Below are 270,789 nucleotides of genomic sequence, written 5' to 3'. Positions count from 1 at the left end.
CAACCAATGAGAAGGCAGAACAACATACTATAAAAAAACGAACCGACAGGAAGTAGGTCTCTTTTCGCGAAGCTGGGACAGCAGGAGGAAGGGTGAGATTTTAGCTCTGAGCTCTGACTTCTCGGCTCTCTCTTTTACATTGTTTCTGTGTTTCTTATTTAATAAGACGGTTGGTTACATCTACATCTGGCGCCCAACGTGACAAGAATCCATTAAAAACTGCTTGGCTTGGCGGCAGGTCCGCTTTCCCGCAAGGGCGGCGGCGGCGGCGGCACGCGGCGGCCGGCGGCGATCGGCTTCTTAGTCCGAGCAGCGGCTTCTTAGCCTGGGTCTAGTTCTGCTTGACCTCAGGCTGGACTATCGGTGAGCTGCTTGCTTAAATCCTGCTTGCTTAAAGCCGGTGCTACAAACAACTCAGACCTGCCCTGCCGAACAGGGCCCTGCCTGTAAAGCCAACGCACGTGGTCGGAGCTTAAGGAAGTCAGACCCAAGCCTTGACTCGGCACAAGAGGGAACACGTGGCTGCATTTAAACTTTACCCAGCTACGCTTTCTTGTTCTCTCTCTCTCTCTCTCTCTCTCTCTCTCTCTCTCTCTCTCTTTCTCTTTGGATTTACACCTGGGACACTAGGTGGCTGCTTTGAAAATCCCCTCGAATTTCTACTGTTCTATGCAGATTTGGTAAGTCATAATATATCAGATATTTTAAAGGAAACTATCTAAAAGAGAATTTTTTTCCACATTAAAAAACAAATGGGTTTTATGTGTACATTGGAAGAAAATTGGTTTTTGTTCGAAATTTTAGGCAGTCTGGCAATGGAACAACTATATAATATTAGTATTGGTGGAATTATGCACCTTATCACTATAATAATCCACATTTTAATATTTAAAAAGATAGTCAATTTAAGTGCCAGGATAACAGCTTTAGAAGAACTTGTTAAACCTGTAAAAATTCAGACAGAAGAAATTAACAGTGAAGTTGTTTCAAGTCGGGATCATAAGGTTGCAGAAAGAAAGCCTGTTTTCACACAGTCACCCTTAATTTATCCTGTAACCGTACAGCAGATGCCTGATCAAATGGCTACACAAAATACTTGGGCTCCAATTGAAATGTTGGATTTAAAAAGGTTTAAGGAGGCAATAGTATCTTATGGCATGCATTCCCCATATGTAAAGCAAATGTTAAACACTTGGTCAACATATAATAGGATAGTACCACAGGAATGGCGGGACCTTGCACAAGGTGTTCTGGAACCCAGCCAGAGACTTCAATTTCTGACTTGGTTTAAGGAGGAGGCTAAAAACATAGAAAAACAATGGAGGGATAAAGGAATACAAGTTTGCCAGGATCAGCTTATGGGCGAAGGCCAATATGCTTCAGCACAAACACAATGTTTATATGATGTCCAAACCCTAATTTTATGTCGAACGGCAGCCTTGAATGCATGGGACAGAGTTGAGGAACCAGGAAAAAAATCTGAGTCATTTACAAAGGTGATGCAAGGCCCAAAAGAGTCTTTTACAGATTTTTTACAAAGACTGGCTTCAGCAGTAAAGAGAATGGTCTCGGATTCAGAAGCTAGTAAGGCAATAATTGAATCTTTGGCCTTTGAGAATGCAAATGCAGCATGCAAAAGAATAATCAGGCCATTAAGGGCAAGATCTGCACCTATGGAAGATTGGATTAGAGAAACAATTAATGTTGAAGCTGATGAGCATGATGATACATGGGTAGGAGAAGTAATTTCAAAAGGTTTGAGGAGTGTTAGATGTTTTGGATGTGGAAAGCAAGGACATTTGAAAAGGGACTGTAGACAGGTCATTCCCAGAAACAATGTTTCTTCAAGGAACAATGGCAACAGAATGCCCCTTCCTTCTGGAGTATGCAGAAGGTGTGGTAAGGGAAAACACTGGACCAACGAATGTAGATCAACAAAGGACAGACAGGGTAATCCTTTGCCTCAGTCTTCGGGAAACTCCCAGAGGGGCCTCAGGCAGGCCCCCAGTGCAAATCCAGTTCAAACCTTTCCTGCAGCCATAGAGGAAATGCCTGCTCTGGAGAGCGATTAAATAACCAAATGCCTATTGGAATAAATCATGCTGGTCAGGATGATGAAACAGAGAGAATAGAAAATTCAGGAGAAAACATAAAGAAAATTTTTTTGGCAAACTTCTATTAATGAACAAAGACCAAAATTAACAATAAAAATAAATGGTGTTTTGTTGTCTGGTCTGGTAGACACAGGTGGGGACGTTACCATAATTGCACCAGAATTTTGGCATCCAACTTGGCCTCTTCAGGAGGTAAACGTTCAACTGTTAGGAATTGGGACATTATCTCAGGTGAAACAGAGTGCAAGATGGCTCGAATGTATAGGTCCAGAAGGACAGAGAGGAAAATTAAAACCATATGTGGCTAACATAACTATGAACCTGTGGGGTCAAGACTTGTTGCAACAATGGAATACTCAGATTAACATCCCTCCAATCTCAGAAACAAATCATAAACTAGCACATGTTACTGAGAGAAATATTAGAAGATATTGTTCTAATGAGTGGTCACCAGCCATCCATATTATACAAGAACAGGGCACAATAACTGATGATCTTCCAAAGACACCAACAGCTCTACCTTTAAAATGGTTAACAGACAAGCCTGTATGGGTCCAGCAATGGCCTTTAACAACAGAGAAACTCCAGGCTTTAGAAGAGCTGGTAGAAGAACAGTTAAATGCTCAGCATATTGAAGAATCAACCAGCCTTTGGAATTCTCCTGTATTTGTTATTAAAAAGAAATCTGGTAAATGGAGAATGGTAACAGACCTTAGGGCAATTAACAAAGTAATTCAGCCAATGGTTCTCTACAATCTGGGATGCCTTTGCCTACTCTGTTACCAAAAGGATGGCCTCTCATAGTTATTGATTTAAAAGACTGTTTCTTTTCAATACCCTTACAAGAAAAAGACAGAGAAAGATTTGCTTTTACAGTGCCTACTTATAATAATTCTCAACCGGTTAAAAGATTTCAATGGAGGGTCCTCCCACAGGGAATGTTGAATAGCCCAACTCTGTGCCAATATTTTGTACAGCAACCATTGGAAGTGATACGTAAAAAATTTCCTAAATCTATAATTTATCATTATATGGATGATATTTTACTAGCTGACTCAAATGCAGATACTTTAGAAATAATATTTGAAGAAGTAAAGAAAATTTTGCCTTGCTGGGGATTACAAATTGCTCCTGAAAAGATACAAAGAGGAGATTCTATTAATTATTTAGGATATAAAATAGAGCTACAAAAAATTAGACCCCAAAAGGTGCAAATTCGGAGAGATAGACTGCAGACTCTTAATGACTTTCAAAGATTATTTGGAGATATTTCTCATCTACGAACTATTGTTGGGGTAAAAAATGATGAACTGACTAATTTGTTCAAAACCTTAGAAGGTGACAAGGACTTAAATAGTCCAAGAGAATTATCACCTGAAGCTGAGAAAGAATTGGCCTTGGTAGAAAAGAAAGTGCATGAAGGACACGTGGATCGTATTGATCCAAAGCTGGATTGCATTTTGGTTATTTTACCTTCTAGGCGTTCTCCTACTGGAATATTAATGCAGAGGGAAGATATTATATTGGAATGGATATTTTTACCAAATAAACCAAATAAAAAATTAAAAACTTATGTGGAAAAAATCTCTGACTTGATTTACAAAGGAAAACTGAGACTTCGTCAATTAGCAGGCATAGACCCAGCAGAAATTGTCGTACCATTAACTAAGGAGGACATTGAAAAATTATGGACAGAAAGTGAACCTTGGCAAAGAGCTTGCAGTAATTTTTTGGGAGAAATTAACAGCAAATATCCCAAAAGCAATAGAATTGATCTTATAAAGAGAGCTGATTGGATCTTGCCTCGAATTGTACGGCAAAAACCCATATCTGGAGTTCGTACATTTTATACAGATGCCAACAAAGAAGGAAAGGCAGGTTACAAATCAGAAAATTTAAGTAAAGTGGTTCAAAGTCCGTATAATTCAGTTCAAAAATCAGAATTGTATGCTATTCTGTTGGTATTAATGGATTTTTCAGAACCTCTCAACATAGTAACTGACTCTCAGTATGCTGAAAGAGTGGTGTTACATATTGAGACTGCAGAATTTATCCCTGATGCTTCAGAATTAACTTCACTATTTATTCAATTACAAGATACAATCAGGAAAAGGAATCATCCTTTATATATAACTCACATTCGATCCCATACTGGTCTGCCAGGCCCTCTAGCACAAGGCAATGATGAGATTGATAAATTATTGATAGGAAATGTGCTGGAGGCCTCAGAATTTCATAAAAAACATCACGTCAATAGTAAAGGTTTAAAAAGGATTTTTCCATAACCTGGCAACAAGCCAAAGAAATAGTAAAGAAATGTCCTACTTGTTCCTTCTACAATCAGACGCCATTACCAGCAGGATGTAACCCAAAGGGTACTCAGAGAAATGAGATCTGGCAGATGGACGTGTTTCACTTTGCAGAATTTGGAAAATTGAAATATGTACACCACACTATCGATACTTATTCAGGATTTCAATGGGCAACTGCTTTGAGTTCTGAAAAAGCTGATTCTGTAATCACTCATTTGCTAGAAGTTATGGCCATCATGGGTATACCTGCACAAATCAAAACTGACAATGCTCCATCATATGTTTTTTGCTTATTATAATATAAAGCATATTACAGGCATACCACATAATCCTACAGGTCAAGCAGTTATAGAAAGATCAAACAGAACTCTAAAGGATATGCTAAATAAACAGAAATGGGTAACAAAGACCTCCAGAAATAGACTGCATAATGCTCTTCTAACTTTGAATTTTCTGAATGCCAATGAGAACGGAACAACAGCTGCAGAGAGACATTGGATAATAGAAAAAACTACAGAATTAAATCAGCCTATATACTTTAAGGATGTGCTGACCTCAGAATGGAAACCAGGGTATGTATTACATTGGGGACGAGGTTTTGCTTTTGTTTCTACAGGAGAAGATAAGCTGTGGGTACCGTCAAAATTGATAAAGGTTCGATTTGAACAAGAGAGACCTCTTAATTGAGGAGGTGATAGTTCATTAACCAGCATGAACATCCAATTTAAACTAACTTGTATCAATAACACATGCCTTTTCATTTAATCAGATAATAACTTGTCAAAAGGAAACATCCCCAAAATTAGTCTTGGGGAAAGGTTTTTGTTTTTGTCTTTTAGGAGAATGAAGGTTAAGGAATCTGAAGAACACTGGACAAATGAGACAACTGAAGAAAAGTGAAAAATCATCTATCCCAAGAAACAGAGTGAAACGGTGTATGGGTATATATTATCTAAAAAATTTTATGTCTTCCTAAATGTTTGTTTCTGCTTTTCTCTAAAGATTTAACACTATTGGTTTTCTAATAGTCCCAGTTCAATTAAAATTTAAAGCTGACTTTGGAGTTGGAGAATGGCTCTCTCCTTCTTTAAACTCAAGCATGTTGTTAAAAGGAAAATGCAAACTCCCTGTATCATGCCACAATAAGAGCCATCTTCTGCTATGGTACAGGACAAAAGCAAAATTAATTAAGGGACTATTCTATTACTAATCTCAACTCTTTGATTCTATTCTGATTCTTTAAACTTTTCTCAAAGTATAAATTTTATATCAAAATTTACAAGATTAATATATATATACATTTTAAACTTTGTTAAGATATGTATGGTCACATAGAGTACTAACTAATTCTAGAAAAAAGGCTAGCTGCATATATATATTTTTGTGTTCGAGTCTCTTATCAGTTTTCTGCAGGAAATCATGGCCAGGCCTAACATCAACTGAAGTCTGCAGAAAGAAGATGGGGCCCCACAACAACAACAATTCCACTTGGACAATAATAATATCATTAAGCTGACAAACATCATCCATAGATCAGCTTTGAACTACAAGGTGCTCAGAGCAATTTTGAGATGACTAGCTGAGATGATCCAGTCTCAAAGACTACTTGAATAAGGACTTGAGATAAACCCTGAACTTTGGCATTATATACAGACTGGATAATGAAGGATATAGTTACCTCTCCTAGAATTTGACAATTAACCTAAAATTTTTCTTTCAGGATAAAGAAAACTTCGCCCATACCCAGCAGGAAGCAATTTTAAGAATACGACGCCCACATTCCCAAAGAGGTGGTGTGGGGCGGGTGGTTTTTTGGTCCTTTTAATGGGTTTTGGGTCTGGGATAATTTTCAGTATTTAGGGGGGTTGGTTACAAGTTATTGTCAAGGGTTAGGAAAAAGGCTAAGCAAAGGAGATTAGATTTAAGGTTCTTGTTTAAAAAAAAAAAAGAGAAAGAAAGAAAAGAAAAAGACAATTACTAGTTTTAAATACTTTACATTGGATTGAATTGTTTTATATTGTATACAAATTTGAAATTGATATTGTTAGAAAATGCTATATGTATATTTCTAATTGTATTTATACCATTCATTTAACAATGTAATGCAAATTTCTGATCCTTGAATGTTATTATTATCAACTATTAGGATATAAAGAAATGAAAGTTAGTAGTTAGACATTACAATAGAACTTGTAGTCATATTAGATATGTTTTAAAAATTGAGCAGAGATGTTTTAGACAGGTCATCTTCAAACCCTTCAGAGATCTACAGAATATGGCATTTACAATGTTTTAATAACTTAGAAAATTTTTCTTTTTTGAGACATGTCGGCTCCTGGCAGTACCAATCTACTTTAGAGAAAATATGGGCATTGAAGAAACTGCATATGGAGTCAACTTTCATTCTGGCAAAAGTTAGCCACTGGACAACAAAGAATCCTCGAATCAACAGGACAAAATGGACAGACAGATCACGAAACAAGGGACTACTGATTCTTGCCAAAACAAGTGTGGTTATGGCTTTATCAAAAGGCATCTTCTGAGGCCAGGACAATATGGCCCCATCCCTGAAGTGGCCTTCGCATCCGGAAAAGGTACAGTGCCCTTTTCTTCGAAGGCAGCTTAACAGGCAGAGGGCCGATGGATTCTGTTGTACAATGGAACAGCAGCTGAAAGCTCATGCCTCTCAAAAGTAGACTGGCATTTAATAGAGGGATGTGGAGAAGAAGGGGATGCTGAGATGAAGCCATATATACACAGCCAAGAAGAATGGACAGCTGAATTAAAAAACTGTCAACAATTTCCAGAATTTAAAATCCTGAATCATGACAGGACACTAGTGGAATTCAGGTGTTTCTGGTACGTGGACTGCTCTCACCCAATGTGAGGTTGAACTGTTGACCTTGTGTACATCCTACTTCACAAATGAGTCTGTCAGATACACTAAGCCTATAGGCTGAAGATGATGCCCCAACACTGCGGAGAAACCTCAGGTGACTGCCCAGGCAGCTGGCTGTTTCTGTCAACTCACAAAAATTTTTTGGAAGTTGCTTGCATGCACTTCCTGTTTTTATTTTTGTTAGCTAATATTATTTCCTTCTTGGGTCTCTGAGGGAGTTGAAGATTAGTTAGTTATGGTTGAAGATTAGTTAGTTATAGTTGAAAATTAATTAGGATAGAAAGTGCATTAGATACATCTTGGATTTACCAAAATAGGATAGATAATGGAATTATGTTCTCTGATTTGTCAAATACCTGTTTAGGTATTTATTACTTGTATATATTGTATATAGTTATTGTACTTTTGTATATAGTTTTTCTTTTGTTAGTTATAACCTTTTGCTTTCTTTTTCTTTTTATTAAAATAGAAAAGGGGAAATGTGGTGGTAATCTAATTGTACTGAATTATTATTTTGATTTGTACTGAAATATTAATTTGATTGTATGTTAATAAATAAAGTTGTCCGGGGGTCAGAGCTAGTAGAGCCATAGCAAGAGTGTGGCGGTGGTGGCACACGCCTTTAATCCCATAGATATCTGTGTGTTCAGGGTCAGAGCTATTAGAGCCATAGCAAGAGTGTGGCGGTGGTGGCACACGCCTTTAATCCCATAAGATCTCTGTGTGTTCAGGGATACAGTCAGCATTGGAGACATATGCCTTTAAGACCTAGGGGGCTATACATTCAGACAGTGACGAGGCAGTCATGTGTTTGGGTTTACAACCAATGAGAAGGCAGAACAACATACTATAAAAAAAATGAACCGACAGGAAGTAGGTCTCTTTTCGCGAAGCTGGGACAGCAGGAGGAAGGGTGAGATTTTAGCTCTGAGCTCTGACTTCTCGGCTCTCTCTTTTACATTGTTTCTGTGTTTCTTATTTAATAAGACGGTTGGTTACATCTACAGATAAGAGTCTTGTACACAATGGAGATCACACACCTTTATTGTAGCATGCTGCTGTGATTTAATCTGACCCTAAAAGGTCAGGGGTGAGATGAACTGTATTGGTTCACTTTCCTATTCCTGTGTGGGTGCTATTTGAATATGGGGTGTTTGGAAGTGATTGGGATTGGGTGAAGTCTAAAGGTGGGCTCTGGTCATGGCTGCAGTAGACTTACAAGGAAAGAACACCCCAAAGCATTTATTCTGTCTCTCCAGACGTCCTCCACCATGTTGTGCTGTTGTTCAACAAAAAAGTCCTCCTCAAATGCTAGAATCCAGACTCATAACCTATACAAACCCTTATTCTTTATAAATCACCTATACTCAAGTATTTTGATGTAGTAACAGAAAATAGACGAAGACACATGGGGTCGAAAGCTTCTTTGTCCAGAGTGTTGTTTTTCTATTCTATCCTTAGGTCCCCTCAATGCTTAGCTTTTCTCCTAGGGCTTGGCAGCTTGGCAAAGGGACACATCCCCCAGCAGTGACTCTCAGACACCAGTTACTGCTTGCCTCTGTTTCCTGTGTCTAAAGTGAGAAGGAAATAATAAAGACCAGGCAGTTTCCCCCAAGACTACAACACCACATCCAGTTTTTAGGAGACCAATTATGTCCTATATGTTAAAGACAGGATGTTTGTGTCAGTCAGAGAAAAGGGGAGATAAGAAGAGGGAGAAAAAGAGAAGAAAATCTTACACTTTTTTTTAGAGTGGCGATCTCGCATGAGTTCCAAGATTGCACTTTATTTTCAGAGCCGCACTATATAGCTCAGGTTGGCCTTGAACTTGTGACAACCTTCCTGTTTCAGCTCCCAAGTTCTGGGATAACGTGTGTAAGCTGCAGCGCACAGCTGAGTTACTGAGATTTATAGTTGTAGCTAGAGTTTTCCTGCTTTGCCCACAGTCAGGACAAATCTTTGTCACCCGCCAGTCCCACAGCCGCTCAGACCCAACCAAGTAAACACAGAGACTTATATTGCTTACAAACTGTATGGCCGTGGCAGGCTTCTTGCTAACTGTTCTTTTATCTTAAATTAATCATTTCCATAAATCTATACCTTGCCATGTGGCTGGTGGCTTACCGGCGTCTTCACATGCTGCTGGTCATGGCGGCGGCTGCAGTGTCTCTCCGCCTCAGCCTTCCGCTTCCCAGAATTCTCCTCTCCTTGTCCCACCTACTTCCTGCCTGGCCACTGGCCAATCAGTGTTTTATTTATTGACCAATCAGAGCAATTTGACATACAGACCATCCCACAGCATATAGTAGACACATATTACCCAGACCGTGAAGTCCCAAAGACCAGAGAGACAGCTTGAGGCTGTCCCAGGCCTCGTCAGCCTTGCACTCGGTGGTGGGAATACTCTTACTTATACAAGGAAAACCTCAGAATTAAAAACCCTTTCTCTGGGGCTGAGGGGGTGTGGCTCAGTAGTAGAGCACTTGCCAGCGTGTGTGACGTCTTGAATTTGATGCCAGGCAACACACACACACACACACACACACACACACACACACACACACACACACACACACACAAAAAAAAAAAAATTTAAAAAATAAATAAATGAAACCCTTTCCCATTTATGTTCTTATCTCCTCCCGTGGACAGCTCTCTGGGCAGGTAGGAAAGACTCTCACTTCACAGATGAAGCAGTGAAGGACTCAGCATGCCTTGGGGAGATGCTGTAGCTGGCATGGCTTGTCAGGTTCAAAGCCAGCGGGCTCATCCTGACTCAGCGCAGTTACCGTGATGGGCCTGCTCTGTGGCTCTCCGACTCTGTGGTGATGCTGGGCTCCCCAAAATGGGAAGAGGGGGAATCGAAAACGGGAAAACATTCTGGATTCTATTCCAGGAGTCAGAAAGTTACCAGGCACTTCTGTGGCAGAAACCCAGTTGGGGGGGGGGGGTGAGCAGGTCTCTGCCTTCCCGCTTGTCCTGTGCCTCTTATGGTTCAGTTCCTAACCGACGATGTGCCGCCTCCTGTGGAGATGCAGCTCAGTGGGGACCATCTGACCCACAAGGAACATCTTCAGAAGTGCCTAGTCATGGACAGCCAGCCACCTCCTGGTTCTCCGTGTCTGTAGCTGACTGGCAGTGCTCCCCTGGACAAGGAACACTACTTTTCTAGACCTCTGTTTTCTCATCTGTAAGATGGAAATGACTCTGGTTCCCTTACAAGCTTGTGAAAAGATGATAACGCCAGACAATAACGACTTTGGAAGAGGAAGGGTTAATAAAGATTGTGGTTTTCTTTTCTTTTCTTTTTTCTTTTTCTTTTTTTTTTTTAGTATTAAACACATTGTGCAAGCTTTAAATATTTTTAAAATTTTAAGTATTTATTTATTATTACTGTTTGTGTGCTGGGGCGGGGCATGCCATAGTCAGTGTGTAGGGGTCAGAGGATAACTCTGTGGAGTCTGTTCTCTCCCCCAACCTTTACATGGGTTCTAAGGATTGAACTCAGGTCACCACACTCAGGTGGCCAGCACCTTTGCTAGCTCAGCTATCTTCCTGACTCAAAATGTTTTTAAATAGTTGAATAATTCAAAGAGTGATTGAAAAGAAAATCAGGCCGGCGGTGGTGGCGCACGCCTTTAATCCCAGCACTCGGGAGGCAGAGCCAGGCGGATCTCTGTAAGTTCGAGGCCAGCCTGGGCTACAGAGCGAGTTCCAGAAAAGGTGCAAAGCTATACAGAGAAACCCTGTCTCGAAAAACCAAAAAAAAAGAAAAAGAAAAAGAAAAGAAAATCAAGTTTTATGTGTCCTTCAGATGTCTCTTTCTCATAGCCATCAGGTGACTGTGGTGAAGGTACATGGGGACAGGGATGGGGTGGGAGGGTGAGGGGGTAGGGAGGTGGTGGCCGCACAACCACCACCACCACAGTACTGCTCTGCCCACTCCCACTACCCTGGGAAAAACACCGGAAGCTGGAAAGCAGGATTGTAGGGAAAGCCAGCCTGAGGAGGCAGACGAGCACTGGATGACGTGGAGATGAACTTGTAAGTGTCAGCCTTCAGGATGTGGGCAGGTGCAGACAAAAGCAGCATTTCCCAACATGAAATCCACTACAAGTGTCACCAATTCGCCAGCTGAGGCTTCTGATAGACTCGGCCACTCTGGACTGTGCTATTTTATCCCGAGTCCTGGACTTCTCCCCAGGAGGAGTCCACTGCAGGCGACTATCTGTCCCACAAACTGGATTTCATCGAAGGTAAATCCAGCCCTGGTTTTTTTAACTGCTTGTAGGAGCCAGAGAGATGACCCAGCATTTAAGACCACTCACTGCTTTTGCAGAAGACCCAAGTTCCTTTCCCAGCACCCAATCAGACTGCTCACAGCCACCTGTGACTCAAGATCCACGGGGTCTGACACCCTCGTCCAGCTCATGTGGGTACCTTCACACATGTGACATTCATTCAAAAACACACATAAGAATGAAGAATAAATAAATTTTGTTTTGTTTTTCAAGACAGGGTTTCTCTGTGTGTATTCCTGGATGTTCTAGAACTTGCTCTGTAGACCAGGCTGGCCTTGAACTCACAGAGATCCACCTGCCTCTGCCTCCCGAGTGCTGGAATTAAAGTCGTGCACTACCACCATCCAGCAGAAGGCTTAACATCCCTTTTCTCTTTGAAGACACTTTGACAAGGGCTCTAAAGCCTGTGCTCTGCTGGCCTCTAACAGGGCCTCAGGGGAGCCAGAGGGTTGAAATCCTAAGGGAGAAGGGGTAATAAGTCAGACCCAAACTCCTCTGCCTCAGAGGTCCAGGGAATATCTGCCCCACAGGCCTGGCACATCTTTGAAGGTGGTTCACTATTTCATTTAACAGGTATGGAGTGCGGGGGGTGGGGTGTGTGTCCACATCTAGGGCACCTGACAAGTAAGCCATAGGAAGGGTGGCTGGGTGGTGCAGTGGTCTGGACTTAGGAAAAGTGACAGTTTATAATAAGGGGACAGGGTTTCCTGCTGTTGGTAGTGGCTTGAATGAAATCCCAGGGGACCTGAGAAGGGGACCTAGACACAGGTTATATGCCTACTTCATGTATGTATGCACCCATAATACAGGTACTTGTCTGTGGGATGTATATCATACTTCCAATATCTCTTCAAGGTGCAAGTCAACACTAGCTCCTCCATCCTCTTACAACACGGCCTCTTTCCTGAACTTAGCCCATCAGACACATTGTGAGAGATGGACATTTCAGGAGAATGAGGAAGCTAGGTGTGTAGAGAAGCAAAGGATGGGATCGCAGACACCCACCGTCGAGGGCTGCTGGTATCCAGAAGTGCAACACCAGCAACAGGTGTGTGCCTTAGAACAGCCCCAGCATGTAGACACTGTCTCAGGCTGGCGGGTCTCAGGGACCAGCCCTCCCACTGGAGAGTCTATGAACTACAGAATGTCCTTTTTGTTAAGCCAGCCCGAGTGTGTTCCTCTGCACGCGTGTGGGAGCTCACGTCCATTTCAGTCCGGCTGTGCTAACATCTGGCTGAGCTTCAGACGGAGCCTTGAGAGGCTTGGCTTCATCACACCCTTGACGTCCTGCTCAATCAGCCAGTCTTCACGGAGCAGGTCCCCTGTGCCAGCACCGTGTCCTCTATTTCTACAGCCAATGCAAGGCAGAGGCCCTGAGGCCAGGCTAACTCTCCCCTAGATGACTCTCCTTCTCTCCAGTCTGTATTGCAAAACCAGTTGTTTCTGCGCTGCCAACCACTGCAGCTCCCGTCCTCCATGCCCAGTCCTCCAGCTGTTCCTAATGACTGCTGACACAGTGGCTTGGGTTACACACACACACACACACACACACACACACACACACACACACACACACACGCCCCCGGACCCAGCACCACCTGGAATCCTGAGAGGGTGAGCGTGTGTGTTCATGCATGTATGCATGGGCATATGTGTGAGAAAAGTGGGGTTGCTGACTCCAAAGCCATAAATTCTGGACTCTCAGCTTGCTGGTGGACTCATTAACCTCTTTTCTCATGCTCTGGGCTCTGCTTTGCCTTGACTTTTTCTTTTTTAGAAAGGAACATCCCCCTGAATTCAGCTTTCCCTGAGGCCTTAGAAGCGATGGGTGACATTTACTGACCCCTCAGTGCCTGATAAGCTCCGTGCTTATCATGACAATACTGATTCATGCAAGTGTCCCAGGCTGTGCGGAAGCTGAGTGTTATTATCACCCTCAGTCTAGAGAGAAAACTGAGGTCGCAGACTATATTCTCAGAAAATATGTAGTTGATAGCTAATAGGAATTCCACAACACCAAGAAAATCAAACCAGGGGGGGAAAAAGAGGGAGAAAAGCAAGAAGAATGGTGAGAAATGAAGGAGGAGGGAGTAAAGATGTCTCATAGGCACAAGCAAGCACAAAGTCCAAGGGGCGGATCTACTGGAGCACATCTGGACTGAGCTATCCAAAGACTTGGCTGGGTGTCACCCCGTTTCCTCCTCTGAACTGGCTTTCTGTCAATACCCTGTCCTAGAGAGGAAGGGAAGCCACTGCCCCAAACTCTTTTCTGACATTGCTGGCAGGATTCCAAGGCAGGCTCTTGATGGCAGGGCTGGAGTCACCCACATCTGGAATCTGGACAGAGACCGAGGAGGGGAGGCTTCCAGTGCTGCCACCACCGCGAAGGATGGAGCGGTGGACTCTGGGTAGCTAGAGTAGCAGGGAAGCAGGCAGCTGGCACATGAGGAGATGAAGTGGCATAGCAAATGGATTTTCCAAATCCAAAAGTAAACGCCAGCTCGCAGTCTGCTTTGATAGCATCTGAGGGCCGTGAGGGCCCTGGAGAGCCGGTTGCCCCCAGCTGCCAGTAATTAGCCAGGTTAGCTTTACAGACTTACAGAAATGACACTGTGGTCCAATCTTCTGGGGCTGTAGACATCAAATTAGACCTTGAATTAAAAAGCATTTGGAAAAGTTAGAAGGTCCCTATGCATACCTTCCACGTTGGTTGGTGAAATCAGCTTAAATCTGACATTTTTTCAATAAATAAATAAATCAGACAGAAACTTCCATCGAAAGTAATACCTGGGCCTATGAGATGGCTCCCTGGGTACCTACTGCACAGATCTGAAGACCTGAATTTGATTCCAAGATCCCTGAGTGGAAGGAGAAACCTGACTCCTGAAAGGTGTCCTCTGACCTCTGCATGCCCTGCAAGCATGAACATGCAACACACACATACACAAATAATGACAATAATGGTAACGTCTATTATGTACCATTTGAAAATATAAAGAAGAAAAAGAAGCACCGCTCAGAATCCCCCATTCTGAGATGAATATCATTACTGTTTTCTTCCCCTTTTTTATTTGGACTTACCTTCTGCATAGGATGATAATGTGAGTGTGTTAATAAAAAAGAGGGTAGGGGGCTGGAGAGATGGCTCAGGGGTTCAGAGCACTGGCTGCTTTTCCAGAGGACTGGGGTTCAATCCCCAGCACCCACATGGCAGCTCACAACTGTCTGTAACTCCATTTCCAGGGGATCTGACACCTTCACACCAATGCACATAAAGTAAATTTAATAAATTATAAAAAATTTTAAAAAGAGGGTAATATCATATTCTTTCAAAATTCTTCTTTTCCCCTATAAACAACACTGCAATCATTTATGTGTAGAGCTAAATATTTTTTCTACAGCATCATTTAAAAAGAGTATTCTCTCAGCCGGGTGGTGGTGGCGCACGCCTTTAATCCCAGCACTCGGGAGGCAGAGCCAGGAGGATCTCCGTGAGTTCGAGGCCAGCCTGGGCTACCAAGTGAGTTCCAGGAAAGGCGCAAAGCTACACAGAGAAACCCTGTCTCGAAAAACAAACAAACAAACAAAAAAAAAAAAACAACAAAAAAAAAAAAGAGTATTCTTTCATGGTTTAGCAAAACCCTTCTTACTAGACATTTAAGTTTTCTTGCTTGTTTTATTTTATCTTATTTTGTTTTTGAGACAGGGTCCCTTCCGTACATGACCAAGCTGGTCTCTGAATTGCTAGGTAGCTGAGGCTGGCCTTGAACTCCTGATTCCCCCTACTTCTACTCCCCAGTGCTGAGAGTATAGGAATGTACCACCATGCCAGACTTAGATGCTTAATTATTTCTGATTTTTAACTTTAATTTTAATTTTTATATTTAAACAGGGTCTCACTAAGTAGTCCTGGCTGACCAGAAGCTTGTTATGTAGACCATACTGGCCTTGAACTTAAAGGTGTGCATTACCCTCCCCAGCTAACTAATTTTTAAATCCTAGAAAAAGTCTTAGAGAGCACATAGCAATAGCTGAATATTTCTGGATATTTGTATAAAGGATGGATCCATATAAAAATATTTTCCTTAGAAAAATTTCTGGATGTGAATTTCCCAGCCAAACTTCACAGCTTTTAGTATCTATAGCACATCTGGAAATTTGCACAAATCATACCCTGGCAAGTGGTGGATGCATGTCGGTTTCTCAGCGTTGAGACACTTACCACTGCACTATCCTTTATGTTTTAAACGTTGGCTCCATAATTTCTTCCCCTGGATTACAGTGAGCTGTTGGAGATTCTGTCTTCTTCCCATTTCATCCACAGTGCCCAAGAGTTCTGAACCTCGGTGATTTAGAGAATTCTATGAAGTCCACTAGCCTAGGAATTGGAACACCAAAGCTCCAGTCCTATGTTCACATAAAGAAATAGTGTGGTGTGACTTTTGCAGAGAAAAATTCCCTAGGCTGTGTGTGTGTGTGTGTGTGTGTGTGTGTGTGTGTGTGTGTGTGTGTGTGTATTAGAGAACTGAACTACTGGGCCTGCCCACCTCACAGGCTATGAAAGACCATACTCAAGGGATGGGAAAGTGCCAGAGGGTTCTGTACACTTTGCTCACCTAGGTTTGCCCACAGGGCTGCCAGTCTCTAAAACAGTTCCCAACAGAGGGTGGATCCTGACCATCACCCTCTTGTGTAGTCCCCTCCCCTGGCATCTAGCTTGGTCGTGAGGCCATTTCCAAATAACAGAATGCAGTAGAGATGGCACTGAGTGGCATTTAAAGCTAGGCCACAAGATGATCTAACTTCAAGTAAATGAGAAGCTAAAAGGGACCAAGCAGCTGAGCCTGTCAAGCCAGGAACGCATGAGTGGAAAGAGAAATACACTGTTGTTACAAGCCAGTAGATTTGTCCAACCAATTTGTTTCCAGGACCATGAGCCTGGATCCAACTAAAGCTTGATGATTAAAATCTGTTGCTTTTGGAATTGGAGAGACAGCCTGGTTTTCATCTTCCCCGCCATCAACCCAGAAGCTAAATAGCCCCTCTTGCAGACGGCAGCAAAATAGGCATGGAAATGGGACCTGGCTTGTGGCCGAGTTGGACCGTTCATTAGATATGGTGCCCTGAAGAATTAATTCTCCATACACTTTGGCCACAGTGGTGGTGACAATCCTTACTGGTCGTGTACCTCACTTGCCAGAGTTTCTTAATTAAATTTCCTGGAAAGTATACCTCAAACCAACCTCTTTTTAAATTATTTCTTCTATTTTTGAGCTTATAATTACATCATTTCCCTCCTTGCCTTTCCTCCATCTAAACACTCTCATATACCCCTCCTTACTCTTTCAAAGTCATGGCCTCTTTTTCCATTGTTATTATTATTATTATTATTATTATTATTATTATTCACTGTTTTTATATATATATATATATATATATATATACTTATATACATATATATATATTTCTTAGTACAACCTGCTTGGTCTGTATAATATTCATTTTATGTATGTTTTTAGGATTGGCCATTTGCTATTGGATAACCAATTGATGTGTTCTTCCCTGGGAAAGACTGTTTCTCCTTGTCTCAGCATTTCTTAGTTGACTGTAGCTCTTTGTGTAGACTTGAGGCCTCATGGGCTTCCCCATCAGCTTTGGCATGCCTATTGGTATTGTCCATGTTCAGCCAGTCATGTTGGTGAGGCTTTAAGAGTGTAGCTCCTGGCATTCCTAGGAGACATGATCTCACAGCAAACTCCCTGATCCTCTGGCCCTTACCCCCACCCCACCCCTCACTCTTTCCTCCCTCTCTTCCACAATGTTCTCTGAGTCTTTGGTGCAGGACTTGTTTTGGGACTGGGCTCCATAGCTCTGCATTTTGATTGGTTGTAGTTTTCTGTCATGGTCTCCCTCTGTTGCAAAGAGAAGTTCCCTTGATGAGGGGTGAGGGCTACACTTATCTGTGGATATAAAGATAAATGTTTAGTTAGGGATTATGCTGGTTTAGTAAATATTGTTGGTTCTCCTTCAAGATCCATGACTGGCCCTGGGTAGGCTAGGTTTCCAGTACCAGGCATTGCTCCCCTCTTGTGTCAGCCACCATTGCTGTGACATAAGAAACTTTTAACACCAGCCTTGGAGAAGGACTTTCGGTTGCAGTCCCAAAGCTAGGCATTTTCAGGTACTTTGAGTTTCCAAAAGCCAGTTCCTTTAAAGAACTGTTTGCCCAGGTCATGTAATTGATCCAATATTGACTTTATTTACGGCCACATACGTGAGGTCTGCTTTACAGTCCCTTTTACAGCCATGTTTGCTTACTGGCTGATTCATCCACCTTGCTCTGCCATGATTCCACTGGAAATTCTAAAGATAAAACGTCAGGTACGTCTTAGACACAAATGGTTGAAATCACTGTTTGTAAAAGATGCTCATTCTTATTGGGGTTCCTTAAAACATCTGTGGAGCCCACACCATGCACCAGGCATGAAAGATGGAAGGGAAACACAGTCTCTGACCTTGTAAAACTTACATCTTTTTGAGGGATGGGAGGGTGAGATGGCAAGTGAAGAATGGCCATGATACTGAGAGAAAAGAGCTATGAAGAGAGGCAAAGAGAGACCATGGAAGCCCAAAGGGGACTCTTTTTCTTTTGCTCCATCCTTCACCGGGCTTCTGTTCTGGTGGCAGATCCATTCACAGGTCTCTTCTTCTCCAGCATCTCTGAGTGACTTTGTGTGACACAGTGCGATGTGGTCATCACACTATCTCCCATGGGGGCGGGGTTGCTCTTTCCAGCCACCTTTGCCGTAAGTGGAGACACGGGACCAAGCTCTGCCTCATCGTAATGTGTCCCTTCTGGAAGTTAGAATTAGTGTGCAGTGGGTAGCCACTCCAGCTTTGATCTGGAAGTTCCAGCCCCCATTGAGGCTTCTGTAACTGTCACACCTACAAGGCGGGCCGAGAGAGGACCCTGAAGACCTCTTTCCCAGACCCCCGCAACCTATCCCTTCACTTGTAAGTTACCCCACAAAAGAAACCTCCCCTTTAACTACGTGAAGTGGCCTTAATAATTTCACCAATATCTGGTGTTCACGTGGGGGCAAATTCCAACGGCCTGGGTGGCTCCCACCCTCAGCTCCTTCCCCAGCTGGCGGGGACTTGAAGCTGCAGGGTAGGAACTCACGAACTTTAGACCAACAGCTATGGAACCTGCATGTGACCGACCAGACAAAGCCCTCTATACGGGAGACAGTTGTGTAGCTGGGTCTGTTTGAGGGGCCCCTGGCAGTGTGATCAGGATCTATCCCTGGTGCATGAGCTGGCTTTCTGGATCCTATTACCTATGATCAGACACCTTGCTCACCCTTGATGCAGGGGGAAAGGGCTTGGTCCTGCCTCAACTGAATGTACCAGGCTTTGCTGTACCCCCATGGGAGGACTTACCCTTTTGGAGGAGGGGATGGGAAGTGAGTTGGGAGGGAGAAGGCAGAGATTGGGGGAATGGGAGGAGGGATGAGAGGGATCTGTGGTTTTTCTGTAAAATGAATAAAAAAAATTAAATAAATAAAAAATATCTCCCCCCCAAAGAAAGAAAGCAGGAGCTGCTGCAGCCCTACTGTGTACATGAAGAAGATACCAACAGAATTTCAGAACTAATAGTGTGACATTGCTGATCTAAACTGACACTGTCTGGGGCCATACTTCATTTTATCATTTCTAAAGTTGTAATTAATTTCTTAATTATTGGGGTGGGGCCCACGTGTGCCACAGTGCATGTCTGCAGATCGGAGGGCAACTCTCAGGAGTCAGTTGCCACGCCCCACCTTCCAGGCAGGAAGTTTCTTCCAGGCAGGGTCTCTCTTCCTGTTTCTGCTGTTCTGTGTATTCAGGCTAGCTGGTCCATGAGCTTCCGGGCTCTTCTGTCTCCATCACCCATATCACTGTAACAACGTTGGACTTATGGATGCATACCCCCCCACACACACACACACACATCTGCCTTTTTACATGGGTTCCAGGGATTAAACTCAGGTTGTCGGCGTATAAGACCAGTGTCTTCATCTGATGAGCCACCTCTCCGGCCCATTTTTTAAACTTATTACTGTTGTGCAGTGTGTGTGTGTGTGTGTGTGTGTGTGTGTGTGAGAGAGAGAGAGAGAGAGAGAGAGAGAGAGAGAGAGAGAGAGAGAGAGAGAGAGAGAGAGAGAGAGAGACATGTACAGAGGTCAGAGGACAGCATTGGGGTTTGTAGGGTCTGGTCTCTCCTTCTACCTGACCTGAGTTCCAGGAATTGAACTCAGGTCATCAGGTCTGTGCAGCACGCACCTTTACCGGCTGAGTCACCTCGCTGACTCTCTTTTCTCTAAGCAATAAGCATCCTTGATTGTGTAGTTCTCCTCAGTTATTCATATTTGAACGCCTCTGTACTGCTGCCAGATAAGGGCGAAGAAATGCCGTTTAGATGGATAGGCAAAGTGAACGGGGACCTTGGGGTCAGGTGATGTCACCCTCTTCCCCTGTATTCTTTCCACCACCACCACCCATCTACACTGTAGTCATTGCTAGGAAACAGAAATGATTCTGGATGTTATTCTCCATTTGCAATGTGCTCTCCCCTGTTTTCTGGCTTTGAAGGCTTGAAAAGCAGGGGCCTGACTTGGGGATGGGTGGCAGTAGCTCAGTCTCGGGAAGCAGACACTCATATTCACATCTTAGGTGCCGCTGTCCTCATTGTCACCTTGAGCAGGTCACTTACCTTCTCCCAACACAGCTTTCTTATCTGTGTGATGCTCACAGCATTTTCATACTGCGTGACTATGAGAATAAATCTCCATGGCCCATAAGGTGTCATGGGACACACAAAGGAGTCTCTGATATAAAGCAGACACTGGTGGTCAGGACATCCTATCGTGCTAGCTGGGGGCCACCATTCCTATCTCGGAGCTGAGGAAACTAAGGACAGAGATGGTCAGGTGGCTTGCCCAGCGCCGATCAGCACTAGAATTTCAACCTGGGTCAATGGATTCCCTGTCCAGGTTTTCCCCAGGCATTGTGCTCTGCTGATGTTGTCTGAGGTACAAAAGAAACTTTCAAAATGGAAGTGCTTCCCTCCTCATCTGCAGTAACCAGACTCATTTCCAATAAAGTGCATTCCTTCGAGGGAAGAAATCTTCACTGCGGCATGCATGCCTTAAAGTCATAGAACACACTTAACCTAATAAGCAGCTCATTGTTTATATTGACGATGAGATGCTCAGGAAGGCTGTTCTTGGTTCTGCTGTCTGCTGCCTGGCATTCACCTCTGCCTCATGAAGATGAAATGAAAGGTACATCATCATCTTTGCCTTCATGCACCTTCATCATCCAAGGAAGGTAGATTGTCCTCATTGTCCATGTGAAACTGCTTGCCTTTGTCACTCATACCTTCATCATCCATGGGAGGAGGCTTACCTTCATCATCCACACCGGGCTGCCTGCCTTCATCATCCACGGGAGGAGGCTTACCTTCATCCTCCACACAGAGGCTCACCTTTGTCTTCCATACAAGGTGGCTCATGTGCATTAGCATAATTTGTGACTGAAACAGCCAAGTGATGTTTTAGGTTTATCCTTTAATGCATGCACCTTTTTGGTACATTTCAGATCCAAACTATAGCAGGGAGCTTACCTGAGTGAGTGAGCCTGCAAGGGTGAGTGAAGGCCACCGTCAGATGCCAACCTGTTCCTTCTGGCATGTGTTATTCCTTCTCTGCTTGCTGGGTTTGGGGACACTACATGAGGTTGGTTCTTTGGGGACTCCCACCTTTTCAGGACTGTGGGACAATCTTAGGGCTTTGTCCTGTCAGCTGCCTCTACATAAACCTCGCCCTCGCTCCCTGACCTCTCAGCCTTGTTTGAGCATTACCACTAGAAGCAGACAGGAGACTTCTCTTGAATGCCAGCCTGGTATTTCCATTAAACCAGCCAGAGTTAACATCACTAGAGCATTAGTGAAAAGGGGGAGCAAGGCCCATAAATGAGCAGATCTGACTTAGGAGAACAAAATCCTGGGGATCTCCAAAAGAAAGATTTCACCGAAATCATAACACACAAGGCCAGACAGCAGGACAGCCACTGCCTTGAAGAACCTTGGTTCCTCCCTCTTCCCTGTGACCTTGGGTAAGTGACTCCATCTCTGGGATCTGTTGTGCCACTAGGTTGGATTAGTTCCAATCAGTAATGCCCAGAACCCCCCAGAGAGCTTGTTAAGTATACACTCTCCCAAATATCAGATGGAGATCTGGAGGCCTGGGGATAAGCATTTACAAGAAGCTCCGAGGGCATTTCCTGGATCCAAAATCCATATATAGATGGTTTGAAGCCAGTTCCTCCCACTGCTGACCTTCCTTCTGTGTGGGCCTGGAGGCACGGAAAGTAATCAGGAAATGCTGGCTGCTAGTCACCTCTGTCCAGAAATGCAGCCATTAACAGCTGCCAGATGGCAGGTGGCAGGGAGGGTTAGGGAGGGCTGTATTTGCTGTGTTGCTCAAACAGCACCTGTTGGACTGCAGTGGACACAGGAAACCTCACACGGCAGGCAAGAACCCTGTACTTTCCTTGGCTTCCTTCTCATCGCAGGCAAGTGTGGAGGCCCACAAAGGTTTCCTAGTGAGATCTGAGCTTGTTTAACCCAGCAGGGCTGTATTAGAAGATTGCTTGACCATGTGCATGCTTACTAGGTGATTGGAAGGGTCTGCACTTGGCTGAGCTAGGGAAAGGTCTTTGCTCCACCCCTTGGCATTCCTATAAAAACTCTTTAGAAGAGCCGGGAGGGGCCAGCGGATAAGGATTCAGGCCCTCCTGAGGCTGTCCTGTGTTTCTGTCTCTTCCCTCTATCCTTTTATCTAAATACTTCTCACTTCATCCTCCTCAAGAGGACCCTGTGAGGGGAAAGTGGGAGCTGGTCTCCCACAGGCAAGTAACTCTTTGGAAGTCACAAACTGCGAGGTTTTTGTTTTGTTTTGTTTTGTTTTGTTTTGTTTTGTGGGAGGTTCCATATTTTGAAATTTCAGGTTTCTCTCAGAAAAAAAACTAAAAGTTAAGTCATTGTGGTGGTTTCGCTGAGAATTGTCCTCCACAGGCTCCATCCAGTATATGAATACTCGGTCCCTTGCTGGTGGCCCTGACTGGGGAGGTGTGAGAGGTATAGTTTTGCTGGAGGAAGCATGTCACTGGAGGTGGGCTTTGAGAGCTTACCATATTGCTTCACTTCCGGTTTGCCCTCTCTGTTCTGTGCCGGTGGTTAGGATGTGAACTGTCAGCTTCCTGTCATCCCTGCCCCTTAAGGCCAAGCCTCCCCATGATGGATGCTTACCCCTCTGGAACTATAAGCCAAAATAAACGCTTCCTTCTAGAAGTTGCCTTAGTCATGGTGTTGTATTAAAGCAACAGAAGAGTTAACTAATGCGGCCATATGGCAGTCATTGTTCTTAGATAAACAGCTCCCCCTGAGAACATGCACCTCCAGCCTCCACTGTAGCAGCTGCCCCATCTCATTGCCCACCAGGCCCCTGAGAAGCAGATATTGAAGTACTTCCACTCTAAAAATATGGCTGGAACAAACCAGAGGAACAGACAGCTGGGCACAGCGTGCCCCTGAGGACTGGGAGTTGCCTCTGGGCCTCAGGTTTTCACCTATGTAGAGACATTAAGAAATCAGTGGTGTATTTATAACAAAATTGTTGCAGAGGTCACTGACCATTGTGTACATGGTTTGTCCCTGTGGAGGGTCATTGGAAAAAAGAATTCCTTTAGTCACTGAAAAATATTGTTGAATAGTTGTCAGTAAGGATAAATATCACCTATTGTGACCCATTGTATCTCCCTAATAGAAATGAAAAGAGAGACCCTCAAAAATACTTGCATAAGGGGACTGGGTTGTAGCTCAGCAATAAAGTACACACACAGCATGCATAAGGCTCTGGGTTTGATTCCCACATCACCAACACTAACAAACAAATACGCACAACACTTACACAAGATATGATGCCAATTCCTACCAAGAGAAGTATAGAAATAATAAATTAATAAAAATATAGTGTGTTTAGAAAATGGAATGTTATTCAGCTATTAAAAAACAAATTATATGTACATGGAGGAACTGAATGTATTTGTGTGTGAATGTCTGTGTGTGTGCAGGTCATCATGAGAAAGGAGGAAAATATCTTAAGAATGGAAAGAAAGTGAATAATGCAATATATGTGGATGAAAGCAGAGGTCTGCAAGACTATCAGGAGGAAGGAGATAAATGATGAAAAAGTAGAGTGTTATATATAGGTATATGTATATATATATACACTATGATGAAACCCATTACTACACTAACCTTAATTTTTAAAGAAGTAATGAAAATTTAAAAAATAAAAACATGGAAGAGTTTGAAAGCACTAATGAGTCTAAGAAGCAAGATCCAAATATGTAAAACCATATATGTGAACTTCAAAACCTTACAAACCCAGTGCATGGTAAAAGACACAAGATTGCCTCTGTGAGGAAGGGCTTCTGGACTGAAACCAGAGTAAAGAAACTGTCAGGGATGGTGCTGTAGTCTGTATGTCTATTTGGCTGATGGTTACAAGAATGTGTGTCAAAATTCATTAATTTGGTGGATAGGGAGATGGCTCTGTGGCTAAGAACACTGACTGCTCTTCCAGAGGACCCAGGTTCAATCCCCCAAACACATGGCACCTTACAACCCTGTGAAATTCTAGTCCTAGGGATCTGATGCCCTCTTCTGGCCTCTGTGGACATAATAAACATGTACAGGTATCGATGCTGGCAAACACTCAAAAATACAAGATAAAAATAAAATCTCAAATATTTTTTTAAAATCTCAATTTGTATATATGATGCATAAAATAGTTTTTCCTGTAGGGTTTTTTTTTTTTTTTTGTCTTTTGTTATTTGAATCAGTCTTGCTATGTAGTGACTGGACTAGAACTCAATAAATCAGCATCCTGAGTGTTAGGATCGTATATGTGTACCACCCTGCATGGCATAGTGGAGAGGGGGAGATTCCTGGAATGACAGCCCCAGTGTGTGCTTGTTGGGACTAACAATATAATGTAAAAGAGGGATGAGGGATCCTTCCGTAGACACTGCATTCCCACACATCGGTGATGACCCTGGGTGTCCTGCTTAGTCTCTGAATGGTGCTGATACCAGTCAACACTTCACAGAGCGGCAACCAGGAATAAGTGTTCAACAGCTAGTGGTCTCTGGCGCAGCAGCACACCATCCTCCAGAATCAACATGGCCTAAGCACAGGCGGCCATGTGCCATAAAAAACAGTCAGTGAAGAAAAACAACTGTTTGACCCTTCAAGTGATTTCAGGTCTTAATGGCTTGACTGACCCTTGCTTCTGTAACATGATCCAGGAAAAAAGGACTCTTCCTGTTCTAATCATCTAAACCTCTTCTTTCTTCTTCCTCCTCCTCCTTTCTTTTTTGGTTTTTTGAGACAGGGTTTCTCTGTGTAGCTTTGGAGCCTGTCCTGGAACTCAATCTGTAGACCAGGCTGGCCTCAAACTCACAGAGAGCCGCCTGCTTCTGCCTCCCACCATGCTGGGATTAAAGGTGTGCGACGACGACGCCGACGCCGGCTGAGAAACCTCTTCTTATAGCACACATTTAGAATGAAATACTGTGGCCTCTGGCATAGCCCTGTGGGTCAGAGTAAGAGCAATCTAACTGAAAAGTACTTCTCTATCTTTCCTCCAACCAAGGTTGAAGATACTAGACATATGGGATTATTAACTCCGAAGGCAAAAATTTATTTACATTAACAAATCTGTACAGTTTTTATGCCCCCCAAATTCAAAAGCCAAAATCACATATTCCTTCACAGGCTTGTTGCTTTGCCTTTGTAACAAACAGCTCAGAAAAGTATTTATTAAGAGTTGCAGCCTGGTCGGCAGAGACACCTCCACCTCCTTGACCTCCCTCACAGCATGGCTCTGGTGTCTCTCAGTTCCCGTCACCTTATGTGTGTCAATCCAGAACCCCAATACCACTTTGTGACTAGAGATCTTAAGAACATATGTACATACATACATAGTAGACACGAACTTATTAAATAATACATTTATTTCCTCCTTCATATTGCTAACAGTCGCTCAGGTTTAAGCAAGTTAGAAAATCTGAAGAAATAACACCTTTTGGTTTACATGAAGCATATATAAAAATATCTATTCAGAAAACAAATATTGGATAATTACCCCGCTCACCTATTTCTGAGAATGCCAAAAAACAAAAACCAATCAAGCTATAATAAAAGACCTGCAAACTGAATGAGGAGGCAAAATAATTTTGTTTTGTTCCTTTTGGCATTTTAGGGAACTGACCTGTGCTACTGAAATTTAAGTCAAAGTTATGGTCAGAAAATGTGAGTGAAAATGTGCAACTACTTAAAGGCATTCTTCAAACAAAACCTGCTTTGTGCTTAGAAGAGTTAACAGCAATAAAGATTACAAAACTCCCTGATTTTTCTAGTAACTGTTGGACAATAGCAAGAGGTATCACGTTGGAAGTGTCAGTATACCAAGCATTTATATAAAAAGGATCAGCACAGTAAGAGCTGCGGTTAGTTACCGTCTGACTCTCTGAAAACCCCCGAAGCATAAAATATTTGCTTGCTGGCCTTTAGCTTTAAGCCGTAATCAATAACCCAAATAGCTCTTGTTCATTGAATCTAGAACAGCGTGAAGTGCCAGTTAGAAGAAAAGTGTGAAGTGCTAGTCGTCTGGGTACCCGCTGCTCACCACATTCACTGCAGCCTGATGATGAAGCGGCTCAGGAAGGTATCACTACAAAGAAAACGTAAAGTGGCCAGAAAAACGTAAGGATGCCCTCATATGGCAGAGGCCAAGGGCAGACAGGGAGCTTCTTATACAAGAGGTGTAATCTGTGATTCAAAGTGCCCATAAACAAACATAGGATACAGTGTGGACTTGTTCAGTACAGAGGCAGGAGCACTTCTGCTACTTCATGCAGTATTCAACATGGACGAGCAGGTCTCGATGTTCATTGGCTGGGTACTGTACACTGCACTTGGGACATTCCACCAGGCTGTCGTTGAGTGCAGCAGTGGGGCTTTTAGGTGAGGAACCTTTCACTCTGCTTTCAGGCTCTCTCTGGAGTGGGAAGGATTGCTCTGGGAAGGCAAACCCATGCAGCTGCTTCTGCAAAACAAATTTCAAATGAACACTGTTTGAACGGAAGACTGAGGGCTGGAGAGTCTCAACTGCTTTGTGCACCCTCTGTATGCTTCAGCCCTGCAGGGAGCTTAGTTTGGATTTCTGTTCATTATTGTTTTAATGGTAACATATAAGTAGTCATGAATAACTTGGATAATGTAACTACTCAGGAAAGTAGTGAGTTAGTGCTCATATAGACAGCCTGTGCTTAAGGCACAGAGTCAAATGTAAAAAAAAAAAAAATTACTTTTTTAATTCAATTTAATAATGGGATTTATCATGACATTTTCAAGAGTGTGCATACATTTGCCAGAAGTAAATTAAGGAATAAAGAAGTACAAAGTTCCCAGCACCTGGGAGGTTGAAGTGGGAAGATGGAGATGTTCGTTGGGGAGTGTTTCACATCCTGGGGAGTAAAATCATAATGCAGAAAAGAGAGCAGCAACGAAATCCTACACAGAATGGAGAGCAGCAGAGAATTTTAGTAGCTCAGATAGGTTACATACACAGATGACCAGGATGCTACATACCTTTGAGACTTGGCTTTTTCATTTCTTTAAAGAGAATTTAGAATAGTCAAGAAAGCTTAAACATTCATATTTTATAGCACATTATGAAGATATTTATTTTATTAACATACAAGTTATAAATTACTTTAACAATTGCTTTTTTCTCCTCTCCCTTAGAAACTAGGAGTTTATAATATTCTCCATTTCCAAATGTTCTGCAGTTCAAGGACAATATATAAATGTGCACTAATGGGACATCTGGGCACATTCACAGACACATAAATGCATACAAACTCATTAGAAATATGAAAAAGTAATGCCACGATGCCCTATTTTCTACCTTCTGCCCTCTATGCAAAGTACTGTTGGACATCTCTAGAATGGCAGTGCCCAACCTGGGCAGGAGATGATCCCAGACACCGGTAAAGTAACTATGAGCAAGAGCTTCGTAAGGCCCCGCCTTCTGAGTCCTGCACTGATGCTGTAAGGTTAGGTGCCACAGAGGAGGCAACTATGATTTGAGATAAGTTCATTTGAGGCTCTATTACTGGTTTGGGAACTGAGCTGACACATCAATGGAGAAGTAGAAAAAGAGAATGAAGAATAAGTTTTATATTAGCCATCAAAACTTACCAAGGATTCCAACTGTGTTATTTGACTTCTTGCTTTTCGGAGTTCCTTAAGAATCACATACAGTTGATGCTGCATATTCTGGCGGTCAAGTTTTTCATTTTCAAAGTCTAGAGTACAGGCCTGCATCTGGAATATGTGAGGACAAGGCAGTTAAAACTGGTAGATCCTGCCCAGTCGTAGACAAATTGCTAAACGGTCTTATTAATAAAAACCCAGAGCCAAATACTGGGGTAAAAAAAGCTGAGAGAAGCCGGGTAGTGGCACAATCCCAGCACTCGGGAGGCAGAGCCAGGTGGGTCTCTGTGAGTTCGAGGCCAGCCTGGTCTATAGGGCGAGATCTAGGCTAGGCACCAAAACTACACAGAGAAACCCTGTCTTGAGGGAAAAAAAAGGTGTGTGCTACCATTGCCTGACTTCTATGTTTAATATAGTGGCTGGCTTTTTCTCTGACCCTCAGATAAATTTTATTGGGGGACACAGATAAAATATCACCACACCTAGTTCTCTTTATTGACTGTTTAGTCTTTATTAGCACAAGAGAATACTTGCTGGGCCTGCTTATCAAGAACTCATCTGAGCATATCAAGATTATTAGTAAAGGAAGTTTATGGCTAAAGAGCTGCTTTATGAACTAGCAAAGCCAAGGCCTAAGGTATGGATGAGTGGAGGGCAGTTTAAGAAGTTGCTGGAGTTATTCCTTCACATTCTTGGAATTTTTGGTGGGGGTGGGAGATGGCTACTCCCTGGTTTGAAATATATTAAGAAATTCTACTATACATTGTGAGAATAAATGGTGTCCACTCTGCTTGAACTCACAGGGTGACCTAGGAAGAGACCCTGTTAGCCTAGAGTAGGAACTACAGCCATGAAGAGCAACATTTGCCCAAGCCAACCTGTCAGGAAAACCGCCACCACACCTTTAAGAATCCAGTTTAGGGTGTACGCCTTTAATCCCAGCACTCGGGAGGCAGAGCCAGCCGGATCTCAGTGAGTTCGAGGCCAGCCTGGTTTACAGAGCAAGATCCAGGACAGGCACCAAAGCTACACAGAGAAACCCTGTCTCGAAAAACAAACAAACAAACAAAAAAAGAATCTGGTTTAGGCTAAGAACAGCTGTAGAATATGTGAGTGGTACAGAGTCTCTAAGAAAACCATCTTGTTCAATAACTTTCAAGTCGTTCTCCATAGAACAGTATAAACACTGGAGTTCTGTTTTTTACCAGCTGAATGGACTTCCGAACATGCCCAGTAAGTACCTGTTGCTCCAGCAGAGCTACCCTGGTCTGCTCCTCTTGGTGCTTTAACAGAGACTCGTAGAGAATTCGGACCTGGAGGATGCAAAGACAGCCAGCATTATCTCACCTGCCTCTCCTCACTAGACCTGGGACAGACAAGGAACTACATTGCAAGCCCCACTTCTAACTAGGACAACACCTACTGAGCGGGATGAGTCATCCCAGCTGGTTATTTGAGGCATTCCACTTAAGCAGGATGAGCAGTATCATCCCGAATGAGAGTTCCCTGAGCAGCCAACACTGCTCTGTGTGGCCACACCCCTTTCCTGGAGGCTTTGGTAGGATAGCAAGGAGGGATGTGTCAAAAAGGGAAGTAAAATTTCCTTTTAGCTGTTTAACCTTTCCCAAATGTCACAACTCACACCTACAGGTCAAAGTTTAGCAAAGTGAAGACGAAGGAAGAAGATATTAGGATTACTGACTCTTCCTCAGCTCTCAACTTCTGCAGGATGTTAAAAATTACAATTTAGTAGCAATAACCTCCACTGGCATCTACTTAGTTTACAAAACGCTTTCATATTACTCAGTTGCCCCACACAAAATTTGACTAGTGAACATTGTGAGTTACAGGAGACAAGCATTTTGCTGCAGGCATGTACTCTGTCTACAGTCCAGCTGTGAATTCCAAACACTGTTCTTTCTAAGGGACTCTGGGAATTCATTTGAGCACATCAGCACACTCATGAGCACAGCCTAGGAATCAAGTGGATTCCTCTCACTGCCTTTACTTCGCACACAATCTACCTCTTCACTCAAGCCTTCGCATGTGTGGTGTCCTCCACTGAAGGGATTCCCAGAGTCATTGTGCGGGATCCCACCGTCAAGTCTCTAAATGCCACAGCCCGTTTCTTCTTCTCACATCATCTTGTTTTGGTTTCCTTGGCTTATCTGTTTATTTAGTACTAACTCGTGGTCTGCTTCCATGCTAGACTATGAATGCCCAAAGGAGGCAGGGACTGGTTCTGTTCCTTGCTCGCTCCCCGGTGGTCTGGGCTCCCTGACCCTTGGTTGAAATCTGAAGAACAGAGACCTCAGTGGCTGGCTCACCTGAGATAAGAGCTCTTCAGACTTCCTCTTCTCCTCTTCCAGTTTTCCCTTGAAGACACTGCTCTCCTCCCTGAGCTTCTGGATCTTCTCTGTCTTATGTCTGTCCTCTTCCAGCTGCTGGATGTCTGCCTTTCGCTGCGAACTCAACAGCTGATTTAAATCTTCAACTTCTTTTTGACTTTCTTCATATTTTCTCCTAAACTCATCAAGTTCTAAACGCAACTGAGTTACTGTTTGTCGTTCAACTTCAAGATCCTTCTTGGCATTTTCCAAGAGATGATCATATTTTTGCTTCTCCTCTTTAAAATAAACTGTAACAAACAACATTACAATGCATTTTGTAATATCCCAAGAAGTTAAAACTTCAAACATATCCCTACAAATGAGACCTCAGCATTTCTTCAGCTTATAAAATAAAGAGTCAGGAGGTGGGGGCTATGGCTGGCATTTGAGATGGTAGATCTTTTCTTCCTAGCTCACTGCCTGCCAAGCTTATTTCTTTATAAGCTGTTAAATATGACTCTTCCTGGCCCACCTTCTAAGAGATGTTGTCTAACTCTGGGGAAATGAATGTAAGGGAAACTGTAGAACACTGGGCAGAAACAGCATCATGGGTAACTACTCAAGCTCACAGCAAGGATTAAATGGTTGAGGCATCATCTACACGGCCTGTTCTTTCTCCTGGATCTGATACAAGAGCCAAAGGCAAGCAAAGTGAAATGACGACTAACGCCAAGTATAGTAGCACACACCTATAATACCAGCACTTAGGAGACCGAGGCAGGACGACCGATCTGAATTGGAAGCTAGTCTAGGCTACATTTTAAGTACCAGACTTGCCAGGGCTATGTGGAAAAACCTTATCTCAATCCATCATCCTACCCATCTACCCCCGCAAAAGGAAATTGGTGCCCAGGTCAGCTCTGGAGGGACTGAGAAGAACTTTGAAGGGGAAAGGTGTTCATGTACGGAAAATCACCCTGACTTCAGAACTAACTCTGTGATGGATGGCTCTCTCACCTGTGGCCTCTTATATCTGGAAACAAGGGGGAAGGAAACAGACTTGCCAAGTGCTATTTCTTACTTCAAGCGTAAAGGACATGATGTTATTTTACTTTCTAACACATATCTACATAAAAGAAAAATCTAAATTTGATGACTCACTCCTGTTGGAAAATGTCAGGCTTATCCCAAAAGAGCCCTTTTATAGCTCAGTACCTTCTGATTCCATCTTTTTCATCTGCTGTGGGAGTGAAGCAGCGGCTGCTTCTGCTCTCTTTTCCAGCTCAAAGATCTTTGCTAAAAGTCCTTTAACGTAGGCCTCTCGCTGCTGGTCATACACAAGCCACTGCTGGTTTTTCTCCAGAGCCTTAGAGTGAATGAAAAATCAACAGCAGAATAAAAAGCCCCGATCGTAAAATGTGTAAGGAAGTCCCTATGACATTATCTTTTCCAACACACACAATACCTTATGACTTATAAACTACTCACAGGCAGCCACTGCATGTCCCTTTAGAGTACAGGAGGGTCAGTTTCCAGGGGATTCATTCTGTCTGTCTGCCGCCTCCCACACACAGCTCCCTTTGTGTTCATGTACACATCAGTGCCTGGGAACCAGAATGCCCCTGGGGCAGATGCACACGTGAGCTGTTCCAATCTCACGTCTAGAAAGAGCTTTGATTCTAAGTCTCTATCCTTCACTGTTGACTCTTGGAAACTTAACCAAATCAAAATAAAAGGAGTATAAATATACAATGAGATTACAACTCCTATCCAATCTACTTGTTCGGTCTAATAGGAAAGAATCGTCCCCTCTTGTTCTACGATCCTGAGAGGCTGGAAATACGCCTTAACAATTATTTGTGCAAAAAGGTCATGCACCTCCAAACCTGATACCATGTGCATGTTAAATGTTTTGGGTAAAGGGTCCCAAAAGACACATACATGGTGATGTATGCCTTAAGCCTAATATTCTTTCACGGTGGCCAAGCTACTCTGGATTGATTTCTCATGAGGACCTCCAGCTCATTCTCAAATTCAGTTCTAAAGAACACCGAATGTTACCAGGCCCAGTGGCACACATCTTTAATCCCAGCACTTGGAGGCAGAGGCAGGTGGATCTCTGTGAGTTCGAGGCCAGTCTGGTCTACAGAGGGAGATCCAGGACAGCCAGGACTATACAGAGAAACCCTGTGTCAAACAAACAATACAAAAAAAAACAAAAGAACACCGTGTGACCCAGAGAGCACATGTGCATATCTAACTACCTATAAATTACAATATTACATAGTAAAGACATCTAATTTTCTATCAAACTTTATATTTGTCCATCTTTAGGAAGTACCAATACAAATAATTTAAATCTACATTAGATGGTCACCAGTGTTTTTCAAATGAACCTGTTGATACTTGACTCAAGCACATGAATTAAAAATTTAAGATTTCAGTTACAGGCAATTTACAATTGCTGGGGAAGAACCAGTCTTTCCCAGAGATGAGCCCCCCTAACTGGCTATCCAATATCAAGTGATGAACCCTAAAAACATATACATGTGGGTAACATTAAATGAACTCATCAGCCTGGCGGTGGTGGCACACACCTTTAATCCCAGCACTCAGGAGGCAGAGCCAGGCGGATCTCTGTGAGTTCCAGGCCAGCCTGGTCTACAGAACAAGATCTAGGACAGGCACCAAAACTACACAGAAAAACCCTGTCTCAAAAAAAAAAATGAACTCATCAAATTGTATTTATATTCTTTAAATGTACATATACATGGAACAGTAATTAAAGACAAAAACCTTTTTAAAGAAAAGACTTAAGAGGTAATACTCAGAAAAGCCACACGATGGCGATGTTACTTAACAAAGTAAGCTCTTCTCGCCCCTACCTCTGCCTTGCCTGGCCTGGCCTTGAACTTGAGATCCTCCTGCCACAGCCTCTCAAGCATAATATTATATCTCTAAGTCACCATGCCCAGCTAAAGCAAACATTGATTTTCTCTCCAATTCTTTTATATGCATCCACCCTTTCTTCTACTATCAATGATCAGATTAGAAAGCTCTCATTGAACATTGATATGGGTTTGACTTTTTAGAGACATCATCACATTAGCTATTTCTTCTAACTTTGTGTCATCTACACATACAGGAGGCATGTACTAACATGTACCTTAAAAAAATGTGAAGTGCATGGAAGTGCATTCCACCTTTGGCCAGGGATCTGCTAAGTACTCTGTGGATAAAAATTTCAAAATGCAAGCTGTACTGGAGTAATAAAACATGTGAGTTCATTGATAAGACTGGATTAGGGACGGTAGGCTAACCAGAAGTATTGTGTCCATGTTAAATTTATTAAGTTCCTGTTTAAGCTATAAGAAATGCATATGTAGGTAGGGCTAAATAATTACAGATATGTGCAGCTCCCTCTTGAATGGCTCAGAAAAAGAACTTTGTGTATTTGTGTAGGTGAACGGTAAGAGAAAAACACAAAAACGGGATTAAAAATGTGACAAATGGTTACATTTAGGTAGAGTATAACAGTGATACAAGTATCATTCTCATTCGTAGAACTCTTCTAATAATTTATATTTTCTAAATAAAAAAATATTAAAATTACATATCTTCTCTAAGACAAAGTGAAAATCCAATTTTGTAACATTAAGACCAAGACATGCCTACTGTTTTCAGCTAGTTATTTGGTTGGTATAGTTAGTACAAAAATGGTAACAGTTTTGATATTTGACAACATCTATGGCATTACTGATAGCTTCCTGCAGAAAGATTATACTTCCCAGCTAGGCAAGCCAACTCCAAAAGGGAAGGAGGACTGAGGCAGGGAAACACATGGTAGTCATTTCTGCCTCCTATCTTTTTCCATGGGCATTCTCTCAGGCACCCGCATGCTGTGAGATGTATGGCACAATCACCCATGTGAGTGAGTTCATGTCCCTTCCAAAACATGCATGCCACACAGCCAAATGCTATGAGGGACAAGGTAATCTATTACACTTAACTTGGAGGAGCCCCAGTTAGGTTTGGGGAATCACCATATTGGTCAAAGATTCCAAGAGCTTTCCACTGGCTAAGATAGGCTGAGAACTCTGGAATTCTCCACTGGCCAGTTAGCTGAAAGCTCTGAGGACCTTTCACTGGCCCTGTGGCCTATCTGAATCAGGTGTGACAGAAGTAGAGGAGCACCACCTATTTATGGGACATATGGCTCAACCACCTATCAATAAATATGGTCCTGCCTAAGGTCAGATGCGCCTCCCTTTCTGCCTTTATGGGTCTTTAAGATGCCTAAGAAATCTAACAATTACCACCAGGTAATTATTTCAAGCTGTCTGAGAGACCTAAATGGTGGCTGAAAAATAAGAAACATACACATGCATTCTAAAGCTTATTTTACTTTACTAACACTAATTCTTAATAAGATAAGCCTCCTTAGGCACTTCTCTGGGAACTCTGAGATGGAATTAGTTTCCAAGCTCTCACAAGGCGAACATGTCAGTGTAGATGAGGAGTGAGTGAGATGTCTCTTTCCCACTCTCCAAGTCTGCCAACTCCAGTTTTCCTCCTCCTCAAAGATTTGCTGAGATCTTCACGAAACCAGGCCTGAACTGTCTGGAGCTCTTCAGAAGTTAGAATGATCCAAGTGTGCTCCTGGGACCAGCAGCAACAGCAGGCCAGAGGTACAGCCCCACCCCAGACCCATTAAATCCAAATCTACATTTCAAGAAAACCACCTAGATAAACACCACTCAGTTTAGATTTAGCCTGAAGGTGAATTGAGTTTGATTTTACTGCATTTGAGTAAGTCTTTCTCATGTAAACAGAGCGCCCAGCCAGAGGAAGCAGAAGAGGAAAGGCTATTCATTTCAAGAAGTGGCTGGAAACTCAGCATGACAGAAGTAAACAATGAGAAAATGAAAGGTGTACAAGGTAAATTACCTAAATACATGCATCTACTCAGTAGGTACTAGTATGCACAGAGGGGCCAAATTCACTGTAAAATAAAACCCATTTAATAATTTTTAAAATTATATTTATTTCAATAACCTCCAGGTAAACACTTTGATAAAGGTACCATAGCACCCGGAATAGACACTCAAGATATTTAAATTCTTCTTTTGAAAGTCAAATAGGCTTCAAGGGACACTTGCTAGATTAAACAAAACAGGAATCTTAAGGGCATTCTTATCAGTATCAGGGTGGACACACCTGTAGACACACAGGTAATGTTTCTGTAATCAGAATAGCTATCTAGTGATCTATTAATTAAAATCAACAACTTTATACTTCACATATTTAATCTGAAACCTGAAAAAATACAAATAGTCCTGTGCCCTCAGTTTATCCAATTTCCAGCAAAACTTACTTGTCCATTTGTAAGTTTGAAGTAATAAACCTTTCTGGTACATCTAAAGTAACCCTCACGTCTAATTCTAGAGAACTACTGAATATACATGTGTTTCCTTTCCAACTATTCTCAGAGAAAGACTTGACGATAATCAATATATAACAAATAGATAAACAAAAAGAAAAGCATAAATTAAATTACATTATAATGAGCAACCATTTGGGCAAATTAGATGTGGGTGAAAAAGTATGCTGCTAAGGTAGATGGAAGCTTAGTTCTAGAACTTTCTAGTCTATGGATACCCTTGACAATGATCTCAAACACTCAGTTCTCCTACCTCACTAGATTTGTTTTTTTTTAAATCATAACACTAATGCTTCCAATTTCTATGAAATTTAAGAACATATGAATTAGTCCTCTTTATCCATTGTTTAACCAAACAAACAAACAAACAAACAACTTACATCTTTCAGCTGCATTTCTTTTTCATGAATACTACTCATTGATGAGTTGAAGCAGTTTGCAGGCATGCTCTGTAAATAACCCAACATCAGTTAACACCATCCACTCAACAATACAAGTTTCATTATACTTAGTTCCATAAAAGTACAAAATATTTCTCTGGACATCCCAAACTCACCTCTGTACTAAGCCAGGTGAGAATTACCAAGGGACATCGGACAGAATTCAATTCCCTGGGAATGCGCTTGAGCTAACAGTTCTCAACATGTGGGTCCCGACCCCTCTGACAAATCTCAATCTCCAGAAATAGTTACATGATGATTCACAACAGTAGCAAAATATGAAGTAGCAATAAAAATAGCTTTATGGTTGGGGGTCACCACAACATGAGGAACTGTATTAAAGAGTGGTAGCATTAGGAAGGTTGGGAACCCCTGTCCTAAGTGATCTGGAAACCCTGAGACTTCAGACCTAATTTTATTCTGAGAGTTTTTGGATCCCACAATCCCCAGAACCTTTAGTGCATATAAATAGCCCACCAAGTTTTCACCAAAAGGAGTCAAACAATTCTGCTATTTCAAAGAAATAAACCAAACTGTCAAAGACTAAAAGTTTTAGTATAGGTTGAGTATTCCTAAACTAAAAAGGGATGGGACTAAACTCTAAATGTGAAATTCATTTTTTCTTTTTTTCTTTCTCCTTTTAGTACAGGGTTTCTCTGTATAGCCCTGGCTGTCCTGGAACTCCCTTAGACCAGGCTAGCCTCGAACTCAGAGATCTTTCCGCTTGCCTCTGCCTCCCGAGTGCAAGGCATGCACCACCACTGCCAGGCCGTTTGTTTCATGTACACATTACCTGTAGACAATTTTACACAAAACATTTAATGTGCCTGGATTCTGGCTGTGACAGTCATGTGAGGTCAGGTGTGAAATTTCCCACTTGATAACATTCAAAAAGTTTCAGATTTGGGAGACTATAATAATATTAATAAGTACCTCTTCAAATAGATTGCATGGAACTCAAAACATACTTTCATAACAGCTCTCCTTTCTTCATTCTTCCATAGAGGAAAACCGAGTGGCAATAATCCCAGACTAACCAGCAGACTCTAAAAATCCTGCTTTTCAGGGTTTGGGGGATTTGGGTGTTTTTCTTAAGCATCCATAAGGAAAGTCGAATGTGGGTGCTGGGGTTGTTTGGGAAGGCTGAAGAGCCTTTAGGGGTGGAGACTTGCTGGAGGATGTGGGTCACGAGGGTCAGCCTTGGAGCTTTAAAGGCAGGGCTCCACTTCCTGTTCTCCCCTGCTTCCTGAGTAACCATCAGGCCCCCTGTTCTTGCTGCCTTCCCCACCATGACAGAACGATCCCCAGACCATAAGCCAGAACAAACCCTTAAACACAGCGACAGGAGAAGTAACTAATACAGCACTCCACCACTGAGAAGTTACAACTCAAACTTGTTCTTCTATGGACAGTAATATTCAAATGCCAAAAGAACCAAAGGTTTGGCCAATAGGTAATTTCTGCAAGGCACCTGGTCAATCATTATCATAGGGCATCATCAGTGCTCTTAGCTCGGTTTTACTGATGTGAAATCATAACTTTTTATCTCAAATACGAAAACTAACCCAAAACTTAAACCTAATGTTTATATAATACAAACTACTGAAATAAAATCTCAGCAAAATCTTTCTTGACTTTTGTAGTTACAGTGCAGACTGTCTTCTGAATAGTCTTCTGGGTGAAACAACAGTGTGGGAGGGCAGGGAACTGCATTGTTTTTAATTTATGGAAGAAGACTCAACTAAAAAACCAAAAAGAAGTGATCTGTAGGTGCACTAAGGTTCTCTATCATTTCACAAACATTAAAAAACTCATTATTCTTCATAAGAACTATAAACTGTAGCAGACAGGAAAAAGCTCTGAAGAAAGTCTTAGCACCTGGGACAGATGGAGGGTACAGGCCTTGTCTTCCAGTTCAGAAAGTCTTTTGGTTGTGGCGGACAGCTGCTTCTTCAGGACATCTGTCTCTTTGGATAAGGACTCCAGCAACTGCTGCTTCTTGTCACATTCCTTCGCTTTCTCCTCCAGTTGCTCAAGCAATGAGGAAGAACTGTATCTGGCCTTCAGCTGGTCTTTGAGTCTCTGTATTTCTCTGTCCTTCTCTGTGAGGTAATAAACATTCTTCTCTCTCTCAGCTTCAAGAACTTGAATTTTCTAAATAGAAACTGAGAAGACTCTTAGAACTCAGCCAAGTCAAGCATCCAGCTAAACAATGCACTTCCACACATTTATGAAGCATTTATAAAATATTTACTACTTATCAAATTTGATTTTTATGATATCAGGACCAAAAATACAAGCTAAAGTTCAGTGCTATGCTAGGACAGCCCTTACATTAAGGGCAGCTGTGCTGTAGTTAACACGTACACACCCTGAAGAGGCAGACACAGAGGAAGACCCATCTGTGTCAAGGGTGGGGGGAGGAGGCTAAATCAATGCTTATCACATTACTGCGGCAAAAGCGGGAAAGAGACGAGAGAAGGATAAAAACAGTCGTCAGAATGAGTAGGCTAACAGGGCAGCCAAGATGAATGATTAAAATGGGTTTCTAAACGTTTACAAGGAAACCTGAACACTATTTAATACTTTGAAATTGATAAACAATTCAGGGTATCTGAAATGCATAGATTTTTTTTTTAATTTAGTGAACTAACGAAAATAAGTAAATAAAATCACGAAATATTTGAGAAAATATTTTCTCTTCAACTATATATAGGAAAGCGAAGATGTGAGAATGTCACAGTATTCTTCCAGTATCCCAAAAAACATGGAAATACCATCCAGTTCCAAGTTAAATAGCCAATAAAAAGTTATAAACAGTAAGCCAGTATGTTTTACAATCTTAAACACAGCATGCTACGGCTTGACTATGATTCCTCAAATTTACTTAACCCTCACTGTACCAATGTAAGAGGCGATGGGGTCATGAGAGCACGACCCCATGAGTGGATTCACAGGGCTGTCGTGGGTCACTTATCAGTTCCAATGAATTCAGCCCTGGTCCCCATATACTTCCTATGCCTGCCTGGCCTTATTTCATTCGATGACACAGCTTGAAGACCCTTATCAGATGCTCTGTGCTTTTGGACTTTGCAGCTAAACTAATCTCTCTCTCTCTCTCTCTCTCTCTCTCTCTCTCTCTCTCTCTCTCATTACCTAGTCTGTAGCACTGTGTTGTAACAACACAAAACAGACTGATATTGTATAACAATTTTTTTTTTTTTTTTTTTTTGGTTTTTCGAGACAGGGTTTCTCTGTGTAGCTTTGCACCTTTCCTGGAACTCATTTTGGAGACCAGGCTGGCCTCGAACTCACGGAGATCTGCCTGGCTCTGCCTCCCAAGTGCTGGGATTAAAGGCGTGCGCCACCACCGCCCGGCTCTGTATAACAAATTTTTATCAAAAATATTAATGTTGGGGCTGGAGAGATGGCTCAGAGGTTAAGAGCACTGGTTGTTCTTCCAAAGGTCCTGAGTTCAATTCCCAGCAACCACATGGTGGCTCACAACCATCTGTAATGAGATCTGGTGCCCTCTTCTGGCCTGAAGGGATATGTGCAGACAGAACATTGTATACATAATAAATAAATAGATCTTTAAAAAAAAAGAATATTAATGTAATTAAGATAAATAATCAGTCGGACGGTGGTGGGGCACGCCTTTAATCCCAGCACTCGGGAGGCAGAGCCAGGCGGATCTCTGTGAGTTCGAGGCCAACCTGGACTACCAAGTGAGTTCCAGGAAAGGCTCAAAGCTACACAGAGAAACCCTGTCTCGAATAAACCAAGAAAAAAAAAAAAGATAAATAATCAAAAAGTTACATGATGAATGCCAGATTAGCTTATTACTTTGGTTTCAATATGTGAAAGAATACATTAAGTGCAATGACACATGCCTATAATCACAGCACTTAAAGTGGCGGAGGGGAACCAGAAGTTTGAGGTCATCCTCAGCCAAACAGCTCAAGCTCCAGACCAACCTGGGCTACACAAGACCCTATCTGAAAAAGCAAAACAAAACAACAACAAAAGATGTAAGGGTCTGAGTCTGGAGAGTTGGCTCAGCAGTTAAGAGTACTTGTTGCTTTTGCAGAGGAACCATATTTAGTTCCCAGCACCCATATCATAGCTTATAACCATCCAAACTCCAGTTCCAGGGGATCCTACACCTTCCTCTGACCTCTGCAGGCACCAGGCACACATATGATACACATACATACCTGCAGAGAAAACTCATCCACATAAAATAAGGTAAATCTTTTTACAGTAAGGAAGAAAAACAGATCATAAGATCACAGCATTATATTAAAGGTACAAAACTACTCATCACGATGTCTTATTTCTGAAACAACTTAATATCTGATAACCTCAAAACACATACTCAATAACATTTTAAAAGAGCGAATTAAAGTATGTCTGAAGGTTGGTAAAATCAAAGTAGGAATTTAAGATTCCAAATTCAAGATCAACTTCCTAGAACTAGAAAGAACAGGTCAAACAAGGACACAGAAGAATGAGAAGGCAGCATCAGAGAGCCAAATGCACGGCTTTCCAGAATGTGTGCACCTTTAAAGGACTCTGCACCACTTACCTCCAAAAGTCTGCATTTGTCTTTATCGGGCACTTTTCCTTTCCCACTTGTGATTTCATCCAGGGATGTTTTAAAGGCTGCGATTTCTCCCTTAAATTTCTCTAATGCGGTGTCCGATTTGGAGCTGCTAGGCCTTGACCCCCACTTGCTTTTAATTAAATCTTTGGGACTTCTGGAAGACATCTTTGAAATGATCTGTGAAAAATAGATAAATAAATACAATTTTTAAATTCAAATGCAATTGAAGTCTGAGTTTAAACTTTTATATTTCAGGTCTGGAAGAGACCTTTATAGTCTATTTGCTCTAAACAGAAGTGATTTATACAAATCAGTGGGATCCATAAAAAAAAAAAAAAACTGAGGAAGGTTTCTGGGCGTTGTAATGATCCTAAAAAAAAAAAAAAACAAACCTCAGTTTGAGAGTAGATCTCTTGATATAGTCCAGGCTGGTTTGGAACTCACTATGTAACCAGAATGGCACTGAATTCACAATCGTCCTGCTTCAGCCTCCCAGGTACTGGGGTTATAGGAATGCACCACTTCGCCTGGCAATGTTCTATAAACTAACAGAAAGTTTTTGTTTACAATTAATGGAAGGGTCCCCAAACCTCATACTTTCAAGGAGATATACCCAAGAATAAAAAGCTGGTGGTAATCTAATTTTGAGTTTATGGGCATTATAAGTCATTAACATGTGTCCTCTGTTTTAGAAGGCATGTCTAATTGAACTCTATCTTAATAGCCTTTTGAGAGTAAGGGAAGAAGGGAGGAAATCCAACATAAGACATTTATAGAAAAAGAGGTATAATACTGAGATTTCGGGATGAAAGGAATTAGCTGGGCGGTGGTAGCACACGCCTTTAATCCCAGCACTCGGGAGGCAGAGTCAGGCGGATCTCTGTGAGTCTGAGGCCAACCTGGGCAACAGAGAGTTCCAGGAAAGGCACAAAGCTACACAGAGTAACCCTGTCTCAAGAAAAAAAAGAAAAGGAATTAAGGAGTCACAGAAGTAAGGATATGCTTCATATCTGCTAATAGTACTAGATGACAGTTTAGAAGCAAATGTGTAATACAAACTCTAGCAGCCAAATGTATAGTAAAATATACTGTACAAAGTGTATAAAATAGTTTTCCAATAAGGAGATTAAAAACAAACAAACATTTTCTACCTTGTATGCCCTGAGATAAAAATGATGGCAGTGTGATTAAGGACTCTAAAAAAAGAGACCATTAATGCATTCAACAATTACTACACAGCCAGGCATGGGGGTGCATGCCAATAATACCAATACTCAGGAAGTGGAGGCAAGACGACCAGTTCAAGGACAGCCTCATTTGCATATGGAGTTTGAGGGCTGCCTGCACTGCACAGAACTGTTTAAACAACAACAACAACAAATTACTACAAAGCCTATTTACCAGGTAGCCCAACAGGGACTGGGTATAAGCTGGTTAAAGCAACAGGAGGAAGAGGAGACACCAAGGTCTCTGCAGCCAGGAAGCCTTCCGGACAGTGAGGCAGGCAACAGACTACAACAACAGAAACACAGATTGACATAGTCTCAAACTAATGAACACTAAGGGGAAATAATCATAGTCATAAAAGCGACCAACAGAAACAGGGAGATCCACTTAGGGTAGTCGGTGTAAGGTCATCCTGCATGAAATCAGCCTAAAAATAATAGAACTGTAAAGACAAAGTCGAGTAAAGTCTACATCAAAGCATTCACCCTCGATTTTTGCCCATCATCCCGTCAAAAACTAAGGCAGGTTGTCCACTCCACTGAGGCAAATGCAGTTATTATGTCTCAGGAACCTGCTACCACAAAAGTTTCTCCCTGGGCTTCTGTTGGTGTCACAGGGAGGACTTGATACCCTGGACTGGCAGAAAGGGAACTACCAAGTCATTGAGCCAAGAATGGAAGACACACAGATCAACACAACTTGGAAGAACCCTCAGGACATTTGCTTCCTAACGTTTGCAGAGGCTGCCTAAATGACTCGGGCTCCTGACTCTGGTCTAGACCGACCTAGCCCACTCTTGCCCACCTGCAACCCTGCTCCCACCCAGTTCTACCACCTTCCTTTCCCAGTATTTTCCACTCCATTCATTCATAAAGTTCTCTTCAGGAACTCAGCAGTCCCGGTGGCATCTTCTTCAGGAAGCCCTCTCTTAACTCTAAGAAGGGCCACCGAGTTCACCACACATACACAAGCTGGTAGTCACTGATACCTGCTCCCAACATTTTTTTTCAGTCAATAATTGTTCAAAAGAGCTGTATTTTATTATTACTTTTTTTTTTTTCATCCAAGAGCTGAAAGACAGATGCTCGGAAATCTCCGACTGGACTGGAGGGACCTAAGACATTCTGGTCAGGAAGAGACCAAAGAAGCCTTTCCATTCAGTAAATCGCACCAATTGTCTACGGGAATGGGGGCGGGGGGGGAACAGGAAAATAAAAACAAAGAGAAGCTCTTGTTAATAGCAAAAGGCCGAGCGCACGGGAGACCTGCGTCAGGTCGCTGGCCTCCCGATGCCTCTGTTAGGGAAGCGACAATACCGCAAAGTTGAAAGGGATCGAAAGGATGACGGTCGAGGTCGGCTGGCACCCAGCGTGGTGTCTCTCAGGAAACGGGCATGAATTCCAACGAGCCGAGCCGGAGTCCTGAGGCCGTGATCCGCCCACCGATGCCGCCTCCTGTGCGGTCCAGTCCGGCCCTGGGGCTGCGGGCCCCGGCTGTCCTCTCCACCCTCCCCCGCCAAGGCCGGGGCCACTCAGTACCTGAGACCAAACACAGCGCTCGCGCCGCTGCGTCAGACCCCCTGCAACTCTCCAGCCCGGACACCGCTTCCGGGAGTTTGAATCCCGCGGCGGAGGGGCGGGACACGTCACTGCCGGCTTGGAAAAGGGCGGGGCGGGAGAGGGCGGGGTCTGCAATCTGACGGCAAGGCGGGGGAGGGCGGGGCCTGCAATCTGAGGGCAGGCGGGAGAGGGCGGGGTCTACAATCTGAGCGAGGGCGAGGCGGGGGAGGGCGGGGCCTGCAATCTGAGGGCAGGCGGAAGAGGGCGGGGCCTGCAATCTGAGCGAGGGCGAGGCGGGAGTGGGTGGGGCCTGCAATCTGAGGGCAAGGCGGGAGAGGGCGGGGTCTACAATCTGAGCGAGGGCGAGGCGGGGCCTGGAATCGAGATTGGCGGAAAGAGGGAGGAGCCCAGGAGCCTGAGGGCGGGGTCTGGAACCTGAGACAGGCGGAGCGAAGGCCGGCTCTGGAATCTGTGGGAGGGCGGGGCGGGGGCGGGGCTTGGAAGTAGAGGGCAGGCGGAGTAGGGGCAGAGCAGGAAACGTAAGGGCCGGCGGGGCTCAGAGCGGGACTGGGGATCCTGCCTAACCCGAACTCTTAAGAAGGATTGCATGAGGCGGGGGGGGGCAGGGGGGAGGTTGTGGGTGAAGGGAGGCGGGTAGGGTAGAGTCGGGATGAGGGGGATGTGGGGGTGTCAGGGGCGGGGCCAAGGACAGACTCGGACGCCCAGTTAATTCTGGGGCTGCCTGTTTTGTCTGCAGGTTCCGACACCGCTGTTCTCCATAGGACGAGCTCTGTGACCCTTGCCTGGGAATGACTAGTGGTCTGTGTTATTTGAGAACCAGTTTCCCTCTGTGTAAAATGGAGCCCTGTCATCTCCGGGATAACTGGATTCCCCAGGGAAGCACGGCTTCCTAGTCTTCCCGGTGGACCATTCGCTTCCCTTGCCAAAGTCAGGGGCGGAGCAGGGGCGCTGATAGACTCTCCCAGTTTGAAAACTGAGATTGTGAGCCCCGGCGGTGACTCCAGGTTGCTGCCCTACAGACGGATGTGTCTATCGGTCAAGTCTGGGTCTTGGTTGGCGTCCTTGGGAATTTTATTGTTTGCTAGGGTGTGTCTTTCTTAGACGGAGGGTTATATAGTACAATGCCTCTTATTAGATGTGTGACCTTGAGTACAACATTTAACCTCTGAGCCTCAGTTTCCTGATCTATCTTATAGAGTGGCTGTGAGGGTCAAATGATAGAATTCATGGGAAATGCTTAGGGTTTAACAAATGTAGTGTGCCAATTAAAAGGCGACAAACCCTCGTCTTACTGAGTCGAGTGGATGAGAAAGCATGTAAGGAATTTCAGATTTTTTTTTTTTAAGGAGGAAGATGGCAATCCAAGAAACTCGAATTCTCTAATCCCCACAGGGTTCTGCTTCCTCCTGCTTGAAGTCTGTGAATGGAGAGGCGGAGATGGAGAAAAGAATAGCCTTATTAACCACAAGGTGGCATGCTAGAAGGCTGCAAACAGGCCTTTGCCTTTCAGTGGCCATCCTGGCCCCTGTCCTGTTTTTCAAGGAAAAGTATGTGGGCCCCAAATAGAGTCCTCAGTAACGAAGTGTTCCAAAGAGCAGCCTGTTGGGGTGTGCTGACCCTGCACATCCTACCTTCTTTACACAAAGCCACGAGGAGTGAAGTTCACCGTTTCTGTGTTGATTACAATGACTTCTCTGGTGGAGGCTATGACCAGTTTTTCTGGCAAGCACCCTTTCTGGCAACCTGACCTCTCATAACTTGGGACTAGGGAGTGCTCAGGAAGGGGAGGGTCTGTGTTTCTAGCTAACTTCAGTGAGCAGGTGATCGACAAAAAGGTGGATTTCAGTGGGCAGCTAATTCTGGAGCGTGCAGGATGGAGCAAGCAGAACCGGGTTATTATGTATACTTTCATCTCCAGGAAACAGTTTTGGTTTTCTTCACATTTGCGTCAGATGGGAGGGATTTGGGGTGGGAAAAAGGGTGTCATAATGAAGTCAGGAAGTGAATATTTGCTGTCCAGATTCCAGATAAGAGGCAAAATCAAGTGTAGGGGTTTCTCTCTCTCTCTCTCTCTCTCTCTCTCTCTCTCTCTCTCTCTCTCTCTCTCTCTCTCTCTCTCTCACACACACACACACACACACACACACACACACACACACACACACACACGCACATATGCTGGGGAGGGGGAACTTTAAAGCCAATGGGAAGCAGAGAACAGAGGAGGAGTAGAGGAGGGATGTTGAGGAGAAGGTAGCAAGTACACCCTGTATGACACTTGGAACTGGGGCCTGTGGAACCAGACACTGCAACTCTCCATCTGCCCTCCAGGACTTTGTTTCTGTTGAGAGCTGCCCCATGAATAGGGACTATTGAGAGAGAGGAGCAGACCGGAAGCTCATTGGGAGGCTTGGTTAATTTTATAAAGGCTGTCCTTGGATCTAGACATCAGTGTTTGCTCTTTATAGACAGGCGCTGCCAGTCCTGAAGCTTCTGGCTGTTTCCAGAACCTCTCAAGGGGATCACATTCTCAAGGTGATGGTGGTGACCGTTCACTCAGGGTATTCTAGGATAAGGACTGAAAACTCATCTTTATTCATGTAAGGAGGAAAACAGGACAGGCAGCAGAGTAGTCTTTATCTCAGCAGGAGAGCGCTCCTTCTCTTCCCAGGAGGAAAGTGTTCTTGGGAAACAGAGCCAAAGGCTGCCACATGGCTTTAGACTTACTAATTGGTAATCTGGTGGCTGTTTTGATTTGAAGGGTTGCATTTTCCAAAGGGTCTCTCATGAGTCCACAGGACCCTGCCTGATAACAGGTCTGCATGTCTAACAGAACATTCTGCTGGGACAGAAAACCTCCGGTGCTCTGTCGAATATGGCAGCACTGGCCGCCTCTGGCTGGTGACTGCTTGAAACTTGGCTGCTGTGAGTGAGAAACTGAGTTTTAAATTTTACTTAATTTTATTTTGGAACTGACACATAATTCCATTATTAGAGAAAAGTTTAAGGGCTGGAGAGATGGTTCACGGTGAAAAGCACTGGTTGCTCTACCTGAGGTCCTGAGTTCAATTTCCAGCAACCACATGGTGGCTCACAACCATCTATAGTGGGATCTGATGCCCTCTTCTGGCATAAAGGCATGCATGCATATGGAGCACTCATATACATAAAATAAATAAACAAATCTTTAAAAAAAAAATTAAGTATGTTTGCAAAAAGACTTGGGTATGGGAGCTAGTGAGATGGTTCAGTATTTGATCCTCAGGATCCATACAGTGGACAAATACTGACCCTATAAGTTTGTCCACTCACAAAATAAATAAATGTGATTTTAAAAAAAAAAAAAAAAAAGCATACACATATCTTTTAAGTTGTAAATCTTAAAAAATTTAAATATAGATCAGATACTTCTGATGAAAACTTTATGTCCAAATTAAGATCTGATACACTTATCAGATTTTAAAGACTTAGTATAAAAAAATATAAAAGATTGTACTGATCCTTGTTTATCTCCTTACATATTGAAAACCATAATATTCTGGATTGACTAGCTAAAATGAAATGTTGAAATCAATCGTAACTATTGTGTGTATTGTTTAGTGTGACTACTGGGAAGTCCACATGGTGACTATGACTCTGGTTACATTCCTGTAGGACAGCACTGGATGCACAGGAGAAAGGTTCTTTATTGCAGGGTGGGTTTCTAGGTTTATTTTTAAGATACTGCTTGGTGATAGAGCTTAGTGATAGAACATCTACCTAACAAGCATAAGGCTTTTGGTTTGATCCGGAGCAGAGAAAGAAAGACAGACAAAAGAAGGGGGAGGGGAAGAGAGATTCTTTTTGGATTGTTACTCTGTGGGGGGTAGGTGTGGGTGTGTGCTCGCACCTGTGCATGGAGGCCAGGGGTCAGCCTCAGGTGCTGTTCTCAGGAGCCATCCACCTTGTATTTTGTTAGAAGGTTTCTCACTGGGACTTTGTCTTAGTTAGGGTTTCTGTGGCTGTGAAGAGACACCATGACCACAGCAACTCTTATAAAGGAAAACATTTAATTGAGGTGGCAGCTTACAGTTCAGAGGTTCAGTCCATTATCATCATGGCAGGGAGTGTGGTGATGTGCTGGCAGATGTGAAGCTGGCTACTTCTTGGTAGAAGGCAACAGGAAATGGTCTCCCGGTCACCACAGGGAGCAAAAGAGACCTCAAAGCCAATCCCCACAGGGACACTTCCTCCAACAAGACCACACCTACTTCAACAAAGCCACACTTCCTAATAGTGCCACTCCCTTTGGGGGCCCTTCTCTTTCAAACCTAAACTTTCTGAGTAGGCTACACTGATTGGCCAAGGAGCCCCAGGGATCCTCCTCCTCCTCGTTCTTCCCTGAGCAGTACTGAGAGTGCAAGTGCATGATCCTTGATATGGATTCTTTGGTTCTTTGATATGGATTCTTTGGTTCTTTGATATGGATTCTCTGGTTCTTTGATATGGATTCCGGGACCAATCTCAGGCCTTCATATGTGCAGAACATACACTTTACAGATTGAACCACCTCCCAAATCCCTGATACTTTCTCAGAGAAGGCCATGGTCAGGCCTGTCAGACATGTTGCTTCCCAAAGTATCTTGAATAGTGACAAAAAACAGAGTCAAATGTTCTGAAATAGGTTATCTCCTCCTGACTTCTGTGTAGGCTTGGTCTCTGCCAAGCATGTCTTTAAAGGAACAAAGATGTCAAAATACTATTTATAATCCTTTTTAATGGATTCCACACTCATGGATTCAACCAATTATAGAATAAAAGATATTTGAAGGGAAAAAATAAACAAACAAACCTGTATTAAATATGCACAGACTTCCTTCATTGTCACTATTCCCTAAAAATACAGCACAATAACTACTCATACATTATTAACATATAGTAGATATCATAAGTAATCTAGAGGTGATTTAGAGGAGGCTGTGTATAATTTATAAGCAAATACTGTTTGGTTTCATGTAAGGGACTTGAGGGTGTGTGAATGTATCCATGGTAGAGTATAGAACTAAGCTCTCATGTATACTGAAGGAAAGCTGCATGAAGTTACCTAAAAATAGTATTCACCACTGTGCAAAGCCCTATAATTAAGCTAGAAAAGAATAGTATTTTCATCCTTTTAGTTGTTAACTGAAATCATTTCTGTATAAATATATCATCAACAGGTCTTGAAATGGACTGGGAATGGGTGCCATGCTGTTAGATAATCCATTCCTAAGAAGCCGAGAAACTGGAATTGCAAGCAGATGTTGTAAATCTGTCTTCACTTTCTTCTGCTAAATTCTTTTTAAAGTCTCTACTATTTTGTTCCTCATCTCTGTATCTTCCCCCAATTTTTTCTCTCCGTTCCTCTGAACATTTTGCTCTCTGTACCTCTTCTCCCTGGTGCTCCAGGGCAGGCCCAAAGCTACTCACAGGGATTAATGCAGAGCTTTCTTAAGTGACAAATATAGAAAACAAGGAAACAAATGTGAAGTCCTGGCTGAGGAGCAGATGGACAGATGGATAGAAAATAGTTGGTTTGAATCCTAATCAAGCTTTCAATTTTTTGAAATAAAAATTTTTACATGAATCATGCATGTGTGATGTATGCATGTGGGGTGGGGAGAGTGAATGTGTGTGTGTGTGTGTGTGTGTGTGTGTGTGTGTGTGTGTGTGTGTGTGTGTGTGTGTAGGCCAGAGTCTGAATTTGGGTGACTTCTTCGATAACTCTCTACCTTATTTTTGAGATAGGGTCTCTGAAGCAAGACCTCACTATCTTGGCAAGGCTAGATGGCCAGTGGATCCCAGGTATCTGCATGTCTCTGGCCCAGTATGCCCAGGGCTGGGTGACAGTAGTGATTGTTACCTGTATTAATCAGAGTTCTCTAAAAGAACAGGACTGATAGGATAAATATTTATACTCAGTGCTGTCTCCTGACAGAAAGGCTGAGAACCCAGAATTGTTCAGTCTACGAGATCAGATGTCTCAGCTGTCCTAATCTGGTTCTGGAGTCCTGGGGAATTCCTAGGGTGTTGTGGGATATTTGCACACTGTGTGAAAATATATTGCTGTGATTGATGTAATAAAAAGCTGAATGGCCAATAGTTAGGCAGGAGGTATAGGAGGGACTTCCGGATAGAGAAAGGAAGAGGAGGAGGAAACTAGGCATGCAAGAGATGTGAGTAGAGATGGGGCAGAAACAGGACATGTAAGATGGAAGAGAGGTAACTCCACATGATAGAATGTAGACAAATATAAATGGGTTAATTGAAGTTATAAGAGCTAGTGGGGTAAGCCTAAACTAATGGCCAAGCTTTCACAATTAATAAGAAATCTCCATGTCGTTATTTGGGAACTGGCTGACAGTACAGAGAAAGGCATGCTACACTAGGGACTGCTGGTCTTCAGTCACTATGGAATCCCAAAGAAGTAGGTTCTAATTCCAGTGGCCATTATTGTCTGCTTGAACTAGGAAGCTAGTGAGCATCAGGCACAAAGATCTTGTGAGCTTAGGGTTTCTTAGGGTTTCTATTACTGTGAAGAGACAGCATTATAAAAGAAAGCATTTAATTGGTCCTGGCTTACAGTTCAGAGGTTTAGTCCATTCTCATCATGGCAGGAAGATTGGCAGCGCACAGGCAGATATGGTGCTGGAGGAGGAGCTGAGAATTCTACATCCGAAAGAGCAGGCAGCACAAAGAGAGACTGACACTGGGCCTGGCTTGGGCATCTGAAACCTCAAAGCCCACCCACAATGATGCACTGCCTCCAACAAGGCCACACCTACTCCAGTAAGGCCACACCTCCTAGTAGTGCCACACCCTGAGCATATCGGGGCCATTTTCATTCAAGCTACCACACCAGGGGGACAGAAGTGTCATATTAACTTCCTGTGATGTCACAATAAATCACTGCAAACTGAGTGCCACTAAACAACAGAAACCCATTCTCTCATAGTCCTGGAGGCCGGAGGTCTAGGACGAAGGTCAAAGTTATGTGTTCTGCCCTTCCCCCTTTCTTTCTCTACCACTTTTCCCGGTTTTGGTGATTTCTGACAATCTTTCCATTCTTTGACTTGGAGATGTGTCATTACAACTTTTCCTCTTTTTGCATAGCATCCTCCTGTGTGCTCTACATCCAGATGTCCGTCTTATAAAGACACTAGTCATATTAGACTTAGGGCCCACTTCAATCCAGTTGAACTTCATCTTGACGTGATGTCAACTGTAAAGACCCTACTTTACAAATAAGGTGACATAGGTTCCAGGTTGACATAAAGTTGGGAAACATTATTACCCAGTATACACATCTTAATGACATCAAGGGTAGAGTCTATGTGTTCTAGGGTGTGTGGGTAAAAATCATGTTCGACTTGACCCTCAGCTCTGCTATTTGTGAGCTATAAATTTAGCCAGTTGTTTAATACTGTTGTGCCTTAGTTTTCCCACCTACAAGGTGAAAAGAGAACCTACCTATAGGTTTGCTTTTAGGATCAAAGGAATTGCTGCAAAGGAAGCAGTTGGGGAGCTCATTGAGGATGGTGCCCCTGAGCCAGAGGTGACAGAAGGAGGGACGGCAGAGTTGATGGTGAGGATGCCACATCTGTTGGGGTCTAAGATACATGGATTGCCTTTTTGTCAACCTCTTTATATTCGTATCTCCCCAGTGCATTTTCTCTGACTGTGATAGTTCATTTTGAGCATCACCTTGGCTGAGTTAGGAAATGCATAGGAGTGCAGCGGTGGCGCACGTCTTTAATCCCAGCCCTTGGGAGGCAGAGGCAGGTGGATCTCTGTGAGTTCGAGGCCAGCCTGCTCTACAGAGTGAGTTCCAGGACAGCCAGAGCTGCTACACAGAGAAACCCTGTCTCAAAAAACAAACAAAAAAAGAACTAGAAAAGAAGGAAATGAGTAGGAGATTAATAAGGTACAAGGTAAGGTGTGTGTGTTTGTGATGATATTTCTAGAAACAGGTCATGAAGCCTCTGGTTTAATCAATGGCTGAATCCTTTAAATGAATTCATATTCTGATGACATTATTGGGAGGTAGTGAAATGTAGGAAGTAGGACTTGGTTGGAGGAAGTATATCTTGGGGGCCATATTCATCTCAGTCCCTTCTTATATCTCCTTTCTCTCTTTTTCCTCAGCCACACACTCCCACCACCATGATTTTCTGCCCAGTGCATCCTTCCTCCAGCTTGGTTATTTGTCAGGAATTTTGAAACAGTAATGGGAAAAGTAATGAACACACCATCTAATACCCAGAATACCTCCCTCCACAGACACAGACACAGACACAGACACAGACACAGACACACACACACACACACACACACACACACACACACACACACGTGCGCACACACACAAGCACACACAGACACACAGGCACAGACAGACATACAGATACAGACACACAGGCACACACAGACACACAGGCACACACAGACACACACAGAGGCACATACAGACACACAGGCACAGGCAGACACACCACACACACACAGGCACGCACACACACACACACACACACACACACACACAAAGGCACACACATGTCACAAGCCATCGTGACATCAGACTGGATAATTTATCAGCAGTCTCTGCACATGCCCCACCTCCAACACAAACCCCTGCAGCTGCCCCTCACTCCGAGTTCTCCTTCAAACTCTTCTCCAGGAAACACAGTTCAAGCTCCTGCACTCCCAGTGTGAACCCCTCCTTGCCTTCAGTCAGGACTCTTGGTCCCAAATGGAAGAATGCAGGAGACAAATGCTAGGGAGCTGCAGAGTTCATCCTTCTCGTGGCTTACTTAACCATTTTACAGGACCAAATTGGATGCATCTTATCAAATTTGCTTAATGTACCTTAGGCCATGTTTCAAATAATATTTCTCAAACAATGATGCTGAAAATTTGGATTATGAGTCACTTATGATGGACTGTGATTCCCTGTGTATATTACACATACTCAGGATTTCTTTTACAATTTGAATGTCTAACCATGAATTCTTATGAGATTAACATTTTTATCAATATAAAAACCTACTAATCAGTGAAGGAGGCATTCTTTTGCTTTATTCATGTGTATGTGTATGTTTTTTAAAATAGGATTTATTTTTAGAATAGTTTTAGAACCACAGCAAAATCAAATAGGAAGAAGAATATCCATGTACACCCTGCTCTCCAACACCCCCCACCAGAGTTCATATTAGTAATAATTAATGAACCTGTTTGCACATCATTAGCCCCCAAAGTCCATAGTTTCCATTAGGGCTTGCTCTTGATGTAGTTCTATGGGTTTGGACAAGTACATAGAGAATACCGTAGCTTCACTGTCCTCAAAGTTCTCAGTGCTCTGCCTGTTCAGTGCTCCCCCCCTCCTCCCTACCTCCTGGAGATTGCGGGTCTTTCATTGCCCCCATCATTTGCCTTTTGCAGAAGGTGATATCCTTGGAATCATGCACATGCAGTCTTTTCAGCTTGGTTTCTTTCACTTAGTAACATTCAAGTTTCTTTCATGTCTTTCCATGGCTAGCTAGCTAGCTTGTGTATTTTTAGCCCTGCACAATCTGGATGCATCACAGTTCATTCATCAATTCATTCAGGACCCTTTATTAGGGACTGTTTTTTGGGGGGGTGGAAGGATTTCTTACAGTCAAGGATTTTACTCCAGTGACCAAGGCTATGTTGTGCTTATATCAATGACCAAAATATGTCCATTACAATGAAATGTCCAGTGTCTTAGTTAGGATTTCTGTTGCTGTGATAAAACACCATGATCAAAATGGAACTTGGGGAGAAAGGGGTTTATTTCTCTTACACTTCCAGGTGATGGTCCGTCACTGGGGGATGAGTTAGAGAAATCATTCTCATAAACACCTGCTATGGAAATGGGAGGTTCTTAGAGACCTGGTCTTTCTTTGGGTTCCACATCCTGCGCCTGGCTACTGCAAGGGATATAGCTGGATGGCACTGAACAGAACTCCTGTTTGCCACCCATCTTTTCTGTTCTGGAATGTTGTTTCCTAGGAATGCTGCTGTGATACTGTGTGCATTCACTGGCTGCTGCTCCAACCTGGATGCTTATTTGCTTATTATGATAATTCTGAGACTTATGTACCACCTCCTATGATGTGTTTTTCTGAGGTTCTGTCATCCCCGCTGGCATTAGCCCAGTCAACTTCACACAAAAAAAGTAGACATTTTCTTTGACTGTTGATTGATGTGAAATTCCCAGCTCACTGTGGGTGATACCATTCCTGAGCTGATGGTCCTGGGTGATATAAAAAGGAAGCTGAACAAGCCATGAGGAACAAGTCAGTAAGCAGCATGCCTCTATGACCTCTCATAAGTTCCTACCTTCTTGAGTTCCAGACCTGACTTCCCAGAATGATGAGCTTCAACGTGTAAGACGAAATAACCCCTTCCTCCCCATGATGCTTTTGACCATGGTGTTTTATCGCACCAATAGAAACTCTAACTAAGACACAGAATATCTATCTACTGGCCTACAGAGGACTGAGTCTTTGCCAGTGTGTTCTCTGGTGTCTTCGAAATGACAGTTCCTCCAACACCCTAGAGGTAGGTAGGATATGGTTCTTCTGGCCTTTGATGGTACTATATAATCTATCATGTCCATTTGGGGGGGGGGTATTTTCAACCTACCTTCCACTGCCTGCTAGAGAATTCAGGCTTTTCCTCCTAACTGGAGGTGGGCCATTGTTATCATTGTTATAATGCAGGTAGAGCCATTCTTTTTTTTTTTTTTTTGGTTTTTCGAGACAGGGTTTCTCTGCATAGCTTTGTGCCTTTCCTGGAGCTCACTTGGTTGTCCAGGCTGGCCTCGAACTTACAGAGATCCGCCTGGCTCTGCCTCCCGAGTGCTGGGATTAAAGGCGTGCGCCACCACCGCCTGGCCCTAGAGTCATTCTTATAGTGCACTCACCCAGTGTCCAAGGGCCACTTAACGTGAAACTCAGCCAGTGTCCTTGGAGAGTGTCCACATCCATAACTTCGCATCAAGGTCTGTGCCATTCCTTAAAGCAGGGTCTTGAAATCCAGTCTCTTGAGCACGACACAGCCATTGCAATCAGGAACTCTGAATAACTTCAGATGGATGTGCCGGGTCTGCACGAGAATGAGGCTTCAACGGCCAGCCATGGATGGAGGAAGGGCTCAGAAAGCCCTACTCCTCCTAGATGGACTATTTGCTTCTGACAGACTTGAAGCCTGGAGGAGTCATTGCCTTTAAGTTGTGTACCCACTGGTGACTCCGACAGGCTTGAATGGATAGTCCCAATTCAGGGGTCCCATAGATGACTCTGGTTAAACTAGACAGGTCACAAAACTGAAAGTCCTAAGTCTAGGAAGGATTGATGAGAGTGAAAATGGTATGAGGAAGGGCTGGGGAAGCTGGGTGGTGGTGGCACATGCGTTTAATCCCAACACTCTGCCCTGAGGCCGAGGCAGGTGGATCTCTGTGAGTTCAAGCCTGGTCTACAGAGTGAGTGCAGGACAGCCAGGACTAAGCAGAGACACTCTGTCTCAAAAAAAAAAAAAAAAAAAAAAGAAAAGAAAAGAAAAAAAGAAAAGAAAAAAGAAAAAGAAAGAAAGAAAGAAAGGCTCTAGAGAATGTAATCAGAATGCATTATTTACATTTATGAAATTGTCAAAGGACTAACTTAATAAAGAAAAATAAGGGTGATTTTCTAGTGGATAAAAATGTCTTTCACATGTGGGGTAGATCTAGGGGCTTGTGCAGTGTGGCATCCTTTGTCTTGACATGGAGGGTAGTTAAGTGGTCACATTTATAATGTATTCATCTTTAGAGAAATGTGTTTCACAGTAAAAGGACAAAAATCAGTTAAATTAAACAAAATTAATGTTTTATAAATTCCACTTAGACTTTCTCTGGCCACTAAATACAATTCTGTATATAACTCCTTACTTTGTATAAGAATTTGAGAAACTTACTGAGATAGAATTCTATAAGTTTAGTACTACTTTCCCAATACACTTGAATTGTCTGCTGCCAGTTGGTTCTTCTTGATTGTATGCCAGAAGCAAAAATAGGTTCTACGTTTCCACAGCCTGATCTGGCCCTTCTGAAACACAATAATCTGTTTTACCAACTTGCATTAACAGTAAAACTATGGAAATCATAAAATTCTGGCAAGACAGGTGGGATTTTCTACATGCTTCCTGCCAGGCCCCACAGGACTTGCATCTTACAACATACATCTATTTATATCTACTTACAAATAAGGACATGGAAGGAGAAAATGGCTAGGAAATTTGCTCCCGTGATGTGGCCCAAAGTGGTAAAGAACTACTCATGTGCTCTAACCATCAGGGGCCATAGCCTTACGTCACCCTCTTTAGAAGCAGACCCTTCATACTCAGAACAGCGGACAGCCCCTTCTCCATTTACACTGGAGTCTAATCGCTTTCCGTGGTCCAGAGAAGCTAGGATCCTACTTTTGAAGGGTTCCTATGGCGAGGCTGTTGGGAAGGAAAGGGACCAAAGACTGAAATCTGTATAATCTGTTTTATCCAGTTCCTGGACTTTAACTCAGCTATTCCTGCTTCATGCAGTAGGGGGCGCCTCTTGGCAGTTTTTAAAAAGCCTTTAATGTTGCTGAGGGGGCGTGTCCACCAGCGCAAGAAGAAAAGGCAAAAGTAAATTAAAACCCGACTGAATAGTTTTAAAACTCCCCGAAACTCGGTAAACAGTACAAGAGGTGGTAGAAAAGCAACGAATTAGGTTTCGCGAGTTACTGCTAAAAGGCAACAACATTTCTGTGGTTTTCCTGAACTGCCTGCAGTTCGTCCCGAATCCATCGTGGTTTCTTACGCTGCACAAACTTACTTTTCGTCGCGGTGTCCTTTTTCAGGTCCACATTTTGTGAATTCATAAGCTGTGCCTGCGGCCCTGCGTGGACTCTGAGAGTGTGGATATCAGTTTACACTTGGCCTTCAGCAAATAATCCTCCAGAGCACCCCTACCCCCCCCACTCCCCTCCCCTCCCCTCCCCGCCTCCTCCACCCTCCCGGCCCTGGAGAAACCCTCCCCTGGCCTGGAGACATCCTCTCCCAGGGCGGAGGGCCCAGCGCCAGCGCTCGCGTCTTCTCCGCCGCCGTTTGGCTGAAACTTGGTTTCTCTAAGAGCCATGCTTCGAGTGATTGTGGAATCTGCCACTAACATCCCTAAAACGAAATTTGGGAAACCGGATCCTATCGTTTCTGTCATCTTTAAGGGTAAGGCAACGTTTTCTTCTCTTTCTAAAGCTCTTTTCTGGAAGGCTAGGCACTTGGATCTCGTTCTTTTCAAATCAGCCCTTGGCGGATGGTGAAGCCAACCCTCTCTCTGCTCCCCTGGAGGTTCCAGGCTTACCTGGGCAGGTCGGGATCGATCATTGCTGAGGGCATTTAACTTTATCTATGAGACTCACTGAATGACCTGACGTTTCTGTAAACTCTTGGGGGACCCTCTATTTGCTCCTCTCTTGATTTCAGGTATGGAGGGCTTTGTTGGTTCAAAGTTATGTCCATAGATGAGGGTGCATTTCTAAAACTTTCCCTCCTTGTGAGAAATGAGTGATGAGGAAGAGGAGCAATTCATTAACTGCTGGAGGCACCATTACACTATTAACCCGTTCGATGCCGCTTTTACTGTCATGTGGGTTTTCGGTACGTTGTGAGGTTACTCTTTGTAATGTTCCGCATCTCCAGGAGTTGGGGGACTTGGGTATGTTCTGTAACTTTGAGATTGCCCACCCCAAAGGAGCTGGGAAGCACGTCTGCAGCTTGGGAGTCTGGCTGTGTGACCTGGGGCAAATGACTTCATCATTCCTCTGTGTCTCCTGCAAAACAAGGGAGGGAGGTTTAGACTGGCTGGTCTTTAAACGGCCTCTTGGAATTCCAAGTAGTTATTTATGACACTAACTATGATTGCGGCCGAGGGCACTGGGACGGGTGGCTGCTAACACAGGATGCCCCCTGCTCCTCCCAGCGGGGTTAGGTGACCCAGCTTGGGTTGGAGGGCTGGGGCAAACCTGGACTTGGGGGTCTGTTTTCCCTTTAGCCTCACTTCTCGGTGGGACACCCTGATGAACCAGAGCTCTGACAGGCAGGCTTTTCCTTACCACACCTTGACGTTTTTCCCACCAACCCCAGGAATTTGATAACTTGTCCCTCACAGGTTCTGTGTAGTTTGCTCCTTTCTCCACTCTTGTGTCCATTTCTATTTCTCTTCTCAAATCTCCCCCCTCCCTCTAGAGGGTGAGCAAGAAAAGGAAAGATGGGGGTAGGGGGGTGGGGAAGAAAAGGAAAGACACAAAACTCAAAGCTGCTAAATGGCTGTCCAGTTAGAAAGAGGGGAAGGAAGGAAGGAAGGAAGGAGGGAGGGAGGGAGGGAGGGAGGGAGGGAGGGAGGGAGGGAGGGAGGGGGAGGAAGGAAGGAGGGAGGGAAGGAGGGAGGGGAGGAGGGAGGGAGGAAGGAAGGGGGAGGGAGAGAAGGAAGGGAGGGAGGGAGGGAGGGAGGAATGAAGGAGGGAGGGGAGGAGGGAGGGAGGAAAGAAGGAAGGGAGAGAGGGAGGGAGGGAGGGAGGGAGGGAGGGAGAAAGGAAGGAAGGAGGGAGGGGAGGAGGGAGGGAGAAAGGAAGGGAGGAAAGAAGGAAGGGAGGGAGGGAGGGAGGGAGGGAGGGAGGGAGGGAGGGAGGAAGGCAAAGAGAAGAGACCTAGGGAAAAAAACTGAGACTTTTACAGGACAGTGTGGTTTGCAGTTCTTATTCTGGATTATGGGAGTCATATTGAATCCATCTGCATGTAGTACTTACAAAAATCTGTTTATCTTAAAGCCGTTACACAACACTGGCATTACATGAAGAATTTGTGCTTTTCATCATTGGCATGTAAAAGGGGCTGCGATTAAAAGGTTACTTTTGAGGCAAATTGTACAGATTATGGAATAATCTGGAATTGTCACTTAAAAATCTAATTTATCTTGGAAGAATATGCAGGAAATTTTAATTGTCTGAAAATATGTTGATGAATGAAAATACTCAATTGAAATAGGGAAACTTTTAAATTGGCAAATGTGGTCTAACCAATCATGTTTCTGATTCCCTTTGGTTGTACAGATTGTGTAGTAAAGTCACTCACTCACTCATTCATTCATTTATTCATTCATCTGACAAAAGAAAGATCATTGAACTTGATGTGGGAACATCTGAACTTAGGCAAGCATTTCTTCTTTGTGGGGTCTCCCCTTTTTTTGGTCCTGGGGATCAATCCTAGGGTCTTGCACACACTGCCACTGAGCTGTGTCTCTGTCCTGCACATTGACACCAGCATTTCTAAATAACTGATCACCTTGGCTATCCCAGCTTGAACCATCAGGGTCTCAGCTTTTTTGGCTCTGGCATGTAGCAGGATACTCTCTTTCTAGCTTTAAGATGCTGTAACTTTCTAGGACCAAGACTTTGATCATCTGTCTGCTCTCAGTGAGTTCTGAAAGCCAGTGTCTCAGAAGGTATGGGAAATGCAGTAATGAATATGATTTCTTCTCTTGCCTTCCTTATTTCCCAGCAGTCTGAAAACTTTGCTGATGGCAAATTCTTTCCTGCTGTGTATCCAGTTTTGAGCACTGTGTAAAATTAAGTAGGATTAAGTCCTGATAGAACTAAGGATCTTACAACGTGGTATCAATGTTCATAAATGACCAGAGGGAAGAACAGCTCTGCCTACTTCCTGTGATGGCAGGAAACATGGCTGATTGAGAGGAGGACATGGGGATGATGACGCATGTGTGGATACTGTGAGGCTATGTCCATCAGCTTTCCATCACTGTGACAAGGACAGAGATAGCCATCCAGGAAGAGAGAAATTGCTTTTGACTCAGGGTTTTGGAGATTCAGTCTATAACTGAGCAGATCTACTGCTTTTCAGCCTCCAAGGGAGGATGGAGGGGGTGCTTCCTGGTAGGAGGGTGTGGCAGAGCAATCCTGTTCACATCATGGCCAGAAAGGGGGAGGGAGGAAGAAATAAGGGTCTTGAAACCTCTGCAATGATACACCCCAGTGATTTAAATCCTCCCACAAGTTCCCAGCTCTTACAGGTTCACCACTAGGTTCTGCTAGCTGGACAATAAGCCTTTCACTGCTGGACTTTGAGGACCACGTCTCTGAACCCCAGCAAAGGCCCTGCCTGCTGGCCTGCAGCCACAGTGCCATTGGGAGCATGCATACTAGTCACCAGCTAGCTTGGAGCTGACCTCAGGTCTTGTGTAGCCTTCCACACCAACTATTGGGTGTCCCTCCGGGCCTCGTATGAACCAGGAAGGCTAGTTGTGCTTCTGCTGTTAGAATTTGCATGTTCAGGAAGGCAACAGAGATTATGAAGGCAACAGAGCTTATGCCATTTTTCTCCTTTTTGGGTTCCAAGAACTAGTTCTAAATTTTAAGCCAGCTTGTCTGAGAGCTGCAGGTAGCCATCTGCCTCTAGCTCCTCATAGACAGAGTGTGCAGCTGGGTCCAGCAGGAATTAGACTGTCCAGACCTCTGAAACCTCTGAACTCTGAGACATAACCATTTAGAGATTTGAAGTATGGGCTAGCAAGAAGGCTCAATGGTTAAAAAATACTTGCTTGCTACCAAGACTGGTGGCCTGAGTGCAGTTCTTGGAACCCATGTGGAGAAAAAGAATATACTCTGTAACTTTTCCTCTGATCACCCCCAACACACACACACACACACACACACACACACACACACACACACACACACACGCATACAGACATTCACACACAGACATATACACACTTACAGACACATTCACATACAGACACACACACACACACACACACACACACACACGCATACAGACATTCACACACAGACATATACACACTTACAGACACATTCACATACACACACACACACACAAACAAAAGAAAAATTTAAATTTTAGTCAATATCATATCTTAATTCTTTGAATAACAGCAAAATAAAGTAAAACAAACCAACACTATAGAAGAGATTATAGAGCTGAAAAGTGAAAATTGTCACTCCATCCCTTCCTATGGTTTGCACTCTTCCTGGGAATCACTAGTCCAAACAATGTGTTTGTATGAGGCAGGGGCTCATGTAGCCAAGCTCAGCCTGCAAGTCCTGGCTATCTGAGGATGAATAGAAATTTCTAATCCACCTCATCCTCCATCTCCCAAGTGCTGGCAACTTGAGGTTCATGCCATCACATCCGGTTTATTGGTCTGAACAGGTGGGTTTAAATCTCTTATAGCCTCTTGCTGTAGACATGCCAGATGTTTCAGTCTTGTGAGCATGCACACTCCTGAAGATGTTGTGGGGGTTTTTTGTTTTGTTTTGTTTTGTTTTGTTTGTTGGCCTGTAGTCTTTTAAAGGTCATTTTGTTAGACGGATGTTACCATACACTTTCATTTTCCCTCTGACTCATCCCTTGCTTCTGTGTGAAAGAATTCTCTTGAAAATGTTGGTGGAGAGAAATCTTCCTTGTATACTCTGACACTGGTGTGCCTTTACAACTTTTTATTCCTAGCACCACCCTGCTCCTGGGAAACATGGCTGCCACAATAGCAACTTTCCTATCCTGTCCTTGCGGAACTTTTCCTTGTGGGACGTCTACTGCCACATCCAGATGTCCACTTGGTAATTGTTGAGTTAATGTATAGTTTTCTGCATTCTTATTTCCCTTGAACCTGTTCTAGTATGTAAGCCTAGACATTTTGAGGAGTGCCTCTTCCAATTAGCACATCCAACTTTGAAATCTTCCTCCCCATTTTTTATTTTGTTTTGTTTTCGAGCCAGGGTCTCACTATGTAGCTCTGTCTGTCCTGGACTCACTATGTAGCTCTGTCTGTCCTGGACTCACTATGTAGCTCTGTCTGTCCTGGACTCACTATGTAGCTCTGTCTGTCCTGGACTCACTATGTACACCAAGCTGACCTCAAACTAACAGAGATCTGCCTGTCTATGCCTCCCATGTGCTGGGATTAAAGTATGTACCACTATGCACAGCCCCAACTTTGAAAACTTAAGAAAATCACTTCCTCTACTTGAGAATCTTTGGGGGCATGGGCGGGGACCAGTAGTGGCCTCTCTGGAAAGAATAAATCTGTAGAGATCTCCATGGCCTGTGAGTCTTCTGATAGTGACTTACCTGTTCTCATTTACCTATACCCGCTGGCCCAACTTGCCTGTTTTTTGGAAGAACCACTTTGTTATTTGAAATTACTACTTGAAACTTTATTATAAAATACTTGCATGTGAAAATCATCACACACTAAAATTAATCAGACAGGAAGTCTATGCATCTCAATGAATTTCACTGTACAGTTACGATAGTCAATCAAATAGCTTTATAATAATAAAAATAAATAAATGCAATGATGAGCCAAAATTACTACCTGAAATTTGTTATTTGATTTTCTTTTCATTTGGGGGTATTAATATAGAGTGTGTGTGTGTGTGTGTGTGTGTGTGTGTGTGTGTGTGTGTGATTTCCTGCAGCAAGTTTTCTATTTTCAAGTGTAATTTATTTTTCTGTGACACAGTAATGGTTTATATTTATGAGGTATAGTGCAGCATTGCAGTACAGTGTAATATACCACACTGCTGGGCATGTGGTACATGGCTGCACTCCCAGAGCTCAGGAGGTAGAGTTAGGAAGATTGAAAGCTTGGATTCAAAGCCAGATTGGGGAACACAGTAAGCATGTAGTGTGTAAATGTGTGTGTGTGTGTGTGTGTGTGTGTGTGTGTGTGTGTGTGTGTGTAAAATGGTCAGATGAAGGCAAATTGACATATTACTACCTCAAGATTTTTTATTTCCTGTATGAGAAACATCCAAAATCCTGAGATATTTTCTACCCTTCTTTTTTTCTTTTTCTTTTGTGTGTATGTATCTGTATGTGTGTGATGTGTGTGTGTGTGTGTGTGTGTGTGTGATGTGTGTGTGTGTGTGTGTGTACGGTGTGCATGCCGGTGGCACATGTATGGAGGTCAGAGGTCAGCCTTGAATGGCGCTTGTCATCTGTTGAGGCAGGTCTCTTGTTTGTGGGTGTCACACAAGTTTCTGGGGAGCCTCCTGACTCCTCTGTAAGAGAGTTGGAATGATAGAATCACACTGTGTACAGCTTTATGTAGGCTTTGGAGATTTGAACTCAGATCCTTGCCCTTGCTCAGCAAGCACTTTACCCACTGAGCCATCCCCCCACTGTCCAGAGTTAATTTTTCAAAGAATTTTTAGATGAAGTTTACAAAAGCTGTGAGATTCCACTAAGAATGGTGAGATGTGGTAGGTGAAGCTCTTGCAGGGTTCATTTGCTGTAGCCTGTGAAGATGAGGTGCTCATATAGAAGCTTGATGCACCAGTGGTACATTACAGAGTCTAGAAGATTCTTCCCAGCTAATGATGGTCATGGAACATGGGTACTTCAGTAGAGCCGCGGTTTTGTATTGACAAATACTCAGGAAGGCCAAACTGTTTAATCTACTGAGTCATTCTCCTCACTTCCGGGAGAAAAGGGCTTGGACACTCACCATTGAAGGATGGTGGCCCCACCCTGCTGAAGCATGGGGACTGTACATTTCCCAAAGGCACATTCTTTGGCTCTCAGTCATTTCACAAAACCACAGTTGCCTTGTAGAAATGAATTAACATGCCCTATTTTTCCTTCCCTCCTCCACAACATAGCTCACCCCAATGCCCTCCGCCAGGGGCACTGGCACTTTTCTGATCATTGGTTTCTTCCTGCCCCTGGGATTTCTAAGCCCTGTCCCAGTGACATGGTACGTTTATACCTTTGCCAACACTTGACACATTGATATGGAGTATGTTGACCACTGAAAGCAAAGAGCTGGCGGAAGATTAGACACATCTTGGAGGAATGAAGCCTTTGCTTGTTAATCCTGAAGGGGCCATGATGATTGGCCCATCTTCCTTTGCTCAGGAAGGATGACAGTAAAAATCCACTCAGGTGCTCGGTGGGTGGATCTAGGTAAAGAGCTACTGCTCCACGCGTTCCTGAACACTGAGCACAGCCGGTTTATAGCACCCGCTATCCAGAAAAATTTGCATGTTTGCATTCTTATACTTGGGAAGGACTATGAGAAGCTGCTGGTTTTCATGCTGAAAACTTGTATGAGAAACATGCACTGGTCTACAGCACAAATGCTACCTAGAACACTCTGGTGTGACAACAGCCGCCTTTTGACTTCATGGCTTCCACTGAACAGCTGCTCTGTTGAATGGTGGTGTACTTTGAGCACAGTTCTCACAGAAATAGCTGTGGGACATCTGTCACCATGAGCCTTTATCAACTAACTTCTAATTGGCCATTGCAGAGCAAAGGCCCTGGGCTCTAGAGCCAGGGAGGCCTGAATGAGAATTCTAATTGCTGCTTCTTATGTCCTAATTGCTCATGAGCAAATGAAACATCTTCAGTGTTTTAAATAATACTCGGTGTTGGTTAGTTTCTTATCAACTGGACACAAACTAGAGTCACCTGGGAAGAAGGAACTTCAGCTGAGAAGCTGCCAGCCTCAGACTGGCCTGTAGGCAAGGCTGTGGGGACATTTTCTTGATTAGTGATTGATGTGGGAGGGCCTAGTCCACTGTGGGTGGTGCTATCCCTAGGCAGAAGGTCCTGAGTTATATTAGAAAACAAGCCCAGCAAGGATGGTGAGCAAGCCAGTAATTCAGTTCCTCTCTGCAGGTTCCTGCCTTGGCTTCCCTTTATGACCATTTGGGATCAGAACATGGCAGTCAAATACACTTTCTCCCCTTAAGTTGTTTTTGGTCCTGGTATTTTTATCATAGCACCAGAAAAGAGACGTAGGATAACCGTTACTTGTGGATCGGGTGGAAATGCAGAAGGCCTTGCACAGAGGAATTCTAAATTTCTCTCCAGTTTGTGGAGTCCTGCAGTGCACCAGACAGTGTAAAGAGCCAGAGTGAAAAACAGATTGAACATGATCCATTCTTCTAGACCTAGGAAACCAACTAATTAGGACATTAGAATGAGATTCAAACTAGAATAAGCATGGGAAATTTGCAATTTAAGAGTGAAAAGAGGCCAGATTTGGTGACGTATGCTTGTAACCTGGACCTGAGAAACAGATGTGAGAGGATCACTATAAGTTCAAGGCCAGCCTGGTCTACATAGCCAGTTCCAGACCAGGCATATATAGGGAGGCCTTGTCTCAAAAATCGAACCAAACCAAACCAGCCAAACGAACAAACAAACAAAAAGAGTAAATAGAAAATTGAAAGCTTTGGGAAGAAGGTATTGATGTTTAATTTGGTCTTAGTTAAGGGATAAGTGGAAGTTAGGAGGCAGCTGGACAGGGTTTACATCTTAGCGCCTGGGAAGTTGACACAGGAGCATCACAAGTTCAAGGCCTGGCTGGGCTGCATAGTGAGATTCTATAAATGGAGAGGGAGAGAGGGAGAGAGGGAGGGACAGAGGGACGGAGGGACTGAGAGAGGAGAAAGAGGATATTCCAGGCTTTGAAACAATCACAAAGGACAGTGGAATTGTGGGTTTGTGTGGTGAGATTAACAGTAGTCTGATGAGGAAATTGTTATTCACTGGTATCTCCGTGAATGGCATCCCCAGTAGTCTGGGAGATTGTTTAGGTTATTGATTGCCCTGGGAAGCATTGGCTCAGAGGGACCTCCTTCAGGCTGCCATTGGACGGGAAGAGCTACTGAAAGGTACTAAGGAAGCAGCCTGATTGATCCAGAGGAGCGAGGAAACCACACCTAGCAGACTTCTTGCACTTCACTGGAATGGAACACCAGACTGCCCTGTGTCAAGTTGGAGTGTTTACCCTGTGGGTGAGCACAGAATGGGTGGGGTGGCTCTGTAAGAGGCCATCGTGAGGGAGGCAGCCAGAGACTACAGCTTAGAATGTGAAAGTGATATTTGAGAAGAAACATAGCTGGCCTCCCAAAGGTCAAATGGGGAGCATTTCCTCAGCCAAGCTGAGATGTGGGTAGATGTGGGTCTCATTCACTCCTTTCCCTGCATCCTTGTCAATCCTGGAAGGGTAAAGTGTCACAGTCAGGAGTCATTCTGCAAGGAGCAGAAGCCTATTCCAGCTTGTGCAAGGAAAGTGTGGAGGTTTCTGAAGCCACAGAGAAATCTTACAGAGTACAGATTATGGGCTTCCCCGGAGCCAGGCTCGTGTCAGCCAAGGACCATTTACACTTGTGTTCTCTCTCTCTTCCCCTCCCCTCTGTCCCCCGAGTGAGACCTGGAGAGAGTGATTGCAGCTGGCTCAGTTGTTGTAGGTTGGCTCACCCCAATCAGCTGTGGCCAAAGAGTGCAGCAGCCCAGGACCTACAAAGCAGGTATACCAGATGTACGGATTGCAGTGTGAGACCTAAAGACCTAGAAGCTGAACCACTCACATGAAGCAGGTATACCAGATGTACGGACTGCAGTGTGAGACCTAAAGACCTAGAAGCTGAACCACTCACACGAAGCAGGTATACCAGATGTACTGACTGCAGTGTGAGACCTAAAGACCTAGAAGCTGAACCACTCACATGAAGCAGGTATACCAGATGTATCGATTGCAGTGTGAGTCCTAAAGACCTAGAAGCTGAACCACTCACACGAAGCAGGTATACCAGATGTACGGATTGCAGTGTGAGTCCTAAAGACCTAGAAGCTGAACCACTCACACGAAGCAGGTATACCAGATGTATCGATTGCAGTGTGAGTCCTAAAGACCTAGAAGCTGAACCACTCACACAAAGCAGGTATACCAGATGTATCGATTGCAGTGTGAGTCCTAAAGACCTAGAAGCTGAACCACTCACACGAAGCAGGTATACCAGATGTATCGATTGCAGTGTGAGTCCTAAAGACCTAGAAGCTGAACCACTCACACGAAGCAGGTATACCAGATGTACGGATTGCAGTGTGAGACCTAAAGACCTAGAAGCTGAACCACTCACACGAAGCAGGTATACCAGATGTACTGACTGCAGTGTGAGACCTAAAGACCTAGAAGCTGAACCACTCACACGAAGCAGGTATACTAGATGTATGGATTGCAGTGTGAGACCTAAAGACCTAGAAGCTGAACCACTCACAGCAGGTATACCAGATGTATGGACTGCAGTGTAAGACCTAAAGACCTAGAAGTCGAACCACTTGGCTCATCTCCCTTCAGCTCTGGGAACTAGACTGGTTTTCAGTCAATCACTTGACCCAACCCCTATATAAAGAGCCCCTTCTTTCTATGTGGAGAGGGATGGTCTCTGGACTAGGGAGGTTAAGTTTCACCCCTGGTTTTATTACTAGGAGGTGAATACCTTTGGACAACTGAATTTCTAGCCTTCATTTCCCTATCTATAAAATGTTAGGGAAAATGTTCCCCTCCTAGGGTGTTATAAGGAGTAGTAAGTGGTAAAATATCTAAAGTACTTGCTTTTTTTTTTCTTTCTTTTCTTTTTGGTTTTTCGAGACAGGGTTTCTCTGTGTAGCTTTGCGCCTTTCCTGAGACTCACTTGGTAGCCCAGGCTGGCCTTGAACTCACAGAGATCCACCTGGCTCTGCCTCCCGAGTGCTGGGATTAAATGCGTGCGCCACCACCGCCCGGCCTAAAGTACTTTCAAGAGTTCATATCCTCCCTCTCTTGTGACCTCTCCTTCTCCCATCTCTGGGGATGGGGATGGGGGTGGGGAGGAGATGCCAGGAATCCTGGGGGACATTCCTCAGGGACAGCCCAGGCTTAGTTGCTCAGAATAAGTGGGATTCTCTTTAGCTATGATAGCACCAGAATCTTAAGGCAGAGCCTACGTCTGATTTATTGGTGAGAGTGTCCCAGGGCCTCTCTTAGGCACAAGGTTAAGTTCTTTGTTTTTAGTTGTGGTGAAAGACATATAACATTATCATCTCAACATTTTAAAGTACACAGTTCTGTTATTAAATATTCATGATGTTGCTCTTACCTTTAGGCTACGGTGAATAATAGTGGTATGCAAATGTGGGCCTATGTGCATTTTGGGGGGTAGGAACTCAGAGGGGAATTACTGGACCCCACCATCATTTTGTTTCCAATTTACTGCTGTGTTCCACAGCAGCCGCTGCTACCAGCAGTGCCCGGAGGTTCCAGCGTCTCAGCTTCATGGACAACACTTTTTCAGCTTTTCGAGAATAGCTGTCTCAATGAATGGACCATGTAGGTTAATAGCCACCTCCCCTTGGAGTGCTCATTCAGCTCATTTGCCTCATTAGCACAATAACAATGGCTACAGTGTCACTGATTCCTGAGGTTGTGTGGCCAGAGTTGTGCTGGGAGCCAAAGCAAAGTTGAAGGCACTTGGGACACAGCCTTGGTCCTCTGCATACAGGTCTTTTTTGGTCCGGGATCCTCAGCTGGTGCTGAAGGCAAAGGTTACTCTGCTCTTCCCACAAATATATGTTGGGAGATCAGATTATCATTGTCCTTAAATGGTCTTGAAATCCTCTCCTCACCCGCTCACTCTCTGGCAGTACCTACTGACTGACAGGTGCATTCTGCATTTGCTGGACTGTAAGCTTTCTCTCTGCCCCCTCCCTTAGACAGTGCACACAGTGAACACAGTACTGGGTTCTCTTTCTCTAGAAACTAACTGGGTGCCTGGCAGACAGGTAACAGGAAACAAGTAATAATTGACTTAATGACCTTGTCTGTTCTCACTCTTCTGGACCAGGGAGTCACAGACCATAGGGACTGAATGGGAGCAGATCTCTGTCCCCATAACTACAAACCTGATTTTGAATGTTTAGGACTTTGGGGTTTTTACAGGCTGATTAGGATCCATGAGGCTGTACCTCAAAGAAAACTGAAAGGCAGGATGCATAAGAATATTCCTGCCCTGGCCCTAGAGCCTTTACTTGTTTTATTTGAGACAGGATTTCTCTGTGTGACAGTTCTGAGACTCATTATGTAGACCAGGCTGGCCTTGAACTCACAGTGACCCACCTGCCTCTGCTTCCTGAGTGCTGGGATTAAAGGCCTGTGACACCATACCCATCTTATAAGTCGCAAGAACCTCTCCAAGTCTCAGTTTCCCCAGCTGTTCTAAGATCTTGATCTATAAAAATAGAACAAGATGGTGTGTCTCAGGTGTCTGGACTTAAGAGGATGTTTATCTGCACCCCACTCTTGAAGTCTGGCTCTCTTTGGAAAAGCCAGTGAGCTAAGTTAGGGACTAAAGAGACAGGAAGTTTGTGAGTCAAGTGAGGACAACCGGCCCGAGCTGGAAGCTCTCCTCTAGAAGGCCAAGCTGAGTCTTGAGAGGTTTTCACACCATGGTAAAATGACCATTCAGTGTCTGAAAGCAGAATAGTTTGTTAATTTTTCAAATGTCATTCAGCAGTCATTTTCTGTGAACCTACTGTGTGCTCCATTATCTTGAGACACGCTACCCAATAGAGCTTCCTAAGATGTGGAAATAGTCAATCAAGATCTGCCCTGTGGGATAGGAAGACACTAACCACATGGGGTTGCCATTCACCAAAATGTAGCCACTGTGACCAAGAGATTCAAATTTTAATATTAGTTGCAACTAATTTAAGTGTCCCTAACTGCGTGTGGTCACTGGTGGCCTATAGGACAGCACAGCTAGCAGTAGGTGGCCACAGTGGCTGAGAGTCCATACCATCCACTTATTCATAGTTGCTAGCACCTCCATATCCCAGAGGCCTCATCTGTCAAACGTGAGTGTAATAGTCACCACCCATGCAGTGCAGGTGTGAGGATTCACAGACAGGCAGTGAGAGCAGAGGCTGCTGCTAGTCTTCTGGAGGTTTGGATAGGTGGCCAGCCTGAGGGATCATCTCATGTCACCACCGCCCCTTACTCGGTGTTCCTGTGTGCCCCCAGTGCATGCCCCCACTTCGTGCATTATTGAATCCTCATTGTTTTCTTTGGGAAGTCTTTCATCTTTATATATTACATGCAGGAAACTTGGGCAGAGACAGGGCTGGGTTTAATTGGATTCCAGATTGTCCCTGGGCTCTGATGGAACTCAGTGTCGATGAGGAGACAGAACATAGTTGGGCCCTGACACCAAGTTGGATTAATACTTTGGTTCCCCTCTACAAGGATGGGGTTGTTCAGTATGCTCGGGTCATTTGGATCTAGTCAGAAAGCAGGAGAAAGTTTACAAGAACAAAAGTTTTTTTGTTTTCTTTTGTTTTGTTTTTGAAAGAGAGAGAAGGAACAAAACCTAGTTCCCCTGGCTGAGCTTTGCCCCAGGTAATGCAAACATTTATGGCAGGCTGTGGGACTCAGAGGCCCAGAGGTGACATAGTTTAACAGTGAATCAATCCCACTGATAATCAAGATCGGACTGTTTTATTAGCAGGAACTAAGGTCTAATTTACTATATATCAAGTATTTCTTTTCTCAATCTCATATTTAACTGGCAGGGTGAGGCCTCGTTTCATTTCACCACAGATTTCTACTTTTTGTTTGTTTTTTTACCTACACCATCTTTTTCATCCCAGTAGCACTCACTGTGTATGAATCAGGAAAACAGTTCTGCTATCTTTCTCCTCCTTCCTTCCTTCCTTCCTTCCTTCCTTCCTTCCTTCCTTCCTTCCTTCCTTCCTTCCTTCCTTCCTTCCTCCCTCCTTCCCTTCCTCCCTCCCTCCTTCCCTCTCTCTCTCTCTCTCTCTCTCTCTCTGTCTTTTTAATTTTTTGGTTTTTTTCCAGAAGGGCTTCTCTGTATAATAGCCCTGGCTGTCCTGGAACTCATTTTGTAGACCAGGTTGGCCTCGAACTCAGAGATCTGCCTGCCTCTGCCTCCTCAGTGCTGATATTAAAGGCGTGCGCCACCACTCCTGGCCTGCTATCTTTTAGTAAACATTGTAAAAAGTTCTGTTTCTGCTCATCCTTCCTTACTGCCTGGACTCTCCCTGTCTCTCCGTCTCTCCCCCTTGGTGGCTTCTGCTTGGGTCTTACAAATATGAATTAATCAATAACTATGGGTGAGGGCTGCCCATATGGGTGAGGCATCGCCCCATCTCTTCGGAGAATGGGGAGCAAGCTAGATTTATACCCTGCCCACAGGCAGCCTATAGGCTGTGCTGAAGCAGAGCCGAGTTTGGTCAATCAAATGTTTTAAGCCTGGAAAGTTTTGATGATGAGAGCTTGGCGACTGTTATGGACTGTTTAACAGTTTCACATCTATGAACTTCATTTATTTTATCACTGAAAATATATAATCTTTTTTTGTTTGTCTGTTTGCTTGGTTGGTTTTGGTTTTTGAAGAAGAGTTTCTCTGTGTAGCCCTGCCTGTCCTGTCCTATAGACCAGACTAGCCCCAAACTCACAGAGATTCACCTTTCTCTGCCCTCCCAAGTGCTGGGATTATAGGTGTGTGCTGCCCACCACCACCACCTGGCTGTAAAGTCTTTAAGTTGTGTTTGTGTATGTTGTATGCCTGTTTGTACATAGGTATGTGCACGTTAGGTGTGCTTGGCGAGTGTGTAGAAGTCAAAGGAGGACCTGAGCATTTTCTAATGCTCTCTACCTTATTCCTTTGAGACAGGGTCTCTCATTGAACCGTGCAGTTTTTAGGCTAGGCTAGATAGAAAACCACCATGCCTTTCTGGTCTTCCTATCTTCCAATCCCTACTAATAGGGTTACAGGTACATGCAGCCACATCCAGTTTTTAAGATGCAAATTCAAGTCCTCTTGCTTGCTCAGCAAGTGCTCCCCGCCCCCCCCCCCCAAGCCTTCTCTTCAGTCCAGAAATGAAATCTTCTGGAGCTGGAGAAACTGTTTGGGGTAGAATGGGTTAAGTATCTAGGTGAAAGTCTCATAGCAGGTTCCAGATGGAGTTGGGAAGAACAGTACCCTACCCTCTGCTGAGGCTGTTACATTGTCGTCCCCCCCCCCCCCCCCCCGCCGCCTCCCCCGACAGGATTTCTTAGTGTAGTTTTGGTGCCTGTCCTAGATCTCGCTCTGTAGACCTGGCTGGCCTGGAACTCACAAAGATCCGCCTGGCTCTGCCTCCTGAGTGCTAAGATTAAAGGTGTGTGCCACCACTGCCCAGCCTTACATTGTTTCTTATGTTATCTCAGCCATGTCTGCTGTGGCTGACCCTGTCCTACCCACCACACTTCTGGCACTCTTTCTTCCAAAGGAGTGCCATAATGTAGTGTTTTTGTTGTTTTTAAAACATTGTCTCACTATGCAGCCCTGGCTGTCCTGGAACTTTCTGCGTAGACCAGGTTGGCCTCGAACTCACAGAGATCTATCTCCCTGTCTTCATCTTCCGAGTTTCTGGGATCAAAAGCGTCAACCACCACGCCTGGCTCTAAGCTCTTTCTTTTCTACCACTGCATTTCCTTGGGAAATTCGGCCCTTGGGTTTCTTACCCTACTGGGGTCAGAGCTTGGGCACTGGGGCCTTTGGTCTGGACACTTCTGACCTCCAAGGCTTTGTCGGAGACTCCTGATGCTATCTCTGTGAGTGGCGCGGCTTGGAGGAGAAGCCCTTCCCCAAACACAATGTGCAAAGTCATTTCATGGACTTGGTCTTTACTTGTTGTTCACAGCCCTAGGAGCTGCTGGGGCAGATTATATCTGTTCTGTAAGTGAGGAGGGTGTGTGCCTCAGCGAGACTGAGGGAGAGCAGGGCTGTGTAGCCGGGAAGAGGCAGAGGAGGAACAGAACGTGGGCTTACATCTGGGGTGATAGCCTGGGCATGACCTCTCTTCCCTCAGCTCAGTCACAGTCAGTTCTCTCTGCGCATCAAATCTCTCCCTTTAATTCTTCCCTCTGTTCCCTCCTAGGCTCCACTGACAGTGAGCAGCCCACCTCCACCCCTGACTCCCCGTCTTCCCTCAGATCTGCAGCTAACAACCAGCCAGCTTAGTCAAGAGCTAGAGGCCAGAGCCAACCGCAGCGTAGGAAGGAGAGCTGAGAATGTATTGAGTTGTTGGCAATGATGAAGCCCTCCTCAAAGAGAGAAGATTAATTGTGAGATGAGAGATTGTCTACTGTAGAACATGGAGTCCGGGGCTCTGGGTAAATTCGGTCATCCCTCCCCCCACCCCAGGAGTAACAGGATCTGATTATCACAATTTCTACTCTGCTTTGCTTTTGTTTTCAAAATTCCCTTCTGGGGTTATTTGACTTCCTCTTGATACCATGTCTTGGGTAGGGACTGGCAGATTGAAGCAGTTACTAATTCTGATTCACAGAAACTTCCCATTTTTGTTTCATTTGCTTTTTGTTGCCTTCAAGTCTGGCAGGCTTGTTTGTTTGTTTGTTTTTCGAGACAGGGTTTCTCTGTGTAGCTTTGGTGTCTGTCCTAGAACTCACTCTGTAGCCCAGGCTGGCCTCAAACTCACAGAGATCTGCCTGGCTCTGCCTCCCAAGTTCTGGCAACCACCGCCCGGCTGCCTGGCTGGCTTTTAAATCCTCCCTTTTACAGTGGTTCTGGGCCCCCTAAGATTCATGTCCTCAGCTGGGCTGGGTGAGAATTTGCCACAGAGCAGCCTGGATTCACTCTCTAGCAGATTGTGTCTCAGAATCAGAGGGGCTGAGAGGCTTGGGAGTGGAAACTCCTGCATTAAAATTCTATCTTTGTTTTCTTAGTAGCAGGTGACCCTGGATAAACTATTTAATTTTATTCTGTCTTAAAACGAAGGTAATGAGAATAGGTTAGGCAGGATATGTATGTGGGGTGTGTGTGTGTGTGTGTGTGTGTGTGTGTGAGAGAGAGAGAGAGAGAGACAGAGACAGAGACAGAGACAGAGAGACAGAGAGAATTGATGTAGTGCTTACTTAGCATACAGGAGGCCCTGGGTACAATTTTTGAATAATCCCAGAATGTAGGTTGAGGCAGGCAAATTATGTATCAAGTTTGTGGCCAGCCTGGGATATGTGAGACCCTGTCTCAAAAATTAAAATTAAAATAAAAAAAGAGCAGGTAACCTCTAGCCAGCCCTTACAAGTAGTGTCTGGCAGATTATAAATCCTGTATGTGGAAGCTAGTGCTCCCTAATGTTAGATACCAAGACTGCTTAGTGGAGACATCTAGATAGAGTCGGGAGGAGCAGGTCATGCGGCTGGGAAGTCCTGAGAAAGACATGATTGCTGGGCTCCTCTGCCTATGGGGACATCTCAGAGCTCTGGCTTAGAAATAGGGCTGACACAGGGTCCTGTTCCTTCCCCTGCAGGAAGCCTGGGACAAGTCCGTTAACATCGCCTCCTTCCATTCCTTCATCTGTAAAATGGGCACGCTGGTACCCCAGGAGTAAGGTTAGGCGTGGGTCTAATTAAAGTGCCCACACACCTGCCCGTGGGGCTGGATACCACTCTCCGGGGTGGCTCTAAGAGGGGGTTCGTGAGTCTTTCAGACTGCCAGGGTTCACTGCAAGTCCCTTGGAGGACTAGAGTTTTATTTCAGGAGCTCACAACCCGGAAGGACAGTGGGGCATTGGGCTGCGGACGGCGGAGCGGGAACCCAGCCTGCTTTGGCCTGGGGCATTCCTGTGTCTGTTATCGGCTGTCTCAGAAATGCACAAAGCCCCTTCTCTGTGTATCATGGTTGCGGTTTGGCCCCAGTGCCTTTTCCTTGAATTTGTTTGGCAACATCTGAAGCGTTGGAGCAGCCAGGGTTGGAATGAAAAAGTCAGACATGCCTCCAGAGAGTTCTCCTGGGTGTCTTGCCAGGACTCCCTTTAACTCCTGGGGACTGAGAAGTCTCCTCCCCCCTCCCCCCACAGACAGCTCTGGCCCCTGGTCCTTGTGGAATTGCCCTATCCTTGCAGTTGCCAGGCTGACTGACAATCAGGACAGTCACTGCCCATGTACCAGCTGCCCTAGGTGGCTACTGAGATCTGGAATGGAGCCATGAAAGAATTATTCCACCAGTGCTATCCCTTGCTTCACTGGGCACTTCCTGTCCCTTGGGGCTCTGGGGCCTGGGCACGCCCTAGGGAAGGCAAAATGGGGTTCTGCCCTGGTACTTAATGAGAAACACTCTGATGGCTGCTGTTTGCTCAGGGCTTTGTGGTTGATATATTGTGCACCCCAATAAACTTATCTGGCTGTTAGAGAACAGAACAGCCACTCTAATAAACATAGAGGTCAGGCAGTGGTGGCACACGCCTTTAATCCTGGCACTCAGGAGGCAGAGATCCAGCTGGATCTCTGTGAGTTCAAAGCCACACTGGGAACAGCCAGGCATGGTGACACACACCTTTAATCCCAGGAAGTGATGGCAGGAAGCAGAAAGGTATATAAGGCATGAGGACCAGGAACTACAGTCTATTAAGCTTTTAGGCTTTTAGCAGCAGTTCAACTGAGATATATTTGGATGAGGACACAGAAGTTTTCAGTCTGAGGAAACAGGATCAGCCGAGGAATTGGTCAGGCGAGGTTGGCTGTGGCTTGTTCTGTTTCTCTGATCTTCCAGCGTTCACCCCAATATCTGGTTCCAGGTTTGTTTTTATTGATAAGACTTTTTAAGATTCGTGCTACAGTGCTTAGTCTCGGCACTGCAGAGTTGGTGTTCATGATCTCTTTTGCTCATTAAGGCAGCCCTGCTCACCACACTCATGCACACCCAACAAGTCCAGCCATGCAAATCATGGGGAAGCTACTCAGTAACAACGCTCTGGGGGACACCTGAATAACAGTGTTAGTATTTTACACTCGTGACCTTCAAGGAGTCCTGTTCTTTTTTTAAAAAAAAGGTAATTTAAGAGGTATTTAAAACACCTCTTTAAAAAATTTAAATTTTTTAAGTTAATGAATTTATCTTTCTGTCATAAAATACATCCCAAGCATATCCTCCCCTCTCTCCACTCCTCCCATTCCCCACCCTCCCCCCACCAACCTCCCCTCTAGGAGTCATATTCTTTAAGATTGATTTTTATTATTTGTATGCATCTGTGCATGCATATGCGTGTGTGTATGTGTGTGTGTATCTGTGTCTATACACATGAACGCTAGCGTCTGCAGAGGCTGGAGGTGTTAGATCCTGAGAACTGGAGTTCCATGTGGCTGTGTGCTGTCTGACGTGGGTGCTGGGAATGAAACTCAGATTCTCTGCAAGAGCAGTAAGCCCTCTTAACTGATGAGCTGTCGTCCCAACCCCAAGGAGCCACATTCCTACGTTGATCCTTCACCTTTTGAAACTGTCCTGTGTGTTTTGACCACAAGGCTGAGATTCCAGGTCCACCCTTTGCTTGCTGTGTGATTTCTGATAATGGGTGATCATCACAAGACTCACCATCGAGAACTGCTAAGATGAAATCAGATAATTCATTGGAAAGGGTGGGAATAATGGCCACTTCTGAAAACCTAATCATTGTCAGCCATGTTTAAAGGCTTAGATGTTCTGGGACATTGTTTTTTTTTTTTGTTTTTTTTTTTTTTAAGCAAGATAGGGCATGAATTTATATGTGGCTGTTCATTTCTCAGAAGAAAGGGTGTGGACCTGAGAACCTGGAAACTTAATGGGAGGACAAGTTTAGATTCAGGGCCAAACCTTAGGGTCTTTTACTTTCTTTTCTTCTCTGTTTGTAAAGAAGATTTAATTATTTTTATTGTATGTGTGTATGTGTGTGTTTGCCTGAGTGTCTGTATGCTTGTGTAGTGTGTGTGTGTGTGTGTGTGTGTGTGTGTGTGTGTGTGTGTGTGTGTGATACCCGAGGAGGCCAGAAGAGAGCCCCAGATCCCCTGGAACTGGAGTTATAGATAGTTGTGGGTGCTGGGAACAGAGCCCTGGTCGTCTTCAAGAGCAACAAGTCTTAACCACTGAGCCATCCCTTCAATCCCATCATTCTTTTGTCATTGTTTGTGAGGAAGGGCCTCATGCAGCCCAGGCTGGTCTTGAACTTGCTCTGTAGCCAAAGGTGACTTTGAACTTTTGATCTTTGTGTCTCCACCTCCTGAGTACTGAGATGACAAACACGAATCACCATGCTTGGTTTATGCAGCACCGGATCAAACCTAGGGCCTCAAGGAACTCAAGACAACACCTCAACAGTGCAAAGTCTACTCGGAAGAGTTGGCTGGCAACGGTCCTTTCCCTGCAGGGGGTTTTAGGGTTACTGAGATGTGTGTTTGGAAGTGTTTTAAAACCTGTTACCATTGTAGATGTTATTATTAAGAACAATGGCTGTCATTAGTTAACTAAGTCAGGTTCTCTGTAAAAACAATAGGGTGATGGGGATGAGTGTGTGTGTGTGTGTGTGTGTGTGTGTGTGTGTGTGTGTGTGTGTGTAGAAAGAGAGGGGCAGAGAAAGAGACATGTTTTGTTTAAGGAATTGGTAGTTGCCTATGTGATTGTGCCCTAGCAGGTCTGAAGTTTGACATGGGGTGACAGTGTTGTCTGAAGGCTGAAGTTTTGGGGCTGTGTCTGGAAACTTATGTCCAGAGCTTCTGTTGTATCTTGAGGTAGAATTTCTTCTCTGGAGAACTTCAGATTTACTTTTTGGACTTCCAAGTGTTTAGATGAGGACCACCTCCATGATGAAGGGTGTGATGGTGAATACCAACTGTAACTTGACTGAATCTAGAAGCATGAGAGAGAAAAGCCTGGAGAGGTCTATGAGGGATTACCTAGACTTGGGTAATGGAGGAGAGAACACTCAGACTCAATGTGAATGGTGTTATTCCAGAGCTGAGGTTCCAGAATGAATATAAAGAAAAAAGAGCCACGCACCAGCGTCCGTCTTTGGGTGCCTCCTGAGCGCAGGAGCAGTGTGACCAGCCACCTCAAGCTCTGGCTGCCATGATGGACTGTCTCTGGACTGTACACCAAAGTGACCTCTTCGGTGGCTTTCGTTGGGTACATTGTCACAGCCACAAAGAAGTAACTAAGAGAGAAAGTAAATCTCTCTTCTAATCCAACTGACTGTAAAATGTCAAGTCCAGCTGCCCATCACAGCTGGCCTCTGTGCACAGCTGCAACAGGCTGGTCAGCCTTGAGTTCTCTGACAGACCTTGTCTGCAGGATCTGTCCTAGATTCCTTTCTGTTAACATGCTAAAATATCCTGACAAAAAGCAACGCAGAGGAGAAAGGGCGTGTCATAGGTTATAGCTCCAGGTTACAGTCCATTGTTGGGTGGCAGGAACGTGAAGCAGCTAGTCATAACACACCCACAGTCAAAGGCCTGAAGAAGTTAATGCTGCTGGCTGGCTTGCTTTCTCTATTTTATACGTTTTAGGACATCATTCCTAGGGAATGCTTCCAGATATCTGGGTCTTCCCATATCAATGACTTTAATAAGAGAATCCCCCACAGTCACACCCACAGGCCAAGCCAAGGTACACAATCCCTTGAGACTCTCTTCCCAGGTGATTTCTGGCTGGGTCAAATTGACAGGATTAACCGTTACAGGGTCTGAACAGTCTGAACAGGGAGCAGCAAAGGAATTATTATTCTGTGAAAACAGACAGGGGTGTCTGGGTCTCTGGCACGGAGGCTGGCACACCCCTTCAGCTTTTCAGAGCTGAGCCAGAGACAGGCTCCACTAATCAGAAACAGGAAATGTCCTGAAGAATGCCTCCAGCCATGGTCCAGAGTGTTCTGCTTTTGAGTCTGTTGTTTTGTTCTGGGATGAAAGTGCTCAGTTCCTTTCCAAAGGAAGGAACCGTTATCTTAATAACTGCAGAGGTGGCAGCCCACCAACGTAGGTGATGGGGAGAAGGGAGAGGGCATTTCCAGCCATTTAATCTGATGTTCAGAGTCTGCAACTCTGACCTTTGGTGGGAAGAAAAGAAGCAGAATACACTGAACAGAATAAATACCTGCCTGTGGCTGCTGATAAGAAATTATTTTTTCTACTTTTTTTTTTTTTTTTGATTAATCAGATGTATTCACCTTTTATACAAATCAGAACCCCCTCATTGGGAGAGATCCAGCTGAGTTTCTCCAGAAGGGGAGAAACTCTTTCCTGCTTCCTTGTTTGTTGGGAAGCTGGGAGAGAGCAGGGGTTAAATATAAGGTCTTGGAATCAACTAGGCCTGGCTAGAGGCCTTCTTCCTAGCTCTGCATTCTTGGGTAAGAGTTCCCGGAAAGGAGTTCAGCAATGCCTGGCTCTCATTGAGTCCTCTGTCTCCACCCTCAAGGCAACGCCTTTAGCAAGTGTGTCATGTGACCAGCCTGGAGTCTACTGGAAGTTCCAGGTGAATAGCTTCACCTGGTTTGTGGTCAGCCAGCTTCTGTTTAGCTTTGCTGAATATCCATTGTTCTCAACATCTGCCTGGGTTAGGGTCACTGGATATCCATTGTTCTCAACATCTGCCTGGGTCATGTGCTCAGCAGCATGTGTTGGATGTTTTGGGGGGTAGCTTGGTTTTTCTTGTTGGCTTATGAACTTCTGAAAGTCCTTAAGGCTGGATTCTAATATCCTCTTTCCTTCATCGGCTTGTATCAGCCAAATGAAACTGCATGGAACCCAAGGTTCGCATTGTCTCTTGCCATAACCTTCCTATACAGCCTCTACCTCCTCTCATGCCCCTCGCTTCCAGACAACGGGTGCTGTGCAGTGTGCCCAGATGTGACTGACCCCCTCCAGCTGGCCTGCCCACCTCATTGCCACTTCCCCAAGTGAGCTTTTCTTTAGTCCCACCTTGTCGTTGAACCCTGACTCACCTCTTCTTCCTCTCTGAGGTCTTTTCTAGTACCCAAGCTTGACATCACCTCTCTTCCCTCTGAATTTTCACTTTCTGAATCCCTTGGATGACAACTGAAATCATCTTTCCCTCGTCAGTTACCTCTGGACACACTCCCTCTAGGACCACCTGACGGCCATGAGCACATACAGGAGATCCTTTTGTATCTCCCTCAGTGTCCAGTGTAATGCCTAGCAAGTGGTATTTAAAAAAATTTTTTTTGCTGGGTGGTGGAATGAAGGAGTTATGTTTGTGGAAGACCCCACTTAGAGAACCACTGATGTGAGGTGCCTTGGCCTGCGCCGCCTGGTCATTTCTCCCATTGCTTCTCCTCCTCTAGGAGGGAAGCTTAGGAAAGAAAGCCAGCTGGACCATGTGATGGCCACTCAAGCGGAAAAGTTAATGCTTAGCCGAGTGAGGGTCATGACTCACAGTGTTGCTATGCTGAGGTCTAGGAAGAATGAGGTGGCTAGTCCCCCAGCCGGCTGTGTGCCGAGAGCAGACTCCATGTAGCAAGCAGCTGAACAAAACCCACGACCTCCTACATTCCTCAGCAGCAGAGCAAAAGCAATAGTTAAGTGTGGCCGCCAATGTGTCCCTGCCTGGGTTTAATCTTGAACCCTACCACTTAGTGACAGGGTGGCTTTGAAAACGTTATTTAACCTAATTTGTTTGGCTATGAAAGCAGGGGATGGCAATTTTAATAGTAAAAAATACACTGCTTCCAAGGAGATGAGATGATCCTTTCAATGCATATGGTACTCAGAGAGGCAAGCTTTTATTTTGGTAAGTATTGGCAGATGGTCACAAGGCACTGGCTGGATTTACCCATTTTCTCATTAAGGTAGATGGACTTTCCAGGCTTGGACACAGAAAAAAGATCTTAAGTCTCAAAAGGTGGTCCAGTAGTGAAGGGAACCTCCAAGTCCTCCACAGGTCATCAAGAGCTAGACAGAACTCCTTTCTGGATGAGTGTGTGGATGAGGCTTTGGGAGGGAGCCCAGCTTAATTGCTAAGCCAAGTGTTGCCTTACCAACTTTGGAGCAATGAGGGCTTCAGAGTTGAAATCTCGGGTTTCCGTCAGGTCCCACTGCCACCTGTGAGCTCACTGTATCGTGTTCCATCCTCAGTGTGCTCATCTGCAGAATGGCCATCCCAGTGTCTGGCCCTCTGGATTGTTTCTGCAGCAAAGTGGAAATGCCGGTCAGGAGGGCTCCGTGAGGGAGGGCGGAGCAGAACAGTCCTTCCATGATGCTGAATCCTTATTCCTTAACTCCATGTAGCTCTGGCGATGAGGGAAAACCAACCCAGGTGTTCCCCACACTGGCAAACAAAGGGGTAAATGGGTAGCATGAGAGGCTCTGAGGAATGGTTTTTAGGGGCGTCGAATGGACATGATCTTTAATTATTTCTAGTTGATTGAATCTCTTACTTTTTTTATTTGCAGATGAGAAAAAGAAAACAAAGAAAGTTGATAATGAACTCAACCCCGTCTGGAATGAGGTGACTTCATTGCCTTTTTCAACTTTGTTTTAAAGGATAAGCTTTGTCTAAATGTCCCCTCTTTGGGTTGGGGGTTAATGCTCTTCCTTGTAAGATGACACCCCCATGTTGCTAGAGTTTTCCTGCCTGGCCCACAGTCAGGACAAATCTTTGTCACCCGCCAGTCCCACAGCTGCTCAGACCCAACCAAGTAAACACAGAGACTTATATTGCTTACAAACTGTATGGCCGTGGCAGGCTTCTTGCTAACTGTTCTTTTATCTTAAATTAACCATTTCCATAAATCTATACCTTGCTGGTGGCTTACCGGCGTCTTCACATGCTGCTGGTCATGGCGGCGGCTGCAGTGTCTCTCTGCCTCAGCCTTCTGCTTCCCATAGTTCTCCTCTTTCCTTGTCCCACCTACTTCCTGCCTGGCCACTGGCCAATCAGTGTTTTATTTATTGACCAATCAGAGCAATTTGACATACAGACCGTCCCACAGCACCCCCATCCATTCCAACTCCCTTCATGCCCCCCTAAGATCAGAGCAGCTCAGTGGTGACCAGTACTTGTGCCCATTTCCTGAACACCGGAGATGTGTGCACAGAGCCTGGGCAGGAGGCGTGAGTCCTATCCTAGCTCACTACCCTGATCTATGACCCCCCACTTCTTTAGTACAGCAGTGAACACTGGAACATCTCCAGTCTTGGAAAGCTCCATGTAGAACCACGTGTGCATGCCATTTATCAAAAGACAATCCCTTGATACTTCAAGTATCTAGCTGAGTAATGACTGATTTACGTGATAAAAGTTAAGTTCTCCAATAGAAATCATAGGACTTCAGGTAAATATTTGTCTTAGTTAGGGTTTTTATTGTTGTGATAAAACATCATGATCGAAAGCAACCGAGGGAGGAAAGGGTTTATTTCATTTTGCAGCTTCCATCATCCAGAGAAGTCAGGGCAGGAACTCAAGCAGGACAGGAGCCTTGGAAGCAGGAACTAACAGAGACCACAGAGGAATGATACTTCCTGGCTTACTCCTCATGGCTTGCTTCCTTTCTTATAACACCCAAGACCACCAACCCAAGGGTGCCACACAGTGAGCGGGGCCCTCCCACATCAATCATCAATCTAGAAAACACACCACAGGCTTACCTGTAGGCCAGTCTGGTGGAGATATTTTCTCAATTGAGGTTCCCTCTTCCAAAATGACTCTGGCACAGCTGGGCATAATGGTGCATGCCTTTAATTCCAGCACCTGGGAGGCAGAGGCAGGTGGATCTTTATGAGTTCAAGTCTAGCCTGATCTGTTGACATAGCCGGTTCCAGGACATCCAGATCTATAGAGAGAGACCCTGTCTCAAAAGAAAAAAAAAATCGATCTCAAAAACACAAAAACAAAATGATCCTGACTTGTGTCAAGTTGGCACAAAACTAGCTAACAGAATTACAAAAGAAACTTTGACTGAACTCTCTAGAAGAGTGGTTCTCAACCTATGGATTGTGACCCCTACAGGGGTCACATATCAGAGACCCTACATGAATTTACATTATAATTCATAACAGTAGCACAATTATAGTTATGAAGTAGCAACAAAAGTAACTTTATGGTTGGAGGTCACATGAGGAACAGTATTAAAGGGTCTCAGCATTAGGAAGGTTGAGAACCACTGCTCTGGAAACAAATAGTTAACTTCTACATGTATAAGCAATTGCTTTCTCCATGAACATATTTGATGTCTGAAATACTATTATGCATCATAAATTAATGTGTTTTCCTATGCTATTTATTCTTACTATCATATCCCAAGCATGTATTAGTATCATTCAACTCAAAAGTATTTTCATGGCTGTGTAATATTCTACTGACCAGAATGTAGCTTATTTACATCCCCTACACAAACTCTCTCTCTCTCTCTCTCTCTCTCTCTCTCTCTCTCTCTCTCTCTCTCTCTCTCTCTCTTTTGACCTTACATTTATTTTATAAGTGACTCTAAGTTTAGTGTTTTTACAGACAGATGAAATGTTTCATTCTTCCCACAGAGTAGGAATTCCCCAGTCTGACTAATTTTTTGATGACCAGTCTCATTGTTTCATTCAAAATCTGGACTAAACCTCCCTGGACCAGAGCAATGTCTTTGTTATTTTCCCTGAGTCATCAGAGGAGACTTCCCTTTCACCCATCCCAAATTCTTCCCTCTGCCAACTTCTTTTACTATGTCTAAATATAAAGACCATAGCTAGGCATCAGTGAGGTGAAGCTGTGAAGCCTCTGTGAGAAACCCTGCTGGTCTGCAGGCTGTGAGGAGGTCTACTCTCTGTAACTCACAACACAGCCAGCTGAACCTTAAGACCCGTGAGAGCAAGAGGCCCCTGGTACCTTGTGCACTCCTAGTACTTGGTATGGAGCTCCAAGGATAAAACAAAGCAAGACCACATTTGCATGCTTGCATTGCCTCTGAGTTGGACTAGTCTGACATGCCTGTCAAACCTCGTGACCCAAGGAGAGAGGTTCATGTGAGGTCATTGCCCACCTTCCTCCATTTTGTTCCCAGTGTGTTTCCCCCTTCATTTCACAAATGTAGTGGACAAGTAAGTCTTCTACCTGCTGTTTCGTAGCTGAACCCAAACCTCAGGGAACTGCCAGCCCCACACTCCTTGGGACTGGTGGGTGTGTTCTCCTAGGAACTGCGAGGCAAACTTCTCCTTCTACTCCAAAGCCAATACAAGGAGGCTCAAACGGCTTACTTTGAACAGTCAGTTGATTGATCACCTAGTCAATCAAAGGCACCCATGGTGCTTTGTTCTTTCTTTTGCATCGATTATTAGAAAGCAAGTTACTGGATTAAAGTGAGAAGCTGAGAAACAACAACAGCTGGATAAATCACAGCACTGGCCACAGTGGGCTTGAAGTGCATCGTAGAAGGTGGGTTTCTGGGCTAGTCATTACTGTTCCACAGTAATGCATAAAGAGCACAGGGTTTAAAAATAACCATCGAAGGAAGTATTTTCTCAACAGTTGTGGTAGGTGTTAAGCTCATTTTTCTGACCATGAGTCAGAGGTTTGATGACCCAGCTACAGCCCCAAGATCTAGAAAATGGGAAGCCAGGAGTGGCCCACACATTTGCCGAATCTCTTTCTAATATGTTTTTTCCATGACCCAAACTATCGAATTTGATGATTCAAAAGATTGTTAGTGAAGATTACTGTCCAGTATATCTTATATTCTCTTTAACAGCCTTTTTGTCTTCATAACCTTTCTGTGAACAGATTTTGGAATTTGACTTGAAGGGGATACCACTGGACTCTTCGTCTTCCCTTGTGATTGTTGTCAAAGATTTTGAGACAATTGGACAAAATAAGTAAGTTACTTCCAGAGACTTTTATCATTTTAAATATTGCGGTAGTTTGAATGTAATTGGCCCACATAATCTCACAGGCAGTGGCACCATTAGGAGGTGTGGCTTTGTTGGAGAGGGCATGGCCTTAGTGCAGGAAGTGTGTCACTGTGGGGGCGGGCTTTGAGGTTTCCTGTGCTCAGGATACTGCTCAGTGTCTCAGTTGACTTCCTGTTGCCTGCAAGATGTAGCACTCTCAGCTCCAGCATCACATCTGCCTGCACATTGCCATGCTCCCCATCATGATCATAATGGACCAAACCTCTGAAGCTGTAAGCGAGCCATGCAAATTAAATGTTTTCTTTATAACAGTTGCATGGTCATGGTGTCTCTTCACAGCAATGAAACCCCTAATTAAGACACATATCATCTTACATATTATAGCATTTTTACTAACAAATCCGTAGTATTTTCAATATACTAATGCTTCAGTTCTATACCCCCAAGCTCTTACCCCTTCATGAGCCATGTCAGCTGAGTGCTGCAGCCAGTGCGGGGCAGAGCTGGTTCTCCCTAGTGTTGCAGCCAGTGAGGGATGATGCCAACTCTGTGCAGCCCTGTCCTCTCGGCTTTCAGTGGTAACGGGGGTCACGGTTATTCAATCACAGAACTTTTCCCCAGTGACTACAGCATTCAACACTTAGCCGTCACCAGTCTGTCTCACACCTTCTCTGCCGCCTGTACCTCTCACCTCTAGTCACTTTCTGAGGTGTAGCATGTTAGCTGTAACAAAGATCCTTTCTCTGATCGTGTGTGCTTTGCTAGTGTGTGCTTGTGTGTGTGTGTGTGTGTATGTGTGTGTGTGTGTGTGCGCGCACGTGTGTGCGCACACATGCCACAGTATGCATGAAGTCAGGGAAGAAATTGTGGGAGACAGTTCTCTCTTTTCACCACACACACATGTGTGTTGTGTATTCCCCAGTCAGACACATGTGGAGGCCAGAGGCCGACACTGGGATGTCTTCTTCAATTGCTTCACTACTTCATTTTATTTCATTTTTAACTTTTTATTTATTCTTTGTGGCTTTCACATCATGCATCTCAATTCCATTCATCTCCCCATCCCTTGGTACCCACCTTCTGCCCTTGCCACTTCCCCACAAGCCCAAATAAAATGAAATAATTTAAGAGAAAAGAGAAAGAAAGAAAAATCTCATCATGGAGGCTGTATTAGGACACAGTGAGTAACACGGTATACCCTTTAGTCCGTATATCTTTACTTGCAAGCGTTCATTAAAAAGATTCATTGGTCTGGTTTGAGGACCCTGGTTTCTGCCACACTATTGATACTGGGACCTCACTGGGACTCTGCTTAGATACCCTGTTGTTGCCCTGTGTCATGAGATCTTGCAGATCCAAAGCAGACCAGCCCATTCCATACTCCAGCAAATCATAGAGGGGGTGGATTCTGGGGTGCCCTAACTCATAGCCCTGGTTCTGGGGCTGGGTAGTTGCAGGGTTGGTTAGCTCGCCAGCTCTTCCCCATCCTCACCACCAGGGTGAGCTCTCCAACACTGCCCTGGTTAGTTCACCCTAAGCAGCAAGGAGCAAGGAGTGGGGCCGGTTCTCCAGCTTTCATGTCCTCAGGGCAGGCTCACCCACACCAGCTCTACTGAGTGCTGCAGCTGGTAAGCGTCAGGAACAGCTGTCCTGCTCTCATGAACGCTCATGACCTCAGGACCAGCTCTCCCACTTGCCACAGTGGGACGCACGCACGCACGCACGCACGCACGCACGCACATGCACACACACACACATGCACACCACATCTCTCCCTCACCCACTATGGCAGATGAGGCGGGTGGGACCAGATCTCCTACAATCACATTCTCAGGGCTGGCTTACCCCTGCCCCCGTCAACAGGGTCAACTCGACTGTGCTGCCCAGGGGAGGTGCAGAGCCCACTCTCCTGAGTGCTGCAGGTGGGGAGGGGCAGGGCCAGTTCCCCCTAGTGCTGTGGACAGTGAGGGGTGGGGCCAACTCTATGCAGCCCTATCCTATCAGTGGTAACAGGAACGACAGATGTCTATACAGACAGTGGCGGCAGCAGGGCCACAGACCCAGACACAGGTGTTGGCAGCAGCCCAGGCCCGGACATCACCATGGCCCTGAGTGACAAGCAAGCTACCTACCTCATTCTGCTCCTCACTGCCTTCTTCGCCTCTTCAGATCTGCCTCTCTCCATAGGACATGAACCATCCTGTCTGTCTGTCTGTCTCCCCACCCCCCTCTTTTCCATACCCCACCATGTATTTCTCACCATAATAGTGCTCCTGTGGCAGGCCCATGTTTTCTCCTCTCAGACAGGTCACCCCGGGCAGATGTGTGTGTCTCCTTCTCCCACTCACTCTTTTTGTTTCCTTGTGTATTTTATGAGACAGGGTTTCACTGTGTAGCCTCACTGTCCTGGAATTCACTCTGTAGGCCAGGCTGGCCTTGAACTCACAGAGATCCTCCTGCCTCTGCCTCCTGAGTGCTGGGATTAAAGGTGTGCACCACTACCTCCTGGCCCCTCCTGCTCAGTCTTAATGACCTCATTTTACTTAAGAAAAAAAAAAAAAACTTTTTGGAGGCAGGGTCTCTCACTGAATCTGAGACAAGCTGGCAAATACACATCCCATTCAAGTTCAACTTCCTGCTGCATTTCTGTTCTAGTGTCTCGTTCATCTTTTAAACATCAGATCTAAACCAGACTGCCCACTTTACTTACTGCCTTTTTGAGTTTCCAAGAGGGAGGGCCCTGTTGGTACCCATGAGCTACTGAAGCATGTCTTCCAGATAAAACTTCTCAAGTACAGCTAGCTCCACAAGGCAGGATGGAATTCACCTCATTCCTGAAGCAGGACATTGGTCTCAAAGACTTGGAACCCAGCCTTGGGTTCATAATTCTGAGTAATGAAGTCCTTCGATGAGGCCATAACTCATGGGAAGGCAGGCAGATTACTCTCAACTATGATAATAAGGTGTCATTGTTTATCAGGTCTACTGCTACATTAAAAACAGATTTGGGGGAGGAGGGAGGACAGGGGAATCCATGGTTGATAGGGAAAATGAATAGAAAATCTCTTAATAAAAAGAAGAGAGAAAAAAAACAGATTTGGGAGAAAAGGAGAGCCCAGTGTTCAATCCACATGAGTCATAAGAAACACCTTGACGTTCAGTGTTAGTGCATTTAAAAACGTCAGACTTACCTCAGGCACATTTGGCCCAATTGGAAGGCTGCGATGAGAGGAATTAGGGAGCTGAGAGTGAAGCCACATGCTCTGGTTTGCTTGACTACCTCCTGGCACAGCACAGATTACTAGTGCCTGATCTGCTGTCTGTGGGGCGTGGCTTAGACAGTCAATTCTATGGTCAACATAATTGTTGGGGTCTTTTGCTCAGTGGTGTCAGGGAGTCCTGACAGACGTCTGCTCCCTAGATAGTGCTTTGTTAGGGAGTGTGTGTGTGTGTGTGTGTGTGTGTGTGTGTGTGTGTGTGTGTGATGCACTCTCAGTTTGAAAATGTGGAGGTCAGAGGCTGACACTGAAATGTCTTCCTCAATGTTTTTCCACTCTTGTTATTATTATTAATATTAATTATTATTATTACTATTTGAGACAGTGTCTCTCACTAAATCTGGGTTTTCTGGTTAGACGAGGCTAACTGGCCAGTGAGCCCCAGGATCCACTTGTCTCTGGCCCCCAGCATCAGGGTTACATTACCATCAAACCTGGCTTTTTATATGGGTTCCAGTGGTCCAAACTCATACTAGTGTACCAAACACCTTACCCACTGACCATCTGAATTGCAGGCCTTTTAAAATGTACTCTATCACTTACTCAGGCACTTTGCAACTGAAAACAGTTTTTTAAATTGTAGAAGTTTATTCTGGAATGTTCTGGTCCTACCCACTCTCTTAGACTAAAAACCAATGTAATATTTTGTTTGTTTCTTTGTTTGTTTGTTTGGAGACAGGGTCTCATGTAACCCAAACTGGTCTCAAACTTGCTGTGTGGCAGGAGATGACCTTGAACTTTGGGGTTTTTTGCTCACACTTCCTGAGTGCTGGGATTATAGGGATGCCCCACCACACCCAGCTCCAATCTAGCCTGTTAAGGTTATGTTGCATATCTTAGTTTTGAACCATTATATAAACAGTAATGTTCCCCCTCAACCTCCAGAGGAGAGTTTTAGTTCCCATAATTCACCGTTCTGGGGAAGTGGTTAGTAGAGCCCACAGCAGCCTCCGACTGTCACCAGCAGTATGTACGCCCTTCTCTCCCCCTCTCTGCAAATGGATTCATTGTCAGTGTTCTGGATAAGCCCCCTCCGATAGGAATAGCTAGAGAGTGCACATGCACCTTAACATTTCCTAGTGGTTACATTAGCAACATGAAAATGAAACCAGAGACATTAATCCTACCATTTTAACCCAGCATATCCAAGATGGCGTCACCTCAGCCTGGGATCAGTATGCCTGAAATCGTCAAGCTAGTGCTTGTACAGCCTGTGAAATCCATTCTACACTCGGCCTACTTCTCACTCCAAGGCTTGCGCATTTCTAGACAGAGTGGTTGTGTAGTCTCTCTGAATCTCTACATTCTTTTTTTCCAGTCTGAACAAAGGAAATATGATAAGTTCTGTTATAAGAGGACCCGCATCTTGGGGATTCTGCACATCTTGCTTAGATACAGATTTTTATAAACAACTGTTTATTGTAGGGTTTGGGGAGGGCATGCTATGTCACCGTATTTCTCCTCCGACCATGTGGGTACCAGGGATCTAACTCAGGTAATCAGGCTTAGCAGCAAGTGCCTGTATCTGCTGAGCCTTCTCTTCATCCTTGTTTTTGTTTTGTTGAGATATGATCTCATGTAGTCCAGGCTAGCCTCTAACCCCCTCTGTAACCAAGGATGATGGTCAAGTTCTGGCCCTTCTGCCTCCCCTCTCAAGTGCTAGATTACAGTCATGCACCACCATGCCCAGTTTTATGCGATGCTAGCGATTGAATGCATGCCACACAAACACTCTACCCCCTCAACTGTATCTCCATACTGTGACTGAGATATGCTGCTCTTGTTTCTGGGTGTAAAGAGCAAACGAAGCACATGTTCACTATACAGACCAGAGGAGCAGAAACAGGTCAGTTCTAGACAAAATATAAAGCTGGTCCTCATCACTCTCCTCTCTCCATCCCCCTTTTCTTCCCAGTGACTAAGGTGCCCAGTGCCCTTGACTTCCTGGGCTCCCATGGGGTACCCACCCAGCCTGCCCTCTGGCTGTGCGTGTACTCTCTGCGAGTTCTTTTCTTCATAGAAACTCACCTCCTCTGTGGTTCCATGGTCTTCAAGGTCCCACATTAGGTGCTGTCTGAAAACCTGAGCTGAGTGATGCTAAGTGGGTACTAGGAGCTTCCAGGTTGTCTTAGTTATGATTGCTGTGATGAAACACCGTAACCAAAAGTAACTTGGGGAGGAGAGGGTTTATTTCACACACAGTTCCTTTCAACAGTTCATCATCAAAAGCAGTGATGGCAGAAACTCGAACAGAGCAAGAACCCGGAGGCAAGGAGCTGAGGCAGAGGCCATGGAGGGGAGCTGTTTACTGGCTTGCTCCTCAAGGCTTGCTCAGGATGCTTTCTTATAGAACCCAGGACCAGTATCCCAGGATGGTCCCACCCACAATGGGCTGGGCCCTCCCCCTTTCAATTGCTAATTAAGAAAATGTCCTACAGCCAGATCTTACAGAGACATTTTTTTCAATTGATTCATCCTGTGTCAAGTTGACATAAAACTAGCCAGCACACAAGTCATCATCTCAGAAACACTAAGTTTTAGATTGAGGCCCACTCACCTGAAAAAAATGGACAAAATGGATTTTAGTCTATATGGTCCCATCAAGTTTTTTTTTAATTATTTTATTGATTGATTGATTGGTTTTTTTGAGACAGAGTTTCTCTGTGTAGTTTTGTGCCTTTCCTGGAGCTCCCTCTGTAGTCCAGGCTGGCCTCGAACTCACAGAGATCCACCCCGAACTCACAGAGATCGGCCTGCCTCTGCCTCCCGAGTGCTGGAATTAAAGGCGTGCGCCACCACCGCCCGGCCAGGTTTTTTTTTTTAATGAGATCATTTCTCTGCACTGAAGATGTCTCTCTGTATAGTTGCTTACTGTCTTGAAATTCTGGCCTGCGTCAGCTCAGCATGGAGCAGAGGATGCTTTTCCATCTTCCCTGTACTTACTCTACTAAGAGCATGCCCAGAACTATGCATAACCTTTGGCTCTCTAGACATTTCCACCAAGCCAAAGATACATCCAGAGATGTATCTGTGCCGGTCAAGTTACCTGTACATTTTAGGAGGGAAAGACATTTGGGAATAAGCTGTATGTTTGTGCAAAATATCTGTGCATTTGGCTTTTCCGCTAGGGATTTAGCCTTGGGGATCTGCTGGCTGCCCAGGGAGGGGAGGCTTTTCAGGGTGGGGCTGAGGGTTTTTCTGCCAGTTTGAGGATGTTCTCTGTGCTGACTTACCTGTTGCCATGGAGACTGGCAGTACAAACACATGTTCCCACTTGGCTTCTGCTGTTCTATTGCTTAGGGCCTGTCAGCAGACAGTGCCAGGCAGCCTGGGCTGGCCTGTGTGAGGTGGCCACACCCACAGGATTAGCCAGGCGGTCCCAGCATGCTGTGCATTGACTCAGCAGCAGCAGGGATATTGCTCCAGGCTGGGAGCCAGTGGGTTGCTCTAGCCGGCCCCACTTCAGTCCTCGGCGGGAGAAGAGCCGAAAGCTTCATGTTCACAGGAGGCACATGAAGGGATATTTTTAAAAGTCTATTCTGAGATGTCAGAGTGGAACGATTGGTCCAGATAGTTCCCTCTACAGACAAGCAATGGCCTCACTTGTAAGGATTTAGTTTATCGGAGACCAATGGCTGGCCCAGCACCCACAAACAGGCTTACAATAAGCCAGGGCCTTTCTTCAGAGTGGTTTGGTAACCTGCTCAAAGCTCACTCAGCAGGCCTGAGATGGAGTCAGGTCATTTTCACACAGACTTAAAGTTTTGACTTTTTGTTGTTGTTGTTGTTACTCTGGAAGCCTCAGACCTGTTGGAACAAGACTGTAGGTAGAATGACAGATTTTGTCTTTGCTAAAATAGAAGCAATTTTTCTCCCTATTTCTAAAAAAGAGACAACCCTTTCCCACAAAAATAGTTGACCGCTCTAGGTGTCAAGAGTACTGGTGCCGTTCCTGGGCTCCTTCTATAAGATGGCCTGTTTGTGCTGTTAGATAGTAAGTTACTTATGCTCGTATACGGCACTGGTCAAAATATGGTCCAAGATAGTTTTGCATCTCAGTTAAACTTCATACCAACCTTAGAGGAGAGGACACTTGAGGCTCAGAGAGGTCGAGGACCCTGATCCTTGTCATCCACTGGAGTTCCTGCAGAACAATGGCCTGGGTCCTAGATGGGCAGGAATGAGAGAGATTGCCAGGTCCTCAGATGTGCAGGTACACGCACACATGCATTGTGCACACATGTCCATTCAATAAAGAACCCAGGAGGAAACGGCACCAAGGAGGGTGTCGACATCTACTGCCCACTCTGCATGGGATGCTCTTTCCCTTACACTGTAAATGTGACATCTTGCCGTGGGTCCTTGGCCACTCTGATCACCAAACCACAGCACAGGAGCCAAGCCTCTCACTGAGTCACTGCCCTGTCCTGCGCAGCTCTGAATGAGTGTAGCAGTGATGTGGGGAAGCAGAATTTAGGCCAGGTCTGAGATCAGTGCTCAGCATATGTGCTGTCCCTATAGCTGCTGCATTTAGCTTGGCATTCATCTCCATTATCAAGGCTCTTGTGTAAGTTAGCCATTTGTGTCCTTCTGCTAGACTATAGGCTCCATATTTGTGGGCTGACATGACGGCCACAAGGTGACTGACTGTAAATGGTAAATGCCACCCATGTAGTAGTGTCATAAACACACTTGTTCTCTCATTCCGTCAACAAACATTTATTGAGAGCCCCATGCATGCTGGGCATGAACAGTGTAACAATGCCATTTACAGTCACCTGCGGCTGTCATGTCAGCCCACTAGTAACAGGCCACTTTGTAGAATCTGTCTATCTCGGATCTCTGGAACAGTTCTCAGACAACTTAGTTTTGGCTACAAAAGGCTCAGGACAATTAAAACACAAGGGACAGAAGTGTCCTCGCAAAGCCAGTGCCCTTTTGAGGAGATGTAGAACTGAAGATTGGGCTCATAGGAGGCAAGAGAACCGAGGCTAAACACTGATATCTGGAGACAACGAGGCTGGTTAGAGATCCGCTCTCGGTCAGTAGGGAGTGGGCCTTGGGCACGTTGCTTGCTGTCTCCCAGCATCAGGATCCCCATCCTTAAAGTGCCCATAGTTTAGCATAGCAGTTCTGCTTTAGTGAAGGCGATATTACAGGGACCGTATTTACCCTCCAACCAGACACAATTATAAACCTGCGCACAACGCACGTGGCGGTAGTTTTCAGACGTCAGATGCTCTTGACACAGTGCTGTGGTCCTGAGCAAGGGAGAGGAATGATGTGAGCCAGCTGAGCACCCTAGTACAGTGCAGTGAGAGGGTCCAGGGCCGATTCCGGCAGTCCCTCAGAGTTGGAGAGATGCAGGTAAAGTTATACAGATGCCCAGGAAGCTGTAGGGTCAAGAAGGGGAGACCTACAAAAGAAAGAAAGGAGGGAAATAGTGACTGACCCAGAGGGGGATAGTGACTGACCCAGATGGTATTGTCATACATGTGAATGGGGGATCAGTGCCAGTGGATAGATTAAAGAAGATAGAGGTGTGTGTAGGCAGTAGAGACAGGGATGTTATAAACAGGATCGAAATTGGGCTGCTGGAGAAGGAAAATGACAATGTCTGAGATACAATGACCATAATTATCTCTGCAGGAGCCTGTGTTTCAAGGGTTCTTTTCTCATTTGCACGAATGTACGTGTTCATGCAAAACCCCCACCACATCCTGCCACCCCAACACACACACACACACACACACACACACACACACACTGTAAAATTAGCAATAGTGTCGGAATGTTGGTCCCTGGGCAAGGCTCTGATTTGCTATATTGTGCATCAGAAGGAGGTAACGGAAAGCCTAGTTCTATACCAAGAAGGAAAATTACCAAGTTCTTGCATAAGAGACTGCAAAGGAGCCAGCTGCCTTATCCTGGGTTTAGGTGGGATTTCATTTTGCCACTTACTAGTTGGGTAACTCTTGAGGAGTTCCTTCATCTTTACAATGGGAACTACAGCACTTCCTCAGTTAAGGCTGGCTAGGGCACATTTGATATAATTAGAGAACCACTACTTCAACTTCCTGATGAACAATATAATCACTGTTTTTGTGGGTTTACAGAAATCCAGGGATTGGACTACAACTATTCCACATGGAGCTGCATTTAATCTTCGTAACAATTCAGTCAGACAGTCATACCCTCAATTGACCAATGAGAGAAATATGGCTCAAGAGGTTCAGCAAAGCACCGAGGAGGGTCACCCGGCTCCCTCAGTGGAAATGAGTGGAGTTAACCGGGGAATGTTAAATCCTCTTATCCAGAGGCCGGAACTGGTTGTCTCCCTCCGTGGGTGCGCACATGCTCTAGGGTTGAGAGTCAGGATTCGAGAATGGGAGCGAGAGGACAGCCCGGCAGACACGAGTATGTAAGCGTGCACACATGGTTTGGGGAGATATGAAATAGAAAACGAAAATGACAGATTTACGTTGTGCAATATACTAACTTCCTGAGCAAAAGTGCTTTTCAACTGGAGAAGACAGGAAGAAAGACTGGCTTGGAATGAAACGAACTCTTTTCTGGGGCAAAGTGTAGTCCTGCTTGTGAGAGGTTTTGGTTCTGTGGTATGTCAAAGACCTTGCCTTCTAGCCCTTAATCCTGTTTTTTCTCATGGCTCTGACTTCCTCCTGAGAATGACTATCCTGTCCTCTCCTGAGGGTGCTTGGGGAGAGGTCAGTAGCTGTGGGCTCTACAGTTTTCCTTAAAAGAGAGAAGCTCTTAGGAAAAGTTTTCTTAAAAGAGAAAAGCGGAGAGCAGCCCTACCGGCCATGTGAAAACCCGAGCAGATGCAGGGGGACTGTGGAGTAGAATCCCTAGTTTGGGTTAAAAACAAAACCAACCCAACCAAAACAGCCTGTATTTTCGGCAGAGCAGCCCCAGTATGAGAAGACAGGGGCTGTTGCTGATGAGTATCTTTGAACGCTGGAGAGTTCTCAGAAACAAACGTGTCTGTGTATTTCTACAGCGTCTGGATTTATGGACTAACAGTAAAGTCATAAGGGATGGCGGCTTCGTTGGCAGCAATTTGCCAGATAATCCCACTTTCCTTGATAGCTAGGACTGAGACAATCACAGGTTCTTTTATTCCAACCTTAATTGCTAATATTTACTCTCAGATCACGTTCCGCATCACACGATAAATGTCTATTTTTGTAAGTATATATGTATGTATGCATGCATGCATGCATGCATGCATATTACATCATTACAGAGAGGCTACAAAGGGTTAAAGAGGCAAGGCATTTCAAAGAACTCCTAGCGGTCAGAGCTGGGAAACTGATAGAAATGTGAGGGAGTCCTGTTGGGCGTTGGCCAGGTACCAAACCCAGCCGCACAAGAGGCTGGAGGAGCTGCTGGCTGTTGGTAATAGTCGGGCTGAAGGACCCAAGTGGAGCTGCAGCAGTGAGGTGAGAAGGACAGACCTGGTCTGGACAGATGGCCAGCTGAGCAGATGGATGGTCAGCAGGTTCAGATGGGTGAGCAGATAGATAGACAGACAACAGTTCCAGTAAGCGGCATCAGCAGTGGGGACCCAATGAAGCTGAAGGCCCTGGCACAGTTGGGAGTTCTCTGCCTGTCCATCCCTTGACCACATAGAAGGCGGTCAGATGACGGTCGCCATCACAGTGTCAGAAGTCCATCTCTTTATGGGGTCCAGGAGAGGGGGTTATATCCTTCCTAGGTCTAGCGTGTCTGGTAAGTTCTTGGTCCTGGTTTTTCTACTATGATTTTAATATGCCCATGTGGCCCCAGAGTCTCAATTGACATGAGAAATTTATAGGACCACACCCTTTGTACTCTCAGGAATAGGTCATTTTTTGGTCTGTGCTGTGAAGGTGGTGTTTGACAGATGATGCCGTTCACATGTCCACCCAGATGCAGAGTCATCCTGCTTCCTCAAAATGGATTCAAAAGCTGCCTGTAATGGAATCTCTCAAGGCAAGATGCAGCCTAAAGAAACAACTATTTCACATGATACAGGAGTAACTTAAGGCAGTGCACACTCCAATCCTAATAAGAAGCTGAACTACAGGAACTGAGGGAGGCCAATGTCATTCCTAAAAGTTCTAGGCCTCCATTTTGGTCATATGAGTAGGTCAGCATGGAGCATAGATCTTGAGAAAGATGTGCTGGGAAGTGAAAGAGAAAGGCATTTCATAATAGCAGCCGCAATGACCCCATTGCTCTTCAGAGGCCGATCTCTTAAGAGAGGAAGCTTTATAACGTATAAACGATGTGCAGTCATTGGACTATCTTTAATGACAATGTCAGTTCACTCACTTGTCCCACAAACACTCACTAATGCCTAACTCATGTCAGCAACAGCTGGAGGCACTGGGGACACCCCACACCTTTCATAGAGATAATGTCTGATCAGAGGGTCAGGGTACAGTTCAGTGGAAAGGCATAAGGGCCTGGGTTTGATTCTCAGCCCTGCAAAACAAAGCAAAAGAAAACAACAACTTCTTCCCCACGCACTCGTTTGAATGGAGGGAACAGATCACCAACAAATAAATACATACACAGTAGCAGCAGATGATGAGATACAGGAAGGTCTTACTTAGTAGGGGTTGGGGATTGGTATAGACGTCCCCTTCAGGGCTGAGCACTCAGAACTTATTCTTAGCACTTTGACTGATTTGCATCTCTGCATTGACTGCTGTCCACTGCAGAGAGGCTTCTGGCTGAGGTTGGGGGTAGCATTAATCTATGGGTATAAGCATAAGTATTTAGAAGACAGTTTGACAACATGTTGTATAGCAATAACAACTGTAGTTGGTTCCTCTCCAGGCCTGGGAGGTCGCAGCCTTCATTTGACTGACAGTTTCCTTTGATATATAAAAACTTTTTAATTTCATGAGATCCTGTTTGTTGATTATTGGCCTTATTTCCTGAGTGATCAAAGTCCTGTCAAAAAAGTCCTTACCTATGCCTATATTTATAAGTGTGCTCTCTAATTTTTTCTTTAGTAGTTTCATGTTGGTTTGTTTTTCAAGATTTCTTTTTTTTTCTTTATTCATGTGCATATATGTTTGTGTAGGTGCTTGTATGCATGTATATGCAGAGGCCAGAAGAGGACAGCCTGGTCTTTCTATATCATTCTCTGCCCATTTCTTTGAAGCAGGGTCTCTCCCTGAATCTGGGGCTTTTGTTTTCTTGTCTAAGCTGAAAGCCAGCAAACCCTAGGGTTCCCCTATCACATGGGTTCTGCAATTTGAACTCTGGTCCCCATGATTGTGGAGCAGGTGCTATTAAGCTCTGGGCCTTTTCTCCAGCCCCTTGCTTGTTTGAGACTGTCTTGCTGTGTAGCCTGGGCTGACTTCAAACTCATGGCAATCTTTCTGTCTCGGATTCTGGAGTGCTAGGATTCCAACATTTTCTAAGAAATCTTATATTCATGCCCACCTGCTCTGCCCCATGTCTTTGGGGATTTGGGCTGGGCATGGGTCTGGACCAGAGGTCCCTCCAAGTATCCTCCCATGCTTTGCTTAGCTTCCTCTTCCAGAGTGGTATCTGAAATAGTTAAAGCCGATTTTTAAGTACTTGACACGTTGTTTGGCTTTTTGTTTGTTTTATTTTGTTTTTCGAGACAGGGTTTCTCTGTGTAGCTCTTGCTGTCCTGGAACTCACTCAGTAGACCAGGCTGGCCTCGAACTCACAAAGATCCACCTGCCTCTGCCTCCCAAGTGCTGGAATTAAAGGTGTGGGCCACCACTGCCAGACTTTGTTGTTATTCTTTTGTCTCGGCACTATTAGATAAGATCTGTCATCCCCATTTATAGATACAGAATCTGGGAGCTCTGAGAAGTTAGTCTGTTCACAGGTGCTAGTCGAAAGCTGAGTCCAAATTAGTTAAGTTTATGTCTTCAGAATCACTGTACTGTGCTGTTCCCTTCCCTCCTAAGGCCCACGTGTGAATGGATGAAGGAATGTGTTATGAATGATAAAAAACTGATCTGATTCTGATATCTAGGCAATTAGATAGCCAGAGTCTGGGAACCCCACTGACCTATTGCAGAAAGCAAGCATAGATTGAAACCCTTGACCACCGAGAGAACAGAATTGGAAAGAGTGGAAAGAGTAAAGTATCAGAGTACAGTCATTAATCACAATTATATTTAGTGTGTGTGTGTGTGTGTGTGTGTGTGTGTGTGTGTGTGTGTGTGTGTGAATACACATGCCGTAATGCATATGAGGAAGTCAGGGATCAGTGTTCTTCTTCTACCATCTGGATACCAGGGATCAAAGTCAGTCATCGTATTTGAAGGTAGCAGCCTTTACCTGCTGAGCATCTCACCTGCCTGACTACAGCCATTTGTAAGAAATAATATTGAGGGTGTGGAGTTTGTGAAGAGTGCAGAGAAAGCCTGCCCACGTCAGCTTTGGGAACATTGTGGAGGGCCACTATGTCTGTGTTTTGTTTTTGTTTTTGTTTTTAAGCTCATGGTGCCTTTGAATGGCCAAGAAGAATGCCTCAGGGCTGTCTTTACGAGTCCTGGTCTGCAGCAAGAAGGGAAGGCCATAGGAAGAGTGTCTAGATACTGATGGAGTTCTGTTGACTACAATTTATTCTGGGAAATAATTGAAGTTCTATACACATTTCTCACCTGTGACCCTGTATGATCATATTGAATGATTCTGAAACACTTCCTGATTCTGCTTTGCCAGACACCTTCTCCAGGCCCCCATGGGAGTTCCTGGTATGAGGCTGTGGGTGTAAGAATCACCTCAAGGTTCTGGAGAGGTTAATGGTTAAGAGCACTTGCTTTTGTAGAGGACCAGGGTTCAGTTCTCAGCATCCACACAGTGGGTCACACTCATCTGTAACTCCAGTTCTAGAGGACCAAGCTTCCTCTTCTGGCCCCCATGGTCAATAAGAATACATTCAGCACACTAATTTACATGTAGGCAAAACACTCGTACACATAAAATAAAAATAAAAGGAAAGAAAAAGAGTCACCTTAAGAAATAATCCAACTCTAGGCTCTGGGAATCTGCAGATATCTGCTGCTGCTGCTGCTGCTGCTGCTGCTGCTGCTGTTTCTGGGAGCTTCGAGGGGCATACTCTGAGGGACAGTTGGGGCAAGAATCAGAGACCAGTGGAGATGGGCCCCTCTGGTGCAACTGAATCTGAGAACTGAGGGAGTGCCCTCTGAGGGGCATTTACCTTAGTAAGGGACTCTGGTGCTATGACCTCTGTCACCGCTGTGTCCAAGAGGAAACTGTTCTGTGCCACGTGTTGAGGAAGAATACCCAGGGCCATCGCCACAGGTACAGGATGGATGAACTACAGTAGAGGAGAGAGATGGGGTTCAAGTCCCTACACAGCAAAGCCAAACGTGAACTCACAGCCAAGGGGCAGGAAGGGGTCAGTGGATGGAAAATTTCTAAGAGGAAACATCAGGGATATGGGGAATTCTGGCAAGCCTAAAAGGATGCTTGCTGAAGACAGGCCAGGGTATCCCCATGTCACAGTCACGTGGTTGATTTTTCTCTCCCTTGTTCTCAGGACGCAGGAGGAGCTTGATGGGCATAGGCCCAGAGCGGGGAGCAGTGTGGGGAAGTGATACAAACCCCATACAGGCCCAACCAAAATGACAAAGGCAGCCAGCCAGATCCTGAGCCTTCAAAGAATGGGATAGCATGGTCTCTCCAGATCTTCCGCAGGAGACTTGGGGACAGCTTGGAAACTTTTTCTGTCACCAGCTCATTTGCAGGCTATGACTCCGGCCAGAGGATGGCAGTCCTCTGGCTGTTTACAGTCCCTAGAGGCCACAGCAGCGAGCATGTGATTAATTTTCCTTTCCTTTGTGAAGGAATTTCCAGCAGTCCCCATGGGCTGTGTCCCGGCTGCACAGAGAAGGGACCTGCTGTGCTGTTATATGAGCTCCCTGCCACCCCCAGAGGCCTGCAGCCAGCAGAGTCCTTACTCACCACAGAGGCATGTGGCTGTAAATGTGGGCCCGGCCTGTGGGGAGAACATTTCCATTCCTCTTTTTAAAACCAGTTGCATGTTTGCAGAGGAACACAGCGATGAAGAGGTTCTTAACTGACACCACGTAGCTAAGCTGACTAGCTTGTCTCTCCCCCCTCCCCCCTCCCCCCACGTATAACGTCTAGTCGCCAGGTCATTCCCGTGGCTTAGAATTAGGTCCACGGCATGCATAGAGGCCTGACAGTCACGGATGGAAGGGGCGGCGACCTGGGTTTCCTTCAGTGTCAGATGCACCTGGAGCTTGTTAGTTCCCCAAAGAGCTGCAGGGCCAGGGCCCTGGCACTTCTTTCCTTTAGGGTCTGTGGCCCATCAGTTGTAGTCTAGGGGGCAGTCCACAGGAGGCTCCTCCTTTTCTGTGAGCCACAGGGCAAAGCGCCCCCATTTCCAGCACACCCTATCATCTCGGCCTGGTTACAGTATCATATTAGGAACAGGGAGGGAAAGAGGCCCTTGGCTCATGTCACCTCCTTTAAAGGAAATAAGCTTATGGTCAGACTGAGCCGTTCCTGTCCCTTGTGTAGGAGGCCAAGCTATCATCCCCCATGTTCTCATAGTTTTCCGTATCCAGGCAACGGCTCAGGAAACAGGCCCCGGCTGGCCGTCCTGCAGGACTGGCCGGAGGAGGCAGTCTTCCTTCAGTTCCCAGTCAAAGGTCTCGGGAGCCGCATCTGTTTACATCTCTCCCCAACTCAACCTCACTGTGAAATGTCTGAGATTATCTTCCAAGGCTCTGACAAAACACAGTCTTTACATGTAGTCTCTCATGCACTCGCACACAGACACAGACAGACAGACAGACAGACAGACACACACACACACACACACTGATGCATGCACACAAACACACACATGCAACAAGTTTTCTTTTACATGCCCCCCCCCCCCAATAAAACCATCAGAATTTTATGTCAAGAAAGTAAATCTTAGGAAGCGGGACTCAAGCTTTTTAAAAGACAGAATTAAGTTTAGAGTTTGTAATTGGCTGCTTTTACTTTTCTTCATTCCTGCCCAGTCATCTGAGACTGCCCCCTCCTTGGGAAGGAGACCCAGCAGGCTGAGTCAGAACAGGTCATGAATCATTGAGCAGCCTACAAAGATGAACAGATGGGCTTTGCCCGTACTCAAGCCTGTTCTTCCCAGTTAGCCACCAGTCCCATTGTCTGCTACTGTCCTGTGGAACGTCACTGTATTTTATGGTTCTAGTACGGACTTCATCTTTGCCCCTACACTGTGTGTGAATGAGTTTTGATCTGTGACATTATAGAGCAATAATTTGGAAGGCAGAAACCCTGCCTTTCATGAAGTTTCCAAAACAATTCTAGGAGATTTTAAACACACACACACACACACACACACACACACACACACACACACACACACATCAAAAGTGGTAAAGTAAGAAAGGAAATATTTAATAGATAGTAGTCTCCTAAATAGACGTGTATAGGACACATTGTATGTGTAAGCCTCGCCTGTGATATTATTCACTTCTTTCCATTTGTTTGCAATAATACAATGGCTCAGGGAATGGAGGGACTAAGGCAAGGCCTTAGAGGGAGCTAGAACACAACACTTGGGGTTACAACAGCAACTGTTCTCCACCTGGTGACTTGGTCCTCCAGGACACTAGGTAATGCATCTGGTGGTCACAGCTAAAGGGACTGTCCTGGGCATCAAGTGGGTGGAGGCCAGTGGTTCTGCTGCATGTCTGACAAAGTGCAGGGTAGCCCCACAACAGGGATGTTCTCAGGTTCAAATGTCATTAGTGGTGAGGTCTGGGATGCTGGCTGACCCCTCATCAGGCCTTTTCCTGATGGCCTTTTCTCACATGGCCTGGGCATGGCACCCTGTCCTGTTCTCAGATTTCTTTACTGCTGATAAGAGGCTCAGGTTGTTCTGGCTCTGGCTGGCTTTACCAAAAACAAATCAGTACATGTTCAAGTGTGTGATGTCATTTATTATCTTAATCATAGAACTACACCATGAATCACAGACTGTGAAGGATAACGTTTGTTTCCCGCCTTGCCAGATAAACACCATGTTTAGACAAAGCCAGACAGATTTTCTATAAAAGAAGGAAAAGCACACTTTTTTTGTGTGTGTGTGTATGTGATTGTATGGTGTGAGTTCCTGTGGTGTGTGTGTGTGTGTGTGTGTGTGTATGGTGTAAGTGCATGTGATGTGTGTGTGAGTACCTGTGATGTGTGTATGTGTATGTGTATGTGTGTGTGTGAGAGAGAGAGCCTGTAGTGTGTGTGTGTGTGTGTGTGTGTGTGTGTGTATGTGTATGTGTGTGTGTGAGAGAGAGAGCCTGTAGTGTGTGTGTGTGTGTGTGTGTGTGTGTGTGTGTGTGTGTGTGTGTGCACATGCCACTGTACAGAGTGGAAGTCAGAGGACAACCCGTGAGAGTCAGTTCTCACTTTTCACCTCATTAAGGGAGGGTCTTTCTTGTTTCTTCTTCCATCTCTATGTACTGTAGGCTGGCCAGCTCACAAGCTCCTGTCCATGCCTCCCACCTCCAGGCAGGAGTGCTGGAATTACAGATGTGGGCTAGTACATCTGGCTCTTAACACTGAATTCAGGTCCCCAGGCTTCCACAACACACAAGTACTCTCAAACATTGAGTCAGCTCCCCAGCCCTCCCAGGTGACTTTCAAGCATGCTATTTTTACTATATTGATCTTTTTAAACTTGTAATTTTAATTTTTTGTGTATGTGTGTGTGATCATGTGTATGGATGGACATGTGTGAGGAGGTCAAAGGTCAACCTTGGGTGTCACTTCCCAGGAGCCAGCTACAATTGTTTTTGAAATAAGTTCTCTCTCTCACTGGCGCCTAGGCTACCTGATTAGGCTAGGCTGGCTGGCCATCAGGCCCCAGGGACGGCCCCCCCCCTCCACCCCCCATCATCCACCATCTCCCCCTTTCCAGCAGTGAGATTACAGTTGTGCACCTCCACAAGAAGCTTTTTACATGGGTGCAGAGACTAAACCCAAGTCCTTGTGCATTTGCAGCAAACATTTTATCGACCCCAGCCCCCCATTTCATTATTCTTAAAATATCAATTAACCAACCCCATAGCTGATTGTGGTATTTAAAATCCATGCATGAATCAAAACTCCCCCTGGGTGTCTGTAGGGGCTGTGGAAGTGTGGTGGAGATAGTAGGGCCCTCATCTCGTGCTGTGGGGTAACTGTTTTGTCTGGGGGAGGTGGAGTGAGGTGTGTAACTCTGTCTTCATCGTGTTAGAGAAATCCAGCCCAAGTAAGGTGAAAACAATGCTCCAAGTATACTAATTTTGTTTTAATATGCTAACGTTCATTAAGGTACTATACAAAGTTCCCATCCGTTCTCAGCAGTGTCTGGTAGACCTGACTGCTGTATGGATCTACAAAGAGTGAAAAGCTCACTCATGCTTCTGGGGGCCAATGACTTTCTATTGCTGGCTAGGGTCTGCCTTGTGCTATATCACAAGAGATGAGAAAATGAGATGGTTCTCATATGCAGAGAGTTGTGTGTACATACGGCTACATATCAGAACATGTACTCTTCCAAGAAACCATGGCCAAATAGTCCAGATTCCTAGGCAAACTGTGAAACTACCATGATGTTCTGGTCTTCTGCAATAGAATCTACTATTCCCAGAGTAAAACAGCTCAATACCTGAAGTCACTGAGGTATGTGGTGAGCCACAGATCCTACGGGCTGAGGTCTGGGAGCATGGATGTACATATGGCACTTCAAAAATATATGTGCCTACACCAACACCAAGACTTCAAAAGATGATATATCCATACTCAGCCTTCACTTCCTATTTTTTTTTTCTGGTGGTGCAAGAGATTGAACCCAAGGCCTTGAGCATGATAGGCAAGAGCCATATTCCAAACCTGCTTCCTGATTTTTAAAGAAAATGTAATACATTCTAAGATGAAACAGTTTTCTACAAGATGAAATTTTCTGATTTTTACTTATGCCTAAAAGAACACTTTACCTAGAGTTACATGAAAATAATCAACCAGTCTCTCCACATGCGCTGTTGTTGGGGATGTTTTTGGAGGCAGGGTGTTACTATGTAGTCCCGGCTAGCCTTGGACCCTTGATTCCCCCTGTCTCTGTCTTCTGGGTGCTCAGATTATAAATGTGTACTGCCATGCTTGGCTTATCCTGATATACATAAACATACACATATAACATACATACATTCATTAAAACATAATATACTCATACATATACACACATACATATGTATATACATGTGCATAGACACGCATGTTGGTACAAGCCAGTAATGTCAGCACTCAGGATGCAGAAGTAGAAGGAATTTGAGTTTGTGACCAGCCTAGCCTAGGCTACATAGTGAGTTCAAGTACATCCTGAGTTACTTAGTAAACCCCTGTGTCTTAGTTTCTTTTCTATTGCTGTGACAAAACACCATGACCAAGGCAACTTAACAAAATAAAACATTAATTGGGCTTACAGTTTCAGGGCTGAATGATGGTGGAGCAGAGGCATGCCAGCAGGAGCTGCCGAGAGATCACATCTTGATCCACAGCAAGAGGCTGAGAACAGTGCACACTACAATTCTTTTGAAACCTCAAAGCTCGGCCCCAGTGACATAACTCCTCCAGCAAGGCCACGCCCCTTCATCCTTTCCAAACAGTTCCACCAGCTGGGGGCCAAGTATCCAAACAGATATGCCTATAGGGACCATTCAAACTACACACCCTGTCTCCAGAACAAAACAGAATGAACAGAACTATGAATCTCTTTTGGCCTGGAGATGCAGCTCAGTAGTTGGGTGCTTTAGCACCATGTAAGGTCCTGAGTAGCACCACAAGCACAAAAGTCATGCCCGCCCCCCCCATCAGTTAGGGCTCAGCGCTTAGTTTTCTGTTTTAATGCTAGTGATACTCTGTTCTCTAACATTGCTTCCTATTAATAGGAGTCACTGTAAACATCGGCGAGCTGTAAGTAACCAGACATCATTCCTCCTATTTCTCTATCCCCTTTTGCAGTCTGCACATTGAAATGAAAGCCCCCAGGCTCCATGCCTCTCTAATTCCTCCTCCACCCACATTTCAGGTAACATCCTCCAAGTCAGAGATAATTTTCCATGGGTTACTTTTCCTTTTAAACATTTTAATATTAACCCCTTGTGTTCTATTAAAAAAAAACTTTCAAAAACAGGCCTTAATTATATAAAATTTTCAGATATTCATTCGCAGTACCTGTAGACTTACTCATTCTTCCCACCAGTCCACAAAGACCTTTTAAGTGTCTGCCATGTTCCAGACAATGGGTTGAGCAGAACAGAAGCAACCAGTGTGCCCAGGGAGCATATGCTAGAGACCGGCCCACCGTGTGCTCTTCTGCCCATCGGTCCTTGTGCCCAGGGAGCAGAGGAGGGAGTGGCAGAGACCAGACACAGAGAGCAGAGAGTACATCTTCATGTGGATGCTGTGGCAGAGGGTATGGGCTAGCGAGTCAGCCCCATCTGTAAGACTAGCCCCAGCAGCCGAGTATTAAAGTAGCACTTCGAGAAGGGTGACTTGGGGAAATACTGCCCAGTGGGTAGTGTCTGGGTCCTTTTAAGTCCCCGTTAGAGAGGACTGCTTTCCTTGACTACTGAGTCTTTCTTACATCTCTCTCTTTCTGAAGTCTGGGGGCCTCTACTCAATGGATCCCTCACTCATGATAGAATTTTGTGGACATGGTTAGTCTGACTCTCAGATGAGTCCTGGTCATGGAGAAGTAACATATGTTCTGTTCACTACGAAATACTGTGGCCCACATTCATTTTGCGGTGATTTTAATGAGATGTTAGGGTCAAAGCCTGGGCCCTGGCAACCCTAACAAGTTAGGCTCAACTACCCATCCCCAGGAAGCCAATTAAAGAGAGACCTAGCCGGGCGGTGGTGGCGCACGCCTTTAATCCCAGCACTCGGGAGGCAGAGGCAGTTGAACTTCTGTGAGTTTGAGGCCAGCCTGGTCTACAGAGAGAGTTCCAGGACAGCCAGGGCTACACAGAGAAACCCTGTTTCGAAAAACCAAAAAAAAAAAAAAAAAGAAAGAAAGAAAGGAAAGAGAGAGAGAGAGAAAGAGAGAGAGAGAGAGAGAGAGAGAGAGAGAGAGAGAGAGAGAGAGAGAGAGAGAGAGAGAGAGAGAGCTCAAAGGCAGGGAAAGGTTTATTCAGTGTGGACACACCGGGGAGAGCAACAAGTAAAGAGGTAAACTGCCCCCCAAGTCCGTCTTTGGGGTCCTGATATGTGGTTTATGTTTAACGGGGTAATGGGTACACAGAATTGAGTAGTCCTGATCAAGGTGTGGTCCCACCCATCAATGACCCATCATCACTAGTCCTCCTAAGTTCCTCTTCTGGCTGGTACAACATTTTAACCTCTTCTGTCTCCTTGGGGAATACTAGTTTCTTGGGGACCACTGTTTCAATAGTCTGACAGCCAAAGGGAGGGGCATGCGTCTCTCTTCAAAGTGTCTGCCTTCCTGCCAGGGCAGTTCCCGGGATGGATGGGTGTGAGGGCAGGGAGTGTCCCAGGGTCTGTGGATGCATGTCCCACTTAGGCTGTTGTGTCTTCTCGTCTCCCTGCAGATTAATTGGCACAGCCAGTGTCTCCCTGAAGGACCTGGTCGGGGACCAGAACAGATCCTCGCCCTACAAGCAGATCTCCCTGCTGAACGAAAAGGGACAAGACACTGGGGTGAGCGCTCTGCTTTTGTGGAAAGGCAAAATAAGATGGTTAAGTCAACCTCATTTAGGAAAGACTTTCGTCTGACAATCGGCTCACTATACAAAATACTGGAAGTCTGATTTCATGATAAATGGGTCCATTTGTCAATGATATGGGCCTTACTCTCTTCAGTGTTCAGTCACAGAGCCAGCAAATTTGAGATTTGATTTGATTCGATAGAATTCTGTATGGTAAGCTGGACCCCTCTTGATATAGCTCAGTGCTGTCCATGTGAATGTTGGCATTTGGGTGGTGGCCGTTAGCTTTGGGTAGCTTTGAGGACATACCAGACATACAGAAGGTTTTTATTATTATTATTACCTTCTGTGTTACAATGGTAATATCATGGTAACTGTCACCACATCGGTTGATGAATATTTTCTGATCCCAGCCCCTCTATATAAGTATGTGTTATCTAACATAAAACCGGAATTCAAAGCTGGGTGTGGCGGCTCACACCTTTAATCCCAGCAATCAGTTTCAGTCTGATCTACATAGTAAATTCCAGGCCAGCCAGGGATACACAAAGAGATACCGTGTTAAAAAAAAAAAAAAAAAAAAAGATTCAAGTGTGTTTTGCTCAAGTAACTCAGAATTAGATGTCATGTCCCTACTAAGAAGTCTTCAGAAGCTCAGCCCATGACTTCTAACTCCTTCATTTTCCAACCAACTTGCTTTGCTTGTAAATCAATCTGAGCCAAATTTTTATAGTACAGACATCACTGTAAGCCTTGTCACAGGCTCTTGGATGCAGGGGAGAGGATGCCAGTGTGGCTGCACTGATCTCTGAGGCTATCAGCTTGCCATGAGTCAGGATGCTAATCACAACATGTGCATTCAGAATGCCCTCTGCCGTCTGACTACCCAAAACTTGGCCGACAGAAATGATGCCAAGGCGAGACGGGACGTCTGTGCTCTTTTCGGATTGCTGGTGTTTATAAAGCATGGAAGGAAGCTCATGGACTGTCCCACACAGCAGAACCATGAGATGAACACCGCCCCTAGGATGCCCTCATCCCACGAGATTCCTAAGTGTCCCTAGGAACACTGGGGCAACTGGGACCGCGGCATGTAAAACAGCAATCTGAGGATGAGTCACCATGGGCTCCACTGGGCTTTAAAAGTACAATTTCTCATGTTAAATTTGAGCTCCAGGGTGCCGGCACATGGCCTTCATGTTGAGCCTTGGTCTGTGGAATAAGTAGCCACAGATGCTGTTCTTGTGACTGCTGGCTTGCTATGGGACTGTGGACAGGCCTATTGACTAATCTGTTCAGTGTCCCCAGGCCAGTCTCAGGCACCAAATGTGCTGATCCGTGAGAAAACATTCACTGATGAATAGAGAAGAAAAACCAGGATCAATACAGACATGTGTCTGTACATGCATACGTGAGAGTCACTGGCCAAAGCAAACCCGAAAAAGAAGGAAGAGAGGCCCACTTAGATTTGGACTTCAGAGAAATGATGAATCATTTTTAACACTGATATGTCCTAAATATTAGAATATCTTATTCTTTATTTTATCTTCTTTAAATTTTTGTTTTATTTGTTTTTGTTGTTGTTTTTCAAGACAGGGTTTCTCTGTATAACCACCTTGGCTGTCCTGGAACTCACTTTGTAGACCAGGCTGGCCTCAAACTAAAAACATTTTTTTTTACCTTTATTTTTATTTTATGTGAAGGAGTGTTTTGCCTGTATGTATGTCTGTGCACCAGGTGCACACAGTGACCACAGAGGCCAGAAGGAAGTGTCAGATCACCTGAGGCTGGACTTACAGAGCTGCCATGTGGGTGCTGGGAATCAAACCCCAGTCCTCTGCAAGAGTAGCTGGTGCTCTTAACCACTGAGCCATCTCTCCAGTCCCTGTATTTTATCTTCTAACCTGGTGTGTGTGTGTGTGTGTGTGTGTGTGTGTGTGTGTGTGTGTTGGGGTAGTAGATGTGAGGTGAGAATCCTCATTTGCAAAAGACTTCCTTAATTTTAAAGTTTGTCTTTCCTCACTTTGGGTATCAACATGCCTTTCTTTTATGAAATGATTGTGGTAGCCAATGGGCATATGTTTGCTGGAATGAAAGTTGTCAACTCTTCTTCAAGGTTGAGGATGTCGTTCAGGGTCAGAATATTTACATAGCACGTGTGAGGCCCTGGTTCCCCTCCGTGGTACTGAAGAGAAAGAGGCAATAGTTTTTTGTTTTTTGTTTTTTTTTCCCAGCAAACTGTTTTGAAGTCTTGTAGGTCCGTGAAATGTAGAGACATAAGCTTTGCCTTGATGCCCTTTTGTTTGATTCCTGGGTATCTTTCGATTACAGTTAACACAGGAGGGGTGGCAATTATGTTATCTTTATGATTTGTGCATTTCTCTTTAATCAGACTTGGTTTCCCCTTTCATTCTATCTTATGACTATGCTATTATATACCATTTTGTTAATTACTTAAAAATCTTTCCTGGAGAGAAATATAAAAATAAGCCTCAGTAATTAGTATTCATGAGCAACAAATGAAGTAATCATTCTATAAGCATCTCTGTTGATATTTCTATGAGCAGAGGCCCATCTCCACTAGCTAGCTACAAGTTCACACAAGCTTGTTACAGTTTTACTTCAGTCAGTGAGGTTGCCCTTGGCAACCTGTGACAAAGCTGCTTCTTTCTCTCTCTGCTCTGGCTCCCCTGGGGGAAGACAGGCACAGTCCAATGTGACATCACCCTCCCCGCCTTTCCAGTCTCACTTTCTTGCCCAGCTCTTCCAGCTCTTACCCCTATGAACTGTTCATACTGAGTCTGTGATATTCTTTTCCCTGCCCTGATTCTCTGTGCAATGGATTCTTTCTACCCAGGCCACCATTGACCTGGTGATCGGCTATAACCCACCTTCTGCTCCACATCCGAATGACCCGAGCGGGACCAGTGTGCCAGGCATGGGTGGTAAGTTGACCTTCCTGATGACCCAAGGAGAATCTGCCAAAGCACACAGAGTCTTTTAAGAAACTGCCTTTGCAGTGCCCATCGCACCCTGCCCACCAGACAGATGCAATGGTTTACAAAATGCCCTTCCGGTAGGTAGAGCGGATGCTGAAATAGCTCCCAGGGCGAGCACTCTCCCAGCCTCATCCAGTACGCGGACGGCAGCACCGTTATGGTGTTGTTTCAGCTTTGTGATTTGCACTGGACACAGTGTCTCAGGTTGTGAGGTTCACCAGCGGCTTCTCTGTTCCCCTTCCTGTGTCACAGCTCCCAAAGGTGTGACTGCTGGGATGTGTTCTCAGCCACCGGCCCCTGGATCCTCTTTCCTCCCCCAAACACCCTCTCTGTCCTCTGAGTCGTTTCCTTCCGCACAAGCTGCTTGGAGTCATTTTGTCAGCAGATGTCACTCTAGACAGGGGCAGCCTGGGGCCTCTGGGAAGGGCTCTAAGCCTCAGGTAGAAGGAAGGTCTAGAAGACGATCCAGTCTTTCACAAAGCTGAGTTTGACTTCCCTTGATGTTTTCTGTGGGATGACAGTGGTGCTGAAAATGAGTGTTGTCCCAGTGAAACAGGAAGGCTTTCAGAACAAGCTGTGTATTAAACTTCCTAAGGTGGAGGGAGATTTTGTCTCCTTAGATTGTCCAGAGGAGTCCAAACTACTCCGTGCACAAGTACGGTTTCCCCAGAGTGGGTCTCTCTGCTTCCTTAGAAATGAGTGACCCTCACAGGGAAGAAAGTACCCCCCATAACCCACACCCCCTCGCACCCCTCCCCCCAAAGGCTCCCTTTACCGAGGCTGTTTCTCAGTACTTGGCATGATGTCGTCTGTAGAAGCCTGGTGTCTGGTAGCACTGTAGACTGGAGAGTCTACCCAGGCCCAGGCGGCTGCCTCCCTGCAGCACATGGCAGACACTGGGCAAGCACGCGCCAGGTCTCCTATAGAGGCTCCCACAATCCTGATCGGCCTGATGGGCTGGACTACAGCGGAGATGAATCAGCCCTGGGGTTCCCTGACGTGGGGTTTTAAAGACCATGGCCATGCACTGTACTGCAAAAGAGCAGGCTGTGTAAGAGCAAGGGACAGTGCAAGTGTGATACGACAAGGCGAAATTTCTTGATTTAGGAAAAAGGACAAGACTCTTTAGTCTGAAAGTATTCTTTGTCATACGACATGGTTCCTCACCGAGGCTGGGTCAGGGGTGGCGTTCAGAATGCTGCCCTCAGACTCAGGATGAAAGACACTTCTTTGAGGAGGTACAAAAAGGGAAGGAAGACAGAAGGAGGGAAAAGGAGTGTGTGTGTGTGTAGGTGTGTGTGTGTAGGTGTATGTGTGTAGGTGTGTGTGTGTGTGTAGGTGTGTGTGTGTGTAGGTGTGTGTGTGTAGGTGTATGTGTGTAGGTGTGTGTGTGTGTGTAGGTGTGTGTGTATCAGAGTGGGGGGCTATGGAAAATAAGACCACAACCGTTGGTCTTACTGTTACACACCTTAATGGCATACACAGGGCATCTGGCCTAGAATTATTGCACCTTACCCCTCTTAACTTATATAGATATTTTCAAATTTTCTGTAATTTTAGCTTGTTATCTTTTTTTGAATACAAAAGAACTATCTGCTTATTAAAATGCAAGCATCACAGAAAAGACCTCATAAGGCACAGGAAAGAAAAAAATCTCCTTCTCCTGAGATACATCTGCCAGCAGCCATTGACAGTGATGAGGGCAGTGAAAGGCATCGACTCCCACAGCGGCTGCTACACAGCAACGTGAAATCTTAGTATAACACAAAGGTAAGGTGGTCAGAGAATGCCCTTGGCAAGCTGAAGAAACTAGTCATTACCGTGGACGGAAGAATCGAACGCTGCAGGAGTTCCCTTTGAAGGAATGCTTTTGATGAGCCTTTATGTCAAAATGATGGAAGATTCAGAGCTGCATGCATTGGTGATTGATTGACAGTATGTTGTATCAAAGATATCCCCTTCACTGACTGCCTTTGAAGCTGGTCCTGTAGCAGAAAGATGGGCTGAGCCAGTCTATAGACTTGGCAGCCTGGAAACTTGTTACCATGGCAACTTGTTCACCTTCTGCCAGTCAGCTTGGCTGGAGTGTATATTTCTGTTACCAGAATGAACTATTTTTAAAACCTCACATCTATTTTTAAAGAGCCATCTGTTAAATGTATACTTTGCCCAACTAAAGAAAAGCGAAACTTCATTCATAGCCCGACTCCAGTATTTTAAATTTATATCATTTCATGAATAACAAAGTGTTTTTGCTTGGAGCTAAATTTGATCTACTTCAGAAAAACAGTTACTGTTACCTGTACACGTTGCTCGCAGAGATGATGAGAAGGGCAGTGTTTGGCCACAAGGAGCTCACAGTCAGTAGAAAGAAAAGATACAAACTGAGTAACAACAGCCCAGCAAATGTGATACATTCTTCTCCAAAAAGGAGCCAAACAGGGGCGGGAGCACTGGTGTGGTGGTTAAAGAGCACTGTCTGCTCTTCCAGGGACAGGGGTTCAATTCCCAGCACCCACAGGCAGGCTCTCAGTGATCTGTAACTCCAGTTCCAGGGGATCCAATGTCCTCCTCTGGCCTTCTCAAGCTCTGCAATGAACACGGTGCACAGATGTATACACACGCCAAACACCCAAATACATAAAATAGAATGAAAAGAGTTTAAAGGAGCCAAACAAATTAGTGCATGTTTACCCAGTCACCTTATGCCAATAGGCCTATGAGGTGGTGTACCCACGCTGTGCTAGCAAAGACAGATGTGTTCCTCACTGTTTGCTAAGTACTTTTCTTCAGTACTCGTGTGTGTGTGTGTGTGTGTGTGTGTGTGTGTGTACTATGTCAGAAGTTTCTTGGGGCACACTTAGTGCTATTTATTTGAGAGTTGGGATGGAAGGATTAGGAATATCTTACAGTAGCACACAGTTATAAACTTCTAACCACAACAAAGAAAAACAACAAAGAAAAGAAACCCAGAAATATTGTAATTAAACATCCTGCTGCTATGGTACCCTTTTGTGTTTCTAAGCTTCCTTTTTTTATGTTCCATATTATATTTTTTCTTAGTATAATTCTGTCTAAAGATTTATTTATTTATGTGTTTTATGTATATGAATGCTTCATGTACATCTGCAGGCCAGAAGAAGGAGTTGGATCTCATTATAGATCTTGTGAGCTACCATGTGGTTGCTGGGAACTGAACTCAGGACCTCTAGAGAGCAGCAATCAGTGCTTGTAACCTCTGAGCCATCTCTCCAGTCCCTCTGTATTATATTTTGACCTTACTCTGAAGATACTGTTCTGGTTTACAATGACCTTTGTTTCAAGATCATAGGATTCTACTTTGACCAGTACAGACATCCAGCCAGACTTCATTATAAGAAACCAGATTACTATCATAGGCAAAGAAGGCCAACATGGTGGCAATAGGAAAATGGTAAATATTGGCTGAAGGGGTGGAGAGGAAGAGACTGTCTAGAAAAGCCTTTTTTATTGGGAACAGAAAGGATTAAGTGGGTGCTTAGGCAGAAAGAATGAGTGGTGTGAGAGCCTGGAGAAGAGGTCTGTGTGCCCTAGCATGAAGGTCGAGGTGACTGGGCAAGTGCTGTTCCTCAGTGCCATCCCTAGGCAGCCCTGGGACCTCCTGCCAGGCTCTCCCTCCCTAGCAGTGTGAGGGCAGCGGGTGGCCCACAGATGTGGTAACATCTGTGCTGTCTTCTGCTGGGTGGGGAAAGGGCATGAGGAGGGTGCCTGGAAGGAGCAGAGCAGTTGGCACCCATGGGCAAAGAGGCAGTCGGGATGCCAGAGGCTGGCTAATGTGATTGTAGTGTAAGGTGTCTGTCTGCACACTGCCGGCTTTCTGTGGTGGAGAAGAACTGTCCCTGTTACCAGGATTGCGTAGAGTGGCAGTCTTCAAAAAAATACTACTGTTAAGTGTCCGGAAAGAAGATGATTCATTTTAGGAACTGGGAAGACTCGTGTGATTGAGTTGCTGGTGCTGTGATGGGGGACCAGTCCTGAGTATTAATGGAAACATCCCTGGTAGAATAAGGGTTACCTAAAGAGCTGCTAGCATTTGGGAAGGGCTCGGGTGATCAAAGCTTACGAGGATTTGACCAAGTAACACTGTCTGTCATTGTTAGGAAGCAGGGTGGCATTTGTACAGGGACACAGCTAGACAGGGACACTAAGACTCTGAGCTGCAATGAGTCAGCAGATCTGATTCTGAACATTGGTGCGTTCTCAGGTGGTCAATCTCTCTGATCCTCTAATAACTTGCACCATCGGGAGACTGGATTAAACGGCACATAGCGTCTCTAACTAGTAAGCTCTATTTGTTGTTGTTTTAAGGCAGGGTCCCCCTGTAGCCCAGACTGGTCTGGAACCCACTATGTAGTTGAAGGCAATTTTAACCAGCAAGAGGAGGTGAGATCTATTTAAATGTAGTAGTTGGTCTGAAGTTGGGAGTCGTGGTTATTTCCGGAGAGAACACACATGTTAGTAGGATGGTTGATTTATAGTTGAAAAAAATGGAGATTTTGCATCCAGGCTCTGTTATCTCAATGAAATAAGCAGGATCGTTAATGGGAAATGAAGCTTTCCAGGTAAAAATAACTGCTGGGTGTTGGAGGCTGGGAGTGTAGCTTGGTGGTAGAATGCCTGACTAGCTCGTGCATTATCCTGGGTATATTCTCAGCAATGCAAAAGGTAGGCGTTGGGAAAGGTGAACCGATGTGACCTTGGTGGCTTAGAGTAGCCCTCTCAGGTCAGGATCCAAGAAAACTTTGCCTTAGAAATGTTGGAGATAGCCAGGCCACCCCAGACATCCACTTAAGGTTGGTGAGACCAGTTGAGATGGTGTGTGCCCTTCTCAGCTGGGTCTAGATGCAGAGGGAGAAGAAGTCCAGAGTTGAACAAGCACGTGGGCATGATGCACGAGAGGAGAAGGGCTGAAGGGTGTGCATGGCAACCACAATGTTAGATCACAGGCTCCAGTGCCTAGGAAACTACTGAAGGAATGGAGGGAGCACCAGGCAGGAAGGTGGTGTGGGTGGTGTGGACTGGGGCTGCCCACGTAGAGAAGTCGGTAAGCAAACCAAGAAGAATCAAGAGATGCCTTCTCTAGTGGGTTGAGTAATGTCTCCTGAAAAGTCATGTGTATGTGAAATTTCAGAACCCATCATTTGGAAATAGTACGTGTATGTGGTTGGTTAAGATGAGGTTGTCCTGATTATGGCAAACTCTATATCCCATGACTGGTGTCCTTAGGAGATGAAGTAAGGGTACTCATCTACGCAGGGAGAAGGTCACATGATACACAGGCACCGACTGGAGTGAGGCATGGCTGCTAAGAACCACTAGGGGCCACTGTGTGGGAAGCAGCAGGAGAACTCTTTCTCAGAGGCTTCATGTGGAATATGCCTCAGCCAACACCTGAGAGTTCTCTTCCAGAGTCTGGAGCTGCCAGAGAACATTGCTTCAAGCCCTGCAGTTTGTAGATCTTTGTTAGGATAGTGCTGGGAAGGTGCCACACCCCTTCAGTGAGCAGCTCCTAGCTTGGCATTGTGCTTTGTGGTCATGACAGAGTCAGTCATTGTTTGTGGCTCTGGGTCACATCCATGCCCGGGTCTTTTTATTGTACTGTGCCAGCATAGGTGCTAGCATGTTGGCAAGGAGACAACCTGTGCATAGGGTGTGTTCAGCAAGACCTTGGGGTTCCCTCACCCTTCACGGAACACTCTCTGTTGTTCATCCCTGAAACGGGGAGGTTCAGGATCCAAAGGTAGATTGAACAAATGCTGCTATTTTTCATCTTCTAGGCTTTCTTAGCTTATAGTCTATAGACAACCAGGAGTTTGAAGTCTTGTCACAAGTGTGTCTAGAGGTCAATGTCTGATGACTTCCTCAGCTGCTCTTCACCTTATTCTTTGAGATGGGAGTCGATTATTGAACCCGAGGCTCACTGAATCAGCAAGGCTGCTTAGCCAACGAGCTCCAGGGATCTGTCTGGCCCTGGCTCCCTCAGCACTGGTGTCGTACTCTGCAGAGTGGGCCGTCTTCCCACCCCCTTTCTGTCTGCTAAGAAATGAAAAGCTCCAGTTTGTCAATGAGTTTCAAAGATTTAGTGAAAGGAAGAGAGGGGAGAGGAGATAGGCAGAGTTGATTTTCAGTTTTGTAGGGAAAGAAAAGTTTGTGTGTGGTTAAAGGCAGGAGGGAGGTGGCTGTGGGAAGGAGGAGCCACTGGGGTACTTAGGAGTTAGGGGGCATTTGTGGAGTAGGACCGTGGAGACAGCAGAGGGTGGGGACATTAACCTGCTAAGTGGGGAAAACTTTCTCCCTTGAATCCATGAAGTGGCAGGGAGGGAAAGGAGCGGGCAGATGAGTGTTGAAGAAACAGGAAGACAGGGGCAGGACGCGGCCACTGTGGCTACTTGGTAAGAAAAGGGAAGTTTTCATCTACCATGAGGGCACTCTTGGCGATCACAATGATCATGAACTAAGAACCTGAGCAGGAGGGATCCCAACGTGGCTCCTGGGTCAGTCTTCAGAGGAAGATCTGCAGTGAGAAGCAGGGGGTGGGGGCTTGAAGTGTGTCTACAAGTTTGGCTCTCCATGGCATTTCCTTATCTCTCTAGCCCCTGATCTCAGGTTGGCTCCTGAGACGAGAGCTCACATCACAGCCAATCCAAGACCACAGTACTCCTCTCCCTGGGCTCTCTGATGTTCTCTTGTCTCTTTGAAGGCAACCTGACCAATGATCCTAAGACACTATGAATGCATTTTCTTAAAGAAGCTGTAGCTAAGCCCCAGCCTGCCACTCAGGGCCACCAAAAGCATCTCCTTCACCTGATACCTCAGAAACAGGACACATCCAGGAAACCAGGGTGCTAGACAGTTACAGGCTAAGGGTCATTGCTAACTGGACCCCCTTTCCATATTTCAGAAGAAGAGGATGAAGACCAGGGAGATGAAGACAGGGTAGATGGTATAGTCAGGGGCCCTGGGCCCAAGGGGCCATCTGGGACACTGTCAGAGGCTCAGCTTGCTCGGAGGATCACCAAAGGGAAGAACAGCCGGCGGATGCTGTCCAACAAGCCACAGGATTTCCAGGTGGGAAGGGATCGGCTGCTCTGTGTACTCACTGTCACCCATGGCCCATGGCCCAGCCACTGCTGTGATGTCGGGATAGACCCACTCCTATGGGAAGGACTCATCTGCTAAAAGGGAAATAAGGGGGTGAACCCAGAAAGGAGAGTCCCATGCCCTACAAGCATGAAGGGTTTGATCAGAGAAAACAAGCTGTCAGAGTGATGTAACTAGAACCTTCCTTCCCTGTTAGTAGGTAGGAGCTAGTTAGCAAAGAAGAGCAGCTCCAGTACCTGTTGTGTTTTTTCTTAGCTCTCAGCATGAGTGTATCGCAGAGACACTTGAAGACCAGACGAAGGGCTACAGTGCTGTGACCTCAGCTTGCCCTGCTTTTCCCGGGCTAGCTCTGAACCCTTTCTCCTGCTCAGCAGGTCTGGGTTGAGTTCCCATGTTGGAGATGGTCAGAGATGGCCCCTTCTAGACTGAGGGTCTCAGTACAGTAAAAACTGCCTGCTTGGTTTTAGCCATCCTTGTGAGCCGGAGAGCAGAGGCGACGCCTGAGGATTCCTTCGCACCATCCAATCGGGAAGGTTCCGTAACAATGCTGCTTTGTGCTTGCAGATCCGTGTCCGAGTGATCGAGGGCCGACAGTTAAGTGGCAACAACATAAGGCCCGTGGTGAAAGTCCACATCTGTGGCCAGACGCATCGAACAAGAATCAAGAGAGGGAACAATCCGTTTTTTGATGAGGTGAGTGGGTGGAGAATGCGTGGCCCTGCTCACCCGGTCTGTCCTGTTTGTACTCACCCCCTCCTCCTGCCAATCCCACCCGGTTCACAGAGGAGGCAAACAGGGCTCAGAACTGGAAAACATAACACAGGGCTCCGGTGTAAAGTGCGGAGAGGTCAGAGCCACGTGGGCCTGAAGCCATCTAACCAGCTTCCACTGATTGCCGACTGCCCGTGTCTTCCTGTCATTCTTACAGTTTCCCTGTGGGTCCCTTCATCCTGGTGATGGAGCACATGATGTCACCTGCACCCACCCTAGCTCTTTTAGATCGCAGAACGACTCTGAAGGTTGACTGTGTCACTGTGTGATCCATATTTTAAGAGGTGTCGAATTATGATTGGCTGCAAAAAATAATTCCTATTAAAGGAAAGCCACATGAACAAACAAGGCCTTGTTTTTCTTTGTAGTGAGAACACAGCCCATTCTGTTGACTTCTGTGAGACAACTCAGTGGTGCTAAATACCTTTCCAGTCATCTCTGACACCACAAAACCATAACTGGGTATGGGCAGAAACGATTTAGGAGTCTCTCAGAGGCTAGCTGTGCTATGCTGAGGAGACACAGCTCTGAGAGTTTCATACTCTGCTCTCATGCATGGCCTTTCCTAGCTTCTCTTTGTTTCCCACAGCAGCTAATCCCAGCCCCAGGTCTGCCTTTGTCTTTTTTCCTGTCTATATTCATGAAAAGAGACTAGTTTCTACACCCTGTCTCTTGTCTTGTTCAGGTGAAATAAGGAACCCCATTTTCTTCAAACCTGTACTTAGGTGGAAGACAGACAATAGCATATAGATGCCTCCAGATGCCAGTGACTTAGGGCTTTAGACATGAGACCTGTCAGTTAACACCTTCATAATATAGGCTTTATGTTCACTAAACTATTGTAAGGAGTCCAGCAAGAGTCTCCATCTTCCTCAGAGTTTTCATACTCATCGTCTTAACCAAGTCTTTAACTCATTATTACCAATAGCACAACGAAATGACATAGATACCTTTTGCTTGTGTGTACGTGGTACCAGGCATTGAACCTGAAGCATCGTCCATGCTAGGTGTACCCTGATCTATATCCCCAGCCCCCTCCCCCCTTGTACAGGACACATATGTTAAACAGAAATGATAGAACTAAAAATATTAGTGAACTAAATGCGCATTCCAGCCTTCAGCACCCACTTTAGTCAAAGTGACGATGTGGGATAACCTAGATCCGTTTTAGTTAGCTAGAAATGCCTAGTGCTAAACAAACAAGTTTGCTTGTAATGTTAGGTAAATGTTTATATTAGTTATTTCTCGTGTTTTCCTTTGCCGGCATATAGAAATGGGTAATGTGTTCACATGGCCATACCTAATTATGAAAGTGTTTTGTTGTCTCGTAGACAAACTGTCAGCGTCAGATCCTCTAGACCCGAGTCACCGGCTAATATGTGACTGTGTTCTGTGTCGTTTGACAGTTATTTTTCTACAATGTGCACATCACACCTTCCGAACTCATGGATGAGATCATCAGCATCCGGGTAAGGGCTGGGGCACGAGGACACTGCTCACTGACCTCTGGATGAAGGCCATCAGCTCACCTCTCTCCTGTCTTCCAGGTTTATAATTCCCATTCCTTGAGGGCAGATTGTCTGATGGGGGAATTTAAGGTGAGTGGTAGCAGCATACTTCTTTCAGTTACGCAAAGATGAGAACTCTCATAATAAGGAATCTGTCGCACGAATCCTAAATGGTCTTACAATAAAAACTCGGTCTGGCGTCCAACTTTTGGGGCACGAAATTCACAAAAGGAGTCTGACTCACAGCCAGACCTCATGGCACACATCTTGGTGACATCTTAGGGTTCTAGGAAAAGAGCAGAGACACCATGATTTTTGTTGCAGGCTTCACGAGTCTTGTCTACTACCCTCAAAATATAACACTAATAGTTATATAAGTCACCATAAGCATGGTGCCTTGGTGTGTCACTGAGAGTCCTTGCCAGCTCCCGTCTGTGGATGGAAGCAAAGCCACTGTTAGAAAGAGTGTGCTTGGTGCTGACAAAAAGCCCCTCAACTAGCTGTCCTCACCAGTGCCCCCAGAGCTCTGTCTGCAAAGCCAGTAGTTGTAAGTGAAATGAGAAAGAAAAGTGAAATTGAGCAAGAGAAGCCACACTTTTTAAGTAGTTCCCACTGGGCCGATTCTTGATGGGCACCTCAGCAGTTCTTAGAGGATGAGCTACCTTCTGAAGGAAGAAGTTCCAGTCACCAAATTGCTCATAGGACGATCTGGGTTAGACGCACCTCTGGTCATACCCCTGCCTTCCTGACACCTGGGTGAAATCTCTTAACTGCTCTAATCCTCAGTTGCTTCATCTGCAAGAGGGAATCATCACTGTGAAGATGTGGACAGACATCATGGAACTGTCCAATCAGAGATTAGATTAGTGTTCACATTAGTGTTCACTGGAGAAGAAGGAAGGTTGGAGAGGAGTTGGGGCCAGGTGACGTCCTGCAGGGTGATCAATGGTCCCAGTGTCTCTGGTATTTTCAATGCTGAAACTAATGAAGTCTTAGGCAAACTGGGACATGTGGGCCAACCTGCTTTCATGGTCTCTTCTAACCCTAAGTCTAGCTCATTCATTCAACAATGATTCATTAAGAGTCTTCTGCATCAGGCATAGTGCTGATACAGAGTGGGTGAGGTAGAAATTTAGGTCTTGAAAATTTAAGAGCAAGAGTTTTGTATCTAAATATAATGCTGTTTTCTTTAAAATGAATAGACTGGTTTTAAGATCTATTTAACTTGCTTTTAACTTTCCCCCAGATTGATGTTGGATTTGTGTACGATGAACCTGGTAAGTAATGTCCTTCCTATCAACTTGAAGTCTCAACTCCTAATTCTGAAGAAAATTCTAGAGCTTAAGAAAATCTCAAAGATTGAAGAAATGTGTTCAATCAATGGTGGGGATTAAGTTCAGGTCTTTATAAATACTAGGAAAGAGCTCTTCCATAGAGGCATACCCCCCAAATCTATCATAGGAATAAGGAAACACTGTTTCTATAATGGGGAGGATGCTGAATGAGAATAGATAATCGCAGGTGAATACAGATATCTATTTTTATTTTATTTTAACACTCATTAATAGGTAATGTCTTTGTTTTGTGATGGTCTCTTGATCTTACTAAGATCAAAGAGTGAAAGTGTTACAGAGCTTGGAGAGTCTTGCCTGAGTCACACACCAGGATAGGAGGGTGGGTCTAAGGTGTGGGCAGGGGATGAACGTGAGATGTTGCTATGTGGACTTGATCAGGGAATTGGTTGAAATCACAGACCTGCCGGCACACCTTTAGAATGTCCCTGTTCTTTTGTTCCTTTGTGTTAGGCCATGCTGTCATGAGGAAATGGCTTCTTCTCAATGACCCAGAAGATGCCAGCTCAGGTGCAAAAGGTTACATGAAAGTCAGCATGTTTGTCCTGGGGACCGGCGACGAACCCCCTGTGAGTCCCTCGTCCTCTGCCTTCCGTTATTAAAAAGGAACTGAGCACACGGGCTGTGAAACAAAGCTCAGCCTCCAAACTGTCACCCTTGCCCAGTATTCTTCCGATGCCAGGAAGCCGTCCTTTCTGCTCACTGATTACCACTGTAGCTCAGCTTCCTTCTTGGTGCTCCCTAGCGTTTGTGAGTCTTTCTTTTAGGGGACAGGGGTGCTGAGTCAGGGTCTCGTGTAGCCCAAGCTGGCCTCAGATCTGGCTAGGTAGCTAAGGTTGGCTTTGAACTTCTGGTCTTCCTGCTCCACCTGCTATGTGCTGGGATTACAAGCGTGCACCGCAGCATCTGGGAATAAGGCGTGTGTGTTTAGTAATCGCCTTGCATCATTGGAGAGACTCGAACCCATCTTCTGTGCAAGGATTCCGTACCTCATCACTGCCTTCTACCCGGAGGGTTAGCGATAGTTCTGAGAAATCTAGAGACTAGGAACAGGAATGGGCCAGAGAGAAGCCAGAACACAGAAATATATACACATCCTTAACATGGGTGCTCGTGAGATTACAGAAGGATGTGGAGACACTGAAGCATTGATGTTGTAGAAGCTTTAAGGCTGAAGGAAAGTCAGTGGGTGAACCTTTAAGCTCCAGACATTAGAGATCATAATGGAGGCCGTTCTGGGCATCAATAGCTTGGTTTCTTTTGGAAATGCTCCTTTTTATACGTGTGATGTAACCGCGTGTCTCTGATAGCCCGAGAAACGAGATCGTGATAATGACAGCGATGACGTGGAGAGCAACTTGTTACTTCCGGCCGGCATAGCCCTCCGGTGGGTAACCTTCTTGCTGAAGATCTACCGAGCCGAGGACATCCCCCAGAGTATGTACTGCCTTAGTCACGCGTGGGGTTCAGGAGTCTTTGAGGTGGTACATGTTGGACTCACTCTGAATGCTGATGGATGCTCCATCCGTAGGTTCCCTCTGAAAGGCCTTCTTGGATTTACTTCCATTCATCTGGCCCCACGGAACGCTTTCTGAGCAGCTGCTGGGCAGCCATTGCTCATCCGTGTTCCTTCTTGAGTGCCTGCCTTTGATCTTTCTGCTCTGTCCTTTCTCCCGTCCGTGTTCTGTTTCCTTCTAGAGACTGCTAGAGAAGGGTAAGCAGTCAGCACTTCCAACCTCTTTTTTTCCCCATTCTATTTAGTGCATGTACGTGTGCGTGTGCATGTGTGTGGGGGGGGCATAGGTACATGTGCCACAGTACACATGGAATCAGAGGACAACTTGCAGGCGTCTGTTCTCCCTCCCATCATGTGGGTAAGCAAGAGTGCAGTGAAACCACTGAGCTGGGCCACTCCATGGAGAGAAAGAAAGGCTTATTGGGGACCAAACTGCCAAGGCTCTCTCTTGGGGGCCAGAGAGAAGCAGGGTGAGGTCTTTGAGCTGATTCAGACTGTTCAGATTGACCCAGAACTAGATGTCCTTACCCGAAGTGGGTGATCTAGAAAGTGGACTAAGGGAAGCTCCTAGTAAACAGGAAGCCAGCTTTAGGCCTCTGTTACCCACTAACAGTCCTTCCGTTTACATGGCTAAATCCCTCTATTTTTAGGACACAGTCACCAGAACTGCCATTTTGGGACCCCGATTTGGACATAAGAGAGCTCAGATCTCTGAATTCAGATTGTAGGGCTTGGAGGCAAGTGCCTCTACCTACTGAGACATGTTACTGGACCCTATCAACCTTGTTTTCCTAAAGAAAATGTAAAATTCTATAACAAAAAAAATGTGTTTACTATTGAACTATTAAATATGGCTGAGCAGCGACCAGGAAGATGGATCAGTGAGCAAAAGTGCCTTGCTCTGCAAGCTGGATGATCTGATTTCAGGTCCCCAGAACCCAGGTGAAAGATGGATGTGGTGGCTTGTACAGGCCTAGCACCCCTAAAACTAGATGGGATGCCAGACAGGGATATGCCCCTGAAGCTGGGTGGACCAACTAACCTGGAGTACACAGCATAGCAGCAAACAGCTGAGGAGACCCCACCTCAAACACAAGTTAGAAGACGAAGCTAGACACCTAAGGTTGTCCTCTGACTTCTACACATGTGTCATGGCATGCATGTGCCCTCACATACAAAACGTGTACACACACATTATATGCACATATATATGCACAATAAGTAAGTAAACAAATTTAAGAGGTATTGAGCAAAGGACAGTCAACTCTCAACAACTATGTCTGTCCCTATTATGAGACATGTTTAATGAGAGATTGGCCATTTTAAAGCAAAGGACTTACAGAGATTTCACTTGTAAGGACCAAGCCAACCACTGACTACCACTGCTGCCAAGCCAGCATCATTTCTGTCTCCCCTGCTGGGCTCTGGGGCACAGGACTCTTTCCCAAGTCCCCAGGTGGCAGCACAGACCATTCACATCTTCAGGATTTGCTTCTTTTCCTAGGAACTCTTCCCTCCTTTCAAAGATGCTAGAATGTTCCCATACTATCTTTCCCTCAGAAATGTCTTCAATAGATTAAACTTAGCATCACATCATTCTTCCTACACTGGCCCATTCAATTGATTTTGTCCACTTTAGAGTTTGATGAAACAGAGCCACCCACATTTGTAGTGAGCTGATGTGTGAGAACTGCCTGACTTATGAATATGTTGACTTCTCTTGCATTTCTCTAAAACATCATATTGGGCCTGTATCATTTTTACCTGATACACATTCTCCAGATTGAATGAAGGCCTGAATTTGACAATTGCCTCTTGCCCTAACCAAATGGATGTCTGGAATCCTATTTTTTTCTTTCATGAATGATCAATTCTTTTTAACATAATAATTTATCAGTTTATTTTTCAAGGCACTCTATTATTTTAAAACTTCCAGGGAGAAAACATGTTCTTCCTCTCCCTCACTCCCTCTTCCCCCTCCCACTAGACAAAGAAGGTTTCTGCGGCTCATGCTTGCCACTCCAGAGAACAATTCTTCTTAAAGTTCTTTTGACGTGTTGGGGAAATGTTTAACTTCATTGTTTGAAGAGAGTACGTTTGGTTTCTGCCATGTGACCTGTTCCTTTCCAGTGGATGATGCCTTCTCACAGACGGTGAAGGAGATATTTGGTGGCACAGCAGATAAGAAAAATCTCGTGGACCCTTTTGTAGAAGTCTCCTTTGCTGGGAAAAAGGTTTGTATGTGGTCTAAATGTGTGCATCTCTTACAACAGACATTTGAAGTGCTATGATTTCCTTGGGAGTGAATTCCTGGTTATCTTTGGTTAGTAGTTCCGGCCAGTGGGCCACCCTGCAGTGAGATGGGTTATTTGAATCTGGCTGTGCCAGATTTCTCCACAGCCTTATTTTGGGAGTAAAGGTATCGTCAAATCAATTAGAAAATCCTACCTTCTGGAGATTAGAACAGTGAGAGCTACCACTGGACTGTTGTAGTTATTTCTCAGGTTCAGCTATTCTCGCAATCTTGGGCAAACCCACCAGCCAGCTATTAATCATTCTGTTGCTGAGATAAAACACTCCGACTAGAAACACCTAGGGGAGGGAAGGGTTTGTTTCGGCTTCCAGATCAGGGCCCATCATTAAGGGCAGTCAGGTAGGGGTTCAAGCAGAAACTGGAAACAGGAACCACACAGGAACATAGCTTACTGGCTCAGGTTCCGGCTGGTTCCCTGGCTCATGCTTAGCTAGCTTTCCTACACGCCCAGGATCACCTGCTCAGGGAACGGTGCTGTCTGTCCCAGTGGGCTGGGCCCTCCTCCGTCAACTAACAACCAAGACAGTCCCCCGCCCCCAGACATTCTCATGTGCCAGTTTGATGTAGGTAGTTTGTGGAAAGGACTTGCCTCTCAGATGACTCTAGACTGAGTCAAGTGGACAATCAGGCTTACAAGGACACCCCAACTCCTGACTTTTTGGTCCTATCGGGTTTCTCACCTTCCATGCACTAACAAGTTGTTGAGACAGGAGAGTAGAGTTGAGAAGCCTCATCTTAGACCTCTGGAAAAATCAGAGAGACCCTTGGTATAGGGGAGACCACATCCACCACAGAGATGGACAAAGGTGGAGACTTTCATTTCATAGAATGGCATGACCTGGATGGTTACAGGAATGAAGAGCCAGCACCTTCTTAGTGTTGGAGCTAGTTAGTTATGAATGCAAGAATCCTAAACACGTGTGACTGGATAGGATTTCCTAAGAGGGTCACTGGAGATGATGCAGTGGGAAAGCCCCTGCCCCTGGGATAAGATGAAGTCTGATTCGAACTGCAGACTTTACTCCACAGTCAGCCACACTCCCTAACTTAACTCCGATAGTTTCAATTTCCTAAACTGTAAATGTGAGTGCTAATGGTCTCATAGGATCGTTGAGTTGGTTAATTAATTTAAGAAGTAATTCGTCTCGTGTTCTGGGAATGTGGAAATGAGTACACGGCCAGCCATAGTTCTCACAGAGCCTAGAAGACACTGGCTGTCTTAATCTGTTTCCTGTTGTTGGAACAACATGCCCAAGACTGGGTAATGTACAGAGTAGAAGCCTGCGTGCCTCGTGGCTTTGAGGCTGGAAAGTCCAGGAGCACAGCACGGATGTGTGCTCAGCATCTTGTAAGGACCTTCTTCTGCACTGTACTGTGGCAGAAGGGCCACATGACAAGAGAGTACATGTGACAGTCAAAGTCTCCTCCTCTCCTAACAAAGCTACTAATGCCATCATGGGAACCTCACTCTCAGGACCTCGTCACTTTTAATTTTCTCCGAAGGTCCCACTTCCAAACACTATGCACATAGGAATATAGATACTAAGTTTTCAATTTGTGAGCTTAAGGCTAACTTATGAAACTGTCACATAGTTAACAAACAAGCAAACAAGAACTGGATGATTTTAGTGGTTGCTTAGAACCACACAGAAAGCAAAGTGACAGCAAGTGATAGATGTGTATGTGCATGTGTCTGTGTGTGTCTGTGTGTGTCTGTGTGTATCTGTGTGTGAGTGTGTGTTGGGGGTGTGTGTGGGTACTTAGTGACATTACCAGGTGGCACACCTTGGAAGAAGTAACATTTGAGCAGAGTCCTAGATGTGTAGAGATCCTAAGGAGCAGGGGCTTCCAGGCAGGGAGAGGAACATGGGAGAGGCCATGAAAGAAGAAGCATCCTTGCAGAGAAGGAAAGCCTATGTGACCACAGGAAAGCAAGCAAGGAGAAAGTGAGATGTGCAGTCAGCAGGGGTGGATAGGGAGGACTTTGTGAGGCAGAGAGAACTCTCAATTGCATTCTAAGGGAACTCTGGGGGACCACAGTAGAGTGGTGTAAGAGTCAGGAGGCAGGAAGGGAAGTGAGGAGCCAAGTGCAGATGCTTGTGAGGAAGTGTGTCAAGTATGTGAGGAAGAATGTCAGGATTTACTGACAGGTTGGGTGGGATGGGGGAGGAGGGGAGAAGGATGTCTCACTGACTCACCGTAACCTAAGCAACTGAGTGACTGGAAATACCGAGACAGGAGTAGACAGGAAGCTGGTGAATGGGATTGAAAGGGCTGGTTAATAATAACCATGAGATGCTTATCAAATAATATATAATAAATGCTCAGTACCCTCAGTTCCTGTTCCATTTACTGGTTAGACATCTAGTAAGTGAAAGAAGACATGGATAAAAAACAACTTTTGGTGGACAGGAGAAACAAAGGCCAATGCTAAACTCAAACCCTTGTCATATTTTACACACTTGTTGCCAGAAAAAATAAAGTTCAGGCCTAAGGTGTAGATGTACATGCTCTGTATATGCAAAGCCCTGGTTGAGTCCCTGTCACCAAGACAAAAAGGGAGGGGTCAGGAGACAGGAAGAGAAAGAAGAAGGAGGAGGAGGAGAAGGAAGAGAGAGAGAAGGGAGGAGAGTGAAGGGAAGGAGGAAGAAAGGAGGGGGGAGAAAGGGAAGGAAGGGAGGGAGGGAGGGACGGAGGAAGGACTTACAGGTTACTTATAAATATATAACTAATAAGTAGACTGCTAAAGTCACAGTCATAGGCACACACATGAAAAGCTCTCAGCAGTTAGATATGTGGCTGTCTACTGTTTTCTTTGGTGATTTTTGCAGGTTTGCACCAATATAATTGAGAGAAATGCGAACCCCGAATGGAATCAAATTGTCAATCTTCAGATCAAGGTTTGACTTTCTTTTCTTTCATAAAAAACTAAGCATGTTGACTCCACTAGTTAGTGAGTGAATGAAGAAATAATTACCTTTTTCTGTTTCACTTTAACAGTTTCCCTCCATGTGTGAGAAAATAAAACTAACCGTATATGACTGGTGAGTTGACGGTGTGTTGGATTCAGTATTAGAGTTAAGCATTTGAGGACCGAGTGCATTGCTTTAGGTGATCTAACTAACACCATTTGGTGTATTTGCCATTTTTTCATAAGAAAGTTGAACCTGGAACTGGGTGGTAGGGGGTTCTTTAAAAAACACAATAAAACAATGACAAAAATAGTAATAATAATAACAATAGAAAAGGCTTTTCAGAAATGTTTTGGATACCTTGGTTCAATTGTTCATAAACAAAATTAGGGAGGTAGTCACCTAAAAATGCTCAAAGGTGCCGGGCGGTGGTGGCGCACGCCTTTAATCCCAGCACTTGGGAGGCAGAGCCAGGCGGATCTCTGTGAGTTCGAGGCCAGCCTGGTCTACCAAGTGAGCTCTAGGAAAGGCGCAAAGCTACACAGAGAAACCCTGTCTCGAAAAAAAAAATGCTCAAAGGTAAGAAATTAGGAATTTTTATTTCATTAGGCTGTCCAAAATAGGTTTTAGAATGAGAATAGACTGGTATTTAGGAAGAACCACCAAAATGTCTGAAAAAAATTTGTTATTATAAGAGGGGAAAATCAATAAAATTACTTACCTAAAGGCAAAAAAATTTTTTTTCATTAAGTCAGGCATAATAGCACATGTCTGTGATACCAGAATTTAAAAGGCTGGGGAGCATTATGAGTTCTAGGTCATCCTGGGCTACATAGTAAGACCAGGGCTCAAGAAAAGAAGGGAAGGAGGAGGAGGAAGGAGGGGATTTGTTGAAGTCTTCCTACTAGACCAACTTCTCAGAACCAATTGGCCATCATAAGACCACTCGTAGAATGTGCTTGTTGGATGGAGTGTTCAAATGGCAGCCCTCAGCCCTCTGAGGAAGAAGCATGGGCAAACGTCATCATCATCTCCATGGTGACTCTGTGGGGCAGGGATTGTTCTCAGCTTCCCTTGACAGTAAGGTCATGAAGCCCAGAGAGGCCAGGTGACTTACCCACCGACACTTGGTGATTCCAGACACAGCTGAGCTCACATGCTGCCTGGTGGCCCCACATTTCTCCTTTGGTCCCATGCATCTGACTTTCATGTGAAGGCCCTATTGGTACCACAGCAAGATGACATCCTACGTGTGGGAGAACAACACTTCCAGTGTGACCACATCACAGCTGAGAGCTGCAGCTGAGATCTGAGGACAAAATGTCCCCTTCTTTAATGTAAAAGTTTCAAGACACTGGGGATCCTCAGCTTCATGGCAGCAGAATGAACGGTCGGATTGGATCAGGGTTTCTAGAGAGGCTGGAGAGTCATCAGCATTGGACTCACAGGCTGTGTGTACACTCCTGGACACTAGCCCAGGCCTCCTGAATTGAGCTTGGGTGGATGAGGATGGGAAGTTTCCACATAATCCTTAAGTACAGTAAGACTCGAGGCCACTGGATAACATTCTTCTAACTCTTCTGTTAAGAATATTGAAATGAGCCAGGCGGTGGTGACACATGCCTTTAATGCCAGCACTCAGGAGGCAGAAGCAGGCAGATTTCTGTGATTTAGAGGCCAGCCTGGCCTACAAAGTGAGTTCCAAGATAGCCAGAGCTGTTGCACAGAGAAACCATGTCTCAAAAAAACCAAAACAACAACAACAACAACAAAAAAGCTGATTGCAATGAGGCTGTAACTTCACAGGCAGAAGGGGTAACCTTTTGTTTCACACAGGGACCGGCTTACCAAAAATGATGTCGTTGGGACAACGTACCTATACCTCTCTAAAATTGCCGCCTCTGGGGGAGAAGTAGAAGGTAAGTCCTTTGTGGGTCAGAGTGAGACAGGATCCAAAGCTTCTAGAAAAGAAGGGGCCAAGGTGTTCCAACAGTTTCATGGTTAGGGAGTAGTACTTATACAGAGAGCATGAACCGAGGTGGTTACCTGGGGACAGGCTTGATGTCTTAAAAGGCAAGTGCATCTGGGCCTGATGGCACAGGACTGTAACCCTGGCTGCAGAGGGGGCTAAGATGGGAGAATCACATGTTCGGGGCCTGTCTGGGCTACTTGACCTAACAAGACCCTGCCTCAAAACAGAAATGAAAGATAGGGCCGGCAGTGTCGCTAGTCAGGAGAGTGTGCACCTAGAGAATACAAAGCACTGCACTCAATCCCTAGTATCCCCTCAGCCTCCCCCCGCTAGCCTCCCAGCACCCCCCTCTTCACCCCCACTACCCACACAGAAACACAGTGAGCCCAGTGAGCCGTGCCAGTGATGTTTGGGTGATAAACAGCAAAATGATTAACGATGGCAGCAAATGACAATTTAAATATTTTTAGGTTTCTTGCTCGCATCCAAACCCTTTTGGCCAGGACCTGTTTTAGAATTGTCCTGATCGGCAGTATAGAGTGTCCACACACTATTGTACCTGTTGCTACGGTTTGGTGCATACCCAGGGACTGAAGTGAAGAGAAGGAAAGCAGTTAAAATGATAAGAAAAATAATAATGTAAGCGGAGTAATACCTGCAGTCTGGGTTTCCCAAGGGCCGGTAGATTAAACATACTGAGTAAAGTGATTTGGAACATAACCTTGTCTTGAGAAACTGGGGTTTCCTTTTGTCCTGATTTTATGTTTTAAGAAGAGCATCAATATGGGGATGGAGAGATGGCTCAGTGGTTAAGAGCACTTACTGCTATTGTACAGGACCCAGGTTTGATTCCCAGTACCTTCAAGGTGGCTCACAACCATCTGTAACCCCAATTCCGGGGCCTCTGGTGCCCTCTTCAGGCCTCTGCAGGTCCTGTACGTATGTGATTCACATATATACATGCTGGCAAAACACATAAAATAACAAATAAATAGTATCAATCCCAACCAATGTCAAGAAGATAGAAGGTCCTCAAAATAAGATAAAAAAGGCACCAGATTCAGATCTTGAGACGTTAAAAAGAAAGGCAATTATAAATCTCAGGGAAAACTAACGGAAACGCATGGGTCAAATATAAAGCCATGTGTGGCATTATTTTAAGCAAACAGATGAAGTCAGAATGAGATTTCCACCTGCACATTCTCTGCTGAAGGGATCATATGACTGGAGCTTCACCAAAGGGAATGGAATCATGGCCCCTTTCTCTGCAGAACACAAGTATTAAAATGGTTACTAAAATATAAGATCTAGTTATTTTCTTTTTTCTAAAACCCACAGCCTTAACTCTGAACAGAACATAAATATCATCACCCATCTCAAATGTAAAACACAAACACAGAACGTAGAGATGAAAAGCGGACAGAGGAAGGGTAGGTGTGCTCAGGGCCTCTTTTTGTTGAGTGGGCAACATGAATGCACCCACTTTAGGTTAAAGAAAACCAATAGAGGTTAAAAGGGGCCACATCTGTATAGAGAATGAGTAAAAGCAACCCAATCCATTTGTTAAGTAGGGAGTCACTAAATAGTATCTAAAGGTAGTGGTTCAAAGAGATACTGGTGAGAGCATTTTACTTCGTGATAACATCAAAACCAAACCCAGAAATTGTTACAGGCAGTTTCACCGCCCTTCCCTGAGAATTCTTGCCATTACTGGTCCTGCAGGTGACCTGGTTCAGGGTCTCAAAACAACAGGAGCTGCCTCCCCCACCCCCCCCACCCCCTGACCCCATGCCTCCCCCAACCCCCGACTCCATGAACACAAAGAAACAAACCATGCTTTGCATCACATAATCCAGGGTTAACTGCAGCTGTTTGCTTATATTACCTCAAACCAAATTAACTTGCACTTTCTGGCCATGGGCCCAGCTAAAGACATGTAAATGTTTTATTAAGAGCATGCTGTGTCGTTAACTTCACCCGCTTCCTATGGCTGTGGGGAGCCAGCTCTTCTCAAATGCGGGCTCCTTGGAGCTGGTGAATTTGGATTATTCACATGTGCTGGTTCTACCACTTGTCCCAAAGCTTTGAGCCAGCTGACATTTAGCTGGTAAGACGAGTATAAATTCAAAAGGCTCGTGGGATTTGGGTGTGAGCTGGGGATTCGCTGCTGTTGCTAAGCGGCTTATTCAGCACAGAATCCCATTAACTTTGCGATGTGTGTTTTATACTGTCCACGTTTCTCTTGTTTTTAACCAATCATGTTTTTACTACATAGATTTCTCATCTTCGGGAACTGGGGCTGCATCATACACAGGTTTACGCTTTGTAATTTTGCTGTCTTCTAGAGCTCTCCTATCAACTGTCATCTTACTAAGAATATATTAATTCATTGCCTTAAAACCTTTTCTTTGATGTTTCACTGTCTCAAATATGGTTTTCCTAGAGTTAGAATGTTCCATGAGTGGTGTGTGCTTGTCCTGCATGGCTAAAAACTTAAAGTAAATTTGATAGCCAGTCTTTGTGCTATGTTTCAACTTGATGCACACCGTTCTGTGCGGCTTGACTGCAAACAACTGTTTGTGAGATACACTGCTTTTTGTTAGTGTTTATGTTCAGTGGGTAGAGACGCGGGGCACTGCTAAGTCAATAATTCTAATGACGTGTGATGTATCTTTGCCCCACTTCTGATGTGAATCTCTAGGTTGGAAGATACGAGTACTTTCTACTTTTTGGGCCTCCCCAGTTGGACATATCATAACATGTCCCTCGGTTTGTGCAGTGCTCACCATTTTTTGCAAGTTTGCCCCATGTTGGCCACCACAGTTCTCTTAAGGCAGATGTTCGTGTTCCTCTAATAGATGAGGTTCTGAGTTAGAGAAGCATTGGCTTTAGCAACCTTCTCGTATAAATATTTTTTTTCTAAGACTCTCTGCTTCAATCCTTTATTCCTAACCAACACCCTGGCCCTATTCCACTGAGTGTTAAAGACATAAAATCAAAATAAAAAGAACCAAATTTGACCTCCATGTACTGTCCAAGAATGTTCCTAACTCTGCTTTTTGGAGAAAAATCCACTTCCACTTGGGAGCTATTCAGACTGCTGAAGAAAGCTCTTGTATTCCCTGTGGTCACCCATGATTTCCTCTGGATTTGGCTGTTTCCTTATATTGCTCTCAGTACCCTTTATTGAGGGGTAATTTTGCTGAGTCCAAGCAGCAGAGACAGAGCCTATCAGATGATCATCAGAGAGAGGAAGCAGTGAATGGCAGCCTGCTTAACACTTCCGGATATCATTTTAAAATTTCAGCATATTTTTAATGCACCTACTATACTACTTAAGGTTAAGTGACATTTTTATGGGATATATATATTAAGTAAATCTGATACATCATTTAAATACCTTCTTAAAACAGTATCTTTTACTCCAAATATGACAAAATATTTAATGTCGGTTATAAACTTGCAAAAAATGGGAAGACCAACTTATGATTCTTTTGTTAAATAGTGTTCTTTTCATAAAGATAAGTTTTCTGAATTATCTCAACTTTTTGTTTATTATCTTAAAGTGATAGTAAAATGGAAATATGGCAGGTCCCAGAGTATTCATAATTTTCACTAATACAGCTAATTCACAAACTAGAGGAAAAACTTCATCTCACCTAACTGACTAATAACTAATATTTATTTCCATGGTTTGAATGTTAAAGACCTGAAATCTAATGGTGATGTTTATGTCTCAGCAAATACAGGAGAGACAGAGGTGGGCTTTGTCCCAACATTTGGACCTTGTTATTTGAACCTTTACGGAAGCCCCAGAGAGTACACAGGATTCCCAGATCCCTATGATGAGCTGAATACAGGGAAGGTTAGTTTCTCAATGAAGACTGTGGTTACCGGGCACTGGTTAATGGGATTTCTTCTTATAATAGCAATAAACATTTCGTGTAAGGGCGCTAACATTCCCCACCCCAACACAGACCTACCATTCAGCTGATAAAGTGCTAAAGGAGAGAAGTCTTACACTTCTTAAGACTTAGGATTAAAGAATAGAAAAGGATCCTGGAAGGCCGGGCATAGTAGTACACACCTTTAATCCCAGCACTCAGGAGGCAGAGGCAGGAGGATCTCTGTGAGCTTGATACCAGCCTGGTCTATATAATGAGTTCTAGGCCAGCCAGAGCTACACAGCAAGACTCTGTCTAAAAAAGGAAAGAAAAGAAACAGATTCTGGAGACCAAGTAATCAAGTACTGGGGTGAGCGGCACACCCATGTCCGTCCAGTCTTCAACTTCACAGCAGTGGGAACCATCAGCAGCCAGTGCTGGCTGGCTTCCTAGAACAACATCGCACCGCTGCGTCCCAATGACCGTCCATGGATCGGCAGTGATGTGACTGTGGAGACACCACGCTGTCCTTGGGCTTCATTTCACTGATGGAGAATTCTCTTTTGACTACAGTAGAAGCCAAATGTCTTTTGATTATCCCCCAATACTAAAAACAAAACAAAACAAACAAACAAAAAGGATTATCGATAGCCCTGGGAAGGGAACAGTAAAGACAGTGTGGAATTGGGAACCTCTCATTTCTCTCCAGCTGATGCTATTGGCAACCACATCCGAGTGTGGTGGGAGGAGTATCCACTCTTGACTTGCACTTTAGCATACCCAGAGCATCTTCATCCTTTGTTTCCTGGCCACTCTGAGACTCCTAGTTGCCACATGTCAGTTTCTTTATTATGAGAAGAGAAAAAGGTCCAAGTTAACAAACAAAAATGCAGGGTTGTTCTGATGAATTGAGATGGAGGGGACTTTGAGCTTATTCTCCTCACCACCCTGCTTAAGGGACTCCTTCCAGACCCAGAGCATAACTTCAAAACCTCTGGCCTTAGTCAAGATAAGGCCATTTTCTGCCCTGGCATCATTTGGAATCCATTTGAAAGTAAATGGCTCTTCCTTCAGATATTAAGGACTTAGATTAGTAGGAAATGCTAGCTGGTTCACTTAGGGGGTTGGGACCATGGAGAGAACAGTGTGTGTGTGTGTGTGTGTGTGTGTGTGTGTGTGCGTGCGCGCGCGCCTCTGGGGACAATCCTGTTTTCTTGCCTTTCAGGGAGAAGGCGTAGCCTACAGAGGTAGGATCTTGGTTGAACTGACCACTTTCCTTGAGAAGAAACCACCAGAAAAGAAGCTTGAGCCCATTTCAAATGATGACCTTCTGGTTGTTGAGGTAAATGTCAGTGTGAACATTGTGTGGGATGGAAGGGATTGGGGGCACTAAGAGTTACCTGTGGGAGAGTTGGAGAAAGACTTGCTTCATAGTAAGTCCCTCCAACATTCCCTTGATATATCCATGACAGCCCTAGGAAGATAATGAGGCTTGTTTCAGCCATTGAGATGTTAATAGGTGTATCAACCTTTGGCACTCCAACCAAAATTATACCGGACCTAGACAGCTTCAGGGCAGAAGGATTCATTTGGCTCCCTGTTTCTGTGGGTTTGGTCCATGGTTGTATAGTCCAGTGCAAACCGACAGAACAGCATCAGGGAAGGAGTGTGTTGAGTGGCTTCTTCATTGTGGACAGACAGCAGAAAGGGGGAAACAGAGAAAGAGGCCAGGATCTCACAGTCCCCGAGAACTGCTCCCTCCAGCGCCTAATGTCACCAACTCCTGATTATGCCATCGTGAGATAAACTCAGCAAGGGATAATCCAGTAATTATATCCAAGACCTAATGATCTATTGTCTCTGTAAATACAAAGAAATACCCAGAGGCGCAACCAGTCTCCTAGGTTTGTTAATCCAGTCAAGTTCTAAATCAAGACTGACCACCACATACTCTACTGTACCTGGCTAGAACAGAGTGCCCAAACAGTCCCCTTGGGTGGAAAGGATGTGAGGAACAATGTAACATGAATCTGAAAAGATCTTATTAATAGAAACAAACCAGGAGCCAGGTATTGGGGTGAATGCTGAAAGGTCAGAGAAACAGAACAAGTCACAGCTACCTCACCTCACCAATTCCTTAGCTGATCCCGTTTCCTCAAACTGGAAGGAAGCCTCTGAGTCCTCATCCAGAATGAATCTCAGCTGAACTGCTGCTAAAAGCTTAAAAGCTTAACAAGGCTCTAGTTCCTGGTCTTCACGCCTTATATATCTTTCTGCTTTCTGCCATCACTTCCTGGGATTAAAGGCGTGTGTCATCATGCCTGGCTGTTTCCAGTGTGGCTTTGAACTCAGAGATCCGGATGGATCTCTGCCTCCAGAAGGCTAGGATTAAAGGTGTGGGTGCCACCATTTTCTGGCCTCTATGTCTATCTAGCAACTGTTCTGTTCTCTGACCCCAGATAAATTTATTAGGGTGCACAATATATTGGAGAACACAATATCACCACAAAGAGCCCCTTCCCCAAATGGCACAGGTACCAGAGTTCACAGGCAGCTGCTACATCTCAGGCTTCACAGTGATGAGGACATGCCTACTTCCGACTGCCATTACAATGGTTCTAAGTTCCTTCCTCTTCAAGAAGTCTGCTAAGTTCACCTCTGTTTCTGAGACTCTCAGGTCAATGTTCTGAACTGCCTGGGAGAGCAAGGAGCTCACTGACACTCCTCTGCCCAGGGCCTCTCCTGGCTTGGTTTAGATTGTCCTGGGCCCACCAACTTCCCCAGGCTGCTACGCCCTCCATTCTGAGAACTGGACAGGGCTTTCTCTTATTTTCCCACGTTATAGAAAAACTAAGCAGCAACTTTACAAAAGAGGTCAGCTCTGAATCAAGTAAACAGTGGGATGGCTGGCATGAAGTGGCTGTTCTCAGAGCCCATGAGCGTAGGCAGCTTTTGTTAATCCTGAGACTGGCCGGAAAAAAACCAGTTCCACCACTTTGGGCCAAATTTAAAGCAAGCTTTCATTAAAATATTAAATACTGACGAAGATGAAATTTGGTCAGGACCACTCCCTGGAACTTTCCAGCTGAGTAGCCTTGAGATATGTATTGTCAGGGGACAAAACTTAATAGGCTACAGTACTTTCCCATGAGGCTTTTTTTCCCCCAAGAACTACAATTCCCAGAATCCCAAGGAGTTACTTAGTCCTTGGGCTGGTAGGGCTTACACGTTAACTTAGGGCATAACACTTTCTAAATCCCTTATTATCGGTCTTCCTGTCCATTTCCAGCCTGCCTTCTTCCAGCTGGACCCAGTCAGTGCCTTGAACACTTCTTTATCTCAGCTTGTCATGAGTTGTCAGCTGAGCCAGGGCAGTTTCCTTCCTTGAAGTAAACCAGTGTCTGCCTGCTGTAAACTCTGCATGTAAACTTTAGCATGACTGACAGGGAGACCATCTACTCATTGTAGCAGAGACTCTTCCTTCTCCCCTACACTCCACGGCCTCATTCACTGACTTGCACTAGGACAATGAAGTCAGGCTGGTATCTAAAGCTGTACTGATGGACTTTCCCGTCAGACGTGGTGTTTGGAACATCTGGAGTGCAGCTGTTGGGCTGCACCAGTCCTCTCACTCTTTCAAGAGCAAAGGATAATGTTCCCCCATTCTTTCTGGGGTTGCCTTTCTCTTCACCCCTCCCTCACCCCTTATTTATCCCTCCTGGAAGTAAGCCACAGGGCACAGATCTACAAGGAAAAGAAGGATTTCTCCCCCCAAGTTAGCAAATATCATAGCCTGGGCAAAAATTCCCTCTTGGAAGTTTATGTTACCGTATAGAACAATTCAATTTAGGTAATATAAACAGTAAAAGAACCATAGGAGGCACTTACTTTTAAATGTAAGTAAAGACTCACCCACAAAATTTTCCAAAGAGAAGGATAGATGATCTGCTTTCAATGTAAGTTCACATGTCTGCCTCTAGAATCAGGAATTGCTTACAGCTCTCCTAGAACAACTTTTCTGTGTTAACGTATCAAGCTTAACATCCTTAGGATGGATATTTGTTTTGAGCCAAGATTTACAGGCTAACAAAATAAGTCGTTACGAGATAACTCTTAAGAAGTTTCTGCAGGTAACACCATGGCACCATTCTTGGATTTGGGTTTTGATGACTCCTGAGTTATCCTAGTCTCTTGATGTATAGTATGGAATGTCTGTGCTGAGACTTTAAATCAAGGATTCTCAAAAGCAAGCATATGAATGCCCCCTAGTACATTTAGTCAACCACGGGGCATGCTCTCCGTGTGAGTGAGGCTCCATGGTCCATTAATCCCAACACAGGTGCAGTAACTCTGCATTAAGATCTGAAAGCATCCCCTAACCCTAACTCTCTGCTACTTTGTTATAATTCCAATGGATATCCCAAAATGTGATGAAGCTCTTGTATTCTGAGGATGGCTATAATCTCAGGAACACAGTCCTTGTAAGTTGGTATGGTCTGAGTGGTTTTGTCGTCCCAAAATTCATATGCTCAAACCTGTTCTCCAAAATGAAGGGGTTAGGAATTAAGGCGTTTTGGTGGTGATTAGATAATAAAAGCTCTAGCCTCGGGGTGACACATTAGTCACCTTATAAATGATGCCCTGAGAGGTATTGTCCTACCATGTGAAGACATATTTAGAAAATGCTGTCTCTATGTCTCTAAGAAAATGGCCTTTATTGGATACCTAATGTATTGGCTCTTCAGAACTGTAAGAAATAAATATTCTTCATTTATTAGTCATCAAGATGATGGTATGGTAGTTTCGTTATAGAAGCCTGAATGGACTAAGATATAAACATACCAGTTTATTAGCAAAAAGAATTAAAAGTGACCAAATGCCTAGAGTGCAGGGCTCATCCTGACTTTTCAAGCTAAACCCCGTAGAACGGGCTCTTCTGAGACTCTTCCTGAAGAGTCCTTAGTTGGATTCCATGAGACTATGCTGTGAGATAGATACAAGGCAACCCCATTTTCTGCTGCTTTTTACTTGTAACGGAGACACAGCTCAAAGAAATGTGTTCCCTACTTCCTTTAATGAGGTCCCAGCTGGAGTCTTTATGTCCACTTCACAAGACTGCCAACTCTAAAGCCCAAAGACTTTCACTTCAACTTCATGTTGAAGACAAATGAAGGAAAAGGAACAAAAGGAGAGGGCAGGTGGGAACATGGGACAGCTGCATGCCACTTAGTGTGCAATTGTGGAGGAGGACAGCTCTCCATGCCCTGTGGGCCTCCACGGAAATCCGAAGCAAGTGGCATTAAGCCTGAGCAGTCAGTCACAGATTGTGCCTGGACTTCAACTCTATCATTTGGAATTGGGATTATGAAGAAATGCCACGATGGATGGACCTCCAGTCATTATGACACCTACCTCATGACTTTTTATTTGTTTGTTGTTTTTTGCTCTGTTGTCAGAGTGCAATTTAAATCCAGGCTCTGTCTCTTTCCTGTGAACAACCGCAATGAGAGAAGGGGGAGCAGAGTTGGGTGAGAGAGCCACGGAAAATAATAATTAAATAGCAGCAACCAGAGACCTATTTCATTCATTCATTTAAAACGGAAAGCAAAAATGAAGACCAAAGCACAAACGATGTGTATTGCCCGTTGCCTATGTCAGTGATATAAAAGAGAAGCCTTTTGTTAACGGGGACATAAGGCAGAATTTGTCGTCTTTGTTTCAAATAATTAAACACAGACAGTGAAATAGCTTGTACCAGACATTTAGGTCAAAGCAAAATGTCAAAACCACCAACAACAACTAACATTTCAAGGCAAGAGAGGAGCCAAGAGTCTAAGCGTACCCCACCATGAAACAGCGGGGGCCACACAGAGTGGGAAGAGCATTTCTGCCCCATGAGTCTGGTTAGCTCAGCCTAGAACACGGGCCTGTTCTACAACGGTCATGTGTCAGCGAGGCCACAACAGAAAGGGAACGTGTTGTCAAAGAACCAAGAGTACCCTGCTCCCTAGAGCAGAACCGACCTTGTTCTAGATGGGCGTGGTGGACAGATCTCACCAGGCAGGAAATGCAGCAGGGTCCAGCCTGGTGCTTCCATGGCTGGTTCCAGGCGGATAGAAGAAGATCAAGGGTTGCAAACACAGCAGTTCTAGCACCTACTGCCTCCTGCCTCTTGGATTTTTTTTTTTCATTTTTCTTCCCAGATATGGGATCTGTTTTTCAGTTTTTCATTTTGCACTCCCTGCCTTTTTTCTTACCTCATGCACAGTTGCTTGTTGTCTGGTTTTGCTGAAGCAACAAGACAGACAATACTTGCTACAGTAATGCTTGTCAAAGTGGCTGGCTAAGAACACTCCGGAAACACATGCCTCCTAAGGCACTCTTGCCGTTTTCCTCTATCTTAAAGCATGTCAGGACAGCCAGCTCGCCCACCCCACCTTCTCTGCTACTTAATCGTCATGAGAGTGGTGTGAGACTTCTTTTCTCGACACTACCACAAAGTCTCAACACAAGATGATTGTCTTTTTGAATATTATAGTTAAAGTCCATCCACCTTCCAGTCACTTACCAGCAAAGATCAGCCTTGGCTGACGAGGAGGAATTTCTTTCTCATCCTGGATCTTGATCTTTACATTTTCTGTAATGTCAGAGGGTTCAACTAAGATGGCCTTCTGTATAAGAGTCTTTGTGAAAATCTGTATCTTGGTGGTGGTTCTGTGAGACCAAAATGAGCCATCTTAGGAATAAGATTAAAATGCTTTCACCCAAAAACTAAGGCCTAAGATTTCTCTTTCTAGGAATAGGCCAATAGTTACTGAAACAAGTCAGTCCAGATTACAGAAACCAGGAAGTGTAAAAGTACAGAGTCACAAGGTAGTCACGAGGTAATGCCTGCTGGACTATAGAATGTCCTCTCCCTGGTTTCCAGGGTAACTGACCACAGAAATGCCCCCACCTGAGGGCAGCCAATGAGAAATGGTGGCGGGCAAACACTCCCTTAGAAGTAATTCCTAGAAGTACCTAGAAGCGAGCCAATCAGAATTGTACCCTTATCAGCACCCCTAAATGATGTAACCTTGTGATTTTTCCCTTTAAAAACTGAGCTTGCAGACAGGTGGGCGCTTCCTCCAACCTCCACTGCATTGGATGTATTGGACAAAGTCCCTGCCTAGGCTTGTATTGCTTTTGGATATCCAGAATTAAACCTTGTTTTGCATTCCGACATGCTCATCTTTGGTGGTCTCTCTGGGGGTCACAATCTGGGCACAACAGTTCCAACTCAACTGTTGGGTCATCTAGACTCTGTTTCTGAACATGCTGTCTGTGTTCCTCCTTCCCCACCTCCTTGTGTATGACCGAACATAATCCTCCAGCATTTTACGACCTTGTGTTCTCCCTCAGGCACAACTGAGACCCCCTTGAGGTCTCCCATTGGTCTGGACAATATTAAGGGCTCAACAAACATTGCTTGAATCAGCGTGTACAAATTCTCCCATCATCGCAGCCAGTTGTCAGCCCAGACAGACCAAGGGCAGCAAGAGGAGGATTTTCATGTCATGTGTCTGTCTTCTTTGTCACTGACCTTTAGTGCCCCAATGAACTAATAGAACAATTATAGGGAAAAAAATGAGCCATGATCAATGACTAGATAGTAACGAGATATTTGGTTTTGATTGAGTTGAGAAAAAATGTCTCTAGATGGTGTACAGGAATTCTGATCACCGTGGTAGACAAGATGCTGGAGAAGGGCTTTCTCTTTAATGTAACGCTTTCCTGAAGGGCTTCATTTAGTGATGGAAAGCAAAGGCCTCTTCAGGATCTCCGGGGACTGGAGCTCTGAGAGCTCGAAAATAGAAACATCACCAAGAAAGACATGAGAATAATTATGTCTGATTATACTTAATAAATAAAAAGAGTCTTAGGGTTTTTTTTTAAGTGCTTTTGAGGCAGTTGTCTGGGTATCTCTATAAACAGGTGGCCAAATTTTTGACTCATACCAGCCAGAAGCCCCACCCACAATTAGTGATCCATTCGATTGAATAAAGCCATGGTATAGATAGAGAAGGAAAGGGTCATCAGTTAGGTTACTAACAGAGAGAGAGAAGAGAGACTGGAGGTGGAAGAGACAGAGAGAATACAATTTCACTTATTTTCCAATTGAAAATTAAAATCTTGGTTGTTATTTCTGATTAGAAAATTAAGACTTCAGTGACTCAAAATATTAAACACATATAAATTAGAAAATAAAGTTGCCATTATCTCTCTGCCTTCTGTGATAATATTACTGTTAGAAATTTGAGTTATATTCTTCCAGACCTCCCTCATGTGCATCAGTATTAAAAAATATTTAATGAATTTATTTTAAGTATAGGAGCTGGGGATGTAGCTCCCTGGTGGAGTACTTGCCTACTATGTATAAGGCTCTGGGTTTAATCACCAGCAAAACTAAGTAATAATAAAATTAAATACTCCCATTTTCTACATTTGCACTAGGATTTATTTAAGTTGTTGTAGATTTTCATCCTATTATGACAGTAACTGTGGGCGCCATGGGCCCTGGCCCTCGACTGTGAGTGGCTGCGGCCTTGCTTGCTGACCTTGATCAGATGTCCTCCCTATTCAGATTCCCTGCCGGTATCCACCCTTCTGAGTGCTTAAGGGAAGTTCCTTGTTTGTGTATCCTGCATTTTGGGCGTTAACTACTTAGATGCAAGAATGTAGAACATTGGGTCTAGAATGTAGACCATTGATAGCAAACTTCTGCCCTCCGGGGGTTCCTCCATTTGTGCTGTAAGCCTGTATTTAAGGTTTCTTCCCTCTTTCAATAAACGGCATTCGACATCCAATCGGACGAATGACCCGCTGTCTCTTGTCTCTATTTTTTAATCCGCAGCCCTTCGCTCAGACATGGTAAACGGGTGTCGGTAATGTGGGCGTTACCGCTACAAGTAACATAATTTGTTTAAACAGTGTTTTGTAGACATTTATATTGTTTCCCCCTCTTTCAACCAGCTCCGTGGTGATAATCCTAATACTTGAATCTCTGCCCACTTATGTGAGAGGTGGGACTGATGAATCCAAGAACATTCCCGTCTGGCATTTAGTGCAGCACTAATTAACTAGGCTTAGAATTGTATTTGCTAGAAATCCACATATAAATACAGACAAATGAAGTGGTACTGAGCCTTGTATCTACTCCCATTTTATAGAAATACCAGCGAAGGCGGAAGTACAGCCTGTCTGCCGTGTTCCATTCAGCCACCATGTTGCAAGATGTTGGCGAGGCCATTCAGTTCGAAGTCAGCATTGGGAACTACGGCAACAAGTTTGATGCGACCTGCAAACCTTTGGCGTCAACAACCCAGTACAGCCGTGCAGTGTTTGATGGTAAGACTGGTGTTAAGTGTCTCTTAGTTATTCTTGCTTATAGTGGGTACATCCCAGGACAAGAAGCACGCACTGTACTTTCCCTCTGGCAGCCATTATGTCCAGCATCTCATTGGTTAATATAGTGAGGAAAAGGATTGGAGTTTAGGAACCCACAAGAGTGGTTAACTTGGGGGCCAGTGAGATGGGGGCCAGTTGGGTGAAGGAGATTGTCAGCAAACCAGACAACCTGAGTTTAGTCCTCAGAACCCACACGTTGTTCTCTAATCTCCCCGACTCCTGTGCACCACCCCAACTGCATGGGCAAGCTAGCACGTGGGCGGAGAGGGGATGGAGATGGCCCAACCCAGATCCCGTTTCCCAGGAGCTGAATCTAGGTTCCCAATCTTTGCCCAGGCTGGACACCAGATCTCATAAAATCCCAAGATGGTGACCCCGCTAAGTATCCCATTCCTTAAAGCAGCTGTACCTCACTACGCCCAAATCTCCCTTAGATTCAGTAGCTGACAGAGTAGTACTCTGGCTCAGATGCTGGCAAAGCCAGACTTCGATCCTCACTGTTACACTCACCCAGGCCCATCACCTAGTTCTCTCTTAAAAGATTCTGTTTTTCTTTTTAATCATATGTTTATGTGTATGGGTCTGTGCACATAAACAGTCCAACAATATTGCTATATTTTACCTCCATTTTTGGACAAGAAGATTTAAAACCTAAAATGCCCTAAAAATGTCAAGTACTTCGTCTTAATTACAGAAAGCTTCTGAGTGATGCCACCCCCGTGCAGGCAGCCGAGGTTTGCAAAGACAGGCTTGGAGTGGGGCGGTTGCTCCTCTCGAAGCAAAAACAATCATTTAAAAGGATAGTTGTCCCAGAGAAAGAGTGACTCCAACCTCCAGTGCTCTCTCCTCTTGTTACAATGCATGTGATGGAACCATCGTGGATGTTCAGCTGTTGATCCTGAGATTATGGTCCTCTGTTTGCTGGTTATTTTAGAGAGAGTTACAAAACAGATGGATGAACCATGTATTCCCCTGTTGCTCAACTGAACAAAATTGATGAATAAGGATAGTGCCCAGGTGTGGCTCAGTAGTAGAGAACTGTCCTAGCTTGTGTGAGATCCTGAGTTTAATCTCCAACACCCAAAACAATAAACAAGCAAACCCTGGCCAAGACCATTCCCCAACCACGTGGATTAATGAGTATCTCTGTCAGCACATCTATTTAATAAATGATGTTGACCACTTCAAGTGTCCAGTGTTCCTGACTTCTGACACCCTGCACCAGGGAACTACTATTACTACTTACCTTGGGCCCACACGAAGCCGGTGGTCACCCTGACTTCCTATTGGGAGGATATTAGTCATCGCCTGGATGCAGTGAACACTCTCCTAGTCATGGCAGAGCGGCTGGTGAGTTATCTTTCCTGCATTTCCTTTTACCAAACAGTAAGTTAAGCACCAGTCAATATACAAGCGTGGCAACTGCAGCACAAGAACTTAAAAGACAATGGTCAACAGGTAAGAGCAATTTCTGACTAAGAGCTGAGGAACACAGTATGAAGCTAGCAGATGTTCATCGGGACTGGGGCCAGGCTCTTTCCCGGTGGTTGCTCTACTCAGTACAAAGGAATTACCTCAGTCCATCCCATAAAGACAGCTCACCACAACATCCACCCTCCAGCCTAAGGGGAGGGAAAAAAGTTAGGAGAAGATGACAAGGACCTCTCACCAGGAAAAACCCAGACGTCATGCACTTGATTTCTGCTCACTTTCCATTGGCCAGAATCCAGTCATACAGCTCCATCTAAGCACAAGGAAGTTCAGTCTTAGGTTTGTGCAAGCACATGCCAGGATAGAGGTTTTCTTCTTGAGAAAGACAGAATGCAAAAGGCTGGAGGACAGAGGAAAGGGAGCTCATAGTGTTGCCGTGATTTACACACGAAGAGTGCTTTGTTCCGATAGCCATGTGCAACCTGTAGGACCTTGCTGTTATTACAGTAGTACTTTCTGAAGAACCAGGCCAGGTATTCTCTGCTCTTGCTTCAGACTGGAGGAACATCCCTTCTTTGAAGATTGGAGGCGGGGGGGGGGGGGGGGGTCCCTCTGGTAGAACTGCATAAGAATAGTATCTGTATGATTACCCTCTTGACACTGGTCCACCTGAGTCGTGAGGAGAAAGGTGGCACATTTGAGACGTATCTACTCAGTTTAAAGATACTAAGTTACTTCTGTTGGGTATGGGTAAAATCTATCTGGCATTAGTGTTTTTATTGCAATATTATGTTAATTTAGAGTATAGGAAAAGGGGAAAAGGGTGTTTGGAGATAATCGATATATGTCATATGCGTTATCATTCCCGACACTCTAGCTGCTTCCAGAGTCCCATGGATGCACATGTGCTGTCAGCATTCAGGCAAAATGTTTAGTCACTCCAGGGCCTTACATCTTATGTAATCTGTGCGCAGCATGGCCACATAATCTATGCGCATGTGTGGCATGGCCATGTAAGTCCCTATACGCATGCGTGAGGTGATCCTTAAAAGCGGACTCCACCTGTCCCCTCCCCACCTTTCCACACATTTCTCTCCGGCAGGCCTGCTGCACTAGCCCCTCTTTCTATCACCCCCCATAAAACTCTTAAAGTGGGTTTCCTTGTATCTCGTGGTCTGTTCTCCTGCCCAGTAAATAACACTATGTATGGAAACATTACACTAATCTCATTAATATGTGATTAAATATCTTAATAACAAAATAATTTTAATTAATATCAATATTATTTTTTGTAAGGGCTAGACCAAGATATGTGAGAAAATACCTGATCAAAGACTCGATAGCAAAATAAAAATACTGCTTTTTGTTATAAGGGCAATAAGAGTTCTCTTTCTACCATTTTTCTATGCCACCAAAGTGGTGCACGTGAATGTCCTAGCCGATGCGCTCAAGAATAACAACATTGCTGAGAAAGAGAGGCGAGTGCCGGGTCCTTGTAGGTTCCAAAGTCGTAGTCTGGTTTCTGTCTGTGATGAGGAAACACGGTTACATTGGTGAATGTGAGGTCATTAATGAATATACAGAGTTGGGAAGATTGTCCTGAACCTCACAGGCAATGAGTGATCACAAGTGTGGAGCGATCAGCCCCAGACTTGACATGCAGCTCAAAGACCTGGAACTGAGCCTGAGTAATTTGTCCCCGCTCCACTCCATCACTTTGGTTTCATTTTGCTGACAACCCCAGGGGGCATCACAGATCATGGAGGAGCAAACATACTTATAAATAAAATGCCTTCGTGTGTGTGGGTGGGAGCACCGATACAGAAGTATAATTGAACTTCAGTATAATTTCTCATTTAATAAAGTTGAAATCAAGGGGACTGGATAGATAGCTCTGTGATTAAGAGTGCTTGCAACTCTTCCAGAGGACCTGGGTTCGGTTCCCAGCACTCACATGGCAGCTCACAACCACCTATAACTCCTATTCCAAGGGAGCTGATCTCTCTTCTGGCATCCAAGGGCACCTGATACATGTGTGGTGGACAGACATACACACAGGCAAAACACTCGTGCACATAAATTGAAAATGCAATTTAAAATAATAAAAATAAATAAAGTTGAAATTGAAATGCAACATTCTTTTTTTTTTTTTTTTTTTTTTTTCAAGACAGGGTTACTCTGTGTAACTTTGAGCCTTTCCTGGAACTCGCTTTGGAGACCAGGCTGGCCTCGAACTCACAGAGATCCGCCTGCCTCTGCCTCCTGAGTGCTGGGATTAAAGGCGTGTGCTACCACCGCCCAGCCGAAATGCAACATTCTTATTAGTTTCCAATTCCCTTTCTCAAGGGAGTTAGTTGGTAGAGAATTGGTCCCATCTTCCTTCTAAGGGTGTGTGGGATAGTCTTGGGGTTTTTTACCCTGATTCTTATCACCTCTCTCCACTGGCCAAGCTGTTTGAGCTGCAGGCTAATCTTGACAGAGATAGTGGCTTTCCATGACCAGGACTTTGGCTAGGCATAGAGGGAACTCCCTTCCCCTCTCTGTGGACAGCTGCACAGCACTAGCACACTAGAATGTTCTGAGCTTATCTTGCCCTTTCTCAACCCCAGCCCTGAAATAGCCATTCATCTGAGATGCTTTAGTTACTTGAATGGGAAGTGGCATTTGAAAAAAAGAATCTGGGTACTAGAGTGCTCATGGCTACTGGCATATTGTTGCTTATGGGCTTTGTCAGCCAAGAAACTCATGGGCACACGTACGTGCATGTGCATACACACACAGAGATACATGCATATTTACTTCCATATCTATTAAAATATTGACGGCCAGAATGGTGCCTCTAATATTAATGTTCTACCAAGGACTTAGTCTATCTTTCCTACAGTGAGACTCCAGTTTCTGCCATCAAACTTAAATTCCATACATCATTCCCTGCGAACTACAAGCCGTTTACAGCTTAGTACAGTTTGGATTGCCTTTGTCTTGTAACTCAGGCTGAATGGTCAAAATGGTATTTTCATAGGTTACATTGGTTAGTTCAACTATTCATCCAAAATATAACTAAGTCCATACTGTTTCTATTATATCCTCTTGAGGGTTCCCTCACTTATTCCTGACTCTTTCTTCCTGTTTATTTTTGGACTATATAAAATATTTACATGGTTTCAAAGGTCAAAATACATGATAAGGTCTTCTATTGCTTAAACTTATTAGTGTCAATTGCATTTGGAAGGAAATGCACAAAGTAAACAGCACAAAGCTATGGCAAATATTACTAAGTGGGAACAAAGCCTCGGGCTTTTGTGTAATTATATCTTTTTATGTCCCTACCCCACTCTCTACCCTACCTTAGAAATAACGCTTTCTTGGGTGTAATGGCAGAGTTACCAGCTGTCTCTCCTCTTTCTTAATTCTTCAGCAATCAAACATAGAGGCTGTAAAATCAGGGATCCAAGGTAAAATTCCTGCAAACCAGTTGGCGGAGCTGTGGCTGAAGTTGATCGATGAAGTTATAGAAGACACAAGGTACAGTGGTGCTCTTCCTGTCTCCACACCCCAGTCATGGCCTCATCCCTGCATCCTAAGACTGAAAGCGCTTCTAGAATCTTCTCAAGTATTTCTCTGAAAAATGCATTTGAGCATTGTTTGGGGCTTCTTGAGAGCCTCACCCCACCCCAGGAGGAGTTTCTGAGTCTCCCGGAAAAGCCCAATTCTCTGGCTTGTTGCCAAGTCTAAAGCAGCCCAGGGAGGCCCAGGTTGGACTCCAGGAAGCTGGTCCCAGCAGCCTGCGGCAAAGGGTGGGAGATGGGGCGGGGGAGGGGTAACAAACCTGAGCACCCTCCCGAAGAAGGACTCCTGACTTCCACAGGGAGACAGGAACATGGGTTCCACCACTCAGAACGATGTTCCTAATCCATGGTTTTAGAAATAGCTTACTTTTTGAACTGAGTGTCTCAAGCACTCTACACCCCTTGAGAAGCACTTACAGTAAAACAGGAACAACAGAGATAGTTAGGATGATCCCTAACAAGGATGACATGCAAAGTCATATTAAAACACCACACACATGCACACACACACACATACACACACACCATGCCAGGGTGGACAAAACCAGTACATAGACTTAGCCAGGGCACATCTCATTGCTGTGACTTGGAGAAGTAACTCGGCTCTTTTGGCATTCAGAAATGAAAGGGGAAAGTGATTCATCCCAAACTCATTTTAAATATTGCCTAATAAAACCGTAGCTCAGAGGAAACATTTTCCCCTCTGGGTCAGGCCCTCAGTCACCCTGTCTTCTGGTGCCTTCTAGTGGTTTAGTCAGGTCATTGAAGAGCCGCAGAAGTCCAAATTTGTGAGCACTCAAAGCTCACACTGAGCTCACTGGCTTTGTGAGCACTCAAAGCTCACACTGAGAGACTGAGGGAGCCTAAGGGGTCCCCTCTTAATTACAGATTAGAAAGCAGAGAGGCCCCAGTGGCAGTGAAGCTGAGAGTGAATTACCCTCTTAGCCCTGCTGTTCCTTGTCACAGTCAGCATCTCACTCCCAAAGGGCTCAAGTGTGATGATTCTGATCTCAACAGCTTTCCCGTGTATTTTTGCTTTACACGGCCACTGAGGTTCTTAACCCTTTACACACACACACACACACACACACACACACACACACACACACACACACCGCCACGGTCATTAATGAAATCCAACCAACGTGCAATTACGGCTTTCACTCCGAAAATGCCTGTGAACTGTGGATTTGCTGAAGAAAGCATAGCCATATCTAGCTGAACTTATGATACAAGCAGTCCTCAAAGAAGTGAGCTGGGGTCTTTCAAGTGCTACAGAACAGGAAATTCCACGTTTGAGGAAAACCATGCTAGACATTCTTCGCTTAAGGAATTGGGTGGAATGCAAATGACTGGAAATTCTAGGTGGGGACAATATGAGTCGAATTTTCTGATATTAGTGACAGTCTTGCCCTGTGGTCTCATCTACTGCCACAGCGTAGATAGCAGGGGGCTAATCTGAGCCACTCACTCAGCCATCCCTCCCTTTCTTTGGGTGTCCCACCACTGGGTCTTGGATGGAAATTGTTTATACAAGCAGTCCTTCCTATTTTCTGGAACTCTGTGAGAACCTTCTGAGATGAGGCAGAGATGAAGATGATGGGAATATTGTTTAGACATACTGCTTTGAAATGTTTATTCTCTTTTCTGTTCTGCCAGGGCCACAAAGGTGTCCTCAACTCTGGCTTAAACCAAGCAGTGCCACAGAATCAGGAGATGCTGGCACATCAGCCTACATGAAATGCATGCAGACATACATTAAACAAGTGTGCAAATATAAGAGAACTCAGTTTTGAAGTCTAGAATGCCATTCTTAAGTTCTCTTTCTTTTCTTTCCCTTTCTTATAGATACACCTTGCCTGTCACAGAAGGAAAAGCCAACGTCACAATTCTGGATACTCAGATCCGAAAGTTGCGGTCCAGGTTTCTCTCCCAGATACACGAGGCAGCTATGAAGATGAGATCTGAAGCCACGGATGTGAAATCCACTTTGTTGGAAATCGAGGACTGGCTTGATAAATTGATGCAACTGACTGAAGAGGTAGACCTTGGAATTACACAAATGTCATTCGCTCCCAGAAGGATTCTGTGGCTAGCAGCAAGGGTGGGGTGGGTGGATGGAGCATCTGGCATGATGTTTGGGAACGTGAATGGATCTGATCAATGATAAAAACCCAGGGGTTACTGGGAAGACTACTGAGGACTGGGGTAAAAGTCATTGAAATCAGGACAAGAATTTTGAGTAAGGTCCTAGAGGGGCCTGAAGGAGAATCATCATTTTCATAGTGCTGTCATAGAGTATTTTGAGTGATGGAATAGTAGAACACAACATAGAGATTTAAAATATCACTTTAAGCCGGGCGGTGGTGGCGCACGCCTTTAATCCCAGCACTCGGGAGGCAGAGCCAGGCGGATCTCTGTGAGTTCGAGGCCAGCCTGGGCTACCAAGTGAGCTCCAGGAAAGGTGCAAAGCTACACAGAGAAACCCTGTCTCGAAAAACCAAAAAAAAAAAAAAATCACTTTAGTGTGAATTAGGAAGACCTAGATTTAAATCCTAAATCATGTGTAACCTTGGGCAAGCTCTTCATCCCACTCAAGCCCAGTTTCCCCAGCTGTAAGGTGGAGAAAAAAGAGTACTTACATCGTGGTACTGTTGTGGAAAGACTCAGAGATGGTGAGGATTATCAAGGGGGCAGCACAGTGCAGGGCGGACAGCAGTTGCTAGAGAAGTGTCAGCTGTCCCTCACGTCTGTGACTGAAAGAACAAAAGTAAACAGACTCTTCCTGTCCTTTGAGTATCCAGGGGGTAGTGTCTTAGCTCCTTCTCTGCTTCCGTCACACAGAATACCACAGGCTGGGTAAGTTATAAAGAGTGGACATTTATTTCTTACAGTTCTAGGGGCAGGGATATCGAAGATTGAGAGGTCTGAGTCTGACAGGGGATTTTTTGTTGTGTTATTTCACTGCAGAGGACTAGATTGAGAGCGATTGAGCAAGCAGCTGGGAACTGAGCCTACTCTCATACTATGCCCATTCTTAGGATAACAAATCCACTCCTGCAGTAGAGGCATTAATCTGTGCTTGAGGGTAAATCACTCACGACCTACTCATCTTGTTAGGCTGATTAACACTGTTAAACACATGTAACTCTGAGGAACACATTCAAACCATGGCAGTGAATGATAGCTTGCAGCTTTTTCAATCCGATGATGATTTTCGTCAAATGATGTTTGAGAGATGACAGGGTATTTTCTAAAATAAATACCTTTCAGACCAGAGTGGGTTGCAACTCTTCATTTGCTGCCCCATCCCCCCCCACGCCCCGGCCATCCACAGCCCATTTCTTAGGCCTGTGTAACCATTGTGTGACCATAGACTTGTGTCTCCTGACCTTGAGACACAGTCTTGACCCCAGTCTCAAGTGTCTAGCCTGCTATTTCTCCAGTCTCTCTACATATAGACTCATCTCGTTTGCTTTCTTCTCCAACCAACCTACGGCCCAGCCTCAGAACAGTATGCCCGACATTATCATCTGGATGATCCGTGGAGAGAAAAGACTTGCTTATGCACGGATTCCTGCCCATCAAGTCTTATACTCCACCAGTGGTGGGAACGCATCTGGAAAGTACTGTGGGAAAACCCAAACCATCCTTCTGAAGGTACATTGTGGAATGAAGGAGGGGTTGCTTCGTCATATTCTATTTGTTACATATCTAAGGTGTTTAAAATCAGTTCTAACCTGTTCTGGTCTCTTCTTCTGGGATCATAATTTTTATAGAGTGACACGAGACTGGCTGGCATTCAACCAAGGCACCTCTCTAGATGTCTCTGACATTAATAGTAACATGACATTGTCATTTGCTTTCTGACATGAATTTTCCGCTCTTGGTGTCTCACACAAGCAATACATTTCTTCCACTTATGTTAGTGAGTGTTTGGGGAAGGGGGGGGTGAGTATAGCCAGTCATGGGATCAAAGTTCTCTGGAAGAACAGACAGAATGAATACTCATTAAAAGGGGATTTATTAGATTGGCTTATATGATAGTCTGGGTGGCTCAGCAATGGCTGTCTCAACCAGAAAGGCCAAAACTAGTGACTGATTGGTCCATGAGGCTTGATGTCTTGGCACTCTCAGTCTGGTACTGAAGACTCAGAAGATCCCTGAAGAGCCATTGGTCTTCAGTTCCCATTGGAAGCTGGACGCTGAGACCTAATATTAGGGAAAGAATGCAGCAGGGGCAGCAACACAGTTGATGAACTTGCCAACAAAAGTGAGATCAAGCCGGCAAAAAGAAAACCTTTCTTCTGTCTCCTTAATCTGGGCTGCCACCGACAAGTGCCACCCACATTTATGATAGGTCTTCACACTTCGAATAATCTGATCAAGAAAGTTCCTCACAGGCATGCCTAGCATCTTGCCTTTTAGTTGATTCAGATCCAGTCAAGTTGACAACCACGACCAACCATCACAACAGAAGGTGCTCTAAATATAGACAAGTTTTGATCATTGCTACTGTAAGCAGAAATTTTGAACATCATCATCACCATCATCATCATTATTATTATTGGTTTATTGAGACAGCATCTCACTATGTAGATCAGGCTGGCCTGGAACTCACAGAAATCTACCTGCCTATGCCTCCCAAGTCCTGGGGTTAAGGGCATGTCTTAGAAAACTTCCTGAGGCTGCATTTAAGAGTTCAACATAGCTCCCATTGACGTGCTTTGACACCCTATCCTGCCTACCCCAACAAGAGTTCCTTGGATTTAAGAAAGGAACAACAAGTTTTAAAAAGAGAAAAGGCTGAGTCAAGGTAGTATGCTCTCTAAAATAAGGAGCTGTCTGCTGACTTTTAACAGGTGTTCACATTGTTCTTAGCCAGGAGGCTGTAAGTAGCGTCAGAGTGGCCATCTCCTTCCGGATGTCTTCTGCAGAATGAATCAGACTTAAAACAGGACCTCAATTAAAACCCCCATCAGCAGTACTGGAAACAAACTGATTAACACCAAAGCTTCAAGGGGGTGTGCTCTGGGTCAGGTTGTAGAATCTAGTGGATTAACAGAAACAAATGCTTTTAAGAAACTATATATTTGTCGACTTTGATAATCCTCATTATCTGGTTTGAGAGTCTTTTAGTTCAGTGGGATTTTTTTTTTTTTCCTTTTTTGGTCTTGGCGTCTCTTTGTAACATTAAAAACATTATGGAAGACTACAAAGGGCTTTCGTTCATGTGGCTTGTATCCCCAGAATTTGTTGTAACAGAAATTAAAATAGAAAAACAAACACAAGACGCAAGAGACTTTGTCTCAACACACACACACACACACACACACACACACACACACACACACACACACCCCTATCTCTTGGTCAATTTATAACAGCTTTTTGTCAAGACAATGGTCATGTGCTAATATGTGAGGTGACCTGTGAGAGCTTCCTCTTTTATCTCACCAAGTATGAAGAAGCCAGGCACTCAAGGGCGGGGATTTAACAAAACTAATCAGTCCTGGGTTTAAAAAAATAAACTCCATTTAAAATTTTTTAGTTCTTTAGGTTTTTTTTTTTTAAGTCAATGGAATTCTTTAGTGGAACTGGCATTTCATCTTCTGTACTTGAGAGTTGAGTGCTATTAATACCGATGGGTACAGTGGAATGTCACTACCTCCTCTGTGCAGATGTCAATAAAGCAAGACAGATCTCACGCTGGTGCTGTTAGGAGGAGTGATCTGCCCTTGTAGACCTCCTGAAACGGTCTCAGGGACAAGTGGGAGTCTATGACTCACACTTTGGTTGATTGACTGAGTGATTGAATGAGAGACAGCTTATCAATTAAGAAAAAGATGCTCTTGAGAACAGAAGCGAGCCAGAGAGCTGGAAAGGCCAGGCACTCGGACAGCTGCACAGAACTCCGGGGCTCACTGCTTTAGCCCGCTTGCCTTTGTTGTAGGGTCATTCATCAGTTTCAACCAAAGCAAATACAGACTCAGTCTGGTGGGAGCAATGAGTGGAAGTTGAGCATGCTTTGAGCTTTAGCATGATGTCACAGTGCATGTGGTGTCTGCCCCATGTCATCTGAGATGTTATTGTTCATCCACAGTATCCACAAGAGAAAAACAATGGTCCCAAAGTGCCTGTGGAATTGCGAGTGAATATCTGGCTGGGTTTAAGTGCTGTGGAGAAGAAGTTCAATAGCTTCGCCGAAGGCTCCTTCACCGTCTTTGCTGAAATGGTACTTTTAATGACAGTCCTATCTTCTCTCTGGTAGGGCAGAACTTTCTCTTTTTACCTACCTATAGCAGTCATTACTACCTCCTGAAATGACTGTAAAAGAATCTTAGCCTAAGAGATGAGGAGAAGACCCTCCTGAGTGGAACACTCTGGAGTGACCATCTCCTTTGTGTGATAATTCAGCGGTGACCTCCAGCCAGTGACCTGGAATATGCATGATCTTCCAGCTTATGGCACTAGATCCAGTAGCAGTTTGTTGAACTGATGCTGACACAACACACTAAGTACGATACACAAACATGCTCATGTTTCTGGGTCTTCAAAGTCCTTCACACGTGCCTGTTCATGAACACCTCCTCCTATCCTGCCTACTGCTGCTGTCTCAAGGCCATACCCCAAAGCCACTGAAGGTCACCACCTCCAATCTTATGAAGCTCTGCTGTCCTTGCTGAAGTTTGTGCCTGGATCTGACTAGCGTCCTGCTGGCTTCCAAGTCCCTCCATTCTGTACCCTTGTCACACACATCCTAGTTTCATGCATCCTTGTCATAACCACTTAGGGGAGCCTCCTCTCAGGTGCAAACCAACACCGAGACTCTACTATTGTGCTCTGGCTCCGATGCCATCAGGGACATACATTTCCTGCCTTCCTTTGCAGGTAAAAACTTACCTGTGCCTTGGGCAACTCATCTCTATAAGATCAACATCAGATAGACATACGACTTTGAGACCAAACAAGGGCACCCATGTCCCTGGGAAGTCTCACCTCTTTCCACGGTTGAGAGCATGAAGATCAGACCATCAAGGATTTATAAATGCTAATTTAGAAGGAAATGGCCAGGGTCACAAGATGGCTTAGTGGATACAGGTGTTTGTAGCCTTAGATTAACCCCTGGGACCCACATGGTCAAAGGAGAAAATCAACTACCAAAAGTTGTCCTTTGACCTCTGTATGAATGTCAGGGCTTGCACGTGCGCACACACACAAATAAATTTTCTTAACTTAAAAAGGAACACTGTAAACCAGCCAGCCATTGCCACCAAACTTGCTTTCCAGAAAGTTCTTATTCTACCTGCCATACTCCAGAAGAGACTCAGAACCATTAAACCCCCATAAGGAAATCGTGTTTCTGATGTATTCTTTGTCTACTGCCTGGGAAATAACACTATCAATTAGTTATTTCTATGGATAAATGTGTCCAAATCTAAGCAGTAAACTTACAAGTAGACTTTACGAAATCCACACATTCACAAGTTGAGGTCTGTTGTGGATGCTTCGCTGACATTCTCCCATTAAGTGCCATTCAAATAATGGAAACAACTTCCATGATGCATCACGGTTCACAGAACACACTCACAACTGTTTGCATGCATTAAGTGTAAGAAACCTGTTGTGCCCAGTTTACAGATGAGCACATTGAGTCTTAGGAGGATGAGCCACTCGCCCAAAGCCGCCTGAGCACTGGCAGGCCTGAGTTTAGGGTCGTATTTTGTGGGTGTACAGATTTTTTTGCTTTCTGTCATTATCTGGGAAGACTTGGATTTCATGACTGGCTTGCTTTCTCCATCTCTGATAGTATTTCTCCAATCGTGTCTGTTTTTAACAGTATGAAAACCAAGCCCTCGTGTTTGGGAAATGGGGCACATCTGGACTGGTGGGACGTCATAAGTTCTCTGATGTCACAGGAAAAATAAAACTCAAAAGAGAATTCTTTTTGCCTCCCAAAGGCTGGGAGTGGGAAGGAGACTGGATAGTGGATCCTGAAAGAAGGTTTGTGTTCGACTTTCTGTGTCACTTATTAGTGTGTGTGTGTGTGTGTGTGTGTGTGTGTGTGTGTGTCTGTCTGTCTGTCTGTCTGTCTGTCTGTCTTGGTTAGGGTTCCTATTACTGTGAAGAGACACCATGACCACAGCAACTCTTATAAAGGAAAACATTTAATTGAGGTGGCTGCTTCAGTTCAGAGGTTCAGTCCATTATCATCATGGTGGGGAGCATGGCAGCGTGCAGGCAGACATGGAGCTGGCTACATCTTCATCAGAAGGCAACAGGAAGTGGTCTGTAACTCCAGGTGGGATCTTGAGCATATATGAGACCTCAGAGCCCACCTCTACAGTGACAGTGACACACTTCCTCCGACATGATCTTGACCGCATCTACTCTAACAAGGCCACACCTCCTAATTGTGCCACTCCCTTTGGGATTGTGGGGATCAGTTACATTCAAACTACCACAATATCTCTCTCTCTCTCTCTCTCTCTCTCTCTCTCTCTCTCTCTCTCTCTCTCTCTCTCTATCTCTCTCTCTCTATCTCTATCTCTATCTCTATCTCTATCTCTGTATGTATATAATATTTGTGCTAGGTGTTATATGTAAACCCCGGAAAAATGGCTGAGGTGCCTATTTAATGTACCAAAGTGGACTCCGGCCACCAGGTTCTCAGCAACTACCGTTACATAGTCATTCTGGCTGGCTTACCCTGCCCCATGCTAAACTCTGCAGCCCAGGACTGGGCTTCCCTTCCCCCAGCTTCTCTGATTCCTTCTAGAACCCAACCATTTTGGCTATGCCAGCCTTTTTGCCCCTTGGTCTCTTGTCCACTTTGTCTGTAGCTCCTCTCTTAGCCGCCCCCCCCCTTCTCTTCCTTTCTCACCTGCTACATGACACCCATCTCAATCAATCAATCAACAATCAGTAAGTAAATAAAAATGTGACTGACAGCATTATCCTAGAGCTCCCTCTTCTGGCCACCCTGTGATGGCACGCTCCGGGACCTGTATTGTAAGGTCTCCACTATAGCTTGGGCCTTAAAAAGGGAGGGAAATGAGCAAGCATGCTGTTTGTTCTGCCAGGCCCAGTGCCCACACATCCTTGTTTCTAGTGCAGGACTGTTCATTTTGTTTGGAGTTGTGGGGATTTTTGAGGAGAAGGTGGGGGTGTTGGATTGGACAGAAGGGAGGGGTGAGGCCTGGAAAGGTAGAGAGGACCGTGACTGGAAAAACACAAGGCTGGGATGCCAGAGACAGTGGCCAAACCTTTGGGTCTCCTCTGGGGTGCAGAGGAGTGATGGATGATTTCAATTTATACAAATAGTTGGGGCTGTCTGCTTTCTGATACCATTCCAAGTGTTTGACTGCACGGAGGGTGGAAATAGTAAAGGGAAAAGAACCTCATTTGAGGGTCCCTGGCAGAAAACTTCAGGCAAAGTTGGAGCCTCCGTGCCTTCTTCTGTGGGTTTTTGAAGTAGCTCTAAATCCAAGCAAAAGCTGGCCAGACAGAGTCAGTACGGTGCACTCAAGGGCCCCAAAGGGTCTGGAGTCTGAAATGAGCTGGCTTGGCTCTCTACTTAGGAACCATCAGTTTATGTCATGTAGAGCAAGCCATGGGCACACATTTCCACACAGCTTCACTCCACTTTTTAAAATAGAAAGGACACAGAGGAGTATTTCCCTGTTCTTTGAACTGTCAGCCAAGAGTTTTACTGAGAAAGAGCTGGAAAGCCTATACTACACCAGGAAGTGTGGAAGACACTCTCTGTGCTCTCTGTAGGGAACTGCTCACAGCTCTGCTGCTGCAGTTTTCCTGGCTCTATCCTAATTACCAATGTGAAGAGTCCTCTATAATTTAGGTCTCGCTGGTCCAGCCCCCCTCTCTAAATGAATGTCAAAAGCTTTTAGTTCAAAGTCAAATTTGGAGTGGAGAACCCAAAGGGCTCAAGCCAGAAGGCTAGTGGTGTCATTCCAAGCTGTAGGAGTCTCCTGCCAGTGTGAAATCGCGGGGGTTGCTGGTCCTGTTTCTCCTCAGTAATAGGAGCCATCTCTCACCCACAGCCTCCTGACTGAGGCTGACGCAGGTCACACAGAGTTCACGGACGAAGTCTACCAGAATGAGAACCGCTATCCTGGAGGCGAGTGGAAGCCAGCAGAGGACACCTATACGGACGCGGTGAGCCACCTGCTCTCAAGAGGGACCCTCATGTCCCATCTCTGTGCATCATGGGACACGCTCTGCCCTCTCTTCTGCTACATGCCCGCTTCCAAACAGTCTTCCATTTACAACTGAAGCCACACAGTGCATGGTCATTACTTGCATCCAGTAAAAACTGGGCCTCTGGCTAGACACCGCTACAGCATAAAGTTTGAGTTGTACATGTTTTTTAGAGAAAAGTTTATTATCTAGCTAGTTTTTAAAATCACAAGGAATGAAATGTTCACTTTAAAGAACTATACAGGCACCAGCAGCGGTGGTGGCGCACGCCTTTAATCCCAGCACTTGGAAGGCAGAGCCAGGCGGATCTCTGTGAGTTCGAGTCCAGCCTGGTCCACAGAATGAGTTCCAGGAAAGGCACAAAGCTACACAGAGAAACCCTGTCTCAAAAAAAAAAAAAAAAAAAAAAAAAAAAACAAAAAGAATAGAAAAAAGAACTACACAGGCAAATAAAAACAAAAAATAAAATAAATAAATGGAGCTGAAGGGATGTGTTAGCAGCTAAGAGCGCTTGATGCTCTTGCAGGGGCTTGGAGTTCAGTTCCCAGCACCCATGCTGGCCGCTCACAAACACCTATACTGCAGCCGCATGGGATCCCATAGCCTCCTGTGGCCTCTGTGGATTCTCTTATGCACGTGCATATATTCACACACATCCCCATAAATAAAAATAAACAATTTTCAACAAAATTCTTTAAACTTTTAAAAAATCCAAGCAGTGTTCAAGGAAATGAGAAATATCTCACCCTGCCTAACACTGTCGTCTGTTAAATAATCACTGTTGTAGGTTTCTGCTCACATACAAGTGTACTTTTTCCTCTTCTAATTGTGTTGTAATTTGCATTGTGCACATAGCTTCTACAACACATATCTTCACGTAATGATGTATTTAAGCACGAGTGTGTGTGTACATGTGTGTAGAGGAGCACATGCAAGTGTGTGCACATGCATGTAGAGGCAAGGTTCCACATGCCGTGTCTTCCTCAGTCACTCCCTGCCTCGTTTGTTTTGAGACAGGGATTTTCAGTGAACCTGGGGCCCCCTGACTTGGCTGGGCTGTCTGGCCAACAAGCTCCCGAGAGCTCTTCCTGTCCTCGTCCCCGGCACTAGGGTTACAGATGCGGGCTTCCACTCCGGCTTTTATGTGCATGCTGGGCTTCTGACGTAGTTATTAACTGGGCCATCTCCCCAGCTCCAGGTCGTCTTTGATAACGGCACATACAGAGCTGTGAACTTTGCTATAGGACCCTATGGTCATTCATTTGTACATCTCATAGACATTTAGGGTTTGGTAGTTTGGGGTGAGTTTTTTTTTTTTTTATTTTGTTCCAAAATGTTTTCTTTGGTTTTTATTAAAAAATGTGGCAATGAATATCTTTATACAACCATTTTTACACAAGTGATGGAAGCTTATGTCTAGAAAAATGTCTTTGGAATGGTGTGTTCAAATTCTAAATAATTAAAAAACATTGTGATACTGTTGCCAAGCGGCCTTGCAGGGAAGCGTACACATCATTTCCAGCACCAGTGTAACAGGGGACTTGGTTTCAGTACCGTCCCACTCATCATCTTTGTTGATCCCTAAACAAGATCCCTGCCACTGTTGCACTTTGTGTTCCCGTAATTTAAGGTGAAGCTGGGTGCTTTCCATGTGTACAGCCACCTTTATTTCTTCTACATATGAACTTCATATCATAACTCTCTGTGAGTTTTAATGTAAACCTGTCAATGTTTCCTATAACTTTTGCTCAGCCTCACATGATCAGCATCATGAGCCTCCAGTAGCATTTCCTGAACTTGAACACATGTGTCTTAATGCCTGATCTGTTCTCTGTTTTGTTTTTCCTGAATAACCTCTCATTAAGATGAATGGCACCATCAAATAGTATTAAATGAGACCTTATGAAATTGCTAATGTTCGAAATTCACATGGTTCAACTTAATACTATTCTCTAAGAGTAAAAACAGAAGGTATCGGACTGGTGACAAGTGATTTTCATGTAGCATTTGTATGTAAGTAAAGATTAGAGTTTTTCTGAATAGAATGAATCTCGAAGACGCTATCTATAAAGACGTGCAGGTTCTGTAGTTAAGTATCAGGAAAGTTTCCTCATCTTTGGATCTCATTCACGTCTGTCCATCTGTCTGTCTGTCGCTCAGAATGGAGATAAGGCAGCATCACCCAGCGAGCTGACTTGCCCTCCAGGTTGGGAGTGGGAAGATGACGCATGGATATATGACATAAACCGAGCAGTGGATGAGAAAGGTAACGTGTACATCCGTTTGCCTGAGTGTGAGTCTGCAGAAAGGCCTTGGTTAACCAGAGCAAAGGTCCCATGGAAGGAAGAGCCCTACCCTCACTGGTCTATGACAGTTAGGTCATGTGGTGTTACCCGTGACTGTTCAAATGAGTGTCGTCTGACTCACAAATAGATGGACAGAAGGTGGGTGAGGAGATGTTAGAAGTGGAAAATGGAGGTGATGGGGCCAATGAGCCGGACTTTGGGGTAACTTAGAAATCCAGAGAAAGAATAAAGGAGAGATCTAGAGCTTGGATTTTCTCTCTTCTAATCACACTCCGTAATCTTCCTGGGATAATCAAACTTAGAGGTCCTATAACTCAGGCAGGAGAATGGCAAAATGTCTTATATGTCATCCCACTAGCAGTCATGTGATTGACATAGCTTTAGGTATAGTAATACTTACCATTTTCTACAAATAGTCAATTCAGATGAACTTCCATTTGGAACCATCAAGAGGAAAAATATAATTGATTCTTTCCTCTAATATGTGATTATACATGAGCAGAGTAGGATTGATACATAAGACTCCAAATGGATGGTGAATTCTATATTGATTGTGATGCACACACCAGGTCTTAAAATAACGGCAATTATTGAGCAACAACTGTGTACCAACCACATAGTTGTGTATCTTTTACCTCTTAAGGCTGTCAAGTTGGAACATAGACAGGTTTACCAATTTGCAGGAAATGCTACTGAAGGGCTAACACTGTAGCTCAATAGCAGAGCACTTATCTGGTATTCACAGGGTCCTGGGTTCAATCCCAAAGAAGCAGAAAGGTTACCCAAAATGCTGGGCCCAGAGGAAGTGGTTTTTGGTTTGGGAAATGTTTAGATTTTGGAATATTTGCACACACACACACACACACACACACACACACACACACACATGCATATGTACATACATACATGCATTCACACATATATACATACCTTTGTATTTGTGGCATGACAGCACCCAACGTTTCAGCATGGCGCACTTCATATTTTCAGATGACGCATGTTCAACCCTGTGACAGTCGCAATAACAGGGAACATCTGTGGGCAGAAAGGAGCTACATATTATCTAGCAAGTTATTTGCTGATCAGGCAGATGCTTCTCCTTGGAGTAACTATGCTCAAATTCTGTTGCAGGCTGGGAGTACGGAATTAGCATTCCTCCTGATAACAAGCCCAAGTCCTGGGTTGCAGCAGAGAAAATGTATCACACTCACAGACGGCGGAGACTGGTCCGAAAACGCAAGAAAGATTTGACACAAACAGCTTCGAGCACGGCAAGGGTAAGAGGAGCAGGAGGAGGTGCTGGACCGGGTGCTCTGCCTGCCACACCATGCAGAGTTCCAGCCACATGGCTGTTCCTGCAGAGCCATTTGCAAATCAAGGATCTGATACCGGGATTCAGGGTTCTGCAAGTGTACCCTGCCTGCCTGATATGTTAGAAAATCCTCGCTCCAGCATCTCTGGGGATGAGAACAGCCATCCATGCTTCCACAAGCCCTCCAGAAGATGCTGAGACAGTGGGTGAGGCCTTTGGAAGGATAGAAAAAGGCTCTGAGGTTATGCTGGCAGAATAAGACAGTGGTGCTGATACCTCAGGACTTAGAACAAGATGCAAAAAAATTCAAGCCCCGACTCTAAAGTTTTTCTCGTTGGTGAAATGGGAGCAAGACTTAGAACCATCTATCTTAAGTAGGGTTTTCTTTTCTTCTTCTTCTTTTTTTTCTATTTGGTTTTTTGAGACAGGGTTTCTCTGTGTAGCTTTGGAGCCTGTCCTGGATCTCACTTTGTAGACCAGGCTGGAGTCAAACTCACAAAGATTCGCCTGGCTCTGCCTCCTGAGTGCTGGGATTAAAGGCATGCGCCACCACTGCCTGGTTTAGGTAGTGTTTTCTATTGCTGTGATAAGACCCCATGAAAGCAGCTTGGAGAGGAAGACAATATTTCAGCTCACGTGCCCTGATCACAGTCCACCATGAAGGAAAGTCAGGACAGGAACTCAAGGCAGGAACCTGGAGGCAGGAACTGATGCAGAGGCTGCTTACTGGCTTGCTCCTCATGGCTTGCTCAGCCTGCTTTCTTATAGCCCAGAACTACCTGCCTAGAGGTGGCACCATCCACAGTAAGCTGGGCCCTCCCACATCAATCATCAATCAAGAAACAGTCCTCCAGACTTGCCCTTAGGCCAACCTGGTAGGGACATTTTTCATTTGAGGTTCCCTCTTCCTAAATGACTGTAGCTTGTATCTAGTTGACATAAAACTATCCATACCCTAATTTAATTAGGGTATTACAAGGATTTAAACTGCATAGTAAATTAAGTGGAATAATAATTTGAAATTAATAATAAATGGTATGTTTTACATGTCATTTAGAATACTCAGCACACATATGCATCATGCATGAGCTATAAGGTCTGGAATGTTGCTCATTCTGGGGATGGTGTTCATAGCCATGAAATAAACTTGCTGTAGGTCATATCTCTAGAAAGTGACCAAGATGACCTTTGAACACAGGTTAGACTAATACTAAACAGGAACTCTTCCTATTGCTCTAAAGGCTCGACTCTAGTTGGTTCCGTGAAGTTACAGTTTATTCAGTGATGATCTCCCAGGGAACAAAAATAGAGCTACATCATCTTGGTGTCCACCTTGCTTAGCAGCCTGCTCTCGGTACAGAGTGTGGTAGAATAAATGTGTCTTAAACACAGCACTGTCCCACCCTGATTGGGTGAGAAATTTCTAGATGTGTTTCACTTTCTCTTTCCACATGAGCACCAGCATGACTTGGGAAGAACACTGGGCCACTGGTCAGAAAACCTAGGTCCATTCATGAGCCATGCTGAGACTTCAATCATGTCTCTAACCTGCTTCATTTTCAGTACATACACAAAATATGCCATTGTCTTTATTCACACTATTAATGGTGGATTTATTAAGGTAACTCCACATAGTTAAAAGTTAGGTTTATTTTGGGGTATCTTAGAATAGGTAAAGGGATAGTTTACAGGGTCCGGGAGAGGTGAAGTGCAGTCCAGCGCTGTTCTCTGGAGAATTCTGCTGGGTCTACCATCCAGCATCCAGGATCACCAGGAACCAAGAGAGCTGGCACATCCGGATCTCCGATCTTAAGGGTTCCCGTCTCGGCCCCACCTCAGGGACAGGTCATAGGTAGGCATGACAGTTACTGGAAACCTCACTGGGGGTAGTATTTCCAGGTCAAAGCTGGAACAGCTAGCTACCCACTACATACTATCACAGAGGAAGTGACAAGATCATATGAACCTTGGGTTTTATATTTATTTGAAGTGGAAAAAAAAAGACCACAACCCTACATGGAGCTTTTATTTCTAAATTCATCAATAATATCCAGTATTATTTTCCATTTGTTCAATCTGGTCACACTTGTAAGACAGTTATATAATTTTTTGTCCACTCAAATGTCAAATACATGGAGGCAAAGGCCACGTCTATCCTTTTCTTCCGTGTTACCTCAGCCTTGAGGACTATTTCTGAAAACAGATCATGTGCATATGAATCATGTTTAACTTGAGAGTACTGTACTTGGTTAACAGTTACCACAGAGATAATATACTCTGGTCTATCACATCATCACTAATTATAGCAGCTTTTAGCATAAACAAGACATTTAAATCCTAAGGGATGATACCATTCTTCCCCATATATAAAATGCATCACTAGTTCTTGTGAGCTCAGTCTTAAGAAGAACCCACTCTCATGCACTCCCATGGCTGAATGGTTACTACCTTTGCCTCCCTGAGGCCCACAGTCTGCAGGCTCTGCCAAGTCAGAGCTGGCATCTATTCAATCTCTGTAGCATCCGTGGCTCCTCACATAGCACTTGACAGAGAGTGGACTTTCGTGATTACAATTTGCCCATTGACCTAATGGTCTGCTTTATCAATATGAGGGAGATTATTATTTCTCATTAAAAGGTATGCTTCTATTTTAGGCCATGGAAGAATTAGAAGACCGGGAGGGCTGGGAATACGCTTCGCTGATTGGCTGGAAATTCCACTGGAAACAGCGCAGTTCAGACACCTTTCGCCGCAGACGCTGGAGGAGAAAAATGGCTCCTTCAGAAACACACGGTGCCGCTGCCATCTTTAAACTTGAAGGTGCCCTTGTAAGTAACCAGAAGCCAAAGGGTGAATAAGACTGGTGTAGAGAAAACGTGTGAGTGATGTAGAAAGCACAGCCAAGTCCCATGTAACCTCAGCGCTGCAGGACTGTGAAGAAGTTGGGGGAAAGGAATACGCTGTGAGTGTCCAATGACTCCCATCTTAGGAAGAAACCACTACCGCAGGAGAGGGCTTCAGAACAGTATTGCAGGCACATCTGTTTCTCCCCAAATTTCCCAAGTATGTCTGCCAGGGTGCTGGTTTCAGGAAATTGGAAATTGGAAATTGTAGTTATTTAACAGACCAAAAGAGCTGAATATACAGACCCAGGTGACAGAAAAACAGAAGGATGGCTCACAGAGTTAAAAAATGAGTCAGGTGACAGCACAGTGAAGGAGGTAGGTGTTGGGGGTGGGAGTGCAGGTCAGTAGAAGGAATAGGAACAGCAATGAGTGATCTGTGTAACATGGCAGCCACCATCCATTTCCATGGATTGGGGAGATGGCTCAGTGGTTAAGAACGTTTGCTGTGCAGTCCTAAAGGACCCAAGTTCAGACGTCCAGTACTCATGTCAAAAGCTGGGTGTATGTGGTAGTGGATGACTGACACCCCAGCACTGAGGAGTGGGGAAATGGTGGCAAAGGGGAACAGAAAGGTCACCGGGGCTCGCCACTGGCAGCCAATCTAGCCAAAAACTAGTGAGCTCCAGTTCAACACGACCCAGTCTCCAGGGAATGAGAAAGCAAGTCATAGCACAGAACACCTGATGTCCTATTCTGGCCACACACACAGCTGTGCATGGATACATGCACATAGGTGCACACACATCCCACTCACAGACACACAGGGAGGAAGGGAGGGGGCGGGGGAGTAGAGAGGACCATTTATTTCTAAGTACAGTCTGTTTTCTCCTCTGCACTCTGACCCTACCACACTCTGCTGCTCTGTCCTCCTTCTCCCAGCCTTGGAGAGCATCCACTATTTCCCCATTATTTCAACAGCAGGGTTTGGTAAACCTGGACTTGAGGCTTCCACCTCCTGCTCTGGCACCTTCTAGAGGGGTGACTCTGAAGAGGTCACTCACTGCCCTGTGTGTTACTCACCTTGGAAAATGGGGTGGTTCATGATAAAATCTGTCCTCAACACCACTGTTGCAGTTGTTTGTTAGTATCACCTCTTGGCTTGCTTGTTTTTAGGTTGTGGTGGTGATGATGGTGATGGTGATGGTAATGATGATGATGATGATGGATGATGATGATGAAGGTGGTGATGATGATGATGATGATGCATGAGGGTGATGATGATAGATGATGGTGTTGTTGATGATGATGACAATGATGATTTCCTCCTACTTTAGGGGGCAGACACCACAGAGGACGGAGATGAAAAGAGCTTGGAAAAGCAGAAACACAGTGCCACCACTGTGTTTGGGGCAAACACACCCATTGTTTCCTGTAATTTCGACAGTAAGTTTTAAACACAGCTGTGAATTCTGCATCTGTCACTTTCATTTCTAGAAAAATCTTCAGATCATCAAATGTGATAAAAATATCACTCAGATGAAAGGTGACTTTCAAGTTTTTCACTCAATGAAGATTTTTTTTTTTTTTTTTTTTTTTTTTTTTTTTGGTTTTTCGAGACAGGGTTTCTCTGTGTAGCTTTGCGCCTTTCCTGGAGCTCACTTGGTAGCCCAGGCTGGCCTCGAACTCACAGAGATCCGCCTGGCTCTGCCTCCCGAGTGCTGGGATTAAAGGCGTGCGCCACCACCGCCCGGCCATAAAGTAATTGTTTTTGTTATTTATTTGTTTATTTTTTCCTGGAGCTGAGGACCGAACCCAGGGCCTTGCGCTTGCTAGGCAAGCGCTCTACCACTGAGCTAAATCCCCAACCCCTTCAATGAAGATTTTTAAAATACATTCTGAAAAATTATCATATTTGGGATGAAGAATGATTAAATCACTGATTTTACTGTCTAAAATATACTCATTCTAGCAAGAAAAACCCTAAATTATTATCTTAATTACAGAAAAAAGGCTAAAATTTTAGGGGAAATTGCTCTCAATGTCAGCCTTCAAGAATTTCAGAATGTTATTAATAATGGTACATGTTTATGTATGTCTTAATATGTACCAGATAGTCAAGCTTTCCTGGTTCTGGAATTCATGCATTCAGTCACAATACTCTGCTGCCCCTCAAACTGTGTGTGTGTATGTGTGCACATGCATGCATGTGTATATACATGTAGGTCTGTGTGTGTGCACGCATGCATGTATATCTGTGTGTACAGGCATTAATAAGAGAAGTTCGAAAAATTTTAGAAGTCAAAGAAATGTTTAGCAGAAAACTACCCGAGACCTGGGTCTAATGCAGCATCTAGGCCTTGCTCGGTGACTGCTAGAGACCCATGCTCATAGGAGAGTCTGTGATGAGCAGCTGTATACTAAACCCAGGAAGTTCAGAGCAGAACTAATGTTCTCCTGATTGCCATGCTGGCATTGGGATTGTCACAGCAGTTACTTATTTGATTTTATTTTATCTTTGGAAGGGGTTTCTGTAGGTAATCCAAGCTGCCTCTGCCTATTGCATGCTGGGATTGAAAGTGTGCAGCACCAACCCTGCCATATAGTAGTCTAAAGTATACCCTTGTTACATGCTCCCCTGCCTCTTGTATGCATTAGCTCCACCCTAAGACTCCCCTGCCAACCCTGCTTGTAACTGTCTCGTGTTATATGTACATACATGTGATAAAGTTTAATTTATAAATTAGACACAGTAACAAGTAAATAGTAGTAACATGATAAATATGAAAGTTATTAATGCACTATAATAATGTGCCAGTATTACTACTCTTGTGCTTTGGGCTTTTATTAAATAAATGTTACTTAACAGCCCTACAATATAACTACATCAGTCAGTTTGATAACTGAGATGAGGAACTACTGAGTGACTAATGGGCAGGCAGCATATATAGCATGGATACACTGGACAGAGGCACAACCCACATCCCAAGGGAGACAGAGCTGGGTGCTTTGAAACTGATCACACTACAAGACTTGCAATATGAAACTTGTGAATTGTTTATTTCTGGACTATTCCACTGTTTACATTGGAATTTAGACAAACATCCTAATGTTTGTGACCTGAGATTGACTATAGGCAGCTGAAATATGGGAAGCAAAACCATGGATAAGAGGTCCACTGTAAGTTTGTTTTGTTGTTTTGTTTTCGTAAGAAACCACTATGTTGGGAATATTTGTGCTCTCTGCTGTGGGGAAATAGATAAGCGACCCACGCGTCTGAAACACATGCCACCTCCAAACATTCCAGAACAACCTTGCTAACAGTGTCCCATTTCTCGTCGCCCTCCTCTTTTCAGGAGTCTACATCTACCACTTGCGCTGCTACATTTACCAGGCTCGGAACCTCATGGCTTTGGACAAAGACAGCTTTTCAGGTGAAGGGAAATCCCCGACACACTATTACATGGCGGGCCAGCTTGATTCGACTGCCTATCAAGTAGTTTTGTGTTTTGTTTTGTTTTCATTTCTTATAAGGGAACCCTTTTCATATGGAGACTACTTTGGTACATTGGAAGAAAACGGCCCAGTCATTACCTAAGGAATTACCAACTGCTTTCAGAACTGTTCCTGGGTACTAGAATACACAGGAGACACAATGGCCCCTGGACACTAATAATTACTTATTGAGCAATAAAGTGCAGTGAAGAGCAACTTCTGTGCTCTCTCTGTGTACATGGCTGCTTTTTAACCCTGGGTCCTGCCTGGGCCGATTGGTAAATGAAGAGTCTTTACATTTGTTGGTTGTGATCTCAAGATGATAAAAAGATCACACAGCAAGCCCATGAGCCCATAGCACCTGGCTGTGAGCCATACATAGTATTTTTTTTGCCTCCTCTTCTGCTGCCTACCCCCACCCTCACCCCCACCCCGACCCCAGCCACCTTCTAGCACTATGTAACTACGAGGCCTCAATGTCCTCACATTGGTGCTCCACATGGTTTTTGGCTGTGCTCCTTCCTCTGCTCGTACAGATAGTACAGGGACCATCCTGGGCTATTAAGGGACCTTCCACTCAGAGATCTGCAAGCCAGCAAAGTTTGCTTGGTTTCTCTATGGAGACAGCTCTTAAAACACTTGCCTAATACTATCATGTACTTGTATCAGTTCTGAACTGTGTCCCAAGTATTCCTCTTAATCAGTATTTGTGAATAATTTCCTTCCCTAATAAATTAGACAAGATTAGCTAGATCTAGTCCATAAATTAGATCTTGATCTACAAATTAGATAAAGATTATCCTATTCTGTGGAACAAAGCTTCAAAAATGTTTTGAAGACGTTTTCAAATAGTATCCACCAGGGGGCACTCCCTCACTATGTCCAGAGGAAAAGCCTTGGGAAGAAATGAGTCGTCCTAGAACGGTAGACTTCACCATGACTCTATTGTTATTATCTTTTTCTGTCCGTAGATCCATATGCTCACGTCTCCTTTCTCCATCGAAGCAAAACCACAGAGATCATCCACTCCACCCTGAATCCCACCTGGGACCAAACAATTATATTTGATGAGGTTGAAATCTTTGGGGAACCCCAAACAGTCCTACAGAACCCACCCAAAGTGATCATAGAACTTTTCGACAATGACCAAGTGGTAGGTAATATGAAATTTTGAGATGATTTGGGGCCATGGTAGAAGGCCGAAGGGTTACTTGATCAGGAGTCTGTGTGTGGTTTACTTCTCTAGGGCAAAGATGAATTTTTAGGTCGAAGTATTTGCTCTCCTTTGGTGAAACTGAACTCGGAAACAGATGTTACTCCTAAGCTTCTCTGGCATCCCGTTATGAATGGAGACAAGGCCTGTGGAGATGTCCTTGTGACAGCAGAGCTGATTCTGAGGAACAAGGTACACATCACTCTGTTCTTGCTGATGTATTTCTTGAGCTGCTTGAATGCATCCTAGTAATTGCAGGCACTCTCTGCTTTGATGAAAGGGAAGCATTGATAGCTTGCGCTTGTTTCACAGGATGGCTCCAACCTTCCCATTCTTCCCTCTCAAAGAGCACCAAATTTATACATGGTCCCTCAGGGGATCAGGCCCGTGGTTCAGCTCACCGCTATTGAGGTATGTATTCTCTCCAGGTTTTACTTCATCAAGGCAAAGGGTAGAACAAAGCAAGAACTGTTAATGTAGGGAATGGCATCATGCTACATGTCTATAAAATCTTCCCCATCCCCCAAATAGAAATAGTTATAGAAAATGGAAGTCTTAAAGCAACAAGAAGCAGGTTTCTGAGATTTGGGGAGGTTTGCCAGAGAAAGAGAAGATGGCCCAAGAGAAAGTGCCTGTGTGAACAGAGAAAAGGTCTGCAGGGGAGGCAGAGGCAGGGAACGGGGGGAGCTTGTGGACAGTGGCGACATGAGAGATGATTAGGGCAGACGCGGGCTGGTGGAGATAACCTTGTGTCTTGATAGAGTGTCCCTGATAAGGCAAGCATGGTTAGCTCGTCTGTTTTGCTGGGCGTTCCAGAAGACAGACATGGGAAGCTTCAAACAGCAGCTACCAGTTTGGAATGCTTGCAAGTCCCTTGCCGGAGAAGAGGTTTATGCTTGTTTTTAAGCTCTCCAACAGAAGGAAGGGTAGAACTACTTCCTCTGTGTGTCCACAGGCTCCTAAAGATAACATTCCCTGGTACTTTAGATGAATGTGGATCAGTCCTCTTAAAGACTGTCTGGTGATTGACACTGGATTTCTGCTTATATGATTTGTTGTTCTTCGTTTTTTGTTTTTGTTTTTTTAATTATTTTTTATTTTTATTTATTTATTTATTTTTGTATGTGCTTGTTTTGTTTTTCAAGATTGGGTTTCTCTAGGTAGTGCTGGCAGTCCTGGAACTCACTCTATAGACCAGGCTGGTCTCGAACTCAGAGATCCACTTTCCTCTAGGTGTGTGCCACCACCACCCAGATTTATATGGCATTTTTCATATGTCAGGTTTCCTTCCCTTCTCTTTAACTTGTTTTCCCAGATTCTAGCTTGGGGCTTAAGAAATATGAAAAACTACCAGATGGCTTCTATCACATCCCCCAGTCTCGTGGTGGAGTGTGGAGGGGAAAGAGTAGAGTCAGTGGTGATCAAAAACCTTAAGAAGACGCCCAACTTCCCAAGCTCTGTTCTCTTCATGAAAGTGGTACAGTATCTAGACCGTGGGAGCCCATGTGTGTCCATGCCTGCAGTGTGAGTGTGTACTCCATGTGTGTCCACACCTGAGGTGTGAGTGTATAATTCATGTGTGTCCACACCTGAGGTGTGAGTGTGTACTCCATGTGTGTCCACACCTGAGGTGTGAGTGTATACTCCATGTGTGTCCACACCTGAGGTGTGAGTGTGTACTCCATGTGTATCCACACCTGAGGTGTGAGTGTGTACTCCATGTGTGTCATCAAGGCCCCGACATTCCAGGAGCAGTGAAGGCAAAATGAGCTTCTCTCTTTGGCTTTGACGGTCCAGCACTGCAGGACTCCCAGTCTGTTCTTTCTCTTGAAGGGTCATCTATGTCTCCACCATTCCTAAATTCTGCTTAAGCCCTGGCTAGCAGATAACTAAAGTCCTGGATAGTTATTACCTTTGAAACTCCCTGTGGGAGGAGAATGGGGTCAGCAATGAAGACTCAGTCCACATTTGCTGGCTGTGTACACTCTAAGTGCTTCCCATATGGATCCCACAACTCTGCTGCTAATGATGAACTAACCGGGCACAGAGGCTTAGAAAAGTTCCCTAAGGCCATGCACTCAGTGACAGCAGAGGTAGGGTTTGATCTCCCAGAGCCCAGCTGAAAGAGGATGCTCTAAGCTCTGGGCAACTACCATGCACCCCAGGCACTGGAGTACTTAATGGAAGGTCCCTGGGGTTATATTTATAGGGCACAAAGAATCTGGGCTGGTCCCTTGAGAATTGACAAGCAAAGCTATCCCTGTCAGATCTGGAGAAAAAAAAAAGAACACCTGTTTCTGTGATCCCTAGTTCTTGCCCAAGGAAGAACTGTACATGCCTCCACTGGTGATCAAAGTCATTGACCACAGGCAGTTTGGGCGGAAGCCCGTGGTCGGCCAGTGCACCATTGACCACCTGGACCGCTTTCGCTGTGATCCGTATGCGGGAAAGGAGGATATTGTACCACAAATAAAAGGTACGTCTGTAGGCAAGCCTACACATTACTCTTTTGAGCTTTTCACACCTAGTCAGATTGAATGTTTGCCAACCATATTCATTGTCTAGATGCTATAGAGGAAGGAAGTTGTGATTTACAGTGGACTAGGTAACTCTTCCAGGGAAATCCAGATAGTCAATGGTGCAGCCAGCCTGAACTCTTGAACTACTTTGAGGGGCAGAATCCTGTGTTCAAGAGGCTGCTCTCTGGCAGGTCTTGCCTTGCTCCTGCATAAACATAGGATGTTTTTTGAGGGAGTGTTTCCTGCTACATGAACTTTCCTATTTGTCTTTAAAGAAGGGTCCTGAAAATTCAGGGGTTACTCTTCCTACATCAGCAAAAGGGACTGAGACTTTCAGCCTCCAACAAATGATTGCTGAATGTTCATAGAATGTTGTTCATTGGTCCAAATGTTGGGGAGACCAACGGACCAAAACAACCTTGTCCTCCAAGTCCAAGAGCCCAACAAGGAAATGAGTGTGTGTAAGTCAATGCCGTAAATACTTTGGTGGGGAGGCACAGGGTCTCCTGTCTGTGGAGACAGAGATCCCGACCATGAGCCTTAGAGGAGGAGATTTTTCTTTCTAAATGACAGGGTTTTTCTTTATAGTACAGGATGACCTTGGACTCTGCATTCTCCTACCTCTCCCTCTCAAGTGCTATGGTTACAGGTTTGTTTTTCCTGGCCAGCTCTATGGAGGAGATTGCTATTCCAACTCACTTTGTCTATGGGCCCGCTTCAGTGACGCTTGACAAAGATGTTGTGAGGTCATTGGAAAGAGATCCCATTGTTAGCCACACAAGAAAACTTTAATGATTTACCTTAGGTTGTATAGTTAGTATGCAAGTAATAGGGCAGGCTATAATATTTAACTTAGACTTCAATTATAATAGCTAATGATACAGTGTTTTGCTCTTACCTATTCAATAGATCCTTGTTTTTATTTTACCATATACTTAATACTGTGTTAAGGGCTGGGGACGCAGTCACTTTAGTGTCCAAGATCCTAGATCCTTTGTCTTCATGAGTTTAGACCTCAGTCGAGGATTGGAAAATACTGTTCACTTACTACTGAAAATTCTATTCAAGCTGTCAAGGTTGAAATGGATCTCTTCTGTATAAGCAGATATGCTACAAGTCAGTCCTGGGCTAGCTAGCCTCCAGAAGGCTTAGTATTGATATTACAGAGCCTCTAAAATCTATCTGTAAAAGAAGAAATATATCAGGCACATTTGAGCAAAACCCTACATTTATTCTCCCAGTTAGTGATACTACATAATTAAAATGATGTACACATTGGAGAGCCACAGAAGAGAAAAATCTGGCATTTTCTTAAACCTAAGAGTAGAGTCAGGTCTGCGAGTGAACCTTGGGTAGTCTAAAGTGGAGAACTGGCATTTGGGAAGAGATTTGCATACATGCATTTGTATTCATGCATCCTTGCCCATCTGGCTCTTGGGTCCTGTGTGACTGAAGCGGTCTGCAGTTGCAGATGAGCTTATATTAGAAGTTTCTAGGCAACTTGTCTATCTGAGGGTGCCAGGCAGATGCAAAACTCCACCTTAAAACATCTGGTGTATCATAGATGCTCAGTAGATGCCTGGTTCCTTCCTCTACCTGAATGTTTCTCTGACATTCATTGAGTGCCTACTCTTCCCTGGGCTCCGGGGTCATTGATAACAAAGAAACCGGTCTAGTCTAGGAACTTATTTCCAACCATCAAGGCTTAACCTGAAACAAATAACCTGCTTTTCTGTTGCTTTTGTGTACGTTTTATCTTTAAAATGGAGATTATAGCGTAGTTTAAAGATTATCAAAAGGCCGAATGAGATCATGAAAACAATGTGCTTAATTAGCCCAATGCAGGGAGCATGGTAAACTCCCCTCCCCAAAGTACCTTCCTTTCCGTCCTTCGTGTCCTATATGTCCAATGCCTAGGTGGGTTACAGGAAGGACTTTAGACTTGGTGGAGTTTCTTCTGTCTGGGTTCTTACCTAGGACCTCATGGGTCTTCTCCAATTATTCAACTGTGACTTCACTATTCCTGTGGCTCCACCCCGGCATCAGGCTGGGCCCTTGGCACCTGCCTTTGACTGAGTGAGATAAACTGAATGACTCAGGGCCTGTTCCTGTTCCTAAGCTCCTACTCCCAAATCCAGAGTTACATACATCTGGGAAAGTGCATGTAAGATCACGGCACGGACCTTCGCCCTCTGCGTGCACTGGGAGAGCTAGGGCTGACCAGACAACAGCAGCTTCACACTGCTGAAAAGAAACACACCCCTGCTTTTCCTCTTCCCTCCTCTCCCTTCCCTTCCAGTCTGCTCTCTAATCACCTTCCCTGTCCTCTTTCTTCCTCCGCTCCTCTTTTGTGTTTCTCTATCCCATTTCCTAAGAAAACGAGGCTCTTTTAGACACAAGCTCACCATCCTCAAGCTCACTCCTACATAATCAACACAATCCTTTTAATTATTTTTATTACTCTGTGTGTGTGTGTGTGTGTGTGAGAGAGAGAGAGAGAGAGAGAGAGAGAGAGAGAAAGAGAGAGAGAGAGAGTTGCCTAAGTGAAGGGTAGAGGCCCACTTGCAGTCCTCCTCTTCCACTGTGTAGGTCTGGAGAACCAAACTCAAGCCATAGGTTTGGCATCAAGCACCTTTACTTGACGAGCCATCTCCCTGGTCTCCAATACAATTCTTTTTCAAGCACTTGTCATGGGTAGGAATTGTGTGAACTACCCCAAAACCAAGAAAAATGGGCCAGATAGGCCCCTCTAAAATGTCTAAAGCCAGATGCTATACTGAGAAGGTGATGAGTGTAGGGTCATTTTCTACATCCAGGTATGGTCCTCCATTGGAAAGTCTCACCCAGGTTAATGTGTCATCTATCCTGGGGCTGCTCAACTTGAACATGGAAGAGAATGTTCTCCGGGATGTCCTTCTAAGTGTCCTCTATTATAAAGTTCTTTGCCTTGCAGCCTCCCTTATGTCTGCACCCCCATGCCGGGATGTTGTTATTGAAATAGAAGACACCAAACCATTATTGGCTTCTAAGGTAGGTGTATTCCAGATGTATAAGCAATGGGTGAACTCAAACAACCATTCAAGGCTATTAAGATAATGGTCATCAAACCAAGTTACAAAGACTAAACAGAAACAAGATCTGAATCTTGTATTTGTCTGCAGTTACAGTGACATTTTATCAACCAGGGCTTTTTAAAAATTTTCCATTCATAACCCTTTTTCACCCGAGAAATTTTTACACAACCCCAGCTATAAAGGTATATAAAATAAGGTATACAAATCAAGCATATACTAATAATTAATTATAAAAATTTTACAAATAATTCTTTGCTAGACACAATTTTACCATTTGTCTAAAACAAAATCAAGTTTGTATTCTAATGAGATAGACATACTTGTTCATTTTTACATGAAGAATTAAATCTCAGCTGCATATGTAATTCTGCAGGACATAGAGCATCATTAACAATTTTCAGGGTTGATTAATATTTTGATTTTATAATCATCAACTCTGAGATTCCACTTTGCATAAATGTGTAGAACTAATACAAAATGGCAGAAGTATGTTTAGGGCTGTTTCAGAAATGGTTGGAAATGCTGTCCTAAATTGAAGCCAAAATTCATTTAACTTTTGTGTGTATGTGTGAAACTCAAATCAGCAACTCAAAGAGAAATCTTTAAAACTCGAACATTCTAACATAACGCAATCCAAAGATAGACTAATTTGATACTTATATGTTACAGAATATGGCAGGAAAATATCATGTCTTTATTTATTTTCCATTAAACCATTATGTTTCTATGTGAGCCAAAAAACTTGCTATGTAAGAATACTGCAGTTCATAGAATAGACCGGTCTTGGATCTGAGCCGAGGTGTTTCAGGTGGTATTCACCGGTGTTGTGTGATGTGACTACATGCACAGAGCAAAAATGCATGCATGGGCTGTGAGTTCAGAACCAAGGCTGCAATGGAGTTGCATGGTACAGTCTGGGTGAACATTGCCAAAAGCACATTGGATTCACTACACATTTTATTTTTAGCTAATTTTTAGTTGTTGCACATTCAGAAACCTTTCACTATTGTTAAATTTTCTGTGACACCCCCCTGTGATATTCAGGTACCCAACCCCAAATGAGATCATAACCTACAATTTAAGGGGTTAGGGTATGGACTGGTGGCCTCAGTCCCCACTAGTCAGTCACCTAGGATACTTAAGACGTTATCCATGTACGTGACACAAACACATGTATTCAGAACTGAGAACCGCTGGTGGAGGCAGCCCAAGTGATACCATGGGTTAGAAGCTTCTAGAACTAATTAAAACATTGCAACAATAGTCAGAACACACGTGTCAGGATTTCCCTCTGTGTGAGGTGGGATTGCCATGGTTTGGAATGACCCTATTTGTCAGTATATGGAGCACTCCAGGTTTTTATATTCACTGTGGAGAAAGTTGGTGAGAATCCTTACTTGGGACCCAGTCTGAAAACCAACCCAGCCACTTCTACAGGAAGGAACAAGAGAACGTCAACCCAGAAAAAAGAAAACACCAAATAGCTCCCTGTTTCTTTTGGCATTTATGAGAAACTTTCACAGCATGTTTTCATATGCAAACTGACTGAAAAATGCACATGATTGCACTTTAATGTGTTATGTCCATAAACGGTACCTTTAAAAAACCCACTTCTTCCCCTTGCACAAACTCACTAACAACTGGACCGTATTAAATGTGGGCTCCACAGCCAGCACTGGATGGTTGTGTGCTTGATTCTACTATGTGGCAAGTCTACACGGTCACAGATGACAGTATTGAATTCCCAAACCCCATCGGGCAACATGACTATGTTCACTTGCTGAAAATAGTCCCAATGAGTCTCAATAAGACAGTAGTTGCCTAGGGAGAAGTTATGTATAATAGACTTAAGATTCTTCACGGCGATTTTCACAACTACTCTGGGAAAAGGCAGCGTAAGCCCTTACTCGATACTCTGCCTCCAGCTTACCATCAACCGTTGCCAATCAATCCTTCCTGCATGCCTTCTATCCAGTCACCCTCAGTAGTACTAGGGAACAAGGCAAATAATGTCAGTACTGCATGCAGGTATTTCCACTCTTTTCTTGACAGTGCTCAGACTAGGTTACTCCAGCAACACCCTATGAGAGGTTCCTTTGCATCAGCTTTTAACCGGGAGGAGCAGCAGGCCAGGAGATGGTCATGTTAAGTCATTCCCATTACACTATAAATGACTCTAGCTGGAGTGCTCCCCTCATACCTAGTCGATAAGAAAAGATGAAATCTCCTCTAAACACCCAAGTCCCTCTCTCTGTCAAGGTAGACATTACATACATATCTCTGTAAAATCCAATGAGCAATGCTGAGATTTGGAAGAGCTTACTAATGCCCTTTATTACATGTATCACTTGTACATGTAATGTACACATATTACCACTAACTCAAATAAGAACTCTGTATCTGGATAAACTGAATGAGTCTGTTTATGCTGTTGCTGAGGACTGGAGGCCGGAGGCTGAGTCTTCCCGGGATGGCATCATCCTCTATGATGTCTGTGGGAACTCTGAACAGATGATTTTAGCACTATCAAAAGAAAAGCGGGAAGTGGGGATGTGGGGCAAATTGGTAAAGTGCCAGCCAGCCAGCACAGACATTCCTTCATGGCCATCTCAACAACTGCCTTCCAATTCCAGTGCTTAAGCAGTATGTCAACAGCACTCAGCAAAATGGCCTCTCCAAGGACAGTGCATGTATGTATAATAAGATGCATGAGGCTGCATGGGCCTGGGGGAGCTTGATCTAAGGACTTGAATTCCTCTGGGGTCTATTAGTAGATTTTGGAGTGAAAGGTGACCTTTAGACAATAATATCATTTTAAGCAGCAGGGGAGACTGGCCTGTGCCACGTAGTCCTTTGAATTGGATTTTCAAGTTCATTTATTAGACCAAAAAAAAAAAAAAGGAAGTCCCACGAGTGGCTGTCCTTCCTTTTCCGCATGGAATAATGAACAAGCAGACATGAAGGAAGCCTCCTGGGCTAGCTCTGAAATTTAAAGTCAGCAACTTGTCTGGATGCTTTTTAAACACGGCCTGTTCTTTACCCCAAATCAGTTCTGTATAACTGAAAATAAACATGAATGAACAAACTAAATATCTGGATTCAAGACATTGAGACTGGGAAAAGATATTTTTTTAAAATTCCTCTCTCCAAAATCTCACTCCAACTGTGATTATTTAACCCTAATCTTGTTTTGGAATGGATCTAATCAAAAGAATCACTACATCTCTTTCTCTCTGCCTCCCTTGGCAATTGTTATAACAAGGGTCAGTCTAGGTAGAAATACTGAGGACCTGAAGAAGCCCGTGGCCCTCCACACAGCAATCACAAAAGTGTGGTAGTGAACCGTCGCTCTTAGATTGGAAGTGAAGTTGGGATTTCAGGAAGGGGGACTGGGTAGCATTTTCTTAAACTGGCTTAGGGTGAGCTTAGCCAGTGTCCCAGCAAGGACCAGGAGGAAACTCAAAGTCCACCAGACTCCAGCTCTTCCTTCTCTCATTCCTGGATGGGCCCTGATGCCAGGGGCAAATTCTCCAAGCAGAAATCTCAGTGGGAGGATTTGGCTAACGAGAAACCTAACAGCCTTGTATTAGAGGACTGTTCTCATATCAGTATTTATGTGGTATTCTCACAGAGGTATGGGGAAAACAGAAAAGGATTGACATGATGACCTGCAGTCACACACACCTGTGACAGGAGAGTTCTTGAAGGGATGAGACTGAGGTTGTACTGGGGATATGCTTTTGAAGCTACGTGAGATGAGAGGTTGGGAGGAGGAAGATGAGTAGCTCCCTCACACCCCCCTGAGCATCTCCTGTGTTAGCTGACCACAGTATAACCCGACCCCACTGAAAACACAACATGGGTGAATACCTCCAAGCCATTCAAGCACTGTGTGGAACTCCTCGGTGTATTTCTAGAGAAGAATTCTAAGATATGTTCAGTGATGAAGATGCTCTTGACTAGAATAACTAGATGATCTGTTAAATGTTGATAATATAAAGCATGCCGGAAAATAATGTTTCTTACTCTCTTTCTTTTTAAACCCAATGTTCATGGAATCTTAAACCAAACATCCACGTGACCTGCACATGGCTTTCCTTACTACTGACTTCATACATTCAGCTGACAGAAAAGGTAACTCTTGTCCATATTTTCGCACATCTAAGACTCATGGGGTTAGGGTGCTTCTCAGGAGTAAAGAGCTTGACTTTGCATGTGCAAGGCCCTTGATTCAGTTTTCCATACATGTATTTTCTGTCTACAATTGGTATGTAAAGTTTTCTTCCTACGTCCAGGCATGGATTGATGATCTATAAAGGGCAAATACCTCTTTGTAACTGCACACACCACACACACACACACACACACACACACACACACACACACACACGAATTATACATCTAAAAACACATGTAAAGATGCACATGTACATAAGCATTTACTTATACACATAAATCTGTAAATACTTCCTCCCACATAAAAATAAGAAACAGACTTTTTATGATTTCATGTGTATAGATGTGTATGGTGTGTGGGTATGTACATGTATGTATAGGTACCTGTGGTGGCCAGCAAGGGGCATCACATACCCTGGAGTTGAAGTTCAGGTGATAGTGTGGGTGCTGGGAATTGATCTCCAATGGTCTGGCAGAGCAACAAGTACTCTTAACCACCGGACCATCTCTCCAGCCTGAAAACAGCCTTTCTGGCTCCTTGTTCCTCTCCATCCCTACAGAACAGGAGGGTTACCACAGGTGACACTTATTTTTGACAACAGCACCATTTCTAAGGCAGATTAGAAAAAGCAGTAAGCAGTTCCCAGGCAGATGTTACAAGTCAGAGTGGAGGGTGGGTATGGTACTTCACACCTGTAATCACAGCTCTTCTGAGACTGAGGCAGGAGGATGATTAGCTTGAGGTCAGTTTGAAATATATATCAAGACTGCATGCAGAAAGGAAGGAAAGGAGGGAGAAAGAAAGAAAGGAATGGATAGAGGGAGGGATGGAGTGGGAGAAGGGAAGGAGAGAAATAGACAAAAGGAGACTATTTGGCTCTATGCAGGCCCTGGAATATGAGGGAGGGCCTCATATATTATCTCTTCTGCCCAACCAAGAGCCACCCATCAACACAAAAGTCGAACAGCTCTGGATGTAATTGAAATCACCGGAGACTTATGCGACCATAATGAATCCCCAGTTCTCAGCCCAGAATGGCTGAATCGGAATCTTCAAGGATGGGGTGGAAGCCTCTGGTGTAAAGGAACCCTAATCCTCTCTACCTTGGTTTCACACTTTCAGTGTTTCAGAGCTCGCTCTCTTGGTGATCTTACTTGATTTCCAGATCAACTTTATGAGGCAGGTGGAGGCAGTTGGTATTACGCCACTAGATGAAGAAACTGATGCTCAGAGTTGCAGGACAACTTGCCCAAGGCACTGTGGCTTGTAACAGAAGGGCTAGAGCTAGAACCAGTTCACCCAACTCTTCGTTTAGAGAGATTTGCATTGTTGCTAAAAGAGCCAAGGAAATGAGGTGATAGAAAGCATGTGTTGGAAATGCTATGCTACTTTATTGGTGGATACAAACGTTAACAGAGTAAAGAAACAAAGGGGGACAAATTAATAGATCCTATGTATCAGAGCTAAGAAAAACACCTGGTACAGATGTGGACACTGAAGCGAACACATTTCATTAGGGGCTGGGCAGAGAGTTCAGTGGGTGCAGCGCTTGCTCACAAGTTCGGGGCCTTGGGTTCTGGCCTCTGAATCCACGTGAAACTGCTGAGTAGTATGGTGGTGCATGTGTACATTCCAGCACCCGGGGCAGGGGGGGGGGGGCGGAGACTGAAGGCGAAGGAGGACTGGGTTTGCCGGCCAGCAAATCTAGCCCAACTGTGAACCCCGGGCCCTAAGAGAGCTGCTTCCCAGGAGGTGAAGAGCATTCACACAGTGTCGCCTGAGGTTGTCCTCTGACCCCCACATACACTCCTACACATGCACACACACACACACACACACACACACACACACACACACACACACCACATGCATGTCATTGGTTGAGGTCTGCCTCTGAGTGGGTGTGCTGCCCACAGCGCATATAAACAGAGGCATATAACCTCAGAGCAGTTAGCAGTCTCTCCTCTATTCCACAGCAATTTTCCTGTGTAAATTAGAAATCCAGATCATCAGTAAAGATGTTTTTCATTTTAACATGGTTTTAGGAGGAAGAAGTCGTTGACTGGTGGAGTAAATTTTATGCTTCTTCGGGGGAGCATGAAAAATGCGGACAGTATATTCAGAAAGGATATTCCAAACTCAAGGTACTTGAACCTGTGTTTGTGCGTAGAGAAAAGCCAGTCCCAGCATGCATAGGCCCTGGGTTTAAAAGGCCTCACGGTAGGTACTGATGGAGAGGGGCCAGGAGTGCCTCTGGTCTCCTGGAAAGCCCTCTTGCAATAGCTCGCCTTTGCCAAGGACCAGGACTTGAGGAAAGCTGCTGAGTTATGTTTGCGTGACTGCCACTTTGAGGCTTGGGGGCATCTGGCAGCAGGCTGGGAATGGGCTGGTACCACACTAATGAGGCCAACACTTATCCAGACTTATTTGGCTCAGGGAGACCCAGAAGTCACAGCTGCCTTTGCAGAGCAACTGATGTCAGCATGCATCCTTTTGTCTTCCGACCAGTCATCAGTTCGGCTAAGTGAAAAGTTTGTTCTGTTACGTGTATGTGCCCGTGGTTGTCACGTCACAACCATGGGCACACGTGTGCGGGAGGAAGCTGCGGAGCTAGGCAAGGGTGGCCGTTGGACTATCTCCTATTCATGCTCTGAGTTTTCCAGTTCTCCGTTCAGTTGCTAACTCCGTCAGCTACAAATCCGTACTCAGAGCAAGGTATAGGAGAACATTAAACGAGAAACATCTAGTTATCAAAATCATTCTTCTATCAAAGTAGAAGGGCCTGTATCCTTGCTTGTTGATGTTATGATCTCTTTGTGTAGCTTAAGGAACATCAGCGTGTAAGCGGTCACACTGAAAACTGATGAGACCGGGCTGAGGGGACAAGTTCATGTTCCTTCTCCCTCTCCTCCCTGACTCCCTCCCTTCCCCTCTCTCCCTCCTGTCCACCTTTCTCTCTTGTCTTTTTAAAAAGTCAGGATATAACTTATATGCCGTAAGGTGATCCTTCCCCCGGGCTTCGGAGTCGTGCCCTCCCATGCAGAGCAGCACCCGAGGCCAAGGGGAAGACCATGTCCACACACAGGAAGCTCCTCTGTGCGCCTTTCAAGCCAGTTCCCCGTGAGGGCAGCCTTCTGGTGGACAGCCGATCTGGTTTCCACCATGGTACCTTGGCTTCACCTGCTTGTGTGCTCCCTACAGCTGGACTCACACCATATTCACTCTGCAGTGCGCTCCGTGGGTCCCAGACTCAGCTTCTGAGACTCATCCTGCTGTTATGGTATTACTAGTTTGTCTCTTCTTGCTGAACAGTATTGGACCAGACTGGCCTGAGGGCGGGTCAGCTCCACACTCTAGCTTACCTCCATCCCCCCTCTCTCCCTCCCCTCCCTCCTTCTTCCCTCCTCCCTCCCCCTGTCCTCTCCACAGTTTGTTAACTTTCTCCCAACACTAGGGGCATTCTTGAACCATGGGGACATGCTTTTGTTTCTCTTGGGTAAATTCCTAGAAACACCATTTCTGGACTATAGGATAAGTGGATATTTAACTCCTTAAAGGAAGTGCAGCATTTTTCCAAGTGGTTGTTTTATGCCGCCCCCACCAGGAGAGTGAGTGTCCCAGGTGTTCCGCAGCATCCTCCTGCCTTTTGGTACTCAGTCCTGTTGACTCGAGACTCTACCTGTGTTTTAATGAGAAACTGAGAATCTGTTGGTGGTTTTCAGATCTATGACTGCGAACTGGAGGATGTAGCTGACTTTGAGGGCCTGACAGATTTCTCAGATACCTTCAAGTTGTACAGAGGCAAGTCCGATGAGAACGAAGACCCGTCTGTGGTAGGGGAATTTAAAGTGAGTGAACTGTGTGTGTTTGTCCCGTTGAAAATCCATCTTCATTTGTGGGTCTTGGAGGAAAGACAGCAGATGTCTGCAGCTGGGTGTGTCCTCTGCCCTCTGCTGGAAGGAAAAGCTGCCCTAGCAAAGGGGCCAAGGGGAGCCCGGGTCTTGCTTTTTCCTGCTTGTCTCGGCCAGTCTTGAATCCTCCAGGGCCAACTCTTTCCAAGATCTGCTTTCTCCTCTGCGCTTCTGCCCTCGGGGGTTTTAGCAGGATCCCTGTGGCCAGTTCTCAGGCCAAGATCCTCGCCACCTTTCTCCTTCCAACCGAACAGTCCCTCCTCACTGCAACCAAATCTGAACGGCTCGTCTGAACCTCGTCTGAACGGCTTAAACACACCTCTCCATTTCCCAGCTCAGGTCTCAACTCCTTCCAAAGCTAGGCAGGCCTTTCACGAGCCAGGGTTCCCTCCTGCATGGAGGAACCACTCCCAAGGCCCAAACACACCTTGCAAGTCCTCTTGACGGACGCACAGAGCCTTGGACCAGGTCACTCTTCCTTCCCTGGATACCCTGCCCTTCCTTTCCTCTCTGTGGTCTGACCAAGCCCTGCTCCTCCACTAAGCCAGCTCGAATGTCAGTGTTTGTCAAGAGTCGTCCCCTGGTTGCTTTGGGCAGCATGACTCAGCCATGCTCTGGGCTCCCACAGGTCTGGGTTCACCTCCTGTCAGATTTGATTGCTGCTTCTCCTCCCCAGCACACTTGGGCACCGAACACGGCCACGTCCTAATCCTGTGCCAATAGCAGACATGGCTAATGGATCAGAGGATTACACCCGACACAGGGTCTCAAATCCTCCTTGCCCCAGCCTCCCACTAAGCCAACAATAGGGCATGGAGTCAAGCTAACCTAGCATCTTGTGCCACACTCTGTTTCTTGAGTTTTGGGTCCTCCACGCCCAGTATTCTGTGGCTGCTTGCTTCGTGACATGTTCCTGAATGTAGCCGGCCAGAACAATGGTCCAAACATCCTAATCCCAACCTCAGTACCTTTCCCTGTGCTTAAGATGGCTTCAGAACAAAGCATGCAGTCTCTCTAGCTGAGGCCTGAAGCCGAGCATGGATTTACTTGGAAGTGGGGCCCAGGCAGGTCGGCCTGACACAGAAGGGAAGCCATCCTAGTACTCCACTGGGCTTCTGCCGTCTCCAAAATGATGTCAACTCTTTACCTCTTCTGAAATGATGGCTATAGAATCCCCTCACGCTCCCCACTGGAATCACTCAAGAGCCAATGCATGTCGTCTCTTCCACAAACACAGACCCACATCCCCCAACTGTGTGGTAGGGAGGGTGCCCTGTGTGCTCTGAAGGGGGGACAGTGCCTTTGAAGTCATCACTGTGTGTCTCTGTCTCTCTCTCAGGGCTCCTTCCGCATCTACCCCCTGCCCGATGACCCCAGTGTGCCAGCCCCTCCCAGGCAGTTTCGGGAACTGCCTGACAGTGTCCCGCAGGAATGCACGGTTAGGATTTACATTGTTCAAGGCTTAGCGCTCCAGCCCCAGGACAACAATGGCCTGGTAAGAGTTTGGGTGTGGGGCCTTCTCCTGTAGCAGGATAATTACAGTCATCAGCCTGTGGTAATTGTCACCTTCATTCTTGCTGGGCGTCTGTTATCTCACGAGGAGAAAGATACTCTATCAAAACAATGTGTGCAGGAGACTGTCCCCATGGGGATTTACCTAAGAGCTTTGGGGGGTGGGAGGTGCCTAGGGCTCTTCAGTTCATCCTTCTCATGTTACTGATGTGACCCCAGGACCAGCATGAGCAGAGCCAGGTCACCCCTGCTTCCACTCCACCCATCTTTTCACCCACACAGCTGCTCGGAAGGCACGCTGGCCCCCTGCCACCCAAAGGAGAACCTTGCACCCAGCTCATCTTCACCCTTAGGTGCCCTGGCACCACCTTTATCATCAGTTGGGAGTAGGGAAGCAAGCCAAGTCTATCCCAGAAATTGACTTCAGTTTGCACCCTGTGATGATATAACAGCTCACCTCTCTTGTCTCCACAGTGCGATCCTTATATTAAAATAACCCTGGGCAAAAAAGTAATTGAAGACCGAGACCATTACATTCCCAACACTCTCAACCCAGTGTTCGGCAGGTAACTTACAGTTCAAAACATTCCTCCTTCACAAAATGTGCCCTGCCCTGTTCCAGGCACTAATACTGGGAGTGTGTACAGGTCCCTCATCAGGGAAATAGGCAGAAGGAGGACTAGGAAGTACCATGAACGTCACAAGATGGGTTTCTCTGGGTCGAGATCTGTCCCAAGTCCTTAAGGGGTAGAAGCAAGGCCCCATGAGACAGACATTAAGCACGGGAAGGGGCTCAGCCCTCACAAAATCCTGTTTTCACTTCCAAAGGCTAGTTTGGGCTCTCTTTATTGGACTGTTCTAGCTCTCTGCTTTTGATCCAGTGAATGTGTCCCTGAGGGGAGGGTGCAAAGAGACAGGACAGATAATCTGCTTTATTGGTCATTAATGCCCCCAAGATTCTTGACACAGCATTGTTTTCTTCGTGGTTACAATCTTGACTTGTTTCTGAACTATAGTATCTGCATTTTAAAAACACTTTTATTTACGTCACTTTTAGGAACATGTGTGTACATGTGGCAGTCAGAGGCAACTTGGTTCCCTCCTTCTACTGTGTGGGTCCAGGGATGGATCTCAGGTCATCAGGCTTGGCAGCAGGAGCCTGTACCCAAAAGTCATCTTGCCAGCCCTGTGACATAAATCTTGTCAGAGCTGTCTCTGTCACCAACACCAGATGATTATTAAGTAAAACCAACATTATTCCACTGTGAACACCTTTCGTGTTCAATAAAAATTAATATTTGCTGAGTACTCAGTGAGCAGGTCCTCTGCAGAGCCATTTCTAGAAGACATCTTAGAAAATCTCACAAAACTCTGACAGGAATAGAAACAGGCCCAGAGAGAATGTGTGCCTAACACCCTCCTGGTCACAGGCAGAGGCCATACTTGAACTCATGTCCTATGACACCTGTGTCTTCACGGCTTCGGCACTGCACTCTGCTCTATCGAGGTCTGACTTTCTTCTGGGTTAGATTCACTAGCCAGGCAGGGCAGGGTCAGCAGCTCCGCGTCTCAGGTGAGGACACAGGGACCCACAGCTCTGTCAGTCGGTGATAGAGACAGAAGGAGCTGGAAGTCCACAACTCCGGGACTTTTTCAAGTCCTCGGCAGTATTCCATCCTCACAGCAAAGCTCCCATCGGTAGGAAAATGTTCTTCCGGCCGGCCATTTGAGGAAGGGCTGGGAGGTGATTCCGTGACCAGTTGTGTGAGCGTGAGGACCTGAGTTCGGATCCCCAACTCTTCTATCCGTAAACTAAGGTAGAGAGCAGAGGCTATGGCCCAGTGGGCACAAGATGTGGCCACAGGATTCAGACAAACCAAATTCCATCCTTGGGATCCTTAAAAAAAAAAATTACCCAGAAACTTCCTGGCCATCTAGCCTAAAGTATGCAGCACAGAGCAGAAACAAGAGAGACCTTGCCTCGAAAGGGTGAGAGGCAAGAACTGACTCCCAAATTGTCCTATGACCTTAACCCATGCACCGTCATGTATACCTACCCCCCATCACGAAATTAAGAATCAAAAATATTTGTTTATAATTTTTTTTCTAGACAAAGTTTCTCTGTGTAACAGCCCTGGCTGTTCTGGATCTCACTCTGTAGACCAGGCTGACCTTGAACTCACAGAGATCCTCCTGCCTCTGCCTCCAAAGTGCTGGGATTACCATCACTGGCCAGCTTTGTTCTTAAAATTTTTTTTTAAAGTAGTGAATGATAAAGGAAGACATTCTGGCCTCCACATGCACAAATGAGCACAATAGTTTGCACATATGTATACACACACACACACACACACACACACACACACATAGGCTCGCACATGCACAAAGGGGGGAAATGGTATTATTCTCCCAAAATTTTGCTAGGTGAAGAGCACTATTCCTGTTTGTCCTATGCCCTATGTACTCGTTACTTTGTGCCTTACCGCCTTACACATATTCCTCTCTGTCTTTTTCTGCCTCTCTGTGTTTGTCTTTCTCATGCACGCTTGTACACACACACACACACACACACACACACACACACACACATACACACACACACACACACACACACACACCTTGGTCATCCAGTTTTAGATTCAACCCAAGCCATCCTCACCGGCAGGAACACACATGTACAAAGGACCACCCACTTGGCCCCCAGCGTGTGTGTGTATACATGCACACACATGCATACACTCAGACACCTGCACACCAACAGCCTCCATGCTGCGCACCCCTAGGCCGAGTGCCGGGCCCAGGGAGGAGAAGTAATCCTCTGGCACAGGAATGTGATCATTTTCCCTTTCTTGCGCTGATCCAGCCCCAAGGTCTAGACAGGAAAAGGCATGCAGGACAGGAAGGAGGGCTCCGAGGGAAGGAGACTAGGGAGCGGGCAGAGCCAGCTTTGAGGGCAGAAAGGTGGCCCTGTCTGAAGGGCTTGTCTCAGAGGTGCCAAGCACAAGCTTAGTTAAGTGGCAGGAAAAGTCTTTCTCAGAGCCACCCTGGGAGCAAGTGATGCCGCCAGGCTCTGCTAGGTCAGTGGCTGTCTAGGGGGTTGCACAGACTTCTGTCCATCCAGCCGGTGGCTCCAGGCGGGAACCTCAGTCTTGGGAAGTGGCTTGCTTCTCAGTCGAGAGACTCTGGGACAAAACTTGCGAAAGAAGCCGCATGTCCTGTGTTCTTGGCCGTTGTTCATCCTGGCTTCTCTGTATAACATTAAACTCCTGACCTCCATGTGTGGGCTGTGGCGCCCACATTCACCCACGCAGCACCCACACAATAACAATAAACTAAAAGATTGAAAAAAATAATTGATATCTCATGGGAGAAGAATATTCCTTAGTCAAGAAACTTGAAGTTTTGGGTTGTTTCCCTTGAGATAGGATCTGGGCTGGAGAGATGGCTCAGCCGTTAAAGGCTAGGCTCACAACCGAAAATATAAGAGATAGGATCTTACTGTGTATTCCTGGCCGTTCTAGAACTCTCTATGTAGACCAGGCTGGCATCAAATTTACAGCAAGCCTCTTCTGTCTCTAAGAGTGCACCACCATGCCCAGCTTACTGTTTTTCTTTTTGTTGTTCTTGTTTTTTGAGGCACAGTCTTTGTACATAGCCTGGCTATCCTGGAACTCAATATGTAGACCAGGCTGGCCTGCAACTCACAGAGATCCACCTGCTTCTGCTTTCTAACTACTGGGACTAAAAGTGTATGCCACAGCACTTGACTACATTTCTTTTTAATTTTTAAAAAAATTTTTATGTGTAGGGGTACTTGAGCTGCGTGCACACCTGCATACTGTGTGCGCATCTGATGCCCACACCGGCTTTGATGCTTTGTGTATAATTATGACACAAGTACCCAATTCCCTGCAGTCACCTGCCTGCCTGGAGCCTCAGGGTGGCTGCTGCATCTGGGGAGGTCTCTGAGCTTGGTGCAGGAGACATCCAGGAGGCTTTCTTCCAGGGTGCCACTAACCAGTCATCCCTGGCTCACTGGACAAAAGCCTGTGCACAAGAGGGAGCCCAGAGCAGGAGACCTTCACAGTTTTTCCTCTAGGAACATGCACTGAGCACTTGCAAGGAGAGGGATACCTCCACGAACAATGCAATGCTGAGGCTAAGCCCTGCCTGTCTGGAGCTGACACATGCAGTCACCATCCCCTGGACCACATAGTTCACCCACCAATCGGATTGCTATTGGGTTCTCTCTTTGTGTCTCAGAGGTGTTCACATTCTAATGCAGGTCCCATAGAAAAGCTTTAAGAACTGGACAAAGTCTGTGGCTGGACCAGAGGTCCTGGCAGGCCCCCTACGCCGCACACTATACAAGTTCATGCATGCCCTCTGCATCCTTCTAAGGGATGGGTCAAGTTGTTCCCTGGGGCAGGGGTCTCTGATGAGCAGAATACAGAATGAAGTGGGGTTCAGACAAATGGTTTATTAATCTTCCTGTGGAGAGGAGAAAAGATGTCTCAAGTGATAGGTGGTAATATTAAAACCAGCAATATAATGTATTATTATTCTAAAACTAAGTTTTAATCAGTACACTCCTACTGAATGTTTTCTAAACATTTCTTCACTTGGCTCTTAGAATAAAATAGGTGATGTGTGTCATTGTGATCATTTCACAGAGGAGAAAACTGAGAACAGGGAGGCTGAGGAAGTGGCATAGCTGGGATTTGAACATTGGTATTCAGCCCATGCTTTTCTCCTGAGCACTGTTTTATTACTAGTGCCTACTGTTCATCACATCTCCCCACCCACACCAGTTGTCCTCTCCAAACATCGCCACCACTGGGCATTTCTTTGTCTGAGTCTTGGTTTGTGGAGCAGCACGCAAGACCCCTGATCATTCTCCGTGTGCATTTTTCTTAGAATGTACGAACTGAGCTGCTACTTACCTCAGGAGAAAGACCTGAAAATCTCTGTCTATGACTACGACACCCTCACCCGAGATGAGAAGGTGGGAGAAACGATCATTGACTTGGAGAACCGCTTCCTTTCCCGGTTCGGGTCCCACTGCGGCATTCCCGAGCAGTACTGTGTGTAAGTTGTTTCCCCATGAGTGGAGGAGGTGCTCTGCTGTGCCTGAGGCTCACTCAGTGCCTGGCTCCAGTGTACCATGGCTCTATTGGCCCATCTAGTGTCATTTTTTGACAAGATTATCTGAGGGTGAACCGGGGCCACCACGTTGCCTCATTCACATCACTGTTTGTTGAAATGGTGGTTGCTGGAGCAGTGCAGTGCCCTGCGTGTGACACAAGGTCAATGCTCTGAGAACCGGTCCCCTCTCCTATTCTTGAGCTCCTGGAGGCCAGGGACTTAGGCTAGCCAGGTGGCATGGCAGAGGTTCTCTAGCATTTAGAAATAGGGATTGATTATTAACTACCAATTATCTACCACCACCACCACCACCACCACCACCACCTCCACCTCCACCACCTCCACCACCACCTCCACCACCACCACCACCACCACCACCACCACCACCACCACCACCACCACCACCACCAGGATTCTATGATGCCTAGTGATCCCTGCTGCTAACCAGTGACTCTCTAAACATCCAATGGGACAGCAAGCTACTTCTGGTTTTTGAATTTCCCTCTATGACTATGATGATCCCAGATTCTTCATTTTTGTTGAGGAGGGAACTGGACACAAAAAATAAACATGGTGAGTTGGCTGAAGCCAAAGTAATATGTGGGTTTTATACCTCTGAGAGAGATGTCCAGGATGCAGTGTGTAGACATGTCTCTATCCAGTTATATGTGTGTGCTTGGACACGTGCACTTGTGTGGAACACTGTGTGCCTGGGGCACTCAGTAACTCCAGAACCGTGGTACTGCCCACAGTTCTGGAGTAAACACCTGGCGAGATCAGCTGAGACCAACACAGCTGCTTCAGAATGTAGCCAGATTCAAAGGCTTCCCGCCACCAGTCCTTTCCGAAGACGGAAGCAGAATCAGATATGGAGGACGAGACTACCATCTGGATGAATTTGGTGAGCACGAAGCTGTGGGTTGTAAGCACGGTGTAATAACCCATTTCTGCTGCTGCAATTGGAGGAGGGACATGGATGATTCCTTGTGAGACTGTCTATCTGACCTAACCTAAAGAAAAGCCACAGCAAGGGACAGTCCTTTGTCCCTCAAATGTCACAATCAACACATTCTCCTGTCTGTCTTAGGTTGCACCCACTCTTTTCAGATCATAGTCATTTGAACTTTAACTATAAAGGTCTAATGACTAGCCAGTTTTCCTGTAATACATAATTAGCTTTAAAATGTTCCAATGGCAGTGAAAGATTCTATCCCAAAGCACTCCATCATAGCTGGGTGGTGGTAACACATGCTGTTAGTCCCAGCACTCAGGAGACAGGCAGGCAGATCTCTGAGTTTGAGGCCAGCCTGGTCTATAGAGCAAGTTCCAGGACAACCAGGACTACACAGAGAAACCCTGTCCCAAAAAAACACAAGATACAGAGAGAGAGACAGATGCAGATACAGAGACTGACAGACAGAATGAGAGAGATTGACTCCATCATATTTGAGCGCTTTCCTGAGAAGTCTTGAGGATGCTGGAGACAGTACAGACAACCTGCTTTGTTCTCATCTGGCTCAGATTGAAGATTGGGGTCCTGCCCCTTCATGACACATCCATCCTACACATATCCAGTTAGCCATACTGAGACAGTGATGGAAATATGCTTCATAGCATGTGGGCTATAGGATGCTCCTATGGTCTCTGGGGAAGAGAAGGGGTGGGACTCCCAAAGAGGGTCGTGGTGGGGCTGTCCTTCAAAGATGCCTGGTAAAGCTGAGTAAAGACATGTGGAGGTGAAAGTGATTCCTGCTCCCCAACTTGATTCTTGACATTGTAAGAAACTTGGCTCTCTCTTTTCATTTTGAAGAAGAGTTCATCAATCTCAGGGGAGATTAGCTGCTTAAAGAGCTGCTGATGTGTGGACTTGCAAAGGCAAAGGAGAACAGATGGAAAGCATCATGGTCAGGTGGTTAAAGGTAGCCCCCAAATTATCAGATACCCCCCAATCTGTTGAACCTCAAAAAATCACACAGCCTCCTTCCTCCTGTTCTCTGGCTTTGCCCTGTCTCCAGATTAAAATTGCAGAGATACAGAACCAACCTCCCCCTAGGAGAGATGTCAGAGACCTGGGGACCATGTTTTTAAATGCCACAATGGTACCTGCTGCTGTAACAGATGAACTTGCAGATCTCAGTGGCTGAGTGTGTTGGAAACTTAGGGTGACCTGTCATCTAAGCAAGTGCATCGGGGAATGAGAATGCTTTCCTCCTACAGGGTCTGCTGTTCTTCAGCACAGTTATCTAGGCTTTTATCTTCCTCCACATCTGGAAGAGAAAGGCACAGATTGCATCCTATCGCAGAGGGCTGAGTCCAGAGGTGACGCCCATATCATTCTATCCATGTTGAACTTGGTCACATGGCCGCATCGGACTGCTTGTAAGGGAGGCTAGAAAATAAGATGGTTGTGAGCCTGTGCTAGAAAAGTAAATACAAACTACTCACCCATTCTAGCATGCTCTGGTTTCTGCTGTTGGCAGACTACAAGGTAGATGTAAGCCTCAGTAGGGAAGTCAAGAGCTGTTTGTATCCATTTAGTCCTTCACAAGTCCATATCGACATTGTACATACTGGTGATGCCTGTCTGTTTTTTACCAAGTTTGGGATGATATGCCTCAAGTTGTTGGGGGCCATCTGACTGGATTGTTCCTGATTCTTCCTCCCTATTTCAATACCACTTTGCATTCCAGAAGCCAACAAAATCCTGCACCAGCACCTTGGGGCCCCCGAAGAACGTCTGGCCCTCCATATCCTCAGGACTCAGGGGCTGGTCCCTGAGCATGTGGAGACAAGGACTTTGCATAGCACTTTCCAACCCAACATTTCCCAGGTAAAGGGGGGACCCACCATCCACTCCTCAAATGCAATGACAATCACTCACTGTTTTGCATCTTGAAGGGTGTCTTTGTACTTTTAGATATGCAAGAAATAGAAAAGAAACTCAAACCAGCTTCGTTCCAAAGGAGTTTGTTGTAAAGAGTTTTAGGAATCTCATTAAATACTGACAAGAGATTACCTACGATCAGAACAAACTCAAGCCAGGGTCTCCCTTGTCTTTGTTCCTATTTCCGGTTCCGGTCAATCCTTTCTCTTGCTGTCACCACTTTCCTGAGTCTGAGTACTGCAGAGGGTCCCTGAGTACTTGCTTCTGTGTTCTATACTCAGGGATTGGTCCTCCCAATGTGGCCCAGCTGTCTACCAATGGAGCAGCCAGCTGTAACCAGGAGAGCAGACTGAGCTCGGCCTGGCTTGGGGGAGAGGTGCCATCTAAGTCTAAAGGGTCAAGGAAGCGGGGGCACAGCACACAAATAGTAGGTCAAAGGGACTATGTGCACGATGATGGGGGGCAAGCCAACTCCCAGAAAATGGGCCCAGTTTCTGGAGAAGCAAAGTAAGACACATTCAGTGACAAAGTAAGCCATGTAGAAGCTTGTTGTAGTGAGTGCTTCCAGGCTGTGTCCGCAGAGATTTAGATACCAGAGGTCTGGGTTAAGTCCAGGAATGTGAATTTCAATGCACGCCTCAAGGGCTCTAATATAAGTAGCTAGGAACTCACACTTTAACAAATATTAATTTACTAGAAGCAAATATCAATACCTACTAAAAGACTATAGACATGCTTATCACTCAGAAGTGGCCATGGCTTCTAGGTAATTTTGTCACATCTTGCTTTTATCCTGTGCTACATTTCGATTTCTTCTTGTTCTTAGTGCTCCTTCTTTCTATTCGAAGCCTATTCATCCTGATCTCCTTCCTCCCACCCATCAATTCTGGATGGGGTCTCAAGAATTGAAAAGTGAGGAAGATTTCTTCCTGAGAAGGTTCCAGCCTGCCTTCGCTTCTGCCTGCAGTGGTAGACGCAGACTGTGGCTGAATCTTAGGTGACGCCTGGATGCCTAATGTCCTGTGGTGTGCCTGATGTATGGTAGAGCCCTGAGCCTAGAGATTAGTTGGAAAAGAGTCAGGATCGTAGTAAAATATATTCCCTTTCAGGGTTCCAGGTAATTCATTTTGATCGAAATGCATTAGGAAGCCAATCCAGTGGTTTCCTTGGCAAACTTCTCAAAGACTAGTCTATGTTTGTCTGAAGGCAGAGTCTATACAAGATCCAAAAATAATGTAGAGACTATAAATTGATTTGAATGGTTGGGTAGTTTTTTACTGGCATTCATACCTGTCTGGAAGAACATTCCAGTGAAGTAGAAAGGCTCAGTCCATAGTAGCCAGAGAGCAGACCAGGACCTCACCAAGATGGCAGCACAAGTGTCTGTCCAGGCCCTGCCCCTTCCTCTCATATGAGCCTCTGCTGCGGGGGTGGCACCGTGACACAGGGAACCTTCACTTTCTGGAAACTGAGTCACTGTTTTAGAGTCACCTCCCAGAACTACCTTGGTTTTCCTTTACAAAGCCAATTGCCATTTTGTCACTCTGAGGTAAGTGGGAAATCCAGTCGAGACTGAGTCAGGTAAGCAGTGTGACCACGGGTAGAGTGTCAGTGTGAGGGAAGGACTCAATTTTAAATGTTTGAGAGTGAGTGTGTGCATTTTTTTGGAAGCTGCTTGTGTGCACTTCCTGTTTTTATTTTTATTAGGTAATATTATTTCCTTCTTGGGTCTCTGAGGGAGTTGAAGATCAGTTAGTTATATGTTGAAGATTAGATAGTTATGGTTTTCCTTGTTACGAATTTCAGAAAAGAAACTCACTAAAGAGTAAGTATATAAATTTGAAAGACATTATAAGATAGTTCAGTTAGTAATATAAGTTAGGATAGAAAGTGAACCAAGTACATTTTGGACTTACCAAAATAGGATAGATAATGGAATTATTTTCTCTGAATTTTTCAAATGCAAATGGACTAGACATTGTTTAGGTATTTATTGCTTGTATATATGGTATATAGTTATTGTACTTTTGTATATAGTTTTTCTTATATTAGTTATAACTTTTTTCTTTTTATTAAAATAGAAAAGGAGAAAAAAGAGTGAGTGTGTGTATGCATGTATGTCTGTGCATGTGTGTGTGTGTGTGTGTGTGTGTGTGTGTGTGTGTGTTTGCACTAGCAGCTGTAATAGGAAGCCCCTCGTTTTATTAACAAGGCAATTTCAAGCCGTGATACAGATGGGTGAATGCAGCTCTGTTACTCTTGGGGTGAGAATGGAAAGTGAGTGGCTTATGACGTTGCAGACAAGCTTAACTTTGGCTTGCTCTTTTCTCCATGATGGCTCATGTGGAGTAATAAATCAGCAAGTCCAAAGAAGTGGTTTCTCTTAAGAAATGGGATGGAGGAAATGCTTTTATAGCTCAGTGGTAGAGGGCTCTCCTAGCATGTGGGAAGGCCTGGGGTCCATGTTCAATGCTGCCAAGAAAAAGGAAAACTGTGATTTCTTCCATATGTGACTCCAGCCTTCTTTCCTTTGTGTATGGCTTAGGGGAAACTTCAGATGTGGGTGGATGTCTTCCCCAAGAGTTTGGGACCACCAGGTCCCCCTTTCAACATCACTCCCAGGAAAGCCAAGAAGTGAGTAAGCCTAAAACCCTGATCCCTGGAGCGGGGACTCCATCCAGGACCAAAAGAAATCTACTTTCAAAACGTGTTGTTTTTTAGGTACTACCTGCGTGTGATCATCTGGAATACCAAGGACGTCATCTTGGATGAGAAGAGCATCACAGGGGAGGATATGAGTGACATCTATGTCAAAGGGTGAGGACAGCAAACAGACTCCCACAAGCTGGGGAACGAAACGGACCTCTTTTTTTACAGGGCACCACTGTTGGAGGTGCCCACTGATGTTACTGGAAACTGCTATTTACCAGTGTGGTCTGCTTAGGGAGTGCCAGGAAAGCAGAATGCAGGAGGGGCAGAGGAGAAAAGAGAAAGCTGTCTAGACTGGGTGTAGGGGTAGGATCATCTCTCAACTACAAGAATTGATAAACATGTCTTCATTCCTCATTCTTTCATTCTTTTTTGCTAAGCAGAGATATTTCTGAGACTCCTTAGCCACGTAGTTGCTTATTTCTTAATGATATTGTGGACAACCAGCCTTAAAAACCCAAAAGTCCCTTCCTATACACTCTATTGCCAATAGCCAATGTTTGTGAAAGTAGGCAACATTAATAGGCGTTTAAGAAATAATGCATCTCGCTGACATTTGCTGGGTGTCTTTATCCAATATGAAAAATGTCATGCCTATTATTTTCTTACTTGTATAATTCAATTTCAGGCGGTCCGTGTTGTTGTTAGTTTCTGCTGTGCCATGATCATAGATCCATAGATGCTGAGAATGGTACTATAGAGTGGTTAACAGCCAGACTTTGTAGTCAGACCCCCTGTGTGAGAACCCCAGCATCTTCGCTGCTAGTTAGGGAAACCAGACACTGCCAGTCACTCGCCTGTGCAAGGGACATGATGATAGTGCTGCTTCCTGGAGAGACCAGAAGATTCCATTATTCAAGGCACAGAGACCAGCCCCTGGCAGCTGGCCTGCATTACGTGGGTGTTAGAATTATTGCTCTTCCACATGGACCGAGTTCCTCCTTCCTTGATATGCAGAAGATAAGAAGTATTGAAATGTAATGTATTCATCAGCGAAAACAAAGTTTCCTTTATGATCCCTAGTGAACTTCAATCAAGACTGGGCTAAAGATGTAATGACTATCATTCAGACTCACTGTAAGCTTCATCAAGTTCTTCATTATTATTTGCCATTTCAGGACTTCATTAGCATTCCCCTGGGAAAACGAATCGAATCCCAACTAATTAGAGCTATGCAAATTTATTTGACTGTCATAAGAATTTTTTTTTTCAAATCAAGGGAACAAACAAGCAGTGATGGGCTGAGATAAAACTAAGAGAAGAATAAAACTCAACCTGAAGTAGCTTGTGAAGTCTGGAATTGCAGCCTCAAGACCAGGGCTGGGAGCCCAGCTCAGAGCTAGAAGGGCTCCCTAGACTGAGAATCTGGGGGGTTGCTGCTGTTAGTTGTTTGTTTGTTTATTAGTTTGTTTTTTAGATAAGATATCTCATATAGCCTGGGCTGGCCTCAAACTCTCAATTTAGCCAAGTATGGCTTTGAACTTTTGACCCTCCTGCCTCTGCCTCTCAAGTATTGGGATTACAAGTGTAGACCACCATAATATGCTGAGGCTGAAACCCAGGGCTTTATGCATGCTAGGCAAGTACTCTACCAACTGAACTACTTCGTCAACCCCTAAGAATCAGGGTTTGATCTACAGAACAGCAGAGAGGGAGAAGGAGAGGGATCTAAATATTGTACGTGAAAAGGTGACACATAAATACAATGCCTTAACATGACACACGTTGACGTTACACACACAAGCACATATAACTAAAGCATTTGCCTAGTTAACATGTTTTAAAATTAAAATGAGAGAAGGCTTGTCAAAAAGAAGGTGGAGGAGGAAGATAAGGAGGAGAAAGAGGAGGAGGAAGAGGAAGAAGAAAAGGAGGAGGAGGAGGAAGAATGAGAAGGAGGAAGAGGAAGAAGAAGAAGAGGCAGAGAAGAAGGAGAAGGAGAAGAAGGAGAAGAGCCAGAGACTGGGAAGTCTTGGGTCAGAAGTTTTAGGGCTGGGTCAAAAGGTAAAGCTACCAGGGTCATATTCAAGAAAATATAAACTCTTCAGTAAGCTAGTTTAAAAGTCAACAGTTAAAGCCAGGTGGTGGTGGCACGTGCCTTTAATCCCAGCACTCAGGAGGCAGAGGCAGGCAGATCTCCGTGAGTTCGAGGCCAGCCTGGGCTACAGAGTAAATTCCAGGAAAGGCTCCAAAGCTACACAGAGAAACCCTGTCTCAAAAAAAGGAAAAAAGCTAACAGTTAAAAAGAGTCATGGTGCCTGGGAGGATGGAGGGGATTATGGTAGGGCAGGCAAGTGAGGAGATATGGGGAAAGGTTGGGTACAGGGATATGCATGTGTTCCTGGGGATCTAGCCCTCTACCCCTGAATTACAGACACCCAGCCTCAGGAGTCTTCCGACTGATTTATCTAGTCAGTTAATTAATCAGCAGAAGAGAATGCTCTTGTAGTTGACTGATAATGCTATGTTACTAACAATAGGACCTAATGGTAGCAAAGGACATTATCATTTCCATAGTCTTCTGAAGGAGACTATCAGATGTGGACTTTGAATTAGACCGACCTGGGAATACTGGCCACATGACCTGCTATGAGTCTTAAACCACCTCTGGAGCTCCTGTTCCTCATGTGTAAAATGGAAATGGTTGACCAGCTATTGGGTGGAATGAAATGACACCAAGTGCCCAGATCATAGGTAAAAATCAGAAGACTGAGGTCAAGGATCTGCCTCCCTGAGCTACGACCTCTAACTCTGTCCTCACACTGACTCACAGAGGACAGGTGGGACCCCAGGGTCCAAAAGCTTCCCAGCCAGGCTCTCCCCTCTTTGTGTATCTAGGAGCTGGTACTTTTCAAAGTTCCCCAAGTGTTTCTAATGCGGTCCTACCACTCTGCCTGTTGAAAAGTATCAACTCTTGTTTTGTTTTGTTTCAAGACAGGGTTTCTCTGTACAGCCCCAGCTGTCTTGGAACTCTGTGCTATAGATCAGCCTAGCCTCTAACTCAGAGCCACCTGTCTCTGTCTCCCAAATGCTGGAGTTAAAGGTGTGCGCCGCCATGCCTGGCTGAAAAGTGTCAGTTCTTAGGTTCAAAGCAGAGGCAGGCAGGTGTGACAGCAGCTTCCTTAGGGACACAGCCATTCACTCCATCAACAGATAGTTTATCTCATATCCACTCCATGCCAGGCACAGGCCAAAAGAAATGTTTCCAGCAGCCTAAGTTAAGACGCTGTTGACGGGAGGAATCTTCTCAGCTAGGCATCTGGAAATAACAGCTTGCCTCTTCCTTGCCCGTCTCATTAACAAGATCATAGTGAATTTCAAGAATAATAAAAAAGGAAGCTGCAAGATTACTTGCTTGGTACCTCTTTTTGTTTGCTTAAGTAAAATGGGGGGAAGGAAATGCTCGAATTTTGAGCTAACTTGCATTCGTTGGACCTACCAGCCCCGATGATAGACGCTAATGAGTCATAGTTGTGAAGTCCCAAATCATAGCCAGCAAGCTACAGCTTACCCAAAATAGAAGCTACATTGTTGATGATATTTTCCAGCAAATTTCACCTTAGCCCTGCTAACTACAGTCTAAAGGGTTTCCTGCTTTGGTTTTAAAAGAATTCTATTTTATTTGGCTCCAACCTGGGTTGGATACAAGTGAGCGCCTCCCCTTCATAAATCACTCCCAGCATCACTGGAACCTGCCAGAGAAAGGGCATTACTTCTGCTCTTCGCTCCCCTAATCACGGCACGGTTTTGCTCCTAGATCCCTTGTCAGTCACAGCAAAACTGAGTCTGTTTGCCTCCGCTTTACAGCTGGATTTCCGGCAGCGAAGAAAACAAACAGAAAACAGATGTCCACTACAGGTCCTTGGATGGCGAAGGCAATTTTAACTGGAGATTTGTTTTCCCGTTTGACTACCTCCCTGCTGAGCAGCTTTGTATAGTCGCTAAAAAAGTAAGCCTTGAAAGATGTGGGCGGGATGTGGACATTTCGGGTCTGCTTGACTCTGGAACTCAGAGGAGGTCAGGCCTGCTCGGGACCTGGGAGGTCACTGAGTCCAGCTCCCACTTGGTACAGACAAGGAATCTGAGACCCACAGAGGAGAAGAGCCTTGCCCATGGTCACACAGCTACGACAGGCCTTTATTTGCCTATTTAGGACTATGAGGAATGCAGCTTGCCTTCTATTACCTATTAGCAGGCATGTCGAGAAACAGGGCAGGACAAAGGCTTTTGCATCGCTGTACAAGCGTGTTCTTTAAGGAATGAGTAGATGGTTACTCTCCATCGTAGTAGGCCACACACAAGCCAAACAGTAAAGGTGAGGCGTCCCTTTTGCCTCCCTTGTGAAGCCTCAGCATCTGCAATTCCTGCACTCAGAAACGCTTCTAGGAGGGTTGGAGGCCCCCGGTGGACTTAATTAGAAAGACTTTCAGTTACAGAACTTAGACCCAAAAAGTGATGTATTGGTTCCCATTCCTAACAAGTCCAAGGTTGGCTCATTTTAAGAACGTCTGGAGCCCATGTAGAAGCAATGTCTTTGGACGTTGGTCCCACATTCTCCCACCTCTGCTCTCTGTCCTCTGTGGACCTCACTTCTAGGTGGGCTCTTCCCTGGAGGAGGAAACAGGGTAGCCAGTGGCCCACCTATCTTCCCAGCAAGCCTCAGCACAAATAGAAGCGTGTCACGATGGCACCAGCAGCATTCTAGAACTGGGCCCAGGGCTTCTGCCTATTTGGAGACTTGTGTCCCTCCCTGAACCAAGCACTGTTGCCCAGGATGAAGTGCTCAGGCCAGGCACTGGAATTAGAGATGGAGTGAGTCTTCGGCTACTCCGCTATCCCACCCCCACTCCCACCCACCCCTGCCCAGACTGTACTAACTGGGGAAGGAAGAGTTCTCCAAGGAAAGTCTGGGGCCTGACACCTTGGTAAACAATCCTATGATCTCAAGAGGTCCAGTCCCATCCCTACCTTCCATATTCCATCAGTCCTCCATACCTCTATTTGCTCACATCATCTCCCTATACACTACAAAACAGTACCTGTCCTGAGTCCCATTGCCCTCTGATAGCCCTACCTACTGTGGATGCTGTGGTGAACACTTGGCCTATGCTAGGTGGAATGGAGTCTGCAGAGGGGACTTTCCAGAGGTTCAGAGGCTCAAAATGGTGTCAAATTACTGTAGCTGGAAGTTTTTCTGTGTCCCAGCCAGTCCTGCAGCCTCTCAGACCCAAGTAAACACGCAGAGGCTTATATCAATTATGAATTGCATGACCATGGCCTATGGCTTAATTTTCTTGCTAGCTAGTTCTTATAACTAAATTCAGCCCATTTCCATTAATCTGTATGTTGTCATGTGTTCTGTGGCTTTACCTGTGTGCCATTACATGCCACTCCCTGAACAGTGGGATGGCATCTCCTCCGCCTCTGCCTTTCTTCTTCCTGTCTCTTTCCTGGATTTCCTGCCTGCCTTGCCATAGGCCAAATATCTTTATTTATCAACCAGTCAGAGCAACACATATTCACAGCATACAGAAAGACATCCCACAGCAAATTATGTATCCTTTCAGAGGGTGAAGCAGAGTAGGACAGACGTGGGGATATTTAGGGCCAGTGGGGCCTGAGAGATGGTTGCTTTTTTTTTTACTTACATTTAAGGCTAGACCTCTCTTCCCTCAGTGGTGCTTAGAGGACAACCCCACACAGGACAGACAGTCAGGGACTAGCTGTGTGGGCTTTCAGAGCCCCTGGAGCCCTAAGAAAGAGAACCTTCCAAGAATATGAAAAGGGGAGCCAACCCCATGATCTTCTTTCAAATTCCCAGATCACTGGTGGAATTCCTGGTCTGTGCAGGCCAGGGGAACTTAGGTGTAACTGGCTGTGGTGGTATATTCTTAACTAATGTCTGGGCTGAAGTGGTGACTAGCGGTGGGAACTTGGCCATCTGAATACCTACCTTCAGTGTGAAATATCTGAGGGTCTTAAGTGTCCACAAGTGCATAAAAGTCCATGGTATTTTTCAAAAGCTAACAATTGTAGGACATTTTAGAATCTGTACTGAAACTAGAGTGGAATCTGAGCCCTGGATTAAACCCACTGCATGTAAAATGAGAGACTGTCAATCAAGCCTTGGAGATGGGGATGGGAGGTTGCTCAAAAGGGATAAAGACCGACCCAGTGATGACACTGTGAGCCAGCCTAGAGCACCTAGCTTTAAGAGAGCCATGGTGGTCTTCCGGGGAAAGGTTAAGTTCTTTACACCCCACGGAGTGGCAGCAGGAAGTCACACTGATAGGAATATGGTGAGAAACCTGCTGTGTGGGAACTTCCTGGGACATCCTTTTTGTTACCCAGCTGGTGGTTTTGAGACTTCCAGGGGAGCCTGAGGGCCTACCAAATACCAGAGGAAGGGCAGGCTGTCCCACAGGGTGTGGAGGTGGAGGTCTCAGTCTTTAGCTCTGGCTACAGCTAAAGTAAGGGTCTCAGAGTCCACTGACCATGATCGTGTGATCCATTCATGTCTCTTCTCATTTTAGGAGCATTTCTGGAGTATTGATCAAACGGAATTCCGAGTGCCCCCTCGACTGATCATTCAGATATGGGACAATGACAAGTTTTCCCTGGACGACTACTTGGGTACTGCTTAACTTACAATCACTAACACTGTTCTTGGAATTACTGAAACCAATTACAATTTGGAAGCAGTTAGTTACTTCCCTAACACCTGTCATGGGGGAAACAGGGGATGTGCTCACTGATTGGGTGCCCTCCAAGGTGGCGTGGTCTGCTTGTGAATACCACTCCTTTTCGTGGGCTCTGCTCACTCTTAAGACCTCAGTAGTAAGCTAGAAAGGCATGAACAAAGCCCTGGGTTCAATCCCCGGGGACTGCTTAAACAGGGAATGGTACTACATGCCTTTAACCCCAGCACTCGGGAGGTCGGGGCAGGAGACTCGGGAATTCAAGGTTATCTATCCTTGGCCATATGGTGAATCGGAGGCCAGCCTGGGCACAGAGAGATTGCGACAGCTCTGCCTTCAATTCCAAGCAGCGCACTCTCTCTTTTCTCGGTGCTTGCGAACCGACTTCACCAGCTTGCTCCTCAATCTCAGCACTCAGGTCCCCCAGGCCTCACTGTCCCTCCTTCCCCACTCTGTTCTTCTCCTTAAGCCCACCCTCCTCTGCCTTGAGGCTCTCATGGCATGCATCCTACCCAGCCCCTCCTCTCCTTAGCTGTTCTGTCTTCTGCTATCAATCCAAGCTTTCCCGAGAGGTTTCCCGACCCTTCTGCAGCTCCTCCCCCATGCATTGTCTGCACTGACATGTCAGCTGAAGGGGAAGTTCAACTGTTGCCCATCATCAAACTCTGGATGGCTCCTAAACCAGGGAAATAAGCTGGGCCTCTCACAGCCCTTCACAAAGACCTATAGGAAACTATTCAGGGGCTGGAGAGTTAATGCCTCTTCCCCACCCACAGCAGAAAGTGTGTCTCTCCAGACACCCTGAGCCTGGCTGGGATTTCTCATTTCCTGGTGGGGATTTTCAGTTGAATTATGTCCTTTCAAGCTCCTGTTTCTGGGGTCACTCCAGGAAAGAGCTGTACCAGAATGTTCCAAGGAGCATCCCATGCTCCAAGCACCTAATTGTCCTTCCCCAAAGGCAATGACCTCTGTTCAGGGTAACTCAAAACCACAACTAGTACCTCTCAAATACAAAGGCCCTGAGTTCAGTGGAAATGTTATGTGTGGATGTTTATCGATTGGGATTTACAGAAGAGCTGTTGATGCTCACGCCTTTGAGAAAGAAAACATGGAGTCCTCTGAGGGGCACTGAGCAGTGGACAGCTGTTTCTTCTGCTATCTCCTGTCCTGGCTGGAAAGAATTTAAACATCGCGCATGATCTCTTTTGCTAACTTACCCATCACCTGTTCAAAATCACTGTTTCCCCTGGACGAGAACATTCTGTTCCTCTAAGAGCAATGGCGTAGCCACTTGAAGCTCATCTGGACCTCATGTTGTGTTTTTGGTGCCAGGTTTCCTGGAGCTTGATTTACATCACACAGTTGTCCCAGCCAAGTCATCAGAGAAATGTAATTTGGACATGATTCCAGACCTCAAAGCCATGGACCCTCTCAAAGCTAAGACTGCCTCTCTCTTTGAGCAGAAGTCCATGAGAGGATGGTGGCCATGCTACGCGGACAAAGACGGCTCCCGTGTGATGGCTGTATGAGTATTTTCTAGTTGGGGATTATTTCTGTTCTTTATCAGTAGACCAGATAAGGTGATCAAAACAGAAGACACTGTGGGCATGTGCTTGGAGCTGGGGGAAGGGCATGGGTTGGAATGGAAACCAAGAACCTAGTAGTGGCATTGTATTTCCTTAAGGTTCCTTTACAGGTAGGTTACTGCATGCTGAGCATTCAGAGTAAGAAATGAAATTCCCTATGTGAGCTTTTCACATCTTAAAGAGGAAAGGGTAAAGGTGCTGAAACAAAATCCATATTTGACAAGCATCCTGGAGAATTCGGGGCAAGCTTTAGAAAGAAACAGTGCAGTTCACCATGCCACCAACACTACCTCCCTCAGTACCGACTGGTACTAGCTAGCATTTGTGAGGCAAGTAACATGTTAACTGTCTCCCATGTGTGATCCCATTTCTGAAATAGCTTCCCAGTTCATATTAATTGGAGTTGGTGTGAGGTATGGTAGGCGCTGATCCAATGCCGCCTCCTTTTTCTTCCCTATTCACCACACACCCTTTCTAATCTTTAGGCTGCTTTGGGGGTATGGTGCTTTCACATATGAGAGCATGTGTGGTTGTCTGGTAACTCATCCCCAGAAGTTCCCAGTTCTCTGCTTCTCTCCCCTGCCTTCAGGAAACTGTTGATGGACTCTCTGTCACCAGAGGGATTAGTTTTTATATTGTCTTCTTGGATTCTGCTGACAGGCCTTCCTTTGAGGTAGACTCAATCCTCATTTTATGGATTCAAGCAAACAGCAGAGATGAAGCCCCTGGCAGGGTCAGGCATTTAATTTCACATGGCATATAAACGGGGCTGCTGCCCAGGCCCCTCCAGCTAAACAACCTCTGTGTCTGCGTTTCTCGAGTTGTTGGGGACCTAGAGGGTTTATCTTGGTCCTACAATGTCAATTGCAGCTTAGTGAAGGCTGGGTATTCAAGTTGGGATGTTGCCTGATGTGCTGGCACATCCTTTAACCCCTGACCTTTGGAGTGATCTAAGAGGCAGAGGCAGGCAGACCTCTGAGTTTGAGGCCAGCTTGGTCTACATGGTGAATTCCAGGCCAGCCAGAGCTTCATAGTAAGACCCTGTCTCAAAAGAAAAAAGAAAGTTAGAATGTTAGACCTTTTCTGAGGCTCCCATGAGCATTCTACAGGTTATCTACACAGAACTCCTCCCCGTGTGGATGCACCATGCAGGGAGGGACCTGTCAGCAGAGAAGCAGCCTCCATTCACCCACTGATGCAGCAAAGACAGCTTGAGTCCCTACTAATCATAAGGTCTGCTGCACACTGTAGGGCTGCAGTCTAAGCAAGAAGAGACATGGCCCCGTCTCTGGGAGCCATGAATGTTAGCTGCTGTTCTTAGCAGGAAAGTTGCTGAGGAAGTGAGAAAGAAGACAAGGAGATTGATGTGGGAATGGTGAACCACGGGGATGCTGGAGAGGGAGAGCAGGAGGAGGAGGGGGAGGAGGAGGGAGAGTAATTTGTCCTCTCAGTTTCCCACATGGCGTCGCTTTAGAAACACATGGGAGCGGAAATGTGAGGAACTCTCAGGAGGAAAATTTGAGGCAATCTAAGGATTGTTTTACAAGAATAAAAATCGTAGCTTGGGGAATAGTCCTTGGGTTGAAGTAAAAATATTTGTGAAACGTGATGTCATGTGTTTAACCTGTTCTGCTTTACTGAAGGGGAAAGTCGAGATGACACTGGAGGTCCTCAACGAGAGGGAGGCAGACGAGAGGCCAGCCGGGAAGGGGCGGAGTGAACCCAACATGAACCCCAAGCTTGACCCACCAAAGTGAGAGGCCTTCTTTGTTCTCCATGGTGTCTGGTCCCCAAACACCTGCAGTCCGAAAGCCCCCCTTCCAATTGGCTTAATGGGCTGGATTAGCTATCGGCCTGCGCATTTTGTTCTTCACGGTGGACTGTGGGGGATGGAGTGGTAGGGGCTGTGGTCTCGTTTTAACCATTCTCCTTCCCTTTAACCAGTCCCTATTAAACCGGAGTTTGGCGTCCTCGGCATCTTACAGAACCGGTATGGGGACCTGAGCTATTCCCAGCCAACTCCGGATGCTAACCAAAGAGGACTCCTGGGGTCTGGGAAGGTCCTGGGGCACAGGAGGAAAAGCAAGGCTAACGCTGATAGCTCAGCTGTGTCTTGTCCCACATTTATTAATTCCCTACTCCTGAACCGCTGCAGTCTGGTAGACGGCCCCTCATGAATTAAGTAGGGCAACCATTTCTTGCATTGCAGCCGACCGGAGACCTCCTTCCTCTGGTTCACGAACCCATGCAAGACCATGCGCTTCATCGTGTGGCGCCGGTTCAAGTGGGTGATCATCGGCCTGCTCCTGCTGCTCATCCTGCTGCTGTTCGTGGCTGTGCTCCTGTATTCACTTCCGGTACGAAGCCTGGGCTTCTACAGCTCTGTGGCTTCACAGCCACTGGGCAGCAGCCCTGTCACAGCCCTTCTGCTTCTGAAAAGCTTAATGCAGTGTCCAGTGGTAGAAGCTGCATCTTTAGGTTTTAACAAGTTACCAGCAGCTATTATGGTCTAAACAAAACAACAACAATAAAAAAAAAAACCCACTGGCTTTCAGAATTCTAGGAGAAAGTCCCCAAGCCTCTATCAGTATTTGTCTAGATTCTGGGCAGTGTTTCCAAGTGACTTAATGCGTGCGTGTGCGTGTGGTGTGTGTACTCACCCATCGTTTTAGTGTGGAGGCCAGAGGTCATTGTCCAGTGTCTTCCTCTGTCATTTGCCACCTTACTGTTTGTGATGGGCTCTCTCACTAACCTGGAGCATCACTGCTTCCACCAGGATGACTTGTTAGAGAGCACTGAGGTCCGCTGGTCTCTGCGGTCTGTGCCCCGCCGCAGCCACCATGCCCTGATGTTATGCGGGTGCTGGGAATCTGAACTCGGTCCTTGTGTTTGCAGAGTGAACGCTTTACCCACAAAGTCATCTCCCAGCCCCCCTCTATCACCTTTCTTGTTGCACACAATCCTGTACCCACACTCCTGGTCTACACACTGATGGTCCCCAAGACCTCCACCAGACCCACATTCCACTCCAAACAGTTACTGCCTTTGCCTCTCTGGGTTCCTGTGCCCACATTTTGTCTTTCAAAATCTTGTTCTCGACGGCCCATATCACGTATGGCTACTTCTTAAATTTCTCTCAGTCACCTTAGTTATAAACAAGAATCCAAACTGAAGATTTGGCTGTGTGCATAGATGCTGTGCTTTTATTCCTCTATGCAGGGAATGCATGGAGCATCTAATTAAAATGCAGCAATGAGAAGAAACAGCCTGAATGATGTTATATAAATAGCATGAATGCACACTGCCATGTGGACAGGAAGGGCTTAGCTAGGAACAGGTGACTTTCAGAGCCCATTGCTAAGGACATTTTCACTGGGGAAGCACTTAAATTCAGTTTAGTCACTAGAGAAGACATGGTCCAGGCACAGGAAGCCATGAGCAGAGGCAAAATGCATGGCCCTGGATGGAGCAACAGGCATCCCGAAGCTCTTTCTCTAACTCACTTCCATCATGTAGATCTTAGACATTCTGAGTTTGGAGACACAGCCATGCAGCCACAGAAGCATCTCTATGCATGGCTCCTACTCTTCCCTGTGTAATATTTTCAAAATTGACTTTGATTCTATGCACAGTGTTTTCTGGTTGTAGATGATACAATCTGTCTTGACTATTAAAAAAAACTCTATATAGTTACTTCTTCGTGATTTAAATTCTATCCACGGTGTCATCTAAAGGATGTTTATCAGTGTTTAGAGACACCTGGAACTCGTCAGGCACTCAGGAGATGGAGGGAGGCCAGGGCGGCTTTGAACGTCCAGCGATACAGGCCTGCCCAGCCATGCTGAATGGCAGCATGTCAGACCCAGAAGCCACATCTCCATGTAGTCACACTGTTTCTGTTTCCCTTTCAGAACTACTTATCAATGAAGATCGTGAGGCCAAATGCATAATGAACGCAAAGCCTTCAGTCAGCCAGCGATGAAGAACTCCTGCCTCACATGCTTAGGTGTGATTGAAAGTCCAAGACCCCCTCAGGTGGGGCATCAAGTACTTCGCCAAGGCACGGCAGTTCCTAGTGGGGTCTAAACCTAAAAGTCAGACAACAGGCAATGTTTTTATCCTATTTTCTTTTTGAAGTATTAAAAACTTTATTTTTGAAATTTTTAAGCCTATTTCCAGAGTATTTTTAAGGTGGCTGGTTCCATTTAAGAATCATCTTTTTATGTGCTCTCCATTCTAGGATTCAAGTTTAGGACATTACTGAAATGAATTTGAAATGTCCTGTGTCTTAATGTCATGTATTTCTTATTTGTAATCAAGAGGAAAACCTGCATCATAAGAGATACAGGGGACAATTAAAATAGCTTTTGTTTGTGCCTGCAACCAGTGTTGTGGGATTTTATACGGACAAATGTCATGAAACTTTTTGCAACCTCAGTGATGAATGCAAATAAAAATATCTCACCTGGTACACATGGATGTGTGTCCTCTATTGAGCTGGGAGAGAGGCGGGCTCAGCTCCTCTGGTCCTAGTGGGCAGAATGCCATAAGCCCTTTACGAGCGTGCTGCCAGCGTGGGCCAGTGGATCCAATAGTAAAGCTAACACTTAGGAATAGTAACAGCCTGCCGCCCTCTTGTAAATGCTCTATGTGTGTCACTCAGTGAGTCTGCCGTGTACCCCATAAATTTAGGCCAACAACACTATTAACCCCATTTTCCAGAAGAAGACACTGAGGGTCAAAGAAGTTAATTAGCTTTTCCGAGACCACACAACCAACAAATGATAGAGCCTGGATTTAAACCCAGGGATTACAGATCTGCCACCACCCCACCACCACCCCCAATTTGTGTGATACTTCATGGATACTAAGCAAGCACTCTGCCAACTGAGGCACATCCCCGGCCTCTCTTAAGACCTCTTAAAGCAATACTACATACAGTAAGGAAAGACAGAAATATTACAGTGTGACTCCATGCCAATACCAAAGATGTTCAGTGTCTGCTGGAACAAGTGAGAACATTGTGTTGTTCATATATGTAAGAGAAGGTCATAAAGTCACCAACAGTCCTATTCAAATAACAGCTCAAGACTAAGGAGCAAGAAACGGTCCAGTAATCCTACGTAGCTGGAAACTGGGACAGTTTATACCGCAAAGGCACTGTCGACCTCATTGCCGAGGTGTTCCGTGGTTCTGATACTTTAATTCCCTCTAGTGTCCTGCCAAAATCCCCAGCAGTCCAGCCGTACTCAGTCACAACAAACTGTTAAGCAATGACAGCTCTGGCTGGATTGACATGCTATTGGCCCCATGTCACCTGAACCCTCCCCCAGCGAGGCTGCATGTGCAGCCACCCTTGTGAAAGGCCACCCCTCCCATTCACTGGCAGAACTCCGGAATGCCACTTTCTCCTTGGCACCTAGGCCTCAAGTGATTCTTTGGTCTCAGAGGTAATCTGGTTACTTCAACCTTTCTAGAGAAATGTAGACAACAAAAGACCTACAAACCTCTGTGCCCTTTGACTCAGCAAACTCCACTCCTGAGTATTAACTCCAAGGAAATAATCAGAAGGGTAGAGGAAGGTCCATACAAAACCACCTAACAGTGTGCTTACTAATGGCACCAGCTGTGACCTTCCCAAGTATCCATTATAAGCCAACAAATAGAAAGATCATAAAGATTCCTATAGACTTAAAAACTTAAAATTGATCTTTTCTCGGGGTACATATCCACATAAAATAAGCTCTCGTATGTGTAGGTTACGTAATGAAATGCATCAAACACAGAGAGTCTGTGTTCAGTTTGTATTTGCACATACTGAGATTACAGTTTGAGGGTCGGTCGGCACTGGGGTTCTTAAATCTCTTCCCACAGAGTCTAAGCTGGCTTTGAACATTGCTATTGTGTGTTTCATTTGGTAGCCGTGAGCTATGGTTCATCTTCACAGCTGACGGTAGGCTCCTTGAGGGATGAGGAGCACCTATAAGACCTGCACCCTGGGTACCGTGGAGCAGCAGGCTTAGATTTGCACCCTGGACCAGTCCTCAGACAGATTTATGTGCCACTTGGAAGAAAGAGTGTCACCTCTAAACTGAGGTGAGGGGGTCAAGTGTCCAGAAAGTTCTCAATGCAGGTGGCTTTAGTATCACCTTCAACTGATTAGAGTTGGGTGTGTCATTTTAAATGTGGAGCCATGAATGGGTTCTCTTTACCCAGGACAGAGACTCACTAAGTAGGAGGGACCTATGTCTGGGGTAAGGCTGCATCCGCTTCCCAAGCTGCAGCTGCAAGGTAGGGGAATTCAAACTCATGGTTTCAAGTTCAGTGACAGTGGGGACACTCACATTGCTCAAAGACCAGAGGTACGTGTCCCGTTTAGTATCTCTGGCTGTACCATAGACCCTAGGTGCAGCTCACTGGTATACTCAAAACTTTAATTAAGAGCAGCCCACTACCCGCAGGTGAGGCCCTCAGATATACATTGCCTTCCAACCTTCGAAGCCACACTGAACCCACACCCAGACAATTACTTCCCAACATGGTGACATCATCTTGCTTAGGCCCTAGTTGAAAGCTCACGGCTCTCATCTTATTTAAGACAGTATATTCTTTTTTTTTTTTTTTTGAGACAGGGTTTCTCTGTGTAGCTTTGCGCCTTTTTTTTGTGTGTGGGGGTTGAGACAGGGTTTCTCTGTGTAGCTTTGCGCCTTTCCTGGAACTCACTTGGTAGCCCAGGCTGGCCTCGAACTCACAGAGATCCGCCTGCCTCTGCCTCCCGAGTGCTGGGATTAAAGGCGTGCGCCACCACCGCCCGGCAAGACAGCATATTCTTAGAGAGGAAACAAAGTCACTTCACAAAAGAGCATTCATTGTTTCAGACATGGGATGTTATTTGAAGATTTTCACGATTAGTATAGTACTGGCATGGGCCAATCAGAAAGATGTCTTTACACATTATGATGGAGACAGACTATTTAACATTTTAGAGCAGCCAGCCATACCAGTAGGCACGGACTGGTTATCAGCCTTCATTCTGGGGACTCCTACCGCCATATTCTCCACAATGCCTCAGTGAGAGAATACTTGCCAACTAGACAAGGGAAAGGCTGTCAGGAGAGTCTTCCGTGCCCTCGCCATACCTATGTGGAGTCACCCTCCTTTTGGGTAAACGTCAGCAAAGTTCTGCTGGATGAAATGATTCGTGGAGAGTACCAGGCAAGGCTTTCTTCCCCTCCCTCAGAAAAAGCTTCATCATGTCAAAAGATAATGGTCCCTCAGTTGAGGTCGTTAGTGGCCTGGTGACCTATATATGATAGCCACAAGCTGGAACTAATCCCAGCCCTGTCAGGTTGCCGCTTCACTGTGAATTAAATAACTCTCGGTCCTAACTCCTTGGAGCAAGTACCACCATTAACACTGGAGCCTTCATTAGGAAAGTGGATCTCAGTCAGTGTGGCAGGGGAGAGGGGACTGGAGATTCTGATGGGCTAACCCTGGATGTGGTTTTCTTCTTTTTATTTTAAGTTGAGAAAATAAAATATGTCACCTTTAGACCATCCTGTTGGTTAGAAAGCTATTTAAGATCTGTGCAAAGTTCTGAAATCCACAACGGGGCAGAAAAGGACCGGTCTACCTGGCTTTCCAGTTGCTCTGGCCATGCAACAGCCTGGTACCCCTCTGAGTCCTACCCTGGCTCTAAAGGTCATTTGCCCAAGAACTGGCATTGTCTCATTTGACTGTGGAGCAGATGATTATGCTAATGCTAAAAAGTGAGAGTATCTTCTAGAAACTTCCCTTTCAGTCCAGAAAATACAAGGCCCACCATATAGAGAGACAACCTGATTTCAAAGTTTCAAACCCTCTACAGACAAACATCTCATGCTGAAGAGCTTCTTTGGTGGGGCCGATTCCTGGCGCACTCTGGACGGTAGGCACGCCGTTCTGCCGGCAGCTGGGAATTCCATTCAGAAGGACGCTTTGTAAAGTCTGCTACGTGAAATGAGTTCATAATGAGTCAACGCTGTAAAGAGATTAAGCGCCCACCATCTTCGCAGCCGAGTCTTGTGTTTGTTCAGCGCTGAAGGAGAATTCCCTAATCTTCCTTCAGTTAAACATGATGAGGTCCCAAGGAAGATGAAAGGGCCGCCACTTTCCCCCTGGATATACATCCGTGAAGTGAAATGCCAGAGTTCATGAAGTTCAAGAAAAACACAAGACAGACATGGAGCTGGGACTAACTTGGAGGCCTAGAGAGTGTGGGGACATAATGGGAAATGCAGGCCCATGTGTGCTGGGCGCTCTCCTTACTAGGGTGCAGATTTCCAAGAGATGCTTGGCCCCAGGTTTTAATGATCTGAATAAACTGAGTAAGGTGTGTGTGTGTGTGCATACACGCTCGCAGCTGAGAGCATGCACATATATAACATTTACATTTGATCTCAGCCAAAAGTCTGAGAAACAATGAAAAAAATCATAGTTTTGGAACATCTCCCTCCTAGCATACTGAAGGTTGCTTCTCAGGGCAACCTGATTTTGCCAAAAATCCCTCTCAGCTCCTCACAAGGGCTCTTTCAGCCTTTGACTAGTATTAATGTACCACTTCCATGTATTTTCACAAAGTCCTAGAGCCAAACCTGTAATCCTCTCCCCTCATATTTCAGTGAAGTCCTGCTTGGGTAATTACCAGGAGGAGGACCAGGGATATCCAGCTGGATCCAGATGCGGCACGGCAGCCTCACAGACGAGGTTTCACCTGGGTCAACGGGATAAACAAAATAAATGATGGAATCCTGTCTTAGAGCCGCAAGCGCAGGGGCCAGGGGATTCCAGACGTCTGCAAGCCTGTGAGCGCAGCACAGCTTGGTCACAACCTAACCCCACGAGGTGGGGTATCTCCTCCAGGGAACCCAAGTTCCCTCACCGAGAAAGTGAACCCAGAGTTCAACGATCTTGTCTGTCCCCACATCCGTTCAGGTTTCTGCTTCCTTGTGACTCAGTTTCCTTGTATGTAAGATAGGGACAATGATCTTCACAGATTGTGAAGATAGAATGACTTAACATACAGAGGTTTGAAGCCCTCAGTGTCCTCTATCCATCATCCCAGGCAGCGCCACCATCATGACAGAACAGGAGCTGCCCAACAGATGTAAGTCAGAGGTGACACATGGGACAAATGTAGCCATAGAAAGTGACACAAAAAATGGGCATGGCAATGCACACCCGTAATTCCAGCACTCAGGAGGCAGAGGCAAGAGATTCAAGAGTTGAGGAGGCCAGCCTGAGCGACGTACTAAGATTCTGTCTCAGAGAAACAAGTCACACAAAAGCATTGCTGTTCCAAGTGAAGCCACCCCGGGTTCTGACTGCACACTCCTAACTAAAGAAAGCAGCAGGGGCAGATGTAGCTCAGGGGTAGAATCCAGGCAGTGCCCTGGGTTCAATCCCTACCACCGAGTGAAAGGATGAAGGCAGGAGGGAGAGGGAGAGTGGGAGAGAAGGAAAATAGAGAGTAGAACATCACTGTTCCAAAGCATGAAATAGAAGTTACCCAACATTCCAGCAATTCTCCTTCTGGATGTGTACTCAAAGGATGAAAATAAGGACTCAAAACCATTTTTGCAGTCTTACCATGAATGATCAAAGGTAGGAATAAGCTACTATACACTGAATATTTGTGCCCACCCCATCAAAATTTACACGGTGAAACGCTAGTTCCGGGTAATGATTTTAGGAAGTTGGGACCTTCAAAAGGTGACTAGGTTTTGGGGTGGAACACTTGTGATTGGGTGGTTAGTGTCCTTATAAAAGAAATCCAAAGCAGATTCCTTTCCCTTCTCCTTGCCAGGACACAGTGAGAAGATGGCCAACTATGGACAGAAATCAGGTCCTTACCAGACACAGAATCCGCTGGTGCCCTGAGCTGAGATTCCCCAGCCTCCATCACTGTCAAAGACAATTTCCATTGGTTATAAGCCGCCGAGTCAGTAGTGCTCTGTTATATCAGGCCAATGGACTAAGACACTACTCAAGGGACCACTGATGAATGGATGGACAAATAACAGGTGGAATATACACACAGTGGAACACAGTGCAACCTTAGGAAGCAAGGCCATTCCGACATCCTGCAATATGAACAAAACTTGAGGACATTAAGTGAATAAGCCATGGGCAAAAGGGCAAATCTTGTATAATAAAATACGTTGTTTGTTCAACTTCCTAGAGAAAGTTAGGAAATCGAGTGCTGGTTACCAGAGGCTGGGGGACAGTGGAATGAAGGAGCTGGATGATACAGTTTCCATTTTATAAGATTCAGAGCTCTGTGGCTAAGCTGTGATGGGTGCCCATGAGTGCATTTAATGTCATTGAGCTATACACTTAAAATGGTTAATCTTACGTTATATGTATTCTACCGCAAAAACATGAGTAATGAAAGTCCTTCTCCTGCCCCTCTGTGAATCCAGGAACCTGCCCTTTCTCTCATTTCCTGTAGAAAAGTACATGCTCAGACTCCTGAGGATGGGTGGTACCTGATGAATCTTGTCCCAACACACAGGTCACCATGGATCTTTTGATGGCCAAATCCAAAGACAGCTGCTGGTATTTAGGAATTGGGAAAGTCACATATATAAAATCATCCACTAGGCTTCTTCTTCTTCTTTTTTTTCTTTTTTCTTTTTCTTTCTTTTACATATTGAAAGGTCTGGCAGGACTTCCAGGAGAGAAATGGGCTGGAGACGTGTCACCAAGTCAACACAGACCTTTGTGCCATGGACTCTTGATGCCCAGACCCTCGGGGCTCTGGGTGTAGGACTTGGTTACACTGTGTCCTCAGCATCACCAGAACAGAATGAACTGGAAACTCTGAGGTTGGGCAGCTCTCAGGCTTTCTCTGCAGTCATGCCCTGCCTCAGTCCACCCTAGACTTCAGAGAAGTACGCCCCCTCCTGTTAGGCCTTCATGACATTCCAGGCACTCCAGTCGGACCACGACCTCAAGGTTCCAGGGAAATGCAATTAACTGAGCCCAGCAGGCCGTCCCAGAAATGCAAACCCGTATGGTCTATATGATCAGACGCTCAGTCGTGTTAATGGGAAGAAAAGTTAAAACGACAAGGAGGTGACACACAAATGAGCACACTGCGTGTGTGCCGGGGATGGGGGGCTCGGGGAATCGAACCCAAGGCCTTCCACGTGTCAGGCAAGCATTCTACCACTGAGCTACATCCACAGGCCTGGAGATTTTGATAGTGTCTTACTATGTAGCTCAGTCTAACTTCAAACCCTCAAGCCTTCTGCCTCTGCCTTCTGAATGCAGGGATTACTGGTACCCACCGCCAGGCCCGGCTCCTGCATCATGATGTTGAAGACTGCATAAATCCTACTGCTTTTTGCATCCAATTTTTAATTTTGAAAATAGTAGAGTTGCTTCCCTTCCTGAAACAACTGAGTCTCTGAATTGCACATTAAGGGTAAAAATAAAGACCTTCCTGTGAGGCATGGTGGTACACAGCTTTTGTCACAGAACTCCAAGGCAGAGGCAGGCAGATCTCTGAGTTTAGACCAGCCTGGTCTATATCGCAACTTCCAGGCCAGCCAAGGCAACATAGTGAAGCCCCGTCTAAAATAAATAGATACCTTATTTTTAAGTAAACAAGCACATGGCATAGGTCATCTAAAGATGGAATGCAAAAGAAAAGCTTTGTTCTTGTGGTCATTCAAAGCCACAGGTCCAGCCAGGAAAGAGAGGTTCTGTGAGGGACTTCAACAGAGGTAATGCGTACACAAGTCACCTCCCCCATGCAGAGAAAGGGACAGACAGAATCGTGCTGCCCAGTAGGAACAGGAACTTCAAAGGACTTGTAGATACTGCCACATACATTGTTCATACATTGACAGAGAGAAAGAAATGTCCTGTGTGTGTCCCCTTCCCCCGGCCCCTCCCCCCGTCCTCCAGCCAAACCAAGCCAGAGAACACATTTGCCCAGGCCAGCTCTTTGCCAGACAGAAGAGCAAGGGTAGAAACGGCCTGAGCATACCCAGGCGAGGAGGGCAGTGAAGGAGGTGCAGAGCCCAGCCAGTGTACCTGGTATCATTTCAGCCCTCCATTTCTCCATCTCACGTATGAAGAAAGCTCAGAGGAATTACCCAAGAGCCCTCAAATTTCCTAACAACTTACTTGTGAAACTAGGATTCGGGCCTGAGCAACCCGGTGCCAAAGCCACTCGGATCTGCTAACACCACCTTGAGGTAGATTATAGTCAAGTCGGATGAACTATTAACCGAATCAAACAAAGGGACCAAAAATCTAAAGATTAAATCAAGTTACTAAACAACCGTCCTGGTTTGGTTTCTGTGACTGTGATAAACACTATGACCAAAAACAACCTGAGAAGGAAAGGGATTGTTTGGGTTCTCGGTCAGTCCATCATCAAGGATACCATGACGGGAGCTCAAGGTAGACACCCGGAGCAGGGACTGAAAAGAAGACGGAGGAACACTACAGAATGACTCCTCTTCCCCCTGGCTTGCTCAGCTTGCTGACCACGAAACTCACGGGGACAACTGTCTCCCAAAGCACTATATTTTCAAGTTTCCTGTCATTTGTGTGCAGTCTTGTTCGTGGGCCCTGCTTACACTGGTCTCAGAGCAGGGGCAGGACTTCCACAGTGGAGCCAATGGCTCAGTGTCCATGCCTGGCACCCGGTGGCTGCAGCAGAGAGGAGTGTGAAGTGCTGACGTGGCCACAGTCAATTCCGCAGGGAAGTTCTGGAAGCCATGTTGTGAGAGGGGAAACTAAGCCTTTCTGTTACCACATCATGGAAGGCTAAACGCATTTCCTATGAATTTTATCCTTCTTAACTATCGATTTTGAGATTTTTAAATGGGGCCAGAGACATGACTCAAAAGCTAAGACTACTCGCTGCTCTTTCAGAGGACTGTACTTCTGTTCCCAGTACCCGTTTTGGGCAGCATACAAGCGCTGGTACTCCAGCTTCAGGAAATCTGATGGCCTCTGTGGGTACTCATGCTCAGGTACACACTCACAGACATGTGCCCACACACACACACACACACACACACACACACACACACACACACACACAATTTAAAATAAAATAAATCCTTTAAAATTAATGTAATTAAGCCGGGCGGTGGTGGCGCACGCCTTTAATCCCAGCACTCAGGAGGCAGAGGCAGGCGGATCCCTGTGAGTTCGAGGCCAACCTGGGCTACCAAGTGAGTTCCAGGAAAGGCGCAAAGCTACACAGAGAAACCCTGTCTTGAAAAACCAAAAAAAAAAAAAAAAAAATTAATGTAATTAAATTCATTACAGAAACTTGAAAAGACACACCAAAAAAATAAGAAAAAATTAAGATATCCATATTAATGTTATCATAAGTTATCACATTAATATCTCACAGTACTTCCTTCTATTCTGTTTCCAAAAGACATAAAATTGGAGTGCTAACCCAGGACTTCCTTGGATTTGCCTTCTTAATACCTTAGTTTTACATCTTACTCTTCTTCTTTCTCTTAAAAATTCTATTTCATAAGCATTTTCCCACAGCATGGGGAATAGTAGCTTAACAATCCATCATACTGGCACTGTAAAAAAATCATAATAAGCCTTTCATATTGATCTGCACTAAGCTAACTAGCTTCCCTATCATTAGACATACTTTGTTTCCAGTTCTTTGCTATTTAAAATCCTTCCTTACACATCCATGGCCAACGATCACAGCTTACACTTTGGGGCCTTTGGAGCTCGCTCTTAAATCATTAATATCATAAGAGCAGAGCGGATGTTTGCTTTGGTTCACCCAAATTTATATCTGAGACAGAGCAGCCATTGTTGAATGGATGAATGCCTTTCTCATTCCTCCTTTAAGATACCGAGTTTTCAGAAGGAAAATGCCTAGGCCGAAGGGCAGACGCGTTGAAAGCCCTGAGGACGTGTTGCCAATTGCTTCCTGGACATGTAGGACCCATTTGTACACACAGCTCCCAGCAGGGTCGGAGAGCCTCCGACCAGACCTCGTGCCCTTTCCGGGGCCTTCTCCTTCCCTGTGAATTCCTCCCAAGTCCTGATTGCTGGGCTTCAAGAGTATCTTAGAAAGCAGAGAAATCTGCAGGTCTGCTTTGAGGGTCTCCCATGGGGTCCAGAATTTCCCTCTTCATCTGGAGAAGCTAAGAAATCCTTCAACGTCTTTCGAAAAGAAGCATGTACTTGGGATCTTTTCACTTAAAAATGTGATTCCTCAAACATCCCTACACACACACAGAAGACTTCAATGTACTTGACATGCGTGAAAGCAACTCTAGCCGCTATACTAAGGTCTACACACACGTTCTGGCCTCACCAATTATTAAAACAATACATTTTATTTTGAAGATTAAACTTAAATTTTACATCCCTTTTAAAAGAGGAGGGCCTTCACTTAGTTCACACAGAAGTTGGGTGGGGGGGAGGTTGGCAGAATCAACTGTAAAACAGGATTTCACAAGACTGTCCATAAAGTTGAATGTAATTGTTCAGGTTCGGTTTTCCAAGTGACTTAAACCATCTAGGAAAACAAGTGAACAGAAAATGCAGCTGTTTTCACTTGGTTTATAAAACTGTTGAGATCCTCGGGGGAATTAAAAACATAGAACAACAAAATACCCAGACCGGAGGTACGGCAGGGTAACTCCTGCTGTAATGGTGGCATTTGGGGCTCAGGGGCCAAGGCCAGCCGGCACTGCCGGGGTGTGCCCTGCCTCAAGCAAGAACACCACCACAAACTACCAGCTGTTTTTTTCCTATTTGAAAGGGGGAGGGCGGGCTGGCGAGACGGCTCAGTGGTTAAGAGCACTGGCTGCTCTTTCAGCGGACCCGGGTTCTATTCCCAGCACCCACATGGCAGCTCAGAACTGTCTGTCACTCCAGTTCCAGGGGATCTGACACCCTCACACAGACGTTGGTGCAGGCAAACCACATAAAAAATAAATCAAAAATTTAAAAAAAGAGGGTCACCATCCCAGTGGGTAACATGTTTGCCACTCAAACATGAGTTTGATCCCAGTGTCTTCATAAAAACTAGACTTGGTCACAGGCACGGGACCTAAGCCGGGGTGGGGGTGGGGTGGGGGTGGGGGGTGGAAGGGGAACTGTGACAAATCCCAGGGCTTGCTGGCCGGTCAGTCTAGCTGAAATAGCAAACTTCGGGTTCAGTGAGAGAAACTGCCTCAAAATATAAAGTAGAGAGTAACACCCGATGTCTAACGCTGGCCTCCACATGTGGGCATACAGGCCAGCACAAACCCCAACCCCCAACCCCCACACTGAAGGTAAAAACATCTCCTCAAAATTTCAATATACTTCCTACATTTGCTGAGTCCACGATCAAGGCTGGCGGGTGTTTTTATTATTGGCAACAGTACAGAAGGGCTTTTTCTTCTTCTTCTTCTTCTTCTTCTTCTTCTTCTTCTTCTTCTTCTTCTTCTTCTTCTTCTTCTTCTTCTTCTCCTCCTCCTCCTCCTCCTCCTCCTCCTCCTCCTCCTCCTCCTCCTCCTCCTCCTCCTCCTCCTCCTTCTTCCTTTTGGTTTTTTGAGACAGGGTTTCTCTGTGTAGCTTTGTGCCTTTCCTGGAACTCACCAATAAGAAGTTTTTGGTTTTGGTTTTTCGAGACAGGGTTTCTCTGTGTAGCTTTGGCCTTTCCTGAATCTCACTCTGTAGACCAGGCTGGCTTCCAACTCACAAAGATCTGCCTGCCTCTGCCTCCCAAGTGCTGGGATTAAAGGCATGTGCCACCACCGCCTGGCCAGAAGGGCTTCTTATTAGCAACTTTTAACAAAAAGCATAATCCCAACAAATAATTCATCAAAGGGCTTTGTTGATCCAGCTGACATATGTACCTATGATGAAGAACCAAATTCTTAAATTCTTCTTTGTAAATAATGTATTTATTTTTATTTTATGTGCATTGGCTGTGTTGCCTGCATGCATGTCTGTGTGAGAGAGTCAGATCTTGGAGTTACAGACAGTTATGAGCTGCCATGTGGGTGCTGAGAATTGAACCCTGGTCCTCTGGAAGAGTAGTCAGTGCTCTTAACCACTGAGCCATCTCTCCAGCCCCCAAATTCTTAAATTCTTCCCGAGGTATTGGTCATTTCCACCAGGCTTTTACAGGGGGAAGAGGGTGCTGAAGAGAACAAAGCCTCCCTCTTCACGAAGGTCTAGCCTCAAGGTCAAGTTGCTGATGACGGCAGAAGTCTCCGTGAGCCCCATGTGCAGATTGTGACACGACCTGGGGATGGCCTCTGAGGGGACCCAGCCTCTTCTGTACCGAGGCTGGTTTCACCTAATGCAGCACCCAGTTTTCTCACTGCAGACCTGGCCCCGGGCCCACCAGCTTCTGCTGCTCACAAGACTGGCACTGTCAGTCAGCATGACGATGCCAAGTGGCTGATAACTGACACTATGATCTCAAAAATATTCTGGATGTCAAAACCAAGATGCTGTGCTGGGGGCACATAGAAAGCCAGTTGGATCTCTGCAGTGCCTGGGGCAGAAATTAGGTGGTGGTATAGAGACAGGTGTGGAACATCTGTTCTGCTAGGCATTTCAGAGGCACCCAAACAGGGTGGATTTTTGTTCAAGCTAAGTCCGAGCTCTCAGGACACTGCAAGGGTCCCCCTAACCCTGCGGGTCCAACTTGGCTGCACTCAAGTCTTGCTCTTCATCTTCCTCCCTCTGCCCCTCTAGCTCTCTTCGCTTCTCCCATCCTCCCTCCCTCCTCCTCTCTCTTCGCCTCTCTCTATTTTCCATCTCATCATTGTCTGTGGCCTAACAGCACTTCTTCTAGTACTTAGAGCTGCAGGTCAGCTAGTGCCTCCCTGCAGGGCAGGAGCAGAGGTGCTGTCCCTGAGGCACCTGGCCTGATGAATGAGCCCGTGTTCTGTCCCTGAATGAAGGAGAAAAGACGACTGTCCCAAATTGGGTTACTGTGTGTGGCATTGTCTCTATACAAAAGGATGACATACGGGTATTTGAGGAATGGTTTCTCCAAATGCCTGGACATGCAAGGACACAGACCCACAAAGTGTGTACCTGCAGGTCTAAAGCTTTCTGACAGTCTTTCTTTTATAAATGTATTCTAATTTTTGTATTCCATCTCACAGGCTTTTAAAAGTTAACCTTTGATTCCATCTAGTACAAAAATTTAAAAAAAAAAACTGCTCAAAAGTTTTCATCAAACACGGAGGCTACACTTGAGTAGTTCAGCTCAAAATACAGATTCTAGAGTAGACGTGAGACTAATCTTGGGCCGCCATCTGTGGGCTGTTGCTCTTCCCTCCTACCCACCCAAGCAAGCAAATGGCTTCTCACATGCCAATGGCTCCAAACAGAGTGCAGGTCTGAATTTAATAATGGTTACAGCTCAGGCTGGAGCGATAGCTCAGTGCTTAAGCACATGTATTGCTCTTGCTGAGGACCTGAGTTCAATTCCCAGCCCCACGTCACCTGACTCACAACCACCTGTGACTCTAACTGCAGAAACATCCAACACCCCTGGACTCTGTGGGCACCTTCACTCAGCACTTACACTGGTGTGCATGTGCACAGACCCACACTGAGGCAAAGGCATATGCGTGTGCTTGCGCGTGCGTGCGTGCGTGCGTGCGTGCGTGCGTGTGTGTGTGTGTGTGTGTGTATGTGTGTGTGTGTGTATCTCACTGTGTGAGAGTGTCAGATCTTGGAGTTACAGACAGTTATGAGCTGCCATGTGGATTATATAATTTAAATAATGGTTACAGTTCACCTGAGCAGTTCTGGGGAGGGTGGTTCATGTAAAAGAAGGCTGTAAGTATCTAATGGAGTTGCTAAGCACCCCACTAAAAATCTACATCAATTGTCAACTAGAATATATTTCAGAAGGACTGGATGTGGGTGGTATACACCTTTAACTCAACACTTGCAAAGGCAGAGGTAGCCAGATCTCTGTGAATTTGAGACTAGTCTGGTCTACTTGTCGATTGCTAGGTCAGCCAGAGCTGTATAGTAAGACTCTGTCTCAAAACAAAACAAAGAATGGATTCCAAGAACACACTGAATACCTCTGGGGTGGGTTTGCATCCCACCCCAACATAGACAAGCTGGGCATGCCTTTACTCCAGGTTAACAGATGTTTGCATTCTCTTAATATACCACATACATAGTTGGTACACAGAGGTCAAAAACATCTCTGTACTCAGAGGTCAGGGATGTAGCTCAATTGTAGACTGTGTGCTTGGCAAGTGTAAAGTCCTAGCTTCACACAGCACTGCAAAATATGAATGAAGGATTTAATTTTTAAAATCTGTACTCAATGGCTTTGACCGGTTCTCAGATCCCTGTCATTGGGGAAACAAATCATTGAGACACAACATGATCGTGGGCACCAATGCACTGTCACACCAGGCCTTGACAGAGGAAGAAGAAAAAGAAGCAGTCAGGAAAGTGTGCCATAAATGGCTAAGAGTTAGGTCAAAACAGATAAGTTGGGGTCAGATCTTGGTCTTATGAAACTGTCTAAAACTCAATAAATGTGATATTATTAATATTATGATAATTATGATTACTTACACAAGAGAATAGAAGTAAGCTAAGGGTAGGTCTGGAAACATGGCCTAATGCTTTGCAAAGGAAAATATTCCTTAGCAGAATGGGCCAAAGATTCTTGGGAAGAAACAGAAGTGTGCTTCAAATAGTGTCCACAAGATGGCAGCAGCATCCTCAGGTTCTCAGTTGGCACAAAAGGCATTCCACTCAGTCTGCATTCCCCGGAACCCCACCCAAGACAGGCATCTCTGGGACATATTTTAAGTGGAAGGTGACCAGCACCACCGAATCTAAAAGATGCCCTTTCTTCTGGAATGCTCTGGAAGTTTTCGACTAAACGGACAAAAATGCTCCAGCCTTGAGAAAAACTGGAAGCCACCCATTCATTCACTTAGTCATTCACTCATCTAGGTACTGAGACCCTGCTGAATCCCATGCTTCCTGCAAAGAGGTGAAGCAGAGATCTGTTCCCATGACCTCATTTTACACACAGGCTACCAAATCAGAAGGGTCCTCCGTCCAACTAAAAATCTCTATCCCGCGGACTGCGGCAAAGCACACTGAAGGTTAGAAGCCAACCATGGCATAGGACGCTCTCAAGGACTCCGTTCTCTGAGCTGTCAAGAACAGCAGGGAATTCCAAGTGAGGGAGTCTGTGGCAGCTTTGCCCCCCCATCCCCCCGCCCTGTAAAACGACTTAAGTTCTTTTTTTCTGCAGCCCGCTTGAAGTTAAAAATCTGGGCCGGCTAATGGAAGCTGCCACCTGGAATGTCTGGGGCAGTAGTGCAAGGTTACATTCCAGGCTCCTAGCAAAAAAATGCCAGCAATTTGCCGTTTGTCAACTGCAAATTAAAGTAATTTCCATGCAGAAGGTTTCTCCTGCTGGCGGTGAGCACCCAAAACACTAGGGCGTTTGCCGCAAGCTGTGACCTGCCCCCCACCCCCAGGGCCACCACACCTGAGGTTGGATGCACCTTGGGGCTGCAATCAAAGAGCGGCCGTCCGTCTTCCCTCTTCAGGCTCTGAAGTGCCAGACCAGATGGGCATTAGTGGGGTGACGCAGAGGAGGGAAGCGCAGAGTCCCCCACCTTCTTCGTAGCTCTTTCTAGATCACGGGGCAGAATGGCACTCAGCTCCAGGTAGAGAAGTGAGTCTGTGTATGCTGTAATACCTGGCACTGTGATCGGAGCGCGGAGCCAGAGGTGGTGCCCGTGTCCACACATCATGGTGAAAGAGACACTATTGTCACTGCGGACGAGGGACCTTTGGAGCAAGTCCCCAGCCATCAGTGGAGAGAGTAGGATTTGAACCCTCATTGTCAATTGCCAGCTTTTTCAGCCCCATGCGGTCAGCCAGCTGCAGAGGTGGAGGGTGAGACTGGTCCCCACCCAAACTTAACTCTGGGATCGACCTGGGCCCTGCACTTCCCATGCTCCAAAGAAGGAAGGAAGTCAGTCCCTAGACTTCAGGTGAACTGCAAATGAATGGTGTCTCTTCACATGCAAACCGTATGGCTGGTTGGCCAATCCTGTCACTAAAAGTACGTACACACACACACACACACACACACACACACACACACACACACACACGCCATTCTGCATCCGATGCCGGCCTGACTGAGGGCCTCTCAGATTCTGGAATCTAGAACCTCCTCAGTCCTACACTTCTCCCTGCATGTGGTGTCAATCAGAGTCCTACACTCCATGGCCAGCACTGGAATTCTATCATTTGTCCTAACCTGTGACCTTCCTGAGTCTTCTTTTTCTGCTCTATCAGGCCAGGTGACCTGATGTCTCCTTCAGCTGAGACAACTCTCAGAGCTACAATGTATGAGCCATGCACTGTGCACCAGGAGTGGGTGGTGGCGTTCAGGGTTTCACAATCGTCGCCTCTTCCCATCTTCTCCTGCACTCTGTGAGGGCTTTGTAGATAAGGATTTAGAGATAAGAATCCGGCGACTTCTCCAGGGTCACACAAACCGAGAGCCAGCAGTAGAAACCAAGTGGCCTGACCCTTCTGATCCTTTCAGGGTTAATGAACAAAATACCCAAAACGGAGTGGCTTATAAACAACAGAAATATATTTCTTACAGTTCTGGGAGCTGGGAAGTCCAAACAAAGCCAGGGCAGACTTCTATGTCTGGTGGCAGTCTGTTGATAGAGTGTTTGAACAAAGCTCCCAGAGTCCCAAAGGACTCAGCTTTGTCCTGTCCCAATTCCAATATGTCAACTAAGGAGGTAGGAGGAAGATTCGATTAGTGTGCTCAGAGAAGAAAGAGAAACAGATGAGGGGCCACTGACCCCAGGCCTATCTTTGGGATACCAACATGAGATTTAGATTTAAATGAAACAGTCCTGGCGAGGGCCAAATAACTTGGGCAATTAAGCATCCCTGGTCTGGTGGGTCACTGGCATTTCTGCTTCTGCAAGGTGGCGGGAAGCAGTTCTTGATGCTTGGGATCCTTATTGTTCCTGGGCAGTGATTAGCCTGCTCCAAAGGCCAGCCTCACAGATAATCACCCTCATCTGGGGCCACGTGCTCTGCAAGCCTCTGCTGTTTCTGGAATCTAAGGTGATTGCGGGGTTAGGTCTCGGACTGGAGACCTTCCGGCACCTTCTGGAGGTCTGGAAGAGGGCATTCTAAGATGCCTCGGTCACTGTTATCTTTGTGCTTTCAACCTGCAGGGGGACTAAGATAGGTTAGGAATCGCTGGTTTCTAAATAGCTGCTCTGTGAGTGATTAACAGGCCGATGTGCAGAGGTTAAGCAGGCAATCCAGGCTAGAGGAGGCGGGTGCGAACCGAAGGCAAATGTCGGGCCTTGCTTCATCCTGCTTTTAGTTCCTGCAGGCCCCGGTGAGGAGTCAGGGCTCTTCATCAAACAGGCCTGCCAAAGAGTAAGCAGCTTCCGGGTTCAAAGGTGTTGGCGCTGTATTTTCACCCAGCAGGAAGATGTGAGACCTCTTCCACAGAGCACCAGCCCCCTTCCTGAGGGGAAGAGCCTCTCCCCTGGGCCTGACTTCCACATACCCTGTATCAGGGGTTAGGTTTCAAGTGTAGATCTGCAGGGACATAAACACTTAGTTGATGAGACCCGCTATCACAGCCCCCGGGTTTCTCACTTCCTCTAAAAGGAAGAGTTTGCCAAGGTTTCCTTTCAGCCCTCCAGCACTGGCCACTCTTCCCTCTGAAGCCTTCCTCACCCACCACTTCCTGCTTTCTCATCTCGCCCTCCTCTCCCTGCTCCCTTGACTTTGCTCCTAGAAAACCTCAGGAGCTAACTAATGGCAATGTCCCCTGACCCCTTGACCTTGTGCTGTCTGAGGTCCTGTAATTTTTAATCATCTCTCTAGGTACCTCCCACCTCAGCTCAGACACCTCTCACGCCCCATGGAGAGACTCCACCTCCAAGACTTACAATGCCAAGCCCTTAACTCCGGGCATCACCCCAGCCCCGAACCCCCTGCTTAACACATGTATCGTGCATGACCTTCATTTGTTCTCACCCTAACCACCCTGTCCTCCAGCCCGGTCCTTGGCCTTCCTTGCCTTCATCCTCAGAAGAGGTCTCAGACCTTCCCACTGGGTAAAAATATACATCATGTCAGCCATCTCGCTTCCACCTTCGGCCTCTTGGCTCTTTTCGCCTGCCCAAAGGAAGAGGGTGTTGGATGCCCTGGAACTAGAGTTACAGAGGGTTGTGAGCCTCCATGTGGGTGCTAGGAATCAAACCAAGGTCTTCTGGAAGAGCAGCCAGTGCTCTTAACCACCAATCAAGCCATATCTCCCATCCCTCCCTCCATCCCTTCTTCTCCCCCACCCCCCCACTCCCCACCCCCACCCCCGCCAACTTTCTCTTTTGAGTCAAAGTCTCACTATGTAGCCCTGGCTGGCCTGGAACTTTCTATGTCAACCAGATTGGCCTCAAACTCACAGAGATCCTCCTGTCTCAAACTCGTGGAAATCTGTCTGCCTTTGCAGGAATTAGAGGCATGCCCTGCCACCACACCGGGCCCCTAATTGCTCCTTTCTAACTCCTACCTCTCACAACTTCCCATTCATCCTTTCCTCTTTCTCAGGGACCTCCTCTGTAAGCTGCCAATCCTCCAGGGAAAACCTGCCTTTCTCAGTCCCCCCCTGATCTCTGACACCTCAAACTCCCACTTCCCAGAGCCTGAAAACCTGCTCAAGCTCCAAGCTCTACCTGCACTACCAAGTAGACTCAGTGGTGACCTCAACCAGAGCTGTTGAAAAAACTTCCTCATTGTTTAGGTTTGGTTTTCTTTTCTTTTGTTTGTGTTATTTTGAGACAAGGCTTCTTGGGTAGCCCTGGCTGTTCTTTAGAGCAGGCTAGCTGCAAACTCAGAGCGTTGCCTGCTGGGATTAGAGGCATCTGCCACCACACCCAGCTTGGTTTGGTTTTCTTTTGAAACAAGGTCTCATTATGTAGCCCAGGCTAGCCTTAAATTCACTGTTTAGCCTCAAACTTCTGGCAATCCTGCTGCCTTAGCCTGCTGAGCACAGGAGTTACAGGCATGCTTCCCCATAGCTAGCTGGGAAGACCGTCTTCCTGTCTGGCTTCACAGAAACATCGCTCCTCAGCCACCAACCTTTAGTGTCTAAATCTAATGACCTTCTCTCAGTTCTTCTTCTTTGTGACCTCAACGAGGAGGAGGAAATGGCATCCAGAGAGACCAAGGAGAAGGCCTTGCTCGGGTTCCCCTTCTGTCTGGTCTATTACCTTAGATCGAATCCTCACCTCTTTTCCCTCCTTCCTGCTCCATTCCCTCCTACCCTTCCCCACGCCCCCTCTCAGACAAAGTCTTCCTATTATAGTCCATGCTAGCTTAGACTTCACCTCCGGCCTTCCTGTGACTGCTAAGATCACACCCACACCCACCGCTAGGCCCAGCAGATTATATACACTTTGTCCAATCACCTTTCAACATGGCTGACCATTCTTCATCACATTCAAGCAAAAAGTTTGCCCTAATCTCTGGGTCCTATGAGTTTCACCTGGAGTCTGTCTTCCGTCTCCTGTTGACTTGTCTTATGAATGTTGGCCCTAATGATGGGACAGCCACAGTGGGGTTCCTGTGAACTCTGAAAAGACCGGGTGCTCAGCGGCACTATTGTTGGCCTGACTTTTCTCCCCCATCCTGGATTTCTCTTAGTACACAAGCCTCTCTAGTGCAGAGACCCTCATGTCCCGCAGAAAACCTAGGCGCTTTCTGTGCACACAGTAGGTGTGAAATAAGCACTGGGCGCTCCTCTGTGGCCTTCAGCCGCTTCCTGTAGTTTCATTTCAATAAACCTCAAATGTTATTTCCCACCCTGACTTGGCTGCCTAACGGTTTCAGTCCTTTGAAAAGGAAAATGACTCCCTTATTTTTTACTTAGTCGCTGCAGAGCGAGAGGCCTTTGATGTTCCAAAACTCTTTCAAGAAGGCCTCCTTAGAAATAGGAGCTTGGCTTTTGCCACGGGGAAGTGAACTTGAACCCCAAAGGTTGTGCTGGGACCCCAGAGTCCCAGGCTGGCGCTCTCTTCGTGGACTCCAAGCCTGACCCCCACTCGGAGCTCGAAGAAAATGCTCTTTGCAAGCTCTTTAGCCTTCTCAAAGCTGTCATTTTGGTCAGCCCCACCGGGCATTTTGACAAATGCCTTTGCTAATTACTTAATTATTTTGGCCTGTACAAGTGTGGGAGCTGTTTGCTTAAAGAAAAGAAGGCTTAGCTGGTCCATTCTTAGCCGTGCACGGCCTGAGAGGAGCCAACCTCAATCCTATTAAAGTGTTTGGGTAACCAAGCACCCCCACCAGTCAAATTAACTCAAATGCATTATGATGCAAGTCCCCGAAGCCAGCTCAGGCCAGCCCTTGCTTTCTTTTGCCTTTGGTCTGTTTCTTCTGGTTCAAGCTTCTTTTGCATGGGAAAGAACTGGGTGCTTATCTGCTGGCTTTCAATTAGAGAAACAATTAGGCTAAATGGTAACTGTGTCTTTGCTGGAATTAGCCGGGAGTGCGAGCCTGTCACCCCCAGCCATCAGCGCGGTGGGGGGCTCCGGTGGGCAGCGGGAAAGCCTGGAAGAGATTCCGCTCTGGGTAGGAGGTTGAACTGGTGACCTGGCCAGCTGGCCAGGCTGACGTTCTTAATTTCTCTGAGAAATTCTCTCTCTCTCTCGGCATCCTCTCCTCCTAATGTCTACGGAAGTGCAGCACCTCACTGGACCCAGTCTGTGTCTTCTCCCTGAACAAAACACCTCGAAGTTTCTTTTATTTGAGATCTTTACATTAAAAACAAACAAACAGAAACAAAACAAAACAAAATCTCAAACCAACCCTCCAACAAAAATTGCACTTGGTGATCCTAAGATGTTTGCCCTGACAAACAACGCATGGGCCCCTCCTTAGGCTGCCTGGGTCCCTGACGCAGTAAATGGAGGAAAAACTTCTGCCCATCCTGCTGGCGTCTCCCTGAGGGAGAGTTTGGGCCCAGTCCCCGAGAGTGACTCACGGAGGGCTCCAATTAAGGTCGACCTAGGTATTTGTTTGCACAGCTGGGACCAGAGACACTGAGCTGACCCGGGGTCTTTCTCATGAAAATGCATCGAGGGCAAAGCTAGCCCTGAAAAATCCCAACGTGAGGACCACCTCAGTGCACCTAGCTTAGCTGAGTTCAGGGGGAACAGAGAGGGTCCCTCAGGGATAAGCTCTCTCTCTCTCTCTCTCTCTCTCTCTCTCTCTCTCTCTCTCTCTCTCTCTCTCTCTGTGTGTGTGTGTGTGTGTGTGTGTGTGTGTGTATTCACACATGAGTGCAGGTGTCCATGGAGGCCAGACAAGCAGTTGTGAGCCACCTCACTGGGATGCTGGGAACTGAACTCGGGTCCGATGAAAGAACATCACCTGTTCTTAACCTCTAAGCCATCTCTCCAGCCAGCTCCCTTCTGTGCAGATGAGGAGACTGAGGCCTGGAAAAGATGACCTGTTGCTTAGAGTCAGCCCAGTTAGAAAATGGGAGACTCGTGGCTGGGTGGGAGGCCCAGCTCAGACAGGGCCTTACCTGCTGTGCCAGAGGCTGCAGCAGCGATCTCCAGCACCGTGCAACAGACACAGAAGCAACACGTAAGAAGCCTGTATTTCATTTGTGGAGGGAGCCGAAAAGAGAAAAGGTCCCAGGGACGACCTCTGGGACTTCTGAGTGTTCAGGAGCTGGGGGTGACAGTGGAGCTGGGGGACACTTTAAAGCTCCAATCGATTGTCAAAAGAAAATGGAGGTGAGTGGGAGAGCACCTTTTTTTTTTTTTTTTAAGTCTCAGGGTTATGTAGCTCAGGCTGGCCTGGAACTCACTCAGAATTGTCTTGCTCAGGCCACCATTTCCCAGCAAATTGACAGCTCTGACTAAACCAAACAGAAAATGTGTAGTGTCTATGTGGCAATAATGTATGCAATTGACAAAATGATATAAGTAAAACTGGGGGAACTGCTTATGACCTGTGGCTAATAAAAAGATTAATTTCTGCCATGAGCAGTGAGCCGATCTGGACTCCCAGTGCTTGGAAGGCTAGGGGACCATAGGCTCAGCTGGAGTCTGCAGAGAAAAGGCTTCCCTGGTTTCCAAAGCACTCACCCCAATCACAAGATCTCTGTGCACAGCTCAGCACAGGAATCGCAAACTGAGTGCGTGAACTGGCTGTTCACAAAACAAAAGAGCCAGGGATGGGAGGCAGAATTTACAATGGTACCACTCCAGCCCATTGGGCAATCTGTCCTGTGATTGATTTTTTTGTGGATTGTTCATTGGCGTTTGCTTAGGATGGTCATTGCTGGTTTTACTCTCCCTGAACCAGCCCCTTGGTACAAAGAGTTCCAGGCACATCCTGAGAAAGCGAGGCCTGCCTAGAAACCCATGGGAAGGCCCCAAAGAAGTGGCCAGATACACTGCAGGAAGTTTTCTGGGCCCCATGCAGGCTGGAGAAGAAGACCCTAGCTGTCCACCCACATCTGAGAAAGGAGGGGAGCCCTCACCATGTTACTGTATCTGTACCCCATCCTGTCAATGCCCTAGGGCTCCTGGTACTATAAACACTGGTGATTTTAATGCTTCACATGGGTTGGGCTACCAAGAGCCCAGACAACCCAGGATGGGGGTGACAGGAAGCCTTCTCTCAAAAGGTCCCTTGTAGCCTCTTAGAATTGATTCTGACGCTTCTGGGTCCTGAGTTTCTATTCAGTTCCATCAACACTGTGTCTGCAGGTTCCTCTGCTACCGCATGGCAAAGATTGCAGACAGGGTGGGGTCTGCCACAGGGAACTGGCTGATTGTAGATCTGTCCAAGACCGGAAACACCAAACCAAAGGCATATTTTACGCTGAAAGAATCAGCTATAGTGACAATTGCAGTGTGTGTGTGTGTGTGTGTGTGTGTGTGTGTGTGTGTGTGTGTGTGTACCTCTGAGAAGTAAGAACAATGTGGAGTGTAATGGAGTATGGCTTTGAGCTGCACAGAACAAGGCCTGTAGTGTGTGTGATAGATGGCAGGAGGTAGAAGCTATTGTGGTTGAATTTCAGTTTCCAGACAAGAATCTCAATTCTCCTTATTAGACCATCATTCTCTCTCTCTCTCTCTCTCTCTCTCTCTCTCTCTCTCTCTCTCTCTCTCTCTCTCTCACACACACACACACACACACACACACACACACACACACATCAAAAACAAAGATTTAAGATCTTGAAGTTTTGTTGAATGTATAGGCAAAAACTCATTTTTTAACTCAATGATTGTGGTCATAAGTTTTCTCAAGTTCCGTCCAGCTCCCATGGTCCTATGTTCCTCGGGTCCTGCCCAGGTCCACAGTCTCTCCGCCACTTATAAAATAATCATTCAGAGGCTTAATATTAATTGTCAATTGTATGGCCTATATCAGGCTTCTTGCTAGCTAGCTCTTATAACTTAACCCATTTCTATTAATCTATAAGTTGCCATGTGGCCATGGCATTACCAATCTGCTGGCATCTTGCTGTTTCTTCAGCAGCAGGCAGACATCTCCTCTGCCTTTGCCTTTCTGCTAGAGGCTCTGGCACACATGGAGTGGAGACTCCAGCCGTGTGCAGCTCAATACTGAGCTGGGACCTGCAAGGCCACAGGCAAGTGGCTTTTTCACAAATTTGTGCCACCAACATTGGGCGCCAGATGTAGTTCAAATCTTAGATAGTCTTATAATAAAAACCTGGAGCCAAATATCAGAGTGAAAGCTGAAAGATCAGAGAAACAGAACAGCCAACCACTAGCTTACCTCTACGAAGTCCTCAGCCTGAAGAGAGAGAGTTCCTGTTTCTTCCCACCTTACACATGGTTCTGTGTCCTGCCATATTACTTCCTGGGATTAAAGGTATGTGTCACCACTGCCTGGTTCTGTTTCTCTCATGTAGCCCAGTGTGGCCTTGAACTCACAGAGATACAGATGGATCTCTGCCTCCCAAGTGATAGGATTAAAGGTGTGTGCCACCACTGCCTGGCCTCTATGTCTAATTCAGTGGCTGCCTCTGTCCTCTGATTTCTAGGCAAGCTTTATTGGGGTACACACTATATTACCACAAACGATGATGATGATGATGATGATGATGATGATGATGATGATGATGATGAATTATATAATAACAACAATCAGTTGTAAACTGAAGTTCTCAAGGAAAAAGAAAAACCCAAAACCCTGTATCCAAATTCTACAAGGTTGCCTGATTAGAACTTCCTAATTGTAGAAAGTTAGAATGTTGCAGATCCTGAGCCAAATTATCTTGGGAGCACTGTTTAGTCCTAGGAATCTCTGTTTCTGATTTAACGTCCTTTTGACTATCAGGTAAAACTTTAACTTCCACAGACCCCAAAACTCAAAACATCATCAGATGGTATCTGAGGCCCACAGGGGAGACTGTCACCACTTTGCCATAAGCCACCCGACTGGTGTTCCCAATAGTCGGATCAAAGGGCATCTTGATTTGTGATTTCCTTTGCTCTGTAACTGTAACAACTTTCTGAAGCCACTTCTACATTGGAACACGGTATTTGTGGAATCCGAGTCCATGTTCCCGGGCCATATTCACTTATATTCGGTCCAGAACAAACGATCTCTTACTCCCTTTGAAATGAGAGCTGTGCTTGGTGACCACTCGAATCCCACTCACAGTGCTCTGGCAGATGCCAGGCACAGGTCTGATTAACCGGCCCTACCAGGAAGTGTTTCTATCACCTCTTGGTTTACAGAAGAGACTGGGTTCAAGAAAATGAGTAATGTTCACAAGGTCTCACTTGGAGAAAATGGTAGGGCTGGAAAGTATGACTTTTCGAAAGAACAAAACAGCAAGATATGTTCAATACACACACGTTCACAGTCAGGAGTTTGTGTATCTATATGTACAAACAGAGGAGAGGGGAGGGGAGCCCCAGGGCTGGGTGTGAGGGGGCAATTGATCTTCACTTTAGAACGAACACACACACACACACACACACACACACACACACACACACACACACACACACTGCAATTGTCACTATAGCTGATTCTTTCAGCGTAAAGTCTGCCTTTGGTTTGGTGTTTCTGGTCTTGGACAGATCTACAATCAGCCGGTTCCCTGTGGCAGACCCCACCCTGTCTCTCACTTTAGAACTTTCTGAGTTTTGGGTTTGTTTTTTTTTTTAAATACATGTATTACCTAGTCAAGAAGTTAAGTAACAGAAAGCCGAGCATGATACAGAAAGTATATGTCTATAATCCTAACATTAGAGAAGCTGAGGCAGGAGGATTGACATGAGTTTGGAGCTAGATAGGTCAAGAAAAAAGGTTTCCCCCTTGTTTTTGAAAGAGAGTTTCCCTTTGGAGTCTAGGTTAGCCTCAAAGTCACAGCAATCCTCCTGCCTCATCCTTCCAAGCACCGGTGTTACAGGCATGAACATCATATATGGCCAAAGGGGGATAAAAAACAAACTATTGGCCGGGCGGTGGTGGCGCACGCCTTTAATCCCAGCACTCGGGAGGCAGAGCCAGGCGGATCTCTGTGAGTTCGAGGCCAGCCTGGGCTACCAAGTGAGTCCCAGGAAAGGCGCAAAGCTACACAGAGAAACCCTGTCTCGAAAAACCAAAAAAAAAAAAAAAAAAACAACAAACTATTATTAATACAGTAACTGAGTTTTCTTGGCTCGAGCAGCACCCCCCCGCCCCCCGGGTCCCTTAAACTGGCATCTGCGCCATAGGCTGTCCAGGTCCCGGATGCTGCGCTTGCTCCAGCCTACTGACAGGCAGGCTGTCTCTGGAATGGACTTCACTTTCAGAAACTCTGGGAGTTTGGGGAGAAAATCAGTATTTTGGGGATCCCCTGCTCCCCAGTTTCTCCAGCACCAGGCTTGGAAGTAGAATGTCCGGGGTAGTAGGGGGTGGGGAGAGGACTCCCTCCTTTTTCTTTTTTTTTTTTTTATTAGAAGTCCACAGCCTGCTTTTCCTTTCTAGGGGAGACAAAGCCTCGCATTCCACAATTAGCAGCCAAGCTTTCAAATGCAAATTCCTGGAGGAGTTTAACCTCACTAAAAAAGTTTCCACTTAGGTGTTAATTACGACCACCTCCTTCCTGGGAAGGACTCTGGCGAGGAATAAAACCCGGTGGAACCCTTGGCTAGAGGTGAGAGTCCTGGTAGCGGTGAGGGCGTTTCCCAATCCTCCCCCTCCATAACCCCTGCTCTCAACTGGGTTTGTCCAAGGCCGCGCTGGTGGACGAAAAAGTCTCCAGGCAAAGACAGTTGGGTCAGAGAGGCAAAGTACCCCCCAGTGCCCTCAGCACCCCTTCTGCTACTTCTGCTACTCAAAGCGTGACCACACCTGGGGGGTGTGCAAGCCTCTGAAGGGAAGTTGCAAAGGGATAGAGAAAGAGCGATTCAGTCAAAGGATCTTGTTCCCAGGGGCTGCAGAGGGCAAGAGCTGGAAACCAGTGGAAGCCCCGGGGAGTGAGAAGGCAATGATGGTGCCTGAAGACAAGATGGGGGGGGGGTGTCTTAAACTACACGAGAATCATAGGCGTGCGTCTCATGAATGACACAGCAGAACTCCACCCCTAGAGTAGGAGCAGGCTCTTTTCTTACAGTGAGGAGAAGATGCTGTCTACCCTGTGTGGCTCTCTGGCAGCTGTTCTTCGCCCAGTGAACATCTTTCTGTAGGGATGTATTTGACAGTAGCTTAAATGCTCTGTGGAAAATAAACTTTTTTTTAACTGATTCCAAAAGCAGTGAATATCTTAGACTCTAAGAGATACTGTAGACCTACACACACACACACACACACACACACACACACACACACACACACACACACACACACAGGAGAGAGAGAGAGAGAGAGAGAGAGAGAGAGAGAGAGAGAGAGAGAGAGAGAGAGAGAGAGAGAAATCCCAAAGCACCCACAATCCTACCACTTTGATCTGTTTGGAGGGAGGGAGCAGGCACCAGGAGCTCTCCGTCTTAAGGCAGACTTACCCAAGTCCTGAACCTTGCTGCCAAGAATGGATGGGGAGGTTGACATCAAGGCTCACTGTCCCTGAGACACAGGCAGAATGTGTTCTACAAGGTTGGCAGCCAGAAGTCGCTGCCCTTACTAGTCTGCCAAACTCTTTCTGAGCTTCTTCCCCAGGGATGTATGAAGAAGTCTTCAACAGCTTGACATGGAGTTCTCAGGGATAGTCTCATCTCCCTCCATGCCCTTACCAGCCACCACAGGGTAATGAGCTCCCTAAGAGCAGGGCCATCCAGGATACCTGTGAAATGCCTGCTGAGTGAATGACTGGGCTCCACCAATCTGTATGTGCCTCCCTCCTTGGCTCATAGCCTTTCCCCAGCCTGAAGCACACTTTCATTTCTCCATGGAATCTGTGGTCACTGTGTGCTGTGGTTGAAATACTTTATCCCCTCCAAAATTCATGTTGATGCTCAACCCCCAGCAGAGCGTTGTTGAGAGGTGTGGGACCTTCGAGGGATGTTTGGGCCAAGAAAGACAAATTAATATAGACAAATGAATGCTCTCTTACAGGGGCAAGTGGATTATCTTTATGGAGGGGGGACTGAATTAGTTACCACAAGACAGGGTTAAGAAGAAAAGAACCACGGTTATCTGTTTTGTTTTGTCTTCACACACACTATTTGGTCATCCACTCTGTCATGAACTGAAGCCTTCACCAGAAGCCAAGACATCAGTGCCATGATTTTCAAATTCCCATCCTCCAGAACCATAACTCAAAATAAACTTCAAGGAATGTGCCCAATCTCATCTGGTCTCAGAAGCTAAGGGGGGTCTGGCCTGGTCAGTTCGTGGATGGGAAATAGACGGTCCACTCTAAAGTTCATCTTCTCTAAGTTTCCCGGCAGGCTTACCTTCTTGTCCTCTAACTAGCTCTTGCCAGTGAGCCATTTACCAAATAAATTGCAATTTACAGCTAACCATATAAATGTGTGTGTGTGTGGGGGGGGTCCATTCATTCATTGTAACTGTTCACTTCACTTAATCTTTACCCAAAGGCCAGGACTTGATAAAGCTATTCAACTTCACAAGCCATCTTGCCTCCTTAGAAAACTTTGTGAGCCTGAATTCCTGGCTTCCATTTTAAGAGTCTAAAACTGGAAAGGGCTGTGGTCGCCCGCCCCTATAATCCATACTCAGGAGGCAAGAGGACCATGGGTTTGAGGCCAGCCTGGGGTATCCCTCGGCTGCTGTGTCTCCCTTCCTTCCTCTTGGGACGACTCCAGTCACACCAGGCCTAATGTGCCCTTATGCTGGAGCCTTACCTCTCATCTGCTGTGATGAGACTAGACTTTTAAACTCACCTACACCCCTGTGTTCTAGTTGTGGAAGTTGTTTGTTTTTGTTTTCTTCACTTCTGCTACATCTCTTTTTCATTTATAAGCCCTTTCTAATATGTCCAAGCTAGTAATTTCCACAGTAAAGAAGCATTTTATAATCCATCTTTGCTAATTACACTATCAGAAGTAGATGCAGGCTGATTATGCTATTTGTCATCCCCCCCCCCACACACACACACAATAGTTAAACCTGGGCCTATGCTAGGCAATTTCACCGTTGAACTTTAGGCCAGCCAATTGTGTTAGTTCCCTTCATTTTTAGCTCCATTGCATTTTTTTTTTTTTTGTTCTGGTCCCAGTCTTAAATTACACAAAATGCTTTCAAACGACTCATGGAAACAAAATTCTCAGGTCATTCTTAAATCTCAGCCATTCACAATCATCTCGAAGCAGGAAAAAGCTTTGGAAATAAACCTGCCAGGCCAGGATCATCTATCAAAGTCTGTTGCAGTTCAATCGACTGCTTTTAACTTCATCTCTGTGCAGCTGACTTCCGGTCCTCACTCTTCCATCCTTAGCCATAATTCACCTGCCGCCCCCGGGGCTTACATGATGATTGTGTATAATGTCTATAATGTTGTCAGATCTGTGACAGCTGCCATTCTCTTTACAGCCTGCTCACTGAGGGCATGTCTTGCCAAAGTCAGAGGGGTCAAGAGTTGAGACAAGGATGCCAGTCCCTCGAGCGCCTCCGCTGAACCAGGAGCCTCTCCAGCTTAGTGGGTAGTGCTCATGACCACAGAGACTGAATTCCCAAATCACTGCCCTGCTGGGCACTGGGCTGGAAAGCAGGCTGGGATGGAAGGAGCCACCCTGCCTTGGACAGCTCCAATGGTTGGAAAGTCAGTGCTCCAACTCTTTCTAAATGAAGCCAGGGTTCCCCAGCCCGGGAAGCCAGAAACTCCTGTGATTTCTCCTGCGTTCACCAACTGAGGGAAGGACAATCACCCAGGAAAGATGGGAGGAAGGGGGAGGGACAGACCTATTAACAGGAGCCTGGGCCTATTGGGTTCAGACCTATTGGGGCTAAAAGCCCCTAGAGAAATGTCACACCTACTTGTAGAACTCTTTACAGCAGGAAGTTAGAGAGACAGACCACTGAGGTGAGGTCCTAGAAAATGCTGGCAATAGCCAGAAAATTGACATTTTGGAGCCCTCCTCCAGGAGGCCCCAGGTAGGAGACAGTAAACACCTTTTCAAAGATGTCCTGTCCTCTTGTCAGACTCCTGGCTGCTGGAATGTGTGGACCAGGCATTTGCTTTTTAGTGAAGAACTCTGGTGTGGACATGTTTAAGAATGATTATCTTCACAACTGTGAGAACGAACCTGTGGACTCCCATGAAAGTGTGACCCCAAAGGTGACAGATCTGGCTCACCTGGCCATTCTCCCATGTAGGACAAAGACCGGCAGGAAAACCTTTAGAAACTTGATGAATTTCTTTGAGCTTCAGTTTCTTGATTCACAAAATAAAGATAGAGCAAACCCCCTGTTGCAGGATGGTATTAAAAGAAGGAAATGACCCCAGAGCCCTTTAAGTGTATGGCAAGCTAGCAAGGTTGCCCTGCATTTGCCAAAGAGAGCAACTGAGGCCCAGTACGGTGTCATGATGAAACCCTGCGTAGACTCTTTTTGTTGGTTTTCTCAAGGATTCGGTGTCTTCATCTTTAGAAGGACTGTGCAATACAGACTGTCAATATTTTCTCTGACACCCTCAGAGCCGGCTTTCAAGCCTTCTGTGGGAATAGCATACCTGCAGAGAGGCAGGGCAAGACCCAGGCATCCATCACATCAGCATGTCTTCAGGAAAATATGGGCAATTACATGAAGTGGGAAAATAGAGGGTGTGGCGGGGTAACGAGAAGTGTAGGTCAGCTTAAACTGCTCTACAGGGCCAGGGACAATTTCAGACCTGGGTATAGTGGTGCACACCTGCAATCCCAGCACTTTGGGTGTGGAGGCAGGAGGACCAAGAATTCAAGGACAGCCTCATCTCCATAGTCAGTTGAAATTGGAGCTCCATGAGAGCTCCATGGAGCTACAATCTGGGCGACATGAGACCCTGTCTCAAAAAAAAAAAGTTACTTATTTGTTTGTTTGTAGTTTCAGAATTTTAGGCTGTGGGTCTATAAACCCATCTCCCAAATGGTATGGAATATCTGGGAGTGGCCATACACAACCTTGATCCCAGCTACTAGGAATGTTGAGGCTCACAGCTTAGAGGGTAGCCCAGACAATCTGGCAAGACTCTGTCTCAAAATAAAGTTCAAGGAGATGAAGGTGTAGCTTAGTGGTAGAGTGTGCTTGCTTGGCATGTTCAAGGCCCTGGGTTCCATCTCCAGAGCTGTGCCACATCCAAACACACAACAGTCTTGAGTCAGTCGTTAAGCATTGAGAGGCTGGCCATCGGTGGGTGGATCTCTACCTTCAAGTTAACTCACCCTATCAGTCAGTCCACTGTCCTCCCACGGCCTTACGAGCTTTCAGGTCATGGAGAGTGTCTCACAGGTAAGTCGATCTTAGCACGCTCCAGGAAGAAGCCGCTCCTAACTTCGTGCCTGGTCTAAGTATACAGTGCACCCTTCACGCCCTTTATGGAGAACAGAAAAGGGCAGTGCTTTGTGAAGATGCTCCATATCAGGAGGTGGAACCATGCACCTCTAAGACACCCCTAAAGCATCCCTCGACTCCTATTAGGTGGTCCTGATTCTGGGGCTTCTGGAATCTGTGCCAAAGGTTATTTCAGCCAGGAAACAAGAAGATGATGGCTCTTCCCTGAGCACCAAAAACCCTGAGGGCCAGGCAGGGAACGCAGAAGAACAAAGGGACCGGTGTGATTGACAGTAAATAGAGCAGTGCCCACCCATTCCAGATGCCACCCACTTAGACTTGTTAGTTGGCATATGATAATTAAGCCTGGTACTCACCAGCCTTTTAATTTTTCAAGAGAGCTTGAAATTCAGACTGTGAAGTGCCCTGACGTTTTACCTATTGACCATCCATATCTCTCAACCCCGTAGAACTCTAACAAAATGTACCTGTGAGCCTCCTATCTAAATGATCCAGTGACTGTCATATGACTAAGAGCTTGCTTGGTGTTCAGGAGTGTGGGCAGGTGCCCTATGTGCTACACTCAATCTTACAGCAACCTTGGAACAGAGACACCATTGATTCATTTACTTTTTTAGGAGATGGAGGGGGGGTTCACCATGTAGACCAGGCTGGTCCAGACCTCCTGGACTCAGGAAAACTTGAGCCTCTCCAGTGAGCGGGACTACACACCACTGCGCCCAGTCAGGTGAAACTATCAATGGCATTTTACAGAGCAGAAAAACAGACTCAGCTGACAAAGTCAGATACGGTGGTTAATGTTCTACAAGTCAATAACAGTGACCTTCGGGCTGGAGAGGTGACTCATGGGCTAAAGGCTAGGCTCACAACCAAAACATCAAAAGTGACCTTGGAGGCCCTCATTTTGCAAACAGAAATAGTGTATGTCTTTACTGGAACAACTCACAAACAACTTATCAATCTTCAACAAGGTAATATCCAAAGTGCCCTAACCAAACCTTAAGCAACAGAGCACTGTCAACACAGACTGTCAGGACCAAGTCCCGTGGCTGGCTGGCCTCAGCAGTGGAAATGCATCCTCTCACAGCTCCCCAAGTCCAGGATCAAGGTTTTGGGGACTGTTTCGGGTGAGAGCTCTCTCTCTACCTTTCAGGTGTCTGGATTTTTTTTGCTATGTTCTCACCTGACCTTTCTTCAGGATGTACAGACTGGTGTCTTTCACAGGGACTGACTCCTGTTAGAACAGGGCTCCACTCTTTCAGCCCTACTTAAGCTAGTTTAATTCCATATAGTCACATACCTCCTGTGATGGTCAGTTGATTTTTGTTTTGTTTTGTTTGTTGTTGTCGTTGGGTTTTTGTTTATGTTTGTTTTTGTTTTTATTTTTGTCTGCTTGACACAAAGTAGAGTCATTTGAGAAAAGGGAACTTCAATTGAGAAGATGTCCTGTAGGCAAGACTTTGGGGTCATTTTTTTTTTTTTTTTATTAATTAATGTGGGAAGGCCCAGCTCACTGTGGGCAGTGCCACCCCCAGGCAGGTGGCCATGGGTTGTATAAAAAGCAAGCTGAGTGAGCCGTGAAGAGCAAGCCAGTAAGCAGTGTTCCTCCATAGTCTCGGCTTCAGCTCCTGCCTCGAGGTTCCTGCCTTGAAGTTCCTGCCTTCAGTTCCAGCCCTGGTTCCTTTTCATGATGGACCTTAAGCCATGAGATGAAATAAACCCTTTATTCTCTGAGTTGCTTTTGGTCATGGTGTGTATCACAGCAACAGAGTAACCTAGGACACCTCCACATGCAGTTTCACTGGGAGTTCAGGCCTCAGCCTATGAGGTCGGAGGAAAATACAAATATTCAGATCTGAGCGGAGAATAAACAGTAAGCTAAACAAAACGTTAATTCCCACAGCATCAGGAGGTCTATAGGTGAGCTTGTTGGATGTGTCATTTAAAAGGGCATGTAATTATTTCTTTGATTATTCCCAGGTTTGGGATAATTTCTCTTAATGAGAACTCTGGGGATCAAATCCCAGGCCTCAGGGATGCTAAGCGTGGGTTCTACAGCCAGGCTGCACTGAGCCCCTAAAGCAAACTCTAATAAGTCATCATTTTATAACTCAGGAAAGCTGTCTTAGTCACATGAAATCAGTTAGCACTGAAAATTACCAAAGACACAAACAAAAATTATCCATTGATTTTCCTTTTTAGCAATATTCTTCTTTCTTTTCATTTTCCTCAGCTGGGTTTCTCTCTGTAGCCCTGGCCAGCCTGGAACTCGCTCTGAGACCAGGCTGGCTTCAAACTCCACCTGCCTCTGCCTCCTGAGTGCTGGCATGCACTACCACCGCCTGGCTTTGAACCCATTTTTTTCTTAATGTGTTCTTCTTTTATTTAAAATCTTTTTCAAATAATATGTTTTGATCATGTTTCCCCTCCCTAACTCCTTTCAGACCCTTCTTACCTCCCTACCCTATAACTTCATGCTCTCTCTCTCTCTCTCTCTCTCTCTCTCTCTCTCTCTCTCTCTCCTTCCCTCTCTCTCTTCCTCTTCCTCCCTTCCTCTCTCTCTCTGTCTTTAAAAAAAAAACCACAAAATGAAAATCAAGACAAACAAAAAAACCCAATAAGATAAAAAAAAGCCAAAATGAAACAAAAAGCCCATAAAAACAAAGAAACCAACAAAACCCCACAGAGCTCTTTTTGACCAACTACTCCTGGACATGGGGCCTCCCTGAAGTGTGGCTGATAAACCCAACAACAATCCACCAGAGAGAACTGATTTTTCTTTGTCAGCAGGTGTCAGTCGCAGATAACTTCTTGTTATGAGTGGAACCCTGTGTCTATTTGCCCTTCTCAATGCTGGGACCTCATCTGGCTGGAACCTGTGTAGATCATGTGTGTGCTGCCTCAGTCTCTGAGGTCATATGTGCATCAGTGCTGTTGTGTCTGGAAGATGCTGTTTCCTTGGAGTCTTCCACTACCTCTGGCTCATCCACCATCTCTGGCTCTTACAATCTTTCAGCCTTCTTTTCCACACAGGTCTCTGAACTTTGAGGGACAGGGCTTGATGAAGATGTCCTATTTAGAACTGAGTGCTCCAAAGTCTCTGACTCTACACATAGTCCAGTTGTGGGTCTCTCTGTTAATTCCCATCGACTGCGGAGGAAGCGTCTAATGAAGACTGATCACAGAATATGATGGTAGATCCTTTATCAGATGTATAATTGGTAAAGGTCCTTTCCCATTCTGTGGGCTGCCACTCCTCATGGACAGTGGTGTCCTTTGTCGTACAGAAGCCTTTAAGCTTCATGAGGTCCTGCTTACTGATTGTTGGTCTTAGAGCCTGTACTATCAGGGTCCTGTTTAGAGAGTCCTCTCCAACGCAAATGAGTCCAGACTGCTCCCTATTTTCTCTTCTATGAGATTCAGAGTATCTGGGCTTCTGTTGAGACCCTTGATCTACGGAGTTGAGTTTTGTGCAGAATGATAGATACATGGGAATCTATACTGATCCCATTTATAGGACATGAAAAATGATGCTCACAGCTCACAGCTACTGAACAGGAAGGCCAGAAGTCAGACTTCCAATTTTTTTACTCCAAGACAGACGTTCTTTCTATGGCTGGGCAGTTTGGGTGCTACAAATATTACACAGGCAGACTACACCAGCTATTATTAATGAAACTAAGGTTTGTGAGCACTGAGCACTATATTGCTTGATACTGTGAATATCACGGGGAGTGTGATTGACAGAGTGCCTGCCCTCACAGTGGTTGGAGTCTGAGGGTCAGGTTATCTGCTTCTGTCATTTCATCCGACCTCTGCCAACCCACCACCACTTCTTCAGGCATCTTGACAGCTTTTTGCAGGGAAAATATTTTCACAGCCAGTCTAATCCTCAAACTTTGAACTTTTATGCTACAAGAAAGAATTTATTCCTTATAGGCAAAATATGCTGATTGTGGTAGTTCCTATTTTCATTAATGAAGATGTGTTACAGCTTAATTATGATGATTTAAAATTGATGGCAATTTTTCTTGACATAGAGAAAATATGCATACAGTAAACTCCAGAGCAGGACAAAGCTTTCAGGATGGGAATTTAACAACAGATGATGGAAGAAAGAAGTGGGTGTGACTCAAAGGATGCACGGGCAGCCAGCCGAACTAGTATTTAGGATGACTTTTCCTTCTTTCCTACCTTCCTTTCTTCCTTTCTTTCCTTTCTTTCTTTTTGATACAGAATCTTGTATATCATTATGAAACCAAAGATGGCCTCGCAGACATATACTGGGCTCTCAGACATATGCCACCATGCCTGGTTTTTATGTGGTGCTGGGAATGGAACACAATGCTTTATAAGGAACCCATGCTCAGTTAGCACTCTACCAATTAAATTCCATACCAGCCCTCAGGATGGCTCTAGACTCAGTTTTCCTCTGTCACATAGTGAGAATATTTTTCTGTTTAGCAAACATGGCTTGGATAGTCCTGAGCATTTGAAAGCATCCAGTGACTCGCCAATGCCCTCCATGAGGTAGAGCAGAGTTTGTCCAATGTGGTCAGGACTGAAGACACACATGAGTGTGCCTGCCCCATGCCCATGCATTCATCGTCCTTTGAACTATTTTTACTCTTTACTTTGTATCCATGGTACTGTTCCACAATCCTGAATAACTGGGTCTACTGGATTATATTTAGTGTCTCTCTTCTCTGAAGGATTTATTGCTGTATTATTGTTTTCACGGCCTCTTGATGTCACAGAGTGAAAATGCCTCATTCTGAAAGGGATAGTGTGCTTTTTGCAGAAGAGAAAGGAAGAGTCATAATTGGTTTTGATTGTTAAATGTTAAGAATAGGCCCTGTCATCTCTATTTAAACTCAGTGAGATGAGAGAACGATGTTGCCGTTCTGAATGAAGGATCTATACTGCTTAAGTAGTGTAATTATAGAGGGGTAAGTGGAGAGACACAAAACCCACAGGCCACAGGCAGGCCCTAGTGCCTGGTTGTCTCCATGATGCAGCTAGTTCTTCATCTACAAAATGAGAGCTGGAACCTGAGCATCCCTTCCCAATTCCTGACTCTTCTCCCCAGAACCCCGCTGCTTACTCACTTACTCGAGTTGTGGGGCTTTCAAAGCAAAACAACAACAAAACCCTGGCGTTATTGCGCCCCTTCCTTTTCCTCCATCTTCCCTCTGCCAGCCTCAAGCACTTCTTTCTATTTTTTTTTTTTTCTTGCTGACCTCAGCTTCACCCTCTCTTCCTCTTGGCCTCTCTCCTGAGCATCCCCATGGCTAACTGCCCACCGATCTCTGAAAAGAAAGAAAAAATTAAAAGACAGTTCATAGAAGTCGCGGACCGCATGTTGAGTCCCTGTGGATAACACATGGAAAAGGCACCGGGGAGCAGTGCCTGAGAATCTTAAGCCAGGTTTCACAAGAACGTGGTTGAACGCTTCAGCTTGCGAAACAGAATGTTTACACGGCTGCTTTCCTCCCGTTCTTCCTTCTGAGAACATACTCGCAACAAGAGAGCCAGGCTGGAGGTGCATGGAGGTGCAGGACTGCCTGCCTGTGGGAGTGTCCCACGGCGATGGGCTGGGCCTCTGTCACAGTGAGACAAATCACAGCACACCCAGTCTGAGGGTGTCTTCTGTCCATCTACCCCGGGGTAATTCAGGAGCTCAGCTACTTTGAGAATTGATTCCAGGATATCGAACAACTTGGATAGCTTCTTCAAAAATCTCTTAAAGACTCCCCAAATAAGGCCAGCAAGATGACTGAACTGCTTCCAAGCCCGATGACCTAAGTTTGATTCCCAGGTGGTAGAAAGAGCGAACCAATGCTCACAAGCTGTTCTTTGGCTTCATACACACGCTATAGCGTGTCATCAGATAACCTCTGAGGTCTCTAGAAAAACTGGCTCCATCTCGCTGTATTCACCTCTCTGGTACACCTACCAGGGCATTTTAAACCTGCCTTAAACTAGGAGCTTCTTTGCTCTGTAAAAAAAAAAAAAAACAAAAAACAAAACTATAAACGTCATGAAACTTCTTCCATGTTGGAACATGGAATTTGGGGTAACGGAAATTTGTGTTTCTGGGCCATAGTCACTCAAAATGGCCCCAGTTTTTTTTTTTTTTTTTTTTTTTAAAAACAAAACAAAACAAAAACAAAAAACAAAAAAAAAGATTTCTTATTCCCCTTTAGGATGAGAGCTGTGTGTTTGCGTCGACAGACTGTGCTCGTCCCCTTAACCATTTTAAAGTATACCATTTGAGGCCGGGCGGTGGTGGCGCACGCCTTTAATCCCAGCACTCGGGAGGCAGAGCCAGGCGGATCTCCGTGAGTTCGAGGCCAGCCTGGGCTACCAAGTGAGTCCAATGAAAGGCACAAAGCTACACAGAGAAACCCTGTCTCGAAAAACCCAAAAAAAAAAAAAAAAAAAAAAAAAAAAAAGTATACCATTTGATGGCATTTAGTATATTCAGATGCTGTGCAATGGCCATGCCACTACTGTCTGGTTCTAGAACATTCTTATCAACTTCACAAAAAATCCTGGACAGTCACTCACTATTCATCTCCCAGAACCTGGCAACACTAATCTGCCTTTGGTCTCTATGGATTTGTCTATGTTGGGCAAAACACATTTAGAATTATGTATCATATATTCATTCATGACTGAATTGTCATTTAGCATGTTTTCAAAGTTAACTCATGTTGTGGAAAGTATCAGTATTTCGTTCCTTTTTATGAATGAATACTATCCACTCCATGGATATATTGCATTTTTGCTTTCTACTCCTCTCTAGATATTTGTCTTGTTTCCACAATTTTTATTACACTTGATTGATTTGTGTGTATATGTGTGTGTGTTGGGGTGCATGTGTGTGTACACCCATGTCATGGCGTCAGAGTGGAGGTCAAAGAACAGACCTGTGGGTGTAGATTCTCTCCTTCCACCGCTTGGATTCTGGGGACGGAGCTCAGTGCGTCAGGCTTGGTACCTGTACCCGCTGAGCGTCTCACCAGCCCTGTTTCCACACGCTGACTATTGTGAATGCAGCTGCTATTGAAAGTTGGGTCACACTTAGGACCTTGCACGTGCCAGGCAAGCATCCCACCACCGAGCTACACAGGTGCGAATTCCTGTTTGTCCACCCATTCTTTTGTTTGCATTCCTGGGAATAGAATTGCTGATACATACTATATTTCTCTTTTATTGAAGAAAAGTACATACAATTTATGACCTCACAATATTAGATAACAATTAGGAATCACTATTAATTTTGTTGGCACTGGTAGTGGTGGTGTCACATACTTGATGGTCCTTACCCTTTTATTGAGAGATCTGTTTCATTACTAAAATAATACAATCATTAAAATAGTTGAGAATCCAGTGAAGTTAGTAGCTTCCTTCACAGAATTTTCCCTCACGTTCCACCAGCTGAGCAGGTAGAAATCCTGTCTCCACTCCATAGAAAATAGGCTCCACACAGTCCTTCTTTGTAAGGGCCACCTAGAAGATCGATTGCTCCACTGACTTTGAAGCACTGGTCATGCTGACATCTACAGTGATAACTAAAGACACGAGATTTCTATGTAACCCACGCTGGTAATTGTATGCGCTTGTTCTCTCTGCCCTGCTTCCGATATTCCAGGAAACAGCAGACCAGCCGCTCATTTCCCCCAGGAGCCGCTGGAGGGTCTCCTGGTTGGCTTTGGCCTTGCCTCATAGTCAGTCAGGCATGAAGGTTACCAACATGCTTTGGATCAGCCCAGAAACATCAGCCACCTTGCACAACCCACTATATTTCTCTCTTGACTAATGGAAGATATTTTTCTTTTGCCCAAGAGAAGTTTAAAGGAAACATTATCTTAGAATGAAAGGAGATGGCCTTTGGGACCAGAGCTTCCTGACTGCATCCCAGCTTTTATGGCAGCAGTCAGTTGACCCTGTTAGCTTATCTACTCCCTGGTGATAAAGGACTAAGGGCCATCAAGATAGCTCAGCAGGTAAAAACACTAGGTGCTCAAACCTGATCACCAGATTCCTAGAACCCATGACAAAGCCGGATGTAGTAACTCATCTGTAAGCACAGCACTCCCAACCGGAATGGAGGCAGAGACGTGAAAATAGTCAGGACGCTTATGAGCCAGCTAGCCCAGGGTATGAAGACGAGAACCTGTCTCAACAAGGAGGAAGGCAAGAACCAGCTCCTGACCTTCGCATAAGCTCACTTACCCCCCCCAATAAATAAATAGACAAATAAATAAATATCAACAAGTGTAACACCTAGGTAACCACAATCTTACTAGGAAGCAAGTGCATATATGATATTTTACCATATCCTGCTGTGGGATGTTCTGTATGTTCTGTGGGAGCCCGTTCTTGGGTTCTTCGTGGCTTTACCCAGCGGGTCTGCATAGAGGACGATTAGGACCATGGGCCTGAGTGCAGGTGTCTGAGATGGTCTGCACTTGGCTGTGCGGGGGGTGGGGGGTGTGGGGTGGGGGGGGGTGTCTGTATGTCAAGTTGCTCTGATTGGTCAATAAATAAAACCTGATTGGCCGTGGCTAGGCAGTAAGTATAGGTGGGACTAACAGAGAGGAGAAATAAAAGAACAGAAGGCAGCCAGCGCCTGCGAGGACAAGCAGTATGTGAAAATGCCAGTAAGCCACGAGCTACGTGGCAAGGTATAGATTTACAGAAATGGATTAACTTAAGATGTAAGAACAGTTATCAAGAAGCCTGCCACGGCCATACAGTTTGAAGCAATATAAGTCTCTGTGTTTACTTGGTTGGGTCTGAGCAACTGTGGGACTGGTGGGTGACAAAGATTTGTCCTGACTGTGGGCAAGGCAGGAAAACTCTAGCTACAATATCCCATACTCATGAATGGAAAGGAGTTCCTCTGGATTTCTGAAGATAGATGGATATGGATGGATGGATGGATGGATGGATGGATGGATGGATGGACTGATAGACAAGCTGAGAATCAAATCTAGACACATGTATGCATGTACGCATGCATGCTTGTATCTGTGTGTTTGTGTATGTGTATGTGTGTATAGTGATACCTTTGATCAAACCTAGAGCTTCACACATGCTAGGCATGTGCTCCATCACTGAGCTACATCCTCAGCACGTTTCCCCACACTTTCTATGGGAATAGTGCTTTATGATTGTATCCCACTCTCAAAATGGAAGTGTTGCCCAACAGCAACAACAAAGAATTTTTTTAAAAAGAAATTTTCTTGTAGTTGAAGATAGCCTGAAACTTGCCTAAGTAGCCAAGGTTGACTTTAATCTCTGATCCTCCCTCCTCTACTCTCCAGTGCTAGGCTTATAGGCTTGGGCCACCATCCCTGGTCTGTATAGTGAGCTCAGGGCTTTGTATAGTCGAGATAAACCCTCGACCAGCTAAGTTCCATTGCCAGCCCTTCTGATGCGATGCTAATGCTGATGGTTGATTCATGGTCTTTTCTCTGAGGTGCCATGTCCACTCTCCACTACACTATGGCATCCCTGGAGAGTCTGCTGGTGGTCTCTATAGGCAAAATGGAAGGAGTGTGAAAAAGGCCAGCCTTTGCTCTGCTCGGTGTGACATTTTGTCCCTGGCCTGTCCTTAACGGGGTCTCAAAAGGCCTCTTACAAACACAGGTCCATCCGCCATGCAAGCCCTGTATCCACACAAGGAATCAGAAGCTGTCATCTCCATGCCCTCCCTTCTCTCCTCCTTCTCCAAGCATTCTGAGAGAGAAAACTGCAAACTTTTCCCTCCTCCAAGAGCTCAGGTGAGGTAAGCATCAACTCATGTGAACAGCCTGGGATAAGGAGGCCAGAGAGGCCCAGCTGGCTCTCTGTCCCAGTTCAGCCTAGGCAATGGCTTTCATAAACACCATCCCAGTTTGCCAGCTGGTATTGTCTTTTCATAGACAAGAAGTATCACAGCATGAAATGTTCCATATTAAAAGAAACAGACCAGAACTCTCCAGAAGCGGCTAATGTTGGAGTCCCCGGACAGGGATTTGGTTATCTTCAGGCCCATAGCTAACATGCCTAGTATAAACTTCACCTAACATGCCTAGTATAAACTACACCTGTGTGTAAACTTCCTTCGTGGCTCCTTTCTCCAGCTAATTGTTTAAGACTCGCCCTGCTAATCTCCTATCCTCACTGGCCCGTCATCTTTTATGGCCCTTGATAGGATCACAGACACCGCCCCCCTCCCTGCCCATATAAAACTTAGGTTCTGTGACAAGATGCCAATCTCGGGCTCCCAAAAGACTGAGCTGACAGAGACAGCCTGGGTCTGGCTTCTTTGCTTTGTTTACCCTGAATGGCAGGAGGAAACAAAGTTCTGGAAGACAAGGGTGTAAAAAAGGCTTCTGTTCTACCATCCCTTAGGTGGGGCTGGAGACTTAGATAAACCTGGGCCAAGGAGCTGTCCTCTTCCAAGCTCTGGGGCTACATTCACACCATGACCTCAGGCATCGCAAAGGTTCTGAGGGGAAATTTCTAGGACGTCCTAGCTTAACATTTTCATTTTAACACATTGTTTTCTTTGTATGCCCTACCCACCCAGTGCTGGAGATTGAACTCAGGGCCCCTGCATGCTAGGGAAGCACTCCGCTGCTGAGCCACATGTTGAGCTGGTTTCACATATCCCTAACTCAAATTTAGCGTTTCCTTCTTTTAGGCAACAAACTTCAGGAATACTGACATTGCTGGTTCTTGGCCACCAGTGGAAAACATGGCATTCTAGTTATTGTAATGTCTTAAAATGACATTCATATTCGTCATTGTTTGTGGGGGCTGTAGATCTAGAGCTTTCTAATGCTGCTACCCTTGAATACAGTTCCTTATGTTGTGGTGACCCACCAACCATAAAATTATTTTTGTTGCTACTTTGTGATTATAATTTTGCTATTGTTATGATCATAATGTATTTTTTTTTTTTTTTTTTTTGGAGATACAGGTTTGCCAAAGGAGTTGAAACCCACAGGTTGAGAACCACTGGTCTAGGGGTTTGACAGGTACAGGAAACTAGTTTAATACTTTAGCCTCCCACCTCAAAAATGTAAAAAGCAAAACCAAAATAAAATGGTTATTAGGCTTGCTGCTAGATCTTATTTACTGTATTTGTAAAGGAGCTGAAGTTCTTTTTCTTTCTTTCTTCCTTCCTTCCTTTCTTTTCTTTCTTTCTTTCTTTTTCTTTCTCTCTCTCTCTCTCTCTTTCTTTCTTCTTTTCTTTCTTAATGTGCATTGGTGTTTTGCTTGTATGTATGTCTGTGTGAGCATGCCAGATACTTTGGAAGTGGAGTTACAGACAGTTATGAACTGCCATGTGGGTACTGGGAATTGAACCCAGGCCCACTGGAAGAGCAGTGAGTGCTCTTAACCAATGAGCAATCTTTCCAGCCCCCTAAAATTATTTTTAAGTCACAGTTTATCCTTAAAATGTATTGGTAATTGGCTGAGCATGATGGCACACACCTTTAATCTCAGCACTGGGTAGGCAGAAGCAGGGGAATCTTTGTGAATCTGAGGCCAGCCTGGTCTACACAGAGAGTTCCAAGCCAGCCAGGGCTACATAGCAAGGACTCGTCTCAAAAAACTGTATATAGTAATTATATATCAATATAATTGTTTCATTTATATTCATCACACACACACAATTTTAAGCATTTAAAATAGCACTTGCTACATTATTAGCAATAACAGAAAGGTGGAAGCAACTCAAATGATCATTGATGGATCTATGGCTGAACAAAATGTGGTCTGTGGGAGCCCAGCTGGGAGCCCAGCTCCCACACTTTACTACAGGGAACTCTTGAGGAGAGAGGAATAAGAAATATCAAATAGAAGGACAGAGGGGAGAGAAACAGATAGAAACACAGGATAGCCTGGAGAGGGCCTGGATCATTATCCACCAGCCCCTCCTGTCTCTTCTAAAGGGCTCTTTATAGGAATGCCAAGGGATGGAGCAAAAGACCTCCCCCTAGCTCAGCCAAGTGTATACCCTTCCAATCACCTGGTAACCATGCACATGGTCAAGCAATCCTCTAATGCAGCTCTGCTGGATAAAGCAAGCTCAGATCTCACTAAGAAATCTTTGTGGGCCTCCACAACTCCTCCTTCTTGATATAATAAAGCCCCCCCCCCCCAGGTCCTTCAGATAGACTGTGCCTATCTTAGGTCATTCTTCTTGATTAATTTTACACTCAGGAAGCTAGTAAGAAGAAATTTGCCCGTCTTTTGCTACCAGCCTCTGGCAAGAGGGGGTACAGAGCATAACTCAGCTCTGGCCCAAGTCCCTGCTAAGAGCTTGCAAACATCCACAGCAATCTCCATGGTTGCCACACCTCCCAGTAAAGGAGTAGAGGATAATAAAGATGGAATATCCTTTTTGGAATGAGTCTAAGGTGACTTACAGCAGTCTCAGCATCACTAAGCCCTTTTCCAAGATCAAAACTCTCTCCTAACAGATGTTCAATAAAATTTTCAAGAGACTATTTTGATTCTCAGGAGAAAACAGTCATTTCAAAACACTTCAAAGTATCCACTCAAGTAAATAGAACCCCATGCTAATTCTAAAGACACTTTTACAAAGTAACTCAATTGTGGGAGGCGTATCCCTTTGTGGGAGGCCTACCCCTTTCTAAACAGAAACAGAAGGACTGGAAACTTCTAGGCAGAAGACAGAAAAGCTCCCCTAATTATGACACCTTTGCTTAAGTTTTCCAGGGGCCATTGAGATCATACGATCATATGTTAAACTATCATAAAAAGTGTTCAAATATGTCTGAAGATAAAAGAGTAATAAAAGCAGTTCTAGTATGAATGTCACTATATGATTTTACAAACTTACATTCAACATTTACACTTTTTCCATTCAACATTTACACTTTTTCCATTCAATAGTTACACGTTCTATAATCTTATATTCAAGGGGAAACTATAGAACTATTTTACAAACGTATATTCAAAAGGAAACATTACAGCATATGTCTAGAAGAATCTCTTAACAGAACTAACTTACATTCAAAATCAAACTCTATTAGCAAACATCTAGAAGAGATTTTTACTTAACAGTACTATTTACCAAACTTATATTCTAAGGGAAAGTCTATAGAACTATTTTACAAACTTTTAAAAGAGATTTCTTAACTGAAATAACTTACACTAGAAAGAATTTCTAAGCAGAATTATTTTTCATTCAAAAGCAACCTCTATAGGACTGTTTTAGCAAACATCTAGAAGATATTTCTTAAAAGAACTATCAACAAGACAGGAAGCATGTAAATTATTTTTAAGGTTCAGAGTTTATAGTCAGCTTTGATATCATTCTGAAAGTTTTCCTGACAGTTTGAAGTCATAGCCTAAGTGACTCTAAGCTTGACAGAGAGTGAAAGTTCCTCTTCTTAATTTTTTAAAGCTGCTTTTTAAGATTATCATGAGGGTTTCAATGATCCCAATGTTTCTCTTTTTCATTTCAAGCACAACCCAAGTTTCTTTTTTTTATTTGCCCATGAGTTTTTTTTTCTTTTTTTCATATCTAAAGCAATTTCCCAGTGTACAGACCTTTCCCCCTAGTTTTCTAAAGGGCTTCAAAGTGACTTGTTGACAAACAGTATTAGCATTTTAATTGCCTCCTGACAGGCAAGCTGTTTGCCTATTTCTAGTTCCCAAGAGGCAAGCTAATAAAGCTTGTGGAAAAAATAGCATTTTGAGCTGAAAAACACTAAATAGTTTGTGGGCAGTGCCATACTGGTATCTCCTTTATGGATTGCATCTCCCAAATTGCCTTTCTCTATATTGCCACACTGTTACAAACCATGTTATGGACTACATTTCCCAGGCTACCTTTCTCTGTGTCTGCACACTGTTATGAACAAACCACATTTCTCATGCTGTCTTTCTGGTCTACTGCACTCCCATGTCCATTTACAGTCTGTGTTCATACTGAAAATTAAGATCATTTGTGTATAGGAGGGCTACTAATTTTTTTTTGAGTTGATCTTGTATCCTGCCACTTTACTGAAGGAGTTTATCAGCTGTAGGAGTTCCCTGGTAGAATTTTTGGGGTCACTTATGTATACTATCATATCATCTGCAAATAGTGAAAGTTTGACTTCTTCCTTTCCAATTTGTATCCCCTTGATCTCCTTTTGTTGTCTTATTGCTCTAGCTAGAACTTCAAGTACTATATTGAATAATTATGGAGAGAGTGGACAGCCTTGTCTTTAATCCCAGCACTTAGGAGGCAGAGGCAGGTGGATCTCTGAGTTGGAGGCCAGCCTGGTCTACAGAGTGAGTTCTAGGACAGCCAGGGTTATACAGAGAAACTTTGTCCCAAAAAAACAAAAAAGGGGAGAAAGACAAACAAAGACAGGTGTACTAGTATGCAACTCAGGAGACCCTCTTACCTCCGCCTCCCAAAGGGTGGGATTCTAGGCATGAGCTGCCACTACCCTCAAGTTATTTTTCTGCTGTCTACAGAAGTTTAATAAATGGATAATGGCCTAAGGGGAAAAAAAAGAAAAGGAAAGAAAATTAAGATCAAGTGAGCTTTTTCACCATGGGAGGTTCCTGTTCTCCTTGAGTGGGCATTGACAGGTGTACTTCCTTCACCCAACATTGTCTCCAGAGCAGACTGTGTCTGCTCATCCACGATCACTTGGATGTGTTGAGACAGGGTCTCATGTAGCCCAGGCTGGCCTCAAACTTATTATGTAGCCCAGGCCAGTCTTGAACTCATTATAATTCTCCATCAGCCTTCCCAGTGCTATAATTACAGGTGTGAGACATTATACCCACCTCTTCAAATTAAAAAAAAAAAAAGACATTCTGACCCATGTACAATATGAATGACTCTTAAGGACCTTATGCTAATGACTTGTACCAGATCCCAAGGGACAAACTCCATGTGATTCCACTCAGAGGAGGCATCCAGGGTGATCAACCTCATGGAGACAGAAAATAGAATGATAGTTGCCAGGGGGGTTGGGTAATGGTGGGAAAGAGAAATTGTCTCAGGGGATAGTTTCAATTTTAGAAAACAATAGGAGCTTTGAATGGTCAAACAATGCAAAGGCACCTGATGGTTCAAATGGTTCAAATGCCAACTTTCAGATTGTGTGATCTAATCATTCTTATCAGTTTTAAAATAACAAAAACAAGAACCGGTTTTTGACCAAAGATCCATAGACTTTAAGGCTGCCAGAGGAACCTGACAAAAAGAAAGGTTAAGAAAAATGTTCTTAGAGGTGTAGCTAGAGTTTTCTCCAGTCCTACCTGGCCCACGGTCAGGACAAATCTCTTTCACCTGCCAGTTCCGCAGCTGCTCAGACCCAACCAAATAAACACACAGAGACTTATTTTGCTTACAAACTGTATGGCCGTGGCAGGCTTCTTGTTATCTAGTTCTTCTATCTTTAACCCATTTCTATAAATCTATACCTTGCCACATAGCTTGTGGCTCACCAGTATCTTACATAGAGGGATGATACAAGTGAGTAATGACCTCACCTTTACACACACACACACACACACACACACACACACACACACACACACACACACACACACACAGGCATGCACAGTCTTGTGTAGCCTAGTGTAGCAAAGCATTTGAAGGTGAACTTAGATTCCCAATCATTCTGCCTGTACCTCCCTGAGTGCTAGAATTACAGGCATGCTCCAGCAGAGCTGGCTTACTGGATGCTAGAGCTGAAACCACGGACTTCATGGTGCTAGGCAAATACTCTATCATCTGAGGTGCATCTCCACCCCTTACCCTCTATATTCTACCCATAAATTTTCCTGGTTCCCTGCTACCTGTAGAAGACAGGGACCTCCTTCTGTCACAGAGTAGCCAGGTACCAAGCTCAAACACATAGCCTCTCAGCTTGTGGTTCTCCAAATGGAGGTGTCCCTCTGGACCTTTTTTCTTCTTGGGGCTGATGGAAAAATCAGTGGAGGCCGTGCTACCTGCTTCCATCCTCACTGTCCATCCTGTCCCTGATCCTCCTCACTAACCCTTCCATATGAAAATTGATCTTCTCTCAGCCCCAGAGTCTTTCTTTTCTATATCCTGCTTCTCTACAAGTCTGTCTTCAGCTACTTTGGCTCAAGAGTCAGCTCCAATTCTACCTTTTGTTGGTTTTAATGTGGCCGCTCAATGTTATTTCATTAAGCAGAGCTGTTATCATGAGGTATAACAAAACCCACTATAAGAGTTTTATTAGGAGAAGGGAGGGACAGAAGAGAACTTCCTCCTCCTCCACATGCTTTTACTACCATGGCGCCCTTTTTCATTATGAGACCATCATCAACAGCAGCAAGGACTATGGACTGATGTGTCTGAAACCCTGAGCAAAAATAAACAATGCTTTCCTTTGGTAAATTTACTCAATGGTGTTTTTGTCACAGCTATGAAAAAATAATTAATACATAAGACCAGTAAGTAAATGGCAGAGCCCCCAGCCTCCGCCTTCAGAGCACATTTCTGAACTTCCCTACTCTACACCACCTCTAAAATGGGCACAAATAAAACCACAGGAAATGTGTGAACTGGCCACATCACAAAAGCAATGTGACACAGAAATCAAGAGCTCTTCCTCTATCATACCCACCTGACTTCAAGTAACACAGCCTAGGAAAAGACACAGCTTTCTCAGTCTCAGCTTCCCATGTTTGTTTATCTTCCTTCCTTCCTTCCTTCCTTCCTTCCTTCCTTCCTTCCTTCCTTCCTTCCTTCCTTCCTTCCTTCTTTCCTATCTTCCATCCATTCTTCCTTCCTTCTGTCTTCCTTCCTTCCTTCTTTCCATCCATCCTTCATCCCATCCATCTATCCTTCCTTCCTTCCTTCCTTCCTTCCATCCATCCATCCATCCATCCATCCATCCATCCATCCATCCATCCATCCTTCCTTCCTTTTTTCCTTCCATCCATCCTTTCTTCCTTCCATCCTTCCTTCTTTCCTCTCTTTCTTTCTTTTTTCAAGACAGAGTTTCTTTGTATAACCCTATCTGTCCTGGAACTAGCTCTGTAGATGAGGCTGGCCTCAAACTCAAAGAGATCCATCTGCCTCTGCCTCCCAAATGCTGGGATTAAAGATGAGTGCCACCACAACCTGACACATTTTTCCTTTTTTGAGACAGAGCTTCATGTAGCCTATGCTGTAACATGAATTGCTAAACAGTCTTATTAATAAAAAAAAAAATACCCAGAGCCAGATATTGGGGTGAAAGCTGAAAGATCAGAGAAACAGAACAAGCCACAGCCAACCTCACCTTGTCAACTCCTGTTTCCATGAATCCTCAGACTGAAAGCCTCTGAGTCATGACCCCTGAGGGTCTCAGTTGAACTGCTCTTAGTTCCTGTCTCCTCACGCCTTACATACCCTTCTCCACCCAGCCATGTCACTTCCTGGGATTAATAGCCTGTGTGCTTCCCAAGCAAAGGCATGAGATCTCAAGTGCTGGGATTAAAGGTGTGTGCCACCACTGCTTGACTCTGTTCCCAGTGTGGCCTTGAACTCACAGAGATCCAGATGGATCTCTGCCTCCCAAGTGATAGGATTAAGGGTGTGAGCCATCACTGTCTGGCCTCTATGTCTAATCTAGTGGCTGCCCCTGTCCTCTGATCCCCAGATAAGTTTTATTGGGGTGCAAAATGTATCACCACACTAGGCTGGCCTCAAATTACCTATGTAACTATAAATGACCTCAAACTTCTGATATACTTCTCAAGTGCTGACATTGGAGGCATATACCACTGTTTATTCAGCACTGGGGACCCTGGACTTTGTTGGTTTTTTCCAGCAATATAACATCAATTTTATTGACCCTGGACTTTGTATACACTAGGCAAGTGCTTCACCAGCTGAGCCACATCCCCAGCTCCTCATGTTCCCCACTTCTAACAGAAATAACCATGCAGAGTTATCATCAAGGTTAAATACAACAAGGAGACAAAGTGCTTGACCTAATAAGTATATGATAACCACAGCTGCCTCTCTTGATCTTAAATTAGAACCAATTGGACTTGGCAACAACAGTAAGGAACTTGGTCTTGAAGAGAATGACACAGATTCAAATCTGATCTAACACTGCTGTCCTGTGCAGAAAGCTGGTGGCAGAAGGAGGGAGCCTAGCAGCATCCTGTGTTGGCCTTGGTCTGGTGGTCACTTTTCCATGCTGTGGATTTGATGGGTGGGACACTTGGTACCATGGAAGGACTATGTGGTGGTTTGAATAAGAATGGTCCCTATAGGCTTATATATTTGAATACTTGGTCCCAGGCTGATAGAACCGGTTGGGAAGGATTAGGAGGTGTGGCCTTGTAGGAGGAGGTGTGAAACTGCAGGTGGGCTTTGAGGTTTCAAAAGCCTATGTCATTTCTAGTAGTTAACTCATCACCTCCTATTTTTTGGATTAATATGCAAACTCGCAGCTGTTTCTACCACCATGCCTTTGTTCAGCCATTCTGTGCTGGCTGGTCTTAGGTCACCTTGGCACTCAAACTAGAGTTATCTGAAAGGAGGAAGAAGGGAACCTTAGTTGAGAAAATACTTCCATAAGATCCAGCTGTAAGGCACTTTCTTAATTAGCGATTGATGGGGGAGGGTCCAGCCCATTGTGGGTGGTGGTCCTGGTTCTACAAGGAAGCAGGCTGAGCAAGCTGTAGGGAGCAAGCCAGTAAGCAGCACCCCTCCATGGCCTCTGCATCAGCGCCTGCCTCCAGGTTCCTGCCCTGTTTGAGTTCCTGTCCTGACTCCCTTTGATGACGAACAGCAGGGTGGAAAGTGTAAACCCTCTCCTCCCCAACATCACAGCAATAGAAACCCTAACTGGGACAGACTCTAACCCTCTGAAACTGTAACCCTAATTAAATGCTTTCTTCTATAAATTGCCTCAGTCATGGTGTTTTATCACAGCAATAGAAAATTAACTAAGACAGTGTATCCCCGGCCTTCTATCACCAGGCACAGATCTGCGGCTGAGGCAGCCATCTGTTGGCAGACACATGCTCTCTGGCGAGTCCAGGGAAGGAAGGTGGAAGGGAAGCCGAGGGACACTGGAAACAAACAGAGCCGGGTCTCGGTTTGTAACTCAGTAGACTTTGGGCAGTTTCGTGACTTCTTCAAACAGCTCAGCTTTTATCTAGGTCCCCATACCCACACAGTACTGATGAAACCACCAGCATTACCAGGGCAGGCTCAAACCTCTCCAATACACCGCCATGTCCAGCTCAACATCCTACATGCCAAGGACAGATAGTCCCTGTCAGTGGATAGTTCAGGCTGCTCTCCTGGCATCCCGTAATGAATAACAATCGACTTTAAGAGGCCAAGATACTCCTTAAGAGTAAAGAATGACTTGCACACAGCTCCCCACAGGCCATTTTTTTGTTTGGTTGGTTTTTTGTTTTGTTTTGAGATAGAGTTTCTCTGTATGGTCTTGGCTGTCCTGGAACTCACTCTGTAGATAAGGCTGGCTTAGAACTCATAGAGATCTGCCTGCCTCTGCCTCCCAAGTGCTGGGATTAAAGATGTGCACCACCACAGACAGCTGCCACAGGCCATTTTTAAAGCCAACTTTAGCATGCACCGGCAGTCTCTGCACTTAGGAGGCTGAGACAGGGGATTGTCAGTTTGGAAGCAGCCTAAGCTGGTATAGTGAGATCATTATCTTAAACAAGCTAGCAAACAAACATAATTCCCTAGGACAGACTCCATCACACGCATCTTCTAAACCCATTTATTTATTTACTTATTAATTTATTACTGGAGAGCAGGACATGCCATGGTGTATGTAGAGGTCAGAGGGCAGCTCTGTTGAGTCAGTTCTGCCATTCCACCTCCTATGTGGGGTCCAGTGATGTAGCCAGGCTTGCAGGTCGAGCGCCTTTACCTGCCGAGCCATCTCGTCTGCTCTGCAACGTGTGTGTGTGTGTGTGTGTGTGTGTGTGTGTGTGTGTGTGTATGTGTGTACACATGCAAGTGTATATAAAAGGGAAGGAGGGAGAAATTCATGTTTTCCTGGCTGGCCTGGAACTCACTAAATAGACCAGGATGGCCTTGAACTCACAGATATCCGACCACCTCTGCCTCCTGAGTGCTGGGTTTAAAGAAGTGCGTCACCATACCTGACTATTACATGCATTTCTAAAGCATGGGAACCATTGTCTTCACCCAGATTTCTCATTTTAGCAAACTGAATGTTACCAGTTCCAGGCAAGGACCCTGAAGTCCCAAACTTTGCACAGCAAAGGTGCCCATACCTCCCACACTGCACGAGCCCCCCACCTGGCTCCCCCCTACACCCACTTAAGCATTCACTTTTCACATCTAACTTGATTAGCATGTAAGCCTCAAACTGAGCTCAGTAGTTTAGCAATGAGACCCAGAAATAAGAATGTCCAGGGAGAAGAAACAAACTCCAAACACTCTGTAATCATACTTTTTTTTTAAACAAGGAGAAATATATATATAATGGATGTAAAAGAGTCCTTTCATCTCAACTCTATAAATGTTTAAAATAGGATTGGTGATAATTAATGCTTCTATAAGTATATGCTTAAGCAGTCGCTACAATCAGCCTTTGTGTGCTCAAGTTGGCAGCCTGGACCACGGCATTTCAAACGGGAATGTTCGGGGGTCATTCCGCATTGCCTCACTCCTGGCAATTCGTGAGCTGCTATAATTCAGCCAAAGAACATAGAGAGTTTCCCAGTCAAGTTCCATCCTGATTTTGATTATTGTTTATCTCCAGTCCCTGTCTGAATGGTTGTAGTAAAATAGAGGAAGTTTTAGTCCTGAGTCCAAGGTCAGTTTGTAATGAACCATGGTTTCAATTGCAGGCACAGCTGCTCCTTTATAAGCTGGGCGAGTTCACCTACAGTTCAGGGGACACAGAACTAACTTAAGAACAAGACTCCCTCTATTCATTTCTTTATTTTTTTATATATTTTTTGAAACATTTTGACATTTGAGTGGCTGCAGAATGTGGATTATTGACTAGACTCAACAGGAAAAAAAAATCCAATAAAGTAAAAAATAAGAGAAAGAAAGAAATACAGTATTCCTTGACCCACCTTCCACCCCAAACATAATATTAAAGTTTAATTTGTATGGGGAAAACTTAAATAGTGGACCCCACTTTCTTTTTAAAGGCATCTTGGTTGTTTTCACATTTTTTTTTACACCAAATACCTTCAGAAAGGTCCAAAAATAAGGCTTAAAAAATTGAAAACACTACAGTGCAGGACAAAAAGAATGGGTTTTAAGTTAAAAGATCCTCTCTCCTCCTAACTGCCAGTTGGAGAGAAAATGAAGTCTTTTAAGTTTGCATTTTTGTGCTGCAAATATATCTGGCACTTGGCCAACGGTAGCAGGGACCATTCCTTTACATCTGGAGGGGCCTTGCTGCATACACAGCCCAGCCTAGACCAGCAGAAGGAATTACTCCCACAGCACGGAGACCTAACCCCACAGCCCAGTGGCCATACATGTTCTCTTCAGGTAGAAATGTCCAGATCTGGCTCTTTTTGTTATTTACCTTATCTTTTCAACTGTCTACTCCACCTCTCCTTTGTGGTGTTGTTTTGAGACAAGTTTTCACAGAGCCCGGGCTGGTCTCAAACTGGTTATATAAGGGAATATGATCTTGAACTTCTGATCTTCCCGCCTCTGCTTTCTAAGTTCTGGGACCACAGGCACATGCCTCCACACTCAGCAGGCTTTATCTCTTCAGACTGAATGTTTGTGTTCTCCTGGCCTCAGTTACTCCATTTCTAGAAATTAATCCAACAGCTAGAACCGCTCCTATGCGCAGTGGCCTTAGGTACAAGATCTGCATTGCAGTCTCCAATGTAAACAACCTGTGATGAAGGCCATTGAAAGAGCCCAAGACGCCCCTGTCCTCTGCTAGCAAGAACCCACATATAGTGCATGTGACCATGTGCCAGTCCCGGTTCTAAATGTTTTCAGTGTCTAAATGTGCGTGGTATTCATGTCCACCATACTGTTCTATATATACATGGCAAAGGGACTTGTCATACAGCTTGCTGAACAAACATAGACCTGTGGGGCAGGTTATGCCAGGAAGAAACAATGCTGGCTGGGAGGTAGAGAATGATGGAAGGAGCCACTCTGGTTCAGGTAGACTTTCTGTCTCCTAAATATGAATAGAATAAAAGGACAAGTTGTGAGACTGACCAGGACAGACTGACTCTAGTCCCGGCATTCTTCCTGAATAGAACTAAAGAGTCCTAGCCATCAACATAAGAGAGGCTCCTCTGCCCAGCTTTGGAAAGCTCTAGAAAGCCTGTGAGACATGTGAAGCAAACTGTGGAGATGGTGTGCAAAGCATGCGACCAATTTTGGAAATGCACATTTTTGTTGTGTTTGTGGAACACACTGACGTTAAGGGAGAACATGACGGAAACTGAGAACAATGGCTGGGCAACTTGAAGGAGACCCACTGTTCTATTTCTTCCTAATGTTGTGATAAAACTTTATTATGGACTATTTAATACCTACAATAAGATATGGGCAACATATGTGCAAGTGTTATAATTATTTTAAAAATAAAGAATGCCAGTGCCTCCTCCTGACACACACATGCATAGGGCGAATGCTGTATCTGGAGCCTTTCCTCACCCTGTCTCATCTTTGCATGTGGCCTGTCCCCTCAACAACCCTGTAAATATCCCCCTTCTGAATTTCCTGTCTAAAAGTCTCTTGCTACTTTTTAGAGCTTTACTGAGATATACTACATACATCACATAATCTTTCCATTTGAAGTACGTATTCCAGTGGTTTTTAGAATGTTTGTACAGTTGTACAATTGTTACCATAATCAAATTTAGACTCTTTCTCTCCCCTTCCAAGGAATGCTATGCCTAACAGCCGTCACCCCCATATGCTCCCTTCCTAGTCTGCCCTGCACCCACCAAGGCAGCCAGGAGTCTATTTTCTCTTTCTTAGTCAGAAATGTCATGTGGTAGTTGCGTCCATCTCTGGGCATTGTGACACAATGTTGTCATCTACAAAGTTCACACTGGAGAAAGAGATATAGGATCCATCTGACACACATCCCCAACTGTCAAAACACCTCACGATATTTTGAGCAACTTCATGACTCCGTATTGGGCCACATTTATGGCTATCTTCAGCAGAACGCTGGCAATCTGTGTAATAATAGCATGTGGACCTCGGTCACCAGCTTGTTTGCTTATTCCACGCTAAGTGTAATATTTGGAACGCTCATCCACATTGTGGTGTGTTCCCTTTGTGACCAGATCATATTTTATTCATCCATTTAGCAGTTGAAAGATAGTTTTTAATTTGGGGCTGTTACTATTACAGGGAGCTCACCAGAGATAACCACTCAGCTGGTTTATAGCCAATTGAAAGTTTTTATTCTGGCCAGCTGGGACTACACTGAGGCTTTGGGGTACCAAAGTGTAGCCCTGAACACTTAGACTAAAGGCCTGTCTCTGACCCCACTCCCACCCCCACCCCCAGTACTGCTGCCATCACCACCACCCACTGACTAAGGGGCTTTTAAAGACAGAAGCCACATCTGTTATCTCACCCAGCAGTTGCACGGGAGGTTTGCACAAGCCAGCAGTTTAACAGAAGCTAGAATAAGCTGTTAGCTAGAGGGGGAGGTTCTGAACAAGCAGACAGTATAACAGAAGCTAAGCTAAGATAGCTGGGGCATCTTGGCCTTGGGTACCTAGAAGAGAGTTGAGTAATTTTCCATGGGATTTTCCACCAGGGAGATCAAATTCTAGTTAAAACTGAAATGGCCTCAGCAAAAATACAAGATGGACCAGGGGGTGGTGGCGCACGCCTTTAATCCCAGCACTCGGGAGGCAGAGGCAGGCGGATCTTTGTGAGTTCGAGGCCAGCCTGGTCTATAGCGCAAGATCCAGGAAAGGCACAAAGCTACACAAAGAAACCCTGTCTCGTAAAAACCAAAAAAAAAGAATACAAGATGGAGGAACCTCTGCACTGTTTTGCCCTGTTACATTACAAATGATATTGCTTCTTATTATCTTTTAAAAAATATCATTATATGAACATCCTTATGTAATATATTGCTTTATTTGGCTTGCTTTTGGGTAAATAAAAACTCTCATCTAGGCCTGGTGGCATACATACATCAATAACCTTAGCAATATAATCATTTTTTTTGTGTCAAGAGTTAAGTTCCGAATGGGCAAAGCCATTCAGGTGGAACCAAGAGGATCAGGAGTTCAAGGTTATCCTTTGCTATCTGGTGAGTTTGAGGCCAGGCTGGGCTACATGAAACCTTGTCTCAAAAACAAACAAACAAACAAAACCAGAATAAGCTAGGTGGTGGTGGTACATGCCTTTAATCCCAGCACTCAGGAGGCAGAGGCAGGTGGATCTCTGAGAGTTGGAGGCTAGCTCGGTCTACAAAATGAGTTCCAGGATAGCCAAAGCTACACAAAGAAGCCCTGTCTCAAAACAAAACAAAACAAAACAAAACAAAACAAAACAAAACAAAACAAAACAAAACAAAACAAAACAAAACAAACAACTTAAGCAAACAAAAAGCAGAATAAACCTAACCTGTATCATGGGGTGATAATGTAGCTTAGTGGCAGAGGGCTTGCCCCACGTGTTCAGGCCCTGAGTTTGACAGCACTCTAAACAAACAGAAAACTGTGTCAGGTTCTCTATAGGCTTCTATAATTTGTCTCTTAGCAACACTGTTTCCATGTTGTCTGTGACTAGTATTTTCATTTTCATCACTATATATATGTGTATATATATATATATATATATGTATGTATTTCATTACTATTCTATTCCATACAAATACTGTAATTTACTTACCTATTCTCCCACTGGGAGACAGTTGGTGCTTGCTGTCTTGCCCAGAGCATTCTTATGCACATCTAATACAGATACAGAAGAATGTCTCTGAATGATAAGCCTAAAGATGGCTGGATTGTAGAATATGTTGTTTGTCCATGTGGCTACTCCACCAACCATTTATAAGAGCATCAGGAACCACATCTTACATAATGACAGCTGTTAAATTTTGTGTCATGTGTTTTCTATCAAAAGAAAAAAAAAGACAATAACTGACATTTTCTTTCCTAAATCTAACCATTGGCTTTCACTGGATTTCACGCGCGTGTGCACGCGCGCACACACACATACACACGCACACACGCACGCACGCACGCATGCACGCACGCACGCACTGGATTTTTATGCTACATGGAGCAGGTAGGAATGCTGTACTCTGACCTGAGTTTGAAGGCAGTTAGCTTACTTGCCCAATACTTCTTAAAGTATTATGGGAAATCTTTTTGTACACTGTGAAGCTATGTCTTTGCCAAAGTGCGTTCTGATTGGTTTAATAAAGAGCTGAATGGCCAATAGCTAGGCAGGACGAGGATAGGCGGGACTTCCAGGGAGAGAGGAAGAGGAGGAGGAATCTCGGCTTGGATTTTGCCAGCACACTCAGAGCAAGTTATACTGAGAGGTAACTGAGCCATGCAGCAGAATGTAGATTTAAAAATATTGGTTAATTTGAGTTATAAGAGCTAGCTGGATACAAGCCTAAACTAAAGGCCAAGCTTTCATAATTAATAGGAAGTCTCCATGTCGTTATTTGTGGGCTGTAGATCTAAAGGCAGTCTACAAGAAAGCTTGCTATAAGGAAGATGAAATGGAGAGAGAATTTCCCTCCCTTAATCAGATGTGGAGCCGAACTTCCTTCAGGAGATGAGAGGACTGATGTCTAAAAGGGCCTCTGTAGACGATGAGCCCCATCTAAGCTGGAGGCATCGAGAGGTCTTTCTTGGCTGGAGAACTCAGCAGCGTCACTACAGCAGCCCACACTATGGACTTCGGAGAGAGGTCACAACTTCAAAGAGAACTTCTTGAGAAACATGAGGGCCAAGCTGTCTCAAGGCAAGACGAGGACTTGGGCTCTGGTTCCCATTTTCATTCACTTTTGTTTCCTTTCAGCTGTTTTCCTCCTCATCATCTCTGTTCTTACTGTGAGACACATGTCTCATAGTGTTTTTCATTAGTCATTCAGAGTTGCAGTGTGCATGTTAATTTGAGTCTTGCCTTTCCCAGAGGTTTCAGTCCTCAACTCCAGAATAAAGCTTGGAGCCCAGATTAAAGAGGCATCTACAAAGAAGAGGAGACCTCAAAGGAAGTAATAAGAATGTTTTCCTTCTCTTTTGATTTTTGTTCATTGTTGTGTCAAGAACTACAGATCTGAATGGCCAAAGCCAAGTGAAATATTACCAGATAATTTGTTTTGTCGAAAACCAAGGGCAAATGTTCTTATGGCTACACTTGGTTGAACAATAGTTAAGATTTCAACTTGACAGATGACATCATGTATAACCTTCAAACCACTGGAAAAAGTGGGTGTTGTCTCCACCTTTCCAGAAAAGGAGTCTTACTTGGTGCTCAGCTCCATAAGCTCTGACTGACCTGAGTCTACACTCAGCTTGGCTCAGCATCCCACAGTGTCTGTGCAGGCCTTGATCACCAGCTCTGCAAAGCCTGCTGTCTATCATCTTCCAGCTCCAGGGACACACTGTAGCCTCTCATCACTTCACCTCTGTCCTGGATCATTTGGGTTTCTGGGATGAAACACTCAGCTACCTTCTCTCTGTCAAGAATAGTACTCAGAGCTTAATTTTCAGTCTTCTATACTTTTCCATGGCCCACTGTCCCCTCTTGGTACCATTCTGAGCAAAAAATCTGTTATAAGTAGAAATGTCAGCATAACAAGCCTGCCCATTGCCATCCCACCATGACCTCAGCCTAAAAAAATGACCTAATGAAGTATTTTTTTTGTCACCTCTACAAGGGTCCACTCTGACCCAATCTTAGTCTAAATAAGATGGTTAAGATTGTCTGTGAATTCAAAAGTGACTGAAGTAGCTGGCAAGATTGCTCAGTGGTTAGAAACATGTACTACTCTTACAGAGGACCTGAATTCAGTTCCAAATATCCATGTTGAGGAGCTCACAACCATCTGTAACTCCAGTTCCAAGGGAGCCAATGCCCTCTTATGGACTCTGTGGACGCCTGCACTCACACATAGACACACACGCGCACACACGCACACACAAATTATAAGTAAAATAAATCTTTTTTTTTTTTTTTAATCTTTTTTTTTTAATGGAAATTGGGGATGACAGGGAATACCAACCTGTCAGCCTACCTCTTCCTAGTTTTCTTTCATATATGTCTACAAACACCACGATTTATCAGTGAGTCATACACAAAAGAGGATAGAAAGAATAATGACTTACTGTGGTAAGATAGGGGGATTGGGAAAAACAATTTATTATATACATGTGTGAAATTGCCAAAGAATTTTTTAAACTGATCAAAAAGACTGGGTTCCTGGTTCCAGTTCTGAGGTTTTTGGGGGGACCCCATCCCTTAACTTTATACTCTCACATACACAGTCAAGCATCATGGGATTCAGGAGCAAGCATGGTCATCCCTGAAGGTCTTAATTCAAGAATAAATGCCAACACGATATGAAACAACTTTTTATTGTTGCTTTCATATCCCTGCACCAAAATACCGGAAACATATGAGGAGAAGAAGGAGTTATTTTGGCTCCTGGATTCCAAGGATTTCAGTCCATCATGGCCTGAGGACATGGAGAAGGGGCTCTATCTATAGTTGCAGGAGCTTGAGATGGGACTGGTTACAGGTAATGGACCAAAAAAGCAGAGAGCAGAGGATACCAGGAGCAGAGCTGTAACCTAAAGGGCTTACCCTTCCCCAGGGACTTCTGCAAGCCCGGCCCACTTCCCAAAGGCTCCAACCTTGCCAGCCAGGGAACAAATACTTAAAACCTGAGTTTATGGGGGACATTTCAAACCACAGCATTTTTCCCCTATCTCCCAAAGGCTCATGTTTTGAATACTTGTTTCCCAGCTGTATTGCAAGTATCCTAAATGGTCTTGTAAAAAACAAAAAAACAAAACAAAAAAACAAAACAAAAAAAAAAACAACCCGGAGCCGGATATTGGGGTAAATGCTGAAAGTTCAGAGGAAACAAACCACAGCCACTTCTCACCTCACCAACTCCTCAGCTGATCCTGTCTCCATGAATCCTCAGACTGATTGCCTCAGAGTCCTCAGCCAAAAGGCTCTCTAGTTCCTGTCTCCTCACGCTTTTATATGCTTTTCTCTGCCCATCCATTTCACTTCCTATCTCAACCTTCCTAGTGCTGGGATTAAAGACGTGTGTGCTTCCCAAATACTGGGTTTAAAGGCGTGTGCCACCACTGCCTGGTTCTGTTTCTCTCCTGGACTGGATCCATCTTATGTAGCCCAGTGTGGCCTTGAACTCATAGAGATCCAGAGGATCTCTGCCTCCCAAGTGATGGGATTAAAGGTGTGTGCCACCACTGCCTGGCCTCTATACTCAATCTAGTGCCTGGCTCTGTCCTCTGACCCTCAGGCAAATTTTATTAGAGTACAGCAAAATACCACCGCACAGCTGGTGGTGTCTTTTGGGGAGTTCATGGAACCTTTAGGAGGTGGTCTTGCCTGGCAGAAGTAGGTCCGTAGGGTGGGCCTCTGAAGGTTAAAGCCTGCCCTTCCGGGTTCCGCCATTCTCTGTCCTGGTCTGCCACCATGGGAACAGCAGCTGTCTCACATCCTGCTGCCATGGATGGAGCTGGTCTTCTGTGTCTTCTTGAAAGCTATACAAAACCATGAGCCACACTGAATGGTTCCTCTCTGAAATTCTTTCTGTTGGGTGTTTGGGCAAAGTGACACTACAGTAAGTAACGTAACACTTGTCCCCAAACGCTGCCTTGTCGGGGAGTCAGCCACTTTTGTGGGGACTGCTGTCCTTAGCATTTCTGCACCACTGGCTCTAGCCGCAGCTAATGGGACAAGAAGTGATGTGTAACCCAAAGGCACACCATTCACCCATAAGTCAGACAGAAACTTCTGTCTGAGGTGTCTGGGTTTGATCGGATGAGGCAAAGCAGTCACATTTCTCTATTGAGAACTTAAAATAAGCCCCCCACCCCCACCCCCGGAAAGGAAATTATCCAGTGCAGGTGAGGATGGCCCTGCCACTGAAAATCCAGGCAGAGCTGAGGGTGGGCGGCTGTTCTGAGACTGTGGCAGAGCAAAATTTAAAACACACAGAAAAGACTAAGGGGAGGGAAGAGGAAGTGACATACTGAGAGAGAGCCGAGAGGCCAAGAAAGGTTGAGGAAGGACTCCTTGCAGGACTCCCAACCACAGATGTCTCAGTAGTTTCCTTTCGGGCCGTGAAGGCAGGATCTCCTTTCTTAAGCATGCTCAAGAGGGTCTCTGTTCTCTGTCAACAGATGGGTGCTGACTAGAATCTTCTGGGCTCAGGGGACAAGTGTCTTGTTCCTCAGGAGAGTTCAAGCCCAAGGCACCCACTGCCAATCCTTTGAAACCCCAGAAGTATCATTAAGAGAAAGATTGCCAGGAATCTTAAAAACTCCATAATAAGATTTTCTTATTTGTTTGATTTCGTTATTTAAAAAGGAACACAGACATGCTAATGTATTCAATAGCTCTATCGAGCATCTGACAATTCCCAAGCTCTGTTTGAGAACAAGAAAATGGAGGCTGGAGAGAGGGATGGGTAAGCAGGGAAGAGCAGGCGCTGCTCTTGCAGAGATTGCACACCCACACAGAGAAACATAACCAAACACAATAAAAATAAAAATTTTTAAAAATGAAAGGACAAGAAAATGTGCCCTGTGGTACACTGTTTTCACCCAGCCTTATTGTGTTTGATGGTTAACATTTAAAGTTGTGTTTATTTAAGCAATAATGCAAATTGCCTAGTGTATTCATGCCTAGTATTTTCTCCTAGTGGACTGCAGTATCTAGAAGAGAAAGTCTTCCAGACTTTTAGGTTTTTCGTGTGTGTGTGTGTGTGTGTGTGTGTGTGTGTGTGTGATAAAACTCCTGTATCCCCAGTACTTAGAATAATATTGAAAACACAACTATTTGATTAATTAAATTTCCAATGCAGTTTTGTCAATTTAAGATTTCACACATGGTGTGTCTTTGGGGTTTATCTTTCTTTCTTTTTTTAGACAGGGTCTCTCTCCCTGGCTGGCCTAGAACTCTTTTATGTATGTATGTATGTATATATGTATGTATGTATGTATTTATATTTTTTCCCAAAACAGGGTTTCTCCATGTAGCTCTGGTTGTCCTGGAACTTGCTCCGTAGACCAGGTTAGCCTCTAACTCAGAGATCTGCTTGGCTCTGCCTCCCGAGTGCTGGGACTAAAGGTGTGCACCACCACCGCCTGGCTTAGCCTAGAACTCTTTATGTCAGTGGTTCTCAACTCATGGATCATGACCCCTTTGGGGATTGCATAGGAGATATCCTGCATAACATATTTACATTATGGTTCATTAACAGTAGCAAAATTACAGCTATGAAGCAGCAACGAAAATAATTTTATGGTTGGGGGTCACCACAACATGAGGAACTATATTTAAGGATTGCAGCATTAGGAAGAAGATTGAGAACTACTGCTTTATTTAGACCAGGCTAGCCTCAAATTCACAGAGACCCACCTGCCTTTCTTTTTGCTTCCTGAGGGCCAGGGTTAAAAGTGTGTACCACCACATCCACTATTGTTTTGATTTTTAATTTACCCAAATCAGGAAAAGCCTGATAGCAAAAGTAAACTTTCCCATTTCCACAAAGACATAAATATGGTTGTCTTTTGAGGACACGCAGGCATTCAAATCATTAAACTTGGGGGAAAGACTCACAGAAGAAATAGAGAGGGGAGAAACCCCCAAACTTACTAAGCATGTTTTTGTCATACAACTGTGGCCTCCTTTCTCGGGTTGAACTCCTTCCGGCACGTTCCTCCAGCCAACACTTCACTTTCATAGTCGTCTTCACATGTATCCAACACGAAGTGTGTTTGGACCAGAGATAAGACCAAGTGTGAGGTACACTGGTCTCTGGGTCACGACTTAGACCCCACTTTAACGCTTCCTGCATATGTGATACAGCTTTCTAAATCTCCCAGCTCCTACCTCTAAAGCAGAGAGGAAAACTAGACCATCCCTAGTTTGGTTTGAGTTCTAATCAGCCTCAGGTTTCAGAGTCCTCGCGAGCACAGATGGACCCAGTTTTTAGACGGTTTCCTTCCCTCGCAGCACAGACAGCTCTCTAAGAAGCCCAGGGAGACAGGGGCTGGGCTGTCCTGAGAACCTGCCAGCCCGGCACAGACTCTCCTGGAAGGCTCCCAGACCACATTCCTGCTCAAACACCAGTGTCTGTGACATGAAAGTACCTTTCCAACCTCAAGACCCAAGCCGAGGCTTGACGGTTTAACCTACTCAGAAGCGCTAAGTATTACTTTACAGCTGCCTTCCTTGTCGGCAGAAGATATTTATCTTCATGTGGCTAGAGTGAGCAGGACCCATTTCTTCTTAGTTGTGTGTGTGTGTGTGTGTGTGTGTGTGTGTGTGTGTGTGCATGTTCATAAGCATGTGCTTGCATGTATGTGCACATGCACTTAGAGGCACAAGGTTGATGCTGGTTGTCTTCCTCAGGCCTTCTTCTTGTATCTTATGTGTATTTTTATCCTATTCCCCATTTTTTATTTGAATTGTGGTTTATTATTCATTTGCTACTATTTTATATGACACCTTTTTAATGCAAATTTTTCTTTATTTTTGAAAAGTTTATACATGTATATGATGAAATATGGTTATACCTATTCCCCATTTCCTCCCTCTATTTTTAAAGTTGCATTCATCAAGAGGCAGCCCCTGCAAGGCCATGTGTACTGTGGTTTCCATACTCCATTTCCAAATTCAGTGGACCTGGACATTTCTTTTGAAATGTGACTTCTGGGGCCCATTTCAGAATGAACTGAAAGGGAAACTTGGGATGTAGAACCCATCGACTATGGATTAACAGCCCTGCGAGTGATTCTGAGAGCAGCCGAATTAAGACATGTTGCCGCCGCCGCTGTCATCTTGGAATTATGGGACTAGCCCTAGAGGATAGTTGGAGCACTCTGCAGTGGAGATGAGACTTCTAGAATTCCACCTGTGAAGTGGCACCTGGGAGGGTGCCAGGAGCTCCTGTTCTGGGGCTGAAGGAGGCACAGTCACTGAGGATTCTGTACCTTCCAGGTCTGGGGCTGAAGGGCTCCTTCAGCCTGAGGAGTTCCAGCTTGGGAACTCATCTGTGGGAAGATTTGGATCTTTCATATGTTTCCAGACACTATGCCTGTGGCGCTGCCTACTCAACCAAGATAAACTGCCATGTGCAGGTCAAGCTGCCATATCGTTGTTTATAGCCATAAACTCACTTTCCCAGAACCTTTTCATTTTATGCCCCCACCATTCACCCCCGTCCCCACCACCATGCCGACAACTGAATACAGGTCCTCGTGTATTTCAGGCCAGTGCTCCACCACAAGCTACTTTCCCAGTCCACTTTTGATTTTAAAAGTCATCAAGCCTATTGGCCACTCTCCATAAACTGACGGTAAGGCCCTGATGCTGAAGACAGCACTTACATATCTTATCAAGCAAAGAGAAATTGAGCTGGTGCCTAACTAGAGACTTCACCCCTACTGACTAGCATTCCTAGTACTAGAAGGTTCTCAGCATGCTACCAAAGAAGAAGGGTAATGGTCAACTCAGCTACAAACTCTGTGACCTCCAGTGAGATATGCTGGTGAGGCAACAGTGGCATGGACATTGTAGACGTAATCAACCACTCTGGTTGAATTTAAGACCCACTCCGTGAGACAGAACCCATTCCCAACACTGCTCTGGTCACCAAGAATCAGAGACTACATAGGCCATGGACCTAGGGGAAAATCAAATCCTGTGCTCTACTAAAGGAGGGCAGCATTAAAATGACTCCTAATGGCATTCTTCTGTACTCATAGGTCAGTGACTCAACCATCATCAGAGAATCTTCTCACAGTAGATGGGAGCTGACACGGAGCTCAACA

The 270,789-nt window shown here is 45.1% G+C and overlaps 2 protein-coding genes and 1 long non-coding RNA gene across 22 annotated transcripts; 1 reads left to right on the top strand and 2 right to left on the bottom strand.

Moving 5' to 3' along the window:
- Positions 1–25,732: 25,732 nt before the first annotated feature.
- On the bottom strand, positions 25,733–43,717 carry Cep55 (centrosomal protein 55). 19 transcript variants are annotated; one of them, XM_076562967.1, is made up of 12 exons: positions 43,598–43,662; positions 43,108–43,237; positions 42,234–42,344; positions 41,225–41,377; positions 40,815–41,009; positions 38,105–38,380; positions 36,167–36,235; positions 31,562–31,712; positions 30,344–30,654; positions 29,258–29,329; positions 28,002–28,127; positions 25,733–26,844 (listed from the first exon to the last, which is right to left on the bottom strand). In XM_076562967.1, exons 5-12 carry the CDS (start codon positions 40,995–40,997, stop codon positions 26,644–26,646), a joined length of 1,389 nt encoding a protein of 462 aa, XP_076419082.1. In that variant the 5' UTR covers positions 40,998–41,009; positions 41,225–41,377; positions 42,234–42,344; positions 43,108–43,237; positions 43,598–43,662; the 3' UTR covers positions 25,733–26,643. The 19 variants fall into 19 exon arrangements, with proteins under 19 accessions (XP_076419082.1, XP_042118992.2, XP_042118990.2 ...); XM_042263058.2 differs by lacking the exon at positions 43,108–43,237 and having other exon boundaries at positions 43,598–43,693; XM_042263056.2 differs by lacking the exon at positions 43,108–43,237 and having other exon boundaries at positions 43,376–43,662.
- Positions 43,718–56,726: 13,009 nt separating this feature from the next.
- Positions 56,727–207,169, top strand: Myof (myoferlin). 2 transcript variants are annotated; one of them, XM_042263039.2, is made up of 54 exons: positions 56,727–56,914; positions 80,792–80,847; positions 84,103–84,194; positions 106,165–106,273; positions 109,139–109,226; positions 116,221–116,387; positions 116,985–117,113; positions 118,598–118,660; positions 118,739–118,789; positions 119,946–119,976; positions 120,505–120,620; positions 121,362–121,488; positions 123,698–123,801; positions 126,713–126,781; positions 126,882–126,925; positions 128,630–128,712; positions 131,041–131,079; positions 132,506–132,630; positions 133,875–133,991; positions 141,859–142,036; positions 143,322–143,446; positions 146,946–147,052; positions 148,945–149,137; positions 150,601–150,756; positions 153,200–153,331; positions 154,937–155,100; positions 157,158–157,272; positions 159,475–159,580; positions 160,752–160,897; positions 163,587–163,760; positions 165,113–165,221; positions 167,132–167,209; positions 168,242–168,423; positions 168,517–168,675; positions 168,796–168,894; positions 169,799–169,960; positions 170,794–170,959; positions 173,956–174,032; positions 178,199–178,210; positions 180,299–180,397; positions 181,976–182,101; positions 183,504–183,659; positions 184,151–184,242; positions 188,594–188,764; positions 189,574–189,722; positions 191,512–191,651; positions 194,251–194,339; positions 194,427–194,522; positions 198,222–198,363; positions 200,948–201,047; positions 202,445–202,635; positions 204,342–204,451; positions 204,908–205,055; positions 206,610–207,169. In XM_042263039.2, exons 1-54 carry the CDS (start codon positions 56,827–56,829, stop codon positions 206,646–206,648), a joined length of 6,186 nt encoding a protein of 2,061 aa, XP_042118973.2. In that variant the 5' UTR covers positions 56,727–56,826; the 3' UTR covers positions 206,649–207,169. The 2 variants fall into 2 exon arrangements, with proteins under 2 accessions (XP_042118973.2, XP_042118979.2); XM_042263045.2 differs by lacking the exon at positions 131,041–131,079.
- LOC121823569 (uncharacterized) lies at positions 92,794–99,626 on the bottom strand. Its single transcript, XR_013048326.1, has 3 exons — positions 99,497–99,626; positions 98,730–98,849; positions 92,794–92,924 (listed from the first exon to the last, which is right to left on the bottom strand). It is a non-coding gene; the product is annotated as an uncharacterized LOC121823569 (long non-coding RNA).
- Positions 207,170–270,789: the final 63,620 nt, after the last annotated feature.

The sequence above is a fragment of the Peromyscus maniculatus genome, chromosome 1 (genome assembly GCF_049852395.1).
Source record: "Peromyscus maniculatus bairdii isolate BWxNUB_F1_BW_parent chromosome 1, HU_Pman_BW_mat_3.1, whole genome shotgun sequence".
NCBI lineage: Eukaryota > Metazoa > Chordata > Mammalia > Rodentia > Cricetidae > Peromyscus > Peromyscus maniculatus.
The sequence above is the reverse complement of the archived record's forward strand: the minus strand, read 5'-3'. Positions and strand labels throughout refer to the sequence as shown.

Excerpts from the sequence above, each read along its gene's own strand:
- Myof (XM_042263039.2), top strand. The coding sequence starts at position 56,827 with ATGCTTCGAGTGATTGTGGAATCTGCCACTAACATCCCTAAAACGAAA. Across the intron at positions 80,848-84,102 it reads TCAACCCCGTCTGGAATGAG|ATTTTGGAATTTGACTTGAA; the intron begins GTGACTTCATTG and ends TTCTGTGAACAG. Across the intron at positions 126,926-128,629 it reads AAACTAACCGTATATGACTG|GGACCGGCTTACCAAAAATG; the intron begins GTGAGTTGACGG and ends TGTTTCACACAG.
- Cep55 (XM_042263065.2), bottom strand. The coding sequence starts at position 40,997 with ATGTCTTCCAGAAGTCCCAAAGATTTAATTAAAAGCAAGTGGGGGTCA. Across the intron at positions 36,236-38,104 it reads GTACCCTCCATCTGTCCCAG|AGCATGCCTGCAAACTGCTT; the intron begins GTGCTAAGACTT and ends GGTTATTTACAG. Across the intron at positions 30,655-31,561 it reads GAAAAAGATGGAATCAGAAG|TTTATTTTAAAGAGGAGAAG; the intron begins GTACTGAGCTAT and ends TGTTTGTTACAG.